Source organism: Gobio gobio (genome assembly GCF_949357685.1).
Source record: "Gobio gobio genome assembly, chromosome: 11".
Lineage (NCBI taxonomy): Eukaryota > Metazoa > Chordata > Actinopteri > Cypriniformes > Gobionidae > Gobio > Gobio gobio.
In genome coordinates this window covers 24,928,099-25,216,456 of record NC_137104.1, presented here as the reverse complement: position 1 = coordinate 25,216,456, position 288,358 = coordinate 24,928,099, and the positions used below count along the sequence as shown (strand labels likewise).

General features: G+C 38.8%; 3 protein-coding genes across 3 annotated transcripts in view; 1 reads left to right on the top strand and 2 right to left on the bottom strand.

Moving 5' to 3' along the window:
• The window catches only part of zfpm2b (zinc finger protein, FOG family member 2b), a 58,769-nt gene extending 43,091 nt beyond the window's left edge, over positions 1–15,678 (bottom strand). Inside the window, exons 1-2 of the mRNA XM_079829521.1 lie at positions 15,458–15,678; positions 503–658 (exon numbers count right to left, since the gene is read on the bottom strand). Coding sequence (XP_079685647.1) covers positions 503–658; positions 15,458–15,497 — 196 coding nt within the window. The 5' untranslated portion in view covers positions 15,498–15,678. The remainder of the gene's footprint in view (positions 1–502; positions 659–15,457) is intronic.
• A 39,418-nt stretch (positions 15,679–55,096) lies between these two features.
• lrp12 (low density lipoprotein receptor-related protein 12) lies at positions 55,097–71,523 on the top strand. Its single transcript, XM_079829522.1, has 7 exons — positions 55,097–56,074; positions 59,264–59,320; positions 60,071–60,206; positions 64,145–64,347; positions 65,611–66,712; positions 66,842–66,974; positions 69,688–71,523. Exons 1-7 carry the CDS (start codon positions 56,008–56,010, stop codon positions 70,609–70,611), a joined length of 2,622 nt encoding a protein of 873 aa, XP_079685648.1. The 5' UTR covers positions 55,097–56,007; the 3' UTR covers positions 70,612–71,523.
• Positions 71,524–120,792: 49,269 nt separating this feature from the next.
• rims2b (regulating synaptic membrane exocytosis 2b) lies at positions 120,793–228,227 on the bottom strand. Its single transcript, XM_079829520.1, has 29 exons — positions 228,055–228,227; positions 223,685–224,562; positions 204,186–204,250; positions 200,651–200,770; positions 197,490–197,589; positions 195,079–195,202; positions 193,747–193,793; positions 193,535–193,644; positions 190,888–190,935; positions 185,307–185,437; positions 183,985–184,156; positions 183,538–183,691; positions 182,305–182,331; positions 180,677–180,745; positions 179,643–179,778; positions 178,384–178,470; positions 177,907–177,978; positions 173,031–173,090; positions 172,780–172,854; positions 170,904–171,089; positions 168,638–168,747; positions 158,036–158,058; positions 155,650–155,789; positions 147,722–147,936; positions 129,245–129,386; positions 128,945–129,057; positions 124,033–124,134; positions 123,796–123,935; positions 120,793–122,785 (listed from the first exon to the last, which is right to left on the bottom strand). Exons 1-29 carry the CDS (start codon positions 228,114–228,116, stop codon positions 122,579–122,581), a joined length of 3,915 nt encoding a protein of 1,304 aa, XP_079685646.1. The 5' UTR covers positions 228,117–228,227; the 3' UTR covers positions 120,793–122,578.
• Between the last annotated feature and the right edge of the window lie 60,131 nt (positions 228,228–288,358).

Below are 288,358 nucleotides of genomic sequence, written 5' to 3'. Positions count from 1 at the left end.
ATTTACTATGACCAATAACCCTGTTAGTAACATATACAGTAGGTCTTCCCTCAAAATGCCATATTTCTTCAATCTTCTCTTTCATATTCAAATTCAATTTCAGCACAAAACCAAACATTGCTTTGAGCTAAAGGGGCCGCAGTGGGAAGGTGCGAAAAGATTGTGTGTTCTAGAAAAGGTCTGATACTTCTAACATTTACAGAGGATTGTGGAATTCAATATATAATACATATCCCTCTATTGGATTACAGTAGAGATGTTTTTGTTTACGTATAAAAACAAGCCCATATATATGATTTAAAATTATGCACAGAATTTCACAGAACTGTATGTGTATTGTGGCAGACTTCCAATCAGATACTACTACCTATCACCACAAAACATAAACATGCTAATGTGTATTTGTATTTTTTTATTTCAAAGGTCTCCTGAACTATAAAAAGCAAGCTCTGAGCAATAACAGTTTGTATCTTTGTATCTTTGTAATGGGAAATGAGCTCACCATTCTTCAAGTGATCTCCGTCTTTAGAGATGATGTTCTCTGGGTCAGAGAAGTAAAGTGGGTCGTCCTCCACAGACCGGTCTTCTTCTTTCAATATCTCCTTCTTCCCACACACTGTCTCCTCAGACTCTGTCTCAAGCCCATTTTCAAACATTCCTGTCAAATAATGGACAAACAACTTTAACACTTCAGAAGATGCTATGTTCATTGCATTGAATGAAAATGTATTGTAGTTTAAATTTATATTAAATGAAATTAGCTGAACTTTAGAGTGCTTTTTGACCCACTTAAGTAGAACTTAAGTACATCTTTCATAATTACTTCTGTTGTCATTGAAATATGGCTGTACTCCTGAATGTACTGACAAGCATTTATGGTAAGCTAAAATATACTTCTAGAGTCATTTCTATTGAAATATATATGTTGTGTATTTAAATATAATTACACATTTGTAATCATGATGTTGCAATTTAGTTTATTTTAATTTCTTGAAAATATAATAACTATTATTTGTAATATCAAATAACACGCTACATTTAAAATTATAATCATGTTAGAAAACACATCAAAATAAGACTATTTCTTTAAAGCATCATGACAAAATATTATTAAAACAATGATTTCAAATGTACTTTATTTCATTTTATTACACTTTTTATTAAATTTTTCTATTACACTTTTTAAAAGTGTACTTAAGTGTATTAAGAGAAACAGGCTGCATCCGAAAAGGCATATTTCACTAGTATACAGGAGGCAAAAAAAAAAACAGTATGTGACAAAAGCAGTATGTCCGAATACACATCACTCATTAAAAAGTAGACAAAAAGTACCTAGATGACCTACTACTTCCGGTGAGATTTTGAAGTGTGCACACGTTGGACACTTTACTATCCCATGAGGCCACAGGAGAGGATATGTGAATGGCTGTGACATGATGCAACTGACCCTGGTAGGTCACATGATAATGACAACATGGCCACACATATATACTATATGGAACATACTTTTTTAGCAGTCGTGTAAGTAATTACGTATTCAGAATTACCTACTCAAGAGATTATATGATTTCGGATGCAGCCATAGTCATGAAAGTGTACTTTCTTTAAGTACTCTTAAGTGTCCTTTTATTTAATTAATATTATATTATCTGCAAGTAAAAGCACACTTCTTTTTCACAAGATCACTCTTAAGGCATAATCGGGCAGCTTAAAGCTAAAGACAAAAACAAAAGCATTGTTGTTTATCTCTTCTGTATAAAATTGACAATATTTTTCAAAAGATTTGAGTTAAAAAAGCGACAGTACATCTCTCTTCAACAAGCAACATGACATCAAGTCCATCAAACACTGCAAGATGCAAACGCCACTAACAAGTCATAAACTACTACTGCAAAATATAACAGTATATCTGTTTTGTAATGTTTTTGTACCTTTCATTAGCATAAATGAAGGCAACTGCAAAGTGTTCAAGCAAAGCCAACACAGGAACAGATCCAAAGCCTAAGGTTACGTCTGCTCCGAGATAACTTGTTCACGCAAGCAGCAGCATTGAAGGTAGACATAGCACACTTTCTTATTAATTTGCCTTATCAGTGGGTACAATGTTGATTTTTCATTTGCTTGCCATGCCTTTGGGTGGTACACCCGTGCAATCACAAAGTTCATTTTTCTCTGTTTGATTAATTTCTTTCCTCTGTCAAAAAAAAGACATTGGCTACATTCTATCAAGAAAGTCCTTTTCCCTTCCAGCTGTACATGTACTTTGATATTTGCATATTAATTTTTTTTTCTTCAATCAGGGGGCATGAAGAGTAGAACCCACCTGAACGAAATTAAACTGACGCGTTTTTTCACCTTTGATATTAAAAATAATCTGGCTTTGACGTTTCCATGTTTACAGGGATGAGTATTATTATTTATGTTCATATATTCCTAGCTTTGGCAATAGTGTATTATTTACATCCATGCCAATAAAGCAATTTTGAATTTGAGAGAGAGAGAGAGAGAGAGAGAGAGAGAGAGAGAGAGAGAGAGAGAGAGAGAGAGAGAGAGAGAGAGAGAGAGAGAGAGAGAGAGAGAGAGAGAGAGAGAGAGAGAGAGAGACTGAAAGAGCTGTGATGTTGTGATCTGGGTGAGTAAACTCTTTCTTTTCATTAGCTTTATGAATAGCCCGTTTGTAGGAGGGCACCAGTGACCGTGTGCATGAAAGGAATCAAGACAGATGTAATGAGAGGAGATGTGTTGAACAAGGTCACAGTTTTATCATATTTGATCTTTGTAGCAAAAACAAAAATGCTCAGCCTCCCACAAAGGACAATGTTACTGCTCAGAGGTTACTCCTCCACATCTCAGGAGACTTAATAAAGATCTCACTTAGGCATAAATTTGATTATAAAAAGATTTCTTTGAAAATTCCTTTGAAGAATAAATAAATGTGCATAACAGATGATTTAATCTTGGAATAATTTATTGGCAAATCTTTAACGGAGCTCTAAGAGAAACTATATGCTAGATATTGAATACACTGTTATAACGTTATATAGTTAATAGGATTTTTAAGGTAAATAACTGCAAAATGAACAGATAAATTACTATAATATCATTCATTACTTAACTGATACATTGCATCATGGGTAGTTTGTCACGTCACAGTAACTTTTTTTTTAAAAAAGTTCATCCCATGACTGTGAATAACAGGAGTAAGTTACCGTAATTGTAATTGTAAATAAATCTGTGAAACTCATAACATCTATATATCTATAGATATTATTAGAAACTAAAGATATTTGATTTACCTACAAAATGTCAGATCTTCAGATATTTTGTTTTGTGTGTGTGTGTAGTTCACCAAAATGAAAATTAGCCCATGATTTACTCACCCTCAAGCCATCCTATGTATATGACTTTCTTCTTTCAGATGAATACAATCAGAGTTATATTAAAAAATGTCCTGGCTCTTCCAAGCATTATAATGGCAGTGAATGGCAGCCAAAAATGTGGGATAATTTTCATTTTTGGGTGAACTATCCCTTTAACTAACTAATTTTATATCTGCAATAATTCAAACAGAATATTCAACAAATAATCATGCAGAGCTTTTATGCAAGAATGCAAGAATTAATTGGATGTCAAATTTGGCTTGGAAAAAGAAGGCATTGGGACATCAGCCAAAAAGGAAGGACGATTCAGATGAAGAGTAAGTTCTAACATTTTGATTAAAGTTTAAATTGAGATTGTTTTTGGAATACATGCACTTGTGCAAAACAATAATACTACAAAAGAAATATGAAGTAAATAAGGTCCATTTTTATGTTGACGTGAAATTTGACAAAAAGAACACTAAGTGAGCGCCCATGCTGTTGGCAAAATCCTAACCTCTTTCCACCAGAACACACTTCAGTTAAAATCCCGCTAGCCACTGAAACATTTCCTCTTAAACACACACACACACACACAAAATCTGAAAACACACTAAGTGAAATATGCAAGTATGCGGGCATGATCTGAGTGACTGCTAATTTCATGCTTGGATTTGCTGCTAGCCTGCGATGTTGGAGGCGTGTGTTTGCATGGTGATAGCGGCCCAGCTCTGTATCAGCTGGCTTCAGTGTAGAGCCATGCTGCCCCGTCGCACACCGCAGCCAAAGCAGGACGCTCTCCAGCGCTCTAATTACACCTGAGCTAATTCAATCTGACAGCACCAAGCAGCATGGAAATCAGCCTTCTTTTCCTTGTCATTCCGGCCTGCTCCTTCTATTCTGGTATTTTACAGTTAGATTTTACATCTGACCAAAGATTGATGAGTTGAAATTGTGCACAAGATGCAAATGTTCCTACATTTGTCAAAATATGCAGCATACAACACAGAATACTGTTTCCCACAATGCAATCAACATGACCTTCCCTTTCCAATTTGATGAATTAATCAAATAATGAAAGTATCAACTTTTGTATATTTTCACATTTGTTTTTTTACTTTTATTTTATCGGACTGTCAAAAGTTAAGGCGCATTTACAAAAAAAAAAATGGACAAAAAAATGCTGTTGTTTGATGTATTAAATGCACACTGTTTCACAGATATTTTTTAAGTACTCAGTATACAGCATAGTAGTACGCCAGTTTTGCATTCCGAAAACATACTGTGCACATACTGTGTATGCACATTATCCAAAAACTGACCTGGCCCTAATATAATATCTGCAATTTTGAAAAAGCTTGCTTTACTATAAGGACAACATAACAGAAAAACTGAGATGCATCATATGCATGCTTGATTACATTTCCAAACAGAATCAAATTTTCCACGCGTTCCTCTGTGTGAATGTCAGATTTGGATTCCTCCTCTAAACATCGGCACAACATCAAACAAACAGCTGTGGCAGCCTGGCACTGTATTGCATGCCCGATCACCTCAGTGGCATAACATCTCAGTCATTCTGCTGGGTTCTTCCCAGGAGTAGCTGGGCCAGAGAGATGTAGATAATGGAAAGAAAAGGAGAAAGAGACAAAGAAAGAGAGGGTTCAGAAAGGTTGTCAGTCAATAATGTCCTTTAAAGTGCCTCTGGGCCTTGGGAGAACATCTACTTGAACCTCCAGGAGACCTTAGTCAGAGATGCCACATTTAATTTGTTGCAAATAATTAAAATCAGGCTGAGACAGATAGCAGTACATTACTTTCACTTTTGTGTACTGTTGCATATTTGGCCGAAGGAAGTGCGTTTGTGTTGTACTTTAAATCTTAAAAGTATATTTTTGTAAAAACTGAACTTGTAGATAATAAGATATTAATGAAATAAAAGACCACTTAAGTGTACTTAAAAAGAGTCCATATTCATGACTGTTTCTAAACACACTTAAGATCACTTTTAAAAATGCACTTTGTAATAATGTCAAATGTTTTACTTTAAAATACATTTTAAATATTATGTTTAATAAACGTTTGTCATGTTTTAAAGATGAACACTTATTTTGATGTGCTCACAAACATACTAAAGCGCATGTAAAACATGTAAATTATAATTGTAATGTAGTTTGTTATTCAATATTACATTTAAGTTAATATATTTTAAATGTAGTAAAGCAAATGTGTAATTAGTAATATATTTAAATACACACTACAAGTTTCAATAGAAATGACATTAAAATATATTTTAGTCTACCTTAAGTACTTAAAAGCTTTCAAAAGTTCAGCTAATTGCTTTTAATAAACACTATAATACATTTTCATTCAATTCTAAAAGAAAAACAACAACATGCAATTAAGTGTCCCTTCCATTGCATTACACTCAGTTCACACATAAGTATATTCTTTTAAAGTATATTATTTCCTGTGTTTTTCATTTTTAGTGCAGTTTACCTCTGAACCTAAAACTAAGAATATAATATTCAGTAACACTTTATTTTACAGTGTCATTAAAATATATTACATGTACTTACTGTAGTAAATCAGCCATAATTAATGACATGCAACTAACCCTAAACCAAACCCCACTCCTACCTCAACCCTATAGTATGTTGTTAATTAATATTAACAAGGACACCTCAAAATAAAGAGTAACCTAATATTCTCTATATACATAGCTCTTAAAGCATCTCAGTGATATATCTTTGCTTGCTCTGTGATGGTTGGGAAGAATGAAATATAAATCCATGACTAATCAGTGATACAATAAGACGTTTTTTTTTTCCTTTTTCTTTTAGCATACAGAAGCCCCATCAGCGATCACCATGTTCGCATAATCCCCCAACATACACATGCTCAGTCCTTCCCATGAACAGCCTTTGTGTTCCAGTATCTTTAAATGAGATTAGATGAACGATTAGTAAACAGCCTAGAAGCATGAATAAGGTTCAGATCCCATAATACACACTCTTATCCATGAGCTAGTATTTAAGGGAGAAGTGTGGGAACAATGGCTCGTATAAGAGCTGACATCTGGATGGAGAAACTGTGTTAACTGTGATTGGAGAGGAAACACAATGACCTACAGCACCCTTGACTGAAAAAAAAAAAACGATTTTCTGACTTCAAAGATCTGAATTATCTTCTCACAATCACTGAAACCCAACAAGATATCAATCCACCAAAAGTTAATCAATTATATTAATCAGAGCTAAAGTATCTATTATCCAGGCATTTACTCTACTGAATGGTATATTTACATTTAAGTATTTTATACAGAGATTGAGGATGTTATGTTTCATTTAAATATCAACTATGATACTTAGAAGACCAAAAAAAAAGATATTATTGTTGAAATATAAGAGTATGGAGCTATACAATGAATGAAGAAAATATCAGTTACTCTGCTCATTTTGTCTTGGAAAATTTTGATAAGTAAAAGATCATACTGAGATCTCTGGCTTTTAAATGGAGATTTCACAAATCTCTTCTGAAAGTCTGCTGGAGATCTATGTGAGAGTTTGGGTTGTTTTCCAAGGAGAAAAATCTAAGAAGCAGTACATAAATCTCAATTGTTGCTAATTGTTAATGTACTGTCTGGGAGAAACAACTGAGATATTAAAGAGATCTCTTTTGTAATTTATCCGTCATGATCCTCATTCTGTTAATTCTTCATGGCAAATAAACCACTCCAAACAACTGACATGTAATTTTCTGAAAAAGCCTTGATATAAACAGAAAGCACGACTAATAATTAAGCTTTAACAGAATTCCAGCATCCTGGAAGCGAGCTGTGTAATCACTAAGGTAATTAAAGAACTTAAAGGCTGTCATTTGATATCAACAGCTTTGCAGACTGAACCCCAAAAGCACTTTGAATTATGAACTTTTAAGCGCAGTTCGCAAAAGATGCTTGCACAAACTTCAGCTATCACCTATAAGTGCCCCGGATTTGTGCCATTAGCGATTTTCCACTCCGCATTTAAAAGCATGCCATCACATTTGCTGTGGAGGTGCTAAAGTTAAAATTAGACCGCAGAGCTCTCTAATCCCAACAAACACCATATATTGTGGCACCAGCAGCCACTGTACAAGCAAACATATTTGGCTTTTCAAATAACTCATTTTATAAGACTTGTTATGCGAAATACCAGATTATTTGACTGTTTCTCATGTTTAACATCTTTGTTTGGATAGACACTAATCATTCAAAAATGCCTCCAATACTTTAAACAAACAGCTCTTAGCTCTGCTGCACTTCTATTTACTGTTTATATTTCTCTCTCCCCATAACGTAAGTGATATTTAAAGGGGTGATGAATTGAGAAATCAACTTTCCTTTGAGCCTTTGGTATATAAAAGTTCATCATGATAAAAGAATATCCAGTAAGTTTCAGAGCTGAAAACGTCCTTGTTAGTCGTTTTCTTGTTAGTCGATTGTAAACAAAATAAGAGGTCGAGACAGGATTTGCAGACATATTGAGATTAAAACACAACCTGTGCCTTCTATATTGGATCCGACAGGAACGGTGCAACACACTTATGTGAGTAAAACATGTTTTTATATGTGCTAGTATTGCATTGTTACAGATCGTTTGATATCTATTGATTACATACCCTAGCACGCGGCCACAGGCTGGAGAAGGTATTATTGGTTAATTCGTGATCAGACTCGGACTTGTAACGCCAGTGCTCACAAAGCCCAAAGTCCCGGGGCTATGCGCTTTTCAGACGCGCGTGTGTGTGTACGGTTCGCGGTTATATTCACTGATGATCGAGCGAAATGATACAGATATAACATTCCAATCAATCGCGGGTGGATGAGAGATGAATCACTGTGTTTGTTTGATAAAGACATTTTGCGAGCCCTGGCTGTAGGCTGGGTGATTCATTCCGGTTGCCGTTTGCCACACACTGTCACTGACAGGGGAGCAGAAGCTCATTAAATATGCAAATCTTATCCAATCCTGGCCGTGGGCGTTTAGTTCCAAGTCTTCAGTGCGGCACGCCCATCAAAACCGAACGTTTTTCAGAGAGCCTCAAAACCAAGGCAGAAAGTAGCCTATTACTTATTCATTATGATTCGTTTTTGAATGTAAAAACCACGCAAACGTCATAAGTTGACCTCAGATAACAGTATAAAAATAATTAAAAAGGCAGTTCAGGACACCTTTAAACCACCTGACCCAGTCAAAATCTCAGCACTTTAAGTAACATATACTCTTAACATTCAGGTAGATACTTTATCTCCACAACTGGCAGGGAGAGAATTTCCAGGGTTGTTTGGCATTGAAACACTTATCAATCTATAGAAGAAAGTAAATTCCATGATTGCTCATTTGAGTACATTTATGATACATAGGGCCCTATTTTAGTGATCTAAGCGCATGGCCTGAAGCACATGGTGCAGGTGCACTTAGGGCATGTCTGAATCCATTTTTTCTAGTTTATCGACTGAAAAAAATTGTCGGCGTGCAAGGCGCATGGTCCAAAAGGGTTGTACCTAGTCTCTTAATGAGTCATGGGTGTGTTTTGGGCGTAATGTGCGATAAACCCATCAGTCTCATCTCCCATTCCCTTTAAAAGCCAGTTGCACTCGCACCATGGCGGATTCGCTATTAACATGGCGGAATATAGACACCCTCATCCTGATGAGTAAGTTTAAATACATGTGTGTATTGCCATGATTGGTTAATTAAGTAGCTAACTTCATTTGCCATTACTGCAAATAGGTAATTCTGATTCATGCAATGACTATCCATTACGATATTTGTATCTTTATGTACACAATTAGGGATGGGACGATTACCGATTTAACGATAAACCATGATCAAATGTACTGACAGTTAGTATTATCATTTAAAAATTAATTATCATTAAAACCGTGATTGATTATCAGGCGATCAGTCTAGCACAGGCGCAAAGAAATGGCGGAAGACAGTGACAACGCTTGGGAGATTTTCCAGCCTTCTAAAAGGACCAAATCTGAGGTGTGGTCATATTTTGGCTTTTACAAAAGTTCTGAGGGAAACTTAATTGAGGATGGTCACCTTGTCTGCAGAACATGCAAACAGAAAGTCGCTGCAATAGGGGGAAACACTTCAAATCTGCCGAGTCGTCTTCATAACCATCGCCCACTGACGTATATGCGAAAGCAAGGCAAGTTAACTTTGATCTCAATACCAAAACTACGTCTGGGATATCATTGGACACAAAATGTTGCTTTGAGTTGAAAAATTTTATCTCACTCACTTCTGCAGAGAAAATTTGGAAGCAAGTTCAGACAAGACTATTAAGGGTGACATTTAAGGGATAATAATATATATTCATTGTACACTTATTAAACAGATTTTTTTTACCACATAAATAATTACGGGGACATATTGAATTGAGAATAATGTTTTAAATCGTACCTGTTTATAAATCCATTTTGTACAACATCCAGACAAGATGATCACAACAATATTATAGTAGTATTAATAGTAAAGTCTTCTAATTTCATTTCAGTTCTTTCTTTCATTCAGTTCTTTTTTAACAAAACCGTGAATTTTGGTCACTATATGAAATTTTCATACTGTCCAATCCCTATACACAATATTAATCTTTTACATCGTAATCCTTTTATTTTTTAAATTTGACATGCTTGTGTGCTGCTGCGCGTCCCTGTGTGTGTAATAAGCAAAGTGTACGCCCGCCAATAGGCACATATTACTAACGCGTCCTTTAAATAACAAAAAAATACTGCTGCATTGACATTAGACCATGTTTTTGTTGGTCAGTGGCGCAGTCATTTTCAGTGGCCTCAGAATAGCAACGCGCCATAATGCACCGAACACACCTCGCTTTCATACCATGGGTGAACAGATGGGCACGAGTGCATTTGCTACAATCTGTCGAGTTGAAACTAGCAAAAACACTTGCGTCGCACAAAGTCAAATAAGCAAAAGAAGTGAAATTGTGTTTTTTTATTAAATTTTTTTTGCTGTATGACACCCTTGCTGTCTGATTGTATTGCTGATTTGACAAATATTGTTTAAATCTTGATACAGTTTTGGCTATTTCTGTCTTTTCCCATTTAAGTAGACAACTTGCCTACTGACGATATAAAAATAGTTACCAAGATGGCCGCCAAAAAAAATGACTTGAAGGGACAATGGTGTAACTCGAAGGACAAGCTCCTTTACAAATCTTCAGTACAAACAACCTAATTGAGCCGTCTTTTTGTTCCCATTGAAAACCAACCACAGTTTGTGCATCTGACAACAGTTATTGATTTAACATCATTGAACTCTAAAGGCTCAATGAAGGTGAGGTGAATAAAAATGTGGCTTGTTCCCTTAGAGCCGCTGGACCTCACTGATAGGACATCTAGCACAGCAGGGGCATCAATGATTAAGGCTCGTCAAATAAACATCTTGCTTATCTTGTTTTTGGCATTGATTCTGTCGGCCTCTTTTAGAGCTACTGTCCCAGAGGCTGCCTACAGATGCCGTTTAAGGGCAGTCTTTTGTATATTTGTATTTTTTGTGTTTTTGTCAGTTTTTGTTTTTGTTTGGTTGTATTTTGTATTGGTTGACTGATACAGATGTTTCAATGACTGAAGCCAATATCTACTGAACGATTAAATAAATACATTTATAATGTTACAAAATATAATATATATATATATTATATATATTGTTATATATATATTCAAATAATAACTTTCTATTTATCAAAGAATCCTGAAAAAAGTGTCACAATTTCCACAAAAATATTAAGCATCCCAACTGTTTTCAATAATAAGAAATGTTTCTTGAGCAGCAAATCAGCATATTAGAATTATTTCTGAAGGATCATGTGACACTGAAGACTTTAGAGTTTAATGACTTGCTATCACAGGACTAAATTACATTTGAAAGTATATCCAAACAGAAAATTACAAGTTATTTTAAATTGTAATAATTTTCCACAATATTAAAGTTTTTTTAACTGAATCAAATAAATGCAGCTTTTGTGAGCATAAAAGAGACTTTTGAAACATTTTACGAATTAAAAAGAAGTCTCTTATGCTTATCAAGCCTGCAATTATTTTGTCAAAAATACATAATTTTTTTTAATATTTTGAAATATTATTACAATTTAAAATAATGGTTTTCTATTTAAATATACTTTTAAAAATAATTTATGTCTGTGATGCAAAGCTGAATTTTTTATCAGCCATTACTCCATTACTCCTTCAGTGTCACATGATCCTTCAGAAATCTTTATAATATGCTGATTTATTATCAATGTTGTGCTGCTTAATTTGTTTTTTATAACCTGTGATACTTTTTTTAGGATTCTTTGATGAATAAAACGTTTAAAAAGAACAGTATTTATTTGAAATACAAATCTTTTGTAACAATATACACTACTGTTCAAAAGTTTGGGGTCAGTAATATTTATTTTCCTTTTATTCAGCAAGGATGTTTTCAATTGATAAAAAAGTGACAGTAAAGATTTATATTGTTAGAAAAGATTTCTATTTTGAATAAATCATGTTCGTTTTAACTTTTTATTCATCAATGAATCCTAAAAAAAAAGTATCACAGGCTCCAAAAAAATATTAAGCAGCAGAACTGTTTCCAACATTGATAATAACTGACTATTAAATTAGCATATTAGAATGATTTCTGAAGGGTCATGTGATACTGAAGACTGGAGTAATGATGCTGATGAAAATCACAGAAACAAATTATCATGCGCCATGTTTCTATATACTTTTTGATTATTATTTTGGTAATAAACGGTTGGTAAAAAACTAATTTATTGCATTTGCACCATTAAAAAGTCACTCAAGGCTGTGCATTACAGTGATTTTACCCCTTACCTTTACTGTAATGCACAGCCTCTTGTTGCTTTAGACTAGAATCCAGGTACTACTAATCACTGAGTTGTGTAATTGTTCTGTGCAACTAACAAAGACAAACAGTGGCTACATTCCTAAACTGCTCAGATGTCTCCAAGCGTTCCTAAAGAAGGGTGAGCCAGGCGCGTGGCGTTCCTGTCCTGTCCTCTCCATCTCCCCTCCTCTTTTTGCAGCCTAGTGAGCCACAGCACTTCATAGCTCATTAGTGCTGAACAGATGCTGGGGAGAAAGTTGGCACGCAATAAGCCCTCTCTTCATATTGCACTGATCTGTGAGAGATAGCTCACGAATGAGGGATGCCTCACGCTGACAGTTGGCAGATGAAGTTAATCAAAACGGATTAAAAAAAGAATAAAGGAGAGGCAACAAATCTGACATCCTTGATAGGGAATAATAATGAAATAAATTATCATATTCTGACAGCACAAAGTTAGCGCCGACAACTACGAATGACAGCCACCAAATAAATAATTGAAGTATTATGAACAATGAGAGCAAGAGAAATACTTTGACAGTTCACTGATGCAAGAGCTGAAACTAGCTTAGTTATGTGACAAAACTTCATTAGCAGTTACACCATATTGAAATAGTTATCACATTCAATAGTTAGAAGCCTATATGTGGACGCTTGAGTTACACTTGTGGTGCTTTCCATTTGTCCTAGTCCCCACTAGGAACCTTTAACTGGAACGTCCCCTCAAGTCAGAGTTGCGACTGGGAGACTTGAGGGAAACGCAAACACCCCGACTTTAGAATCCAATATGGCTGCTCAGTGCATCAACCGTAGACGTTCTTTTTGTAGACATGATACTTGGCATTATCTGTGCAAAATCTATGCTTTTTTTATGTGTTTGTATTCCGAAAGAGCAATCTCAACAACGGTTCCATCTTAGTTTTCTGACCTGTTTACTGGAACGCGGTCAACTCGGGTGTGACGTCATTTCCAGATACGACGAGGTAAATGGAGCGCAGCATCTCAATATAATTGAATTAAATATAAAAAATATCAATATCTTCACACAAATGCTAATTGACTCATTTCTGCAATGACTTTTTTACTGTCAAGGTTACTTTAGTAGATGTATGAAATCAGTTCACCTCATGTTCAAACAGGTATCCTATGCAACCAGGTATGTCACATTAACTATGACCAAGAACATTTAGCATTTTCTGAAGGGGTTTATTTTGCATCAATGATGGCCTGACTGTACATTATATGGATTTCAGTTCAAATTATTTTAATGTGGGAGACGGAAGAGACGAAGAGTGCATTTTTTTTCTCTTGCATTAGAGACAAGGCATTTTGTCAAAAATCTACAGTTAAGCAGTCAAAATACAAAGACGTTCAAGGATAAAATGCAGAATCAGTCATTTACTGTAATAAGTAGGCTATATTATTCATAGACAATAAGAATGTCCTCAACATAATGAAAATGAAGTTTGAGTTTTAAAGAAAAATAGATGTTAGTATGGAAACCAGACCTAGACTCGTTGCATTTAATCCACTGTCATTTATTTGGCGAACCCGCCTCGCGCTGACCAACAATTTGGACAAATTTACACTGCGTTTGGCCATGGAGGTGATAAGAGGTTGAGATGAACAGCTGGTACCAGCCTTTGCTGGAGATGCTGATCTGATAGCACTGACGGCTACTCTCCCACCAAGACACCTTGGCCGTCCAATCTCACTTTACCATCAAACACTTATTACAATAAAACCCTAAACACCGGCAGAGGGGGAGGGCTGCATGGGAAAAGAGAAAAAAAAGATGACCCAAAATGCCCTTTTTATCTCTCCATAAGGAGAAAGACAGATCCTTCAATAGGACTAAAATAGTGGGAGAAAAGAAAATACATAATTTATCACCATATTATCGGAATATCCAGGCGGGCTAATAAAGAGAGTGCGGACTGACTATTCCTTGTCTTATCATGCGAAGTGGAGGATGGGGGAGGGATTATCAGGCTGGAACAGACTGCTGGCCTGGAATTCTAATGGTAATAATGGGGTCTCTGATGGTATATCTTCCCCAGCTTATCTAGCCCATTATCTGCCCTTATCGCCTCAGTCATCGGGGCAAATTAATGGAGCTCTTTCAGTGCTCTCGCGTTATCTGCCTCACAGAGGGCACACCAGAGAATGGAATAGGCAAAATATGAAAATCCAGGGTGAATCGCCAGGGTTCAGATAACAGGGCAAAGTGTGTTCAATTGGGAACAAAATGTAAGAAAAAAAGAGAGGAGCGTCTCTACCATAACAACCTCTTTGTCCTTTGCTATGAGCAGGTGGCTGGTAAAGCTGTGCTCCTTACAGGTGCTGCTGCGCTCTCTAGTCTACAGTCATTTCAAGAACTCTCTGCTGTGTGCTAGTGTTTCAAATCACTCCAGAAATATGTGGGACACGTCTGCAGATTGAGATATCACAACAACTGCCTTCTGTATAATGCAGACCTTGAAAAGCAGAAAACAGACATGATGAGAGCTGATATGCCTGGACTGCTAAGCAAACAGTTTCAGCACTATAAAAACTCCAGTGCCGTAAGCCAAGACTGAAAATAAATAACGTAGTTTGGAGAGCTGTCTTTGTGTTATTTCAAGTCTGCTTCAATAAGAATTGAATTTCCACCCAGCTTCAACCAAAGCACTTCTCTGTAGTTCCAAGATGCATAAACAGATATTTGATATTTTTCAATGTTATAGTAATAGGCCTATACAATATTTTCATTCATTATATTAATTTCTCAAACAATAGAAAAATGTAGGAAGTTCTGATTTAAACTTTTTTTTTTTTTCTTAAAAAGTGTATATTTCTCGTTGTATTAAAAGTAATAATAATACACATGGCTTATACTTCACGCACATTGCATGCAGCCATTCAGTAAATCAAGAGTTGTACATGTCTAACTTTCCAAAGATCTCAAAAATGCAATTTTGTCATTTCTATTAACGATATAATATAAAAGAAGAATAACAGTTAAAACAAAACAAGCCATTGATTTTCTGATCCACATCTAACTGCTCCAAACACTAATGCATATAAAATGTGTTTAAAAGAAACGTTTGTTTAACTTCAGCTGAACTAAAACTACTATAAAAACTCAACTGTCATCTGTTTTGGGAAGAAGAAAAAAAAGCATGAGTAAAATCCGCGTTGCAAACTCACGTTTGAATTGCTTTGGGTTGCTCTGTTTCCTCCGGGACATTCCTGCTCCGCGCGCTGGACTCGAGATTAAAAAATGATACCGCGATTCATCCAAACACAGATAAACGCGCTGTCTATAAGACTCTGGTGTGTTTCAGTGTCTGTCTGATTCCAGTCAGGGTTAGTTGGTGTCGTCGTGTAGAGGGTTAAGTTCTGTTGTGATCCGAGCGCACACTGACAGCGCAGATGAGCGCGTGTTGTGCTTTTGTTGCAGGAGGTTTGAGCACAGCGGTGCGCCGTAGAGCTGCAGCAGCAGCAGAACTCACACACTCCACACACTACAGCCAAGTCACATCCACTGCACTGTAGTATTGTAATAGCTTTTTGTTTTTCTCTTTTCTTTCCTCTCGGGATGTTTTGGTATCAAGTCTAATTAAATACAGTGAAAATAAAACTTTTCTGGATTAATGTGAGTTTTGTTTTTGTTTGATTGTGAGAAGTGTTATAGGCTTTGGGTTTGTTTATCATATTAGCTGGAAATCTTCAGAACAACACAATGTAAAAGGTTAGATTAAACATTTAAACTATGTCTCAAAACCGTGGCTGTTGTCAGAATAGCGTAGGCTACTACCATACTATGCATACTAATTCTGCAGTAGTCTATATACGCATGTCTGCAATTTTTGTTAATTTATGGGATGTTATGACTGGATAGCTATATTTGCTAAAATGTGCTGTATGCAACAGAGCCCATGTCCCAAATGGCACTGTTTGAAGTCCTCCTCTGAGTCCACACCTGATGTAATGCCATATAGACCGTTGATCCTACAAGACCGTAAATACACATCAAGTGCACCATTTGAGACAGAGCCAGAACTTACTTTGTGCAACACTATATCTCACAATACAATGCGCTCAATTTTACATTCCCAGTGTGAGAAAGAACTGGAAATAATAACAACCACGATTTTTAGCATGTCTAACTGACTGATTGATCAGAAGAGATAAGACTATTTTGCATAAAATTTGAAGCAACCATTTTTATTTCCGAGATGATGGCAGGATGCCATTTGCTGAATTCAACACCAATGCATACTACTATTTGAAATGTTTCGCTATGCATTCTCTTCCACAAGAAAATGGAAGGCCGTTTATAGTGTTTACTGCATGCGGTATACTGCAAGTATTCCATTCTGAATGTATGCCTAGTGAGCTGCCTACCTAGACAGCATTTATGAACTTAGATGCTCCTGATTTTGGTTTTGAGCTGACTCAAAATGGGCTTATTTTTTTAAATGTCAGTGAATATCACTTATAATATATATAAACCTACACATAAACATATTCTGTTTTGTTCATATTCTAAGTTCCTTGCTCACCCTTGTTAAAAATATGTGCACTTATTAAGTGTAATCAATGTGCACATGCTGTGTACTTCAAAATATATATTATTTCATGACTGTCCACTTTCATAACACACTTTAATACATTTTCATTCAATTACATGTAATTAAGTGTCCAAAAAATGACATTCAGTTGTGTCAAGTGTAGGCTACTATATACATAAACAGACTGAAATTCCTCCAAGTGTGTCGCTAACAGTCAGTTTTGTTTGTAATTTGATGTATTTTCAGGTTATAGATGCTGAGATTTAGCGCAATGGGAATCATGTCTTCAATCTAAGGCTCAACTAAAGGATTTGCAACTCTCTTTTTATGGGAGATATCAATGGAGAATTCCAGTTCCATTGAGACGCGGGAACGAGCGTGATAAGGGCGGGGGCGCGCCAGAGATGGATTAATTATGAGGGAGCATAGAAAGCAGGCTTATCATCACTTAGCACAGGAGACAGGCTCACACGATCACAGAGCACGGATAAGACGGGAACAATGTGATGCTACCTTGCAACCCATCGCCTTACTTTTTTATAATTAAAAACTAACATACAATTATGCCCGTATCTTGCTCAACCGAGAGGGCGATGTAAATAACTGTGCTGTAAGATGATGGCAGGGGGAAAACAGTCTATAAAACACAGAGGACAGAATGACCTCTGTGAAAAAGAAGATACAGAATGGGTGAAAGTGCATGCTGCACTCTTACAGTAAATCACACCCACTTAACCTTTAATTCTTAAAAAACAAAACTTCTTCAGTGGTTCTTCGAATAGGTTCCCGTCAAAAAGCGTTATTCACTCTGTGGGATGTTTTTGAGTTGGTATAGGTTTCTTTGGAAGTTATAAGTTCTTGGTGTTGTATTCTTCAGAAAAGGCTATTTCTGGGTTCTTTAAAGCATAAGGGCTTGGTTTCACAGAAAGGGCTTAGATTCAGGATTAATTAGTTCAATTAGGACATTTCAGTATAGCTTTCATAAACATGCCTTAGAAAAAAAAAACCTTACTGGTGTGCATCTTGAGACAAAACAATGGCACTGACATATTTTAAGGTATGTCAGTGAAAGTTGCTTTCAGTTAAAACAGCTCAAACATGCATTTTCGTCTGGGACTGAAGCCTTGTCTGTGGGAAGATTTTTTAACATGTTCTTTGTGAAACTTAAAACAGTTCTCTTATGGCATCCGGCTATAAACCCCTAATTGGGCTTATTTATTTTTACTGGAACCTTTTATTTTGAAGAGTGTTGGGCGCAATTAGAGGCCACAATGAGTATATCCCATTTTGGTTAGTTCAGAAAAGTTACCACTTGTGAAAAAGAAGTGTGCTTAATTGCACTGAATGTGCACTTGTAGTGTACTTAAAATATTAAAAGTATGTTTAAAAAAATTACTTTTAGATAATAATAATGAAATAAAAGGCCACTTAAGTGTACATGAGTACACTTATATGGTTACGTCCGAAATTGCATACTCTCTTGAGTAGGTACTTATTTTGAATAAGTAATTACTTCATGACTGAAAAAGTACATTCTATAATAGTATGAGTCTGTGTAGTATTAATGTAATCTGGACGTACCACTATGCTTCACTGCCATTTCACAAATCCTCTCCCGTGGCCTCATGGGACAGTAAAGTGTACATTGTATGCACACTTCAGAATCTCGCCGGAAGTAGTAGGTCATACTTTTTGCCTACTCTTTCATGAGTACTGTGAAATCAGAAATACTTATTTAAAGTAGGAAGGTTTGCGATTTCAGATGCAGCCTAAGTTTCTTTACACTCTTAAAGGCCCACTGAAGTGCCATGAAACGCGCATTATTCAATGTGTTGACGTAATTTCCACTGAAACAGGAAGACAGGAAGACATATCCAACAACTCCTCCAATTTGTTTTAGTTTATATAACAGCTCGGCCGGAGCCGTTGAGCTCGGTAAAGCCGCACTTTCCTCCTAATCGTTTCTCCTCCTAATGTCCTCCATATTGCTGTAAAATATAGAATTCTGTGTAGAATTCAAATGGTTCCGATACGTTATGGTCTGCCGCTCTGTGCCATCGTGTCTCTGGACCAGAGAAGACTGTGTGCGCAGCGTGACACTAACGTGAAACCAGACTTCATTCGCCCCAATGGAAAGCACTGTGTGAATCGTTCGCTATCCCCTATGTAGTGCACTATGTGCCATTCACCATGTAGAAAATAGTAAATGTGTGAACAAGTCAACGATTATAGCCGCAGCTGAAATGAACATGTGATTGGACTGAAAATCTAATGAGAAGCGGGAGTGATGTCCTCAAAATCATTTATCCCTAATAGCAGAAATGAGAGATGGTACGTTTTGAATACTTGTGTCATCGTTTTGGAGCACAGTAGCTTATAGATAACAGAGGCTAACATATTATATACTAAAAGCCAAAAAAACTTTGTACTTTAAAAGTACATTATAAATCATTTTATTATGCTTCAAAGAAGTACACTTATTTTGATGTGTTGATTAACACAATGCACATGTAATGTACTTTATTATTGACATTACTATCATTATTGTAATTACAAATGTATTCAAATATATAACATGCACGTTTCAATGTAAATTATATTAAAATATGTTGCAGTTTACCATAAATCCTTGTCATTCAGCAGTACACTTTAATTATATTTCAAAGACAATATAAGTAATTATGAAATTGCATATATATGTCCTAATTGGCTCATAAAAAAGACTCTAAAGTTCTGCTAATTACATTTAATATAAATTATTAAATTTAAGCTATAATATATTTTCATTTGGTAGCAATTAACATTCAAGTGTCCAAAAACATTATATTTCACAATTAATTATTCTTTTAAAGTATATTATTTTCATAATAAGTACTTTTTTTAAAATATGCTAAAGTACTTATTTTTTTCATAAAGGACAACATTCCTGAAATGTCTTGTTCTCAATAAACTACACTAAAACAATACCGTTTTGCTTTATGTTCTAAATTAAGGTTCTAGATGAGGAAATTCATCTAATCTTGACATATATAATGCAAGAGCTGCATATTTCAGTACCATGAAGTACCAGTTCTTCCAGCTCAACTTTTATTTTTTATAAATTTTATAACAAACTTCAAAGCTGAGTCTCAAGTTCAAGCCCCCTATTTTGAACAGCAAGCCAAATTTGTTTATATTCATTATATTCAAGGGCTACATAAGCATATATTAACTTGTGAAACAATAAATGTATACCTCCCAAAAGTGGAAGAGCTTAAACTTAGTTGATCCCTTTAATGCATTAATTAAGAGAACAGTCATAAGGGACAAAGTTAATCACCCAATGGTTTGGTTTTAACATCACATTCTGAATGATTAAAGTGCTCTTAAAGATCTATCTAACAAACAATACTGAGATCTTTCTCAAGAAACTTTACAGGTAGGCCAGGTTCTGGACTTTTGTGGCATGCATCTCCATACATTTTTCCCCATCTCTCTGAGAAGATTGACTTGAGCGCCAACAATTAAGGCATAATTCATCCTGTTACTTTATCTGGCTTGTCTGAAGCCCTCAACTCCTTGCACCTACCTTCCATCACCTTCACATTTCTGAAGACCATTAAAAGGATATCTGATAGAATTATAGTGTGAAATGGGGTAGGGTGAAGCCTGTGTAATGGGTTTTGCATATGTTTTCGCCTCTGGCTTGAGATATATTTGAAGTTCATTTTTAGTTCATTTGATAAAATAAATTGGCAAAACATCATCCCCGCCAACCTTTTACCCACCTGTGTGCTATCCATAAAGAGAGAGAAAAAAATCTAGAAAGGCCAAATCTTGCTAAAATAACTCAACCCCTACAAGAGTGCTTTAACTCCCCCCTAAAAAAACAAAGCAGAAGATTATATTTACAGTAAGGCAAACAAATTTAGTTTGATGTATTAGTCTCTCAACATTGTCTGTGAGGGATATTTTGTAGACAATGTTATCCCTTCCTTCAAATTGGAGGCATATTATGTGAACATATGGGTCTTTGGTGATAAGCTGTGAATGGCAAAAGCTGCTTCCTACTACCTCTGATGTTTACTTCTGTGGTCTTACCACATTTACTCAGTGCAGGGGGTGTATGGAAACTCGAAAGGCTTGATTCAATTAAACAGGAAACAGATGCACCGTCAGAACATGGAGGTTGGGAAACCAACGCGGTGGAAACATGGAGGACGCGACAGAAGACGAGAGGAAGTGGAAGTGCGACCGGGCCTGACGGGTTACATCCACTGAGGTGACGTCAAAGTTATCTTAAAAAACAAATGAAATTGTCATTACACGGTTCGTAGCGACATGGATGTCGACAGGGGCAGTGAATTTTGCTCCTCCCCACAGGACCGACCGGTCCGCTTGTGTTTGCTGGATTAATAACTTAATTTAAAGGCTCCAGGCGAGAGGAAAGTTAACGGTGACAGTGGCCCAGGTTTTGCACACCCTCAACGAGCCATGAAATTACTGCATGCCACCTGAAAACGGCTGCTGATGGAAAGGGAACGAACAAGTCCTTAGGGCCAGAAATTGGGGGCTGTCACACATGTACGTGGACACACACACTCACTCTGTGGTGCTATCGCACATCACTGATGCAAAAGGAATAAAAGGGTTGGTTGTTGCAATCTTGTTTCTGTGTGGCTACTAAAAGCGCAGCATGCTCCAAATCATTTTTAAAGTTAATTATTGGTAAAGAACAATCACAAATGACATGTCTTTAAGTTTTCAGTTGTTTCTCCTACACAACAATGAAATTCAAAGACGATTAAATGAAGATGTTGGTTTCTCAGATTTTTCACCTGACGTAAAGGGCCCTATTTTAACGTTCTGAGCACATGGTCTGAAGAGCATGGCGCAGGTGCACTTTGGGAGTGTCCTAAGTTGCTAGTTTAACAACGTAAAAAAAAAACGGTCAGTGTGCCAGGCACATGGTCAAAAAGGGTTGTCTCTTAATAAGTCATGGGTGTGTTTTGGGCGTAACATGCAATAAACCAATCAGATTCTTCTCCTCCATTCCCTTTAAAAGCCAGTTGTGCTTGCGCCATGGCGGATTGCTATTTACATGGCGGAATTTGCAAGCAGAAAGACTGAATGCTTCTCCAGAGAGGAATCCTTTTGTTTTATATACATAGGGGCTCTTCCCTGTGTGTGAAATAAGCAGAGTGTACGCGCGTTATGCACCCACCTATAGCCACATATGACTAACGTGTCCTAACGCAATAACATAACACAAAAAATACTGCACTTTTGACTTTAGATCAGGTTTTTGTTGGTCAATGGTTCAGTCGTTTTCAGTTACCTCAAAATAGCAATGCACCAACAATGCGCCTGAACACACCTTGTTTTCAGACCAGCACGCCCATGAGTGAACAGATGTGCGCGAGTGCATTTGCTACGTAAAGAACGTGGCACTGGACGTGAAAATGATAACTGCGTCGGGCTGAAACTAGCAATAAACACACGTCACTGCCGTTGCATTGTGCCAGGTGGATGATAGTCCTGAAAGTCTCCAAAACTGTCTCCTCAAAAGGTCCTCAATTATCCACTTCCCTGTCGAGTTTAGCTCCAACCCTAATCAAACACACCAAACAAGCTAATCAAGGTGTTCAGGATTACTAGAAAGTAATAGGCAGGTGAGCTAGATCAAAGTTGCTCTGCAGGACCTTGTGGAACATAATTGAGAACCCCTGTTTTATAGCATATACACTATTGTTCAAAAGTTTGGTTGAAAGTTTTTAAAATAAGTCTCTTATGCTGACAGAGGCTGCATTTATTTGATACAAACTCATTAAAACAGCAGTAAGATATTATTATAATTAAACATAATTGCTTTTCATTTGAGTATGTAATTTATTCCTGTGTTGATTGTCACACGTTCCTTCAGAAATCATTCTAATATGCTGATTTGTTGCTCAAGAAACATTTCGTATTATTATCATCAATGTTGAGTTGTGCAGCTTAATATTTTTGTGGAAACCGTGATACTTTTTTTTTCAGGAGGTATAAAAGTTACCGTTATAAGTATAAAAGTGCATCCATCCATTATAAAAGTAATCCACAAGGCTCTGGGGGGTTAATAAAGGCCTTATGAAGTGAATTGATGGGTTTGTGTAAGGAAAATATCTATATTTAAAACTTTATAAAGTTAAATATCTACGTAACACATGCAGTAACGTATGTAAGCAAGTGTAACGCAGTTCAAAACGTTTACGCTACGTCCAATGTCATTGTTGCGCCAGTTATGCTTTTTTCATAAGTTGAATATGGAAGACGGTCCGCCGGAAGCTAGATATTTTATTTTATAGCATGTTAAATATGAATATTTTTCTTACATAAACCCATTGATTCGCTTCAGAAGTTCTTTATTAACCCCCCATCTCATCTCACATGTCTCCTCTAAAATCTCAGAGGAGAACTCAATCATTTTTCATCAAATTCTCCGATTTATATGAGGCATTGTAGAACATTATATACAGCTATAGTCTATCTTAGACAAAGGTGATATATAGATGATGAGCATAATATCTCTAATAAGTCACATCTGAGCAATATCATTTTCCTTTGTGTTATCCAAATGTTGCATACATATCTATGCATTTCAAATATTCACATTTTAAAAGCAAGCTGTAATTTTAGTAAGACACAATGTACTGTCATAATTTGACTAAAATGCTCAGACTAAATGAGATTTTACTGACTGACCACAGAGGGAGTGAAGCATCAAGCTCATCATTATTGAGACATCACCTAACTATGCGTGAGAAATTAACACCTTCACTAGCTGTTAATGAGAAATAATTAATTGTGTAAATGCTACTCCAAAAAAAGCATTATTAACACTCTCTCTTCGGGTCAAATCCAGAGGGGTTTCTGTGTGCCTGTAAATGAGAGCTTAATTAATTTAGGCCCTGCCTTAAGAATTGATATGAATTGTTAACACTGTATGTGGCCTCATTAATATGTGTCCCTATGGGCTTGGACTGCTAATCATCACACATACTAACAACCTGACGGCGTCTCTGTGTGTGGCTGCCCCTCGCACAGGCACGCTGACATTAGGTAATTAATCATTAAGAGAACAACACCTCTACTTATAACACTCACACAGAGCAAATTCAACCCCTGTCACTCCGACTCTGGTTATGAGATCACTGAAATATATTTTTTACAAGTCATTAAGTAAGGAGTCTAATTAATTATCAATTTTTAACAGTGTTTTTCAGTATTGCATTATTAGTATAATAATCTTTACAATACAAAAATACCTAACAAATCAATTAAGCAAAATGTATATAACAGTATGTAAGAAAAAAGAAATAAAGGCATATTATATTGTGAATACTGTTATTAAACTACATAAATCAACACAATATTAATGCATAATACAAATATTAAGGACATACTTTTTTTTTTTTTATTAAGAAAATGTATGAACAGGTAAACATAGATTGTTCGTCTCTATGGAAGGTGTGCAGTTATAACTGTATTGACCAATCAGCATTCAGGACGGGAACTTTCTGTTTTATAATTAAAGGGGTGGTAAACCACGATTTCACTATTCTAAATTTAGCTAGCGTGTAATGTTGCTGCTTGAGCATAAACAACATCTGCAAAGTTACAACGTTCAAAGTTTAAAGCAAAGGGAGATATTTGCTTTTAAAGAAATCAGTTTCTAAGGACTACAGCAAACGGCCAGTAGGCGACTACACACATTCCTCCAGGGTTGGTGACATCACCAGGCTCAATATTTACATAAACCCCTCCTCCGAGAATATTAAATAGGGGGGGGGGGGGCATTTTGTATTGCTGTTGTTGTGGTATAGTAGGCTGGAGTGGTGTTGCTGCAATGCTGATGAAACGCTGTTATTTTCATCCGGATTGCAGGTCTGGGGTACTTGCTTTGTTCAGCCTTCCTAGGGACGGGGGTGCGTTGCAGTGCATTTAACATACAGCATGTTATATGCACGTGTGTATGAGACAGAGGGGCCCATCATAAATCAAAGCACGAGACAGACAGGGTTGGAGGAGAAGACTGGAAAATGTGACATAATGGACAATATTCGTCCATTGCAATTCATGAGCAGCGGTTCAGCGAGACAAACACTGCCAGTGTGAATCATGCACGACGGGCACGCCTCCCGCTGCACATTTCACAGAGGAAAACATCCACAATCTTCGCGAGTTCAATGCAGGATTTTCACAACGTCAGCTGCGCGAGACAAACACTGCCAGTGTATGGATGCACAATGCGCGCGGGGTTCCCGCTGCACATTTCACGGAGGAAAACTTCCACAATCTTCACGAGTTCAATACAGGATTCGCACAACGGCTTGTCCTGAAAGCTGGATTTACAAACAGAAGCTGTTTACGGGCCACAACCTGTAAGTCTGATTTATTTTTCATCGATGTGTTTTCCTGTAATAGGTTGTACATTGTAGCAAGGAAGTAAACAGATGACAACGCTGTTCTGCAGACCAGTCTGTTAAATGCTCATTCATACTTAACGTTATCCGATGAACACCTAACGTTACAAACACCTAACGTTAAAATCTCAACAGCGAACTTGGCATTAGTGTAAATGATTCTTTGATTAGAGCTTTTATGTATTATTTATCTACAGGCATGCTAAACATGGTTCTGTGTGTGATTTGGCTAACTTACTAGTAAAGCCAGTGCTTAGTGTTCGTTTTGGGTTAATAGTTCTTGCGACAGATATTTGGCTATAATCATTCTAAAAATACAAAAGTGCCATTCAGTAGCGATCACTATAGATCTGCAGTCTTTACTCTTGAAGACTGAACAGGTTCTGCTCGATCATCTTCACTAAAATGTTCTGGGTCTGATTCGGGCTCATATGGTTTTATTGACGCCATTGTTTCTAATACTGACCAAAGCACAGCCTCCAGGTAAGGGGCGTGGCGTTTCCGACAAAAGTGTATTAGGCGGTTAGCGAATCACAACACACTGGGCCAGTTGACCAATCTGAGCCCATTGTGTATTTTTGAGGGACTGGCTTCATACAACCCGGAAACCATCAGACCGTTTTACAAGGAGGGACAGAGCAGTGTAGAATAAAGGTCAAATATATGAAAAATAATGATTTTTTTTAAAAAACGAAGCATGAACACATGTTACAGTGCACCCCACAAACACAATCAAGCCTTCAAAAGAATGTGTTTTACCACCCCTTTAAAATTGAATGTAAAAATGTAACTAAAAATGTCTTGTCTTAAGTGATTCAAAGTTGGATCTGTATTCCATCCACAATATCATCAGTGCTGTCCCTTACCAATACAGTTCTATGTTTTTAGTTGAAGAGATAGCATATAGCAATAGATTATGAAAATAAGATTGAAGAATTGAAGTTGACCTGTAGTAGGTTATGATGAATATTGAAGATGTTGGAAATGCATATCTGATTCATAACAGCTACATTATTTATAATAATTAATACATTAAATAATAGAATTAAATATGTGTCAAACTTAAGAAAGTAAAGTCCATTTTAATTTGATGTTATATTTAGGTAGGGAAAAAAACTGATCAATGTTCAGCAGAGGACACCTTAAAATTTTAAATCTAAAACACTTACACATTTCAATAAAACTGGCTTCCCAGCAGGCTTAGACTATAAAGACTACCTGATCTCACTCCATTGGCTCCCAGTTGGTCCAGAATCAATTTGAAGGTTTTGATACTGGTTGACACAATGCCTTGTATTTTCTTCACAATGAGACAAAAAGTTACTCTCCAAAAGCTCCACCTTGTATGATCCTCTCCAGTGGAATGAGCTTCCAACCTCCACGCGAACTGCTGAGAACATCACATCTTTCAAGAAGCAGCTCAGGACACCTCTTTCACAAGCACTTAACCACCATACACCCTTAAACCAACACTTTTTTTTTTTTTCAAATGGTTATATATTTTTTTTTATTTTAATAATTTGTTACTCATTGTAATGGATAACAATATGTTACAGGCCATAACAATATAATATTTTCTGTAAAAAGTGTCTTATATATCGGAAAATCATGATTTCTTGTTGTCCGAATTAGTCAGTGTATTTTGCCATCATGTATCTGTCGCCGATGTAGGTTGCAGCAGGGATGAGGCAGAATCGGAACTTCCGCAAAAGACGGGTTTATTAGACACAGGAACAAAACAGCAACCAAACACCATAAGCAATATAACAACGGACCAGGAGTGCAGGGAAGTGAGTCCAAGATAAAGGGAGTGCAAACGACGAAGACCAGGTGCAGGGAATCCAGGGAGAGCAGGAGAGATAATGACGGAGTGAGTTCAGGTGTGGGACCATAGACCGTGAAAAATATGGACGACGCGACTTCATTGACTTCCGCTGACCAGAGTTGAAGCTTTCGTAGGGCCGCACACGGGGCTGACATCTTGGGACCGAGTCTGCGCAGTAGCGATCTCGGGACTGGAGTTGCGCAGTAGAGAGCAGGAAGTAGAGGCGCGATTATCAAAAGCCCGCCCACACTCTCACAGATGCAGAAAAATTCATTATGTTGGTGTGAACTAAACAGTTATAGAAATGTAGAAATTAAACCCAAAAATCCAGAAAAAGTCTGTTAGTGCCTTAGTGATAACTTCACTCAGAGAAGCCGTCAATCTCAGCTGGCAATCATGACGTCACACCCCCCCGTTTTTACAGTATCAACTAAAACTAAATGTATTTAAAAACGAACACTTGAAATGAAATCATCGTCAAGTCAAGTCAACTTTATTTATATAGCGCTTTTAACAATGTAGATTGTTTCAAAGCAGCTTTACAGAGTTAAACAGGAAAATAATTCAGCACAATTTTATTCAGCTGTATAGCCATTCATCAGTTCATTTCAATTATCATACAGTGACAATGTGGGCTTTAGATCAATAATTAGATCAGTAATTTAGTTTATATGGTTAATTTAGTTTATTAATTATAGATTTATTTCAATGTTTAGTTGAAAAATTTAGTGTCCCCAACTATTTTTTATCGTGATAAAAACTACCTAAAATGACAGAAACCATCTTTAGGAAACAATTATTTGAAGTGTAATTTAATTGTTTAGTGTGTCTCACGTCCATTCTAATACATGGAGAGGTGGGGTTTAGGAGCTATACTGGGACCAATCACCGGGGGCGATCGAGGCGTGGAGGATTCAGTTTCTGAGAGGAGGGCTGCAGGCTTGTGTGGGACAGGGAGGATCATGGATCAAATTGAGTCCAAGACAGGCGTGGATTGTAACATTACCTCCCGGTAGGTGCGTCCTCGCGCCTTAGATATAAATAACAGGGGAGGGGGGGTGGGCGCCCTGGAGACAGGTTCACGCCAAAAATCAATGAGCCAGTGGTCCATGTCGTTCAGTGGCTCAGATGCAGTGGTGGCCATCTTCTTTGGCGGTTTGGGCTTTGGGATAGACAGGACAACTTGGGAAGACCCATTGGAGGGATATGTGGAGGAAACTGACTGTGGATGAACTGACCAGGCCGCGTGCTTTTCTGAGGGGACTGGACGAGGAAGACACATTTTCTTTTGAACCTCTTCAATTTCGAAATCAGAACCATTTAAAGAATCAGATTAATAGACTAGACTAGGGAAAAGAAACAGGCAGGTTCACTATAACGAATTGTGTCCTCATCCAGACCCATCAGAAAACACGCGTTAAGTGGAGCATCTGGCCAGTTCACCAAACAAGACAGCTCAGAAAATTCCTCCACGTACCTCTCCAGTGGGCAACCGTCCTGTCAAAGCCCCCACAGACGATCCACCGCTGACACATCTCCCTTTGGGAGCACGGGAGAGATTGGGACCAGGAAAATTCCCATCCTTGTAGAAGTCCGATGTAGGTTGCAGCAGGGATGAGGCAGAATCGGAGCTTCCACAAGAGACAGGTTTATTAGACACAGGAACAAAACAGCAACCAAACACCATAAGCAATATAACAAACATATAACAACGGACCAGGAGTGCAGGGAAGTGACTCCAATATAAAGGGAGTGCAAACGACGAAGACCAGGTGCAGGGAATCCGGGGAGAGCGGGAGAGATAATAACGGAGTGAGTTCAGGTGTGAGACAGGGAGGATCATGGGAAATTGAGTCCAAGACAGGCGTGGATTGTAACTGTATCATTGTGTAATCAATATTCATATTTTACTTTTCTTTTAGTAATATTTCATTTATTTTATTTATAAAAGCACTAAATAGTAATTTTCATAATTCTACAACATTAAATTGTTTACAAATAAGATTTATCTTATAAAAATGTGTTTCCATAAGTCTTTTGTCAATTCTGTTACCTTTCCATACTTTGTCTTTGAATTGTTGGAACTGTGTAAGATACAGGAAATAATGTCACTTTCCCTCACTGTTAAGATCTGAAGCACTGAAATGTATGTGTGCTCTCTCTTACACCAATAATTATTTTGTAAAACGTCAAAATTGTTATGAAACGCACAATGATGCTTCAAGTCATTCATGACAATAGGTCTTCAGGACTTCATTCTGTCACTGACATTTTCAGCTTAGATTCAATAATTCTGCTCACTGAAGATGTAGGAAATGCACAACTAATTAATGAATTAATAAATAACAGCGCCATTATTTAGGTCAGGGGTGTAAAACTCACGGTATGTTTACACAGCAATGTTTTCAACTGAAAACTTTCCATGCGTTTTTTACTCAAAAACAGGTAACAGGGCCTGAAAAAGTGCAAGGTTTTGAAAACTATGCCTTTACCGTCTCCATGTAAACAACAAAAACGTGAATTTGAGAAAACGTTGCATATGTAACCTGTTCACGCATGCGTATATTGGGCCCTATTTTAACGATCTGAAACGCAAGTGTCAAAGCACGAAGCGCAAGTAACTTTGTGGGCGGGTCTCGGCGCTGTTGCTATTTTCCCGGCGGGATAAATGGCTCTTGCGCCCGGCGCAAATCTAAAATGGGTTGGTCTGAAGTAGCTTCATTATTCATAGGTGTGGTTTGGGCGTAACGTGAATAAACCAATCAGAGCGTCATCCAACATTCCCTGTAAAAGCAGGTGCGCAAGTTCCATTATGGATTGCTATTATTATGGCGTATTTACCAGGCGCACGCCAGGAGCGGTTCACAGCCGAGGAGACTGATGTTCTTGTAAGAGCAGTGAAAGACAGAGAAGTTGTGTTGTATGGGGATGGGAGAAACCCACCCAAAATAGCGTCGGTTAAACAGGCGTGGGAGGAAATAGCCACAATTGTTTCATCAGCTGGCATCCCCAGGACGTCGCACCAGTGCCGCAAGCGCTACAATGACATCAGAAGACGGGGAAAGTCCAAGCTTGCCAGCATCAATCGGGCACGCCGTGTAACGGGAGGTGGATCTGCCTCTACTCAGGACCTGACGCCAGCAGAGGACATCGCTGCGTCCACCCTCACCGATTTTTTTTCCTGGTTCTTGACGGACAAACCAATTTGTTAGATGTCCTTATATACATATATGTCTTGCCAGAAGTTGCCACTATTGGGCAAACAGGTCTCCTTAATTATTAGACTACAATTAGCCTGAATAATTTGTAAGCTAGCTTTATGCCTATTTTTTTCACATCTTCGTGGCACACCACAATGATTTCCGTCATCTCATGTGTTAATATTTTTTAGTGTAACAATTTATGATTTGCAAAAATAACTGTTGCATCTGTGTAGATTACATGAGCAAAGTGCACGCTATACATTATGGTCAAGCATGCGCCCTTAAAATAGCATAATGAACAACGCGCAACGCGCCACTGACTTTAGACTAGGTTTTTTCTGGTCAGTGGCGCAATTGTTTAATGGAACAGCAAAATAGCACCAGGGATTGTTTGCGCCGGAACACGCCTCCTTTTTTGCGCTGAACCGCCCAGGTAGCGCAAGTTCATTCACTAGTTTAGCGACGTGCTTCTGTGGAGGGAAAAGCGCGCTTTGCGCGGGTGCAAAATAGGAATGACACATGCGTCGGTGTACAAAGTCAATTGCGCTGGGTGCAAGATAGGGCCCAAAATGTGTTCATGGGATGTTTCTTGACAAAGTGACATTGCCAACTGGCCAGGGTTGGAACTAAACTCTGTAGGGCGTTGGCCCTGATTTAGATGAATTAATTAATCAAATTAAATTAAATATGTGTACAACATGAGGAAAGGAATTAAGAAAATAAATAGAGTCCATTTTAATTTCATGTTGTTTTTAAGAAGGACATTTTTTTTTAGCAGAGGACACCTTAAAAAATCAAGCACTAACCCATTTAAATAAAACAGTTTCCCCAGTGGGCTTAGATTATAAAGTCGTTCAACAAAAATAAAGTACATTGATGCTTTCAGTCTCTCAAGACAACAGCTCTTACATTGTTTCTTGACTTCCTCTATTCCATCATTGACATTTTCAGCTTAGATGAACTTTGGCCCATTATCATTTGCAGTGAGACAGGTGCAGGCTTAATGAATGCTCCCGGTGTTTAATTAGCTCCCTGTGGGACAGAAGACAGGATTATCAAATGAACAACTCCATAATTACTATCCATCACATGCTCACTTCCTCTCTCGGAGAACATCCTCTCCTAGCACTGTCACGGCTGTAGCATCTCGTGCATCAGAGCGGCGATGGGGGCAAAGAGAGTCATCACATGGGGTGAGGGGAGTTCAGAGGCCTGGACAGAAATGCCCTGCTTCCTCATATAATGCCCAGCACCTGATCATTAGAGGTTTAATAATGGCATGCCACCATTATGGTTCAAATATGCAGAAGCCGACGTGTCAATTAGCTGCTGAGAGCTTTGAACTGAAGGCAGAGCATCAGTGTAGTGCTGGTAATTAACTTAAACAGTAATTAGGCTTCTGTCAGAGATTGTCGTGTCAAAACAAAAGATAAAGACAGCTGTTAGTGTGCAAGGAGACAATAGCTCTCAGAGTGTCATCTCTATATACGAGGATCTCTTATAGAGTTATGAAACATCCATCATTGTGCTGCTTCATGGTCTGTAACGTACAATGAATGTCTTTATTTCCCATTTGTTTTTACTAAAGTTTTAACTCTGACCATCATTCTTATTCAATTGGCCTCAAAGAGTAGCCTTTTAGACACCAATTGTTCAATGGACATTGCATTAAACAACACAAACTTAACTCAAGAGCCATTTATTTTAAAGAAAGAAAGATTGCACAAAATAGATAATCTGTTAAAGGTGCAGTGTGTGAATTTTAGCGGCATCTAGCTTCAGTTTCAGAGCACATAGAGAAGCTAAGGGGGGCGACACAGGACAAAAATGTCGTCGTCGGAGACAGCAGAGAGTGACTAGCGCTCTGTAGAGTAGAGGAGTTTGTCCGTTTAGGGCTAATGTAGAAATATAACGCAGCAAAATAACCATTTCACTCTGGGATTTCAAGGGGACTCTTGAAATATGTAGATAGAAATGGCTCATTCTAAGGTACATAACTAATAAAAAGTAAAAACATAACGGTACATTATGTAAGGTCTTTATACGCCACTGAAAACATAGTTATGTGTATTATACTGCATTTCTTTCAGTGGATCCTCATAAATACTACACACTGAACCTTTAAAAAAATGAAAACATAAACTATGGTGGCATATTGTGGTTGTCAGATGTTAGTGGAAGACGTTAATGTGATGAACTACGCCTGTGGTTGTGAAAAAAGAGTACAGTTTATCAAAAAAGAGCACAAATGATACAAATAATATATAGCCTACTTTAAAAGAATATACTTTAAAGTGTGATATGAATGTAATGTTTTCAGACACTTAAATGCATGTTATTTACAATTAAATGAAAACATATAATAATTTTGTCTTGAGGTGTACTGTTGAATGTACTGACAAGAATCTATGGTACACTTTAATGTAATTTCTATTGAAACTTGTATGTCATTCATTTAAATATATTTAAGTATGCATTTGTATTTATTAAGCTACAATTTTGTACATGTAAAATATATTAACTTGATAGTATATTAATAAAATGTAATATCAAATAACACACTACAGTTACATAAGCTTTAGTAGTAAACACATTTAAAATAAGTGTGCTTTATTAAAACATAATTTAAAATGCACTTTAAAGTAAAACTTTTGATTTGACATTGTTAAAAAGTGCACTTTTTAAAAGTCGTAAGAAGCTAAGAAACATAGTCATGAAAGTGTAGTGTATCTATGCGTTAAGAATTATTCATATTTAATATCTCTTTTTAATATAGGTTACTTTTAAGATCTGTACGCTACAAGTGCATATTCTAAGTGCACTTCTATTTTACAAGGGTCTGCTAAGACCCCTCTCTGAAGTGGAGGAGAAATTACTTCACATTGACTAAAACTCATTGCAATAAATGCTGAGAAAAGTGATAAAGTTGGTTCAGAGAAAAGCTTTAGCAGAATTTGTCCCAGTGCCACCCACTTTAGTATTTTGTGTCTAATGCAATAAAATTAATGCAATTTTAAGTCTGGCTCTACTATAGTCATTCATCATTTAAAACAAACTTATTTTCCTGAGATGTGCTTGAAAAGTATGCTTGTATCTTTCTTAAGTATAAATATGAATTCCACTTGATATTTTGCTATACATTATATCCAATGCAATTCAGTTCATTAATCAAAATGGTAACACAAAAATTGTATTTGTTCACAATAGATAACTACATTATGTAACATGAACTAACAATGATCCAATATAGCATTTTATTAGTAAATGTTAATTTCAACATTCTCAAATACATTTTTAAAATCAAAAGATGTATTTAATAACATAAATTAATGCACTGTGAACTAACATGCACAATTATATTTTACTAATTAACATTAACATGAATTATTGTTCATTGTTACACTCTAAAAAATGCTGAGTTAAAAAAGAATTTATAGGAAAGGCATACGTAACTGAAACATTTTGATGGTAACACTTTACCATAAGTTCTCATTTGTTAACATTATTAGATGCATTAGCTAACACAAACTACACTGTAAAAAATGCCGGGTTAAAAACTACCCAAGTTGGGTTGAAAATGGACAAACCCAGCAATTGGGTTGTTTTAACCCAGTGAATGGGTTGTTTTAACCCAGCGATTAGGTTAAATGTTTGCTTTAACAACCCAATCGCTGGCTTAAAACAACCCAATCGCTGGGTCAAAACAAGCCAGTTGCTGGGTTTGTCCATTTTCAACCCATGTTGAAACCCGGTAGTTTTTAACCCTGCATTTTTTACAGTGTAGTTTGTGTTAGCTAATGCATCTAATAATGTATTTATTGTGCAAAAATGTTTAATGTGATTACCTAGATAAAGTGAGTATCAGATTGTTCATGTGATTGCAACATTGCCACACATGAGAAAACTTGCTCCATTTAAAATAAATCAGCTAATATGACTGGTGTCTGAATCATATGTGGGTTGTGGGTGATTTTAAACTTATTTTTTTACAGTATAGGGTAAGATGGAATATGCAAACCCTTGGTACATCAATTCATCCATCCAATAGTCAACCCTATGTACAATTGCTGGCATATTGGAGACTATTTTGGATGGAACACACTGGATGGAATTTTCAGTCAGAGGGTTTCAGAACAGTGTACAATTAACGCTAAACTGTAACATATTTAAAGCTGAATTGAACATGCATCATCCAATAGAAATAATTGGAAACATTTGATAATTTACAATAGTGCAAGACTGAAAATCATGAAAGGGGCATACAAATGATAGCAATTATAAGTACTACACTCAAAAAAATTATTTATTATTATTTATTATTAATTATTTTTTATTTAAGCAATTCATCTTGATTTAACACCATTATATTAGGTTTCTGTTTAAAATGTAATTGATTAATGTTAAACTGACTTAAAACCGTTACTCTTTGACATAACTTGATGTTTTAATTTTGAAATAACATGTTTCAATCAAGTAACCAAAAGAATTAAGACTTTCACTTCCCATCATGCTTTGCAAAGGGGCTGAATGTGGAGAGTAAATGTTTAAATAAAGTGCAATTTGATGCATTTTTTACAAGATGAGAAAATTGAGACTTTTTAATGCTTAATGTTTTGTTATGTTGGTATTTAAAAGTATGTGTTATGTTAGTGTTTTTGGAGGTTACCATTGTGGTGAAGTGTAGAGCATGTGCTTGGGGTGAGGACCTACACCATCAAAAATATTCAGGTCTCCAAATAAAAATTTTCTAGTGAGCGATCACATCTCAATTTTTCAGTTGGTCAAATTTAATTTCTGTGAATTGATGCAATTTAATTCAATTAAAATTCAAGAAAATCAATTTGGCCAACTGAAAATGTTAAATGTGATTGCTCACTAGAAAATTTTCAATCGGAGACCTGATTTTTTTTACAGTGTACTAATAACTATTAAAGTTGTTTTAATAATACAAAGCTACTCTGGGCATGCCATGGATGTAACAAAACCATCTTCAGGCTAGTCAATAAAATTTTGTAAAAGGTTTTGTAAATGCACTCAAAAGCTGTTCTTTGAATTAATGTAATTAAATCATGGAAAGGATTTCCATGTGATTAAATGGCTTTCTTTCAGCAGTAATTACTTTTCTTAGGCTAACTTAAATATATGAGTTGGTCCAAAACATTGCAAATTAGTTGGGTTGACACTATTAAATTAAGCTGTGCCTAACCATAGTAAATAAGTTGTATCAACCTTAATACATTAAGTTGACCCAACGTAAATACATCAAATAGGAATAACAGAATTGCATAATGCTGAAATAAAGCAAGTTAATCATGTGGAAATACTTTCCATGATTTTTTTATGTTCATTCAAAGAGTTATTTTTTTGAGTGTACATCTAAAATAAAAAATAAAAAAATGCAATGACAGCAATGCAATGAGAAAATGCATTTTTAAGAAGGCACAAGCAACATTGAATTGAACATTAAATGTGTCCCCTTAATTTTAACATACACAGCTCCTCATCTTAGTTTATTCATTGGTTTTGTAATTAAAAGGCCTCAAGGCATTAGAAACCGCGTGGCTCGATGTGATTTTGCCTTTTTTCAGTACGGCTGTGTCTTGTAGGAGATAAACGCTGAAAGGGAAAATATGGGAGTAGCTAATCTTCAAATCCGTGGCATGCGGCGAGGTGACTGTGATAGAGGGAAGGGTTGCCGTCGATCGGTGCGCTGATGAAATAGAGGGGAAGCAGATGGGGGAATCTCACAGTGTGAGGTGAAGAGAGGCCGTTCTTTCAAATCAGCAGCAAAGAGAAAGATGAGGAGACATAGAAAAAAAAATTCAAACACTTCATCAGCAGCAGCCCACAACCCAACCCAATCTCTCTGCAGCTCATGGACAGCATCTGTGACATGATGTTTTACAAAACAAAACAATTTACAGTAGTGCACTTACTATGGAAGTCTGATGGCACAGGATCGGAATAAATGTTAAAATACAAACTCCTTTTTAAAGGCTGATCTGTAAGGCTTGAATATTACACGTGTTAACATGAAAGCAGAACAGTAATAAAACAGAGCATATATGAACAGTATTCCCACCTCAAAAGGACAATTGAACTTTACAACTTAAACGACACATATGGAAGACACAAATATTCCACTTTGCTACTTTGCAATCTTCAGGAATGTCTTCTCTCATAGATGTCTATTACAGTAAGTGCATTAATAAGTGCATTTTTTTTTTCAAACAGACGGTCAAGTTTAAAATAATTTTCTTAGGTATCAACAGCATAATAGAGATGCTGTCTATATACACTTTATTGGCAAAAGTTTTGGGACGCCTGCCTTTACATGCACCTGCACTTTAATGACATCCCATTCTTAATCTGTAGTGTTTAATATGGAGTTGGCCCACCCTTTGCAGCTATAACAGCTTCAACTCTTCTGGGAAGGCTTTCCACAAGGTTTAGGAGTGTGTTTATGGGAATTTTTGACCATTCTTCTAGAAGCGCATTTGTGAGGTCAGGCACTGATGTTGGACGAGAAGGCCTGGCTCGCAGTCTCCGCTCTAATTCATCCCGAAGGTGTTCTATCAGGTTGAGGTCAGGACTGTGCAGGCCGGTCAAGTTCCTCCACACCAAACTTGCTCATCCTTGTCTTTATGGACCTTGCTTTGTGCACTGGTGCGCAGTCATGTTGGAACAGGAAGGGGCCATCCCCAAACTATTCCCACAAAGTTGGGAGCAAGAAATTGTCCAAAATGTCTTGGTATGCTGAAGCATTAAGAGTTCCTTTCACTGGAACAAATACCGCTTTTCCACCAAGGCAGTGCTGGTACTGGTTCGGAGCCAGAGCCTAGTTTCAAATCGGTTCTTTGTCTTGCCACACCCAAAGCACCAGCTCCGAACCAGGAGAAGTGGTTCTTAAGTAGCACCAAAACATTGCTGGTCTAGAAGTAAGAACTGCTTGCGTCAGGGGCTGGGGGCGGGGTTACCGTGACCAACAAGACGAACACAAATCGGTGCTGTGCAGACCGATCGCCGTATGACATCAAAGTACAGCGAGAGCATACGACTCCTTATGCTTTTGAATCACTCGTGCTATATTTTGATATCATACGCTGATCGGTCTGCACAGCGCCGATGCATCTCGAACAAGACTGGTGTGTTTGTGTTTCCCGCTGCCTCGCTAGCGTTTCTGAGAAAGATGAGATGTATACAGTGACGCAAGATCTGGCTCTGTGCTGGCTCTCTAGCATGTGGAAAGGGAAACCGGTTCTTAGAAGGCTTGTCAGTCGAACCAACTCTGAACTGGCACTAGCACTGGCTCTGAACTAGCACCCGGTTCATTCTGGTGGAAAAGGGGTATAAGGGGCCAAGCCCAACCCCTGAAAAATTACCCCACACCATAATTCCCCCTCCACCAAACTTTACACAATGCAGTCAGGCAAGTAGGCTACTGTTCTCCAGGCAACTGCCAAACCCAGACTCATCTATCGGATTGCCAGACAGAGAAACGTGATGTCACTCTAGTGTCCAGTGCGTGCTTTACACCACTGCATCCGACGCTTTGCATTGCACTTGGGGATGTAAGGCTTGGATGCAGCTGCTTGTCCATGGAAACCCATTCCATGAAGCTCTCTGCACACTGTTCTTGAAGGCCACATGAAGATTGGAGTTCTGTAACTATTTGTAATGTCACAGTCACGTTCAGTTTGTTTTCATTCATCACATGTGTTTCTTTGTTTTACTTTCCCGCCACTCATCAATTACCATGGACACTACCCCTTATCATCACAGTTGTCGGTTTTTTGTGTAATCATCAATGTGAATTTAAGTTCCTGCCTGTGTTCTGTTTAGTTGTCCGGTATTGTTCGTATCTTGTGTTTTTTAACATCAACAATAGCAGCATAACGGAATGTTTTTGTACAGCTAAAATAACTGGAAGCGGATGACACCGGATGCCTCACACATGACCACGCCTGCTTTTATATTAAAAATAAGGTGTAAAAAGCACAGCTTACAAAGAAGTACCTTTCAAACCAATGAGTTTTCTGTTGGTCAATGCAGCAAACCCACATGATCAAATTGAACCAGTTGCAAAATTGTCCTCTTGCAAAATTCCCAATCGTGTCGATTTCTATTAAAATGCCTAGATTTTGCCCGTGAAGATTCTATTAATGTGTCCGCACCTTAGGTCTAAATTACTAACACACTTCAACGAGCCTCGCAATTTAAGGGATCATTCATGTACGTAACACAAACATTGAGAACAGGTTATACACCAAAGTTTAATACTTTCAACATAAGCGTTGGGGCTTTGTTCATAAAGTATGTGACCAATACTAATGGTGATGCTTGGGGGGAACTCTTTAACATGCAAACTCCTTGATGCTGATGAAGTCTTGGCTAAAGAATGACATCAGACTAAGCAAAGGTTCATTAATATCAGGCGTGCGATGCGTTTCCTCCTTATCAAGTTAAGCCCGGCAAGAGGACTGATAAGAGACTAATGCAAATTCACTGATAAGAACTGAGTGCAAATATTTATGATGTACCTTCAGAATGACGCATACGTGAGCCAAAAACAAGAGCTTCCTTTGTGTGGTCTTGAGAGGTGAGCAGAAAAGAAGTTTAGTGGACGCTCTATTCCTGCAACCACTTTTTGTTGTGTGTGCGTGCTTTCTGTGTGCTAAGCTGTTCATTTAGAGAGGGTAATTAGTTACTGTAATTACAGTGATGTCATTGGCTTAATTGTTTTTGAAAGTGACTGTATGCCTGTAAGAAAAGATTGCTGGGCCCTTTACAGGATTTGAGTCAGAAAATGTTCACTTCAACACCAAAGTCGTGTTTTTGTAGGATCGACTAAACAACCTTTCTCAGAGGAAAGATGTGTCTGAGAGAATCAGCTAATTTAGACTAATTAGCAAGCGTAATGTGTGCTCTTGGATTAAAAACATGAAATAAACTAAGGTTTGAATGAATTACTGGTGGGTTGAATGTAAATGCAATGAGTTGAAAGTGTTTTGCGCATTAAAAGTCTGGTAAGGTAAGAGCGAGTCAGTGGCTCACTGCTCTAGCACACAGCGGCGTTACAACAGACAACATAACATCATTTAACCTTTACAACGCTAGTATTGATTTGTTTTGTGTTTATCAAGACTGCGATCAGAGCTCGCAGCTGGCTCTGATGGTGGGTGATTGGGTTAATTGAACGGTTGTGAGAAGACAAAGAGATCCACCGTGTTAGCCTAGCCTCTGGAAGTATACGAAAAAGTTAGCAGTAGCAGTTAACCATTGTAGTGAAGCACGATTGTTTGCAGGCTTATCGCACCTTGTTTCCGTACAATTTAACTAAAGAAGGGACTCTTATTTACAATATGCACAATAAAGCAAAGGGGGTTTAAACAAAACTCTGCGGCTGTTTTTCCCTTAGGGAACTTCCCCCAGGAGATCTCAGGACAAAATTGGGAAGGAACGTTTTAATTAAATCCCTTTTGCAAATAACTACTGACCATTATAAATCATTTGGTATCACATAAAACTATTTTACTCTTCTCTCTGTGGTGAGCAGAGTGAAAGGCCTTTTCAGGTCTAGATAAGTGTTAATAAATTACCCATGTTTCCCCGTTAATGGCTGTCAGCCTGCCTTGGAGAGATATCATTGTGTGTCATGAATATTTTGATGTTGTGATTAGATCAAAAACGCAGTGAATTCCTAAACAGCTCGACGCAGCACCGCTGATCAGAAATGGCTATTTCACCCAAACAGATTATAGTGCTTGCATATCTGCAGATAGGGAATAATTAGAATGACACCGGACCTGAATTCCGCTGTAATAGCCGTGCTACTTTAGCCTATCCCTGTGATCTGGAGACTGCAGGAAAACGCACGTGTTTCTGAGATTCAATGTACCTTGGCAGCTGAGATAATGATTATTCTGATGCATAAGCAATTTGTATTTACTGGAGGAGGGGGGAAAAAATAAAATAGGGAGAGAATAAGAAAAAAAACCCAATTCTCATCCCTGTGAGAAATTGATTAGATACTTGCAGCCATTTGTGTATGGTAGTTTCATTGCCTGTCCTCATTATTCGTGGAAGATTATCATTGCGCAGCATGCGCTCACGCTACTTGATGTTTTAATTGACAGGCACGACAAAGGAAGAAGTGAGCTGGATCTCTGAACTGCACTGCGAGACTATTTTTGTGCTGAAAATCACATTTGCACCACACTATGCTTGCTATTTCAGGTTTACAAATGGAGAAAAATAACATAAGATCTTTTCTGAATCTCACTGGTTTCCTATACCATTGAGATAAAATGGTGATCAAACTAAAACTTTTGACTAAGTGTCACAGGCTTTTTCTCCAGAGAAAATTTTTTTCCGTAGAGTAAAATTTTTCCTCTAAAGTTTTGAAAGAGATTTCAAAAGTGTCTCATACTGTGCTCAAATTTGTCAAGATGCTAAAGTCTGCAATTAAAAGTTTAAATGCCATCAACATTTCAATATGAACTTCTCAGTTTTTTCCAAGAGCGAATCATCTGAGCTCTGCTAAACCACTACTTTTAGTCTTATGTCAACGATTGGGTAATTTGGGGCTATTTTTATTTGTACAAAATAATTTTAACCATGTAAAACTTGACATGAAATAATAGTTGAAAAAACTGTTTATTTAACCTTTAGATGCAATAAAAAAAATTAAAATTTTGCATATGTGTTTTGAGCATCATATTTGATACATCAGGAATTTATGGCTCAGTATAACATAGGAGAATGAGGAGCTCACACTCTAGGTGGAAAAAAAACATATTTAGAGACCCAAACTGATGAAAAATTTGCATTTTGCTGCAGTTACTGATAGTTATATGGCCACAAAGCAAGATGAAATCAGAACTTACAATGAAATAATGATGATTTGAGATGTACAGTTCCTCAAAAGCCTGATGTGTCATACTTGATACTCACATTTAAAAAATAAATAAATAAACCAATAAATTACTAACCACAACATTATTGTGTGTCTGAGATCATCTCTCTTTTTTTTTACTATAGAATATATTCATGAAATGCATCACTAATTAAAAAGTGTAAACTGAGTCACTTTGCAGGAACTAGTTACTTTTTAAGTTAAAAAAAATTTCACTTTAAAATAATGGTTCAAATCACTTTTAGTTCTTGAAAAGTGACCACATTGAGAGTAAATTGCTCACATCTCAGACATGTTAATGTTGTGATTTGTAATTAATTAGTAATTATTTATCGTTTGTCATTGTTATTTAATAGTTATTAATGAGGCCAATCTCATTCAGTAATTATTGATTAATTAATAAGGAACTATCTTGGTCCTAAATTTGATATTACTTACTGATAAGTAATCTTGTTTCCATATTAGTTAACAGTATGTATAGCTAAAGTGTTATAGTTCTACTCATTTGCCCTGCATTACTTCATGCATAGTTACCTGTTAATGACAGACCATTATTAAGTGTTACCATCTAATTTGCTTCAGTTCAGTTAGTGTTCTTGAAATATTACTAACAATATAAAAGCTATTCTTACATCAAAAATCAGTAAAGATTTCACAGCAAGAAACGTGCATCTCTCCTCAATTATCCACACTGCCATCATTCACCTTCATTGTTCGTTAGTCGCCCCCCGACTGAGCCTGTTTTCTCCCAAGGTTTTTTTTCTCCATCCTGATACCTGGAATTTTGGTTCCTTGCCACTGTTGCCTTTTGGCTTTTGGCTTGCTTAGTTGGGGACACTAAATATTTAACAATATTAGTTATCTGCCTACATCTCTGAACTTACTTATAGCTTATTGCATTATTTTCCTGTTATCACTGTAAAGCTGCTTTGAAACAATCTGTATTGTAAAAAGTGCTATATAAATAAAGGTGACTTGACTCTTTATGACGCTTTGGATGTTATTCTTACCTGAGATACCACTGTGTTGTTCTCTTCGTTTCCTTCTCCATATCACCAGTTCTCTGTGTTCTCCCAGTCCCTGTAAGAAGATACAGTACATATTTTGAATTCAGTTATTCAGCGACCCATTGGTGTGAAAGTGTGTGTGATGCACCGTACCTCAGTCGGACTGCTTAAGCTTCATCCTCATCTTCATGCTTGTTGTCTACCTGCAATATAACCTTGCCATTTACCTGAATTATTAAAGGTTTATTATTGTTTCTTACTTCTGCAAGTCTGTTTCCTGCCTTATAGGCTACTTGCTTATAAAGTATAAACTATCAATCAGACAACAGGGTTTTTTTTCCAAATTTCCTCTGGATATCCCAGTTGTAAAATGTAAAAAGTAAAATGAAGAGCTAACTGATACTTTGATCTCTTGCTTCTCAGAGTCTCCTCATGTCTATTTTTCTCTCCAAAGGAATAGGAGAAACATCTGAGACAAAGTTAATGCTTAAAAATGTAATTAAATTAAAATTTCCTCTGGGTAATGCAAACACCAACTTTAATAGATTAAGAGATGTATTTTAAATGATTCAACTTTCAAAAGTAACTTATTTTTATTCGTTAATTAGTTTGTCCATATGCCACACATTCACTTTAATCCATATGGCACTTCCTTTATAAACAAATCTGGGAGTTATCCTGCACGATCTATGATGGGTTGATCCAGTCTAAGCAACAGAAGACAACAACAGCAAACTTCTAATTGTGCATGTGTGGAAAGAAACCAGTAATCTGTGCAGATGGTTGTCAAAATTGATGAATACTTCAAAAGAGACGCGTCGGTCGAGATTGGCACTACAGTACGAGAACACAATGCGGTGCCCCGCTCAGTTTGTACGCTATTTGCCCGCAATCCCGCTGAAAATGAGAAATGAGAAGTTGGGAAACATCTGGAAAAGCAAATCCCAAATGGCATCCTACGAGATTCTGCACTTGTCAGTCATCAGCCGTAATGGCGCTCTCTGGGTTGACAAGCTTTCATCAGAGAGGACGATGTTTATCGCTTCAGCAAACCGACGCGTGGCAGCTGTGTACTTTGAGCTATAGTGACACTGCAGGTATTACCTTGCACAAGTTAATTTAAGGATATAGAGGAATATATTTAATTAGTGGTGTTTGCTCAGGCAAACGTAACTCTTCGGTTTGGTTTGTAACATTTCTTGCAATTGTTTGTGCTAGGAACATTAGCCTACCTCAAATTATGCAGCTTGAAGTGTGCTATTGCTAAGAGATCAAACATACTGTTTGTCTGCACTTTTAAATATAAAGGTTCCAAAATATGTTTTTTGCAGCAATGCTAGAAGACCCATTTTGGGCTTTGCAAAGAACCTTTCAGAACCGTTTTTTCTTCTTCTGAACATAGCATTGTGGAAGTTATATTTTCTACGGAAAATGTAAAAAATTAAGAGTTATTACAAGTGTCATGTGCATGTGAGAAACAATGTATTTCTCTGTCAAATAGACTGTAATACATGATACTGATAATTCTATCTTGAGTAGGCCTAGTAGATTCAGACAGAAGGTTCACATGGAGTTCAGGGTCACTTCCTGATGTTTAATGTATCTTTCTATTCTTCTAAGTCATTCATTCCCTTCCTCCCTCTCTATTTCTGCTTACCTTCTTATTGTATGGCAGGGTTACTATTTTTAACCTTCCTCTAAAGACCCTTCATCTGAGCACTGAGATATGACTGGGGTGACATTTAATGGAGTCAACAGTCTCTTATCGAGGGCTGTGTCTTAAGCTTTTCTCTCCAGGGTTTACTAGCACTGAGAGTGCGCTGAACTGCTCTGATAGCACTACTGATCTTAACAGAGGAAGACACTGATATGCAGAGTTTTGAGTCCCTTACTGTCATCCAACTTCAGTTTACATATGCTCATTTTGTAAAAAGAAAGGTTCAAAATTGATATATTCAATCGTTGTTGAAGGATTATGATGATTGCAACTGTACGGGAACCTTAATTGTTACTTTAAAAAAAATTTTTTTTTTTTAAAATTCAATAGGAGCCCTCTCCTAAAAGTAAATAAAAACACCATAAGAATTTTTTTATGTAAATTAATAATAATACATTAGCTATTATCTAAAGATTAGGTATATATTAAATATCTAAATATTAAATGTTACAATATTATTATAATCTAAATATTGTAATTATTATTTAGAACTTTTTGATGTTTGAACTCAAAATATTTTATCTCTTCTAAATTGGCTTCTTAATTGGGGCATTTTACATTGTTTATTCAAAGATATACTAAAACTTTCATGCACCAATAATGAGAGGAACATGTTCTTCCTCTTGTGTGGATGGTCCAGCTCGCCATGGATGATTAGATCAAGTCCAATTCTGATTCTTGTCAGATTTAGTGATATGTAAAATGTCTTTTAAAAAAGAGCTTGGTGGCATTTTGGAACAAACCAGCTTCAACGGTCTGGACATGTTTGAAAAGCATTTTTAACATTATCAAGTGATACTGAAAAGGTCCTTGTTGATTTGAAAGTGATAGGTGCAAATATCATGTCTCCTTTGTAAAGCTGTCAGGGTTGTCTCTAAGATTGTCTTTATCAGAAATATCTTTGCTTTAAGTATAGCAGCTGGTTGGAAATTGGTATAACATTTTAGACAATAATGAAGAGATGTCAACAAATAGTCAAGGTATTCCCTTCACTAGTACAGCATTAAGGAACTGACAGCACAACGATGCTACCATCTAGTGAGCAGATGGGGTAGGACCCTAAATGTTAAAGGGAGGTCTGAGGCTTTAAATAATTCCTTTTGCTGCCTTGTCTGGCTAATAAAAATGTTGACATACTGAATGGGATAAACTTGATATACCCTCAATGTTTCTATGAATTTATTGAAGAATAAAATGTTCAGGATGTAACGGAAACATTTTATTTTACATCTGCAAGATGTTTTTTTTATCAAAAGCGATAGAAAGAGTGTAATTAAATAATTGCTGCTTATCCAACATTTAAATAAATTGTCCAAATATTGTAATATTTGCGGAGCCCCTAAAGGGACATGGCAATGGGGATAAAATGAGATGGGAGAAACAATTATTTGTTGACCTCTAAAACTTTTGCATTCTGCCAAGAAACTCTCCATTCTCTCGCAAACAAAAATGTGATAGAAATTATATGAGGTAGGAGCTAAAACTATATTTCAAAGTTTTTTGTAGGAAAGCAAAACTTTTGTTATACAAAAGCATTGAAATATAGTTTTACCTCTCATCTTTTTTTCTCGCATCATCACTATTTGCAAAGATACATATTGCACTTACATGTAAAATATGTTTTACAGAATGCTGTTTTTAACTTTACACCAAAAGGATTTTTATTAAATGTAAAAAATATACCTGCAGGTAATTACAAAGTCAAAAATCAAACCATTAGATGCTTCAAACCTCCATTATTCCAGTGTAAGAGGAGAAGAAACAAAGAAATTCAGTGAATAAACTTTGACAGAAGAAACTAGAACAATCAAGGCCGTAACCATGCCTTAAACATTAGGGGGAACCAAAGTTTTTTTTTGTTGTTGTTTTTTTTGCGTGGGTGGGTATTGATCTTATTGATTTATTTAAAGGAATTAAATTATTAAGGTTTAAAAGGGATGTAAGGAAATAAAGAAACAAAATAAGAACGGTAAAAGTTCCAGTTCTATTGTAGTTATGAAGTAGACTAACCCCAACCCGATCTGCCGGCGATTTGATTTCGCCCTGCAGCTCAGGCTGGAAACCTGTACATTTTTCTAACCTGCTTCCATTACAAATCTGCCTCAGAAGTCTGTCCGAAAACAGTTTTGCGGGGTACCTTCGTGCACTTACGCTGCCTTACAAGTCATTGCCTGATAAGGCAGTGAGGCAACAAAACCTAGGCAGTGACTTCAGATGCAGCCCATGACATCACTAGAAGATTTTTTTTTATTTGTATTATTTGTCGTTTTCGCACCTTTACCCAACATGTCAGTAATTAGTTCAGTTCAGTCTGCTTATAATTGTTCTCAGGTCCGTAACCACCATAGACATTGAGAATGTCTATATATGAAATGAGAAGCACCCTCTTTGTCCGGTTTTCATCAGTTTCTACACTAGAGTGAACCTACCCAACTACTCACCTTGATATACCTACCTTCTTTTTGTTTTAAACTGTGATAACTAATGTGCTCACCAGTGTTGGGCAAGCTACTTGGAAAATGTAGTGAGCTAAGCTAGCAGTTACTCTACATTAAATTAAGCTTCACTACACTGAAGCTACCCCCCCCCTGGGAAATGTAGCAAGCTAAGCTACAGCAACATGGCAAAAGTAGTTTACTACATCTAAACTCCAAACATTCCAATCAATGCTATCTCAGTGATCAATAAAAGTCAACATATAGGCAGGCATACTTTTTCAGTTCAATTATTTGACCAACAACTGTCCCAAACCAATAAAAAAAAAAAAACATGTGATCCACATAATAACAAATCCAGGTGTCGAGAGTGTGTACATGTTCATATGTATGTGTATGTATGCGTATGCACATGTGTTTGCATGTTTATGCTCAATTTAGACTTGGGCACATTGGCAGGATAAACTGTAAGCTCAAAGTACAGTAGCAAAAGAATTAAGACCTGCCCCAAACAGCACGAACATGTCACAAAAAAGTAAAATGTACTTGTATGTATTTATATGTAATTGCATTGTGAATGAGTGAGTTAGTGTGTTCTTTCTTTCTTTCTTTCTTTCTGGAAACAAGTTTCTGCCACCACATATCAAGAGGTAGCCAGGCTGGACCCCGATCATTTTAACAAGAGTTGTTTATTCACGTGACACAATAGAGGCTTTTCAAAATTTGCATCGGGATCACTGTTTCTCTTTTGTGACTACGCGGACGATGCGCGTACAACAGCGCATGCCATGCGCGAATGAATTGAGCGCTTGAAAACAAAAGTCCACTGGATAGTGCGCACGCGTCTTTCCGTGCTCACGGCCAAAGGAATACTTTCAAAGGCTCACGCGTATCTGTGTGCGAGACAGAGCAGAACGTATAAAGTGAAGTACCTGCCACTTTAGCAGTTGTATTTCCAATTTGAGCTTGATCTTAATCAGAAATGCTTGGGAATATGTAGCTTGTGTGGACGCTACCGCACTACTTGATCAACAAAAAAGCTTTGCTACTGAAAAGCTATTTGATTCAGAAAACATGTAAAAAAAAACTTGTAGCGACACTACTGCCAACACTGGTGATCACCCACAGAATCAGACACTATTGCAATTTATATAGCACATTTCCCATTATGAATTATAATACCATTTGGTTCGTTGGTCCGTTTGGTCAGATTGCTTTCACACCTCAAGCGAACCACCCTAGAGTTCGTTTGCAATCGGGCCCTCGTTCAGGCTGTCTCGGAGCGATTGTTTTGGTACCTTAACCTCCGTCAAGGTACAATTCTGCACACCCTAGCGGCTGCTAGTGGGGGGAACGAGGCAGCTTTAATAACTTCTTTTCCCAGATTTGAGACTTTAAATGGCGATCTATATAGGACTAGAAAATCTGATTCAATGATCCATTTGTGTTGCTCAATGCATTTCAGCATGTACACAAGAATCATCACCGCTGCAATCCTCCGCTCCAGCAGCACCACCTAGCGAGCCTATGTAGGTTGACTAATTCCACCTCACCCAAACTGAGCGACAACGCGTCCAGATGTGTAGTCCACCGTGAATGTGCCAGAAGAATACAGGGCGTTTCAGGATATATTCAGTAAGCAGCTGGCTACAAACCTTCCCTTCCCTGACACTTCAAGCTTTTTTTATGTCAAAAAAAAGGACGGAGACATGAGGCTGTGCATTGACTGCAGAGCTTTAAATGACCAGACTGCTAAGTACCGTTATCCTCTTTCACCTGGTTCCAACCGCCCTAGAACAACTGAGAGGCACTTGCATCTTCTCTAAGCTGGACCTATGCAGCGTCTACAACTTGATCCGTATACGGAAGGGCGATGAATGGAAAACAGCCTTTATCACACCCTCTAGACACTATAAATACCGGGTTATGCCATATGGGCTAGCTAACTCACCTTCAGTCTTCCAAGGCTTCATGAACAAGGTATTCCAAGACATGATCCAGAGATTTGTCATTATTTACATCGATGATCCTGTCCCATCATTCGTGTTGCTCAACGCATTTCATCATCCCAACAAGAATCATCACCGCTACAATCCTCTGCTCCAGCAGCACCACCTAGCGAACCTATGCAGGTTGACTCATTCCACCTCACCCAAACTGAGCGACAATGACAAATCCACAACAATCTGTGCTTGTACTGCGGATCTAAAGGTAATCTCATCCCAGACTGTCCTGTTCTTCCTCCTCAACCAGTGGTGAGTGCAGTGACTACTCCTCAATGTTTCCTTACAGTTCAGGCACTCATCGACTCATCTCAAAAGAACTTCTCGATCATCTCCGGATCTAAGCTGGACCTGCGCAGGACCTTCAACTTGATCCGTATTCCGAAGGGCGATGAATGGAAATGGCCTTCATCACACCCTCTAGACACTATGAATACCGGGTTATGCCATATGTGCTAGCTAACTCACCTTCAGTCTTCCAAGGCTTCATGAACGAGGTATTCCGAGACATGGTCCAGAGATTTGTCATTATTTACATTGATGATCCCATAATCTCACTGCTCTGTAATCGGAGTCCTGCTGTCATTGAAGCTTTCAATCAGCTTAAAGAAGCCTTTTGCACTGCTCCCATCCTCAAACGGGTGTGTCCCGACCTACCCTTTATGCAATTCTCCTACAGTGTCAATAATGATAAACTCAGTCATTAATAAATGTAATTGACATATCAAACCGTGAAGGTCATGAATAGTTGTGGGAGGTCTTCAGTGGACCCTTTTCTTGTGCTCTCGCATGTCAAATAACTGGACTACTAACTTAGTTTAGCTTGTTTTTCTGTGTGTGTTAATGCACACACATTTTGATTTTAAAGTTAGCATGAAATGGAATTTGCCATTTGTATGTTCATGAACGAATCATTTGTGTTTTCAAATAAACAAATTAACTTTTTGCTGAACGAGATACAAGAACGAGAGAGTAAAAATTATATGATTTTTCCATAAGTGAAACAGCCTTTCGAACAAGAAAAAAAATGTAGGCTGGGTCTCGATTTTGACAATTGTGATTTGATTGAATTGTTGTTTGCTGATTGCTGCAATCGTTTAATGTCAGGCTGCTGGAGGGGAGGGATTGAATCTCTTCTGTACGGTGGCGAAAGAGCTCAACATGCAGCAACTGAAGAAAAGCTCTCTCGCAGCACATTGAACAACCCTACTGGCCAACCCCCGCGGCAGTGCACACATCATGTACCCCTTTTCCACCAAGGCAGTGCTAGAGCTAATTCAGAGCCAGAGCTAGTCCCAGTTCATAGTTGGTTCGACTGAGGAGCCTTCTAAGAACCGGTTTGCTTTTCCACGGGCTGAGAGCCACAACAGAGCCATGTCTTACGTCACTGTATACGTCTCATCTCTCTCAGCAACGCTAGCGAGGCAGCGGCAATGTTGCCAAGTATGTAGTTTTGCCGCGGGCTGTTTTTTCATGTCCGCAGGATGAAGCGACCCCAATTATGTGATATTTAGCCCCGGGAATGCGAATTTTAGTGCCAAAATACACATGTTTTACCACCAAATGTGATTTTTACTGGGGAATCCCCCCTGGAACACGATTGGGCTTGTTTTGAGTAGCATTTGGGCAGGTTTGTTGTGAAAACCTGGCAACCCTGGGCAGCGGGAAACACAAACACACCAGGCTTGTTCGAGATGCATCGTCACTGCGCAGACCGATCCACGTATGATATAAAAAAAAACGCATGAGTGAATCAAAAGCATAAGGAGTCATATGCTCTCGCTGGACTCGTTATCATACGGTGATCGGTCTCTGCACAGCACCGCTGCGAACAAGCCATCCATCAACAATGCAAACGTTGCGTCTATTCATTCACATGGCTTTACGATCCTACATCGGCATCAAAACACAATGCAAACACAGCGAATCCAACGCATTCATGTAGTTTGCCGTAATTTGTATAGACGGAGATTACAAACGAACAGCAGCTGTTAGCTCCATTAGCTGATATTTCAAAAATGGTGGATCTAAAGTTTGTGTTCATCTTGTTGACCCCGCCCCCAGCGCCTGACGGAATCGGTTCTTACTTCTAGCCCTGTTCTAGCCCAGCAATGTTTTGGTGCTACTTAAGAACCACTTTTCCTGGCTCGGAGCTGGGGCTTTGTGTGTGGAAACACAAAGAACCGATTTGAAACTAGGGTCTGGCTCCGATCTAGCTCATGCTCTGCTTTGGTGGAAAAGGGATAATAGAAGAGATGTTGTTGCAAAAAGGAGGGGCCCAGAGCCAATGCAGCTCTGAAGAAGGGGCATCTGAAGTAACGAAAGAGGGTGAGGACGTAACACAAAGTAAAAGCTAAATGTGAAGTGGCCCTTTCAATGTGTTTGTCATGCATAAACATATATGTCATTACCTTGAGGAACGCCCTGGCTCCATCCTGGCTAAAAGCGCATCCATCCATTTAAAAGTACTCCTCACGGCTCCGGGGGGTTAATAAAGGCTGTCTGAAATGAAGGAATGTGTTTTTGTAAGAAAAATATCCATATTTATAGCCTAAAATAACTAACTTTCGGCAGATGACCGTACGCAAGTTGTATGATGGATTATTTCTGTGCCAAATACACTCCTTCGGTAGCCTGACAAGCCAGACCCACATCAAGATGAGCGCACAACCAACCAGAGCAAAGAAGAAGGTGAAGCCGAGCTAACATTAGTTGATAGACTTTCGCCGTATACGGTCGGCAAAACTTCGAACATATCTTATTTTCTTAAGAATGACTTCAGTGCTGTTCTTTGTTCTTTTCTCAAAGAAAAGCTTAACTCCAAGTCTTCCAGAGTCGCGGCCAAAGCCGATTCAAAAGACCGCTGTTTGTCAGCTTCTTTGTTTACGAGTAGCATGCAGAACCTCCACAACTCTGCCGTGACGTGCCGTCATTATGTTAAGCCTGCCCACCGACTCTACACGCGCTGTGATTGGCCTGACCAGAGTTTGGTTTTTCCAGCTCTCAGGTCTACCGAGAGTTGCTAGACTACACTCGCGGCAAGCAAAAAAAAATTCTGCCGCTAGGGTGCGTCTAGATTTCTAGGCTACTACTTAGGGATTCTAACAAATACGTTTCAGAAAGTTTTTTTCGAGTATGGCCCTGTATTACATCATAAAGGGCGGAATTCCGTGTATGGGCACTTCTCCTGGATGAATGTGCGCGCACATCAATCAGAGTGAGAGCAAGAGCACGGCCATCATTGAGCGTCGTTCGGGTTTCGGAAGAAGTCGGCAGCGCTGGCATTTTGTTTTTAGACCACGAAATCAACAATGTCACTAAAGAAGTGTGTTTTTGGTATCAAGGGAAAGATAACCTTGTTCAGTTGCCAAATAACCCAGCATTAAAGAAACAGTGGATGCAGTTTGTTTTTAAGGAGCAGCAACGGAGTTCTGCAAGTGTGTTTGCCGGTCATGAGTCGAAACCACAGGTGGTGAGTGAAACTGCATCAAATGTCTGTGTTTTGTTGGCAATCGGCGCGCAAGTGCATATAATGTAAACACGAATGTATTGTGAATCAAAAGTTATCCAGGGATAATGCGATGATGTATTGTGTGTGTGTGTGTGCTATGCTCTTAACTCTTTAGCTCCGCCCACTGCACGACACGAGTTCGGCTGTTTCGGAAAGAATCGGTACAGCTTATCTGTCTTTTATAAATTTGATAAAACTAAAGACTCTTCGGAGATATGAAGGAAACAATACTACTCTATAGGTACTCAAGATTAACATGAGATTGGCAGAAACAGTGTGTATTATGTACCCTTTCAATTTAAAGGGATTTGTTATCAGAGGAGACTGTCCAAGTTATGTATTTAAGAAATGTATAGCCTATACAAAGAAAGCACACAGTTAGCTAACAATGTATTATTAATCAATGTAAAAAATAAATTAACAGACAAATGGGCACAAAAAGAATACATGTTGTTAACAATGATTAGGGCATATAGAAAATTGAGCATGGGTGCGTGTTGATGCAGAACGGCGTCATCTGAAGTCCTCGCAGGAGTTGGATTCGTCTCTTCACAAGTGATGGTCATCTGAAGTCTTCATAAGAGGCTGGATCCAGACTGGAGCTGAGTTACCTCGGGATGGGCATATAGAGATAAAACAGAACAGGAAAATATTTAGCATAGCTGCTGTTCAAAGTATTAAGCAAAGACAATCATGTGCACTGATATAACTGGAGTACAAGGTTATGAGATGCATTATGTGAATGCTTGGCTAAAGAAATGCATCTTTTAAACTGGGAGAGTGAGTCTGACCCCCGAACATTATCAGGAAGGCTGTTCCAGAGTTTAGGTGCCAAATATTAAAACTTTCTTCCTCCTTTAGTGGACTTATATAGGTACTACCAGAAGCCCAGAGTCTTGTGATCTCAAAGAGCGTGATGGATTGTAAGGCGACAGAAGATCAGTTAAATACACGGGTGCTAAACCGTTTAGGGCCTTAATAGGTAACTTAATAGGTAAGCAGTGTAGAGATGATAAAATTGGTGTTATGTGATCATATTTTCTTGACCTAGTAAGAACTCTTAACAGCTGAATTTTGGACTAATTTGTTTATTGAGGATGCAGGACAGCCAGCTAGTAATGCATTACAGTAATCTAATCTAGAGGTCATGAATGCATGTTCCGTAGTTTAGCGATGTTTCTGAGGTGGAAGAAGGCTGATTTTGCAACATTTTAAATATGAATTTCAAAAGACAAGTTTCTGTCTAATATAACATCAAGATAGTGAATCAGACGTGTGTGTGTGAGAGAGAGAGAGAGAGAGTTTAGCGATGTTTCTGAGGTGGAAGAAGGCTGATTTTGCAACATTTGAAATAGGAATTTCGAAAGACAAGTTTCTGTCTAATATAACATCAAGTATTTAACTGTAGCGGTAACAGTACATCCTTCTAAGTGCAAATTGTATTCTAAGAGATTCTGTGTACAGGTTTTTGGTCCAATAAGTAATACCTCAGTCTTATCTGAATTTAATAGGAGAAAACTACAGGTCATCCAATATTTTATATCTTTAACACACTCTGTTAGCTTGGATAATTTAGAGATTTCATCTGTTCGTGCTAAAATATATAACTAAGTATCATCGGCATTACAGTGGAAACTAATTTCATGTTTTCTTATAATATTACCAAGTGGCAGCATATATATTGAAAATAACAGAGGGCCTAACACAGATCCTTGCGGCACTCCATAATTTACCGACGTTATCTTAGATTTGTCCCTGTTTAAATAGACAAATTGGTAACGTTTTGATAGATAAACCACTTTAATGCTTGTCCAATACCAGTGTAATTTTGTAGACGATCTAAGGGTATTTTATGATCTATGGTGTCGAATGCGGCACTAAGATCAAGTAAAACTGAGATACAGCCTTGGTCAGCAGAAATGTTTTCTATATTTTAGACAGAAATGGAACATTTTGAAATTAAATATAATAAATTGTACTAGAAAGCACATAAGCCAAAACACTGAGACTCAGTATGAACATTACACGGTGTACTTTGAGAACAACTCATTTGGGCGGCTCAAGAATTACATAAAATTCTAACAGCTTTTGGACACTGAGAACAAAAAATCCTGAACCATCTGTTTACTTCCTAACGGATTTAATCCTCAGTGGGCATGCGTGGATGATACGACATCTGTCACTCACTGCAAGGTTCAGTAAGGGGCACGTGGCCCATTTGAATAGAGACAGATGTTAGTTTTTCAACCCATGATGTCTGAGCTCAACAATAAAGGGGAGCTTGAATGCAGTGACCTCTCTGACTATGAGAGGGAGACCTTGCGGTCAAAGCCTTTGTTAAACCGAACGGCTATATATCTCTCTGTTATAATACATTAGTTGCTGTATTATCCCTAAGGTCCTTCCACATTAGCCCATCTGAACTTTGGAAAATAGTTAAAGACATTAATTGAAAACATATTTTATGAAAAGTATTTCTTTTGAAAAGATGTGAAAATCACAGAAATACACAACATATAAAGTGCAAAAGACAAATATGATTAATTTGTAAATTACAATTATTAATTCAAAAATGCTTTGATGAATGAATAGGAGTGTGCCATTAATTCAGTGTGTGCCACACTGACTCCATTACATATGGTATATTAAATGCAGTATTTGTAATCATTCTCTCCTAAAAGTTTCCATACGATATTGGCACAACTGTTTCAGTTTCAACATTGATCATAAATTTTGAGCAGCAAATCAGCATATTGTAAGGACTTCTGAAGGATCACGTGACACTGAAGACTAGAGTAGTGACTGCTGAAAGTTCAGCTTTGCCATCACAGGAATAAAGTACATTTAAAATATCAGTAGTACATTCAAAACAATATGTGATCACCATGTATTATGGTATTTACCTGGTAAATTCAAATTCTGAAAATACTCTTTCTAGCAACTCTTGTAGTTATTGTGTAGATGAACATGCACGAATAAAAGATAAATTAATAGTCTTTTAATAAGAAATGAGAACATGCAAGAGTATCAGAATCACAACTAGGCCTACTACACATTAAAACATAAACATTACCATACAAAATTTGTTGTATTGTTCATGTTATCCTTGTGGGGATTTCAACCTGAATGCAGGACTCATGCAGACTCCACCACGGGGAAACAAGGTATAAATCACACAGAATGAGTGTGTTGAGAGAGAGAGAGAGAGAGAGAGAGAGAGAGAGAGAGAGATGGTCAGAGGGGGAAGGGCTGGTTTGTGGTGGTAAATACCCGGCTGTAACAACACACAAGCGATCGGAAAGGCCAAAATTCCGCATGTGGATTTCAGTCAGAGGAGCAGACGATCATGCTATTGATTAAGCCTGATGTGTAGTTTTATTTTCACCATTTTATTTGGTCAGGTTTCAGTTAGCGGCATCATGTTGTAGATCAGTGTGTGGCTATATTTGTCTGGATCAGGACTATTTAACACCTTTAAACTCTTGGAATTAGCGCTTTCACGTCGGATATTCGATAGATTAGTGTTGATCTCGCCTCAGGATTTTAAGGACACTGTTTGTGTATGTTTTAAAGGAGCTTGTGAGCTAAACAAAAGCGCTAGCACAACCGGCTAGTGAACACTGGTGCATTTAACGTTATCGTTAGTCTTTTTATTTTAAAATCTATCAATGATGGACATCGGAAATGATTTAGCTGCTTTACTAATTAGATAAATGTGCATTTGGCCTTAGAGGTTCATTAAATGAGTCCATGGGTTTGATATTAGTAGGTTAGATTAGATGTGTAGGTTGACATTAGCATTAGCCCGTTAGCATTGGCGACTCCTTTGTTGGGAAGACTGATTGTGATTTCACTCACTTTGCTTTTTGTTGAGGGAAATTATCATGTTTATTCAGTCTTATTAATGATTTTATTGTTTATACATTATTAAATTTTATCTAAGACGTTCGTTTGGCTTCACCGTCAGTGTTATATCAAGAAAGAAGTAACGTAACGTTAGAAATCCAAAAGAAATGTTGAACAGCTAACGTAGTGTATCTGGTAATACTCCTCTACAGAACATATATTGTGTATAAATACCGATAATAAAACCACAGAGTAGCACATTTTATCATTTAAAGCTATTATGGCCTTCATTTTGAACTTAAACAAGATCTGTTTGCTATGGACACATCTACTCTTCATTTGTATGGGTAAGACACTACTCTACAGTTTATTTATATAAGACATATTTCTTCTATTTCTCTTCTCATACATCTCCCTGTATGAGTTCTTATCCAATTATTATTGGTTATGTTAAAATAGCATTAATGTACTAGTATAATGCAGTATTTCTTGCTTGCTCCGTTATAGACCAGTGGTGTGATATTTCCGTGGTGCTGCTATTCATTCACATACATTGAGGTTTCTCTAATAGTTAAATGAGGTTTGATTTAATTACTGCCATTAAACTCTGGCACTCTTTAAACACGTAGAGTGAATGTGATGACACGGCTTGTGTGTTTGAGATCAGATCCGGGTGAATGAAGGGAACAAAGACCTCTATTGTTTACAGCATGTCTGTCCATCTCTGTGATTGAATCCCATCATCTTAACTGAAAACAAAACAAATTAATCCTTTGCCCTTCATTCTCTCGTTTTATTTCCCCTCCACCTCTCTTTCTTTGCCCTGATCAGGGATTTTCTATCATTCTCATGTTTTGGGGAATTCTGTTTCTTTCCCTTTCCTTTTTTTTCCTCTTTCACTTTTGATTGTTTGAAGGATTCATGCTTTCTAACTTTCCATATAAAACATATCAAGGGTGTCTTAATGTGCAACATTATCTGGAACTGATACAGCTAGTAGAATGTACAATAACTGAATGGCAGCTATAAATTCATAATTGCACATTTCCTGGAAAACATAACATACTGTGATTTGCATGTACTCCTCAACTTATCTTAACTATTTTTTTAAATTGACAACTGACCCCTGGCCTTCCTTATTCTTGCAGTAATACTTGGTCTAACGCATTAACTAACATTAACAGTGAACAATATATTTATAAAACATTTATTAACCATTGTTAATGTTAGTTAATAAGTGTGCTTATTCGTTAGTTCTCAGTGCATTAATTAATTTTAACAGATGCAATTTTTGATTGTAAAAAAATTATTAGTAAATTTTGAGATTAGCTAAGAATAATAAATGCTAGAAGTATTGTTCATTGTTAGTTCATGTTAACTACTGTTAAAAATGAAACCTTATTGGAAAGTGTTACACTTACGGTTGGTGTTGCACTATTTGATTATTTAATAGACAAATCATTGCAACGCTTGATTGTAAACCACATTCTGGTTATTCAAAATCGCTTAAAGGGATAGTTCACCCAAAAATGAAATTATGTTTATCTGCTTACCCCCAGGGCATCCAAGATGTAGGTGTCTTTGTTTCTTCAGTAGAACACAAATTAAGATTTTTAACTCCAACCGTTGCAGTGTGATAGTCGTATAATGCATGTCAATGGGGATATTTTAGAGTATGAGGGCAATGGGAGTAAAAACACATAGACATACGAATCCTTATTAAACCATGCGGCTCGTGGCAACACATTGATGTCTTAAGACACTAAATAATTCTTCTTTGAGAAACCGAACAGTATTTGTTATTTTTTTTTACCTCTTATCAGACGAATGTCATCTAGTTTTCCCAGCACCATAACTTCCGGCAAATAAGGTCAAAATACTTGCGCAATCAAAGATATATATACGTAGATGCCTCATTCGACCAATTTGCGCAGGCACTAATGAGGAATCTATGTATATATCTATGATCGCGCCAGTATTTTGCATGTATTTTGATCTTATTCGCCGGAAGCCATAGAAAAACATGAAATAAATTTTTAAAGATGGATTTTTTTCTTACACAAATGCATCGATTCGCTTCAGAAGGCCTTTATTAACACCCCGGAGCCGCGAGAAGCACGTTATTTGACGGACAGATAATGTGTTTTATGGACTTCAAAAACAGAGCAACTATTACTGCTATTATAATGCTTGGATTAGCCAGAACATTTTTAATATAACTCCGATTTTATTCGTCTGAAAGAAGAATCTCATATACACCTCGGATGACTTGAGGGTGAGTAAATCATGGGCTAATTTTCATTTTTGGGTGAACTATCCCTTTAAGTATCGTAAAGACTGATCCATCTGTTCCAGTTGTCAGATTGGTTGCTGGGAGTCTTACAACTGCCCTATTGATATAGGCAAGCTAAAATATCCATCAGTTGTTGTACATTTGTTCTATAGCAGCGGCCAGGATTACATGCTTGTTTTTGAATGTGGACTGTTTCTCCTTTGCTGAGCATTGCAGTCAGCTGCTGTAAGCAAACAGACACAAGTGAGGGAAACCCCAACACATGATCAGCAAGCTCAAACAACTAGGACTCTTCAGGGCTTACCTTGGGGTTTTTTTTGTGTTCATGCATGCATAAAGAAATGTATTATATTGTAACAGTATGCCTCCAGTATGCTGCAGAAATAGAAGAGAATGCTTTTGGACATGGCCAGCAGAGATTTCATTGCAAAACCCCTCAGTTATTTAAGCCATCTTGTGTAGCTCTTAAATTGCACTGATCAGTTTGTATCAATGTTGGAGTTTGGCACTACAAAGTACCAAAATGCTCAGTAATAATCACTAATTCATATAAAAGATTGCAATGTGTTGTGAAATCAAGACATGAACATTAGGCCTGCATAACCCTTCTTGGCTAATATTTTGACTTGTTCTAACTGATCAAAGCCATGTTTCAACTGCATTGAAGGAAATACCTGTTTAACCACTAAACTTGAAAGCTAATGCTAAAAATGTTACAACCAAATGATTCACTCTGGGATGAAAAACCTGGCTTAGTTTTGATAAGCATGTGGCCACTGGCCAACAAAATAGATTTTATTTTCATCCACTTATAAAAATGAAGAATGGACGGAGTTTCCCTAAAATATGTCACTATAATGAATTAATGATATTGTGAGATGTACATACTGACTGGAAATTTCTTAATTGTGATTAATTTTCCTCTGCTTCCTTTGCGTTTTAAAGTAAAGCATTTTCTTGTCTTCAGAACTACTGTGGGTGTTTGAACCAAATTTAATTTTGTCGCTTGAAATGTGGGAAGCATTCTGGGTCAGTCTGTTGCACACCAATGTGATATTTTAAAATTGGTTTGATTCCACATTGTTCCTAGTGGATACAATTGAAACCCTTGGTTTTCAAAGCTCTGCTGCACACCAGATTAGGTTTGAAGGATCATGTCTTTGCACCCTTTAGGTTTTCATCTTCTGCAGCATATGCATCTTATTCAGTGGAAAATATATTTTTTTTTCTTCTGTTTTTACAGGAAATGCAGTTTCTTCAGAGCACAGCGAGAATGTATACGTATCAGGGATGTCGAACGGTAAAGTCTTGAGTTCTGTTTTGGATCACACACCCAGGTTATAGATTTGATTAATCTTCAGAGCAAAATAGACACTTAATCAGATTAAACACTGTGTGGGTGACTGATATCCAAAGCATTGTTTCAGAGTCCTCAAACAAGGGGCTGTATGTGTTTTAGCAGATCACTATAATTTTTTTTAAAGGAATGTAAGGTATATAAAGGCTCCTGATATTTAGCCCAGATAAGTCTGCAACCCACATGTTCCCACTTGCCCGGCTATTTTTTAACTGAAAGGTTACTTGTTGCTACTCTTTCATCCACCCCTTTTCATTAGCAGGCAAGCTGTATTTTTAGCGTTGTTTTGATGGTGAATTCTGGAACCCAAATTATTAGGTTACATTGAAAATGTGTTTAACAGTTCACTGTTTTGGTGTTGAAGAAATCATATACACATTTCATTCACCACTAAAAAATGACTAAAATGGTTTAAGATAACTAAAAAAGAACTTTTATCCTTTTCTTTTTAATCTTTAAAACCAATTATGAAATGTTCTGTCTGCTTTACATGAGAGCTTTTTGTGTAGAGCATATGCAATGTAGCATGTCCAAATAAGTAATTTACAAGGTTGCATTTTGGTTAAGATGCAGTGAAGTAAGAAGGACAGCTCACTGGGTTTTGGACAGTGCTATTTTGTATTAATCACTCATTATGTGTTGAAATGTGTGTGTGCATGGTCCTAATATTTTCGTTTGTCTGGTCTTCTCCAGCCTGTGGAGATGTAGCAGAGCAGATAAGGGCATCCAGTGGAGTGATAACCAGCCCTGGCTGGCCCTTTGAATATCCTTCTCGCATCAACTGCAGCTGGAACATCAGGGCCAACCCTGGAGAGATCATCACCATCAGGTAACACCTCACCACAATACTGCAATATTCGCCATTCCATGATCAAGAGCAGATCAAGAATAAAGATGGTGCTCACAGTTTGCCTAAATTACAGGCTACAGGACATAGTCTCTGTAAATTCCTGCAGTGGTGGTGAAGTCTGGTCCTCTGCACCAATTCAAGCTATTTTCAGGATTGCTGGAGCAATCTGCCTCTTTAGATACAGATGAAATGTAGTGGTTGACTGATATATCGGCTGATATTTGGCTTTTTATATATATATATATATATATATATATATATATATATATATATATATATATATATATATATATATATATATATATATATATATATATATATATATATATATATATATATATATATATATATATATATATATATATATAAAATATTAGGGATGCAACAATACAGTTAGTCCACGGTTCAATACATACCTCGGTTTTTAGCCACGGTTTTCGGTTCGGTTCGGTTCTGATGGCTTGTCACATACATTTTTTGTTATTCTATTCTAAGGCGACAGGAACCGCAAGAGGTTAAAGAGAAAAAATACTATTTTTTTTATTGCAATACTCTTTCTTTATTTTACTTAAAAGAATTGAAAAACCTTACTTAAACTTAAAACTTTACTTAAAAAAAACCCTTGTACACATTCCTAGTGTATTGGATAATATAAAATAAATATATATAAAGATTTACACTGGCAGCTCAGATCAGTACAGCAGCATTTAAGTAGGAAATTGAATGAATGAATGTAAAATTAAAACACTACATAGACTTCACTATAAAATATACATTGATTCTTAGCTATAGTTTTTCAGTCAAGAGCAGTGAGTAATTTTCTCTTTGTCTTTTGTTGTTGTATTAACATTAAAGGGATATTTCACTCAAAACTGAAAATTCTGTCATTGAGAAATGAATACAGGTTTGAAACAATATTAGAGTGAGTAAATAATGACATCATTTTATAGGTGAACTGTCCCTTTAAGGACCGCGTGTTCACTGGCTGCGCTGCTGTCAGTTTAACCTCTTAACCTGCGCCCCATTTTTGAGAATTCTTTGAAAACGATATACCCAAATAAAAATGTCTGCAGCTCTTAAACCCTATGGTCTATATTCATAAACCTGGTCTTATTTTAAACTAGACACTTGCACAATCGAGGCAGTGTCGCATCGTCACTAAAGTTTATCATTTGCATTTATTTTTGAGTCTTTCCAGTGTTCAAACCGCTCAGCACTCGCGCGCACAGTCTGGAGAGACGAGTGAACGTTTGTGCAACTGCATGTATCCGTGTTCGCTCTTAAAGTGACAGCTGTCGAATAAACTGCTGCTTGATGAACCTTTATGACACTCGCTGCTCTTGAATGACACATTTTTGCAACCTTAATTGTAAGGATTAATCTAATTTAATTTATTCAGGGAAGACCAATATTAATTTACATTTGATTTCTTATTAAATGTCTTTAGTATTTCTTACCTCAATACTAATGTTAGACCTACCTGAAAATTTGTTTTTAAAAACAAAAATGCACTGCATGATCAAATATTTAGGTGAGATAACTATATACATTTATTATATACATGTATTTGGGTAAGATGGCCTACAGTAGCCTTAAGTTATCTCATTTTCTAAAATTAACACTTTGTGGTTCTTCAAGATCTTGACTCAGTTAATTTAGAGTTAGTTTCATTTCTACAAATGGTGCAAACTCTGCAAGATTATAGATAAAAGATTGCCATTCCCCTGCCATTCTGTGATCGGCAGTGATCGGCAATCGGCAGATCATGATCTTGGTGATCGGTGATCGGCCCCAAAAATGCTGATCGGAGCATCTCTAGAAACCGGGGACATTTCCTATTTGAGTGGTCATAAAATATTATCTTTCAATTAAAAACTGGGACAATAAATGTGTTGTTGTTGTTTTTGTTGTTGTGGGCTCCCTATATTATTATTAACATGAATAATTATTATGATTTAGTTTTTATTATTAGGATTTTTGGTTTGGATTTAATACAATTTAACGCACTCGCAAAACAAACAAACAATGGAGACAGTTAATAATAGCTATTGTAAATAACAAGCTGTTCAAAACAATTATAACATGACTTAACAAAAACGCATTACAAAAATAAAACAACATAAATATGATAAATAAAACTATTTAACAAATATTTTATAATTGTATTTAATATTACAATTTTCACAAGTTTATACTATATAAATTACTTTTTTTTTTTACTTCAAATATTTTGTTATTTGTGCTTGAAAATAACTTACTATCCTTAATTGGTCTTGTTATTTTGTATTTTAGGCTTATTTTAAGCAGAAAGTATGTGTATTCTGCACATGTATTTGTTGCAAGTGTAATTGTTTAGTTTTTTTTTATAGTTAAGATGGTAATCACTGCTTTGTGACTGCGGAACTTCTGGGGACAACAATTCCGCACACTGTTGAGCCTCTGTTATAAAGCACATATAAACAGTATTACTTTAATTTAACATGAATAGTTAGTATGTTACTACCTTGAAAGCGATAACGAGGTTTCTTTTGATATTTGATAATGGCGCTCTGCTCTCAGTTATGTTCTTCATGCAGAAGTAGTGGCCCACAGCGCCATCTGCTGGTGAAAATAATCACTACACGATTGCTCCTATAACCAGCAGGCTGCTGTATGTTGGTTGGGTGCTTTTTTGTTGCAATATATCTGCATTTCTGGGGACAGCTCCAGTCGGGGACAGAACACCAAAAACCGTGACTGTCCTCGGAAAACGGGGACGTCTGGTCACCCTACATTACAAATATAGGTAAAAGTTATTCTGTCTAGAACAGCTCATCTTTTGTTGTTTGATTAACGTTATCATCAAGACGGCATCAAGGAAATCTGCCGTCAACGACATTACCGACTCTGTTTACGAGAGTAATATCACATTGTGTGAATAGCCGCTTGACGTGATGTGTTCCACTTTCACTGAGCGTGTCACACGAGAGGGGTTCATCAGGCGCGCCATCATGTGGTTGGATCATTTTCTTTTGCTAACATTTTTATACAAAACCGTGTTTTATCGATTTAAGAATAATAAAATTGTGCTAAAACATTACATTCGAATTAATCGGAAAAATCGCCCAGTGTTTACTTCCTTTTTATTAATATTTTTTTAATACGATTTCTTTATTTGTGAAAAATTCTGTAATAGGGTTACAGAATCAAGACATTATATATCGGCTATAAAAAAAAAACAATATTGGTCAGCCACTAATGAAAAACATTGGACGTCTGTTAGTTTTTATCCTTGTCATAATTTTTTTACATTTTTTTTACAACAGAGATCTTTAAAGCAATGCAGTGTCTCTTTGAATCCGCATTAAAAATACAGTCTTATCACCATAATTCAAAGGAATGACTTTTAATATACATTATTTATTTTTTCAGTTACTGCCACCTCAAACAAACTCCCTTTGAAATGGTTCTTTATTTCTATATTTATATTCTGCACTTGCTCTATTCTTGTACAGCCTGTTTGCCTCAACTAGAGCATTTGTTTGCGTCTTTATCCGAGAATGGTGTCCATGGTTACTGGCACAGAAATAGACCCATTTGGTATTTTTTTCCACAGGATGTGATTTTTGTGGTAAACACAGCAACTCACTAATTCTGCCAATGGGGGCTGTCTTCTAACGTTGATTGGACCAGTTTTCAGCGAGACGTGTCCCACATATACCACCTCCTTTTTTTTTATATGCCTTTAGTTTGCTTTTCCCAGCATCATGGTTCTTAATTGGTACTATTACTTTACCAAGACGTAATCCTGTGTCTTATGTCAGTTAACTCATTACATTATTAATGAGCGGTTTGTCTTCTTGAGTACAGGGATGCTGTTTGTTGTATACTATTGTGCACATTTAAGTTCCTGTACTTAAAATTGGCTGTACTTTTAGTTTTCAGGACTTTGAAATTCAGAGCTCGCACCGATGTGGTTTAGACTGGATCTCCATTGGCACCTACAAGAACCTGGATGGGTACCGGGCCTGCGGCTCGTCTATTCCGGCCCCATACATCTCCTCTCAGGATCACGTGTGGATCAAGTTCCATTCTGATGACAGCATGACTGGAAAGGGCTTCAGGCTCTCTTACATAACAGGTAGACTTGCTATTTATATCCCTTTAGATACGGCTGCATCATAGAGGATGCAATTACTTAGATGTCTTAAACAATGTGTGGCACTGCCATGCAACACTCGTAAATGTACTCTCTGCGCATTTACAATGCAGGTTTTGATGTCCAATTTCGATTTTGTTGACTATATCATATCTTTTTTGATGACCTGCTTACATCTTTTTAAAGGGTTAGTTCACCCGAAAATTTAAATTAGCCCATGATTTACTCACCCTCAAGTCATCCTAGGTGTAAATTACATTCTTCTTTCAGATGAACACAATCAGAGTTCTATTAAAAAATGTCCTGGCTCTTCCGGACAGAAACGACAATTCACTGCCATTATAAAGCTTGGAAGAGCCAGGACATTTTTTATATAATGCTGATTGTGTTCGTCTGAAAGAAGAATGTCATAAATACCTAGGATGACTTGAGGGTGAGTAAATCATGGAGTAATTAATTTTTTTGGGTGAACTATCCCTTTAAAAGTGACCCATATCCAATATATGCATTTACACTATACACTTGGTGAAACAACTTCCAGGTAGACCTACTGACCTGGAAAAGCATTTTCTTTTGGCACCAACTTTAAAGCTCAGCAAAACATGGGTCTCTTAAGGCGGAAAAAAAAAGAGAGGGAGGGAGCCCTTGTTGCAACCTGGCCGAATATAGCCACTCTCGCTTTTTCAATGACGTGCGACTCGCATTAACGGGGGAATATCCAATCTATCCATTTACATGGCAGACACAAATGCATGTATCCGATTCATATCAGATTAATTTCCACATATGAATGAGGCCTCAAACCACATTTGTGGGTTATATACGATCTATGCCACATGAGAGGAAAAAAAATCTGAATTGGGTCAGTTCAGCCATGTAATGTAAATGCAGCCAAATTGTATTTGGTTACTGAAAAATGGCCTGCTATTCAAGAACCCATTAACATGGCTTCGTTCTTGAATCAGTTTTTTTTTTTGCTAAGGCAAGCACCACTATTGTCCTTTGCTCTGGGGTTTTGAAAAACTCCTAACCTATCATTTTCTCTCGGCCAATGATGAAATGGGATTAGAGCTCACAGACTTGCATTGAATAAGGGAAATGAGTCTAGAGACCAGAATATAACATATTCATACTTCATGCTGACTATAGCTATAGCTGAAACAAATCTACCAAAATGCATAAATCAAACATTACTGCTAATGCTTATGTCTATCCAAAAGGCTAATATCTGTTTGTAATTAATAGGGAAATCGGAAGAAGCCAGTTGCAAGCCTGACCAATTCCACTGTGCTAATGGGAAGTGTATCCCGGAGTCATGGAAGTGTAACACCATGGATGAATGTGGCGATAACTCAGACGAGGAGCTGTGTGTACAGCCAAACCCCTCCGCATTCTTCTCCTTCCAGCCCTGCGCCTTTAATCAGTTCCCTTGTCTCTCGCGCTACACCCGTGTTTACACCTGTCTGCCAGAGTCTCTCAAATGCGACGGTAGCATTGACTGTCAAGACCTGGGTGATGAGATCGACTGTGACGTGCCCACCTGTGGCGAATGGTTGCGCAATTTCTACGGTACTTTCAGCTCACCCAACTATCCTGACTTCTATCCGCCGGGTAGCAACTGCACCTGGCTGATCGACACTGGTGACCACCGCAAGGTTATCTTGCGCTTTATGGACTTCAAGCTGGATGGCACCGGTTACGGCGATTATGTTAAAGTCTACGATGGATTAGAGGAGAACCCCAGGCGTCTGTTGCGTGTGTTGACGGCATTTGACTCTCGAGCCCCTGTAGCGGTGGTGTCATCTTCAGGGCAGCTTCGGATACACTTTTATGCTGACAAAATCAATGCGGCTCGAGGCTTTAATGTTACGTATCAAGTAGATGGCTTCTGCTTGCCATGGGAAATCCCATGTGGAGGGAACTGGGGTTGCTACACTGAACAACAGCGTTGTGACGGCTACTGGCATTGTCCCAATGGCAGGGATGAGCTCAACTGTAGCAACTGCCAGGAAGATGAGTTCCCATGCTCACGAAACGGTGCCTGCTACCCACGTTCTGACCGCTGCAACTACCAGAACCGTTGCCCAAACGGCTCCGATGAGAAGAACTGCTTTTTCTGCCAACCTGGAAACTTCCACTGCAAGAACAACCGCTGTGTTTTTGAAAGCTGGGTGTGTGATGCACAAGATGACTGTGGGGATGGGAGTGATGAAGAGAGCTGCCCGGTAATTGTACCCACACGGGTAATTACCGCCGCTGTAATCGGGAGTCTGATCTGCGGCCTGCTGCTGGTCATTGCTCTGGGCTGCACCTGCAAACTGTACTCACTCAGGATGTTTGAGCGCAGGTAAATGAAGCATTTTGTTGGGTATATGGCCAGACTAAAACGGGGGAAATTATGTGGCAGCTTATCAGTGTATGCTTCTGTGACTGTTCTTTTGTCAACTACCAATTAATGGGTTGGTTGTTCATCCAGGTCATTTGAGACTCAGCTGTCTAGAGTGGAAGCTGAGTTACTGAGAAGAGAAGCTCCTCCCTCATATGGGCAGCTGATTGCTCAAGGACTGATCCCCCCAGTGGAAGATTTTCCTGTCTGCTCTGGAAATCAGGTAAGAAGACCACATAATGATGTACTTAAAGGGTTAGTTCACCCAAAAATGAAAATTCTGTCATTAATTACTTACCATCATGTCGTTCGACACCCGTAAGACCTCCGTTCATCTTCAGAACACAAATGAAGACCCTTAAAAAAGGTACCAAAGACGTCGTTACAAAGTCCATCTCACTACAGTGGTTCTACAATAACTTTATGGAGTGACGAGAATAGTTTTTGTGCGCAAAAAAACCCTAAATAACGACTTGTATAGTGATGACGATTTCAAAACACGGCATCATGAAGCTTCGAAGCGTTATGAATCAGTGAGTCGAATCATGATTTGGATCGCGTGTCAAACCGTCAAACTGCTGAAATTTGGCGATCCAAACTGCTGAATCGACTCACTGATCCATCATAAAAGTGCTCCACACGGCGCTGGGAGGTTATGCTGCCTTTACGTGCTATCGGAAATGTCTCACTTCAGAAGTCATGATTACGAAGTGCTTTGTGGTCGGAATGAACCGGAATCATTGAGGACACCAGTTTTATTATTGCCTATTTTTGTGAAATCTTATTAAAACCAACATTTATATGTAGTGTCACATGCACTGACAACCATATAAACATCCACAATGCTATCCTGATAGTCTGCTTTCTGCCGATTCTGTAATTTCGGTCAAATGCAGCCTATTTTTACTGTGTATAAAACATACAATACACTTCAAATGATTACTCGTATAAGTAAATAGGCACTACATGAATGACAAGACATGACGATCTAGCTGTTTTGGGGGAAAAACTAATAAATCATACCCGTCACATCAGTAGTTCTCCCCGCCACCATGTTTAAAGTTTATGGCAGTGTTAATTTTGACAGCAAATTTTGATTTAGTTTTAGTCATATTTTAGTCACCTGAATTGTTTTAAGTTTTAGTCGACTAAATCTACAGTAGAATTAGTCTCCTAAAATCTAATGAGTTTTGTTAAATTGTGATACATTAAGCATTTAAGCATTAAATAACCGACTGTCACTTGAACTGACATTTTGACATTAAAAATACACAAAAGAGAGCTCAATTCACTTTTTTGTTAGTTTTTTAAAAAAACATCTATATAGTTTTTATAACTTTGTATTTCTGTTTTAGTTAGTAGGCCATGTCAGGTTAAGCTAAAGCTTCAAATAAGTTTTAAAAATGTTTATTTCTTTTTTTTAAATTTCAGTTAACATTTATTTTCAAGTAATTAAGTTTTTTTATGGTTTTGGTTAACTATTATAACCCTTTATTGAATATGTGTCAAATACTGGTCTTTCCTCCTGACTATGAAATAAATGGGAAAGAAATGAAATAGTTTATTGTGTAAGCAAAAACGAATATATGATGCGTGACTTTTAATTATAAACAAGCTCGAAATACACATTAACTCTTATTTTGAAATGTCTGTGCCTTACTATTGCAGTTGCAGGAGCTCATTCAAGTTCAGGAGATAAAATATGCATTGTTAGAACCGTCTAAAACATATTGCTATATAAACATTGTAAAGTAAACATTGTCTTTATTCATCAGCATTAGTTCATAAACAATTGCCTGGCATAAATGTGTGCTATTCATTGAGTGTGAGCCGCTTTGGAGCACTATTGGGGATGCGTGAGCCTGTAGAGCGTGCAACAGCGCCGTGTTCACCAGCAGTTAGATCAGCACGTTCAAATCAAATGTGCGCATCTGTTACACAGGACATCAGTTCTGACTGGATCTCGTTCCTTCCTAACATTTTCGTCTCGTTTTTATTTGTTGACAGTAAGTTTTGTCATCCAACACTAGTTTTTTATTTGGTTATCGTCTCGATTTCGTCAGTGAAAAAAGGTTGTTGACGAAAATTTTAAAAATTAACACTGGTTTATAGCATGCCCGTCTGGGGAATTTGGGTATCAACATTATTTCCGAACTTCCCAGTGGTAAACATGACATTAGAGGGCGTTCATGTGCAATTTTTACCTAGGAAACTCGTATTTACGATAATTCCTAAAGCATGTGAAAGCATCGTTAATAAAGGCCTTCCAAAGCGATGCACTTTGTAAAAGAAAAATATCCATATTTAAAACTTTACAAACTAATCCCCTAACTGTCGAACACATGTTCACAAGAGACTGGCATTCCAGCGTATGACGTAGGCGATCGTGGAAGCGATGGAGCAAAACAAAACTTGGTTATAGCATATTCTCACTGGAGTGTCCTACGTCATACACTGGAACGCCAGTCTCTTGTGAACGCATGTACGACAGTTAGCACACACTGCAGTTCTGTCGTCTGTCGCTTTAATGCTCTAGCTCGGCGGATTCTGAATTTTTTTTTTTTTTTCATCAACTGGAAAGAAACATTCTGAAAGTGATTCCAAATAATATGGTTGGACTTATGGTTGTTCCCCCTCCATGTTTTGGCAGAAACTACAATGTCAAGTCCAAAATTTTAGGAGATTTGTTTTACATCATGAGGACATCTTTTCTTTGATGTCACTAACCCACTCAGCAATGTCTCCATTTTATTTGATGTACTGGGTAAATCTTACCAAACAAAATAAATTTTTATGAGCCAAGCCTACTCTATAATTTCATAAATTGGCACAAGGGTGCTATTTGACTGATCTCAAGACGTTCCCAGACAATGGAATGCTTGACTTACATGTTATGGATGACATTAAGTAACACAAACTGTTGTTCTTACTTTCAGGCATCTGTTTTAGAAAACCTAAGACTGGCAGTTCGTTCTCAGCTGGGATTCACCTCAATTCGACTCCCCACCACAGGGCGCCATGGCAACATCTGGAGGCGTCTGTTCAATTTCACACGTTCACGGCGGTCTGGTTCGCTTGCACTGGTGTCTGCGGACACTGAAGACGGTTCTGCTGGCAATGCCTCCGCACGTGAGCCGGAGAGGCTTGGCTCTCACCGTGGACTCTTGCCCTTGGACTCCGATGACACAGACACTGAAAGTGACCACCATCCCCGCAGGGATGTCCCTGGAGCTGTTGGTGGCCTGATGGCTCCATTACCACAGAAAACTCCCCCTACAACAGCCGTGGAAGCCATCGTCTCGGTCTCTGCCAGCTCCGCTCCACTGGTCAGCCGAGAGAGCAGCATCTCTGAGAGTATCTCAGAAAGTTCTGGAGTATCTGGACCTCCGTGTGCTACTACTACCACTTCTGCAAGGAGCCCCTTCAGCAGTGCTTTAAGCCGGGTCACCCGCAGCCTGCGCTGGATTCGTTTCTCTCTAGGCCGCTCTGGGGATGGCGGGTCAAGTGGCATTGGGCAAAATCACAGCCCTCTGCGGCAACTGGAGCAAGGGAGTGCGGGCTGTACTGGTGTTGGCATTAGGGGCGAGGATGAGGATGATGTAGAGCTCCTCATTCCTGTATCAGACGCCGGCTCCATGGACGGTGATGAGAGCTCCAGGCCCCTTCTGGAACAAGGCCTGGAGCAGGCTTTTGTGCCCCACCTAGCCCCCGCTGCCGTCTCTCTCAGAGGTCGGCTGGTGGGTAGGGACGGCCCCTGTGAACACTGTGGAATTGTCCACACGGCGCAGATCCCAGACGCTTGTCTGGAGGCGACAGCGAAAACAGAAACTAGTGATGATGAGTCACTGCTGCTTTGTTAAGACTCAAAAGAACTGCCCATATGACTCTAAAATGCCCCTGCTCACAGCTTGCTATTTCTGTTTTCGCCCCCTAGTGGAGCGGAGGTTGAATGAAACGACGAGCTTCAGAAATCAGGTACTTTTAAAGACCAGTCTGTAAAAATCATACAGAGTACGAGAACTCCCCAATCCCACTGTCCCTTCCACTGTGCAATATTAGCATTCGTTGAGATGTTTACCAGGTCAAAGTCTATTTTTCTGAAGAGTCGAATTAAGCTCACGTTGAATAGAAAGTGAGCCACTCTGCAGTTCTCAGTATGAGAGAGCAGCATAAACAAATGCATCTATCCTGGACAGTGCGGAACAACGAAAGACTGAACACATCCAAGCGCTCTGAGAGATTTGTTACCTAACCTTTAATTTATTTGTACATTTGATGTCAGACATTTGTTTTATTAAAAGAATGGTTGACCCCAAAATGAAATGTCTACTCACTCACCCTCATGTTGTTACATACATACTATTTGTGGAGTTATTTTGAATAATGTCCTCAAAGCTTTTTCCTATACAGTGAATAGGGATGGGATGTCAAGCATCTAAAATGACGATAAAACCGCACCTGCACATATGGCGCATCAAGGTACACGGTGTTAGATTTGGCATCAAATGTCATTGGTTCTGGTGTATTGGGTGAGGGCGATTTTTCAGTGATTAACGCTAAAGACATATGGACTTATTTCAGGGTTCTTATTGTATGGAAAAAGAGCGGCTCGGACATTCTGCAAAGTAAGGTTTTTGTGTGTTTTTTTTGAGGGGTAAAAAAATACTCCAATCAAAGTGGTTTTGTATTTCATAGGAGAAAGTCAGATGGGTGTGGAACAGACGAGCAAATAACAATTTTCATAAATTAAACATTTTCTTTTAATTGCTTGCAAAAAATTGGGATATCAACCAAAATTTGGTACATTTGTTCTTTTCAGTGCGAGTTTTGGTCCCTGCTGCAGTGGTACTACTAAGTGCGTTTCATGCGAATATGAGCGAGGGACATTTATTTATAACGGAGTATAATCTGCGAGGGAGCTACTATTTTTAAAGGATGTTGCATTGTATAACAGCCACTTTTGTTTGTTGTATTTATTTTTTTGTTTGTTCTGGTTAACCTTTTGGTAACATTACTGTTTTGGTACTGAGAATTGTGTGAGTGTGTATATTTATTATTGGTTTTCATTTCAATAGTGTTTACTTGAAAAGCATGTCCAGCTGTCTTGAGCTTATTTTTTTCCATTTCATAATGCGGTGTCAATATATCTATATAATTATATACACACACACACACACATACATGAACATGCAAAAAATCTATATATATAAATATATATATATATATATATATATAAAAAGAAAAATGTTTACTGCACCAAGAGAATAAAAGTGTTCATCCCACTTGTTTGACGACTACTACTTCTTTTTTTTTTGTTTCCTGAAGCGAGCAATAATGGTCATTGGATTTTGTTTTGTATTGGATTTGATTTTTGTTTTGTACAAAGAGGAAGCATTCTAAAAGTCATCTGTGGACTGCAGAAAAGGAACTAAATCAGTGTGTACTGATGCCTGGCCTAGACACTGAAACAAGTACAGGGAAGAAAATGTTGAGCCGACCAAAGATAGAGAGAGACATGATTAAATACATTTTTGATGCCGTTTCCACTTAGTGGAGCCAAAAGACAGTTACATTTTCTCTTGTATAGTCAAGGATTTATTCTGATTAAAAAGCTAAACACCGCTGTAGATCTATATGACCCCACGCCAACCAGTATCTACAGTACATCCGGAAAGTGCACAAGTGGCAACCTAACGTGTTACCACGCTTGAATTCACTGAGCTCCCGAGAGCGACCCATTCTTTCACAAATGTTTGTAGAATTGTAGAAGCAGTCGGCATGCCTAGGTGCTATTTTTTTTGTACACCTGTGGCTATGAAAGTGATTGGAACACCTGAATTCAATGATTTGGAGGGGTGTACCAATACTTTTGGCAATATAGTGTGTGTATGTATGTATATATTATATATTTATTTATATATATATATATATACACACACAAACAATGCTGGAAATTGCTGAAATTCATTAGGCGGACTCTAGTTTTTGAGTTGCACAGTTTAAGAGGTCACAAAAACTTAAATAAGTTGTCCTCAGGTTAAAGAAAACTAGAATGTTTTGGATGGTTACTGTAGGCCTACATCTCAGTTTAGTGCTTTGCAAATGAAGGCATATAAGGCAGTATATATATTTAAGTAGCTAAACATTTAATATTTGACAACTGTTTATGATAGATGTATTCAAAGACCCACAGTAATAATACAGTGATGTAAACTGTTCATATTTTTTATAGAATTGTGCCATATTTTATTAAAATATGTAATAAGACACGTTTTGCACTTTTGACATATTAGTATATATATATATATATATATATATATATATATATATATATATATATATATATATATATATTGTGAAGAAGTGATCTTCACCGCTGCAAGCGGCAGTACTGACACACACACACACACACACACACCCTCAACCACCACACGCTCTCCCTTACCTGTTGATGTCGCTATTGGTATAGCGGGTGCACACGCGATCCCGATAGCACTTAGACATTTTTCCACATTCTATACTTCCCTTCTGTTATTCCCTCCAGACATATCACACACACTCACTATTTGTTTGTTGCATGTTTTATTGTTAAATTGCGTGTTATATGTGGGTGTAACCGGGGGCCCGTTTCAGAAAGGAGGTTAAGTGAAAACTCTGAGTAGGTTAACCCTGAAATAAGGGAAACTCTGGGTTTTCTGTTTCAGAATGGGAGGTATGTCAAACCCGAGAAAGCAGGGTAAGCCAAGCCCGTTTCTGAAAGAGAGGTAACTTATACTCAGAGTCAGTTACCAGGGTAACTTACTCTGTGAACCTAACCTGGTCAGGAGCAGGTTTTCTTTGGTAAACCCAGAGTTTATTTCGTTCTCCTCCCCCTTTTTAAAGCACCAGCAGTGTTTAAATACTTTATTCATTATTTCAAACGCCACAAATGCTTTTCTTACTGAGTATTTTGGTTGTATTTCAAGTATAAATATAAAAAAATTATACATTTAATCTAAATCTAAAGTAAGCAAAGTTTACTTAAAACAAATTAAATTATCTGCCACTTGACAAAAATACAAAGTAAGAAAAGCATTCTTTGTGGGAATATTCATTGCTCATATTTTCATCATGAGGACACTGTCAAAGTGACAAAAATGGCATGTCCTACAGGATCCTGACGTTCACTTGATAAACCTCTAGAAGTAACCTAATAATTAGAATTTCCTTTAGGATTTCCAGTGGTTGGGCGCATTTATGACACTCATATACCCATCATCACACTTTCTGAAAACGGATTACTGTATGGGATGGAAGGATGCTGCCAGATGGTAGTACAAGATATATGGCATAACCACCACCACAGCTGTTAAATACATTTATTTACATTTTTTATAGTCATCTTTATTTCCTACAAATACTTTATTCTTTTTCCTCTTGGATGTTAATATTCTTCCTCCATCTCCTCTTCATCTGTCAGTGGTGCTGGTGTTTGGCTGGCCTGAGTAGAAGTCAAATGTTTAATGTCATTACCCTGATTAATAAATGTAACAGGTGGGATCAGAGAACATTTCATTATGAGAAAAGAGCATAGACCCTTTTCACATTTCTGGGTTTCTGAAGCTGAAGTCGTCATAGTTGAGTTAACTCTTATAACGGTGAATGAGAGAATACATCAAATATATATTTTTGTGTCTCCATTTGCTCAAATAGCAAAATAAAAACTCCACAATAGTGATTTCACAACTTTCAAAAAGGGAAAAATTAAAGTTAGATTGATAACTGCAGTGAAAAGAGAGAAAGATGTTAATTTTAACTATCACTCCCATAGACGCTGTATTAGAAACACTCTCACAGCAGCGGTAACTTGATTTTTGTAATTTGATGCAAAAGTAATATAATACAAAGTATTAGTGTTATAAATGTACATACATAAAAAAAATACAAAAAACGTTGCAGGATTTACGATATTAATGACCATTAAAACGTCATCACAGTCTGTGAAAAAGGGTCTATGTGGGAAAAGCTGCTGCACATTGGACACTGAATGATATTTATTTAATGTGTCAAATGTTTGTAAAGTCATTAAACCTACACCCATGAACATTTTATGCTTAAAGCTTTTCCTGATTGAATTATGTTTTTTGTTTTTTGTTTTTTTTTAGCAGCTGCTGCCACATTCTTTGTTTGCCTTTTGGATACCATGAAAATTAAACTTCATTAAAATAATTAAGAATTAAACTTGTGTATTGACCTGGAAGTATGCAAACGTCTTTTTGTTGGGTGCTGTTGCCATGGTGAATCGTAATTTCGGAGCTCCATTGATCGTGGCTTTTCATAGTTGGAGTGCATGAGCTTAACTCAGAGTCAGTCTACTCAGAGTTGATTGAACTACCTCAATTCAGCTGTTCTGAAACCCAAAACTCAGAGTTTCCCATCTCAGAGTAAGTCAACTCAGAGTTCAGGTTTAAACTCAGAGTTGGTTGAACCTCCTTTCTGAAACAGGCCCCGGGTTGCTGGGAGCTGGGCCGGCAAACTCGAACTACTGTAGGGCGAGCGGTTATGACGTCATCATACTGCGCCGCACCGACAGTGGACCGGAACCCGGCGAAACCATGTCTTGTCTTTATGTGGGGGGATACTAAAGTTTTAACCTGGCAACGAAATGGAATTGTGAGTTAGTGTTGTCAGGTTTATTATGTTATTAGGTTTATTGGACAACATTGGGTTTTGTTTCATTTGGTTTTTGGAGGAAAATTAAGGTATTTAAAAGTAGAAGATATTACCTCCTGACACTTACCTGTGGATGGTAGTGCCCCAAAAGGGGCGGAGTTTGGCCTTTAAAAGCAGTGGCCAGACTCCAGTATGGGGCTTGTTTTCCAAGTCGAGCAAACGTGCTACTGCGGTGCCGTGAGCTAAAGAAACTCTCCGTATATAGTGGATACTTGTGAGTTTTTGTGTACATAAATGTATAGTTATCTATCTTTCATTTATTTTGTTGTTTTATTTTTGTTGATTTGGTACTTTGTTCTTGGGACTGTACACTTGTAAATATATTCACTGCTGGACTATTGGATTTTTGGTGCACTTGTTAATAAATACCACCATACTCTGAAGAGTACTTGCGGGTTGAGCCATCATCTTTTATTTTATTTTATATTATTTTTTCCCATTTTGAACCGTAATACGTCCACAGTAGTCTGGAGGAGACCCAGTTTGGGCCTGCCAACGCTCTACTGTTTCACATTTGGTGGCAGCGGTGGGATGGCTACCCGTAAGAAAGCACCGAAAGGGAAGAGGCCTGGTCTGCGCTCACAAGCAAAGCTGGAGGATGACATGGACGAGACATGGGACAGCATGACATCGGAGGGAGAGGAGGCAGCATCAGTAGAGCTTCCAGGAGTGTCGAGCAAACCCAGTGTTTCGCAGACCAGTAGGCCTTCCACATTGTCCAGCGGAGGCATGGCAAGCCTGATGAGGGACTTCCTCGATGCGCAGCAAGCGAGGGAGGAGAGATATCTGCAGGAGCTACGAGGGCTTCGGGAATCTATACAGCACTCTGGCAGATCGACTATAGCTACCCCGAGTGACCTCGGAAGCCTGCGGATGGAACTTCCGACTCCGGGCCCTTCTAGAGTATCCACAGCAGCAACCAGGTCACCGACACAGCCAAGGCCGCCGATACATCGAGCAGAGACACCGGTGCCGGTCCTACAGCCGGGGGACGACATCGAGAGCTATCTGCGACGATTCGAGCGACTGGCCCGAACATGGCAATGGCCAAGAGGGGAGTGGAGCTGTCGGTTGGTGCCATTACTAACAGGACAAGCGTTGGAGGCATATCTTGCCATGGATGAGGACCTTGCAGATGATTACGACCACCTGAAGGATGCCTTGCTGCAAAAATTCAATATCTCTGCTGAGACCTACCGCCAGCGGTTCCGGGCAGCAACAGTACCAGAAGGTGAATCACCCACAGAGACATACCACCGTCTGCGGAATCTCTACCAGCGATGGGTACGTCCTGATCTACATTCCAAGGAGGAGATCGGAGAGCTAGTCATCTTGGAGCAGCTGCTTCGAGTACTGCCTTACGACAGCCGTACCTGGGTGAAGGAGCATGAACCAGACTCAGGACTGGCAGCTGCAAAGTTAGCCCAGCAGTACACGAATGCTCATCGCTCCGGCCCGCGCACGCAACCGTTTAAAGGTAAAATACGCCATGCACATACTGATAAACTGCAAGAGGCTCCACATGAATTTAAGACTGTAACACCACAGAAACTGATTTGCTTCTCATGTCAGCAACCGGGGCATAAAGCTGCTGTGTGCCCGGCGCGTAAGGCAAAGCTGACAGGGTTTTGCTATGCTCCTAGGGAAGAGGACAATGAGATGGACTCTGTAGGGGTGGGACAATGCAACAATATGCTTTTGGACATTACAGTGAATGGACGTTTGATAAAAGCAATGCTGGACACTGGTAGCTCACTTTCACTAATTAAGTCATGTCTTGTTTCTAATGTTGACTATGCTAATACCACTGACATACAATGTGTGCATGGGGATGTAAAACGATATCCCAAAGCAGAAGTGTTAGTGGGGGTGCAAGAGCAAATGTATCTCTTGAATGTAGCGGTAGTCACTTCGTTACCGGCAGACATGATTTTGGGGAGAGATCTCCCAATTTTGAGTGAACTGGTCAATGAGAAGGGAAACCAGGGCATCAATGTTGTGAATGACAGGTCACCAGTTTGTTCATTTCCAGTAATGACAAGAGCCCAAGCCAAGGTTGGTCTGCAGCCTCTGCCAGACTTGGACAGTAGTCTGTTGCAGGGCGGGACCAAAGGCCCAAAAAAAACACGTCGACAGCGACGATTAATGAAATACCTGGGTACTCCAGTCCCAAAGCTCTCCACGGAGGGTCTTGAGGTTCATGGCTGGCAAGTCCCAGAAAACATTGCTGTGTTACAAAGGGAAGATGAAACATTAAAACCTTTGTTTGCCAAAGCTGAAGGTCAAGAAAATTCTAAAATGTCTGATGAACAATATGTTATTCATGATGGCGTATTGTATGTGCAATCTGCTGATGTTTTACGTGTGATAGTGCCCCTGTCTTGTCGACCTCTTGTTTTACATTTGGCACACACAATTCCATGGGCAGGACATCTAGCACAACAAAAGACATATACACGCATTAGTTCACGGTTTTACTGGCCTACCATGTACACTGACGTTCACACATACTGCACTACATGTTCCACATGTCAAAAGACCAGTGCTGTGCGTCAGCGGGGTAAGGCCCCATTACAACCCTTACCCATCATATCCACCCCTTTCCGTCGCATCGCCATGGATATTGTGGGACCACTAGAAAAAAGCAGTGCAGGACACAGATACATTTTAGTCATCTGCGACTATGCCACCCGCTACCCTGAAGCCTTCCCACTTCGCACCATCACAGCACCAAAGGTTGTTCATGCTCTCATCCAGCTGTTTTCCAGGGTAGGTATCCCAGACGAGATCCTCACAGACCAGGGAACGAACTTCACTTCCCACCTGATGAGACGATTACAACAGCAACTGGGCATCACAGCACTGAGGACCAGTCCATATCACCCGCAGACAGACGGACTTGTGGAGAGGTTCAATCAGACACTAAAGGGCATGCTGCGGAAGTTTGTCGCAGACACTGGCCGTGACTGGGACAAATGGCTCCCCTTCGTTCTCTTTGCATACAGGGAGGTACCGCAGGCTTCAACTGGGTTCTCACCCTTTGAACTCCTGTATGGCTGGCAAGTCCAAGGACCACTGGACATCTTAAAAAAAACCTGGACGAAGACAGCAGACACAGCGGAGAGAAGCATTGTGAGGTTCATCCTGGAGATGAGAGACCGGCTAGAGAGGTACAGAGAACAAGCAAGGGAGAATCTTCAAGAAGCACAAGTGGGGCAGAAACAACGGTACGACCAACATGCCAGACTGCGTCAGTTCCAACCGGGACAGAAAGTGCTGCTTTTGTTACCCACTTCAACGAACAAGTTACTCGCCAAGTGGCAAGGCCCATATACAATCGTGAGGAAAATGGGACCTGTAACTTATGAGATTCATCACCCTGACAAAAGAAGAGCTCACCAGACCTACCACGTGAACCTGTTAAAGGAGTGGAAGGAGGTCCAGGTTAACCCTACAGAGACAGAGACATCGCTGATGGTGAGAAATGTAGCAGAGGAGGAAGATGAGCCTGTGCCTGACATGAGACCCCAGAGAGACCTGGGAGCTGTTACTCTAGGCCATCTAGATGGGCCGAAGCAGACGGAATTACGAGATCTACTCGACAAGTTCCCATCACTGTTTCAGCCAAGGCCTGGGCGAACAGAGCTCGTGCAACATACCATCCATCTCACTGACTCTACACCGTCAAGACAGCGACCTTACAGAATCCCAGAAAGACTGTTGAACCCTTTGAAGGCAGAGATTGAAATGATGAAGGAGTTGGGCGTCATCGAGGCCTCCACAAGTGAATGGAGTAGCCCACTTGTCATCGTGCCAAAGAAGGATGGATCACTGCGTGTCTGTGTTGACTTCCGTAAGCTAAATGCCCAGTCAAAGTTCGATGCCTACCCTATGCCGAGGATCGATGACCTATTGGAGCGGATTGGACAGGCACACTACATCACGACATTGGACCTGTGTAAGGGGTACTGGCAGGTGCCACTTGACCCAAACTCCAAACCGCTCACTGCCTTCAGGACCCCCGTTGGACTATACCAATTTACTGTCCTACCCTTTGGTCCGCACGGGGCGCCTGCTACCTTCCAGCGGTTAATGGACCACATTCTCCAGGGCTGTGAAGGGTGGGCAGCTGCCTACTTGGATGACGTGGTCATCTACAGCCACAACTGGACAGATCACCTGGACCATCTGAGACAGACACTGGAGAAAATCCAAGCAGCCGGCCTGTCATTAAATGTTGCTAAATGCGAGTGGGCGAGGCAGGAGACCAACTACCTGGGGTACCAACTGGGCAATGGCGAACTGCGACCACAGGTTGGCAAGGTGGAAGCAATACGGCATAGTCCTAGGCCTAGGACGAAGAAGGAGGTGCGATCCTTCCTGGGTCTTGTGGGCTGGTACCGCCGATTCATACCCGACTTTGCTACTCTGGCAGTGCCACTGACAGACTTGCTGACAAAAGCAGGGAAGAACCCGGTGGAGTGGACCGAGGCCTGCGAAGGGGCGTTCAGCGCCTTGAAGGACAAAGTGTGCTCTGAACCAGTTTTACAAAGCCCCGACTTCAACCAGCGATTCCTGGTACAGGTGGATGCTTCTGACAAGGGGATCGGAGCAGTACTGGCGCAGGGGACTACCGGAGCTGAGAAACCTGTGGTGTTCTTGAGCAGGAAGCTGTTGCCCAGGGAGACCCGGTATTCAACTATCGAAAAGGAGTGTCTCGCAATAAAGTGGGCCCTGGAAGCACTACGGTACTACCTCCTGGGGCGGGAGTTTGATCTGGAGACCGACCATCGGGCACTTACCTGGATTCACACGATGAAAGACCACAATGCTCGTGTTACTCGATGGTACTTGGCTCTCCAGCCCTACACCTTCCAGATCCGGCATTGCCCCGGGAGGAAGAATCTTGTGGCCGACTACCTGTCCAGGTTCCCGGACAGTGCGCGGCTTGGAGAGGGGGGAGGTGATGTGAAGAAGTGATCTTCACCGCTGCAAGCGGCAGTACTGACACACACACACACACACACACACACACACACACACACACACACACACACACACACACACACACACACACACACACACCCTCAACCACCACACGCTCTCCCTTACCTGTTGATGTCGCTATTGGTATAGCGGGTGCACACGCGATCCCGATAGCACTTAGACATTTTTCCACATTCTATACTTCCCTTCTGTTATTCCCTCCAGACATATCACACACACTCACTATTTGTTTGTTGCATGTTTTATTGTTAAATTGCGTGTTATATGTGGGTGTAACCGGGTTGCTGGGAGCTGGGCCGGCAAACTCGAACTACTGTAGGGCGAGCGGTTATGACGTCATCATACTGCGCCGCACCGACAGTGGACCGGAACCCGGCGAAACCATGTCTTGTCTTTATGTGGGGGGATACTAAAGTTTTAACCTGGCAACGAAATGGAATTGTGAGTTAGTGTTGTCAGGTTTATTATGTTATTAGGTTTATTGGACAACATTGGGTTTTGTTTCATTTGGTTTTTGGAGGAAAATTAAGGTATTTAAAAGTAGAAGATATTACCTCCTGACACTTACCTGTGGATGGTAGTGCCCCAAAAGGGGCGGAGTTTGGCCTTTAAAAGCAGTGGCCAGACTCCAGTATGGGGCTTGTTTTCCAAGTCGAGCAAACGTGCTACTGCGGTGCCGTGAGCTAAAGAAACCCTCCGTATATAGTGGATACTTGTGAGTTTTTGTGTACATAAATGTATAGTTATCTATCTTTCATTTATTTTGTTGTTTTATTTTTGTTGATTTGGTACTTTGTTCTTGGGACTGTACACTTGTAAATATATTCACTGCTGGACTATTGGATTTTTGGTGCACTTGTTAATAAATACCACCATACTCTGAAGAGTACTTGCGGGTTGAGCCATCATCTTTTATTTTATTTTATATTATTTTTTCCCATTTTGAACCGTAATACGTCCACAGTAGTCTGGAGGAGACCCAGTTTGGGCCTGCCAACGCTCTACTGTTTCACATATATATATATATATATATATATATATATATATATATATATATATATATATATATATATATATATATATATATATATATATATACAGAGAGAGAGAGAGAGAGAGAGAGAGATTTTAATAAGTAACTAATTAATCGCACATTCAACATCTGCGTTTTTAATATTTTTATATTGTAATAATTTCACAGTTACTCTCCAAATTAATGTAGAAACAACTTAAAGACAGTATATCTTAAATATTTGTTGTACTGGCATATTTTTATGAAGGCTAGTATCACTGATTCTAAAAATGCTACTGTTTTTTTTGTTTTTTTTAACATTAATGATAGACATTCAACATTAGAGTATAAATAAAAGCTATATCAATTCCAAGTGAACTTAAAACAAACTCACACAAACTCATTATAATAATGGGGGTCATTTGGAAGTTCCCCTTCGAGGGAACCCGCACTGCGTCGTTGAGTGACAACACTCTGGGAACGCATCTGAAGTATGAATGAAATCAAGCCAATCTGATTGGTGGTGCGTCGTGACGTAGTAGATGACGGCATACCCGGAAGATACAAAAGGAAGCTGATGCAAACACACACTAGCTTTTTTGCTCTTCAGCGAAGCGCTCTATGTTGAATTGTCTGTCTATTTGGTGTTGTTTTGTCATATATATCAAAAGAAAAAGATGGCTAGTGGGCAACAGTTTAAGAGGTGTGTGCACCCGTGTCCGCGATTTCTTTCGGGCTCGGACACACACCTCTTGTGTGTGCAATATCTGGGCTTGCAGCACGCTAGGGCGGCTCTCGAGGGAGCCGCCTGTAGCGAATGTGATAAGCTGCCGCTCAGGGTATTGCGCTCATGGCTGGCTGTGTTCGATGAGACCGGCCAAGCCCGTGAGCCCCAGGGATCTGGGCGGCGCCGTAGATCATGGGGCTCGCAGCGGGACCTCGCGACAGGATATGGGACTGCTGAGGCACTTTCCCTATCCTCGTCCGAGGATTCCAATGTTCTCCACAATGAGTTGTGTAGGTCCTGGGATAAACCCTGTTCGGCCAGACTCTCCAGCCCTCCGGTACTTGACTTCGGTAATGTACTAGGGGCGGCCGAACAGGGTTATGGGACACTGCCAAGGGTGGAGGAAGCTCTCGCGAGCTACCTCTCTCCCGAGGCCGCTTCGTCCCTTAAGGCCCCGGTATTGCCCACCAAACCAGCGCGCGATACATCAGCGCTGGTGGGTAGGGCTTATATGGCGGCTGGGCGGGCTGGTAGCTGTCTGCACACCATGGCGGTGTTGCAGGCCTACCAGGCAAACCTCCTCAAGGAGCTCGACGAGGGCGAGGGCCCGTCTCCGGACGATGTCCTCGAGCTAAGGAAAGCCACCGATTTGTCTCTCCGCATCGCCAAGGAGACGGCCTGTTCCGTTGGCCGCTCCATGGCTGGTATGGTGTGTGTGGAGAGACATTTATGGTTGAATCTGTCGGGGATGAAGGAGAGAGAAAAACATTTTCTCCTAGATTCCCCGGTCTCGCCTTCTGGGCTTTTTGGCGGCGCGGTTAACACCGTCGTCGAGAGGTTCCAGGAGGTGAGAAAGCAGTCGGTGGCTTTCCAGCAATATCTCCCTCGTCGGTCCAGCTCCTCGGGGAAGGCTGTCTCAAAGGGACAGCCTCGGCCGTCTACTAGCTCCTCGCACCAGCAGGTGCAGAAAGAGAGCGTTGCTTCTCGCGCCCCTCCTGAGGGAGCCTGGCAAAAGAGGCGGCGCTCTCGTGGCAAGCCTTCCGAGCCTAAGGCCGTTCTGAGGACCGTCCTTCAGGCGAAGAAGGCTGCCACCAAGCGGTCCTAGCTGCGGCTGGACCGCTGAGAGCTGTCCCCCCCGGGGCGGAGCGACCGAGGTCGTTTTCCCCCGGAGCTCTCGGGAGATCAGTGCTGTGTTCCCGCCATCACAGACGCTTCGGGCCTCACTGATTTCCCGCACACGCGTGCTGTCTTCGTCGCCTCCGGCAGGACTTGCAACTGGACAGCAAACGTGTGCACCCACCGAAAATCGTTCTCGACTACTCCCTGCCGGTCAGCCGCTTCAGGGGGTCAGGAACGAGTCTCGGTTGACACCTGAGGCCAGCCTCGAGAGGCTGGTTCCCTTAGTAGATTATCTTGGTGCATGGACATGCCTTCCGAGTGTATCCGAGTGTATGGGTCCTGCAGTCTGTCGAGCTGGGTTACAGACTGCAGGTCGGTTCTCCTCCCCCGAAGTTCAACGGGGTGGTCCGGACTGTGGTCGGCCCAGAGCAGGTTCGGGTTATGGAACAAGAAGTACAAGCCCTGTTAGCCAAGGAAGCCATAAAACGGGTTCCTTTGGCGGACAGGGACTCCGGGTTCTACAGCCGGAACTTCATAGTTCCCAAGAAGGATGGTGGGTTGCGTCCGATAATAGATCTCAGGCTCCTGAATCGGTCTCTGAGGAGATTCAGGTTCAGGATGCTCACAATTCCAGCCATCGGGAGTCAGATCCAGTCCGAGGACTGGTTCGTCACAATAGATCTAAAGGAGGCATACTTCCATATTTCCATCCTTCCAACCCACAGGAAGTTCCTGAGGTTCGCTTTCGGGGGTGAAGCGTACCAATATCGGGTTCTTCCCTTCGGCCTGGCTCTCTCCCCTCGCACCTTCACCAAGTGTATGGATGCAGCACTGGCTCCGCTGAGACTCCAGGGCATCCGTATACTAAATTACATCGACGACTGGCTCATTCTGGCCAGGTCGCGTGAGGTGACGGTTCGGCATCGAGATGTCGTTCTGGCCCACATAAGGTGCTTGGGGCTGAGACTCAACACGAAGAAGAGCGTGTTGACGCCCTCCCAGCGGACTACGTTCCTGGGAGTCGTATGGGATTCCACGTTGATGCGGGCACGAATGTCTCCCGCGCGTGTGGAATCCATACTGGCGACGGTGTCCAGAGTGAAGCCAGGCCGCAGCCTCACTGTGAAGCAGTTTCAGAGACTGCTGGGGCTCATGGCAGCAGCGTCCAACGTGATACCTTTTGGCCTGCTGCACATGAGACCCCTACAGTGGTGGCTGAGGGCCAAGGGGTTTTCCCCGCGGGGAAATCCGTTTCGTATGATCAGGGTAACGCGCAAATGCCTTCGTTCCCTCGTCATATGGCGGAAACCTTGGTTCCTGTCCCAAGGACCAGTGCTGGGAGCATCATGTTGCCGGAGAGCCGTTTCAACAGATGCTTCCCTCACTGGCTGGGGCGCGGTCATGGAAGGCCGCTTTGCGAGAGGTCTGTGGGAGACCCGGCATTCTTCATGGCACATCAACTGCCTGGAGATGCTGGCGGTCTACAAAGCTCTGAGGAGCTTTTACCCGGACCTCCACGGCCACCATGTCCTGATACGCTCAGACAACACCTCGGTTGTCGCGTATTTCAATCACCAGGGGGGTTTGAGGTTGCGCCCTCTGTGCAGACTGGCGCATCAAATCCTCCTGTGGTCCCAGGGGAAGTTATCGTCTCTCAGGGCGATGTACATTCCCGGGGACCAAAATCAGGGAGCAGACATCCTGTCGAGGCAGGGGCTGAGGCCCGGGGAGTGGCGACTCCACCCAGAGGTGGTGGAGGCCATGTGCGAGAGATTCGGCCCAGTGGAAGTGGACCTGTTCGCGTCTCGAGAGATGTCCCACTGTCCACTGTGGTTCTCTCTCAGGCATCCAGCTCCGTTAGGGCTGGACGCCATGATGCAGACGTGGCCGAGTCTGTACGCATTTCCCCCGATCGCTCTGCTCCCGGGAGTTCTGGAGCGGGTCCGCTGGGAGGGCATCAGCCTGCTCTTAGTAGCACCCCGGTGGCCCACTCGAGTATGGTTCTCGGACATCATAGCTCTGCTAGACGGCTCTCCGTGGCAGGTCCCTCTGAAGAGGGATCTGCTCTCTCAGGCAGGGGGCACAATATTTCACCCCCGGCCAGAGTTATGGAGCCTCTGGGTCTGGCCCCTGAGGCGGGCCTGTCAGCAGAGGTGGTCGAGACCTTACTCAGCTCTAGGGCTCCTTCTACCAGGAGACTGTACAGCCTCAAGTGGAACGTAGAGAGGTGTAGAGAGCGTGGTGTAGAGAGCGTGAGGTGGATCCAGTTAACTGCCCAGTGGCTTCAGTGCTGGAGTTCCTCCAAGATCGCTTCTCCTCTGGTCTTACCCCGTCCACCCTGAAGGTGTACGTGGCTGTCCTTGGGGCTTTCCACGCACCTCTAGGTGATGGACCCTTGGGGAAGCACCACCTGGTTGTACAGTTCCTCCGTGGGGCTCGGAGGATGAGGCCGGTAGCTCGCTCCAGAGTCCCAACCTGGGACCTGGCGGTGGTTCTGGAAGGGCTGGCTGAGGCCCCCTTCGAGCCACTGGAGCTGGCTGAGCCTAAGAACCTGACCCTGAAGGTGGCCTTTCTCCTCGCCATTACCTCTCTGAGGAGAGTGGGATATCTCCAGGCCTTGGCGGTCATGCCAACCTGCCTGGAGTTTGCCCCCGGCAGAGTGAGGGCCATCCTTCACCCTAGACCAGGTTACATTCCCAAGGTTCCATCTCAGGGAGCCCGGTCTCTGGTTCTTCAGGCTATTCATCCCCCTCCCCACCTGACGGCGGAAGAGGGGAGACTTCATCTGCTCTGCCCGGTCAGAGCTCTGAGTATTTATTTAGAGAAGTCTTCCCATTGGAGAAGGTCAGACCAATTGTTGGTGTGCTTTGGCTCACCCAAGAAGGGGCTGCCTGCGTCAACGCAGACGATCAGTAATTGGATTGTTCAGGCTATAGCCACGGCTCATAGGGTGCGCAATTTGCCTTCACCCATGGCCGTGAGGGCCCATTCCACTAGGAGCATGGCTTCCTCAGTGGCCCTCCTTTCTGGCGTCTCGCTTCAAGAGGTATGCGAGGCGGCCGGGTGGGCCACCCCGCACACCTTCATAAGCTTTTACAGTCTGCACCTTCCGGTGACGCCTGGTGCTCGAGTTCTTGCGTATTAAGTGTGCCTGGGTCTCCAGCTTCACACTGGGACGTGGGGTGATTTCGGTGTGGCCTAGTGGGTATTAACGTTCCCTGAGTGTTGTCACTCGACGACGCAGTGCGAGTTCCCTCGAAGGGGAACGTCTTGGGTTATGACTATAACCCTTGTTCCCCGAGAAGGGAACGAGACACTGCGTCTCGTCGCCACACCTATCACGGCTAGAGCGCTTGCTTCATCGTAAAAGAGCTAGTGTGTGTTTGCATCAGCTTCCTTTTGTATCTTCCGGGTATGCCGTCATCTACTACGTCACGACGCACCACCAATCAGATTGGCTTGATTTCATTCATACTTCAGATGCGTAACGCTGTGGGCGTTCCCAGAGTGTTGTCACTCGACGACGCAGTGTCTCGTTCCCTTCTCGGGGAACAAGGGTTATAGTCATAACCCGAGACGATTTCAAACTTGTGTGGAAAAAGGTTACACAAACGAGGCTTTGAGGGTTGGTTTAATAATATAGCCTACACATCATTGATAACCCCTTGTTATAAATAAAAAAGGGGAAATTATTAGTAATTCTCTCTAATTGGTCTGATTAGCTAAGCCCGCTAAAAACACAAAACAAGCAGGGCCGTAACCACCACACACATTGAGGGGGACAAGTACCGCCCCAACATGTAATGTAACTTTTTTTAAACAAATGTAATATCACAAGCTTTATTAATGTTTTTACTGTAAAGTTGTGCAGTTTAAGGGGGATTTATGGTATTTTTGTATTATTTATTTACCTCAATTTGTAATGATTTAAATAAATACATTTATATAAAATGGCAACATTTGATGTAAAATCCACTTTAAATAGATAAATCCCAAAAATATCTACATTTCTCATTTTCATGCATGATGATAACGTGAACATGTGCTTAAGTTTAGTGGAGAATTGCTGCCATCTATAGGAAAACACTTTTAAAACGAAAATAATACAATTTTTTTTTTCCTACAGTCACTATATGACTTTTTTCTATTTATGTTTAGACATTTCTAAAATCATTATTATAACTATAAAAACGACTCTTATCATTTGTGGGGTGCGTGGTGAGATATAAGTAGCTAAACATTTAATATTTGACAACTTTTTCATCGACCCACAGTAATAATACAGTGATGTAGGCTAAACTGTTAAGATTTTTTATCATGAAGCTTCGAAGCGTTATGAATCAGCGAGTCGAATCATGATTCGAATCGCGTGTCAAACCATCAAACTGCTGAAATCACGTGACTTTGGCGATCCAAACTGCTGAATCGACTCACTGATTCATAACGCTTCGAAGCTTCGTGATGCATTGTTTTGAAATCGGTCATCACTATTTTAGTCGTTATTTAGGGTTTTTTTCGCACAAAAACTATTCTCGTCGCTTCATAAAGTTATTGTAGAACCACTAAGTGAGATGGACTTAATGATGTAACAACGTCTTTAGTACCTTTTATGGGTCTTGAGAGTGTAAAGTGCATTGTGTCAATGGAGGCCTTTCTGAGCCATTGGATTTCAACTAAAATATCTTCATTTGTGTTCCGAAGATGAACGGAGGTCTTGCGGGTGTCGAACGACATGAGGGTAAGTAATTAATGACTGAATTTTCATTTTTGAGTGAACTAACCCTTTAACTTAATGTGAACGTTCTCAATAAGCCATGAACTCAATGGTTCTTGCACTGTCTTGTCAAAGGCAGATAGCTTGGAAATATTTCCATTACTTTGGATTTGTAACATTACAGATAAGAATTTAACAGTAAAATGTAAGTTATGTCATTATATCATTCCTCAATTTGACATCAGAGATGTTTCTAATAGTGTTTTCAATTGTTTTTCTTAATTTCAGAAAAACCTACAGAATGTAGGAAGAGGAAAGGGATTCGTCCTTTCCTCATGAGGCTCTGGAAGGCTATGAAGAGTCCTTTCCGCTGCTGTTGCCTCAGTGCTGTGGATGTTGTGGAGCCTTTTGTCCCTCCACCAGATCTGGAGCCAGAACCTGCGCCAGATGACTCCGGCGTCGAGCCAAATAATGGTAAATTGCCAGTCATTATTTCTCCAACATTATTCTAAACAGTATTGTCGTCTTGTTTTCCTTTACAATATCTTAAGGCTTGTTTTCAGAGAATATTAAGCACTGATATTTTTTTTAAAATAAAAAAGTGATCTAGCATGCTCATATTTGTCTGTTTGTTTTTCAGAGTCCTTTGAGTCTTTCTATAATGTGGGAGAGATGATTGGATCCGGAACGTTTGGCAGTGTGTACGAGGGAACACGCAAATTTGATGGCAAAAAACATTTTGCTTATGCATAAAAACATATGTAAAACAATTCACAGATGGTTTAATACTTTGTTAAAGGTCAGGTGCTTGAATACTGTTACTGTTATTGAAACCGTTTTTTTTTTTTAATAGGACATAACACGCGCTGTCCTTGGTGGAGGGCTTGAGCTCGAGACTTGACTCGAAGCCTGAAGTCCAACCCCATCCTGACAGGGAACTCAAGAAGCCACACCAGAGATCTCAGAGCCGGTCCACGTCAGAGAGAGGATAGAGGGCACAAACCATCAAACTGACAGGTTTATTGCCCTTTAAGCCACGCCCCTTTTGACCGTGGGAATTTTCCCACGTTAGCTCCTCCCCTTATGGGTGGTGTATGTACACCATGGGAAAATTGGACATGTGTAACGCCCCTTATGTTTTGAACATCTGAAGCGTGGGAATTTTCCCACGTTAGCTCCTCCCCCTTATGGATGATGTATGTACACCATGGGAAAATTGGACATGTGTAACGCCCCTTATGGTTTGAACATCTGAAGCGTGGGAAAATTTCCCCAACGCACAGAAGTTCTAAGTGATGTTAACTTTTTTAAAGAAATGTATAATAAAGACAGAGTCAGAGATGATATCAGTGTTTTTTATTTTATTAAAGAAGACGTAATTTTATTACATATGAAATCTTTTATCACTTTTAAAACGTTAAAGCATGTTTAAATTGCATTTTTTCTCTAAAAGTTGTCCAAAAAAAGAGCTAGTGTTATTTTAAGATGTCAAGACATTTTAAAGATGTAAAGAAATCAATAATTTACACAAAACCAAATGTGTGCATTCAGATTTGGAAAAAAAACTATTGCATTTACATAAAACACAAAATAAGTTTCAAACTGTTACATCAAACAACAAACTACAAACAACTTGTTAAAAAGACTAAGGTTTTTTTACATACCGTTTGTTTTAAATATACACAAAAGTGTGTCCTTCACCTCTCATGGACCAAAGTAAAAACCTGCGTCCAGTCCTGCCGGAGTTGTGAATCGAATGACGTTGTGGGAAGCCTGCAGAGAGACAGAGGCAGACTCCTCCCCTACCCCGCCCACACCACGTGACCACCGTGGGAAAAACTAAATTACCTTTGGTTCTCCGTGGACAAAAACGCGTCCACTCACTTCAAAGTTTAACTGAGAAATGATCTGTCAAACAGGATACAGCGGCTCAAACAGACCACACCCACTAACACTCCCCTCTCAAACCTGAGAGGTTAATTCAAATTTTAGGGGATGCGTAAAAATGACGGTGATGATGACATCACTCAGGGGAATTCCCCCTCCCTGAAGCAGGTGTACATAAAATAAAAAAAAGCAGGTGATCAAATAGTAGTTGTGGTTATTGGAAACCAGATAATCTACAATGGCTATGGCATCACCCTTAAAAACTCCCGAAAGAGGGATTACAGAGGCTATGAAGGATTTGACTTTAGCTCCACGAAAAAAGGGAGGATCATCACGCGGACCGTGTTTAACACGATTTCTTCACGAGGTGAAGGATCGCGTGGAATATACCTTTCACTTATCTGGAGGACGCGCGTGTACGTATGCTTATGAGAAACACCACAGAGATATCAGACTGGCTAACGTGGATGATGATGAGAGATTCACTACAAATTCAAAATCGGATCCTGATCTGATATTTGGCGAAACGGATTGGATTTTATTTTACTCGAAGGTCTGGCCAGACTTGAAGGACGGAGGGGACGTCCCACTGTTCATCGCGGAGTGGGCTGGAACTGAAACATGTACCGGGACTAGATACCGAATTCTGGCGGACCAGATTAATAAATATCCCGAGGATTACATTTATATTCTTTCCAGTGATTTTGGAAAACACGCACCTGAAGCCCGCTGGCCAATTTCGGAGGATGAACACCTGAAATTTTATGATTTAAAATTTATGTTTCAGTGGAAAGATTTATCTGTGATGGAGGAAATTTTTTCAAAAATCAATCAACTCTTCAAATGGACCGATGCGTACGACCGCTATAACAGCATAAAAACAAAATTGTTCCACCCTGAGTGGGCCACACCTAGTAGGAGGGGTGTCTACTTAACTCCACCTACTCAATACAAGCATTCAAAAGGCCTCTCCCCAAAGACTCTCCCTCATTCAAACCCCAGCGATGTCTCAACAAAGTGATGCCGCCTCCTCTTCTTCATCTCAACTGTTTGGGAAAATTCTGGTGGATTTACAAAAAAATGGATTATTGCCTGGAGTAAATGGATTACCGGAGAAAACCATTGAATGGATAAATAAATTCTGCACTGAACTTGGATATCATAATTTGACTTTCCTTACAAAACATGGATTTGTAACACCTGTGGTGGATTACGACGCACCAGACACAACCTGCGACGTTATGGACGGCTGTCTCGGGGAGACAGGTCACCGGATTATCAAGGCTATTTTGGCTGTCATTCTGGAAAATTTGATCGACAAACGGATGAAGAAAGACTGTGACGGATGCACTGTGGACCACCCTTCACAAACGAGACATAGTTGCTTGTTTGAACCCTCTGCTTATTATTTCTTCGGATGTTTTGAAGAAATAAGACTGAAAATCCTCACGCCTGACCTGAAAAACATTTTGGCTGGAGCTTTACGTAATTATGGAGCCAGGCCCGATCTACAAAGGATCCTAGGTGCTGTTGAGGTAATTTTATTCGACCTAAGAGATGAGATGTACATCGTGGAGCAATTATCTTCCATCCGTGAGAAATTGATTGATGAATCATGCGAGGAGATCATTTACACAGCTGTGGATAACTGGAAACGTGCCGTTGCGGAAAACCCTGAAAAAGCCTGAATCAGCTGAACACCACTGAAGACCACTAAAATCTACTAAAAACCTGAATCCACTGAAAACAACTGAAAATGGGGAACTTGTGTTGTACCGCTCGGATTACAAAATATTTCTTTAAATCACGTGTTAAATATGGAATATCTAACCTACTCCATAGGATTATCCGGAATAATTGGATTACAAATACCAACACAAGCCCTGATGAAAAACGACTAATGGAATTAATGGACGACGTGCGGGGATTATCGAATGGCTGGAATGACATGGTAAACATCTCTGTAAACTGTGACAACACAACCTATGCCATTATCAAAAACGTTCTCAATCAAATGTCTGAAAACCAGAACACTCTTAGAATAGGAGATATACTTTGTATTTGTACTAGGGGTGTAACGATTCATCTACTACATCGATGTATCGATTTATTTTCTTATGATCTAACTACATCGATCTGTGCTCGGCAAGTTGGCCTTCCGGACGACATATATCGATCTAACATCGTTTTAAAAGGTAATCAATCGATTGTATCGATCATGGGAAATAACACATTGGATTTAAGCACGTCAGACTTTATATGGATATTTTTTCTTAGCACTTTTAATGATAAAGCCGTTAAACGTTACTCGATTAAGTCTGCCTATCTGTGACATCATCGCAACGCACGCACCAGCAGCAGCGCTAAGAAAACAAAACATAGCATGGCGGATGACAGAGAAGCCAACGTGTGAGAAATTATCAAGCCACCAGGAGAAAGAGCTAAGTTAGTAACGTGTTACCTGTACTTTCAACCCTTGCTAATGTTACCTGTGCATTCCTGACACCAGTGTGCCAGCAGAGCGAGTTTTTAGTACTGCTGGCGACATAGTGAACGCACAGAGAAGTGTTCTGCGGTCAGATCATGTTGATATTTTTGAAAAAGAAATCTGTAGAGTCATTGAAGAGTAGTTGGTTACATTTTATCTTTGTTAAATATTGTTTGTTTATTAAACTGAGAGTAGTAGCAGGTTCAGCCAGTTTATTCAACCGGAAGAAATGTTGGTTGCACTTTATTTTTGATATTAATATTGTATTTGTATTATTTTAATGTTGTAAAACAACAGCAAAAGTAGCAGGTAAACCTACTATTAATTAAACCTGAAGAGTAGTTAGTTGCACTTTATTTTTTATATTAATATTGTAATATTTTTATGTTGGAAAACAAAAGCAGAAGTAGCAGGTTAACCTACTGTTGAAATGTTGGTTGCACTTACTGTGCTTTTATTGAAAATGTATTGAATATTGAAAATGAGAGCAGAAAAGGTTATCTTCCTGTTAATTCATCCTAAACTGTTGGTTGCACTTTATTCAAATAAAATTTGAATGCATTTGCCATTAATTGTTGTTTACTTGTTTGTTTATATCCATAATTAATTGATACCTGATTCCCTTACAAGAAACAACAGGAATCTAGGAAACTTCACCTGCATTGAGCAGTATCCAGATATTTATTTCAGTCACACAATTTTTGGCTAAAAAGTTACTGAATCGATTTCAAGTCACTGAATCGTTTCGGATCGTATCGTTCTAAATTAACCAATATCGTCCTTGAATCGTATCGACAACCTCAAATCGTGATACGAATCGAATCGTTGTTAAAACGAATCGTTACACCCCTAATTTGTACGTATGTAACTGATGTTTGTAGTTTTTTAACTAATGAAGATCCGGATGTATGTAATATTATTGATTTTTTAGTCGAATACATTCTGGAGAAGAATTTTGAAATGTCTGTGAAATTTTATTTTTTGTTTTACGGGATATAATTAATATTACACATGTTTGTGAAAATAAAAATCTTTGTTGTTTGGAAAATTAAAAAAAAAATTTGTGACTTTATATTGTGAAAATTAAAAAAATGTTGTGACTTTATTCTGTGAAAATTAAAAAAATGTTGTGACTTTATTCTGTGAAAATTAAAAAATGTTGTGACTTTATTCTGTGAAAATTAAAAAAAAATGTTGTGACTTTATTCTGTGAAAATTAAAAAATGTTGTGACTTTATTCTGTGAAAATTAAAAAAAAATGTTGTGACTTTATATTGTGAAAATAAAAAAATCTTTTAATACTGAACAAATTTGTAACTTGACTCATTATTGACTGAGACTCGCACCGTTAACATGGCAGAACTAATGAAGAAAATATACTACGATCCTGCCAATTCTGGAGCTTTGGGAGGTAAAAACAGATTAAAACAAGCTGTATTAGAACAACACGGTGTAAGGTTATCTGATAATGAAGTGTCCAGGTGGCTTTGTAGTCAAGATACATACACTCTCCATCGAACTGCACCAATAAAATATAAGCGCAACCGTGTGATGGTTTATGGGAAAGACCAACAATTTCAGGCCGATCTAGTCGATATGTCTGCGTACGCTAAAGAGAATGATAATATTAAATATATTTTAACTATCATTGATATTTTCTCAAAATATGCCTGGACAAGGCTGTTACGAAATAAATCTGCTTCTGAAGTGACAAAAGCATTTTTGTCTGTTTTGAAAGAGGGACGGATACCTATCAAGCTACAGACCGATAAGGGGACAGAGTTTTTCAATAAACCTTTTCAACAGATGATGAAAAAATATAATATAACACATTTTGCAACCGCTTCTGAATTAAAAGCGAGTGTGGTCGAAAGGTTTAATAGAACTTTAAAGGGACGAATGTGGAGATATCTTACATCGATAAATTCCAAACGTTACTGTGATATTTTGCAAGATTTGACAGAGGGGTATAATTCCAGTTATCACAAGTCCATAAAAATGCGACCCTTGGACGTGAATAAAGAAAACGAACCCGTTGTGTTCAACAATTTATACGGGAAAATACGTAAAGAGACGCCGGCCTTTAAATTCTCAGTCGGTGACGTGGTGAGAATATCTAAAGTGCGGAATATATTTACCAAAGGATATGAGCAGAACTATACCGAGGAATACTTTACTATAGCTTCTTGTATACCCAGGGAAGTAGCAATGTATAAATTACAGGACTATGATGGGGAGATAATACAGGGGTTTTTTTACGAAAAAGAACTCCAAAAAATTATTGTGAGTGATGATAAATCGTTTAAGGTCGAGAAAATTCTCGATAAAAAACGCCGTGGAAAAGTCTCATACGTTTTGGTGAAATGGTTTGGGTGGCCGTCAAAATTCAACAGTTGGATTCGTGAAAAACACGTGATTGATCTACAAGCTCCCTTAAAGGGGTAGCGTGAGAGACAGACGCTGTCATTTATGCAAAGTATCCATGATGTCAGAGGAGGGGTTCTACGTCACGCTCCCCTGCAATGCATCCGGGGATGTTTACCCCGAGAACACCATATCTAATTACAGAACTAGACTGGCAAAAGCCATACATTTAAAAGGATTATGGGAAGTGGCCCTGGTTGAGTTTCACTACCCTAAATCCTGGTACACTTTCAACGAGGAAGACGCTGGTTTTACTTTTGAATGCGAGGAATGTTTGAAAGAGGATGAGCGTAAACCGCGGGGTGATGTTAATATCCAAACTTTCCGGAAAGCCCTAAAAATATCTACGGACCATAATAATATAAAATACGGTTATTTTGAGGATATTTCAGCATTACTTAAGGAAATAAACGCAACTCTTCCATCACGGGTACATCTAGGCTACGATCATATAAAAAATAAGGTGTTTCTGAAAACATCTCAGAAAGCATCTCTAACATTTCACGGAAAGCTAGCCGTCATTCTAGGATTAAAACCCGGTGTTTCTATAGAAAATACAAACACTTCGGATGAACACCAGGGTGTGAGGAGCATCATATACGCACCATTCCAAACAGATATAACTGGAGGGTTTTATACATTATTTTTATATATAGATATTATAGAATATCAGTCGGTGGGGGACGCATATGTTCCCTTATTAGAGGCGGTACATATTGAACCTAGCACTAGCAAATCAGTCAGCGTCAGATACGACAAATCTCATTACGTGCGTCTTAATAAAAACTATATATCAGATATTGAAATTGAGATTAAAGACGATCAAAATAAAGACGTCCGATTCACCTACGGAAAAGTTGTGACGAAACTACACTTTAGACCGGTGAGAAAACATTTGTTTTAAAAAATGGCTTATCTCACACCGTACCAAGAAGACCCTCACCGCTACATATCATATTACCAAGCACAAAGTGGTGGGTCCATCCAAGGTTTTAGCGGAACGGGGGTCATGTATGGTTCTGGTTTCGGATCAGGAATCGGCGGTTTGTTCCGTGGATTATACCGTATGGCAGTTCCATTTCTAAGGAGGGGTTTTAGTATAGCAAAACCCCACATAAAAGCTGCAGCAAAAAACATAGTAAGCGATGTGGTTACGAGCGCGCTATCAAGGTCATATAATAATAAAGATAACACCGAAGGACAGAGCGGTCACGGGTTCATGGTCATGCAGCGAAAAGGCTTGAAACCACCAGGGACCCGTATGAGGAGAGGGCGTGGTCACGCCATAAAGAAGACTAGACGCAACGCCAAGAAATCCTCAGTTGCAAAATTCAGACGAAGTCGCAAGAAGACTGTGAAAAGATCTACAAGTTTGAAAAGACGAGCCAATACTATTTTCTAAATCATGTCGCTGATTCATAGTATGTCGGACGAGTGCATCAAATCAGAATTGGACATTTTTACCCTTCCTTTAACGCAGACATCTATTGAAAAATACACTTATGTGGAAATCCCGCCTGTGGCAGCTATTAATGATTCTTCGCCGATTGAATTTTTCATCGCGGGGACTGGCGAAGATTACACAGATTTGAATAACACATTGTTATATACACGTGTCAAAATAACTCTACCGGATGGAACTGACATACCCCAAGGAGCCCCGGTGGGTTTGATCAACTACCCGTCTGCGACGATATTCTCACAGGTCGATGTCTCCCTCGGAGATCGACTAGTGTCACAATCGTCCAATACGTATCCGTACAGATGTATTCTTGAGATGCTCACTAATTATGGAAAAGAGACCCTGGAGAATAACTTTTCAGGCGGATTGTTTTACAAAGATACAGCCGGTCATATGGATGAGACAAATCCAGCTGGTAGTAATGCAGGTTTAACGAAAAGAGCTGCTTTCACAGAGGGGAGCAATGACGTGGAATTGCTCGGTCCAATACACAGCGATATATTTTTTCAGCCGAAATTACTATTGAACGCTGTCGATATTCGTATTCGTTTAACTAGAGCGAAAGACGCGTTCTGTCTTATGCGGGGGGACGCGATCGATTATAAACTAAAAATAATCTCAGCTTCTCTTTTTATCAAGAGAGTGTCAGTTTCCCCCTCCCTCCGCTTGGGGCACGCTCAAGCCTTACTGTCAGCCACGGCTAAATATCCTATTGACAGAGTTTGCGTGAAGAACTTCTCCATACCGACAGGGGCGCGCGTCTCAAACCATGAAAATATCTTCCTCGGCACATTACCGAAATCCATCATTATAGCGATGACGGATAATTCTGCTTTCACAGGTGCATACGATAAAAACCCTTTCGCGTTTAAACACTTTAATTTAGAATATCTTTCCTTGAGCTCAGACGGGGTTAACGTCCCGAATCGTCCCTTTCAGCCGGAATTTAATTTAGCAAATGCCGTTAGAGAATTTTATCAATTGATTTCCGCAACCGGAAGACATCTGAAAAATATCCCTTTGAGTATAAACAGAGAGGATTTTCTGAACGGTTATACGTTTTTTGCCTTTAACCTCAGCCCGGATGATGAGTGTGGGAGTCATGTGTCATTGATTAAATCAGGAAATATTAGATTAGAAGCACGGTTTAGAGAACCTCTAGAACACACCGTAAATATTCTGATTTATGCAACGTACGATTCTCTCCTGGAAATATCTCATCGGAGACAGGTGCTTGCAGAGCACTATTAAAGGGCTTGAAATGAATACGATCGAGCTGACGGAAATTATGGATGCCATAGCGTGTAATGTAAATTTTTTAGGAGTGCTCCCCTCCGACCATCTCCCCAAAGAAACTTTGAAAAATGTACCTGCTCTACTAATTTGTAATACTGATCCATCGGATGAACCGGGACACCACTGGTTAGCTATGTACATAGATTGAAACGGACTCGCTTGTTTTTTTGACAGCTTCGGGAATCCTCCGGATTCAGATTTTTTTCCTTCATCCATTAGCGACTTTCTAAGAAACAATTCTACACAAGTTCATCATTCTATCAGACAAGTCCAAGATTTTACGTCAGTCACCTGTGGGGAGCATTGTTTATTTTTTCTATATCATATTTCACGAGGTGTTGAGTATGAAAATATAATGGAATTTTACCATAACGATAATCTGTTAAGAAATGATGCTATGGTCTCTCTTTTTGTGAAAACATTGAAACCCAGTGTCTGCAATAATAAAAGATTTAAATGTATCCAATGTGTACAGTCTGGTAAAATGTTCCAGTCTTATTAATTCCTGTGTAATGAATAAATAAAGAATATGTATATGAAATGAAATGAATAAACCAGTCATAAACAACTGAATAATTTCGTTTTTCCTTCTTTATTTAACATCAAAAACAATAAAACCAATACATCAGATACAGGTTGCATACAATATGTTGTACAATAACATACACGACAATATTTTGTAAAAAAAAACAATCTCATTACACATCATTGTTAAAAATCCAACCATTGTTTTACATCTAGCCTGGGTGAATTAAATACATCTTCATCGGGGACGTGTGGGTATCTCTGCCTGTGTTGTTTTTTCAAAGACTTAGGTGCAGCACCAGAGTCATCCGCCTGGGTTTTTCTTTTAACCGATTCAATCATTCGCCTTAGATTGTGATTGGTTATAGTCGAATAAGGAATCTTTAATGTCCCGAATGCATCCAGAAACTCATGCCAGCCTACAGGCCGTCGGTTCTCATGCATCATCTGTGGTGATGTTATGCTCTTTATCAGATCAAATATATGGGACCCGGGAATGATTTTGCCTTTGTGAACAAATTCCCCGTCAACTGTCCATGAAGACAAGTGTTTGGCTTTGGACATTTTATCCATAATATATTTCACATTTTTTAAGCTTCTCTGAGGAATATTGGCTAAAACTTCTGACACGATTGCGTCATCACTGACGTCATCATTCTTAAGTTCAGGGATGTGGGAGGTGGCAGGTGCCTCATGTTCCGGTAGTCTAAGAGTTAGAGAGTTACTTTCTATATCCCCGTGTTTTACCACGCTCAAGAATCGTTGTAGAACATTAGTGTAGAGTTTGGTTTTTTCGTAAGTGTTCAAATCATGTCTCTGTAATATTTGTCTAATTGATGAATCGAGATCATTCTCCACAGTCGATTGGATATTCTCATGAGACGGTGTGGTTCTTAGTTTATCCAGCTGATGTTTTGGCACAAGATATAATTTCTCGGTATGTTGCATTTTTTTCCTCTTCAGTTTCTTGTTATTAGACTAGTTATGAATGGGAGAGCCACACTGAGGAGGGGAAGCAAAAAACCCCCTTTTTGATTAATCATATGTCTCTTCCTGCTAATATTGATCTTTTTATTCGCTACATACTTGATTTTGTTTCTTCTTCTTTTTAAAACCCTGTGCTGTTTCACAGTTAGAGGGATCTTTCCATGAAGAATATTGAGAGCTACTTCACATAGAGCTAATATCAGCTCATCCGGGGAAGACTGAAGAATAACACGTCGCTGCTTGGGTGAGCTCTTGTATAATAACTTTAAGAGATAGAGGTTTCTGGAAAGCCTTCCGCTCATTGTTACTTTTGAACGTACACCACCGGGTAGTCTGACAGCAAATCCGTTCTGAGGCGAAATTTTTCAGGCGTCTGTGGTTTATAATCTATTAATAAGTAGCCGTAAGGACGCTCGGTCGAATCCTGATAGGCTTCGATAAAAAACTTTGTATTCCCAGGATACATCTGCCTCCCTAAAACACCAATCTGTTGTTTATCACGCGGGTTTTTAAATATTATTAAATAATTTGTATTGAGACCTATCGTTCTGGTAGATTTACCCTGGAAAAACAGATTCTGTATTAACAAAAGACAGCTAATCTTATTATGATGTATATATTGTGTAAAAATCTTTTCCACCTCAGCGTTAGAAGCGGCTAAAGTCATAACGTCGTCCAACACGAGAAGCAAAGTTTTACCAGAAGGAAATAAGGATCCATCGACCAATGTCTTTGGTATGCCTTCAATGAATTTAATATCAAAACTATGTAACATTTCATCATACATCGGCTGCCAGGATGTATACACGTACACAAAATTATCAAACTTGACAGAACACATTTTTTCTGAATTATACATCAGAGTCTTCACAAAAAAAGTCTTTCCGCTGTTGGACGGGCCGGCGACAATTGCTGAATATGGGTGTTTTAACCTCGAGTCGAACACATCTGTTTCACACATATTTTCAAAAATATGACTAGAACCCGTAAGGCAGCGTTGTAAAGTCTGGTTGAAGCACACGCTTGTCATACACCACTGAGATTTTTTTCAGATGTGATCTGTTAGATAAGGTGAGGTGACGTTTGTTGCGAATAATACTGTGTGTGTGTGCTGACAGGTGCAACTTGTCACCTGTCTCAACATAACCACGCACAAGGGCAGTGAGACTGTCTAACGTCACTATTTCAGCGTTCTCTGGTGTTAACGTAATCCCTTTAGCTTTGAGACATGAACGGCCCTTGTTTGTTTTAAAAGCATAAGATTTCGGACCGGACGAAACGAATTGAATAATATGTTCGGCAGAATCTAACTCGCTCGTTAGCTGTCCTAAATACGGACCCGTCTCAGGGACCCAATCCTCGGGTTTTGAAACAAAAACAACGGAATCTGTATCGACATACAGAACACGTCGCCCTAATTTATCCAAAAGATTGTAGAGGGCTAAACGAGCATACGCAGTGGTAAAAGCCCCGATGAAAATGTTAACATCGCGTGTGGGGCAGGGGTCTTGAGTAGGAGAACTCCATTGAATTAATCCCACCGTTTCAGATACGAAGGAGAAGTGACGTAATACGTGTGCGCGACTGAATAAAAGCTTGGTGAACTCTTGTGAGTCTGTCAGAAGCTCAGTGTGTGGTAGGTGAGATCTGAGACAAAACCTACCCCAGAGCGTATTTAAAATTAGTTTCGCTATGGATCTTTTTGCAGAATTATGATTTATTTTAGAAGGATCCAACTGAATCCCCTCCTTATCGAGATAATCTGATACGTAAGATTGTTTTTCGCTCTCCGTCACTACATTGACAGGGTAGCCAGAGGCTTCCTGTTTTAGTTTGAGGAACGTTTTGACATAGTCTCTGAACAATGTGTCAGATGTCTCTGGAAAATGCCAGATCTCGTGTATTTTCACCACGCGATAACCGTGTTCAATAGCTTTCTCGAGCTCGACACTCACCCATGTCCCCGTAATAGCACGAAGATCATCGCCGTGAGTGCATTGTGTGTCGTGGATCTGCTGCTCGGCACATGATCTGCAAAGAGGAAACATCAACTTTCCTCCGCACCTGTAAGGTAAAACTGGATGGTACAGTCCACGCGGGGGGAGAACTATCGCTTTTATGAGACCAAAATAATTCTCTATCGGCTCAAAATCCTTGAAAAGAATTTTGGGGTGGCCTACAGGATAGGTTTTAGTAGACTGAACGTACGGATAGAGAGAAGTGAAATCAAAATAATCGATTCTCTCATCTTCAGCTACTCTGTGATAGAGTTTGAACGCATTCGTTCTACCCCCATAAAGCGCGTCACGTGGGTAGAGCCGGGTGGGGGGCTGGTAGGTACGTGTGAACTGTATGACGTCAGGGTCTCTTTGTTTCAGCTCATCCCATTCACACTCCCACATAGTGATGACGCGCATGCCATACACTCTCCGGAGACTCTCCAGTTTGCTCTCACACTGTCTCCTTAGATCACCAAAAGAGACTTTTGATAACGGATTTATTTCGTATGATTTAAAGCGACAATAGTGCCCGTGAAAAAAGCAGCCCATAAACTCCAGAGCTATTTTAATACCGTCAGAAGTTTCATAATATCCGTCGATATGATATGGCCCAACCTGCCGCTCGCCATAATTTAATGCGTGTTGCACCTCCACGTTTTGACTCGTCCTGACATACTCAAGCCATTGGATGGATGCGTTTGAAAATGTCTTAAACTGATTAATATAGGCGTGACTATGTGTAAGCGCTAACGTGTCACGCGAAAGGAAATTTGTTTTGAAAGTTTTCATACACACGCCGGGTAATGTAATTGATCTAAACGGATCAATGTTTGTGAAATTGATAAATTCAGCTCTGTATCTCACACATGCGTCACGTAGTATAACAACATCATTTTTACAGTAGAAGGCCAGCTCTTTTTTAAAATCAAAGATCTCACGGGATACATCTTCGTACCAGGTGTCAAAAGTGACACGTTCGCTCTGGCTCATGGTCTCGTAGCCGTAAAACTCCTTTGGAGGATAGGGGCCGATATAGGCTGCATTTTCCGGTTTATTAAAGAGGTGAGGAAAGTGACCCTTGCTTCGTTCCTCCAAGTTAAGGGCTGCTGGTATTTTTGCTAGTTTAAAGGGGATAAATTGCCACGAATCGATGAAACGTAGTTTAAACGTACTATCATACATGTATAGAATTCTACAGCCCTGGAGAATGAGTTTTGGAGTTAACCCCTCTCCAACAAGATAATTGACAATTAAATAGTTATCAAACCCTGATGAATTGTGAGCTATAAATGTATATCCTTCATATTTCGGGCGTCTATAATGCTTAATTAGAGCAGCGACGCAGTCTTGCCCTCCGGCTTCAAACGTCTCTCCCCCCTGACTGATGGCACAAACATAATTTGCTATATGTTTTCCATCTTGAACGAATGTTTCAAAATCATAATAAATGTATTTTTCATCGTACTGTTCAGGTTTTAGAGGTTGAATGTAACACTCGTGAGTCCCTTCACTCGCCAAAATTTCACAACAATGTATGCAATACTCTGGAGAGCATTTATGAGGTTTTTTATTTTTCTCATCATTTTGCGAAGGTCTATACACGACGTGGCATTTTGAACAAAATTTCACAGATTTACACTGAGATCTTTCATCGCGGGCCTGTGGTTTTTTATGTGATTCGTAACAAAAACTGTTTCTACAGAATCTCAGGCATTCTGCACATTGTCTTGTTCTGGTCGTATACGAACGACATTCGGAAGTCATACATATTTTACAAACGAACTGACACTCGTGTGTTTTTCTATCTTTATGCCCTCTAAAACAGTACTCACAGACGTACGACGCTCCTATAAACCCGGTTAAATTTTTTATGAGATGAAAATGTCCCTCGTGCAGAAATAGATGTGCTGTTTTTGCGTGTAATTCGTCTGTGTTTTTGTGTACCACCACCGCCCCAGAAGAATCCCTGTAAAAAACTACAATTTTTATGTCTAATTTATCTTCAAAAACAGATAAATTGTGAAGACCTATCTGCTCGTGTGTCTTAAACCCACATCCTGTGTGAATGTCCATCGCAGGTGCGTGCAATTCTTGATCTGTGAATTTGGGATTGAGGAAATATGCTAGACAGTAACTCAAACACATTTCGTTATCGATATTAAACGGACTAAATAAATGCATTTTATTCCTAGTAATACTCTCGCTGATAGCTATATCAGTAAGCTTCCTCCGTCCGCCCCCTGTTTTATCTCGCACGATAGATATCTGTAATGTTAAAGTTGCATCACCGGCCACATCATTATTACTCTGGGTAGCTTGTTCAATCTGATTTATGAATATTGAAGGGTCATGGTTATTATCGGGAGTTAATACTGCATTTACAGACCCCGGTAAACTCTCCCCAGCAAGCGCTATGTTTATGAAACCTCTTTCACCAGCCAGCTGTTGTGAAAAGACAATCGTATCGTTAAGAATGGTATGAAGATGTGAATTATATTCTATAAAGTCAGTGGTCTGTATTTGACTGAGATCTAACGGTCTCTGTAACTCTACACCATTAAAACGCGGGCGTGGTGTTATTGTGAAGTCACCTATAACACCCCCGTCAGTCATTAACGCATCTATCTCCGTACGACTTAACTCCGCGGGTTGCCTTTCACCTCCCTCCATCCCACCTGTTTGTACACTCTCATCTGCATCATTCAGTGCTATCCAATCTTGTTGTTCGGATATAATATTATCCAATCTTTCCGTATTAGACAAATCATCAGTATCTAAAGCTCTCAATTGTTGATGTATCAGGAGCTGCAACCTCTCGTTATTCTCATCAGCAGGTCTTAATCTCGACCGAATTATTTGATCAGACTCTGACTCCACTCTTACTCTTTTAGAAGACATTTTAATTGTATGAAACAGAACAGTAAATATAAAACACAATGTTACTAACGTGTATAACAAAATTACATAAAATTAGATAAAACAATAATAGAGAAAATAATAGAGAAAATAACACTCAAACGAATTAAAAAACAAATAATAGAGAAAATGAAATAAAAACAATAATATCCAAAACACTTATGAAGGTCTACCCGCCGACTGTCTCTGGATAATATTTAATCTTTCAGAGACTAGTGCCAGCGCTGTGATCAGCATCGATTGATCGTTTCTCACCTCTGATAACTCTCGTTGAGCTGATGACAGATCATTTCGTAATTGTCTATTTTCTTCGAGCAGACGGGCTTGACCGTTGGATAAGTGTTCAACCGCACTTCTTAAGTCGGTGCTGTGCTGAGTCTGTGTGTCAATTACTCTGTGTAGAAGTTCCACAGTACCCCTCTGGCCTTCTTCAACAATATCCGCAGTTTGGTGAAAGGTGAGCGGTAGTGTTGCGATTTCCAAAACACGTTGAAAGTTTCTGTTTGCTGCGCGCAAAGTGGCGTAACTCAAACCTTGTAGTTCTCCAACGTTAAACAGAGGTCTGAAGGGATGGTCATTTCGTTCATCTACCTCGCTGCTATCTGACGAATCCCGTTCAGAATTTACAGTATTTAGAACCGAAGCTTGAGATTCTAAAAAATCCTGTAAACCATTTTCGTTTTCGTCTTGGTTGTCTTCTAGAGTAAAAAAAAACAAAAAAAACACAAAAACATAATTAACTTATTTAATTATTAGATTTTATTTAATATAGATGACATATAATGAAACAAGAAATATATCTTACCGTCTTCCGAAGAAATTGGACTCTCATGAGAATATTTCTCGAATCGTTTCTTACAAGAAGATGTGGAGGTAACAAATGGACTCTCAGGAGTTTCTTCTAAAAACAATATTATATTATTTTAAAATTCACTGAATAAAAATATTATGATTAGACAAAAATAGTTTTTTTACTTACTATCATCCGGATAGTTTAATTCTTCTCCATAAATTTCCCTCAACCGTTTAACTCCTCGATGTGACCCGTTGTCTGTGGAAGCAGTATCTGTCTGTTGTACCTGTTGATCGCACGGGGTGGGACATGGTGTTACATCTTCGTAGGCTGGAGTTTGAGCAGTAGCCAATGGGGACACTGCTTGGTCCGGCGGGTGTATGATGGCTTGGGGTAGTATATCACCTGTGAATTCTGTTGAAATATATACATAAGAGTTGAGTTTTCTTCAGAAAAAAGAAAAAAGATAATTAGAAGCCATTGTAAAATATATTCCATACCCTCTAAAAAATCATCGAGGGATATACCATCGGGAAATGATGCATCATCTACGAATTAAAAAAAAAAACATTTATTAAGATATCTTTTCAATTTGTATCATTTATAATTTATGTTGAAAAATACTTACATAGATCATTCAGAACTTTCGCTAGATCGGCATCAAAATATTCCTCCGGTGAAGTCTCTTCTCCTTCATGATGATTTGAAGACATGATAGATTAAGAGTAGCCTAAGTTAGCGTATTCTCTCCTCACTCCTTCGGTGTTAAAGGTATGAATGAATTCTCCTTCTTTTAAACCTTTGTACGAAGTGTTTAAAAAACACATTTTTCCCGCTTCATTTTCAAAAGGAACCACCTTTAACACAGCGTGAATTCAACATCGTGAGGGGACGAGTAGTAAAAACATGTGTTTGTTGAGATACCAGCTTAATAAAAAACTAATTATCGTAATAAAAACATAAAACCCAACGCTATCGGGGGGCTAGGCTTACTCAGTCACGACAAAGGCCTGTGTGTGTGTGTGTGTGTGTGTGTGTGTGTGTGTGTGTGTGTGTACGTGTGTAGGGATTTCGTGTTATAGTTGAGATGAGATTAAAACTATATGGTCTAAAGTTTTAAATATAGATCAACTTTATCTCCGATCTTTAGACAATAATCAGGAGTAGGCTACTATTTCAACGCGTCCTTTTTATCCAGCCCTGCTGGAGAGAGATGGGGGAGATCGCACGGAGGGAGGGAGGGAGGGAGGGGGAATTCCCCTGAGTGATGTCATCATCACCGTCATTTTTCCCCACCCCTTTAATTTGAATTAACCTCTCAGGTTTGAGAGGGGAGTGTTAGTGGGTGTGGTCTGTTTGAGCCGCTGTATCCTGTTTGACAGATCATTTCTCAGTTAAACTTTGAAGTGAGTGGACTCGTTTTTGTCCACGGAGAACCAAAGGTAATTTAGTTTTTCCCACGGTGGTCACGTGGTGTGGGCGGGGTAGGGGAGGAGTCTGCCTCTGTCTCTCTGCAGGCTTCCCACAACGTCATTCGATTCACAACTCCGGCAGGACTGGACGCAGGTTTTTACTTTCGTCCATGAGAGGTGAAGGAGTACACTTTTGTGTATATTTAAAACAAACGGTATGTAAAAAAAAACCTTAGTCTTTTAACAAGTTGTTTGTAGTTTGTTGTTTGATGTAACAGTTTGAAACTTATTTTGTGTTTTATGTAAATGCAATAGTTTTTTTTTTTCCAAATCTGAATGCACACATTTGGTTTTGTGTAAATTATTGATTTCTTTACATCTTTAAAATGTCTTGACATCTTAAAATAACACTAGCTCTTTTTTGGACAACTTTTAGAGAAAAAATGCAATTTAAACATGCTTTAACGTTTTAAAAGTGATAAAAGATTTCATATGTAATAAAATTACGTCTTCTTTAATAAAATAAAAAAACACTGATATCATCTCTGACTCTGTCTTTATTATACATTTCTTTAAAAAAGTTAACACCACTTAGAACTTCTGTGCGTTGGGGAAATTTTCCCACGCTTCAGATGTTCAAACCATAAGGGGGGTTACACATGTCCAATTTCCCATGGTGTACATACATCATCCATAAGGGGAGGAGCTAGCGTGGGAAAATTCCCACGCTTCAGATGTTCAAAACATAAGGGGCGTTACACATGTCCAATTTTCCCATGCTGTACATACACCACCCATAAGGGGGAGGAGCTAACGTGGGAAAATTCCCACGGTCAAAAGGGGCGTGGCTTAAAGGGCAATAAACCTGTCAGTTTGATGGTTTGTGCCCTCTATCCTCTCTCACGTCTGAGCAAGAACATGACTGAAGACTGGAAAGAAGTCATCAAGTCATCACAGACACAACATATTTACTCTGTATGACCCCTGTAAATAAATGCCTCCAATGAATACAAAAGAAATGCTTTTGAACAGTCTTTGCCAATGAGAAACAATGTTAGTCACCCTCCCATAAATATTAGATAATTTGACATTTTTGAGTAGGCTAATGATGAGGTTGATTCAACTTATGTCAGGTGGTATGCCAGGAAAACTTGTTATTATAAAAATGTGTATTTGATTTAAAAAATGTATGTATAACCCTTGAGCATATGGTCAAACATTTGTATAGGTGTCCAAGTTAATGCCTGTTAGATTTTAATCGAGTTTGAAATGTCAGGTGGTGCGACAAGGGATCTTCAGGGGTCTAGGGGAGTCCAAGACTCGATGGGTCAGGGCTGTTTTGGCAGCAAAGGGGGGACCAACACATTATTAGGAAGTTATAATGTTATGTCTGATCTGTGTATATACATGTAATTTATATATACAGTAAAATGTTACCTCAGAGGAGACCACAGCGATATCTGATGCCTTTTTTTATACTTTTACAAACACATTTTGCACTTTGATGAAAAATGGTAAACATTAGCAAAAAAAGTTAAACACAACATAGTTTACACACAATGACTCGAAATCTTTCACACTTGTTTCTAATGATGTGATCAAACCAACTGTCCAAATAAGCCACTTCAGGGAGCACAGGTGCACTGAAAATTGATACTAACAATGGATGCTGAAAATTTAAGGCAAAGGAGGAAGAGTGTGTGTAAAAGATTGTAGACGATGATGAAGACGAGAGAGCAATGTGTGGAGTGTTGCCAGGGCTTTTTTTTTAGGTGTACTGTAACATGCTTTTCATTTAGAGTTTTATTTGACATTTTGGGGTTTTGCAGTTGGAAAATTTGTCAAAGTAATTGTGTAAAAATGAGTAAAGACTATCATACAACAAACACACACCTAACAATGACCTAAAAACACTTACAACATATAGCATTGCACAATGTTTTCCTTTGTACAAATTTATTTGCAAAACAATGACTCTACTGTTTATAATTCACTGCAGTTTATGGTCCATGTTTACATTACACCACAAAATTATTTTTAAGCTTCCCCTTTTGTCTAGAAATATAATTAAATCAAACTACATCTAATTGTTTGATAGTGTTTCATTTTTTAGATTCAATAGTATTACTGTAGAAGCAACAAATTGCTGTCTGATTTGTTTTTGTATTATGTTAGGTTTTGAACTTAAGTTTAACATTTTTGAAAATAGTATGTAAACGTGCAAATAGGCCTGTAGATTCATAGTTTTGATGGTGTTTGTGTCTATGAGAGAAAATAATTCATGTAATTTGAAAGTAGTCATTGCATGCATTTTGTGCCAAAGTAATGATAAATGATCCGCAGTTTAGCCCACAAAGACTGCTTGTGATCACATTCTGAAGAGTGACCTACATATTGAGAAAATGGTCTATTGTAAAAAAAGTTTTTAGTGCCACACAGTGGGCATTTCTCTTGGAAACTGCAGTGATTTGTATCATAAAGCATTTCACATTTTAACCAGACACTTTGTTCCAATGAGACCAGAGATATAGTACATATTATAATAGTTTTCAAAGCCTTCAGATTGCTGTTTGTTTGGAGGACAACATTGGATTTGGAATTTTAAAAAAAATTCAATTAAAAAACAATTAAAATATTAGCCCTTTTTATTCAAATAATCAAAGAAAGTATTGATAGATTAATCAATTACATCATCAAAGTTCATTAGTTGCAGCACTACAGGCATTTTTATAAATTATTCATCAATAATCTTGTGGTCTCAGCCAACCCAACACTTCATCACAACTTCTTCATTCAGCTAGGTTTGTTAACCATAACTCCATCCAGGACAGCAACGAACCTTGGAGTTGTGATTGATGATCAGTTGAACTCCACAGACCACATTGCTAGAATGCCCCGGTCCTGCAGATTTATACAACATTAGGAGGATTAGGAGGATTCTCCAAGCTCTTGTTCTATCCAAGTCAAGTCACTTTTATTTATATAGCACTTTTTACAATGCAGATTGTTTCAAAGCAGCTTCACAATGTTAAACAGGAAAATAATGCAACAGAATTTGACTCGGCTGTACAGCCGCTCTGGAGAAAACGGTGAAGTCATCCAGTTCATTTCAATTATCCTATAGAGACAATGCGGGCAGATCAGTAATATAGTTGAAAATTTAGTTGAATATTTAGTTGAAAATGTAGTGTCCCCAACTGAGCAAGCCAAGCCAAAGGCAACAGTGGCAAGGAACCAAGACTCCATCAGGGGCATAATGGCATAATGGAGAAAAATAAACCTTGGGAGAAAACAGGCTCAGTCAGGGTGCCAGTTCTCCTCTGGCCATCATGCCGTGTCGGTGAGGCAATTATTAGATAGGAATATTTGAAAAGATCGGAGTCATCACGCCGGGTACGGGTTTACTGAGGATGCCGTGTCGATGAGGCAATTTCAGGGGGAGTCTAATCTAATCCAGACTGAACTATTGTAATGCTCTCCAGTCAGGCCTTGTGGTGCCATCCCAGAGAGGCTCAAAATCACTTTCACTACCTTTACTTTGACTTTTCATAACCTTTACTTCGACTGTTCCTGCTGGTGGAATGACCTGCCTAAGTCTAATTTTCAAGAAACTAAGCACATCTTTTTTTGTCAACACTAGACGTATTAATAACACTCACTATGCTACTAATACTAACACTTTTATGGGGGGTCTTTTTATTTAAAGGAATTAAATAATTAAAGGATTAAAATGGATTTAAGGGAAAGGAAGGAAAGGAAAGCAAATTAAATAAGAATATAAGAATATAATTATATTTTCAGAATGACATAATTTTTTTCCCAAACCTAGTCTGTGCGGTAAAACGCCCCCAGCCACTTGGGGTAAAATGCACCCAGATGGCATTGCTTCCTACTATCATAATTACTGTAGTTACCATGTTCTGAACATCACATTCTTTGTTTTTCCAATCTAACTAGGTGGTTGAATAAAAATATTTATAAAACTTTATTGTTGTGTTCTACCACTAGGTTTTCGGGGTTTCAAGGGGGCTACGTTTTTGTCTGCATGGTGCACATGCATTGTAGAATGAGTGACACAGAACTAGTAAAGTGGTTATCCGTTCAGCCGCGTGTGCTTCATGTTAAATAACTGAACTACTCCAACATAACATTTATATTTAAAAATGACCTCACATTAGCATTAACTAGCTAGTTAGCCAGCCAGTTAGCATCACCTAACAATATTTTTCAGAACGGTTGATTTTCAATATGATTCATTAATAAATAATCATATTTATCTACTGTTATTTTGACTTGTCTTTTTAATTTTAAGCTAAAACATGCTTGTACTCTGATTTTGCTGTAAACGTATAAAGCAAATTGCTTTAAGAGTGGGGGCATTTTACCCCACCCTGTACTCCACCTATTTTATGTTAAAAATCGAATAACATGAAAACTCTGGACATTTTTCATATTTTGTTTATAATTTATGTCATTGTCATTGAAAACTATTCTAGACACATTTAACTTTTGTTTCACAGTCTTTAGTTTTCCCCCACTCTACCCTACTTGAAAGTATAATTAGATATTAGTGTACTTGACTTGTAGTTGTATTTAATCTTTTGATTGAGTAGCCTATTAAATACTTTTTTTCACATAGTTTTACATAAAGCCCAATAAACACTGTTAGAAAATACTGATTTATAAGGAAATCAGATATGTTCCTAATTCTGAATATCTGAATTTTTGTGTTGGCTAGTCCACTGGTAGTGTAGGCCTACATTAGCCTAGAAATCTAGACGCACCCTAGCAGCAGCAAATCTAATCTGCCGCGAGTGTAGTCTAGCAACTCTCGGTATAGACCTGAGAGCTGGAAACACCAAACTCTGGTCAGGCCAATCACATCGTGTATAGAGTTGGTGGGCGGGCTTAACATAATGACGGCACGTCACGGCAGAGTTGCGGCGGTTCCGCCTGCTACTCATAAACAAAGAAACTGGCGAACGGCGGCCTTTCGAATCGGCTTTGGCCGCGACTCTGGAAGACTTTGAGTTAAGCTTTTCTTTGAGAAAAGAACAAAGAACGACACTGAAGTAATTCTTAAGAAAGGAAGATGTGTTCGGAGTTCCCTTTCAGGCGGTCACGTTCGACGTACGTCGTAACTGACCGACGAATTGGGATCTGTTTTCAGAGACCAATCTACTTCGAGTGATTAAAAACAAGCCAATGGACATTGGAATGCGGTTCACGCATTCCACACACCGCCCCGCTGCGCGGGTATAAATAAGTGGAATACCGCATCATTGCCTTTTAACTTCGGAGCCGAACGGTTTGCTGTATCAAGCTGTTTCTACGAAGAGTGTTTAGACGAGTCTTGAGGAGGATCGCTCTCTTACCTGGGTGCTGGTGTGACAGCGCGAGTCAGCGAGTGGCTGCTGCAACATACACTTGTTCCTGTGTTGGTTGGCCGGGCGTTTCCGTTCTTGAGTGCTCACATGCAGGCTTGCCATTGGACTGCTGTGAGCCGCGGTCATCTCCCTGAGTGCTTCAGCACTTCTAAAAGAGCATTTCCTTCTAAAAGAACAACATGGTTTGACCTTGCGTCTTTTTCAAGATGCCATTCAAACCGTATGTTTCTGGATGCGGTTGTTTCCTGTCCTCATTTGACGGCCACGATCTCTCTCACATATAAACATGTGAGATTGCTTTCGTGGGTGATCCATGCTCTCTCAGGAGAGCATGGTCATGTCGGTGCGTTGTTCGTCCCACCTTTCTCGTAAGGGCTTGACCGTTCAGCGCGACGTGTGCCGTTGAGCGCCGGCTGACAGCGGGGGTTGTCACGGCAACCCAGCGCGTCAGTCGGTGCTCTAGATGCGTGGCCCAGACTATGAAACCTCAAACGGGGTTGAGTCCCTTTGCTTATTCCCAGATCTAGTTTATTTTCTGGTGCACTTTATCTTTGGCTAATAAGCCTTGGTGACCTGAGGATTACAGTGGGGCATCCCCGCCGGGTACATCTCTTCGGGACCCCACTCCTCTATCGCATCATGAGTATGCTGAGACTTTGTTCGTGGGTGGTTCATGTTCTCTCATGAGAACATGGCCACGTCGGCGCGTTGTTCGTCCTGCCCCTTTCATAGGGGCTTGAGCGTTCAGCGCTCCATGTGCCGTCGAGTCTGGCGGCCACGCCCACTGTCTCTTATGCCTGCTAGTAGCTCAGATGGGATTGCTGGTCCTTTTTGGAAAAAAGGGTGGACCTAGCGTTTCATTTTTGGCTCTGGCAGAGGACAAATGTCAATTGCTGCATCGGAGAGAGGACTGTTATGCCGTAGAGATGATGCTGAGTTTCCCACTATAATAGTGTGTGCTCATGCTGAATCAGATTCAGAGTTGACAGCCATGCTTTCCTGGGTGGCTGCCTGGATGTTGCAGTGTGGAATTATTTGGTGTCAAAATATGGAACACCAAAAGGGCCATAATCTGTATAAGTTTTTTCCCTCTCTCCCTACCCTCTGTCCTGCATGCACGAGGGTAGTCCCGACTCAGGGGTTATGCAGGAACTGCATGCGGTGATGGACCTCGCTCTCCGGGTGACGGAAGTCACTGCACGCTCCCTGGGACAGGTTATGTCCACATTAGTGGTCCAGGAACCTGGGGCTAACTTGGCAGATATGCGTGAGCCCGACAAAGTTCGGTTCCTCAACGCGCCTGTCTGTCAGGCTGGCCTCTTCAGTGACGCCGTCGAGAACTCGCCCAGCAGGTCTCGGTGGCCCAGAAGCAGATGGAGGTGGTTTAAAAAAACAAACAAACAAAAAACAAACAAACAAAAAACAAAACATACTGCCCCGACAACCAGCTGCTGCCTCCACCCAGTCGTCGGCCGCAGAGTCTCCGTCTGCTTGTCGCCGAGGGTGCCCCCCCGCCTCCACCCCTGCTAAGCAAAGCAGCAGCCTCCACCCAGGCAGCAGGTGGCTGAGCGCAGGGAACGCACCCAACCCGTCCAGGGTCCTGCGAGTCCGCTAGCAAGCACAAGGGCAAGCGGCCCTGGAACGGGCAGCCCAGCGAGATGGGGAACTGCTCGGGGAGACGGTGTCTGCACCCCTCCCTCCCCCAGAGGAGGACCTGGGGGAGAATATTTTTCAGTTTCGGTCCTGCCGCTGGCTCTCCGGAGTCCTGCACAAGCTCCCGTTCAGAATGTTAACGCAGAAACGCATTCTCAAATGCATCCGTCCCCGAGATTGGTTGCAGCGATCGACCTGAAGCCCTTCAGGCTGTCCCTGTCACCTCACGGCTTCACGAAGTTGTGTGAACACAGGGACATGGTGCTCTGTCACCTCAGCCGGTTGGGCCTTCGGGTCAACCGAGAGAAGAACAAACTCTTCCCCGCGTAGAGGATCTCTTATCTCGGTATGGAGCTGGATTCGGTCAACCGGACGCCGTGCCTCACACCAGAGCGAGTCCGGTCAGTGTTGAACTGCTTGAATACGTTCAAGGGCAGGACAGTGGTACTGAAATTCTTTCAGAGGCTCCTGGGGCGTATGGCATCTGCAGCCGCGGTAATGCCGCTCAGATTGCTTCATATGAGACCGCTTCAACACTGGTTACACGACCGAGTCCCGAGATGGGCATGGCAGAGTGGCAAGTACCGGGTCTCAGTTACTCCTTCAACCCGTGGGCGGACCCCTCGTTTCTCCGGGCCAGAGTGTCCTTAGAACAGGTGTCCAGGCATGCTGTGGTCTTCACGGATACCTCATCCACGGGCTAGGGGGGCCACGTACTATGGGCATACAGTTTCGGGTCTGTGGACGGGGCCCCAACTGCGTTTGCATATCAATTGCCTAGAGTTACTGGCGGTACGTCTTGCCCTGGCCCGGTTCATGAAGCCGCTTCGGGGCAAACATGTACTGGTCCATTCGGACAGCACTGCGGCCGTTGCGTACACCAACGAACAGGCTGGTCTACGCTTCTGTTGAATGCTCCGGCTCGCCCGTCATCTCCTCCTGTGGAGTCAGAAGTTTGTGAGGACACTTCGTGCCATTCACATCCCAGGTGCGCTGAACCAGACAGCCAACGAGCTCTCTCGTCAGCCGACACCTCCGGGCGAATGGCGACTCCACCCGCGGAGCGTCCAGCTGATATGGGACCACTTCGGAGCCGCACATGTAGACCTGTTCGCCTCTCCGGAGTCGACCCATTGCCAGTGGTACCATTCCCTGACCGGGGGTACCTTAGGCACAGATGCACTGGCGCACAGCTGGCCCCGGGACATACGCAAGTATGCGTTTTCCCCAGTGAGCCTTCTCAGGGAGGACGAGGAGCAGGTCTTGTTAGTTGGATAGTCGATGGGAATTAACCTGTTAAACTGCAACCCCACTTTGGGGCTCACAGCTGAAAACGACCTACCTGAATTAAAACAATTATAGCTCCTGAGAACAGTGTGCTACAGGCACAATTAAGGTATCTTTGGAAAGAAGACACTTGGGACTCTACTAAAAAGCAATCAGAGTTGATAATTCTCAAACAGATAAAAAATTATAATAGTTGAAATGCCTCAAAAATTATTTGCACTACACAGAATGTTGTATTATTTCATGTAAAAATATATGAAAATAGACCTGGAGGAATCCAGTTCAGTTATGGATTGAAAGCCACACGACTTATCAGTTTATATTTCAAGTTTGAGGAAGATATAATGAAAAATGTGGTTCCTGCAAGCTTTTTTCCAAGACTATGTCTGTTCCATTTCTCCCTCCGCCTGCTTGAGGCACATCCCCAGAAATGACATCTCCCAACTAAAACAATTGCAGTTGCTAAACAATTTGCACTACATGCACAATTTAGACATCTTTAAAAAGAAGACACTTTACAGTTTATTACCCAAACATTAAAGTAGAAAAAAACTTAGAAAGACAAACAGTTATAGAAGTTGAAGTGTCTTGAAGATGATTTGTGCTACAATGAACACTTTATTATTTGATGTAAAAATATATGAAAATAAGCCTGGATGAATCCAGTTAGTTAATGAATTGAAAGGCAAAAGTCTCATCAGTTTATATTTAAAATTTGACGAAGATATCATGAAAAATGGGGTTCCTGCATGCTTTTTTCTAAGAATATGTCCAGGTGCCAAGAAACCTACAGGAGACTTGATAACCTAATGTTATGAAGTGTACTGCAAGCTGTTTTAGCCATCATATATGATGCTTGAATGCTTTTTCAACTATAAAATAATAGGCAGAACCATAAGACTTTGTATTAGTGATTTATTTGTACAACAGAACTTATAAAAATATAATAAAAATGAAATATTAATAAAAAAGAGTTAAACTTCTTTGCAACTGAAAATACAACAAGTAATATAAGTATAATAACTATAAATATAACTAGTAATATAAATAACAATATAATATAAATATATAGCTATAAAAACACACACAATTTGTAAATGTAAAAAAAAAAAAAACATTTACTGGCCTTTTACTGGCCGATTCAGGTCTACAACAGCAAGTGCAGATCTTGAAGAATCTGAAAGCTTTCTTCTCTTTTCTGCTGGTTGGCTGGTGCTCGGATGCCATAGCTCATCTGAAGACTCAACCTGATGCCTGTAGAATGGCAAGGAAAGGAAAGAGAATTAGCACTGCATGTATTATTTCTGTATAGTTTGCCCATTCAATCAACAATCACACTGTCATCATTCACTCTAATTACAGGCCATCCCATGAACAATGAAACTGATGGGCAGTCGGTTAGACAGCATTCATATTGATGGACACCTATACATTCTCACACAGCCCAAGCATCAATCTAACGACCGGCTATACAGTGAGCATTCATATTGACGGCGGCCCATACATTCGCACACAGTCCTACAATCAATCTAATGGCCGGTGATACAGTGAGCATTCAACAATCACACAGATGGTCGGCCGTCCAGAACTTTTCTTTTTTCGTCAATTCGTTTTTTGTAGCATAGGGGAAAAAATGCATTTTATATATTATATATATATATATTTTTTTTTTTCTGTGTGTGCTAGAAAAAATGCTAAATATCAGTATATATATAATCTATACTGGTATATTGTAATTTTTCTAGCACACAGGAAAAACATAAAATAAATACAGTCTCAATATATATATATATATATATATATATATATATATATATATATATATATATATATATATATATATATATATATATATAAACAATTACATGTGTTATATATATATATATGTTTTATTTACACACACATGGGGAAAAATTATTTATACTTTTTCCCCATGTGTGCTAGGAAAAATGCAAAATATCAGCATATGTATAATGCATACTGGTATATTGCATTTTTTCTAGCACACAGAAACAATAAAATAAATACATTCTCACACACATTCTCAATATACATAAACAACTACACATCAACTCACCGGTGTGTTATTGGATCAACTTCTCTGTCAACAAGCACCGTCATCGCTGTCTTGACTCTCCTCAATGTTTCCCACACCGCTGCTTCGAGTGAGCTCAAATAAAGCATCTTCAGCACAATACAAACTTCTTTTGACGATCCATTGGATAATAAATTCCGTCCAGTTAGTAAGATTAGCAAACAGTTACTACAAAGAGACCGTCTGTACTAGCCCGTTAGCTTTAGCTGTCAGATGACGGGGAGGGGTGTGTGTGTGTGTGTGTCACAGTCACACAGACTTGTCTCAGCCTCTCGTGGGAGAGCGCGCCACATTCAAATGAATAAATATTCACGCCCATGTGACAAATACACACATGAGAGGTCTCGTTGGAATCGTGTGTTCATTGGCTACATTTTCTGTCAGTCATGACGATTCAATGCTTTTATTGGCTCCAGATAAACAGACAATATCATTGGATGAGCACATCATGACATCACCTAAAACGAGTGCAATGGTTGGATATTTTTGACTATATCGCGGCTATCTTTGCATGTTTTTGAGTGGGGTTAGTTGTAATATGTTCGTAACATTCTAAGCTTTAAACCCATGCCACTTTATGCTACCGGGAGACTGTTTTTGGTGCATTATTTTATTGCATAACAGTCTAGTATGATACTCCGCTCCGCGGAAATGCGATGTAAACAAAGGATTAACCATCAATATTACACCATTATCGTTTCGTTGGATTAAAAATGCTCTATGGGATGTTATTCAGTGGACCCTCACCTTTCCATTCATTCTGGAATTGTTTGCAGTGGATGCGTGTGTGGCTCGTAATTAGGACACAAAAGGTATGTGCTCTGTTTTTATTTATAAAATCGTTGATGTGTATTGCTTACATTGATGCAAAAATACAGCCGTTATAAGCTTTTCACTGAAAAACAGTGGTCTGTCCTCAATGCTTGAGGTTTAGACCTTTAGAATGATATATAGTTTGTCAAGATTAATGATGTTTTTTTACGTTAAATCTATTAACAAACATTACACTCGTGCTAAAAATAGCGCTTCAACCCGTGCACGCGCTCATGAACTTTAAGGACAACTCCGGTGAAAATTAACCTAGGGGTAATTAACAATTCATGCATTTCCATGTAATTAGATTTCACAAACTTAATTCCTATCAACCAGGGGCCTGTTTCAGAAAGGAGGTTCAACCAACTCTGAGTTTAAACCTGAACTCTGAGTTGACTTACTCTGAGATGGGAAACTCTGAGTTTTGGGTTTCTGAACAGCTGAATTGAGGTAGTTCAATCAACTCTGAGTAGACTGACTCTGAGTTAAGCTCATGCACTCCAACTATGAAAAGCCACGATCAATGGAGCTCGGAAATTACGATTCACCATGGCAACAGCACCCAACAAAAAGACGTTTGCATACTTCTGGGTCAATACACAAGTTTAATTCTTAATTATTTTAATTAAGTTTAATTTTCATGGTATCCAAAAGGCAAACAAAGAATGTGACAGCAGCTAAAAAAAAAAAAAAAAAAAAAACATAATTCAATCAGGAAAAGCTTTAAGCATAAAATGTTCATGGGTGTAGGTTTAATGACTTTACAAACATTTGACATATTAAATAAATATCATTCAGTGTCCAATGTGCAGCAGCTCTTCCCACATAGACCCTTTTCACAGACTGTGATGACGTGTTTTAATGGTCATCAATATCGTACATCCTGCAACGTTTTTTGTATTTTTTTTTTATGTATGTACATTTATAACACTAATACTTTGTATTATATTACTTTTGCATCAAATTACAAAAATCAAGTTACCGCTGCTGTGAGAGTGTTTCTAATACAGTGTCTATGGGAGTGATGGTTAAAATTAACAACTTTCTCTCTTTTCACTGCAGTTATCAATCTTACTTTAATTTTTCCATCTTTTTGAAAGTTGTGAAATCACTATTGTGGAGTTTTTCTTTTGCTATTTGAGCAAATGGAGACACAAAAATATATATATTTAATGTATTCTCTCATTCACCGCTATAAGAGTTAACCCTATGACGACTTCAGCTTCGGAAACCCAGAAATGTGTAAAGGGTCTATGCTCTTTTCACATAATGAAATGTTCTCTGATCCCACCTGTTACATTTATTAATCAGGGTAATGACATTAACATTTGACTTCTACTCAGGCCAGAGTAAATCCAGCCTCAATCCAGCCAAACACCAGCACCACTGACAGATGAAGAGGAGATGGAGGAAGAATATTAACACCCAACAGGAAAAAAGAATAAAGTATTTGTAGGAAATAAAGATGACTATAAAAATGTAAATAAATGCTGTGGTGGTAGTTATGGCATATATCTTGTACTACCATCTGGCAGCATCCTTCCATTCCATACAATAATCCGTTTTCAGAAAGTGTGATGATGGGAATATATGAGTGTCATAAATGCGTCCAACCACTGGAAATCCTAAAGGAAATTCTAATTATCAGGGTTACTTCTAGAGGATTATCAAGTGAACGTCAGGATCCTGTAGAAAAGGACATGCCATTTTTGTCACTTTGACAGTGTCCTCATGATGAAAATATGAGCAATGAATGTTCCTGCAAAGAATTCTTTTCTTACTTTGTATTTTTGTCAAGTGGCAGATAATTTAATTTGTTTTAAGTAAACTTTGCTTACTTTAGATTTAGATTAAATTTATAATTTTTTTTATATTTATACTTGAAATACGACCAAAATACTCAGTAAGAAAAGCATTTGTGGCGTTTGAATGAATGAATAAAGTATTTAAACACTGCTGGTGCTTTAAAAAGGGGGAGGAGAAAAAAAGAAACTCTGGGTTTACCAAAGAAAACCTGCTTCTGACCAGGTTAGGTTCACAGAGTAAGTTACCCTGGTAACTGACTCTGAGTATAAGTTACCTCTCTTTCAGAAACGGGCTTGGCTTACCCTGCTTTCTCGGGTTTGACATACCTCCCATTCTGAAACAGAAAACCCAGAGTTTCCCTTATTTCAGGGTTAACCTACTCAGAGTTTTCACTTAACCTCCTTTCTGAAACAGGCCCCAGCTCACTTAGCACATCGTTCGTGGCTCGACTCGTCGAGACTGATTTCCAAGATGGCTCCTGTCTGTATACGTGTAATGTACTGTCTTTATAAAGTATCTTCTTATTAAACTGTTTGTACACTTACAACGTTCTCAATGCTTCGGTTTGCATGTAGGGACCCTCATTATGCTACCGTGTTAGTGTGAGGCTATTTTGAGCCTTGTTAGTGGTATTAACTAGCGATTTAATTTGACTTATTCTATGCCCCATAGACTAGCGTTATAAGCTAATCTGTTTTTAGAGATAAAACTCTTTACATTCGATTTTCATGAAAACGCATCCCAGAGAACGATCTACTCGGTAACCATGTGTTAATTAGGTTCATTTTTCACCGGAGTTGTCCTTTAAGGGTAAGTCTCAGGTGTAAGGGAAGGGTCAACAGTATAATTATAAATGTAACTACAGAAATTAATTACAGATGTAATTACATATAGGTCATCTTTTAAATGTATGTACACAATAAGTGCATTGTATCAAATTATTTATTTAAATGTTAGTACATAGTAGTTAAGGCCACCTAAAATAAAGTGGGTCCATAAATAGTAAACTATAAGTATGATGTTATGTTCACTTAAAGTATAGCCTAATCGCAGCATATAACTACTAGTTTACTGAGAGTACACTTCAAAGTTTACTTTCATAAACTAAAAATGTATTAAAATAGTAAACTACTAGTATACTTACAAGTTCACTTGTACAGATGCAGTACAACTGAGAAACGTAGCTTACACTTATAGTACCCTTAAACGTATACTTTTATATATTAAAAAGTGGGCCAATTTAGTTCCAAGCAGTATTGAAATAGTACATTTACAACTTAAAATATACTTAATGCTACTTTTTTCGTAAGGGAAAACACACTGTAATAAATTTGAACCCTTTAGAATTATCTATGCACCTCATCTTCAGTGTAATGTTCAACTTTTAAATTGGTAGTTTGACCTAAACGAGAATCCTGCAATCCATGTTTTGGTATTTTAAGCTGCAGCAGGTCATGTTGCAATGTCTGTGGCCTGAGTGAGCAGGTTTGGTGAACAATAGTAGACAAAACCAGGATTTAGTAAATGAATTTTATTCTCTCAAAACAAGAAACAATTAAAAATTCATATTGTGTGGCAATTTTCCCATCTCCACGAACTGTGACTCGCTCCTCATTCGACAACCAGTGTCTGTTGCGTTGAATAACACAACGTGTATAAACATTGTCCAGTCCACTCTGAGTTCAGAGACTTGTACAGCACCATCCAATGGGATCCATTTTTATAACATTTTCTTTATAACAATAATAAAATAAAATATACTTGCAACCATTTCAAGTCAACCTTGAATAAATATAAATTTTCTTCTTAACTCTTTTAGTTTTCTTTTGTCTGTTTGATTCTCTTTTCCTTTTTTTTCTTTTCAAAACTTCAAGATAAGATGAGTGCAAAGAGGTGGAATGTTGCGTTGAATGTCTGAACCGTCGGCCACAAAACCTCGACCCGACCTGAATCCATGGACGCCACTGGATCGGGGGGATGACAGAGCCTCCGGTCCACATGCACTGTACATAAAACTGCGAAAAATTCCCAGATGTCTCTATCAAAACATGCTGTATTACTCAGACGGTGTGCTCAATCCATGTTGCAGACCCTTTTCAACATGCTTGCTTTGAATGAATGAGCCATTCTAGCCATTCACAGTGGAATCATGACAGACCCATTCGATAATCTACAGCTCTGTCTCCACATGAACACAATTATGGCTGCATTTGAAGGGAGAAATGTACAATTTTCATGTTACGCTTTTATATCGAAATAAATATTGTACATGTATTGTTTTCCTCGACCATCTCTTGCTTTTTTTCCATTTATGATATGAGATACAAAGTCTCACCAGGCCACACCTGTAACCGAGATCTGTAAAAATACAGAAGAATATTCTAAAGGATGACAATCACATTGTTATCGTTTTGCATTCAGTCCCTTTGAAAATCATGCACTAGAGAATTTCATATTAAAAATAATACAAACTGTTGAAAATGGCTGATCTGGTCATCCTTAAATAAGTTTCTTGCTCTCTTTCTTTTTTTTTTTCTTTTTTTGCAAGTCTCGAGGAAAATAACCATAGAATTTTTTTTTTTAAAAACAACTTTGCATCCATGCAAAAAAGAAAAGAAAAAAAAAGAAAAAGAAAAATCATAAATTTCATACAGTACATCAACAAAGAGAACATCATACCGGAGCACAAAAAGGTCCATTATTGATTTATTTATTTGTATTTTTTCAGAATTGTGTTGTTTCCTGAATCAAACAGGATCTCTGGCCACATCCATTTCCTCGTCAGATCCAGTGGAGATCGGGCTTGATTTAGGGTCATTCCCATGAGGACGTCATCTCTCCTAGGTTACCCTTTCCTTTTCCATCTTAGCCAAGTGCTTCTCTCTTTTTAGATCTCTTTTGACAGCTTGGTCTACGGTAATGGCTACAACGCATCAAGTTCTAGGTAAGAAACACTGACATCTCTTTGAATACAACAGAGAGTAAACAGCCAGAGTAAAACAGCATCTTCCTTTTCCTACGGTTAAGAGTCAGACTCTGCCGAATCCCTGGCTGCATCTCTTCAGCTGAACGGAGAGACTTCCCGTGGCGTTCTTTCCCTGCGTGTGACAGCAGCATACAATTTCTTTTCGTATATTTTTTTGGCAGAAGGACGCAGGCCTTGTCTTTGCCTCTTTTCGCACTGGCTCAGAGGACACAACATCAAGCATGCAGTGTAACCAGGGCGTGACCCGTCGAGACCCTCTCCTCTCTGTCAGTAGCTGGAGCTACTCACGACGCTCTCTACCGCTCACCTCCTCGTGCCGCTACGACCGAACGTTGGAACTGTCCAGGCCTGAATCTGGAGGTTTACTACTTAAAGGTGCCAAGGTTGGGTCCACCAATGAGGTGGGAGGGAAGAGCTTGTACCAGCCAATCACCATGTTGGTCAGCTCTAAATCGTCTAACAGGATCTGGGCGGCTCCCATGAAGGACTTGTGGTCCATGCGTCCATAGTCCCCCCAAACAATAATCTGTAAAGAAAGACATGATTAGTCAAAGATTTTCAGGAGATGTGATGCATTATCATGAACTAAAACTAAAAAAAAATTTTTTTTGTATGATTTGAATTGAAGCTGAAATAAAATAAAATATAAATATTAGATGAAAAAGTTAAATTAAAATAACTAAAATAAAATAATTTGAAGTACTAAAAAAACATAATGTAAAAATAACTTAAAATTAATTAAAAATATTCATGAATACTATAATAATAATACATATATGTGGTGAAAACATGTCTAGATCAAATTTCATTCCCAAATCAAAAGACAAAACTAAGAAAGAAATTATATTTGGCATAAAGAAAATGATGCCTATTTTTGGGACGATTATGATTTTTGTGACATCATTTTCATGACAATTATGCCTTTCATATGGAAGCTTGTTTCCGCCACAGAATAAAAAAATTAAAAAGGTAATTGAGACTTTTTATCTTACAATTACTTTTTTCAGAATTGCGTGATATAAAGTCGCAATTGCGAGTTTATATCTCGCAATTCAGACTTTATAACACACAATAGCTAAATATAAAGTCAGAAATTTGAGATATAAACTCAGAATTCCAAGAAATTTTCCCCCCTCAGAATTGGACTTTATAACTCGCAATTGCGAGTTCATATCTTACAATTCTGAGAAAAGAAGTCAGAATTGCGTGATATAAAGTAAGAAATGTGAGATATAAACTCACAATTGCAAGAAAAAAAGTCAGAATTGTGTGTTATAAAGCAATTCTGACTTTTTTTCTTGCAATTGTGAGTTTATATCTCGCAATTATGAGAAAAAAAGTCCGAATTGCGAGACGTAAACACATTTGTGAGATAAAAAGTCACAATTATCTTTTAAAATGTTTTATTCTGAGGCGGAAACAAGCTTCCATACTTTTATGACTTTCAAGTACACACTCTCTACCATACTTTTTTGCCTTACATAATGTTCATACTTAGTAAAGTGAGAAAATAAGATGCGTCTCTGATGGTGTTACCTGTAAAACTTTCCCCTCAGGGTTCTCCTCAAACTGAAGCTGCTGTTGATAAAGAGGATCCAGCGTTTTTCTTGCTGTCCGTGTTTTCTTTTTGTTGACGCATTTCCCATTATCCAGCAGATATACTTTTACATAAGGTGCTGCAAATGAAAGATGGCAGGGATTTACATATAAACCAGGAACAGGACTATTAAAAAGCTGTATGGTGTCACGATCAGATTGAGTAATGAGGTGTACCTGGGGTCTGTTTGTTCCCTGGTTTGCCCACCAGGCCTCGAGCTCGAATTACTTCGACATCCAGCCTTTCTTTCCTGTGTACCATACCAATCTGGATGTCACCTGTGGAAAACCACATCCATACTCTTAGAGCAAACAAAGGGTCTCTTTATAGAAAGGTAATGCAGTGCTATGGACAAATCATTTTTGGTACAGATTTATGTGTTAAAGGAATAATTCACTCAAAAATTCTGTCATTATTCAGGTTTTGTTTGATTTTTAATGAAACATGAGAGGTTTCTGTCCATCTATTGAAAGTCTAGGTTTTATTTACATCTATACAATGATCGACGCACATACATAGAGCACATCACATTTGGTAAAGATGAAAGCTCAAATGATTGAGATCACGTTCCGGGTGTGGGTGGGAATTGGGGTGTTAGATCATCACAGGGGAGGCTTGAGATCATCATAGAATGAACGTGATTTCGACCGAAGGATATCCCCGGAACAAGCCCCCGCTTGATGCCTGGCCTGAGGAGATACTGGCGAGCTTTTATTGTAAAGTGAACTCAACAAGGCATTCATTACTTTTAAAGAACAAAAGCTAAACCCTTTGTTACAGTTGTTTTTTGCAATTGACCGTTCGCGAAGACCCGCCCCCTTTAGTTACTGTTGCTATGTCCGACAAGCCGCGCTCTCACACCACACACACACACGTTCTCACGCAGTGAAAAACACATCGCAGAGCAAAGAGGATACTGCCAACGCACTGACAGACAGGACAGAGCAGGTTACTTTTAATATGAAACAAATTTTGTCATTTTTAAATAAATGTAAACAATAAATACTGTTTAGTGGCTCTTTAATGTGTGGTGACAGGTTGCCGTGAACCGATCATCTCGTCCTTCTAGTTCATTTATAGCATTAAATAAACATGAACTTCAGAAGGAATGTTGTTTCAATTGCGGAAAGACATCAGTACACATTGTTTTTTTAAGTTCAAGTCCGTCAACGTTAATCTACAAACTCTCTTGACTGCTTTGTCGGACAAAAATGGCGGATTCGGCGAATGGTGGATTATGATTGGTCAGATCACCTGTCAATCAAACTTGCGGCGAAGGGTGAATTGGTGTGAGAGAGACCCGACAAGTCAGCGAGGGAGACAAAAAAAAAAACCCTGTTATGTTGCTTTGTATTGTTTTCATTGTGCACTGTTTTAACTGTAAGGAGTTACTGCAATTTCTTTGGCAATCCAAATGTAAAAATATTGCAAGCATAAGAATACGATTATGTATTCCTAATTTTACATTAAATCATACAGGGAATACAAACACTAAACTCTATATGAAAACCTGTAATAAATAAGTAGCCTAATACTATTCTGAGACGTCATGTTAACCTTGAAAGCCTGACAAAAAACTGCTTGTAAAAGATACATTGAGCACTTTCAGAAGGTTTTTGTCAGCTGTGGTACAGCGCAAGTGAGGCTCTACTGGAATTTACAAATTTATTGTAATGTTGCAAATTGCCATGATTTACTAAACCAAACGCTTAGTCAAAATAAATCTACTGTCTCTTATTTTTAAGCATCACTAAGAATGGTAAAACATAAATGCTGTCGGCCAACATCAGTTAAGAGGAAATATTCACAAAATTGTCATTCAGTATCAATTAAAAATAAACATACTACTAACAAAAGTAACAAAGCACCAAAAAGTGTTTCTAATGAATAAATGTACATTTCCTATGTTTTTTATTTGCGACAAATATTAAATAATGTAGTCACAAAATTGACAAAGGCTACTAATGTGTATCCTATATAATTCACATTTTTTGCTGTTTTTTATTACATTGCAAGGAGAAATACAGGTTACAATTACATTTGATGAAATACAGGTATTAATTAGTAGCCTACCACATTATAAAGCACATGCAATCTATGAATAAGTAAGCACAGATCGAACACAAATTTGACATTTAATATTCTGTTTGAACCAGCGTTTCTAGTATGGAAGGTCTGGTACGTAAGTCGCTAGTGTGCCTGCTGAAGCCAGGCGAGCGAGGTTTTACTCGCACAACTCTTACTAGGTGGCCTTCGTTACATAAACAACAAATGCTTACATAGGCTATTGATTACTAAATTTGGTTATGTGAATGTGATTTTAAAGAATCATTAAAGCCGCGTTTCCACCGCAGGAACTTTCCCCAGGAACTAGGAACTTTGGGGTGGTACTCTGTGTGTTTCGACCGCAGGAACCGGGGTCTAAATGAAGTACCGGGTAAATATTTCCCCCTCCGAAAGTCCCTGCTAGCGAGGTAGTACTTTTTCAAAGTTCAGGAACTTTCGGGGGTAGGACTGGGCGCTGAACATGCTGATCGGTTGAGCTCACGCAGCATTGTATTTCAACCAACATTTTTAAAAGTCTTTTGCGAGGTTCGTTCTGCGTTCAGTAAATATCAGTCTTGCTCTTTCTGTCTGATGGCGCGCGTTCATCTGAGCCATCTCACGGTCAATGTCCGTAATGGCTGATAACATACGCTGTCATTTTAAATCTAGCTTTACGAGCTTTCAGAATACGCTTTAGTATCAGTACTCGTCTCTTTTCCGCTGTTTTGTTAATTACCTCCTTAGTAAACCAATACATATATAACCAGCAAAACGAGCACAGCTTGAATCTCCTCCATACTTGTTATTGTTGCAGACAGTGTCGCACAAAAATGATTACTGTCCGTCGCTGACAGGGAGGAGCAGTCAGACTAATTTGCCTAATCTTCACGGTACTTTAGACCGCATTGGAAACGCAGACAGTAGCAGGTCTGGGGGAAAAAAGTTCCTGGTACAAATTGTTCCGGGTTATTTTTGGTGGAAACGGGGCTTTTGATAGTACTTCATCTTAAATTAAATATGTTCTGAATATAAAGCGACCATGCCGCTTCACAAGACTTGAATTAAGCTGCTCGCCATTTTATGACGACTTTATGACTTTTTGGATCATCTAAGTTTTGGTAACCGTAAATTTCAATGGAGGGAGGGACAGAAACCTCTCATGTTTCATTAAAAATCTCTTAAAGATTTAATTTCGAAGATTAACCAAAGTATGACATGAGATAGAGTAAATGTTGCCCATATGAATCCAGTGGGTTAATAAATGTGATGGGCTTTTTCCAAGAAAAGTACCTATATTTAAAACTTTATAAACTATAATCACTGGCTTCCGGCAATGACTGTATGCACGATCACGAGAGTCACGATGTTACAAGAGTTACAAGATTCAGGATATTATTAATATATCTCTGATTGTGTTCGGGTGAATTAAGAAAGTTATGTACACCAAGGGTGAGTAAATTATGGGATAATTTTAATTTTTGGGTGAACTATTCCTTTAAGTCCAACACATACATGTTTTTTTGCCACATGCGTTACATGTACAGTGCATAATGTAAATTTCATCATCATAGTACGAATAATGTATGTGCATAGCCCAATTGTTCTAGTATACTTTGTATATTATAAATACTACCCAGCAAGCAATTTTGCATTTAAAAGACGTCTAATAGCCGTCCAAATACTGTCCTGACGTCTATGCTAAAAAAAGGCAAAATTTGGGCTGTCAGTGAAAATGTAATAGACGGCTAACCATAGCCCAAGATTAGACTAGTCATCTAGAACATGACCATGTCAAAGAAATGAAACCAAACACCTTGTAATCACCGTTGACTTTGCTTACATGATGGAATATCATACATCTCTCAAGTTATTTTGGCAAATTCAAGATTATTTTAGCTAGAAGTGGGTTACTCGTAGCCGGACTATATCGGGTCTATAGTTAAAGGGTTAGTTCACCCAAAAATGAAAATTCTGTCATTAATTACTCACCCTCATGTCGTTGGACACCCGTAAGTGCTCCGTTCATATTCGGAACACAAATGGAGATATTTTAGTTGAAAGCTGATGGCTGAGAAAGGCTTCAGATAGGCCTCCATTGGCATTCAGTACATTCACACTTCCAAGATCCATGAAAGGCACTTAAAACGTTGTTACAAAGTCTATCTCACCACAGTGGCTCTACAATAATCTTACGATGCGACGACAATAGTTTTTGTGCGCAAAAAAAAAATCAAAATAACACCTTTATCCAACTTGTTCTCGACTTCCGTGTGTGCCTCCACGACGCATGCGTGAGAATATGACGCAGATCCGGCGCTCGGACACATGACCCAGAAGCGATTTGTTTACAATCAGAGGAAGACGCGCGTGTCTAAGCTGTTGGATTCTACATTGATCGTGCTTTAGGTCTCGGCGTAGTGCTCAAAATGGGGCTTAAGTGTGTATTTCATGGATTCCCGAACACCGGCGCTACGTCATATTCTCGCGCATGCGTCGTGGAGGCACACACGGAAGACAAGAACAAGTTGGATAAAGGTGTTATTTTGATTTTTTTTTTGCGCACAAAAACTTGTCGTCGTATCGTAAAATTATTGTAGAGCCACTGTGGTGAGATAGACTTTGTAACAACGTTTTAAGTGCCTTTCATGGATCTTGGAAGTGTCAATGTACTGAATGCCAATGGAGGCCTGTCTGAAGCCTTTCTCAGCCATCAGCTTTCAACTAAAATATCTTCATTTGTGTTCCGAATATGAACGGAGGTCTTACGGGTGTCCAACGACATGAGGGTGAGTAATTAATGACAGAATTTTCATTTTTGGGTGAACTAACCCTTTAAACAAAACCATGAAATGACGGCTATTGCTTGCTTGGTACGTTTATATAGTATACCATCCATGAAGGATATGCGTTCGGCTTTATGCATACGCTAAATGTTTGTCAAAACTAAAGTTTACTTTGAGCGGTACTTTGACAGTGTTTTATATAACTCCAAAGAGAGTTGATCATATATATATATAAAAAATAGAGACTCATGATACTAACCCATTGGAGGTGTGGCCAATGTCTGTCTCCCTGCCAGCTGTGCTGGGCCAAGACCATCCAAAAACTCCGTGAACTGGCTGTCTGATGAGATCTTCACTCCAGGGAAGATTAGACTATTAATAGATAATGGACAGAAAATCAGTAAACTTGGTGCTAATGTCTTCTTGCAAGACATTAGCACATTTCTTTAAAGATATCATCACTAATGCACACCCGGCCGACCAGCAATGGTGGTGATGACATAATGTGATTTATGGAGAGGTGGACCATCGTATTCAAATAGATTTTTACAGTACTTACTTTCCAGGTTTTGCCTTTTCACCATCATCTGTGGTCTCTCGGCTGGGCTGTCGTGTCATCCTGCTCTTCATCTCAACGGCTAAACCCGTCTCCACACTCCGCTGGATTGCCAACCGCACCGGCTTCTTCTTCTTACCCTCCTCTGAAAATTACAACAAGGGGAAGGGAAGATGAGAAAATAAGACAAATGCGTGACACTCCCACCCCACAGAGTTTTGAGTCCATCTAGAGTAGTTTCATGGTCTTGGTCTTGTCATGAACTTGGGAGCACTGGACTGGACTTCAACTCATGCATATGATCTGCTCTGAGCTATTGTGTATCTCTGGACTTCATTCCCCTCAAAGAATATTTACATTGTCTGAATTGTTTAGAGCCTCTTCAGGTCTCTGTGTTGACTCAGACTCAACTTACTCAGGTTTTGGCCTGGACTCAGACATGAATGAGCAGGTCTGGACTAGAACACTGCCACCCCACATGCATCTGCCATTAGTTGGGAAAACTCATAGTCCCATCACAAACGTATGCCAGAAGAGTTGAGCCAGAAGTCAACGTGTCGGACCATTCCTTATAGTTTACTTATAGTTGTCTGCTCATCAGACTGGGTTGGAGAAAGTGTTTTAACACTGGAACACATTTCACCCATTAAGAAAAAAAAAAAAAAACATCGTTGACAACTACTGAATGAAATACTTAAAAAAAAGACATGTTTTGACCAGCAGGGGGCATCAGCCCGTCACTCTGAGCAGCAGGACGTCCTGAGTGGCCCCCAGTCAGCTTTTACACATCCATCCATCCATCCATCCATCGACACAAACGTACATCACTCATATACGGCTCTCTGGCTTTCCAATGGTTACAAACACTTCACAGCCAAATTTTGCACTGACAAACTAAGCTTTCAAAAACACAGGACATTGAAGAATTTGTCACACCTGGTATGTAACTTCATTCTTACCTCCGTCTGCCTCGTCAAAGGAGTTCATGCAGGGGAAATAGAAAGCCAGTGCCTCGAATGAGGCAGAAAGGCTAAGCCGGCTCTGCGAGCGCTGCATTCGCATGCCGGGGAGAACGGCGCTGCCATCCTGCCCTTGTCTGCCCATTTTACCCCCGCGGCACCCTCAAACACCTCTAAGGACACTGAAGAAGGGTAGCAGATGTCTATAGCTGATGCTGTGAGACGGTTTCGGAGAAGCAAGTTTGGTAGGATTGTGTTCGGTAGAAGCTGCGAGTCTTATTAGTTCTCAGGTTGATATGCGGTGAAGATGACTGTCTCCTCTGCAGCGCACTACTTCTCATCTAAAGGGGTGGGAGGGGGAGACGGTAGCATGTGCACGTGGCTCACAGAGGATGTGGCCAATCAGAGGCACAGAAACTAAGAGACCCCTAAAACGCTTCTCCAGGAGACAGAGCTCTGCCTAGAGATATGGCTGCACACAAACACATGCACATGACTTGCCTTCTGACTGCAGCTTCATCAGTCACTAAACACACACACGCACACACAATTATATGTGCACAACAGTGTTGAGGAGTTACTAACTTGATTGCATTTTTTTAGTATCTTGACAATAATTCAGCTATTCTCATGCAGCTTTTACAGTAACAAGCTACATTTCCAATTAAATGCTCCATCACTGCTTTTTATGTCACTTTGTTTTTTGTCGCAGCTGTACAGCAGAATGAACAGAAACAACAGATGGATGCAGACATGAAGTCAATCTACCTTAAACTGTACTTGCAGCTGAACAAGATGATGGAAAACACTTTCTCAAACTAATAAGATCTAATCTGATTGCCTTATTTAACATCACTTCTGAGACTAAGGACATACTTTTATTTTATTAGTCTACTGTATTATATCCTGCTTATACCCAAGTGTGCCACACGAGTACTGAAAAGTGAAGCCAATGCGTCTCGATCGCCCCCAGGAGACTGGAAGCAGTATAGGTCATAAACCCTGCCCTCTCCATGAAATGTAATGGGACATAGACAAACTAAACAATCCATTTGCACTTCAAAGATTTCCAAAGAAGGTTTCTGTCATTTTAGGCAGTTTTTATCATGCTGATGTAAGTTCAAGTGTTCGTTCTTTAAATAAGTTTGGTTTTAGTTAGTTATTTGATGCTATATAAATGTGTGTGTGTGTGTGTGTGGGGCGGGGGTTAATTTCTACATTTCCATAATATTTCACAAAAAGTTGTTAATTAGGCGGGAGTGTAGGCGAGACTTTGGTATCGCAGCTCAATGTCGCGCTCACTACAGCGCAGACTCGGGCTCCAAGATGTCAGCACCACTGGCGGCTTCACTTACGTCAACGGAAGAGAGTGTAGGCACGTCGTCCAATTTCTTTTACAGTCTATGCCTATACCATGGTCATTTTCCAGCATGGGCAAATTGAAGCTGTTATTGATGTTTGCATCGCAATAATTGCCTGGTAAAATTGACGGTTATTTACGGCGCGTTAGATCTAGCATCCTGCCAGCTTTGAATCAGACACAGTTCACAATCTAATATTGTTATATCACACACCCATATTTCCAAGTCTTCTGTTATAAGTATTGCAAACATTGCAATGTTCTGCTCAGTAAGCCTTATCATTAATAAAAAGGAACACTAGAGCTTAGTTTTGTTACTGAACAGGCATGAGACAACCATTTAAAACCTGACAATTCCATTTTTTATGGATTTTTAGGCAAATAGACACTGCATGCACCTTAATGAAGACAAGACATTCAGCTTAAATGCGAGATCAAATCTACACTACTATATATATATATATATCTGTATATATATATATATATATATATATATATATATATATATATATATATATATATATATATTATTATTTTATTTTTTTTAAAGTGGGTATGTTGAAATCATCAACCCTACTGCATACCTGCTTAAAATAGTAACGTTTCAAACCTTCCTATTTAAGTCTGAAGAATACAATTGTGACTCATATCCCCGCTCAAACCTCAACATGTCTGACAGTAACACAAATAGTGCAGTGCACATAAAGTCTAACAGAGCACAGGGAATAACTTCCCAGCACGTTTCTCGTGTCATTTCTTATTAAGTACACAATCCAACAAACCTAAAATACCAGCAAAGTGCTAAAAATAACTGGGTGGTTGAGATCTGTAATGCAAACCACTGCCTAATAAATGTGCAGTTTATATTAAACACTAATATTGCAACAGTGCAGACAGAAGACTCTGATCTGATATTAGACTCACTGTGTGGTCTCAGTGAGTCGTAACAAACAAAAATTATGCTGGTTTAACTCATTGTTTCAGACAATCTGTATGCATTGACGTAGCACACCTGTAGGGCCTTATGTCTTTAGATGTAATATGTTCAAAAGTTTGGGGCCAGTATGATTTTTTTTATTGTTGTTTTAATGCTGAAGCTGATTTTTCAGCAGCCATTTCTTCATTGCCAAATGATCCTTCAAAAATCATTCTAATATGCTGATTTGCTGCTCAAGAAATGTTATTTAAAGGGTTAGTTCACCCAAAAATTCTGTCATTAATTACTCACCCTCATGTTGTCCCCAAACTGTAAGACATTCGTTTATCTTCTGAACACAAATTAAGATATTTTTGATATGTAATCAAGCAATGTAATTAACACTTTCAAAGATCCAGAAAGGTAGTTGTGCACAAAATACAAACATAAATAACGACTTTATTCAACGATTAAGTTAGTTTCCTACGCAGTTTACGTTGCTCAGCTCTTGTGTCATCATCACATGCATGCATCGTGGTGCTCACGTAAACAGCTTCGGCCAATGGTAAGCCGGCGTTCTGGCATTGCTCTGACGTAACTCGTAAGGGCTGTACTGTATTTACTACATCAACAGCGTATGAGACTGACACAGACGTGAAGAAATTGTTGAATGAAGTCGTTATTTTTGTTCGTTTTTTGCGCACAAAATGTATTCTCGACGCTCCATAAAATTAAGGTTGAACCACTGGAGCCGCATGGACTATTTTAACGATATCTTTACTACCTTTCTGGACCTTGAAAGTGTTAAGTTAAGTTTAAAAAGACATTGCTGTCTATGGAGGGTTCCGAGAGCTCTCAGATTTCATCAAAAATATCTTCATTTGTCTTCCAAAGATGAACGAAGATCTTACGGATTGGGAACAACATGAGGGTGAGTATTTAATGACATCATTTTCATTTGAACCCTTTAAAGGGGTCATCAATTGAGAAATCAACTTTCCCTTGAGCTTTTGATATATAAAAGGTCATGGTAATAAGAATATCCTGTAAGTTTCAGAGCTGAAAACTTCCTTGTTAGTCAAAGAAAAGCTTTTATAGACACCAGGCCCAGCAAACGATCGATTTCAGGATATGCCACACCTTGACGTCATCGTGTGGTGAAACACTGCCTCTGCAGAAGAAGATCAACGCCTACCTCATTATTGCCTGTTTAGCCCCGCCCACCGATTCGCACATGTAACATAGGCCTAGTATTAAACCATCGAGCTACAAAGCAATAAAATAAATGCCGTTGAGGATTACAAAATATTGTGCAGGGATTGGGTTCAACAGTAAAGCAACATGTAAGTAACTGTGTTCATTCTAATGCCTGATCTGAAATGTGATGATTCACGTAGTCAGATGTTCTTTGTCTGTGTGTCAGTAAATCAGACCAGTGACTAAACATCAACTTGTGTTGTTTCTCTTAAATAATCTGTTATTTAACAGTGATTAAATTCTATAAAGAAAGCGATCAAAGAAAGCTCCCTTTGCAATGGTTTGAGCAGTGCACGCTGGAGCTGTCAATCAAACAGGAGAGTTTAACAGTGACTCCTGTTTTATTCAGCGAATCTCTTAACTATATCACGTTTGCACTGTTAGTGAAGATGAAAGCATTCGTTAGTGTACATAAACTGGGTTGCAATGACGAGATCACTGCTTTCATGCTGTGTGATCGGCTACAATGATCATCACTGCAACCTTTCATGCCACAATCTTAATATAATGCCATAGATCTAAATATAATGCCATAGGTCTAAACGTAAAACACTTTTCACGATTAGTTAACCATGAGAGCTGTAATAGTAAAAACGCGCTAAAAGAGAGAGTAATACTATTTCAAATGGAAAGATGTTAGCCAATCACAGCAGTGGGTGTTTACACTGAAGTATCACAGCGGACACACCCCTTAAATCAGAGCGTTCAGAGCAGAAGGCTAAAATCAGGGTAGGAAAAATGCCTTTTATTTATAAATGATGACATTTTTTGATGTAAAAAGCATTCTAACATTATAAGTGCACCCCAGGAAACATCATAAAACAATAAAAAAACACAGTTCATGACCCCTTTAATACATCATTGCTAGATAATAGTATATATATATATATATATATATATATTTAGAATAAAACCTAACAGGGATATTCAAAACACTCAGGAGAGCTTTAATGGTCCATTAAGTACAGTCTCTTGAATAACAACCAGGTGTTAAAATGGCTCTTTACCATCATATCATTTGCTGAGATATTGACTTGACTCTATGACCCTTAACCTCTTCTCCACAGAAACAGATGGACGTAGTGAGCGGTCAGCATGTTATTAACACCTGGACCACACGGACCGTAAATGTAAGTCCATTACTCCACAAAAAGTGGTTTACACAATCCTGTAAAACAGCCTTTGACAGGGTGTTTAGAAAGGCTCTGGTACTGAGCAAAGAGCTTTGGGAAAGTTTTCATGGTCCTGCTTTTCATTTATCGGCTCCAAACCCTAGTGAGCTGCTTACCTAGAGAACATTTTAAGGCTATTTTAGGTTAAAGGTTCTATTATAACCTATTATATATCGTATGCACGCCCAGCTCTACAGGCTTTTTAAATGTAGGTAGACAAAATCATGCTGCCTAAAATGGTAAAGGCAAACTCAGCTGATAAACCCCTATTTTTGTGGTGTATAGCGGTGAAGATGTACAGTTTCTAGTTTTTCCTTTCAAAGCCATTTTTGCGCTACAAGATTTTATTTATTTATTTTTGCAATATGTATAGTTACCAGAACCATCTGAATGAACTGATTTTCCAAAAATTACATATGAGAGAGGACTGTTTAGGACAAACCGAATCACTAGAATGAATAAGACTTAGAAGACTCATAAGCTCAGGTCACAAGACTGTGCTATCACCATCGTGGAAGAAATAATCACTCTTAATAGTTAGACAAAGCTGCACAATGTGGGCAAATAATCTGTGCAAATCATCGAATGCTGTCACACACAACATTCATAGAAACAGCGATCACAACTCTGGAAAACTATGAGTCATTACAGGTAAAAACACACTTTACAAACTTATATGCACACCAGATATGACTATTGTGCAGTTGTGTTTTATTTCCCGACTATTAGTATATTCTGGTAGCTTTAATGTAATGTAGCTATAACTGTAAATAGCTCCTAGGAACAGCATGTTATCTTTCTGAGGAAAAACAGCATGACCCATTAACAACATGTCCTCACTACCTGACTGAACTAATGACCTTGAAACCCCTGAAACAAACACACTGTAATATCACAAGCAATGATAAACTGGACAGGATGACAAAAGCCAATGGCCTGGTCAGAAAAATATTATTAATGCTGTTTGCTAAAACGGGTATCTCGTCCCACAGCGTTTGTCCATGAATGTTGCTTCAAATCATTCAGCGTATATTAAGTACTTTAAATGATCTTTGTGGTTTGGTGTTATTTTTATGGTTAATATACATGCATCATTAGGTGTCACTCAAGAGATATATGCTCGAGAACAGCAGGATTTTACATCATGCCATACTGACGTACACAGCCAGTGTATCCTCCTCCAGACTGTGTGTGTCTGTGTGTGAAAAATCAGAGGAATGAGGAGGTTTATTTTTAGCTGTATATGACTGATCTGGCAGGAAATAGAAAGGAGATGATCTTTAAATACGTGAGGAACAAGCATTGGGTGTGAGAATGAGCCTGTTAAGTATGGAAACATGTCGATCTGTACAGCGGGAGAATGAATCATTACTGCATCTACTGCAGCACAAAAATATCCTGAACCTTGTGGAAGTACAACATTCATATAGTAGACCATGTTTAGCTGCCCTAAACACTATACTTTTAGAGCTGGATTTATGTTTTCCTAAACACAAAAGAAGATATTTTAAAGAATGTTGGTAACCAAACAGCTGACTTTGGTAATTATTAAGGGCTTTCGCACCAGGTAATCCTAGGAACTTAGTTATAGGAACTAGCCACCAGGGTGGTTCCCCGAGAACTAAATGTTCCCCTAGGGCCATTTTCCTGGCTGCATTCGCACCACCAGTAGGAGCTCTGAAGTGACATATGCTGCGCTTGTTGTTGTGACTTTTATTTTGATGGTGCGGCGAATTGACGGGTCTGAGAATGCCAGAACCTGAGCACACAGCTCTCACATTCTCAGTCTTCATTAGTTTACAATATGTTTAACAGTCTTGTCTAATACGTTATTAGATAGAACTGTTATAGAAAGACAGTATATGAAAATGTATTAGCATTTGCCGTGTGGTTGATGTCCAATGTCGCTAGCTGAGCAGAAATACATTATCATGTTTCGCTTGGACCCCTCAAAGTTGCGTTGGATTTTCTCTTTAGCGTAAAGGTTGAGAGGTCCATCTATCACTGTTTTCCATATTCGTAGAGTTCGTTTCTGGAATAAATATATAGGCTATAATCTGTGAGTGTAGACGGCTTTTTTTAAATGGTGGATGCTTGTGTTTCGCGTACGTTCGGCCAATCAGCGTACATTTACGTCAATTGTAGTTCCTATTGTGCTGAGTTAGATCCTACTCTGAAGTAGGAGCTAAATTAATTCCCCCAAAAGGACTTCCTAGTACTAAAATCATTCCTAGTTCCTGCGGTGCAAACACACCAAAATCCGGGCACTTCCACCAATAGTTCTAGGAACTATGAAAAGGTTCCTCCAGTCAAAATTTCTCAATGTCTTCTTTTATGTTCCACAGAAGAAAAAGAAAGAATGAAAGAATGGTTGGAATGGAGCATGAAGAATCATTTTCACACATTGGCACCTCTGTGTCCAGACCTTAAATTCAAGTAAAGTTTTTGGGATGGAGTAGACTTGACTCTTGCATTGTCAATACAAGATCTTGACCAAAAATGGATGCACCTCTTGATGGAAATAAATGTTTTAATGTTATTTCCACCTACTAGGGGTTGCACAGACTAGTCGACTTTAATGCTCTGCCATGACGCTTTAAGCTTGATGTCGACTAGTCGCTGGCCTATAGAGGGCGCAACAGGATAAGCCATTTCCTGACACTAAAGGCTGATTTATACTTCTGCGTCGGACCTACGCCGCAAGTTATGCATTGGTTTTCATTTATACTTCTGGGTTGTTGTCCGCGTCAATGTGCAAATACACATGCAGACCGCTCGTAGGCAGTGTCCACGGGCATGTTGATGGTGTAACCCACAGTATCAAGAAAAGCCGAAGAAGAAGCAGCTTGTTGTGTACATTGCTGGAGTAGAAGCAGCATCGACCATTCTTGCAGCTTGAGTTGTTGTATCTAATACAAATTAAGCATCTCTAGTTGATTAGTAGAGTTAAATAAGAGGCAATCTGGTGCTAAAATGCGTTTTTGAAATCATGCAGAGTGCTCGTGGCCGCTATTTTCAGTATCGGTGGCTCGTGCACAGACAAGCACTTCAATCGATTGCTGTTGTGGAGACTTTATTCACGAAATGCACCCTAACGTGTCCCTGTTCTTGATATACAATCACTGATTAACATCTTTGGTTTTAATGAGAAAATAAATAAAATATGCAATGGCGGATTAGAACCCAGAACCACTGGCACGCTTAACAAAAATTCTTCCACTAGACCATCAAGAGCTCACACACACTCACAGCGGATCTATGTATTTATTCACTAACATAAGCCGCGATTCCACCGCAGGAACTTTACCCCGGAACCAGGAACTTTGGGGAGGAACTCGATGTGTTTCGACCGCAGGAACCAGGGTCTAAATGAAGTTCCGGGTAAATATTTCCCCCTCAAAACGGCCCTGCTTGCGAGGTGGTACTTTTGAAAAATTCGCGAACTTTCGGGGGTGGGACTTGGGCGCTGAACATGCTGATTGGTTGAGCTCTCGCAGCATTTTTTTTTCCACCGCCATATTTACAAGTCTTTTGCGAGGTGGGTTTCGTGGGTTCTGCGTTCAGAAAATATTTTCTTTGCAACAATGGAGTTCAACAAAAAATTCGACCGATGGACCGACGACGAGGCTCAGGCTTTATTGAGCATATAAGCGGAGGAGGACATCCAGCGGGAACTGGAAACGGCGACCCGCAATGGAAAGGTATAACGTTACCTGAAGATATCGACTCGGTTCCAGTCACACTGGAAAACAGTGCAGAGAGAAGTTGAAGAAATTAAGACAAGATTACAAGAAATTAAAGGATAACAACCGGAGCGGTTCCGACCGGCGTATTGTTGGGACAGACCGTCCTTTTCTGGTACAGCGGTAACGAAAGACTCGGCTAGTGCGTTGTTGGAAACCATCCAGGAATCCGAGTGGGTTGAAGGTAAATATCTCATCTTGGTATCATCTATTAAACTCGTTGCAGTGTTTAAACACGTTGCAGTAACTTTTTTCAACGTGCTTTTCCAGGTGTAACGGGTGGCCCTGATGAATTGCAGGCAACGGAGACCAGCGTGTTTTCCCCCGCGGTCACCAGTACGTTAACCCCGTGTCTCCTGCCGAAACACACACACGCAGAGGTATAAAGCTGACAAAAATGTGTATATATTTAAAAACTGATGTGTAATCCTTAATGGTTTTGAGTAGTTTTGTTGTTTTTAATTGTAAACTTAAATTGCCCATGATAAAAATGGCACACTGGGCATTGTTCAAGCTGGGCAAACAATTGTTCATTATTTGTAGTGAAAACACTTTAAATAATTAATTGATGGTTTCTATTGTTTTATGGTTGCCTTGTGTATTAATTTCCATGTGTTTCAGTGCAATTTTTCTACTTAGAGAAAAGGAAAAGGGACTGTGACTTTCTTGATGCACTGAGGGACATGGAGGATGCTAACCGGGCCGTCCTGCAGCATGGACAAGAACAGCAAGACCAATATATTCAGCTGTTACTGGAGAGCCAGGCCGAGGATAGATGAGGAGGCAAGAGTTGGCATTCCACCAGTCAGAAGCGGAAGAAAGCAGAGGGACTTTCAGACCGGGTTTCTGTCTGTTCTTGGACAGTTTGTCCAGTCGTTCAAGAAGTAGCCACAATGACCAGCCGCTTGAATGAAGCTTTTGCACTACCACATTTGTACTTTATATATTGTACGTGTTGGCACAGCTCTTGGACAGGTTACTGAAAAATACACTTTTTTTTATATTGTTGTTTTCACATTTTATATTTTCATTTTATTGTTCTAGTAATTTATTTGTCTTTGTACACTTATTTTAATTTTGTAAGAACTAATCTGTCTAAAATAAAGTCAAATGTGTAAAATGTCACTGTGTCTTTAATTTCCACATTCTAACTATATAACCACATTCTAATTGTATTCATATAGTGTAGGAAGCAAATAAAAGGGCTGCTGCTCGCAAGTCTTTCTGAATGTGCACATAAACATATCTAGAAAACCCAAATATTATATTTTTAAATGTATAACTATGTGAATGTAGTATAATAACTTATAACCACAACTTAAGTGAAGCCATAAGTGTGGTCCTGCTTCATTTCAAATTTGAGGAAGAAGTCTCTAAAATTATGCATTTAATGAAGCATATTGTAATACTAGTCATGTGACTTTTTTTTTTTTGTGAATGTTAAGAGATGTTATTGTGATAAAAAATAAAATACTTGCAGTCTAGTACCTAATCTTTCAACCGCTTAATTCAGTCTATTGTTTTCATTCAATTAACTTTTCACACATCTGTCATGACTGAAACCTCATTATCCTTTTATAGAAAATGTTTTGTTTTGGAATTGAGCTATTACAACACATTCAGATTTTGGATTGCCCATCATCCCATTTTGCATTAAAATGGTCAAAGCAGGTTAAAGTGCACGTTTAAATAAGCAGTGTTGGTAATGTGTATGCAAAAGCAGCGCTGCTTGGATCTCCTCCACTTGTTATTGTTGCAGACAGTATCGCGCAAAAGTGATTCATGTCCGTCGGTGACTGGGAGAAGCAGTCGCGCGCATTGCCACGTCACCGGACTAATTTGCCTAATCTCCCCGGTACTTTAGACTGCGGTGGAAACGCAGATTGTAGCAGGTCTGGGGGAGAAAAAGTTCCTGGGAAAAAAGTTCCTGGTACAAATAGTTCCGGGTAATTTCGGTGGAAACGCGGCTATAAAGAATCTCTGGACTACAAAATATTGTGTTATATAGCAGATGTATGGATGAAACCATCATCCCATTTCCGGACACACACACACACACACACACACACACAACACACAACACACAACACACAACACACAACACACAACACACAACACACAACACACACACACACACACACACACACACACACACACACACACACACACACACACACACACACACACACACACACTATTTTACACACACAAATTACAAAAAAAAAAAAAAAATGTTTATTTACATGAGGGAGGGGTTCTGGCAGACCAATCATAGTGTTTTGGTCCGCGTTGTTACATTTTTGGAGAGGTGCGCGTCAGGGTATGTGGTAGGCTACGCGTGCAACACACATCCTACGGCATACACTCGATGCAGAAGTATAAATTGGGCTTTACGCTTTGTTTCCAACATTTAAAATGACAAATAGATTCATACTCAGAGCTCTCCACAAGACATGTTTGATTATGCCATCTGGATGCTTAAAATATATTGGGAAAATGCACGTTTTAAAAAGCTTATTGTGCAGGTAAGTCAATCACCATTCTAAACTAATGCGCTGCTGCATTGTAACACACACACATAGCTCGCACATCACATGGAGATCACGCGCTCCGTACACAGAAACATTCAGTAGCGCGGAAATGTATTGTCAACATGGTTTTTTAAGAAATGGAAAGCTACACACTCCAGAAGGACTGTTGCCAAACATATAACATGCTAGAAACATAATAATTACTGCAATAATGATCCAACCATAGACTCTTAAGTACTTGCCTGTATTTAAATACAAACAGCGACGTTAAACATTTGAAATGAAGTTGCAATTTAGTACATTTAAAATATATTAACTTTAAATGTAATATTGAATAACACACTACGATTAAAATTACAATCTAGTACTTAACATGTGCTTTAGTATGTTAGTCAACACATCAAAATAAGTGTACTTTAATGCATGACAAAAGATAATTGAAACTTTAAGGTTTAAAATTGTATTTTAAAGTAAAACTTAATTTGACAATTTCAAAGTGCACTTTTTTAATCATGAACGTGTACTCTCTTTAAGTGCACTTAAGTGACCTTTAATATTTTTAATATAATATTAATAATTTTTCTTTTTTGCAAGCCTGTGATCTCACTGTACATATTTTACACAAAGCAAGATAAATGTTTGTGTTCTTGCCAACACAGATGAGATTACTCAAGTGATGGGCTTCCAGCACCAAATATCTTTTAAACCCAGCAGTCTTTCCTCAACAGACAGCAACAGGGCATCTCTGAGGGCAATTTACACACTTGCATGACGCAAATGCTGTAAAACTGCTTTATCTAAAGAGAAGCTTTGACCAGTGTGTCTGATCACAGATTAATGATTTCACAGTATAACCACGTGGAACATCCGATTCAATCCATCCCATCCCAGCAGGCCTTTATGAGGCAGAGCGGGGTGTGAGGCACGATTAAACCAGTAGGACCTCTGAATCCTACCTGTGAGCTGTAGAGAGGGACATGCACTTCCTCAAAGCTAGCTCAATCACTCGTATACGCATGTGTGTGTTCGGATGGGCCACTCATTAGGCAATGACTTCCACCATGGAAAAAGTGAGAGAAGAGAGAGAGAGAGAGAGAGAGAGAGAGAGAGAGAGAGAGGAGGAGGTCATTGTAGGATATTAAAGGAATATAAAAAAATTAAGGTAAAGTATTTCAGATAAAATTACCTAGTTCTGGCATGAAACTCTAGATGGCGCAGGCTGATAGGTCTTTAACTCATTTGGTAGTGATCGCATCATTATCTACATAGCACAGCTGATTGATTGTTGTTGCATCAACGGCCAATGAGCTGCGGCTCATTCAAACAAATACCGGTAGTGTTGCTGTTATCAGTCTTTCAGAAACCCTCCAGCTTCCCCAGCTCCACATGTATAGATCTGCTACAGGGTTAATTCATGTATGTTACATGTGCAGCAGCAGCAGCAATGTCTGTGAATGTATTGGCAATACCAAGTCTCAGTACTTGCTCTGCAGCAGCAGTATCATCATACATTAACATTGCCATATCCATTATCATACCAATCTCTATTATCATACCAATCTCTCTAAGAGCTGTCATGACAGAACTTTAGTAGTGTTTAGTAGTATTTGCAGGTTACTAACATTCTTCAAAATATCTCCTGAAAGCCATACAGGTTTGGATCGACATGAGAGTAAGTAAATGATCACATCTTAATCATTATTATTATTTTCTTTTCAAATAGATAGCTTTTTTTTTGTTGCTTGCTTTGTCATAAAAAGATCAAATTATCTGATATTTAAGGAAACTTAAGGAAACTGCTTTCTCTATTAATTCACTTCATGTTTTATATATTTTTTCCTCCATGGTAGTTGCACCACATGATTTCTGCATGAATTTCCACTGGCACTGATTAAGCCTGTATAACACAGGCCTGTATAATGAATGAACACGGACCTATTCAGACTCAGTTTCATTAATAATTTGTGCTAGTAGCACTGCATGGTCCAAATGGATCTCCATCCATTGAGATGATCAGGAATAATGATCCTGATTGATTTGGATGGCTGAGCTCAAAGGGACCTCTTGCATAACAGTGTGGAACAATATTAAAATATCACGTCTTGTGGTTCCAAAAGCAAAATGGAAAGTCTGATGGATCTACATGGATGGATTCAGGAAGATCAAAGTTAGACTTTTACAAATCAAGGTTCCAAAAGGTTTTTTTGCAGTGATGCCATAGACAAACCATTTTTGGTTCTCCAAAGAACCTTTCAGTGAACAGTTCTTTAAAGAACCATTTTATTTTTATGAAGATTTTAAAAAATCTAGAGAAGCAGTTTCAACTATAAGGAATCTTTTGTGCAAAGATGTCAAAATTGCGCGAAATCAAACAATAATAACGACTTCAATGATTTAATTCTAGTCTGTGTCAGTCTCCTACGCAGTTTACGCAACAGTGCAGCGCTTTTGAGTTCTACGGCAGTTGATGCTGTTCACGTGAACACCACAACGTATGTGTGTGATGATGATGCAGGAGCGGCACTGTATTTACAGCGTAAACTGCATAGCAGACTGGTACAAGCTAGAACAAAATTGTTGAATAAAGTCATTATTTTTGTATGTTTTTTGCTCACAAAAAGTATTCTCGTCGCATCATAATATTAAGGTTGAACCACTGGAACCGCATGGACTATTTTAACGATGTCTTTAGTACCTTTCTGGACCTTTGAGTGCTTTCCTGTAGCTCAAATAATAGAACGTGGCGCTAGTAACGCCATGGTCATGGGTTCCCAGGGAAACCAAGAACTGACAAAATGTAAATGTGTACCTTGAATGCAATGTAAGTTGCTTTGGATAAAAGCGTCTGCCAAATGTATAAATGTAAATGTAATTAAATAGCTGTCTATGGAGACATCAAAAATATCTTCATCAAAAATATCTTCATTTGTGTTACGAAGATGAACGAAGGTCTTACATTTTGTCATGAAAATGTCACATGATTTTACTGATTTTGACACTAGGTTTGGGCTTTTGATGGAGGAGCACCACTGTAATGGGATCTGGCACAATAATAATTTTATCTTGATTATTGTGTTTTCATAATCGTTGGAAGCCAAAATCTAAATTTAAAATAACATTTTATTAATCGCATAGCATCAATCGCATTAATGGGATAGTTCAGCTAACAATGGAAATTTTGTAATCACTTACTCAACCCTCATGTTGTCCCAAACCTGTATGAGTTTCTTTCGTAGGTTAACACACAAGAAGATATTTAAAAGAATGTTGGTAACCAGACAGTTGACTTCCATAGTATTTTTTTTCGTAATCATAGGGGAACCACTTTAAGTGCTGCATAGCACCAAATCTTGGTGCTTCAGTGGTTCTTTTGGATGGCTGGGGGTGCTATATATCACCGCTACCATATAGCAGCGCTACCATATACAGAACCTGCTAAGATGTGGTGCTATATAGCACCAAAAGTGGTTCCCCTATGATTATGAGCCAAGAACCACTTTTGGTGCCATATAGCACCATTTTTTTTAGAGTGTGGCTACCTTCAACTGTCTGGCTACCAACGTTCTTTAAAATATCTTCTTTTGTGCTCAATAGAAGAAAGAACTCATAAAAAATACAGGTTTGCGGGTGAGTAAGTGATTACAATATTAAAAATGTTTGTGTGAACTATCCCTTTTAGCACAGATTTACTGTAAGGTTGAATGTCACTAAAAGTTTGAATCAACCAGTCTCAATGTGTATCCTTATATCACATAGGACATGGGTGTGGACGATCCAATGTATTGTTCCATAAAGACAGCTCTTGATGGAGTTCAGCACGGTTTTTCCCCTAGACCTGTCTGTTGTGGTCATCACTCACAAAATACTTAGCAAAATATTGACGTGCACTCCATGATAATGTAGCCACTAGTGCAGCTGCCACATTGTGGTCTGTGTGACAGTCCTTGAATCGGCCAGACCAAGTTCATCTCCACAATAACAAACACAGTGGCCTAGAAAAACACATTCACAGTTCCTCCACATCTATCTGAAGAGCAGAATGTGAGAGGTTCTGCTCGAAGCCATTGTGCTGATAAATGTCGCATTAAACACAACACCCAGCTTTGGGGTTTGGGCTTTTGATGGACTAACTCACACTGACAGAAATAGACGAATCACATTTTAGAAGATTGGGCTGTTTTAACAGGTTGAATATGTGCATATTGATTTCATGACCTGCATTTACAATGGAACCGACTGCTCTCCAAAATACCTCATTCAAACAAGGTATTTTCCTTATAGCAGCAAAACATATGCACAATGCATCCTTAATCATTGTAAAATTAATGGAGGACAAAATTGTAAAGTTTCATGTCGATGAGAACTACATTACAAAAAGAAAGCAATAAAAATCCCCCAAAAAACTACCAGGAAGTGCAAAGGAGTATATACACTAAAGTTTAAGGTCAGTAAGATTTAAAAAAAAACATTTTTTTAAATTAATTATCTTATTTAGCAAGGACACATTTAACTAATTAAAAAGACACATATAATGTTACAAAATATTTATTTAAAATAAATGCTTACTATATATCAAAGAATCATTAAAAAACATGTCACAGTTTCCTCAAAAATATTAAGCAGTATAACTTTTAACATTGATAATAATATTAAATGTTTTTTGAGCACTGACACTGAAGACTGGAGTAATGACTGCTGTAAAAAATGCAGCTTTTCCGTCACAGGAATAAATTACATTTAAATGATTAAAACAGAAAACAGTATTTAAAGGTCCCATGGCATGAAATTGTCATTTTATGAGGTTTTTCAACATTAATATGAGTTCCCCTAGCCTGAATATTGTCCCCAAGTGGCTAGAAATTTTGATCGTTGTAAACCGAGATCTGGCTGTCTTTCTCTGCCTTTGAGAAAATGACAGGCCAGACTAGCAAATCTTGAAGTCTCCTGTTATGAAGTCAAAACAGGAACGGTTACCTCCCTTTCCTCCGCCCAGAGATTTTGGTACGGCCATGCAAGCGCCATATTTGTCCTCGAGAGATCATGGCTTGTGAACGAGTGAATGCTGGCAGTTTCTCAGTGTTTGGGTGTACAAATGAAAACAGAAGTCTTTTTTTCTGATGTGTAGCTAATTATTCAAGTTCACACAGAACTTTATTATTCGTGCACACGCTGCGGCTTCTCTCTCTCCCGACAGAACGGTGTTTTCTATCTTGTGAGTCAGTGTTTTTGTACGTCCTCATCGCGTCTCTGTTCTACAATGTGCATACAGTCATGAGTTTCTGCTCAACATCGGCAGACTCACATCTCTTTAGAGATAAACCTCACACATGCCGAAGCTCGGGCTGCACTGGCCGGTCGGCCTTCATCATCCCCGACCCCCAGTACTGCATACGCGGCACGAGATTAAGCAGAAGGGGGGTAAGCATGAGGGTAACCAGGCTAGCCAGCCTAGCCCACAATAAACTGGATTACATTCGATTACTGCTGTTGTGTCTTTGTTTGCGCTGTGTACTCAATGCGCGTCACTGACACTTTTCATATGATAGGAAAATATCTAAAAATAATGCTATAATCAACACTTACTCGTAACTCGTTCATCTTGACAGCTGTAATGGTGCTTTGCATGTGTTACAAAGTTGGTAGAATAAGGAGGAAGACGGACTCGGCGTGACTGGGACTCGTGTTTATTCAGAACTCTCAGATACAGACAAAATAAACTCGCGCTAACAGCGCTCTCACATACCAGTAGTTACTATAAATAACTTTGTTAGCAATCGCTCTGTCTCTGGTCCGTGATGTCCGGTTCGCGAACGAATCATTCTTTTGAACCGGTTCTTTTTAGTGAACCGAACCAGTTCACCAAATCGGACTGAATCGTTCTAAACGGTTCACGTCTCCAGTCAGCGCTGATCCATAATTTACTAGAGTTACTAACTTTCTGACATGAGTGACAGCCCCTCCGACTAGAAATAAACTAATAACCTGTAGTATATGCTAGTAACTAAAACAGTTCACTGAACTGAGACGTACTGACAGAACTGATGTGAAGTGAACTCAGGTCCATCCGTCTCTCTAGCAGCAGGCTCTGCTCGTGCCTCGTAGACCTCGTTAAACCACGCCCCCTCCGCTACAAGATCTGATACTCATTCAAATTCAAAGATGTCAGCCAATCACAACAGTGGGCGTTTTTACTGAAGTCTCACAGCACACATGCCCCTTGAAACAGGGCATTCAGCCAGAGGGCAAACATCAGTATAGAAAAAATGCCTTTTATTTCTAAATTATGACATTTTATGATGTAAAAATCATACTAACAATATAAGTACACCTCAGGAAACATTATAAAATAATAGAAAAATGCCATGCCATGGGACCTTTAAAATTGTATTCATATTTCACAATATTAGTGTTTTGCTGTATTTTTGATCACATAAATGCAGCCCTGGTGAGCATAAGAGAGAAAAATCGTACTGACCCCAATCTTTTGAATGGTATTGTAAAGTGTTTGAAAGTTGGTTAATGTACCAGCACAGCTCACTCACCCTCAGGGTCCAGCTGGGAGGTACTTTGACTCTTTTTTCCCAATCCCACCATGGCGGCCATCTTCGCCCCAAAGCTGGAGCGCCTCTTCTTGTCATCGTCCTCATCGTCGTTCCTGCCCAGGGAGCACATGTCTCCACCCACACTGGAACTCTTGGTGATGTTGGAGCCAGGGGTGGCCGTCTGAGCCCTGTGTTTCATTTTAGATGTAAACTCACTGTCAGTGATGATAGGTGATACAGGAAGAGGGAAGGAGAGGAGGACAGGGACAGGAAGAGAGAGGAAGGGACAGGCTTCAGCTAAAGGTTTTAGAAGCAGGGACCAAAGGTGAAGGACAGTCACACTGGTATAACACAAAGTTATGACATCTACTGGGGAGCAACAACATGACCAGCAGCTATACAGTGCTGCAGTGATGATGCATTTTTTGTAGATCAAAAGCCAGAAACGTGTTTTAGCACTTCCGATTCATTGAACTGAAGTCAATGGGTTTTTTGAATGGGTTTTTGGTTAAATGCCTGAAATAAGTTCTGTGGTTATTTTCACATTTTATTCAACAACATAAATTGCATCAGTAATACCCCCTTGTGATTTAAAAAATACTTGTCTTAAAAAAGGTAGTTGATAACAAGTCTCTAAATGGATCTACAGGGGTTTTCTGGGTCATTAAACGTCATCAGGTAAACACTTACTAGTCTGCTTTCACAGCCTCATTGTGTTTATAATTGTGCTCTTGCAAACTATTCTAACTCAAACTTTCGGGGGAAATGTTTTTTAAATAAAGACTGAAATAGTTTTCGGATGCTTAATGGTGGATACACTGAAATAAATTAATTCAGTGTATCCACCATTAAGCTTTCAGGGAATAAAAAAAAAAAAAAAAAGACTGAAAGAGTTTTCGGGAGCTTAATGGTGGAGACTCCACCAATCATTTGACCATGGTGTAGTTTGTTTATAGCATATGTTTAGCTTTTTACTTTTGCCGATTGTATTTATTCATTAAAGTTGTTAATTTGTGAAGATTATCATTACGCACATAAGCTTATTTTCTGCAATAATCCAAAAACCAATGAAAGACTCATAGGGAACCAGGGTTAATATTGAAATCTCTGTAAGACTGTTTCCATTTGTTAACATTGACTAACAAAAAAACATTAACGATGTTAACAAAAAATCTTCTAAAGCATTTATTAATCTAAGTTAATGTTATTTTCAACTTTTACTAATACACTGTTACAATCAAAAGTTATATCTGTTAATATTTTTTAATGGACCTGAGCTAACATGAACTAACAATGAACGGCTGTATTTTTACTAACCGACGTTAACAAATATGAATAAATACTGTAACAAATGTATTTCTAATTGTTAGTTAAAGTTAGCAATGGATTAACTGATGGGACCTTATTGTAAAGTGTGACCAAAATCTCTAATTCTGTCAGGACCACTATCGTCAAAGATGATTGTCAATTAGCATAGAGTTTGGATTGCCGGTATGGTTCTGTTCTGGTCAAGAACTCCCTGCGCATCCATGCAGCCAAGCATGGAAAAGAGCAGGGAGAGCAGCAATAACCCCCCATAGGGTTAACAGAACAGAACCAACATAATGTATTGCAGATATCATTAATGTCAATATTTAGTCTACAAAATAATTCAGAATTTAATCTGATTCAAACGAAATCAGAATACCAGATCCTGATGGGACGAGAGGAGGAGCTGGAGGAGGGTAAATGAGCTCTGGAGAAACGCGATAGCTGCTGATAGTACTGAAGGAGCTTATATATGTATGCTGTGATAGACGTCCTATAGGTAGATGTGATCAGCTGACAGTCAGCTAATGCGAGCTTGACTAACGTGACCTGCCAGAACTGACGATACGCTTGATTTTTGATCGTAAACATTGTTCTTTTCTAAGAAGTCTTAATGGTGTCATGAGATGTAAAAATGGTGCGCAGCTGTGTCTATTTTGAGTTCACCTGTCATGAGAGATTGCTGTAAAGAATAAAAATGTCTCTAGTGTAAATTCAATCTCTACACAATTAATTCAGTTATTCAGCATTAGGATTAGCATTATTTAATTTAATTGAAAAGGTCTACTCCAGCATATCTTGTAGAAAGGTCAGGTATGGACAGAGACTGTAATATGAAGTATTTATCCACAGAGAGACAGTTTGCGGAAAGCTTATATAATGACCTATTTAGATGACGCGAGAAAAGCTCTTGAGTCAAACAAGGAGGAAATAATGAGACGGTGACTCATCAAACTCAAGCTCACTCTGCTGAAAAGATAGGAGAAGATGGCTTTAGGCTACTAATATGAGATTGAATCCTGTGCCAGTGACCTGTCTTACTAATAAAAAAACGAGAGATTACTATCTGTTTGTTTTTCTGTGAATGGCAAGTTTTTGAGTGAACTTTCTTTCTGGGTTTGTATATACTATATGAAAACACTATCAGGAGACTTGTATGGGGACAGTTCCATTGACACCGAGTTAAAATATTTCTACAGCTGTGAAGAAGAGGATGAAGCTGTTTCTATGGCAACTATTTTCAACCATGGTCTTTGCTCTGAATGTTAAAATCTTTATCAGGCAGTATCATCTGGCATTAAAAACTGTAACATTATACACACTGATTTAAATCTATGCGTTACATGCTTTGGCCTGATGGACTTGCAGGAGGGCCATAGTATGTGTATTTTTAGTGCTGGGCAAACGATTAATCGCGATCAAAAACGATTAAAATAAAAGTAGAATATATGTGTGTGTGTGCTGTGTATAATTATTATGTATATATCAATAGACACACACATGCATGTATATAAGAAAATATGTTATATTTATATATAAAATATTTATATTTAAGATAAATTATATAAATATATACATGCAAATATACATGTATGTGTGTGTATTTATATATACATAATATATGATGTGTGTACTGTATATAATTATTATGTAAACACAGATTTTTATTTTGGATGCGATTAATCATGATTAATCGTTTGCCCAGCACTAGTATTTTTTAAATATGCCTTTAGAATTTGATATTACTTTGTAAATTGATATCAACAGGTTTCAGCAGGTCCTTGTATCTGTCCACAACTCTAACCTAAAATATCTCTTAAACTGTATTCTATTCTTGAAATACTGTACTTAAGATTTTAGACAACTTTTTGTCATTTTAAGACCTTTTTTTACCCCCCCCCCCTCTCTGAGCTCTTTAGTGTACCTTTAACACTTCTATCAAAACTTTACCTAATTTTATGAAAAATATTAAAACATGCAAACGGTTAAGAGCACAATATGTAATTTTCGCCGCTAGAGGTCTTATGGATGAGTGAATATATTTAAGTTTTATTAACATTACTGTGGTATGAAGCAGGGCAGGCAGAGAGTCGTGGAAGCGGGACATTGTTCCAGTGTTTTTTGTATATTTTAATCATACATATTGTGCCATTACTGTAAGATCAAACTGAAAAACTCCTTTTGACAGCAATTTTCCTTTAATCATTAGTTCTTCTGCTGTTTAGGAATGTGACAATCAAAATTGTATTTTTGCAGCATTTGGGACCAAAATTACATTATAAATATCATAGTGCATCAAACCCTTGTATGTTATACAAATCCAATTTTGATGTCTAAAGATTTTTTAATACATATTGAGAATATTTTATGTTTATATTTACATAGTCTCTACATTATCATTCAAAAGTTTGGGGTCAGTAAGAGTTTTTTGTTATTATTCAGTAAAGATGCACTAAATTGATCAAAGTGACAGAAAATACATTTATAATTAAAGACATTTCAAATAAATGCTGTTCTTTGGACTTTCCATTCATCAATATAAAAATAGCACAACAGTTTTCAATATTGATAATAAGAAGACATTTTTCCAAATCAGCATATTAGAATGATTTCTAAAGTATGATGTGACTGAAGACTGAAATAATAAGCATAATAGACTTTTTTCAAAAACATAAAAAAGACGTTACTAACCCCAAACCTTTGAACAATATAGTATCTTTAAAGTACTACAGAACTAACTTAGAGTCAAATGCTGTTGTCATAGCCAGACAAGGTCATTTCCTGTCTATGAATGAGACTCCCCCCTCATTAAAGCAACATGAATGACCGTTATACAGTACCGTCATAAAACATTTTGAAGAGTGCTGGTGCTGCTTTGAAACGACTGTAACCTAATAAAAATGCAGTTTATGGTACTCAACCTTTGTATGAGAGAACAGACTGCTGGTTATGTAAGAATTCATGCTACTGCAGTTGCTAATTGGTGAAAAATTCAGTTAACAACATTAAAATTCTATTTTATCTGCTGTAGCGTTTTAATGATCACAAACACTTCATTTATATTCAGTTAGTGACCCACAAATGGTACTGAAAACTTATTGAAGTGTAAATTGCTGGAAATGCTTGAGAACTCAAGCTTTTTTTTCGTCTTGTTTTGGCTCTAATTGGAATGGAGATGGCAGCTGTTCATGCAGCACTCCCCAGAGTTACTAAGATGACAGTGATATTATGTAAGACTCAAACTCTTTTGGGACAATATGACAAATTACAGAGCAGTGGAGATAGGTGTCATCCAGAACTACCAAACACAGGATTGGATAACAAGACACACGCACTGAAAAAGGTGAGACGACTGTGTCATTTTTATGTTGGTCCAATTAAAAAAACTGTTCCCTTTCAGTCAGTCATGTCTGACGTTACGTCAATACTGACGTATGGGGTCTCACTTGGAAGCCCAATCACCTTCAGGCATTTGCATGCCAAGCCACTCCCCCAGACATTCGGGCATATTCGCTGGCTGGCAACTCAATTCAGTTTTTTGCTTCGGAGCAGAAACGGTTGTTTCTTACACATCATGAGCTGTTGAGCTTCCCGATGAGTCCGCAGGTCCTTCTCATGGAGGACCCAGGGTCTCATTCGGAGCTCCTGCCGAGGATCAGGCATTGATCGTTGCATCGGAGGGTGGGCTTGAGTCCTCTGGGGATGAAAACTCAGGAGCGCTGCCCCTTTCTGGGAGAATGGTGCAGGTCGAGTCGGACCCAGAGTTGATAGCCATGCTTTCCCGGGCAGCTGCGACCGTCAAGCTTGAGTGGAGCCCTCCTCCCTGCCCTAAACACTCGCAGATGGACGATCGGTTTCTCAGCATGGGCGTGCTTCTCAGCATCGTCCTGCCCCGGTTCCTTTTTTCCTGGAGGTCTCGATGTCATGGAAGGCACCTTTTACTACTCAAAGCCGCATTGCTGCTTCTTCCGCTCTCACTACCCTTGATAGTGGGGCAGCCAAGGAGTACTCAGAGATTCCTCAGGTGGAGCATGCAATTGCGGAGCATTTATGCCGGCAGAGTGCCCCCACCTGCTGGAATTGCCTGTGTCTCCCCTCCAAGGCCTGTAAGTTCAGGGCGTCGAAAGTCACGGCAAGGGCCCTTGGACAGACAATGTCCACCTTGGTGGTCCAGGAACGTCATCTCTGGCTGAACCTGGCTGAGATGAAGGATGCTGACAAAGTGAGCTTTCTAGATGCCCCCATGATACTTCTTCGGTGATACTGTCAAGGACTTTGCCCAGCAGTTCTCGGCAGTACAGATGCACACATCTTAAACACATCTTGCCCCGGAAGGATGCTGCTGCCGCCAGACCACTGACGGCTGTCCCTCCGCCTGCCCGTCTACATCTGCTCCGATTCGGCACAAGCAGCAGACAACATCTAGGCCGCAACGTCAAGCCCGCGCGGGAAGGTGACAGCCCTCTTGACCGCACTTACGTCCATCAAGAGGGTGGGGGACCTGCAGGCATTTTCAGTCAGCAAAATGTGCCGACTGACTCTAACATAAGAGAGAACCTGGCCTGTATACAGTATGTGCCCAAAGTTCCCACCACTCCTTTTTGGGACCAGGTGGTGAACTTGCAAGCGCTGCCTCTGGAGGAGGCAGACACAGCCCTCGCGGTGCGGTGTCCCTTTCGTGCCCTAGGGATTTATGTGGACCACATACATAGCTTTAGGAGCTCTGAACAACTCTTCGTCTGCTTTGGAGGTCAGCAGAAGGAAAAGGCTGTCTCCAAGTGGAGCCCGTTTTTATTCCTGTGTGTTATCATAGGTGACCGCGGGACAAAACAACGGATCCTATAATATTTATAGATTACAATAGATACTTTTGCTAAATATGCTGCAGAAACGAGAATGCAGCAAAATTATTCAACTAAATCAGGTTTATGACAAGTTAATGTGTGGTGCCTTTAAACATTTACTTCACCCCCCCCCCCCCCCCCCCAATACATTTAGCATTATTAATTAGCATATTAACTGATACTGATAAAACATCTGATCTTACCTTCTTATATTCATATCCAGTTGGGAGAAATGTTTACTTTTTTTAAAAAATATTGGTAAAAAATTCTTAGGCATCACTGCTTTGTCTCTCAGGGTCCAGGATTCTCATCTTTGATGACTATTTTGAGTGTTTAGGATTTTTTCTTTTACAAAGTACTACGGCTGCACCGATAGAAATGTATAACTGTTCCAAGAAAGTATTGCCAGGACCTCCACTGGGAAGGAAATATAGAGACCTCTTGGAACTTTGTTTTAATACCCCTGATTTAGAGGCATGATCAGACTGGGGAGAACATTAGCTGAGGACACTAGCTGGAGAACACTAAGTTGGAGGACATTATCTAAAGGACACTAGTTGGAGGACATTAGCTAGGTTTATGAGACACTCTGCTTCTAACCTTGGAGGTTGCTCCTCTTCTTCCTCCTCCTCTGGGTTCTCAGTAGACCCACCCACCCCCCCTTCATGTCCCGCCCCTTGTGCCGTTGCTGTAGTTGCTTCCACCTGCTCTTCCACAACAACAGCGCCCTCCTCTCCCTGACTCTGAAGGGCCTCCGCACGGCTGACACACACACACACACACACACACACACACACACACACACACACACACACACACACACACACACACACACACACGCGCACATGGACAGACACACAAACACATAAACCAAGCCATGACACCATGAAAGGAAGCATGCAGGACAAAAAGACACAGAAAAGACAGCCATGAGCTTGGCAGACATGCAGACGATGAAAATAATAGAAACCTTTAACAAAATAACAGAATGAAAGTGTGAAAATAAATTAACTCATCTAATTCTGTGATAATAAAGGCCACAGAATGATGCTGTAATATACATTGAGTCCCAATCCGTCTGTTAATGGGTTAATCTTATCAAATTGTGTCCAATTGCAAAACATGTCCAAATCATATTTCAACAATACACTTATTTATATACTTTTATAAAAAAAGTATCACGATTTTCCATTGATAATAATAAGAAATGGTTTTTTTAGTATAACATCATCATATTAGAATGATTCTGAAGGATCATGTGACACTGAAGACTGGAGTAATGGCTGCTGAAAATTCTGCTTTAGTATAAATTGCATTTATTTCAAATATATTTATTGCAAATATATTAAAATAGAAAACAGTTATTTTAAATTGTAATAATATTTCACAGTATTACTGTTTTTACTGTGTTTTTGATCAAATAAATGCAGCCTTGCTGTATATATAAGTATATATATATATGTACTGCATTACAGTAATGAGAATTGATATGTTTAAAAACATTATGCAAAATATTTGTTTCCCTTTTGATATTGAGGTGAAATATGAGCTGGACATTTCTTCATTAGAGTCACCTATACACGTCAAAAACATGTGATGTCATCTCAGTCATTGGTAAACACACTCTAGGAAAGTTCAGAGGTTTGGTTCACTTCGCAAGCAGGCAGAGCCACACCTGAACTAATCAGAACCACAGTATGTGTGACCAGAGGGTTTGTCAATGGCTGAAGATACATCCACAGGTATCACAGATCAGTGGGTTTATTGTGTGCCTACCTGATCTTGCGGCTCGCTCGCACCCTTTCTGATTGGACAGACATGTAGCTCGTGCTGCTAAGCCGAGATGCACTCGACATAGCGGACACGTCGCTTACATCACTGTCTGATGACCTCATGGAGAGACTGTCCATCCCATGCTGTGAGGGAAAAAAAACAATGCTGATTAATAATACATTAAAATAATGTTACACATTATGTTGCACATAATGTTGCTTTTTAAATAAATACTAAATAAACCTCATACACTCACAATGGATCCCAATAGAGTGCAACAGTCCCCCTTTTTCAGCTGCATTGGTTCCGGAAGTATTTTTCTATTAATTTTCCCATAGGATTTTTTTTTTAAAGTCTTGCGTCTCCATAAAGCATTGCGAATGATAATCGAATAAAAAACAATGACGAAATATAAAAGTTGTTCATTATATCTATAGAAACAATATATTTTTGCACATACACACAAATATTTCAGTATTTTGAGAGTGTAGCTCTGTTGGTGCGATTTGCTCACTCTGCCTCTCTGGTGGAATTTTCTGGACAGCATGCAAGTAATGTTTTCTGTTAAACGTGATTATTTTAAAAATACGTTGAAATAATGCGAACCGATGGATTCAACAAAACCATATGTCATCGATTAAAAACCTCAGAGCTCACAAAAGGTCTGTCTTTAAAGGTTTAGAAGAATTGTTATAAATCAGTTTTCCCACAGAGAAAATGAATGTTACCAAATAGTGACTGTTGCACCCTAGAGTTTGATGTTAGCATGTTGCTAAGCTAACATTAATACCCTAATAACTATACAAATACATAGATCACACAAATAATTATTATTACTATTCAGTACTAAGTAAAATAACAGTATATTTCTGGTCAGAAGTTTTTGACACTGTCGACCATCTTCGATATATATATATAATATATATAATATATATAATATATATATATATATATATATATATATATATATATATATATATATATATATATATATATATATATATATATATATATTATATATATATATATATATATATATATATATATTTATATTTATATTTATATATATATATATATATATATATATATATATATATTTATATTTATATTTATATATATATATATATATATATATATAAATATAAATATAAATATATATATATATATATATATATATATATATATATATTTATATTTATATTTATATATATATATATATATATATATATATATATATATATATATATATATATATATATATATATATATATATATATATATATATATATATATATATATATTTATATATATATAAATATATATATATATAGTTTACAGTGCATTCTGGAATTGAATTGCATTATCCTGGGTTAGATTTTGGTCGAAGTGTACTGTCTGTCGATATTTTGAAAGTGCATTGAATGCTGTCTAGGTAGGCAGCTCACTAGGTTTTAAAAAAACCAATTTATTTGTTTATTTAAGTTATAACTAAAATGATTTAAAAGTCACAAAGGATGTCATATTCTAGAACACACACAGATCTCACCTGACAAAAAAAAAGTTAAAAAACAAAAACTGATAATAAAACTTTTGCCCCCATCATTTTATATAACTTCTATAATTAATCAAAACAGAACAGAGGACCAAGTAAAGCATTAGTTACATGCAAGAATTATAGAAAATAAAAAAGACGTGTTATATAACTACAGCATCCTGATGGTATATCAGCAATGTATCAGGAACATGCTTTTGACAGATACTTTACACTTTGGGCCCTATTTTAACGATCTAAGCACATGGTCTAAAGCGCACGGCGCAAGTGCATTTAGGGCGTGTCCGAATCCACTTTTGCTAGTTTAAATGACAGGAAAAATGGTCGGTGCCCGGCGCATAGTCTAAAAGGGTTGTACCTAGTCTCTTAATGAGTCATGGGTGTGTTTTGGCGTAATGTGCAATAAACCAAACAGAGTCCAATTCCCTTCAAAAGACAGTTATACTTTCACCATGGCGGATTCGCTATTTACATGGCGGAATTTGCGAGTGAAAAGACTGAACGCTTCTCCAGAGAGGAATCCTTTTATTTTTCATATTTAAAAATGTTTGTGTGTTGCTGCGCGTCCCTGTGTGTGTAATAAGCAGAGTGTACACGTGTTGTGCACCCGCCTATAGGCACATATTACTAACGTGCCCTTTAAATAAAACAAAAATACTGCGCTACTGACTTTAGACCAGGTTTTTGTTGGTCAATGGCGCAGTTGTTTTCAGTTGCCTCAAAATACCAATGCGCCTGAACACACCTCATTTTCAGACCAGCACGGGACCCATGGGCACAAAACTGGGCGTAAATGCATTTGCTATTTAAACAATGTGGTGCAGGATGTGAACATACCTTTGATGGATCCTTCAAAGTGCCTGTGTGAGAAACAAAGACAAACAAAGTTAGATGTATTGAAACCCACCACACAGAAGCACAGTACTGTATGTAAATAAGTAAATGTTGCTTGTTGATACAAATGCACATCCAACAAACTCCAAAGCGACACACATCAGACAACAGAAGTAATATGGACAACATTTTTAAATAGTAGGATCTCGTAGCCAATCCAGTCCAACCCAAATAAACAAGAATGTGAAAAAGAACACAATGCCATTAAGCAATTGAATGAAATTTTATTTGACCGGTCCTTTAAAAAACCCATGAAATGGTTTTATGAACGCAAGTCACACACACTTGAGCAGGAAAGGATGTCATCAATAATTCTGGCAGTAAAAAGGAAGATACTAGACATGTGCCGGTATACGGTAATATTATATACCGCAATAATGAACATACACAATATTGTTATCGTGGGCACTTCAAAATACTGTGAAAAATTATTTATTACGAATTATTCCGATTTTTAGAATGCATATTAAGAATACTTTACCCATCAACCGTTTTAAATGAACAACACGTCAAAGAGGAACGCACACTGATGTAAACAAACCCGTGCATGAGCCGAGCACATGGCGGAACGAGTGAAGGAGACGGGCTGAATGAAAATATATTCACTCTCTGACAGTAGAGGGACACCAGAAATGCAGCCGTTTCCCCGGTAACCCTTGTAAACAAAAGATATGTGCTCATCACATAACCAAATAGGCTACTTAATACTTAAAGACTTAAGGCTATTCATTTTCAAACTTAAACATTTTATATTTTAATCTGGACTAAATTACATGCCCTAAATATTGTTTGAATATGTTCTGATTGTTGTTCAGTCACACACTTTACAATAAGGCTCTATTATTTAACATTAGTTCATTCATTAACAAACTGACAATGAACAATACTGCTAAAGCATTTATTAATCTTAGTTAAATGTAAATTTCAGCAAAAATAATAACACATTAAAATCAAAAGTTGTAACTGTATTATTTAATGGACCTGAGCTAACACTAACAGTTGCTTTTTTTTAACTAACATTGTCAAAGAATAATAACTGTAAAAATTTAGCTATTCGCTTTTTGTTAATGTTAATGCATTAACTAGTGAGACCTTATTGTAAAGTGTCACCTATTGTTCTTTATAATTCTTTAGCACTTTAATCTGTTTTAAATATTTGTTTACTTTTATACATTTTTGTGTATTGCTTTATTGTATTTAAATGTTTGGTTCTTTTTGTTATAAGAAAGTTATTAAACCTGTTATAGTATGACAACACTTTTTTTGCAACGAATTTCAATCTCATGATAATACCGTATACCGCGATAAAAGCTTCAGCAATTAACTGCAACATGAAAATTTGATACCGGCACATGCCTAGAAGATACTGTACTTTTTACCTCGTACTGTATATCTGCTAAACATTTACTTTGTCGACTTTTAGGAGTACACTTGCATATGATAAGATCACAAGATAACACACATGAGCTCGTAAAAGAGTAAAGGACTAAAAGAAAATGCCACAAACCGTTGATTGAAAAAATATTGATTTAAAGCAACAAAGTATTTGAAAACATTTTCGAAAACACACAAAAGGTACAAGACTGTACTTGCTCATTTAAACATGTGATTATACATAACAGTATGTTTTAAGTGTATTGCATTAAGTATTTCGAGAGCATAAATTGGCTCGATTACTTACTCTCGAGTCTTGACTCGATTATGCAGTGCTTCAAGGGAGTGGGCGGAGCTTAAGATTTTTTTAGTGTGTTTTGTTTGTTTCTACTCTCTGATTGGTGGAATTTTCTGTACAGCATCATGGGGAATGTAGTTTTTTTCAACACAAATTTAGCTGTTAAATTTTAACAGCTAAAGATTAACAAGTTTATTTTAAAACTAAGAATGGAGTTTTTACTTTGAGAACCTGACTATTGCACTCTATTGTACAAGCAAATTCAATGACATTCAGCAACCAACAAGGGAAAAACCCATATTTCAACATTCATTATCTGGTCTCATATAGAGATAACTTACTGAGTTCCACATATTTTGCCATATAAACATTTATGCAGTAAAGTACAACGAATCTGTCTGAAAGATAAGACATCATATCCTAATTCTGTGAACCACTGAAAAGACTGGAATCATTTTGGATGCTGGTCTTTAACATGTGACGATGGTGTCTCCACTAGATTGCTTAACTAACTTAACCAGCATGACTTCCTTTGTCTGGTAAAGTTAATTAAGCAGTCTAGCGTGTCTAGATTTCATCAGAATGACAATCCTCGCTGATTCTCACAAGCTCCATAAATTCATAGCAGAAACTTGCACACTTTTAACTCTTTAATATTCAAAAGTTTGGAGTTGGCAAGAATTTTCAATGTTTTTAAAGAAGTCTTATGCTCACCAAGGCTGTATTTTAATCAAAAATACAGTAAAATACAGTAAAATAAATATTTAAAGTAGAAATCTTTTGAAACATTATACATGTATTTTCTGTCACTTTTGATCAATTTTAGTCCTTGATAAATAAAAGTATACATTTTCAGACCCCAAACTTATGAATAGTAGTATAATTGCAATATTTTAAACTCTTTTAACAACACCCAACCAGTAACCATAAGATGTTTTGAAGGGGTTTAGTCTGTATACAATACCTGCATCTCCATTCTCTGACACTGTTGTCTCTGACACTACTGCTGATGTGAGGATGAAACACAAAATGAGATGAAAACAATACAGTTTAAACAGACTCATGACACACAATGATATGATGGAAACACACCCACACACACCCACACACACACACAAAAGGATTTTAGATGAATTTCAGATTCAGAAACTCATCAATCATGCCGAAACAAACATAAAAAAGATCTGAGAAATCCAACACCGCAGAAAAACCTTAACCTTAAAGCATCAAAAGTATGTACTGATGTGTACTAAGCAAAGGTTAATGTGGAACATACATCTCAAATACACACTACACACCACCATCTATGCCCTATTTTTCCCACTACATACTACATGCAACACTACAATAATGTCTAACGCAGCTCAATGGCATTATTGATTCACATTTTATTGTCTTAATCCTTTTATTTCCAATAAAAGGAGCTCTTAATTCATATTTTGAACTCATATTAGCTTTCCAAAAATCCACAAGTCTCCATTTTCTTTCATTTTCCCAAATTAATGATACATGTGCTATACAATTACTGTTAAATGCAGTTTATTCGGTTCTGTTTAGTATTCAGATTATTCAGATTTGTTTATCAAAATTACAGACATATTCTAAATATATCAGTGAGAACTGTTAGTCTCAGCATCAATAAAAGTGTGTTAATTACTTAATCATGTAAATGACTGAATGTGACCTTCCTTCTACCTCAAGTTGCCATAGTGACGACAAAGAACAATTAGCAATCTCTACTTGAACCTTCGTTAAGATGAAACACTGTGCTATAAATATTAATAATAATCACTCTTTCCACATTTAAATCCTTAGGATTTTCACTATGAGACGCTGCCTACTTTATAGTAAACCCTGTAAAATAAGTTATAATGCTAATATAGTGTACTATTTATCATAATATCATGAACTGGGTGCTGTTGGAAACAATGGTTTCAACACAGAAAACTGCAGTGTTTCTGTTTATGACTACTGAGGCCTATAAACACAATTCTATAATTACTTCTATAGTCTTTGGAATATGGTTCTGACCATATTGACCAACTGACAAGCATTTATGCTAAACTAAAATATACATTAATGTCATTTTGATACTTGTATGTCATGTACTTAAATATATTTGTATTCACACATTTGTAATGAAAAAATGTAAATATAGTACATTTAAAATATATTACCTTTAAATACAATATTGGATTAAACACTACAATTAAAATTATAAAAAAGTACATGCTTTAGTATTTATTATAAACACATCAAAATAAGTATGCTTTTAAGATTTGAAGTACACTACAAGTGCACATGCAATACAATTAAGTGCACTTCTTTTTCACAAGGGAAATCGATTCGCAAATCATTTTATTGTAAGTTAGTTGACTTCATGAACTTTGTTTAGGAGACTGACACTATTGGATGAGAACTGAACTGAGCTGGGCAATTAATTCATTATTTCCTACAGAGCTGCTTTATAGCTGAAAATTACTCATTTCATATGAATGATCTTTACACAGTTCTTGTACCTCAGCTAAAAAATGACAGTATTGTCTTTTTAGAGCTGTTTTACAGCAGAATTAAACACTGTTTAGAGCTATATAAATAAAGGTGTCTTGACTTGACTTGAGTAAAACTGAAGTGGATGACGTGAACTCTAATCAACGCAACAGGGACATGCACAGACGTTTTTAGGGGCAGTGGTCCAAACGCTAATGTGGTCCACCTATAGGTGCATATAACACGTCCTTTAAATAACACAAAAAACACTGCGGCATTGACTTTAGACCAGGTTTTTGTTGGTCAGTGATGCAGTCGTTTTCAGTTGCCTCAAAATAGCAACGGGTCAACAATGTGCCTGAACACACCTCGTTTTCAGACCAGCACGCCCATGGGCGAACAGATTGGCGCGAGTGCATTTGCTATTTAAACAATGTGGTGCAGGATGTGAAAATTCTAACTGCGTTATAATTGGCGCCGCATTAAGGCCGGGTGTATGATAGGGCCCATTATGTCTAAACCTAAAAAATAACTGAACTGTATTATACTATGTTTGTTCTGTTTATTCTATACCAACCCAATACTTTTTCAAGCACTGTGTGATTAGTTCACTGCTTCATTAATGTATTGCAAAAGATCATGTTAATCTCTAGGTTTGTAGTGCATTTTCGTGTCGCAACGTGTTGTCTGCTCAGTTCAGTGTGAGCTGTGAGGCAAAAATCACCCTCGCCAGAGTGAGGGCATGTCAAGTATTAACAAGGTTTAAAAAGCTTGTGTCAATCTTTCAATCAAGACACTTATTTAACCGTGAAAGGCAGAAATCATATATGATTAATTATGAAGCGTGGGTCTCCTCAAGTCCGCTACTTCTCTAGGGAACTCGGAGCACGGCTGTGGTGCGAGCGAGAAATGGAAACTCCGGAGAGGATCTGGAGAAGCAGTCATTACAGAATGCATTTATCGCGGATTGAAATCCACTCCGCTTGTATACAATACTCTGCCTGCTAGACTGGCACCTCAGCCCGTGAGGGCCCGGGCCCCGAAGCCACCCCCCTGTGCACGTCCCTGCAACACACACCAGTTTATTACCTGTTTGATGTTCAAATACACCAAAAAAGCAATACTACATTTTTGTGTATTTTAGTAAACATGCCGTATAGAGCTGTAACTGCAGAAGGTTCAGTCTTAACAAATAACTCGGCAGCAACAAGAGCAGCAAAAGCAGAGAGCTACACAGCAGAAGAAGGGCTGCAATCTAGTTCCCTTGGAAGCGCACTAGGGTTGATCTATTCTACTAAAGGCAGATGAAGACCACAGGTTGTGGCATACCAGGGGTTTTCTTCTGCTGGTCCTCCCATGTCACCTCTAAAGTTGCAAGACAAGGAGAAATAGTCATTGGTCCTAGTTAACAAAATAGCCAATTAGATGTGCATACTTCAGGCCAGTAGAGTGCAGATACAAGACACATTTAGCATGTTTAAATTACAATTATATGCAGTTTATATAGTTTTAAAAAATCCAGTGATTTCCAGTGAAAAATCTACTTTTTTCTTTTTCAGTTTTCCCTTTCAAGCATATTATCATTTGTAATTATAAAAAAATGCAAAAAATTTAAATCAAATATTTCATATTATTTAGTTTATTTTATAATTTTTGAACAAATTTTAAATTTAAAAACTTAAAAAACTTGTATTCTTTAAAAAAAAAAGGAGTGTCATTGAGCCATCTACAGGTGAATGGAGGTACTTGGTTTACAGGAGTGTACAGTGGCTTCAAAAACATAACCAATTATTCTTAAAATAATAATGAATACCTCAAAACTAGAAAAACAGCTCAGCGCAAAACCAGAATTTCTAAAAATGTTCAATAACAGTTTCTTAATGACATCACCAATACAATCATAGCATAAATAGGCCTACACAATATATCTGATGACAGTGTAGCCGTACAAACGTCAAGTACTGCAAACATATCCACTGAAACATCTACTTTTTCTAAGTCTCCGCAACACAAACACACTGTAAAACATCACTGAGAGATTCACACGCTCACACACACTTGCCTTTCCTCCCATTGACAGGTGGGGGAGCTACAGGCTTTTCCTGGGATTCTTGTGTCGGAAACGGCACACACATAAACAGAAGGTGAGTTTAATGATCAGTATTTTCCACAACCACACAGGTACAGTCTAACCACGCTAAAACACACATGTGCACACTCAAGCACTACTTAAAAAAAGGAAAGAGAGAAAAAAAAAAGATTAAATAAATAATAAAAAGGAAACAGGCACTGAAGTCTATGTTCAGAACAGCACACTACTCTTACTATTTGTGCAGAATGCAGTATCTAGTAATGTTTATGATTGCATACTGCATACTGCTTGACATACTATTTTATTTTTCTTACAGTGTATACCAGGGGTGCAAAACTACTTAGATCCAACCCTGCTCCAACAAACATACATGCTATCAGGATCATGTGCATTTGGTTGAGCATTATTGAATTACGGTTGAAGCTAAACTCTGCTGGGCTGTGGCCCTCCAGGAACTAAGGGTGCGTCTCAATCAGCTTCCTAGGTTGTGAATCCGTATATTGTGTACATGAATTCGGGCACTGGTAGGACAGTTAGGACCCTACACATTGGAATACTGATGACTCAGGCAACATGACAACGTCCTTATTGTACAACATCACTACTGGTATTTATAAACAACAGCAGATCTGATATCTTTCTGACATCATTTTTTAACTGCACGAGTTTGGCTGTTTTCGGAAAGAATCAGTACAGCATATCGGCCTTTTATAAATATGATAAAACTAAAGACTCTTCGGAGATATGAAGGATGCAATACTACTCTATAGGTACTCAAGATTAACATGAGATTGGTAGAAACAGTGTGTGTTATGTACCCTTTAATTAAAAACATCTATTACGTGTCATCATGGCTCACATGATTTTTCCTGCTTCAGAACTTCCATTCAAGGAACATAGTAAGCATCGATGCTCTCTGATTTTCATGGTGAATTGTATGACTTTTTAGGAAGCAAACGTTTCAGTGTACTGGTAGGATTTCGCTTTTAAGACAGCCCTTAAAATGTCCGACTCCCTGATCAGTGCCCTGACTACTGAACTAGGGAGCTGATTGAGACGCACCCACAAGTTTTGCATCCCTGGTGTATACTGTGTAGTATGTAGAAAGAAGTACTCTTTTGCATTGACACACCTGGCACAGAAGCCTGTTGGACAAGAGGTGAGGCTGATGATGAGGCAGTGGCTGGAGGGGGAGGAGCATGTGATGCAGGAGGAGGGGCACTGGCTGGAGGGGGAGGGGCATGTGTTGGAGGAGAAGGGGCATGTGCAGGTGGGGGAGTGGCAACTGAAGTAGGTGGATGGGCATGTGCTGGAGGGGGAGGAGCTTGGACATGAGGAGGTACGGTGACATGTGCGGTGGTAGGGCCCAGGACAGGAGGCTCCATCCCCACATGAGCTTTGTTGATGATGACAATGAAGACAACATGATTGGCACAGACAGGGTTGTGGAAAAAACAAAACAAAAACAAAAAACAGGAAAATTAACAAAAGGATTGCTTGGGCGAACATGAAATGATGCACTGAAATTTAAAAAAGACATGTACATATTTACAGGTAACTCGCTACTTTAACAAATATCATGAATGAAAACTTTGACATGAGGAAAAGCAGTGTGCATATGAAATAATCCAGTTTAACTGATCATATTTTATTGTTATATAATCATTTATAATAATCATAATTTATAATAATTTTTTTCCAGAATAAACTTCATTATTTTTATTTTAAATACTTATTTTATTGAATAACTAATTTATTATTTAGGAAATATTTAAAAAACAATTGTTTTAGCTGTTCAAACCCGTTCAAAAGTTGGGGTCATTATGATTTTTTTCATGTTTTTGTATAATAGTCTATTATGCTCAGCAAGGCTGCATTCATTTTTTATCAAAAATTCAAATTCATCACAATTTCATCTACAGCTACAAATGACTATGGGATCAAATGTCTATGTTTGCTATGCAATAACAGCATTACCAGCCATTGCTTGTGTGACTTGTGGAGGTGGAGGAGGAGGGGGCGGGGCTGAAGGTTGTGAAGCCCCTCCCACCCCTTCAACATTCAGACAGAAATGAGTGTAAAAAAGAAAGACAGAAGTATGCCATCAGACAAGAAGGTGAGAAATATAAAAATAGAAGCAAAAAGCTAAAATAATCTTCTACAATTTACTGAGTTTCTTTGCTAAGTCCACCTGGTGACTAAACTACTAACTAGTGTGCAGTGCAAATGCAAATACAGTTTTGAAAATTCAGTTTTTGAACATTGAATAATTTAATAACATAAAAAGTTATAAAGATCCATTAAAGTGTCATTTATGTAGTCTATTAACAAACTTATTGAAACAACTCTAATGTAAATGCAATTCCTATATGAAAAAAAAAAATATTTGCATTTGACTGATATGAAGTGTCCTATGTGTCCTAAACATAATTTACCAGCCACAGTCTGTGAAAGCTGGGAAAGAATAGGGGGAGGAGCAGGAGGCTGAGGTACCGCCCCTGTTCCTGCTTCAGTGGTTGATGAATTGTGCCAATCGAAAGAGAAAGCAAAAAATGTCAAGAAATCAACCACTAGTGACTAATAAACCATGATTATGTGTGTGACTGAGAGGATTACTGCTAGGTGTAGACTACCATGCAGCTGCACCTGACTTACATTTCTAAAACGAAATATACAACATAAATATATATTCATCTCTGAATATTGCTCACATGCCAATGATTACCCCTTCAAAGATCGCTGACCCTCTGCTATAAACATACGAGAATTTACCCTGCCTTTTCAACAATTCAGCAAAGACTTTTGTATGGATGCCTGTTTACGCCACAGAATAACAATAACAAAATGGGAATTGCAGCTTTTTATCTCACAATTCAGACTTTTTTTCTCAGTATCTCGCAATTTGGACTTTCTCTTTTAAGAATTGCAAGTTTATAAAATAATTCTGACTTCATTTCTTGCATTTCTTAGTTTGTATCGTGACATCGTCATCAACATTGTATCGTCACATCCTGATAGCAATCACTCAGTTAAGTGGTCTAAATGTATTTATATCGTCTGTGGAAGGTGTAGGGCTATGATAAGGTGTCAACGTATGTTTTTACATACCCTCACGTAGAGATCACACATCATCAGCGCATTTCATGCTATGGGCACCGTGATTTGTTGATTCTTCACCGTGGTAAGAAAAAATCCCATACCGTCACAGCACTAGCTGTACGCGTTCATGTTTTTTGAAGGAGGCGTGGCTTTGGAGACACTCTGAAGGAATCGTATGCTTTCAAAGCTAACTCGCTATTGCTAGCCTCTATGCCAAAATCACCTACCCTACCTTTAACCTCGCAATTCACTTTTGCAAGTTGATACCTCACAATTTGGAATTTCTCACAATTGCTAGTTTATAATACCATTATGACCTAATTTCTCACAATTTCAAGTTTTATCTCACATTTTGGAGTAAAAATTCAGATAGCGAGTTTATATCTCACAATTCAGATTTGATTTTCTCAGTTGACATCTTTCATTTTCATAGAGAAAAAGTACTAAACCCAAGATATAAACTCATAATAGCAAGAAAATAACGTCAGAATTGCGAAATAAAGTCACATTTACCCTTTTTACTTTTTTACTCTGTGATGGAAACAAGCTTCCATACTTTTGATATCCACTGTGGCAGATTTGGACATGAATCCAGACATGGACGAAGTACATAGACTACACAGAGCATACATCTATAATGATACACGTACAGCACTATTAATTGCGCTATGGCTGAAGCATCTGTTCACTCTACTCAATGAACGGCAGAAGCTAGACCAATGACAGGTAACGCTCACAGACCAGAGCTAACAGGCTGAGTCAAACAGAGTAAATGATAAAGCTGTAATAAAGAAGACTGAGACGTAGCTAAACACACAGAAGCTAGTGCTTACAGACCTTCATAAGGCTCAGTAATGCCCTCGCCATCTTCTGGGAAAAAGGGTGGGGAAAAAAGCAATCCATTTTGTGTTATGTAAAGGACAATAATGTTAATTTATCCAAATTGTAGTCACACAATATTCTTTATCTGACGTGTTCAAGATGTTTATGCATAAGCCATTTTTTGTGATAACTCTGCTTACTTGTTGAATTTCTGTCAGTTAACCAATGGAAAGGTTATTCTTATCATCAACATATCGCTAATAAATGCATCTGGGTGGCATCTGGTGATCCTAACCTGACTAATTATTCAGGCTTTCTACCCACGTGCCACAAATCTTGCAATTTGGAAGAAGCCTGATTTATTACTCACTTCTGTCCATAGACCCCTTTGGTGGGACTTGCGGTAGCTGCCGACCTCTTCGACTCGATACTGGCGTGCTGGTGGGACTTGTTTGGACCGATCCGGTGCGGGGATTTGCCCTGTGGGACAGATGGTGTGTCAGTAATGAACATAAAGCATTACATCTAAAGAAGAGTTTGTCGTCGAGTCATAAACCTGCCCAAGACAGGGCAGACTGTTAGACTACAGCAGAACACGCTGGTGAGAGAATACTAATAAAAACAAACCTACTAACTATGGTTATACTGGCAGTAGCATCACTTACTAATAATACAATAGTGTCAGAAAACACACTCCACTTGATTGCTATAAAAAGGGACACATACTATGTACTATTAAACAAAATAAGTCAATATTTGGCACGGTTTTCTCAAGGGTTAGTAAAAAACGAAAAGGAAGTAAAAACATTTGGTGAAAAATACGTCCTGTAGATAAGGTACATCAAAATGAGCTGGTACAGCAACCCACATAAGATTGTAGGTGAATCTCATGAAACCTATCAAGTCATATTTCACCCCAATATCAAAAGAAATACATGATAAATAATATTTTCATTTTAATCAAAAAAGGCCTATTTTTAGTATCAAGGATTTCTTGCATTTAACATAATTTCATCAGAAATAAGCACATTCTCCTCTCCCCAACTTCTTACTATAAAAAATATTATTTACATTACTGCAATGGAAACAAATTATATAAAATGTAAATGGTCAAGTTTTACTAGTGTTTGCTGCATTGCTTTTCATTTATGATGATTTGCTGGAAACAATTTTTTTTTGTACAGTTTTTACTGTATATAGTAAAATAATTACTGTTACAAATTCATTTTTTCATTTGTGGGAAAGTTCTTTGTACAAGCCACCATTTAAACTGTTCCAGAACCTCTGTTCTGGAATTTTTTTCTCAATTTTATGATTACATATTATGTGCAAAAGACTTCTTCTTGAACGAAATATAAAAATTATGGAAGCTTGTTTCAGCCACGGAATAAAACAATTAAAAAGCAACTTTGTATCTAACAATTCAGACTTTTTTTTTCACAACTGCGAGCTTATATCTCACAATTCTGTGAAAAGAATTACAAGTTATTTTTCTCAGAATTGCGAGTTTATATCTCAGAATTCTGACTTCATAACTCAAAAAAGCCGAAATGTGAGAGAAATTACGTTTTTTTTTTTTTATTCAGTGGTGGAAACAAGCTTCCATAATAAATATAAATGAGAAATTATATAGAAATAGAATTGAAGCAGAAATGAAAATTAACATTTAAAATACTTAGAATTACAAAAATAAACCATCTGGACAAATACTGTGAAAAACAGGCTTAATTTTCTTTTTATAAAATAATTTCTTATATTATCTTCCAATTTTGGGGCAAAATATGACCCAAAAAAGTTCTTCACACATGTTCTTTTGTGTAAAACTACAGAAAAAGAATAACCATTAAACTAATTTCACATATTTGACCATACAAGAGCATGCATTTAGTAAATATGTCACAGTCATGTGCATTTTAGCCACGTAAACAAATATATACGTTTAAAATGCACATCAACTCCACAGTAAACACAATGATATTTAAAGCACCTTTTGAGCTCAATGTCACATCTGCTTTCCAATGATCGTACATGTGCTTCACATCTCAAAGTAAATTGTGGCACATTCAAGAGCTACTGCGTCTCTTGCATCAGTGAAAATTCATGCGTAAATCTGAACATTTATGAAATTTCCTTGTGACTTATGATGTGCCGGGCAAATCGTAAGTCAAAAGGTTTTATGGTGTCTCAAAAGGTGTGATGGAATCAGCATCAGGAGAGGTGCTTGTGGCTGCTAAAGCTGCAAGGAAAGTGAGAAGGCCTAAATGCATGAGCACACGGCACTCGTAACAGCCCATAACTCAAAGCATAAACTGTTAAACCACAAATAAATAATGTTAGTAAACACAAAAAAAAATAAAAAATAATTCAAACGAATAAGAAAGTAAACCATACGATGCCAGGTACACACCATTATATCTCAAGAGGATATAACAGGTGTGTCTATAATTCAAATGAAAAGAAGTTAGTAGCAACCATCATCACTACTCACTACTCTATAAATGAAGACAAATCAAAAACAGCATCGTTACAACAGGGTTAAAATAAGAGGAAGTGGAGAGAGGCATTCCAGGTGACAGGAAGCAGAAGGCATGGTTTCGTTTAGGGCTTTAGTGCTTGTTGTGATGGGTCTGGGTCACCTCGTTAAGGCAGGAGAGGGAGGAGCGGATCTCCCTGACGGTAAGGACGGCATGGATCTCATGTAGCCGGAGTCGGGCCGCTCGGACGAGCGGGAGCGGGTGTAGACCGGTCGATCCATCATGGGCCGCTGGTCAGCTGACCTGGACCTGTAATGGTCATGTCTGTCCACCATGCTGCGGCTATACCTGCAGAATGTTAGTCACAAAGCCACGCTCAGCAGAGCCCCACTGCATCATGGGATCACAGGGCATCAAATGCTCTATGATCGCAGCTCATTAGGTTCCTGTGAAAGGATGTCGGTTGGCTAACATTTGGCAAAAAACAAACCAAACAAAAGTGGCTTCGAGTTTCAATATGGGCTGCTCAGGGTCATCAGCATAAACAGAAACTCATATAGAAATACTGAACTGAAACAACCAAAAATAAGAGTTAACCAAGGTAGGCAAGGTGGTTAAAAGTTAAAGAAACAAACAAATAAAAGCTTCTGGAATCTGCTGCAAAGAAAACAAGTGAACACATTTCACACTGACATAACAATAAGCCCCATGACTACAGTCTACTCTACTCCTCTGTACTCTACCTACATGAATACTTCTACAAATTCTACTGTATTACCTAAGATCTTCCTCAAAGTGCTCATTGTTAGCTGAGAACTCTGGAATATGGTCATCTCTATGAAGGTGCATAAGAGAAGAACATGAAATGGCAATTTAGCATCTCTCATAGCTGTCAGGAGTTGCTAAATAGCCTCATTACACAATATACCCTTGTGAAAAAGAAGTGCGCTTACTTGTATTGAATGAGCACTTGAAGTGTACTTCAAATCTTAAAAGTATTTCCATTTCAATCGGTCACGTTCGACGTTCGCCCTTCAGGGAACGAGGGTAACATATGTAACCAAGATGATTTCTTGATAAACTGTACTTGCGGATAATAGAATATTAATGAAAGTACATTAAAGTGTACTTAAAGAGAGTACACTTTCATGACTGATTCTAAACAGACTTAAGTAGGCTTAAAAGTTTTATTTGAAATCATTATGTTTTAATAATCTTTTGTTGTGCTTTAAAAAACAACACTTATACAGAACTTAATTGTTTCAGCCAATTGCATTCAATATAAATCTAAACTAAAATACATTTTAATTTAATTGCAATTAACATGAAATTAAGTGTCGGAAAACATTACATTCAGTTCACACTTAATATGTTCCTTTTAAAGTATATTATTTCCATAGTAAGTACTCTTTTTAAAAGTATGCTATGAAGTGCACTTTCTTTTTCATAAGGGTTTATAGATAATAAAACTTCAAAATAAACAATTAACTAAATTTAAAAGCTACTAATGCTGCTAATGGTCAAATCAAGGATGTGACAGTGAAGATTCTGACATCTTCTATTCATATAAGCAACATGTGATTTGTTTTTCACTGTGCTAAAGCTGCCATTTACCAGAATATCAGAGAACATTAAATAATGCTGTAAAAATGTAAAGGTCACAGGATAACTAAAACATCTAAATTGAACTAGGGTCTGCACTGAAAGGGTCTACTGAAACTATTTCACTCTATGTAATAATACCTTTCTGTATCTGTGGAAGGCTCAATTTCTATCCTGGGGCACGTCCTACCGAAAAAACCAACCTCAGTGTGTTAGTGCCACACTTAGTACATGATATTCAGTATTTATTTTCTTGAAAAGATATAACAGGTCAGTGTTTGAGAAGATAAAGTCTCAAATCCAAAACAGGGATCTAGACACAAGGTCTCAGTGGGAACATAAATTGGGTATCTGTTCCTGACAGTTAATAACTGATGAGTAAAAAGAAAGAGAGTTTGTGATGTGTTGTGGGTGTTTATCTCTACAGAAGTCTTACCTGTAGTCCCCACCGGTTCCATTCATGACATGATTGGGCCATGGAGTAGATACATGATTGGGCCCATTGTAATATCTTTAAATGGAGGATGAAGATCGAAAGATTGAAATGAAGAAAGGAAAGTATGATTAGAATGAGCAACAGCTGAATTAGAGCAAGGGGTGAGAGAGTTATGTCTGTAACTAGTAAAATAGTCCACTTGGATACTATTACGGATGCATAAACAGAATGCATGTCTCAACTTATTTTACCTCTCAGGTGATTCAAAAGAGTCACTGTAGGTAGACATTTGTCTATCTCTCCTCATCCTCCTGAACACAAAATAACACATAATCAGATCTATGTGTCAACATAATTCTACTTGCCAAAAAGAACTCCAATGCAGCCGCAAGGTGCTATAGATTCACATTTGCTCACGATAACAGCTTTTTTGTTGTTGTTGTTGTTCTCAAGATCTCGAGTTAGTTATGTCATTATATGGCATGACACATCACTCACAATTGTTCCAAGATAATGGAATAATTATTCAAATTCATAATTAAAAAAACAAAACTGTTTGCTCAAGATCTCATTTACTTTTATGCATTTGGTAGACACATTTACCCAAAATGACTTGCATTGTATTCAAGGTATACATTTTATCAGTCCATGCACTCCCTTGTGTTTCGAATCCATGACCTTGGTGTTTTGCTAGTGCCAACGATGTGAGCTACACCAATTATCTCAGGAAATCAAAGATTTCAAAGAAATAAAAGATTGAAACATTTTTTCTTCAAAGAATACAAAATTTCGACACCACAACGCTAGGTTGTTGTGGGTGGTTCCCAGGGAGTTGCTAAGGGGTTCATATTGCTATATATTGCTATAGGTCAAAGTCAAACAAGCTTTTTATAGATTATAGATGATTTTTATAGCAATTTATAGCAATTTGTCTCATGTCCCAGGCAGTGCTGGGTAGATTACTTACAAATTGTTATCCGTTATAGATTACAAATTATATAATGAAAATCAAAGTTAGTAACATTACATATTTTAGTTAATGTATTCTTTCTGACTACTTTTTTGATTACTTTTATATTACTTTTGACCTAACTCATTTAGTTTGGGAATACCTGCATTACATGTAAATATGAATTACATTTTAAAGTGTGTGTTTTTTTTAAAAGCCTTCCAAAGACAGTAATAAATGGTAAAAATGACTAATGAATATTAATTAAAGTGTGTTCATCAAAAGTTGATTAGATATGCAAACACTCCTTACAAGTGAAATGATTTCTGTAAATTCAGTGGTCAAGTGCCTCTCAATTTTCCATGTTATTATAGCCACTTGACTAGTGACTGATTTGCGACCATCCACAAATCGAGAAGACTTTACAAACATTTATACATGATAGGCTTAAGAAAGGAAAATGGAAAAATCTTGTCAACAAGCAACATGGTTTGAGGAAATTGCATTTCAAAATGTCATACTTATTATTACTAAATCTTAAGTCTTAATTGAATATTTTGATTCCCAGGGAATGCCTGAAATGATAACATACATACCTCGATTGAAATGTAAGATGCTTTAGATAAAAGAATCTGCCATGTTTATGGTTACATCATGGAATACTCTAAAAAATAAAAGTTCCAATCTAAAAAACCTTTTTCCACTATAAATAACTTTTTTGTGGAGTGGAAAGATTCTGGATGTTTAAGGTTCTTCATGGAACCCTAGATGACAATAAAGAACCTTTATTTATAAGAGTGAAGAGATATGGAAGTATATTAAAGTGTGGTCACATTTTCACATGCAAAATCAAGTCATTTCAATAGGAATCCACACGACTGGGAATTTCACGTGAGGGTAAATTCCCACACAGATTGGGCAATGGTGTCAAGTTGGTTATGAGAACTCTCTCCATTAAACAACAGAAAGCTGCTTGGTTTGAAAGTGACTTTTGTGTGAGCTGTTTCACATACGCACCTTTTTTGCCCTCAGATTTTGCCAATGTGAATGGCGCAAAAATTACATGTGAATCTAACACACCTTAGGGCTTCCGAACACCAAAGCTGGCAAGGTCTACTCCATAACATCTGAATCTCCACTGAGCCTACAAACACATCCTGAATAGATTCAATTCCATATTTCTGAGGGGTAAATAATATATTTATATATAAGCATGGTGAACATCCACTGCAGTTTTTTGACTGACAGTTATGTCATAGAGTGACGCTAGTTGGCTTGGGATCGAAAGGGCTAGTGCTCAGTCATCAAAACAACACAAGCCATCCAGCGAGCAGCTCTGAAGATACAATTCATTACACCACAGCGGGAATGGTGGAGTGGGAGCTGCTAAGGACACATGCATATACATTTCACAAATTTCCTTTGGGAAATATTGCTCTAAGATTACTGGCGTACTTAGCAGCATAGTCGGCAAAGTCACAATCTGAACGCTATCATCTATGTTTACCATAATGACTCCATATCATTATGATGATGGCACAAATCTTTCTCAACGGGCAGAGTACTGACGCTACAGTGACACTTTAATTTTGCCACTGTTCAAACATTTACCACATTTCTGTAAAAAAAATTGCCCATTTGACTGTTACTGTTATTGTCTCCTTTTCCGCTGGAAAAGTAAAACTGGAGACATAAACGTAAAACCTTTTGAGAGGTGCCACTAGCTAACCCAAACTACTATCCGTGTCACTAATATGGAGCATTATGAGAGCAAAAGTGAACCGCTGTGGTTTACTACCTGTCCACGCTATTGTACCCTTCTGAGTATGCACGGGCCATCCTAGTGGAGCGCAGTAACCTGACCGCATCTTCCCGATAGAGGGGGCACATACTATGAGTCAGAACAGAAAGTGAGAGTGCAGTAGTTAGAGACGGGTGGGACAATTGGGCGTTATCTGGGTGGTAAGAGGGTGGGACACCTTTTTTTGGCACCTCCTCTCTGAAAGAAGGAACAGGTGAAGATCACCCAAAGCACAAAAGCAGAAATCAAGTAACCTCAAGTCAAGAGAACTATCTAAGCTATCAAAACAATAATTTGTGCAAACACCAGCAGCAACAAAGATTTGTAAAACCCACAGAAGTGCAAATGTAGTGCTTTTCCAGTGGTGCGAAATCAAAAATTTGAAAGCACAACTACTTGCGTGTATTACTATCCCACACTAGCAAATACTAGCAAATGCACAACACTACACTGTGCTTTTTGAAGGAATTCTGGGGTGAATTCACTAAACAGTTTGTGCCTTTTTGTACGTGTCAAAAATACCAAAAGACACAAGCCTTTCAATGTGCATTATAGATTGCACTATTTGCAAAACTGTTAGCTTGGTGCAAGTTAAAGGCTTAAGCATAATTTGGGGTTTACATGTAAGATAGGGTATGTTTACAGTGCGCATTGTGTAAATATCGTCATCTGTATATTACGCGTGTACTGTACGTTATACTCTGTAGAGAAACAATGCAGATTTGTCAAAATTGAAACTTTATAGTGCACATGGGTCAATCGCCTGTGTTTGTGCATGCTATCAAATGGAGTATACTTTGAAAGACGTTCGGCAGGCGATAAACTGAATCATTTAATAGAGATTTTTGTTTACATTTTTTACTATTCATGGGAGTAGTAATGATGACCAAATGATGGAAATGAGCGATTATTGGAATTTGATTACCAGGCAAATTTCAAGAGATCATTGGGTGTCTGGATCTCTGTGGCTCAGCGATGCTGTACAATTCTAGTAAAAAATTGCCTAATGAAAATTAACCTTGTTTGTTTGCTGCATCCTCCACAATATAGCACTCAGAACTGACCCGAAAGAACAGAACTACAGTGTGCAAATCGCTTTCAGCACAGATTTTTGTGTTGCCTGATCTGCATGATTTGTGAAAAATGAGTCAGGCGCAATTCATTCATAGTGAATCCCCAAAGGTTTTAATACAAGATTTGACCACAGAATATCACACCATTGTTCAACAGTTTAGGGTCAAGAAAGTACATGCAGCAAGAATGCATTAAATTGATTTTTTTTTAAAGTGACAGTAGTGATTTATATTTCAAATAAATGATGTTATGACGTTTCTAGTCATCAAAGAATTCTGAAAAAAATATGAATCCCAACTGTTTGCAACATTGATAATAATAAGACATATTTCTTTAGAATGATCTCTGAAGGATCATGTGACACTGAAGACTGGAGTAACGGCTGCTGAAAATTCAGCTTTGCCATCACAGGAATAAATTACATTTTAAAATATATTCAAATAGAAAAAGAGTTCTTTTAAACGGTAATAGTATTTCACAATATTACTGCTTTTTAATATATTTTAAATCAAATAAATGCAGCCTTGGGGAGCATTAGAGACTTTCAAAAACATAAAAAAAAATCTTACCGATCCCAAACTGTTGAACAGTAGTGTATTTTGTCCCTCAGTTTGTACACAAAACAAACAAAAATCACATTTACAGAAATAAATTTACAATGGTATATAAACAGACATAACATGTATGTTATAATACTCTTTTAAAAACAAAGTATTTCATTAAGTATAATATTACAATATGCGTGTTAAAATGAGATCATGTGAAGCCAGTAACCTGTTAACTTTTCTGAAATTAACAAGTTCTTTAACAAAATTAAAAGCATTTCTTCTAAGGGTGCGTTACGACTTAAAGTTCATTACTGTAAAAGCAATTTTTGTTTGTTTTTACAAAACAAGGGTTTTGCTAAATCATTTCAATGGTAATGGACAGTTCTTCACATATTATGTTGATCTACGTAGGTCTTTCCTTGTATTGAAACCTGAACATTCTTTTAAGGTGGTAAGAATGTGACCGTATCAGTAACAGAGTAGTGCTGAACATTTTCTCATGTAAAAACATGACTCTATCATCCTAAGATGAGATCTATAATGTATGAGTGGATTAATTACATACTTATTATGACTTAATAAAGCGATAGAACAACCTCGTTTCTTATACAGTGCTATGTGTGGGCAAGCTGTCACCTGTCAATCAGCAAGCAGCAGAGGGTAAGTGGGTGGGTGAAAGTGAGATGAGTGCTGTGATTGGACAGAAGGGGGAGGTGAGCAGGGGCGCGTAAGGCTGCTCTGGGGTAACAGAATACCTGGGGTCCTGGATAGCGGGGTCGATGGTTGGCTGTCTGTGTCTGGTTCGAGGAGGGAGGGTAAGATACTGGCTGCAACCACAGGGAGCAAAGAACAGAAATATGGCTGAATGGAGCTATTGAATATGGAGCGATGGAAAGATAACAAAAGCGAGAGAGGCAGAGATTGACGGATAAGAAAAAAGTGTGATGTCAAAGAGAAAGGAGGAGGAACAGATTTTTTTCCTGTTTTCTCAAAATTCTTCCTACGGTTCTCTCTGTGCTGCTGGCACATCATATTTGTCACACTGAATTTCCGTAATCACGTTAACTGAAATGATGAAGGTATTTGGCAACATTCCCATTTATGTTCCCTGTATCAGAAAAAAGGCAATCTAAGACACAACGAACTTCTAAGGGCACAATAAACACAAGCGCTGGTATATAAACCGTCACTATAAGATCGGCGGTATCTCTAGCGCGTTACATGACACATACCTGTCTGGTGAGTATCTGTCTTCAGACAGGCGTTGTCGGGGGCCATAAAGCGAGGGTGCTCCTCTCACACCGTGGTCTAAACTTCGACTGAAGGAGGGGAGAGAAAAGGAGAGCCCTGCTATGACAAGGAGCGCCAGCAACAGAAGTACCATATTTAATTTTGAACAGCGTTATTTTAGTATTTTGTAGATTAAATTATATTTTATATTGTTGTTCTATATTTTTTTCCTCTTTATTTCAATTAGAGAAGACTTTCTTTTTTTTTAAGTTTTAAATGGAACAATTTATTGGACCTTTAGACAAAATATTGTCTTTTAAAATAAATACATGTTTTACTGTAGGTTTTGTCTCATATTTGTAATACATTTATTCAGATGAATAAAAATATGTAATTTGGTGCAGTTTCTAATATTTATATGGCCAAAATGTAAGATGAAATTATTATATATCTTGTAATGTAAATTAATAGGATCTTTACAACAGCATGGCAGACTACGTATATAAATTGCATATGAATATTAGTTGTTACTCTATATCTCCTAATAATGTCTTAGTAAGATGATATTTAAATGCTTATTTTTATGATCAAAGCTCTGTAGTTTTTAATGAGGGGGGAAAAACATATAACGCTATGAAATACAATGATGATTGAGAGATGAACAAATAAACATTCCTCAAAAGCCTGATGTATCATATTTGATACTCATATAGGTATGGATAATCAAGTGAACCTAAGTTGCTTCAGTCCAGTAAGTGTTCATCTTGAAATATTATTAACAACATAAAATTATTTTTTACGTTTACTTTGTAAAAATCATTAAACATTTCACAGCAAAAAGACCAGGATCTGAAGGGGGCTGTTCGTACAATAATACTAAAAGGCCTTTTACTTGTTAAAAAAGTATAAACTATCTATCAGACTAAAGAAGGAATATAGATTGTGTACAACAGGTTTGTTGGCAGGTTTTGGTCATGTTGATAATTTAGAGGCCTCAGATTTGTGCCTATCAAATATTTTACTGTAGGCTTTATATATTTAGGGTTAATAATCTTATTATTTCAAAGATGTAAAAATCATTCAAAATAATCAAAAATATTGAAAACTTGAAGTGCCTTTTTTGGACTGGGGAGGAAGGTTTGAGTTCTGAAAGTTACCGTACGTTTTTCATAGCACATTGAACCCTCATTTCAAAAGATTCCTCATGATATGACCCCTTTATACATAAATCGCTCATATGTGTATTTCGGTTGCTGATTACCTTTGTGGGGGAGGAACGCTGGGTGAGCGTGAACGTGTGCGGCTCATGTCTGATCGTGAACAGTGATTGGATGACATCACCTGCTCAGGTACAGACAGAGTGGAGCTCTGGAAATCCCTGCCATTGTGCCGGTAATCTGAGGCAAACACAACGCAACACACATTACATCAGTAATGCCATTTAACAACTGGTACAAAATAATAACTCAAACATTCAGTGAAATAAAGGAGCACTATAATTATTATTATCTAATACAATGACATTCTGACATTTTTGGAAGTCCAAATATTTTTTTGGGGGGAACTGTATGTCTAATACACAATGAAATCAACACTTTAAGAAAATGAAAATGCAACGCCTTGAAAAGTGAACACAACCGTTAAGAGTCCTGTCACAATGTCGGTGTGAGGATTTTCCTTATGCTAAGTCAGGGTAGACTAAAGTTCACAGTAATCGTCTCACTGACAATATCCTTTAATTTGATTTGTTGATCAGCATGTGTGAAGGCACACAAAGGCCGGGGTAGCGCGTGTGCAATCAGACACAAAAAAAATGTATTCCAAAGACAACATACATCCCTCTGGAGTTTAATTTATTTAGATTAGATCAGGTTGTGTGTTCAAATGTTTGAGGTCAGTGTGATTTAAAAAAAAAAGAAAAATAAATTAATACTTTTATTCAGCAAGAACGCTTTAAATTGATCAAAAGTGACAGTAAAGTCATATATAATGTTACAAAAAATGTCTTTCAAATAAATGCTGCTCTTTTGAACTTCCTATTTATCAAAGAATCCTGGGGAAAAAAATGTATCACGGTTTCCACAAAAAAGATTGAGCAGCATAATTGTTTTCAACATTGATAATAATAATAATACAAATTTCTTGAGCAGCAAATCATCATATTAGAGTGATTTCTGAAGGATCATGCAACATGCACTGAATTTAATTGAATAGTACTGAATAAAATGCTTTCAAAGTCTTCAGTCCTCTAAGTACAGTGTGGCACTAAATCAGAGAAAGGTGACTTCGCTGTACCTGAGATAACACCAATCCCATCTTCACAGTCGTAATCAGAGAACTCGCTGTCACTGATTCTCTGTGACCCTGAGAGAGAAAGAGAGAGAGAGAGAGAGAGAGAGAGAGAGAGAGAGAGAGAGAGAGAGAGAGAGAGAGAGAGAGAGAGAGAGAGAGAGAGAGAGAGAGAGAGAGAGAGAGAGAGGAAGGGTGGAGGAACAGATCACGAGGGTCATAATAAAGAAAAGACCCTGTTAACGTGACCGTCTGTTGTAATCCACAGGACGGTTCATGTGAGGTTAAGTAATCTAGCTAGGGTCATAGCACAGCAAACACACATACTAAACTAGCATCATGTTATCATAATTTATTATGATTTATTTATTATAAGGGATGCACCAATATTGAGATTATGACATTAATATATTGTTTTAATTAAAATTAATAATTTCTATAATTTGTTCATATATTTTATAATAATTTTTATTATAAAAGTATTAATGATTTTTTATGTGGCTGATATGATGTCTGATATTATAAATATATGCAGTTTTGCCTAACATTTTTCTTTTCTTTTTTTATACAAAAGTAGCTTTCACTTAAGCAAATCTTTCCCTTTTACATTTTAATTTAATTGTTAGGCATTAAAAATGCTTTTTACTTTTGAAAGCTTTTTTAGAATGTATACTTTGAACTATAAAAAAACCCCCAATATTCTGATATTAAATATTATCAACCTAAACAGACTGATAATTTAGAAATGCTTAATTGGTCAATTTGTAGTGACGTATTACAGTATTTAGTAATACTTGTTAACATTATATAAAAATAAAATAAAATAAAAAACTCTTCACTATAAGTTACTTTTAGCTCAAGTCCATTAAATAATATTAACAGATGCAAACTATTGATTTTAATAATGTATTAGTAAATGTTGTAATTAATAGACCTGAGAATATTTGACATGAAAACCTGGACTAGTTTGGGAAAGTGAGACACTATTGATGATGCATAATTTGCAGGTATCACAAAGTGCATTTGTTTCTAATGATATAACTTTAGGCACGAAGCTCCTTGTATTTCTTACAATATATCCATGGCAGTCTATTTTAATTTTAAAGTTTAAGCTGACACTTTCTCATTTGTTTCATTTCTACAGTGGAAAAACAGCTGCAGCTCATGATAAAACTTGCACTGATAACAGAAGCATACTATGGTTCAGACCCAAACAATACAAGTCAGCGTAAGTAGAACCAAATGTGAAGCAGCGTGAGGTTCGCTATCGTTTAGTTTGAAATCAAAATAGTGAAACACAGCAAACATCAACCACAGAAAGGTTTGTGAGAGGCTGGGAAAAGCGTTAGCAGTCCATACATAGATCTGCTCAGGAACGGCTTTTTACTGGGCTGATTTGATATTTTTTAATGGTGAAGATAAAGCCTAAAAAGGCAGATAAGCTTTAAAATGAGGATTGGTGGCATGTAGCAGCAGCGATGGGCATTAACTCCATGCAAGCTGTGTGGAGTAGTGGGGGTTTCTGAAGAGTATGAGGCGGAAGTGAGGGGAGATCACACTTTGGACAGTGTAGAGGATAGTAATCACATTGCTGGCCAATCACATGCTAACTGGAGCAAGAAGGTCAAAGTTACCTGAGTTGTACAAATACGGGCTCTTGACTGGAAATGTGTCAGTGGTGGATAGATAGTAATATTTTTTGAAGGAAACAAAACATGAAAACAGGAAACACATCAACAAAAACAAACATGAATAAAATGTAATGTCCAAATTTATACAAATTGATCCTTTGAGAATTCCCAGGTTTTGATTATATAAAAACAATACAGAATATAAAGGACATTCATACCACAGCAGACCTTTGAATTTGCTACATTCAAATTGGTAAAGTACTGTATTCTGATTTTCTTAAACTCATTTATGTTACAACAGATTTCGTTTCCAAATAAATGCTGTTCTTTAGAATTTTCGATGCATCAAAGAATCCAGAAAAATGCATTACAGTTTGACTGTTTTCAACATTGATAATAATAAGACATATTTCTTGAGTGTATTAGCATATTAGAATGATTTCTGAAGGATCATGTGACACTGAAGACTGGAGTAATGGCTGTTGAAAATTCAGCTTTGCCATCACAGGAATAAATTACATTTTCAAATATATTAACCAGTTCAGCCATATCAATTAATCACAATAATCACATTCGAAAGAAGTTTGTGTTTACATAATATATGTGTGTGTACTGTGTATAATTATGATGTATATAAATACATACACATGCATGTATATATTTAAGAAAAAAAAAACATGTATATATGAGTGTGTGTTTATATATACATCATAATTATACACAGACTTTTATTTTGGATGCGATTAATCGATTTGACAGCACTAAAATGAACATAGAAAACAGTTATTATAAATTGTAATAATATTTCACAATATTATTGTTTTTACTGTATTTTAGATCAAATAAAGGCAGCCTTGTTGAGCATAAGAGATTTCTTTCAAAAACATCTTACTGATTTGCAGACTTTTGAACGGTGGTGTGCATTTTTGCACATTTCTATGGAATACAGTGCAAATTTTATTTTTATTTTTTACTGGTAAATGAAACAAAATTATATGATGAATGATTGACATAAAATTAATTCTGACAGGACTGTTCACACAGAAGACAATTTACATATTTAAAAGTGGCCCTGACTGGATTTAAAAATGTGATTCAAAATTGCTGTTCACACTGTGAGGGCAAAATCAGATTGAGACCACGTTCAATTGTAGGGTGAACATTTTAATTTACTATTGTTAAGCAGTTTAAAAGAGTATGTTTGTGATTATTGTAACAGTAGATGTGTGTACATACTCTGTAACCTGCGCGTTGGGCTCTCTCCAGGTAGGAGACGTCTCTGCATGTAGGGTGAGGGGTTAGGCAGCGGCATAGAGGACACGTCATGTGTTTGGAGCTTATACCAATGAGGCTGGTCATCCAACAGCGCCGTCTCCAGCTCTATCAGGATCTACACACACAAACACACAGGTATGAAATACACAGCCATTTATGATGACGTATGATGTTTTGAGCTTAAGATGCAGCTGTTGCTGCACATTTGTGCAATATTTAAAGTCTAAACTTTGCCAAGAATGTCACAAAATACTTTTTTTTAAATTGATTTTAAACTTAAACTTCTATTTAGCCGATATTGCTTCCAGAACAGTTATCTTGCATCATACCGAGTTAACATTGTGAGATATTTTATTACTATGAACGTGACATTATTAGAGACAGAGTAGGAAGGTGTTCCTCTCTCACCTCTCCCAGGAACTCGCTTTCTTCCTCTCGGACTCTGGCCTGGTCCCATAGCGTGATCTCCAGCATACGTTCCCTGAACTCTCGCCTGTGCACTGGCGAGTACATGAACGTCTGGTTCCACTTGGGCTCCAGAGATTTCTTCACTGTTTTTGTTCTCCTCTTGCTTTTATCGCTGTGAAGAGCAGGGGAGTTCATATTTTACAGCAGCTGATATGACTTGATTTTAACATTTACAGTCTTACAGATCCTCACAGAGACACTAAGCCAATCCAATGAATATGGATTAATTGAAAAAAATATAAAAAATGTATAGCACACATTTTTAGATATTACACATTTTGCTAATTGTATTTATTATTATTATTATTAAACATAATATTATTGATTTATTCGTCAATTTATATTCAGATATGCATTTTCATTTCAAATGAAACTTATAGTTTTTTGTAAGTAGTTGCCAGTCTGTGTTTATGGAATATTTCTCATTAATTTTCCCCAAGTTTAAATCCCTTTTAAAGGGAGGATTTTAGTGCATTTTCACTAGGTTTTAAAGTCTTGGTAATAAAAATTTCATGTCTTTTGAAAAACACTTTTTGTCCTGAAAATACTCAATGGGTTTACTATAAAACATGGATGTAATTGTGTCAGTATATCAGTGATTTTGAAGGCTTCACTGTGAATAGACACAGACATTTGACATACTGTACATCTGTACTTCAACTTTGGGAATTATCCAACCTCTGTTTATTTTTCTCCTTTACCACACACACAAAATTATACACTGAATTTATACATTGATTGTTTTTATATTTTAGAAAAGAATATATATTTTTTTCATTTAGGCAATTATATAAAAAAATAATTAAATATATGTTTTGTTCACTTTGAACATTCATTAAAGAATCCTAAAAAATTGTTTTCAAAATCGATGATAATAATACAATGCTTCTTGAGCAGATTTCTGAAGGACCATGTGACACTAAAGACTTAAGTCATGACTGCTGAAAATTCACCTTATTTTTTTATGACAAAGAAAACTGTTTTAATAGAAAACAGTTCTTTAAAATTGTAATAATATTTCACAGTATTACTGTTTTTACTGTATTTTTTATCAAATGAGTGCGCTTTGGTGAGCATTACAGAATTCTTCCAACAACAAAAAAGAAAAGAAAACGCACAACCTGACCACAAACTTTTGAATGGTAGTTTAAGTATTGTTTACAAAGGTTATCATTAGCGATTCTAATTCTAATTCTAATTCAAAGTTCTTTTAAAGGACAAAAAAATGAATCAATCTGAATTCTGACGTGCCGGTACAGTACCTTCTGTCGGGGAGGAAGTAAATTTTGACATAGGGATTCCTAGGCCGCCCGTCTTCTCGTGAAGGCAGGTCTTTGGCACCCAGGATAGTGACGATGAGTTGATGTCCTACTTTATCGTACCACAGCTTGACCTGCAGGAACAGACAGACTCTCTTAGGTGGTCTGTTAGGAAAGCTCACCTCAGAGGATCCAGGGCAGCCCTGCAAAAGCGTCACATGCTTGGCAGAACTTTCCCAGAGCAGGGACAGCACCAGCACACACCAACTAAATCAAGCTGACTACCTCTCAAGATCAACTTTGATGAACTAAATTCACCACAAAAAAACTAAACAAAAAACAAATACGAAATTTAAACTATTTCTAAGCACTGAATCACATAGACTTTTTGATGCACTCAATATTCCAGGTTGAATACAGCTTCATTATCATAGAAAATAATTTTGACTTGCATCTCAGTTTGTAAAAACTTGTTTACAGTAAATACAGTATTGCACTTACTATGGGGCAAGACACTGTACTTAAATAGAAATTAAAAACGATTAAAAACTGTTCCCTTTCGAGGGAACTCACACTGCGTCAAATGATGACACTTTGGGGAACACCTCCAGCGTGACAGCATCTGAAGCACATGTGAACATCCAGGTTGTATGTCCTATTTGGTGTTGTTTGTTCTGACAAAAGAAAGAAATGATGGCGAGTGAGAAAGAGTGTGTGCCTTCCTGCCCCAGATACATCACAGGAGGACACACACACAAGTTTTGTGTTCTCTGCCAGGGAGCGGAGCATGCACGGGCAGCTCTCGAGGGGGCTGCCTATAGTCACTGTGAGCAGTTGCCGCTCAGTACGCTCTGCTCCTGCCTTGCTTCGTTTGGGATACGGAAGCCCACTCTGCGGCTTCTTTCGAAGCCCGATGCTTGAGTTCTCCAGTGCTGAGGAATTGGTAGCTCGCAGCATTGAGGCGGGGGAGATTGAGGATTCCCCCACTTATGAGGAGCTGGTTGAGGTTGTGACTTGTGCGGTGGCCAAACTTAACATCGAAACCCAGCTAAATGAACACCTTCTGTTAAGCCGAGCACAAACTTATTGTCAGGGCTGATCATACTTTCACGACCTCCATGTTGTTCTCTTCCCACTTAGAGCCCATCAGCATTCCAACATTTGTATTCCAACATAATGGGCTCAAAAGAGAACAGCTATGGGATGATGCCTGAGACTTTGGCATCTTATCTCTCCACCGACGCAGCGTCATCCCTGAAAGCCCCGACACTGCCCACTAAACCTTACAGAACAACTTCCGGTTTAGTGGGCAAGACATATATGGCGGCAGGTTGTGCTGGTGCATCCTTGCATACTATGGCCAAAATGCAGGCACACCAGGCAGACTTACTAAGGGACCTTGATGAGGGCGATGGGGTCGGGTCGATGACATTATAGAGCTGCGTCGGCACTGACCTGTCTCTCCGTGCCATAAGGAGGCAGACAGAGCCATTGGCCACTCCATGGCAGCATCAGTGGCAATGGAGAGGCATTTGTGGTTGAACCTCTCCGGCATCAAGGAAAGGGATAGAACTTTCCTCCTTGATGCCCCGCTGTTGCCTTCTGGCCTCTTCGGTGATGCTGTTAGTTCAGTCGTCAATAGGTTTCATGAGGCGAAACGTCAATCTGTAGCATTTAAGACGTTCATCTTTCGCCACTCTCAGTACCAGCCGCCAACAATCTGGATGCTAATTGTCAATCATCTTTGACCATAGTGTTCCTGACAGAAAGGAAAGATGTTTCCCTCGAAAGGGAGCGTGGTTTGCTGTCACACGCTACGTCACGACGCAAGACCAGTCAGGATTGGATTAGTTTCACATGAGCTGCAGACGCTGTCACGTTGGAGGCGTTCCCCAAAGTGTCATCATTTGAAGCAGAGTCTCGTTCCCCTTCTCAGGGAACAATGGTTACATTCGTAACCTAAGACATATTTGTTCATTGAAATATAAATATTAGATGAAAACCTTACATTTATTTCAAGGTAGTTGCCAAGGCAACCTTTCTCATTTTTAATTTTCTTAAGTTTAAGGTGAAGTACTAAAATTACTAAAATTTAAATAAAAATAATATAAAGCTAAATGGAAATATTTAAAGAAGAAGAAAACTAATAATAATGACAAAAACAAATAACAAAATGGGTAAAACAAACTAAAATCAAAACATCAATAGATCTTAAACTGCATTTAACCCAAAATATTAAGAGGGGAACTACTTGTCTATGATTTCTGAAATCTGGCATGTTAGGCTACAGGTGAGAGGATTTGAACAGTTGTTTGTGTGCTGCGAGTCTGGGTTGTGGTCATTGGGGTGGAATATCTGAGGGCGTGTCTGCCACAAGTCTCGTCCAATCAGATGACTCAAATGTAGTCACAGTTTGTCACATTTATTCTAAAACTGACAGACACTTTCAAAGCCCAGCAATCCAAATCAAATCAAATACCACACAACAGACTAAGCAAAGGAAATGTAACACAAAACGAAAAATGTTTAAACTCTGAATTATCTAATTCTAACCCAAACCAGAATTTAAATGAAGCTTTGAAAGTCTAAGTTGCAGCTAGCTGGGAATGAAATAAACTAAATATCCATTCTCATACATGCATATTACATAGTAAATTATCCTTAAAAAACAATAAAAGCAGGAAGGGCAAAAACGGGAAGGTTATGAAACATGGAGGACAAAAATATGAATCAATAAATCCTTAAATAATCAAATTCACCGCCTGGTCTTTGAATATTTGTGTAATTTATATAATATTTAAATATTATATATATATAAATGAAAAAATTCTTAAATATATACACGCATGTGTGTGTATTTATATATACATAATAATTTTACACAGTACACACACATATATTATGTAAACACAAACATTTATTTTGGATGCGATTAATCTATTTGACTGCACTAAATATTTAATATATCCAATTGTAAAATGTATTCTGTAATTTTAGTTGTATTTTTATTTAAAAAAATTCACATAGAAAAATATTATTTCTGTCATGTTAAATAACACTAGGTTTAATTTTCGAATGACAAAGTACACATTTAATTGTATAATTTTGAGTACTTTGGTCCTCTATGAACACTTCTCAAGCATTCATTGATAATAGCCTAAGTCTCTGACTTCCAAGTATTTGCCCTTCCAGATCACTAGAGCTAAACGAAAAACTACAATGCATCTTTAGAGATAACTGCATATTCTAAAAAATACTCCATTACTAATGCATGCAGCAAAGCAACAGAAAGTGCTCAATACAGACTAGAGCAATCCAGGTAGCTTCCATTGCAAAAACAGCAGGGGGAAGGCTTCAGTCCAAACAAATTGTACCATTTGACTCTTACACAGATATACCGAGGTCTATTTTTATTAGTTGATTGCCTCAAGAATAGGGTTGTGTATCGTTAAAATTTTAGCGATACAGATTCCAATTCTTATAGATTCCCAGTTTCAAATTGATATCTAAAAGTCAAACATTTAGATATCAAAACATATTTATTCTCTTTTTGCAAAACATTCACATGTCACTTTAACCCTCTGGTGCTCTTCGTTTAGGGGTTGCATTGGTTGTCTTACCGGTCATAAGTGACCGGACACCTAAAAATTAAACTTCCTCCACCCCAGTAAAACCAATGCAATTTATTTTTCTTCAATAATATATTTTTTCTTTTTAATTTTGTATTTTGAGATGATTTGATGGTATTTTTTTATATTTATGCAATTATTATGGTCTATTTTTGCCATTGAAAATTATACAAAAAATGTTTTTTTGTAATTTTTTTTATTGCAGTATTTCAGGTTAAAAAAGAGACTAGGCCTTCAAAATATTTTTTTAAAGACAGATTAGCGCCCCCTTTTTTATGGATTTGAATATATATTTAAAAAATATATTATACTATTTATTATAAAGTTTTAGATATTTTTTTTTGTTAGAAATATAGATTTGTGTTTTTGCAGATTTTCCATTCATTTCCTATGGTGGTCATTTTTGACCGAAGAGCACAAGTGGGAGTATTTTTTTTTACGACCACTTAGCATGCTCGAATCATGCCCTCAATTTGTGTGTGTGTTTACATACCTAATGCTAGAAAAGTCACTAAGTTTCATATCATTCCGATGAAGCAGTGATTTTTAAAATTTCAAAACAGAAAATTTTCCGGTCAGAAATGACCAAAGAGCACCAGAGGGTTAAGACCTAATGCACAGATCCAACAAAAGCATTTTCTTTGTCAACTTTATCTAAGTTCACTTAAGACATAACCGACTGTGTTTACGAGGATATTTTGACATCATTTTGTGTGTATTTGTCCATTCCAAGCGCAAGAAGACGTGAAAGAGAACTCAATTCAGTATTCGTTCACCATACTGCACAGAAAACGGTGTGTGAGTGCCGAATTGAGTTCTCTTTCGTATCTTCTTGCACTTGAGTGGATTAAAACCACATTAAAATGTGCACACAGGAATCGATAAGTGGAATCGAAATTTTGACTTTATAACAAGTATCCTTGACCAACCCTAATCACAATAACATTTTTGAAAACCAACAACTAGTGGAGTTTATTATTACAGTTAAATGAGAAATCATTAGCTAGTGCTATTGAAGTATTATTTCACTTATAAATGAATATTCATCATTTACCCTCGCTCGTATTGTTTCAAAACAATTGTGAAACACAAATCAAGTTTTTTTTTATTTTAAATACTTAAATACACATTAAGATGCAGGTTTTGTGTCAATGATATCTTGTGTCCACAACAAGCCAAGTTTAAACTACTTCTTTTGTGTTCCACAGTCATATGGGTTTGCCTAAACAGCAATTAGATCATTTGGTACAATTTGTTTATTTATCTATGAAGTTTAGAGAAATGTTCTACATTGGAAAATGCAATATTATCTTGAAAGTGTGCCAATTCACATACGGTATCTCTTCATTGTAACACAGAACATAATATTTGATAGTACTGATGCAAACCGGGCCTCTACTGCATTGATTTTTAATTCTTCAGCAAAACATGCATTTCATACTAAATCATTTATTTAAAATATAATACAAATATAAAGTTCCATGTTACATGATAAAGAATGAAAAATGTCTGTCTAAAAAAATCTGTTTGACATTTAAAGAGACTTAATTTAGTAAGCTATGCTAATTACAAAATCGTGCCGCATTTAAAAGAGGGTAAAACAAACGTCTCTTTAAACTATTAAAACAGGTATGTAATTCATGCAGAGTATTTCAAGCCTCAGCAAGATGGCCTTTCAATTAATTAAGCAAAAATCAGACTGTAAAAATGAAACGGCTCTTATGAATTGTGGTTATAAATTGCAAGGGCAATGACGTATAACTGTAGGGGAAAAAATAAAAACTGAACAAAAGAGCAAGGGGGAGAAACTTGGAATGCTGCCGTTTTCCTGCAGTGCATTTTCCAAATAACGCACAGAGAGAGAGTAATGAAGGATTGAGAAAGACTGCCAGAAATGAAAGAAAAGATTAAAAAAAGACTGAGCAGAGAAAGAGAGAGAAGTCTGACGATGTTACCTGGACCCTAGGGACAAAAGGCGTGGTTCTTCTACTAAGGCATGGACTCTGGATAAGCAAAATTAACAAAGAAAACAAAAGCAATACAACTAAACCAAAACTGCACAGACGCACACAAATTAAAACAACCCATCTGAAAAGAGATTTAGCCTAACTGAATGACGTAAGACAGCTTTTATTCATTTGTCAAACTGCTTCATACTCAAACTTTATGATAATCTTATAGCTGAATAAACCTTAGGCCTATATGTGAGTCCTGAATAGTCAAGTCAAGTCAAGTCACCTTCATTTATATAGCGCGTTTTACAACACAGATTGCTTCAAAACAGCTTTACAGAGACAATAGGAAATTCATTTTGATTTAGAGTAGAGTGTCAAACAATGATTCATATAACACAATGTAAGTATGGTTATATAACCATGAGCGCATGTTGGCATGTGCAGCTTGTGTAGAATACCTTTCAACTTTTAATGCATTATAATGTTTCTCAATAATGTATATAGTAAACAACAACATGCAGCAAATTCAGCAATGATCAGTATTTGTGTGTTTTCAGGTTTTAGGATAAATCTCCCTCATTCCAAACAAAAAGAAAACAAATTTACAACAGCGCAACCCATAGCGAGACACTAAAGTATCGCACATGACAGAAGAACAAATACACTTCAGCGCAAAAACTTATTTTACTGTTATTATCAATCAGCGTCGCCTTTTTAAACACAATCTCTCCACATTTAATATATTCACAGTTGTTGCTACAGCTCACTTCCCTTTTAAACAATTAAAAGGAACAATAATTTCTAATTGTTTTCCATGTCTGAAGCAATTTATTGTACTGTATGAAAGCACTAACACCTAGATGACACTTACCTCGCAGATGTCTCGGGCGTACAGTTAGGACCACTGATAATGCACACTGTGTCAATTATTTATACACTTTCAAACCGCCGTTAAGATCGAGGTTGATCTTTAAAGTAGACAACTTCAGAGAACTGTACAATAGCTACCCCTTCAAGGAATTGACTTTACCTAACATCCTGATCCACCAGTCCTGTGTAGGAGCTGACCTGCAGAGTCTACGTCAATCGAGTAACAAGCTTGAAAACTAATTATACGTTTTCCGCTTCGGGATTCCTTCCAGAATCCAGGCTGGCCTGTGACGGACACTGTCTAGGACTGACACAACTGTCTAGAATCACACAATACACCTGCCCCAAACAAATAAATCTAAAACGTCATGAGATTTATGGGAAGCTAACGCGACATGTCATCATAAGGTTGTTCATATATATATCAGATTTAACATAAACTTATATTTAAATTTAGCATTTGTAGCATTTTGGTAGCATTTCATTCCACAAACCTGAAATACAAGTGTCAAAATGAACTGTGTGAACAGAAGTACAATTATAATACACCGTCAAAACCTAATTAGGGTCTATTTAAAATAAAATAAAAAGTCATTAAGTTATATATTGTGCTCAAAATGTTATAAAATTAAAATAGTGTCACTACTTACTAAGTCCTGATTGTGGAGAGACTCATAAATTCTATTTCTAAATGTGCAATCTCTTTTTTAACATTAACAGGTAGTATAACACATTTTATGCTTTTAAAATAGAAAATAGAAGGAGGGAGTGTTTTGACTCCTATTGTTAATAAAATGTGTAATATTTATGTGGAACATTATATTCAATGTTAATGTATTTTGTTCTGCAGTTTTACACTGTATTAAATTGTATTATAATTATTGGCCATGCAGTTTTTTTTGCATGACCTCATATCAAAAGAGATCATATGAAATATCTGTATTTTTAAAAAAGAATTTGACACACTGCAGGACCATTACAATTAAACAGTGAAATAAAAAAAAAACTATTTGTAAATATAATATGATATATTTCCCTTATGCTTATAATACACTACAGTTCAAAAGTTTGAGGTCAGTAAGGTTTTCAGTAAGTCTGTAATGTACACCAAGACTGCAATTATTTGAAAAACAGTAACATTGTGAAATATAAGTGAATATATTTGAAAATGTAATCTATTCCTTTGATAGAAAAGCTGAATTTGTTAACAGCCATTACTCCAGTCTTCAGGGTCACATGACCCTTCAGAAATCAATGTAATATGCGGATTTGCTGCTCAAAAGATATTTATTATTATTATAAATGTTAAAACACTGATATTACAATTTTTTTCAGGATTCTTTGATGAATAGAAATGTTCAAAAGTACAGTATTTATTTGAAGTAGAAATATTTACATTATAAATGCCTATATTTGATCAATGTAATGCATCCTTGCTAAATAAATGGATAACAAAAAAACTTTTGACCCCAGACTTTTAAACGGTAGTATAAATGAAAAATAGTCCATGTCCATTTGTCAACTTCGCACATACTCTTTTAAGGCATTATGGCATCGTATCTACTATAACTCCTTGGCCTTTTGATCTGAGCCAATATCTGTGTGAATGAATAGTGTGTGCCGACAAACTCCCTGAAGATGTAGTGAAATAATCGCTAAACATCAAAGCTAGCACCATTTCATCAGCGAAACCCTGAGTTGAGCAGTCAAAGACAAGCAAAAGAAGTCTAGAGATCAGTCAGATGTGCAGAGCATCTGAACAGATGCTGGTACTCACTGAGAGTTGTCCAGACAGATACTGAGGGGTGTCCCGGTGCATGCCAGGACTCATGGGGGATGTGACAGAGATGGAGGGACCCATTTTTTGGGATTCAAAGGAACTCGAACCTGGAAAATAAGTAATGAAGGCTTAGATCATTGATATAAGTATCTAAAGCAATGCTAAAGTATTGAAGTTTCATACAGTATATCAAAACCAACTAAACTTACTTGATTCAAGTTGTCCGTGTGTGCTCTCTGGTATTCTAGGGACATCTCTACAAGGAAAGAGTGAAGAGCATTTTAATGGAGAGACTATATGTCAGATGGTAATCGGGCTGGGTGATATAGCTAAAATATCAAGCTCTGACCATTTTAAATATACATTTTGATATTTTCTCTGAAATGGTTTTAAACAATCAGATTCTAAATAGTTATAAACAGCAACCTTTACCTACATATAATGCATATTTTTACGAAAACATTTTAAAACATGGGAAATGGCATTTTTGAGTGATAACGCAAATGAGTCCTTTTCACTCAAAAATGAATCAAACTTCCAATGCCTGTCTGGACTTTTGCTACATGTTAAAAGGATGACCATCTCAAAGCACAGAACTGGATGGCACGTGTTTTAGGGTATTGGTTTTCAAACTGGGGTCCGGGGACCCCCAGGGGTCCTCCAGAAGGTTCTAAGGGGTCCCCAGAAAATTTCAGAGATGAAAAAGACAAAGCAAAAATGGATAACGTCTACCAAACATTCAAACTGTTTAATTTCTAAATGTTTCTCTTCTTTCTTGCCAAATACATACTTTCCAGAATTATATATGTTTGCTTTGTATCTTTCTAGTGAGTTTCTCTCACTGTTAGTTACCTTTATCTCACTCACTGGGGTTGTAAGGCAGTATTCTTAATGCAGTACGTGAGCTGATTACATACATTTATTGTGAAAGTTGCTCATACAAATAATTTTTAATCAAAAATGTTCTTCAGGTTTATACATCCAACATTTAAGTATAGCCAAATTAAGTTTGGAAACAATATGTTGTATTTATAATGTCACACTTACTATTTATCTAACAGTTTAAATGTTTCCATAAAAATAATTAGATGGATTTTAGGAAGGGGGTCCCTCATAAAAGGTTAATCATATCTGGGGGTCCTTGGCATCATAAAATTTGAAAAACCCTGTTTTAGGGAATATAATTACCAAATAAAAAGATCATTAAAATATCAAATATTTACAATGGTAGGTCATTGTACTGCATATTACCACCAAAATAACATGAAATGCATCAATGATATATTGCCCAGCTCTTCTAGGAAAAATGCCTACAATTTTGAAAGACACAAACAATAATTTCAAAGCTGCCCTGAAGCAGGACTTTGATTTCAAAACATGAACGTTTCTGCATGCGCGTGTGTGTATATGTGAATATAAGCATTCATATGTTGAGCTACCACAGGCTATCCTTCTTCATAAACTTCCAATGTCAAAAAAAATGTGCTCTGTGTCCCTGAACTGACATATTGAGTAATAATCCATCACCCGCTTTAACTCACCCAATGGGCCGTGAGACCACCAGCTCCACCTGGGGCTCTGGCTTGGATTCTAGAATTATATTGTAAACTTCCTTGAATGTGGCTCCCTGCAAGACCCTCCCGTTCCACTCTAGAACCTGATCACCTGAGGACGGATATAAAACAGGATGTCTATAAAATAGAATATTATATCCATTTAAAACAACATATTTTTGGACGAATTATAAAGATAAAAGGATTCAGCCAAGTTCACCCAAAAATGAAAATTCGGTCATCATTACTCACTCGTATATCATTCTAAAACCATGAGACCTCCATTGGAAGACCATGTAACAAAACGTTGATGCTTCAAAACATTTATAAAGACATTGGAAAAGTAATCCATATGAACCGAGCGGTTTAATCGAAACGCAAATGAAGATATTTTTTAGTTAATTAAAGGGATAGTTCACTCAAAAAATTCTGTCATCATTTACTCATCCTCAAGTTGTTCCCCACCTGTATGAATTTCTTTCATCTGATGGGGCTCATCAACTGTTTGGTTACCCATATTCTTCAAAATATCTTCTTTTGTGTTCAGCAGAAGAAAGAAATTCATACAGGTTTGGAACAACTTGTGGGTGAGTAAATGATGACAGAATTTTCATTTTTGGGTAAACTATCCCTTTAACTTTCTTAAAAAATATCTTCATGGTTACATGGTCTTCCAATGGAGGTCTCATGGTTTTAGAATGATATACACTCACCTAAAGGATTATTAGGAACACCTGTTCAATTTCTCATTAATGCAATGATCTAATCAACCAATCACATGGCAGTTGCTTCACTGCATTTAGGGGTGTGGTCCTGGTCAAAACAATCTCCTGAACTCCAAACTGAATGTCAGAATGGGAAAGAATTTAAGCAATTTTGAGCGTTTCACGCACAACCATTTCTAGTGTTTACAAAGAATGGTGTGAAAAGGGAAAAACATCCAGTATGCGGCAGTCCTGTGGGAGAAAAATGCCTTGTTGATGCTAGAGGTCAGAGGAGAATGGGCCGACTGATTCAAGCTGATAGAAGAGCAACTTTGACTGAAATAACCACTCGTTACAACCGAGGTATGCAGCAAAGCATTTGTGAAGCCACAACACGCACAACCTTGAGGCGGATGGGCTACAACAGCAGAAGACCCCACCGGGTACCACTCATCTCCACTACAAATAAGAAAAAGAGGCTACAATTTGCACAAGCTCGCCAAAATTGGACAATTGAAGCCTGGAAAAATGTTGCCTGGTCTGATGAGTCTCGATTTCTGTTGAGACATTCAGATGGTAGAGTCAGAATTTGGCGTAAACAGAATGAGAACATGGATCCATCATGCTTTGTTACCACTGTGCAGGCTGGTGGTGGTGGTGTAATGGTGTGGGGGATGTTTTCTTGGCACACTTTAGGCCCCTTAGTGCCAATTGGGCATTGTTTAAATGCCACGGCCTACCTGAGCATTGTTTCTGACCATGTCCATCCCTTTATGACCACCATGTACCCATCCTCTGATGGCTACTTCCAGCAGGATAATGCACCATGTCACAAAGCTCGAATCATTTCAAATTGGTCAATGAGTTCACTGTAATAAAATGGCCCCCACAGTCACCAGATCTCAACCCAATAGAGCATCTTTGGGATGTGGTGGAACGGGAGCTTCGTGCCCTGGATGTGCATCCCACAAATCTCCATCAACTGCAAGATGCTATCCTATCAATATGGGCCAGCATTTCTAAATAATGCTTTCAGCACCTTGTTGAATCAATGCCACGTAGAATTAAGGCAGTTCTGAAGGCGAAAGGGGGTCAAACACAGTATTAGTGTGGTGTTCCTAATAATCCTTTAGGTGAGTGTACGAGTGAGTTTTTGAGTGAACTATAGCTTTAAGAGATTTCTGTCCCACTGAAAGCCCATTCCACCTAAATTTAAATATTCAAAAAAATTCATATAGACATTGTATAAGTAATCCTTATGAATCTAGCAGTTTAGTCAAAGCTCAAATTAAGAACATTTTCATGAAACCAAAGAGATTTCTGTCCCTCCATTGAAAGTCTATTCCAACAAGACTTTCCATCTCATAAATTTCATAAAGACATTGTAAGTAATTCATATGAGGATGACAGCGTTTTCTTTTCATTTTTTTTCCTTTGGTGAACTAACCAAAAGTTAAGTGAAAGCTCTTTTGTCATATATATTTTGTGAAAGCTCTTTTGTCATATACATATATATATAGTGGAACCACACAAATCAGCAGGATTGTAGAAGCAGCAGCTCTGAATTAGCTGAGAAACATGGTTTCAGAGCAAATGTATGCTTTTACACCTTGCACTCTACAGCATGATAATAGCCAAAGATGCTAAAGTATTGAAAGAAATGTGTTTAATTGTGGTCTGAACAGAAGTGTTCACCTGGTCGGAGATGGCCGACAGTGTCTGCTAGACTTCCTCTCTTCACCTTCGTGATGAAAGCACAAAGTCTGCCAGACTCTGTCATCTTCCCTCCCACGACCTGCAACACAGACAAAAGGGAATGCAATTTATTTAAAATATGTTTTACATGCAATCACCATTTTTTCAGTTCAAAGGGTCTGAAAGGTACGGTGACCGGGAGGTGACATGTTCGGTTCACTTGGTTTTGTCATGGCCACGACATATAAAATGTGGGAACGTGATAATATGTCATGGCCACAAGATATTAATTTGTGCTATTATCAATAAATGCTAAAAGAATATATAAGAACATAAAATAATATGCCTACAAGAAAACATTTTTATCCATCCCATCTCACAGCCTTTTAAATCTATTCACTGATCTTGTCCTGTCTTTATTTAATAGTATTAGCCTATTATATATATATATATATATATATATATATATATATATATATATATATATATATATATATATATATATATATATATATATATATATATATATATATATATATATATATATATATATATATATATATATATATATATATATATATATATAATACATATATACACACGATTAAAATAGCCTACATATCAATTAATTGATTTAAAAGACTCTGAGATGAGAAGAATACATATTGTAGCTAAAATTTTATTTTAACTTATTATTTGAACTGCATTCGAATGCTGTCACAGGCTGCAAATGAAAACTGACACTAATTTATTGTCACTATAGTGGTGTAGTCAACAGAAATACAGTCATAAAGTCAAAACTTTATTGCCATTTACAGTAAACTTTAACACACATAACAATAATAATAAACATTTAACCAATAATAATAAGCATAGCCTAATAATAATAATAATAATAATTATAATCGAAAAATATTAATAAAATAAACCTTCAGTGAATGGATTTAAAACACTGTTGGATGTGATATAGATAAAAATGTTTTATAAGGCATATTCTTTTAACATTTATTGATAAACTTAATTTGAATGCTTGCTGTCTATAGGCACCATCACGTGCAGTATAATATAATATGTATATGTTAATATAATAATTTCTTAATTAAAAATAAATATTATTATAGGCCTATTCATTTCGGATAATTCCAGGTTGCTATGGTCACGCAGGTTGTTTACGCATTTAACTCCTGGCCATGAGAATGTTGTTCCCTTAAAATATGAAGTTGTGGCCACAAGACAAATATACATATGATCTCGAGGCGACGACTATAGCACGTGGCCACAACATAATGATGTTGCTACCTCGATAAAATGATCTCAAGGTCACAACTTTGTATCAATTTCCCATGAGTTAATATCTCGTGGCCACGACAAAACCAGTGTTAATTTTGTTGACGAATAATTTTCGTCATAATTTTCATCAACAACCTTTTTTCACTGACGAAAACGAGATGATAACTAAATAAAAACTAGTGTTGGATGACAAAAACTATGACGAAAATCAACTGTCATTTTCGTCAACAAATAAAAACGAGACGAAAATGTTAGGGAGGGACGATTAGGGAATAGATCCAGTCAGAACTGATGCCCTGTGTAACAGATGCGCACATTTGATTTGAACGTGCTGATCTAACTGCTGGTGAACACGACGCTGTTGCACGCTCTACAGGCTCACGCATCCCTAATACAGTGCTCCAAAGCGGTTCACACTCAATGAATAGCGCACATTTATGCCAGGCAATTGTTTATGAACTAATGCTGATGAATAATGACAATGTTTACTTTACGATGTTTATATAGAAATATGTTTTAGACGGTTGTAACAACTAATATTTTATCTCCTGAACTTGAATGAGCTCCTGCAACTGCAATAGTAAGGCACTGACATTTCAAAATAAGAGTCCATATGTATTTCGAGCTTGTTTGTAATTAAAAGTCACGCATTATATATTCGTTTTTGGTTACACAATAAACTGTATTTAATTGAATTCCCATGTAATTCATAGTCAGGAGGAAAGACCAGTATTTGACACATATTCAGTAAAGTATCAGGGTTATAATAGTTAACTAAAACCATAAAAAAAATCTTCATTACTTTAAATTAAATAAATGTTAACTGAAATTAAAAAAATAAATAAACTTATTTGAAGCTTTAGCTTAACCTGATATGGCCTACTAACTAAAACAGAAATACAAAGTTATTAAAAAACTATATAGAGGTTTTTAAAAAACAAACAAAAAAGTGAATTGAGCTCTCTTTTGTGTATTTTTAATGTCAAAAAGAAATGATGTCAAAATGTCAGTTCAAGTGACAGTCGGTTATGTAATGCTTAATGTATTACAATTTAACTAAACTCATTCGATTTTAGTCGACTAAAATCTTATGATATTTAGTCGACTAAAACTAGACTAAAACTAAAAACAACTCAGGTGACTAAAATATGACTAAAACTAAATGGCATTTTAGTCAAAAGACTATGACTCAAATTAAATCAAAATTTGCTGTCAAAATTAACACTGGACAAAACTAACTGAACCAAACATGTCCCCTCCCGGTCACCGTAGAAAGGTGATTATTTAGGTGGATTTAGGTTTTAATTACTGAAAGTTTGACCTCTACCATATAGAAATTATGATGATTCACAGGCATCAAAACATTACAATACCACGTGTGCTAATATTGTGGTGTGTGTGGGTTCACTATGAATAAACTGATAGCGTTGCTTATTTACATGTATTTTCTGTATTGTTTTAACACCAGAGCGAACACACACACAAAATTAATTCTAAACAGTTTATCTGAGAAAAATTGCTCCCTATTCACAGAAATGTACCCAGATAATGGCTGAAAGACAGTGAGTGGGCAAACTTTCATTAACTCGAGCATATATATCAGCATAAATAGTGCCCTTTGTGGGAATGGGTACTCTTTTAAGAGTAATGGACCATCAGTAACCAATTTATAATACAAGAACTCAAGCCAAATTCAGTCCACAATATTGTGACAAAGGTCAAAGTCCAAATCATTAAGAGAAAGTAAAACCTGCAGTATCGTGTATGAAGCTGTTCAGGTATTTGCTGAAGTTCTCTCATGATCTAGGGTTATTAGCACGAGTTTTAACTCGTAAACTAGTAAACTCTGATGGTGTTTAGACATCTCTTACCTTGAGGCCCAGCAGTGCCCCCGTGTCTCTGGGCACCGTGCCATCTTTCATCCGCTTGTTTAGCACTATCCGCCCTATTAGGCGCTCTCCATCTTTGGATGGTTGCCATGTCACCGGGTGCTATGGGGTCAAAGTGACAATACACATTTGGTTTTTATACAAGCATCCACACTGCGCACACACACACACACACACACACACACACACACACACACACACACACACACACGTACACACACGTACAGGCTCAGGGAAATTAGAGGATGAGGTTGAACTCTTATTTGCTGTGAAGACACAAACCGTCCCAAGGTGTTACTTAGAAATAAGGTATTGTTTTAAAGTCAAAATGAAATAAATTCACAGCCTATTTTACTTTTATAATCATATATTCGAGTAAAGCAAGATGTAGAAAAAAATGTAGGATGTAATTTAATTTTATCTATTGAGAATTGATCGAGTCGTGCCAAAAGTGGGCGTTATAGACCAGAATGGAGTTATACATCTATTTTTTTTTTTTGGAATAACATGCAAAGATGATAAGACCAGGACTACACATTTCATGTTGACTTTAAAAGGACATTTTTTTAATCTTGTCATGAGGAATTTATTAAAGCAATAAATACAAATCCTGAAAATCCTGTCATCATGTTCTTACTCTCATGTCGTAAACCAATATGATAAAGAAAAGCCTGAAAAGGTTCCCATCCTCTGTAGTTTTCAAATCTAATGTACACTTAGGTTCAATCCATATGGTGCATCAAGACATGCAGTGCCAAATTTGATGTAAATTATGTATAATATCATAGTTTTTTTTTGTATCTTGGTGTTAAACTTTGCACCATATTTGAATTGAATGAGACTTAAGAGCTGCTAGGAGATGATCAGCGATTAACAACATTTACATTACGTCATATTTTTACAGACTTTGTAAAAGCTATGTAAAAGCTATTGTATGGCTTCAGAAAACTTGGGAAATATAACATGATTTGTATAGACCATTTTTTGGTCCAGTACATGTTTTTGTCATTGTTTGAGCCTGACAGCCTCAGTCCCCATTATGAATACGAGCACTCTAAACATCCTGCAGTATATCTTCTATTGTGTTCCACAGAGGAAAAAAGTCATACAGGTCTGGAACGACATGAGGGAGAGTAAATGATGACAGAATCTTGGCATGTGCTAACAGCATGAAAGTAATTGTCTTCAAAATAATTGTACACCCTGTAGGGGTCGGTTTGTGCGTTCATCAAGTACAGACACAACAGACAGGGCAGGGTGAGAGGTATCAAGCACACAATGCTGTGGACAGCAACTCACAGTAGTGAACTAAATCAGCAGTTCTCAACTGGTGGATCACAACGCTGTTCTGATAGGGCAGATATTAATAGATTATAGCAATAAGCTGTGGTTTACAGTGATTTTCAGAACAGCTATAGGCACAACGCGAAGCAGAGTTGTGCAGAAATATTGATGTAAAGTTTATACATCATTTTACATCTTACAATGTGACTCAGCCAATCATAATATGGGCACAGAATTATCCATTTTCTTAAAAACAATATTAAATGGAAATAACGTGTATTGGGCATTGTTTGTAGTATGGGACGTAGACAGCCCCTTTTCAATGCAAATAATAAAACGTTTTAAAAGAGGGAAGAAATCCACATATTTACATTTAATCAAACTTCATAGTTTATGCACAAATGTGTCATTTTTAGCGTAAATTCTTCACTCACTTGGTAAAGGTCAAATCTAGAAAGATTCAAACATGGATAGGTTGTTTTTAGAGTGTGTTACAAAAGTGTCCAGTAGGGCTGTACGATTATGACAAAAATCATAATTGTCGATTATTCCCTTTTTTGTAATTTTTGAAATTGTAATTGTGATTATTTTTTACAATTATCACAATTTACATCGAATTATGTTTTGAATAGCTTAATGCCATTGTTTGAAGCAACTGCATGTCATATTGTTATATCAAAACAAACAAGCTGAAAACACTCTTGTTGCTTTTCTATAGCATTAAGCGGCAAAAGTCAAATATACATTGGTTTGGTTTCTTTAAATAAAAAAAGTTTAAATATGCATGGTATTATAATTTTATACTAAAAATAAAAATAAAACAATGAGGGGAAAAACTTAAGATAACCCGTAGAAAAAAAAAAAAAAAAACTTTTTAAGCACACAGAATAATATAAGTGGACTTTTTTTGTTGTAATTGCGCCTTTGAACGATTACATAATTGTGGCATCCGTAATTGTAATCACGATTACAAATTCGAGTAATTGTGCAGCCCTAGTGTCCAAGCATTGTCTGTCCAACCTGAGTGTGAAACAGTCAGAAGATTTTTAATGTTTAATATATGTAGTTTTCAAATCTAAATCTAATCTTTCAAAAGGGGGATTTTGGACAAATAAGTCTTTACTGTGTTTTACTATAAAGTGCAATGCACCAGAAACAAAAACCAAACCATTAACAAAATGTCTCATTACTTGTTGTGGTTAGAATTTGAGACTAAAACACAAATGTGCATGCTTGTCGCTTCATCACATCGCATATGGGTTAGACATAGTGTTAAAAAAAGACATTTGAAGCAAAACCAGTTGAGAAGCACTGATCTAGATCAACCCATTAATCAAAGACATAAGCAAAATAAACTGCTCTCACACCCTCAAGCAGTATGGATGTAGCAAGCTACTTCTATTCACTTCTGTGAAAGACGTGGGGAACGAACAAAAACAAAAGACAGGACAGGAAAGGGCAGCATGAAGAATGAGACAGTGAAAAGGGGAAAAGAAAAACAACTGCTTAGTGCAAGATTGATTCCCACACTAGTCTATCCCTGTGTTTAAGCTGAGACTGAAGGATTGTGTGGAAAAAATCATGTCAGGAAATCCCAAAGGAGGAAACAGTGTGAGAAGGTAACGTGACCAAGTGAGGAAAACAGGTTTGCAATCAGAATGGAGCGTCTGTCCGCATCGAGAAGCATGCAGCATATGGAGCAAACAGTGCCAGGAAGTTTGTCATTCATCTTTCTGTGTGTTAGGATGCGCTACGACTTTGCAGCCAGAAGACAGTGGAGCCAAGCAAACAAGAGGGTTCTCCTCTCTTCTGAGAGGCACGATTAGAGTAGAAAACCCTCTAGGGGCAGAAACAGACAGTGAGCGTGTCGAGCAGGTCAGTCACAGAAGGCGAGAGAGGCAGGCGGCAGGAAGTCATCTAAGTACCTTGTCGCTATGGCTATGCTCCTCGTTTAGCGTGGTGCTACTGCACGTGTCAACCCCTGAATCTTTGACCTGCGGCTCGCACCACTCCACGTCTTCGTCGTGGGAGCGCTCCCAAAATTGCACCACTGTCTTTTGCTTCTCAGACAGGGCATAACTGGCGTCCAAAAAATATGCTTGCTCATTTGTTTTTCTTTTCCCCCTTTGAATGTTGCCTAAAAGTTATGGATGATATAAAAAAGGAGGAGAAACAAAACATGCAGAGGTGAATTAAACGAGGGGAAATGGGGTGAGAGGGTCAGAAGCCTCACCATAGACATTGAGGAGGCCTCGCTATGCCAAGACGCATGGTCCCACCAGTGACCATCCATATCTCCTGAGGACAGCACAGTGAGAGGACACACACACACTTGTGTAAACAAGAATGAACTTATATAGTCAAATATACAACATTCATTTACTCGCACACTTTCACACTCTTACAGCTCTCTTAAAGGAATAGTTCAATAAAAATGATCGTTCTGCCATCATTCTCTCACCCTCATGTTAATCCACACCTGTATAACCTTCTTTCTTTTGTGAAACACAAAAAGAGAAGAATGTACAAGCCATTTTTTGTTTCATTCAATTGCAATGAATGGGGACTGAAATTTTATGTTTCAAAAAGGACATTCGTGATTAAAATCGCAATGCCTGAATTATGAACGGATCGTTCTTTTGAATAGGATTTTTTCAATGTATACGTTTATCTGGTTCACGATAGGGATGGGCGATACAAAACCTTTTAAATTTGATACAATACCTACATTTTGATACAATTTTAACAATACAGATACAAATACCAATACTGATACTGATTAATTTTTAAATTGATATGTGATTTTTCAAAATAATGTTCATTTTAAAAAGACAAATCACATCTACACAAAAGCAAATATGAGCACCAATAGGTGTAAAAAATAATCTTGTATTTTAGAGAAATACGATAATAATAATATAATAATTTATTATAACATAAATATGAATAAAATAAAATATATAACCATGACATATTGCTGTATTTTTTATCTATGTGTGAAAAGTACCACACCATGCTATGTTTCTTTTCTAACATTCTCACCATCTCTCCCTCAATGTGGCAGTGAGTGTGTGTGTGCGACTGTAAGTGGGTGTATGCTCACTTCTCACAGTCATGTGACAGCTAAATAGCTAAATATGTTAGGGGTGTTTTGGCACAAACATTAAAAAAGTATTGAAAACATCTAAAAGTGACGTTGAAACCCACGTTTTGTAATTTTAATACCAATATTTTTTGTAGGGAATTCCTACCAAATAAATAGCCTGATATATATCAATACTGCAGTATCGATGTGCCCATCCCTAGTTCACAAAAATACATCACAATTAATTTCTTAATGAATTGGACTGATGAATTCAAGAGTTAAACTCACTGACTCAATGGGCTCTATCATGCACCCGGCGCAATGTGTTTTTTGCTAGTTTTTAGCCCATTTGTGCGCCCATGGGTGTGCTGGTCTGAAAACAAGGTGTGTTTAGTTGCATTGTTGGCGCGTTGCTATTTTTAGGCAACTGAAATAGACCTAGCCATTGCCCAACTAAAACCAGTCAATGACGCAATATATATATTTTTGTTATTTAAAAAGCGCATTAGTAATATGTGCCTATGGTGGGTCCACAATGCGCGTTCACTCTGCTTATTACAACACAGGGCCGCAGCAGCATACAAACATTTTTAAATATGAAAAATTAAAGGATTCAAATTTTAAATATTATTATTGTGTACATAAATATAAAAATGCCAACATGCCATAATGGATAGTCATTGCATGTATCAGAATTACCTATTTGCAGTAATGACGTGCAAGCAGGCATCATTGGACAAGCAGATCGGTTTCCTCGCTAGAGAAGCGTTCAGTTTTTCCGCAACTGGCTTTTAAAGGGAATGGGAGATGAGACTCTGATTGGTTTATTGCACATTACGCCCAAACACACCCATGACTCATTAAGAGAATAAGGATAACCCTTTTAGACCATGCACCGGGCACGCCGACCATTTTTCCTGTCATTAAACTAGCAAAAGTGGATTCGGACACGCCCTTAGTGCACTTGCGCCATGCGCTTTAGACCATGCGCTTAGATTGTTAAAATAGGGCCCATTGATTTGGTTTCAGTGGTAAAGAACTCAATGGATTTGAAGATTATCAATGAAAACTTGGGTCTGTTGGTAATACAAAGTAATACCAAGTTATCTTATGACTTGGAATATAATGTACAAGTCATAAGAACTACTAAATTGACTTTTATGGTCCCCTTTCATTGTAATCACAATGGAAAAATTACCAGTGCATTCTTTAAAAAATCTCTTTTACATTCCACTGAAGACTGAAATTCACACACACAGGACTATAACTACATGAGGGTGGCTAAATGATGACAGAATTTTCATTTTTGGGTCAGTTATCCCTTTAAATTAACATATTAGTAATTCATATTATTTTCACATTTACTTATTCAAAAAGGGAAATGGAAAGAAACAAACAATACAGATATTTTAAAGCTGTATAGTGTTACATAACAACCAGCATGGTTTATAGAATAACATAAAATCCATCACCACCAAAACTACAAAATACCAAAACAATAATTTGACAAAAAGAAGTAAGCAAAAAAGAACAAAAATACAGCTTGTATCAGCTTCTTAGCTTAACATCTGACAGTTAGTTTTCAAAGTAAATGACCTGACTGCCATATAATATCTAGAAAGCAGCATTTCAGATTTTAGTTAAGAAATCTATATCTGGTTGGTTACACACAAACTTTAAAATCTAGTGCTTAAATAACATTTAAAAGACAAGAAGTTTGATATTGCTCTTTGCTGTTGCAAAATGTAAATACTACCATAAAATTCATACTATTTTGTTGTGACGTTTAATTTTGATTATGGTATGATATTCCTCCTTGCATTCCCATTGTAACATAAGTAGTTGTAATATATAGTTAATATAGTTAATATATAGTAGTTTTAATATAGTAAATCTTTAGATTTAAAAGTAAAGTTTTCCAAATCATTTCAAGTGTCAGTATGCCTAGTAGACTAATTATCTGACAATACTTCTCTTGACTTGCAATTGGTTACATGGGTTAGCAAGTAGATGGGATTGGGATGCAGTAATATTGTACTGATACCTACTTATCAGTACAAAACAAAATTGGACTGAATTCATTTATGTAAACCATCACCATAGGATTCAGTTGAAATGTGCAAAATAGTTATTTACCTGTGACTGTACCGTCAGTACAGATGAAACAGTATCTTTGATTAAGAAACCAAGCTGTAGTTTAAAGATGAAAAATATGGCCATTATGCATCCATAACTTTAACAGCCAAATTCGGCGCAATATTACAACAGCACTATAATAAATGAAAAAAAAAAAAAAAAACTATCCTACCAAACAGCATAGAAACTTTAATATTGCAGAAGTCTGATTACTGTCACCAACATTGCATCATCCTGCTCCCAATTTCCCTGCCAACAAGCAGTGGTACTGTATTCTACCATGAAAAGAATGAGCATTGTAAAAGCTTACTTCAGTAGACATTACTTCTGCTTTAACATAGACCATGCCTCACAAAACAGAAGCATTCGCCATTTTTCGCATCTGTAGACCGTCCCCAGTGTCTTCAGGAAAAAAAGAATCTGTTCTGTGTAGTCACAATATATTGTTGATAATCCGTCTTTGCTTCACCACCTCTTCCAAACCGTGGCAAGTTAAAGTTCCGCAAAGCTGATTTACTCGACCACATCCACCGGCACAATGACCAGAACTCAACAGCAGCTCTTCAAGTCACACTTGGGTCAGTGCTTAAAGATCTGGCACATCCCCTCTTCAAGGAAGATGTCACACCCCAACGTTTGCCATTTTTTATTGCCTCTCACTGTGTAGTTCTTTCCCCCTCTCTCTCTCTCTCTCCTTGCACTGAAATGGCGTTCATGCCTTAGAATAATGAGCTTACTGTTATTCTTGTAAGCCAGCTCAAACACCCTGCCCTACATAGTCCCCGCATCACTACAGACTGTTTCCCTGAGTTTGCCGGGCTGATCTCTGACTCTGAGAACCCCTACAGCTCGTTCTTGAGTCCTTGGTAGCAAGCATGGGTTTCAATCACCTGCACCCAACCAACAGTCCTATTCCATTCCTTTCGATTTTCCGACCTTCAAGTTGTTGGTTTTACGCGAAAGTTAGTTACAGAGAGAACAAATAAGTTAGTAAAAAGTCCCCACTCATACTCCAAAGCACACAGCAGCAGAGTCGTCACCATTCTAAGTGTTGACGGTTCGGTGAAATATCAACTTACCACCATTTTCCCTGGCTTCACACAGCGTAGCGTCTCGGTGTGCGTCTCCACCCGTTTGCTACTTTGACCAAATCCTTTTCTCTTTTCGCAGGAGGGGAGGGAATTGAATACTTTGAACCAATCAGGTTGACTGATTGACGTATGTCCAATGGCACCCAATGGAAGGATAATCTTGTCAGAGATCAAGCTCCTACATATCTACAGTCAAGAGGTGTGCCACACTTATGAGGTCAGAAGGAGTTATTGGATGTCTGCTAGATTTGAGGTAACTCTAGAGTTTAAAGTTGGCTCTTGGATTGAGAATTTTGGGAAAAAGTCACCACCTCAAGAAACACCAATGTGGTTATCACATTAATCCAATCAAACCAATCAATTGTTGGAATTTGGAGTTTGTTGGTGTTTGTTGGGGTGGAGTGAACTAGCCATTAGATAGACTGAAACAGAGAGACAAAGAATGAGCATGGTTGAAAGTAGAAGCAAGTGTCTCTTAGGGTCACCATGTGTCCTATATTCTTTAAAACTCTGCTCCACTGTAGTCTCTTGAGTGCATTAAGTTGATGTGGTGGAGATGTGGCCATGACATATGCACTGGTGCAAATTAACTTTCTGACTTTGACATGGAAGTGACCCCCTGCAAGCGTCTTCCACAGCAAAGCGGCAGGGACTCCCTCTCCCTACCTCTACAGATGGAGGAAAGGCTCTGGGGAGCTCTCTTGAGACTGCTCCTGTGCAAAGAGGCTTATCCAATTGTGCTAATTGTGACCCTGACAACATCAGAGCTTTTATGGGAGGGGTCAGAAACACAGGGCATATCTTGCATGGTAGAAGAAAAAGCAAGAAGAGGAAGGACAGGTACTTCACGGAGAGTTAAGAAAGTAGTAATTCCATATCCCTTCCTGGTATCCTAACATGCATAATAAGCACCTAGAGAAAATTGCATCAATGAGAATTGCAAAGAGTAAAGTTGTGTTTTCAGACATTCAATCTACTGTATTCTCGCTCATTTCAAATTGACCCGGCTCTTAATGTATTTCAAGCTGTTGTTTCTCTTAAAGGTACAATATTTGCAAATTTTTTGAGGGCGTAGGACAATGCACAGAGAACGCACACCAGATGCATAGTTCTGTAATGCATTCTGAATGCTTAATTTGCAGTCCAAAACAGTGAATCTAAACACTCGACAGTCAAAATTTCACTTCAAGAATGAACAATGGCAATGATGAGCTTTATGAAAAAAAAACGATACAACAGCACAAACTGAAATAATGAAATATGAATATTATGATTAGGGCTGCAACAACTAATCGAAAATCAGCGACAACAATTCTCATTCCACTAGTCACACCAAATTATAGCACTGAAAAATGCATTTATATGAACAAAATGCATCTAAAAATAGTGGAGTGAACAGAGTGAGCTGCTGCAGGAAAGGTACATGATCCAAGCTGCCCAAAACATGAGAATTCTTTATTTTAAGCTTCAAGCTAATGCATTAGCGTTTAACATACCCTGTCATGCACTTTGACAGATGCGTGTGCGTCCTCAGCGCAAATCGTTAATTTTATAGGTTATATCCTTATCTGTGAATGTTAATAATTCACACGAGTATTTCCATTTTGCATGAAAGCGAGTTCAATCTTCACTGAACGAGTGCAAGCATCAAACAGACAGAAAAGAACGCAGTAGAGGGAGACAATTAATATTCAGTGCAAAAACATTTAGCTGAAATATCTGCTGAAATATCTGCTGTTGAACGCTAAATTTAGGTTTAAAAGTCAACATGTAACTCAAGTTACTATGACAAGTTAGTATTTTATGATAGTAGTAACTATAAAGGGATAACAGCGCGTAATTTAATATAAATATAAGAGGTTTCTTATAGCCTATTAGTAGGATAAAGAAATAACAGTAACAGGTTACTTTGTCCATAGCGAATGTGTGTGTTCCTGCAGAACATTCCTCTTATCTGGTAACAATGAGTTTGTGTTTTTGTTTTTCTTTAATTTCATTTTAATGTAGGGATTTAAACTGTCCTTTTGCTTGTTTTTTGCACATAATGTATAGCACAGATATACCCTTAGGGTATTCCCTTAATTAACCATGGTTTTATTATAGTAAAACTATGTTTTTTGGTTTATTGATCACAATTTATATATCCACACAAATACCACAGAAAATTATGGATTTGAAGCAAAACCACGGTTAATTTGCGTTTACCATGGAATAACATCTCGGTTACGTATTTAACCCTTGTTCTATGAAGGAGGGAACAGAGACGTTCCGACGTAACGTCAAACGTGACCGACTTAAAGGAAACTACAATAACCCTATTTATTTATTATTGTTGGTTTTATCTGTTGTAAATCCATGGTTCATTTTTAATATATTCACTATGTATTTTTTCATAGCACTCAGCTGACATGTTTGTTTGAAGGACAGCATTGGGCTGGATGTGAAATAGTGTTTTGTCAATAAAATAAAATTCTAATTAAAAGAATTATATTATTATATCCGATTAAACTGAGAAAAAATTATCGGCCAACGAATTGATTATCAAAATAATCGCTGGTTGCCGCTTTAATTATGATATATTATGATATTTCCCTATATGTAGCATTGACATGTTTCAAGCTGGCAGACCACAAGAAAGATTAATTGTGTGTCCCAGCCTAAGGTGAAGTAGGTGCGTATGTACATTCACAACAATTTGTAGCAAATATAATGCATACATTTCAATAGAATTTTAATTTGAAAGCTATGTGATGCAGCAGGTTTCTGGAGTCACTGCTGTTGTGTATATTCAAATGAAGTGCACATAAATGTATAGAAAAATAATGGTTTCGAATTTTAGAAAGCACTGTTCCATTCGCCAGACGTGTCTGATGAGCAACCCCCTTAACGCATCTCTATCTGTTAAACGCTCCATCAGAGCCTTCCCATGCGTAAGGGTTCTTCTTCCAAAGGCATTTTATACATGCTGGGACACTAATTGCAATTATTTCATGTTGTAAACATCATCATTATCATGCCATAGTTTTCCTTTGTGCTACAGGTTTTTAAACAATTCCTGAAGCCATCCCAGTTTTTTTTTTTTTTTTGACAGATCCAGTTCAGGCCATGGCTGAGTTAATTCAGGTGTGTTAAATAAAGAAGATGTCCATGCAGTGCTGGGGAGACTCTGGGGAGACAGGGAGCTTTGAAATCCTGTCTGTATGACTATTGAAGAAACGTGATGGGCATGGCAGAAACAAGCAATTTGATGATACATTTGAATTATCTAACATTTTGAAGATTCTAAGATTCATATTAGCTCATATACTTGTCAGGATGTACATGTACCAGTAAATAACACTGCACTGCTGGTCACCAGTATAACATGTTTTATATATCATATATGAGACATGGAATGCTGATTGCTGCCCAGGATGTAAAGTAGGTGTGCTGGTCGACCGACTTCACCAGCTCTAACCAGCATTAACCAGCCTGGATGTTTTCAGCAGAGACAGCTTTTTCAACCAATGGATTCATCCAATGATCTAGACCAAATATATGTCTGTTTGTTTTGATAGTTACACTTATATCAAACCTGTGGTGGTGACATAGATGAAGAAACATAAAGGTTTGCTCTTCATTTTTGTTCATCAGTTCATTTGAGGTCATAGTAAAAAAAAAATAGTCCATTGCAAACAGTATAAAATCATATTGTAAGAGGAATTAACTTAATGAATAGCAATGTATGTCCACTGAAGCTCTACACATCATCCCCATTCACACTCTAGCATCTTCAGCCCGGCTTACATTACATAATTAAACCTGCCTGAATAATGAAACAGCCTCCATGGTTTAAAACCCTGGTCATGTGACTCACCTCATGTAATTGCCAGTATCAGTGGATTCTCCTTTATCTAAAGTGCAGTTTTATACTGAATTTAAAGGTGAGAGATCACAGAATAAATTGCATGTTACTGATCTCAACAACTCTATAGCACAGAAATTAAAACTAAAAGAGATTTACCAAGAGAACTGACAATTGTACTGCATCTCAGGTCAATGTCAGAACCTAGCTAGTCTTTTCATTCTTCTCATTTTTCAACTTCCCATGTGATTGTGCTAAGAATGTTACTCAGGGATTACAGTTACTAGGGATGCTCTGGTTAACTGTTAACCGACAGTAAGAATTTTGACTGATTAATGTTATCGGTTAAACGGTTTAAAAAGTAATTTTTCAAGGTGTTTTGAAAATGTTTGCGGCATGGTTAAAATTACGCTAATACACATATAAAATTTTCTTTTTGAGAGAAAAAAATTTTTTGCTTATAAGTCACATTTTTTATTACATTAATGTAAAAATACTGGTAAATAAAGTGAAATGTTTACAAACATTATAAACACTACTATACATGTGGCTATAGCTATTTTAGTTCCTCCCACTCCACAACAAATCCTTTCAATTTAACCGTATTCAAAACAGAACAAGAATGAAAAGTAGCTTTATAAACGTCAAGCCAAAATAATGCATTTAAAGTGAAACTTAAACAGAAAGGTGTTGGGCTCACGTAGACAACCTTGCTCACTCTGCACCAGGGTTGCGGATAGGGCTGCCACTAACGACTATTTTTATATTGATTAATCTATCGACTAAATTTTCGCTTAATCGATTAAGCGATCGACTAATTTATCACAATAATTTTCAACAATTTTACTTAAAAACATTTAATTTAACTTGCAACGTTGGCCTTCAGTAGTGTACTATAAAAAGTATAAATGTAAACAAGCCCTTGACAAAATGTAAAACTAAAAGAGTAAAAATGTAAAAAGGTACAAATTTGTAAACCAACATAACAAAAAAAAAAGAGAATATCAGCAAATACGTTTTATATAGAATAGTGTTGTCACGATAACAAATTTTTGACTTCGGTATGATACCAGACTAAAATACCTCAATACCGATACTGAATCGATACCATGGCAAAAAAACTGTAAAAGTAATTGAATAATATGACAGAACTTACTATTCAAAAGTTAAAAAAACACTAAAAACTCACTTGGCCGGCATGTTCCTGCCCTGCCCTGCTTCACACGGAATATTAGGTCCTGCACTTTAAGGGCAGCACGGACCAAATTCATTGTAACACCCGATTTCTCATTCAACTCTGTATACGTTCACAAAAGACATATTCGACTGTGTTTACCTGAATACTCGCCAGGACGTGCATTTAAAAAAAAAATTTACCATTCAAACCCAATAATCCGCAAAACGTCTCAGGTTACTTGCGTAACCTATGTTCTCTGAGTAGGGAACGAGACGCTGCGTCACTTTAATGACGTAATGGGACGCCCTCTGGGTGTGCCGATTGTCTGAAGCCCTTATAGAATCACGCCAATTGATTGGCTGATGGCGCGCACGTCGCCCCACCTGACGTAGTCACCTATATTAGCGCTCGCGCGCGCCATCTGCTCCTCAGATTTCTCTGCCGAAAAGGAAAGCCTGTCGGCAGCGCGAAGAGCTTGGCAGCGTACGCAGCGTCTCGTTCCCTACTCAGAGAACATAGGTTACGCAAGTAACCTGAGACGTTCTCTTTCATAGGTTCACTCGACGCTGCGTCACTTTAATGACGTAATGGGAACGATATACCAAACACGCCAAGCTAAAGCGCTGCCGTATCTGGCTCAAAGAACACCAGATAACCTACATGACTAGGTTAAGCAGACAGGACATGCGAACCCGGAGCCATGTCGAGATCCAAACTATAGAATCTCACAAAAGTGTGCGGAAAGGACCAACCTGCCGCCACACAAATATCTTCCAAAAGAGCCCCTCTAAAAAGTGCTTGAGAGGAAGCCACACCTCTGGTAGAATGCGCTCTAATATCAAGAGGTGAAGGTAAACCACGCACCTCATAAGCTAAGGAAATAGCTTCTGTCACCCAATGGGAAACCCTTTGCTTCGAAGCGGCAAGCCCGCGGCGGCCAGCACCGAAGCACACCAACAGCTGGTTAGATTTCCTCCAACTGTCTGAACGGTCAACATAACACTTCAACGCTCGAACTGGGCAGAGCAAATGAAGTTTCTCGTCTTCCTCCGAGTCAAACGGAGGGGGGTGAAAGGAGTGAAGAGTAATAACCTGAGAGCGAAATGACGTGGACAAAACTTTGGGCACATAACCTGGCCTAGGTCTTAAGGTAACCTTGACTAAGCCAGGGGCAAAATCCATACAGGTCCCACTAACAGAGAGAGCCTGTAGATCGCCCACTCGTTTCAAAGAAGATAGAGCTAACAAAAGAGCAACTTTGAGAGTCAGAATTCGCTCAGGAGCTGACTCCAAAGGCTCAAATGGAGCCAAAGTTAGCCCTTCAAGGACCACGGAGAGGTCCCAAGAGGGAATACCAGGGGAGCGTGCCGGTCTCAGGCGCCTAACCCCTCGCATGAAAGATGAAACCAGTCTATGCTTGCCTAGCGGGATTTCGTCCGACTCCCTACCGGCAGCTATAGCTGCGACATAGACCCGAAGGGTGGTGGCCGCTGCTCCAGCAGCAAATTTCTCCTGCAGGAACTCCAGAACTGAACCAACCGGGCAGTTAACCGGATCCGCTGCATGAGTCGAGCACCACGACTCAAAGACCCTCCACTTGGAGGAATAGAGCTTCCTTGTGGAGGGGGCTCTCGCATTAGCAATGATCTCCTGAACGTCTGCAGAAAGACCAGCGTTTAGTATCGTTGGCCCTTGATGGGCCATACCCACAACTTCCAAATCTCCGGGTGAGGGTGCCAAATCCTGCCCTGAAGTTGTGTCAAAAGGTCCTTCCTGACCGGTATCTCCCATGGGGAGGAGTCCAGGAGGAGAACCATCTCCGAGAACCAAGTCTGGGATGGCCAGTGTGGAGCCACCAGCAGGAGGCTGGCCCCACTCTCCCTTACTCTGTACAGAACCGCCGGAATCAGCTTGATGGGCGGGAACGCATAGAGTTTCAGATTGGGCCATGGATGCGCGAACGCATCTATCCCCAACGGGGCCGGAGAGCTCAGAGAAAACCAGAGCCGACACTGGGACGACTCCTTCGAGGCAAAGAGGTCCACTTCCGCTTTCCCGAACATCTCCCAAATCTGTGACACAGTTTGAGGGTTCAGCATCCATTCCCCCGACCGGAGCTTCTGTCTCGACAGATAATCTGCAGCGAGGTTCAAGACTCCGGGTACATGGACTGCTCTCAGGGACAAAAACTTGTCCTGAGACCACAGGAGGAGTCGGCGCGCATGCCTGTCCAGGGTGCGCGACCGTGATCCTCCCTGGCGATTTACGTGAGACACCACTGCCATATTGTCGGTCCTGACAATGACATGATGCCCCCTGAGTGAGGGGAGAAAATGCTGAAGGGCCAGGGATACCGCTCTCAACTCCAGGCAATTTATGTGCCAGGAGAGAACTTCCCCCTCCCAGATCCCCATAGCTGGTCTGCCCTCGAATACCGCACCCCAGCCGGTAAGAGAGGCGTCCGTCGTAACCATTTGGCGACGGAAAACAGCCCCCATCTTGACCCCTTTCTGAAGAAAAAGAGGGTCCCGCCACATTGATAGGGCACGAAAGCAGCCGCGTGACACCTTCAATAGGCGAAGGGCCGATCCTGTTGACCGAGCCCCTGAGCGTTTCATCCACCAGAGGAAGGGCCTCATATGGAGCAGTCCCAGGGGAAGCACCGGGGAAGCTGCGGCCATGAGACCCAGGAGCCTGCGACACGTACCCACAGAAACATGATGGCCTAGCCTGAAGCGGACCAAGCATGTTGTGATACTGGAAATCCGAGCAGGGGCCAAACGGGCCTGCATCGGAACGGAGTCCAGACGAACACCTAAGAAGGTGGTCTGCTGAGCCGGAGTAAGAACGCTCTTGTCTGTGTTCACTCTCAAACCAAGAGATTGAACGTGTCGAAGAACGACATCTCTGTGATGACAGGCTAACTCCCTGGAGTGGGCCAAAATGAGCCAGTCGTCCAGGTAATTGAGAATACGGATGCCCTGGAGCCTCAGCGGGGCCAGAGCAGCATCCATACACTTCGTGAACGTCCTTGGTGCCAGGGCAAGGCCGAAGGGAAGGACTTTGTATTGATAAGCCTTCCCTTTGAAGGCGAACCTGAGAAACTTCCTGTGTCGTCTGACAACCTGAATATGGAAGTAAGCATCTCTCAGGTCTATAGTGACAAACCAGTCCTCCGCACGTATCTGAGACAAGATAGTCTTTAGCGTTAGCATCTTGAACTTCCCTTTGTAGAGGGCGAAGTTCAGGCGGCGGAGGTCCAGGATGGGACGCAGACCGCCGTCTTTCATCGGAACAAGGAAATAACGGCTGAAGAAGCCATATTTCTCCTCTGTTGCCGGAACTTCCTCTATTGCCCCCTTTAGGAGGAGAGAAGAGAGCTCTTGTTGTAGCACAGAAGCCTGAGAGGCGCTGTTTACTACCGTCTGAGCGACCCCGTCGAAGCGAGGAGGGTTGCGACAGAACTGAAGCGTGTAGCCTGACTGAATCGTGCGGAGGACCCAGGATGATATCCCTGGCAAAAGTTTCCACTCGAGGAGGAAATTTGACAAAGTGGGAGGTATGATGAGGTGCGGTGGACATACCTGAGTTGGGGTGTCGAGCTGGACCTCTGAGGGGGGTGTGGCCATCCGCAGAGGAGAGCACGTGGCGTCCTGGCGCGGAGTAGGCAGTGGAAGGCTGGGCCGCTCTGGTTCCCGGAGAAGACCGGATGTGTCTCCGTCTGGACGAGCGGCGGATGGTGAGCCAATCAGACGTGAGGGGAGAAAGCAGAGAGCGTCTCCTTCCTCCAGCGCCGGTATTCTGTATTCAGAAGCGCGCTGGGCGGCGGAAATGACAGAGCTGGATAGGGAGAGCTGGTGGGGGGCGGGCAGAAACGCTTGCGCGGTCTGACCCAGCCCCGGTCGTGAACTGCAGCTCCCCTTTTTCTGACCGGAGGGTCAGGAGCGATTCGAAGTGGCCGAAGCAGAAGGTTTGCTGGGCCGCTTTGGGTCGATGCGTTTGTGAGGACGTTGACGGGGAAATGGACGACCGCGAGCTCCCCAGACCGTGGTGGGTGGAGGATAACTCTGGTCGCTCCTCCGGGCGGTAAACTCTCTTTTGAAAGAGGGGCGATCTCTGGACTGAGAGGGGGAGGGGGAAGGAGCGTCCCTCGCTCTCCTCGGCATGAACTGCTTAAGAGCGGCAGACTGGGATTTTGCAGATCTAAACTTCTCAACCACAGTGTTAACCGCCTCCCCAAACAATCCGGACTGGGAAATCGGAGCGTCCATAAGGAAAACTTTCTCCTTATCGCGAATCTCAGTGAGATTAAGCCATAAGTGGCGCTCCGCCGCCACCGCGCCCGCCATAGAGCGCCCTACAGCGCGAGCTGTGTGTTTAGTTGCTCGTAACGCCAAATCCGTGGCTTTACGAAGCTCCTTTACAGCTTCCGGCGTCAAACCGGTGCCCTCGTCCATTTCCTTCAGTACATCCGCCTGATATGCCTGGAGAATGGCCATAGTATGAAGGGCCATGCCAGCCTGACCAGCCGCCATGTAGGATTTTCCAATCAGGGCAGAAGTGGTCCTGCACGGCTTAGTGGGAAGAAGGGGGCGGGACTTCCATGAGGGAGCTGAAGATGGCGCGAGGTGAGTGGCCAGCGTGTCCTCAACCGCGGGAATAGCGGAATAGCCCTGTTCCTCAAAACCCACGAGGTTAGTGAAATCAGCGGCTGCCGCGTTAGTTAGGCGGGCTGAGAACGGCTGCTTCCAGGATCTAGAAATCTCACTGTGTAGATCACTGAAAAATGGTAGCTTCCTCCGCGGAGGCCTAGAATTAGGGCCGCTGAGGAATCTCTCATCCAACCGAGAAGATTGAGCTTCGCGGGGTTCATCCGGCCACTCGATCGCGAGCTTCTGTGTAGCGCGCGCGAGTACATCCACGAGCTCGTCATACGCCGCTGATGGCCGCGCTTCCTGGCCGCTTGGCGGGAGAGCGTCGTCAGTATTTGCAGCACCGAAATCCTCGGAGTCGGATGCTGCAGTGAAAATGACATCCTCCAGTCCGAAGGAAACCGCATCGCGTGCCTCCGGGCTGGGACAGAGATAATCGTGCGAGTATTCCACAGGCGGAGTCCCGCGCACATGCTCGGGGGAGAGAGGGAGAGAAAGGGCGAGGCCCGTCTGCTCGCACTCCACATCCTCGAGCTCTACATCCGAACCCCAGGTCGCGGATCCAAGAGAGGCCTGCGCGGCCTCGGGAGCGCGACGGGGAAAAACGGATGACTCCCTCTCAAAAACCGCGAGCCTCGAGCGGAGGGTTTTGAGAAGGAGGTTATCGCAGTATTTACAGTTAGAGAACCCCTGAACCGCGTCGCGTGCGTGTGGAAATCCCAGACATTTAACACACTTACTGTGGGGATCGTCGATCGCGATGAAGCGAGTGCACGGCGGTGGGCAACGTCGGAATTCCATAGCACTTCACCACAAGGAGAACAAAGTTCCACAATCCGCGGTCGCTGAAGTGCTGAGGTAAATATCGACTGTTTTTGGGCCAGAAAAATCGATAACCGAAGGGCATGAAATGGCCGCTTCGTGAAGGCAGAGAAATCTGAGGAGCAGATGGCGCGCGCGAGCGCTAATATAGGTGACTACGTCAGGTGGGGCGACGTGCGCGCCATCAGCCAATCAATTGGCGTGATTCTATAAGGGCTTCAGACAATCGGCACACCCAGAGGGCGTCCCATTACGTCATTAAAGTGACGCAGCGTCGAGTGAACCTATGAAAGAGAACTGGAGTCGCGATCTGTCTAAGTGAAAGGCGTGTGCGCGCCTACGCGTGCTTCAGGTCAGAGTCCGGTAGCACGCGCGAGCACGTCCGCCGCGCAGCACTTTTCTTTTGCTTTCTTTTTCATTAGATGCGCATATGTATTTGACTGTTCTTCTGCTTCTATTGTTTAGTGAACGGTGGAAACAGAGCTCATACACACGTCCTCACTCCTGCTGTCACACATGGACGCAAATTAAGAAATACTGCTCTTATTAGAGTGCTGTCATTTTTAAAGAACCGGTACGAATACAATTTCATATCGTACCCAACTTACCCAGTCGACTAAAAATATTGACGTCGACTAATTAGAAGCGTCGACGCAGTAGATTGTATCGACCAATTGCGACAGGCCTAGTTGCGGAGTAACAGCATTACGTAATCAGATTACGTTGCATCAAAAAACAAAGTAATCAGATTACAGTTACAATTTGTAAAAAAATCTAAATACTATCAGATTACAATGGTTTAATTTAAAACTAAATAAATTAGTATTTTGACATAATAATACTATATTGACAAATGCTTGATTATAGTTTTGGTTCTGTTGCCAGTCATGACTCACGTGAGCCACCGGTTGGTGTATGCACAAATAACACTTGTCTCAAATCATTCTCCTTAGACGCAGGTTAAGACGCAGCTAAGTTGTTGATTACGATGCTGCCCGCGGGGAAAAATGCTTTCATGTCATGGAAACAACATGTACAGTGTAAACTATGCCTTTCAGCTACGAAGATGCTTTCTTTATCAAAGGACTCAATATCCACCTTCACATTCAATCACATCTGCATTTGAGTTCACATGGCTTCACTTATCAGCTTCCATTTGCGATCTTAGTTGAAAAGTATGCACATTTGGAGAAACATTGATTTATTCTCAAGTTTACTTTATATTTCTTCACTGAATTGTGCGATCTGATGAGCTTGAAGCGTGCAGGATCCGCGCGTGTTATGAGACAGAGAGCTCTCATCTCATCATGCAGCAGGCGCAATGATATTACGCAGCGCCTGAAAATAGGCTATTGGAAATAACCTGCTTGCACGGAGAGCGTGCTGGGGACTATTTACAGGCACTGCGTAATATCATTGCGCCTGCTGCATCCATGGTACAGCTCAAAGTTCCATGATTATTACACAGGAATGAGAGTATAGTTCCAAGCCATATCGGTCTAGAAAATCGCAACTTTTCATTTTCCATCGGTCTTAGTACACAATGTAACTATACACATCACAACATGTAAATAGGAAAATGTTGCCGTTATTTTGTCACTTATACCCCTTTTCCACCAGAATGAACCGGGTGCTAGTTCAGAGCCAGTGCTAGTCCCAGTTCATAGTTGGTTCGACTGAGGAGCCTTCTAAGAACCGTTTGCTTTTCCACTGCAGAGAGCCACAACAGAGCCAGCTCTTACGTCACTGTATACGTCTCATCTTTCTCAGCAACGCTAGCGAGGCAGCGGGAAACACAAACACACCAGGCTTGTTCGAGATGCATCGGCGCTGCGCAGACTGATCCACGTATGATATAATAAAAAAAAACGCATGAGTGAATCAAAAGCATAAGAAGTCGTATGCTCTCGCTGGACTCGTTGTCATACGGTGATCGGTCTGCAAAGCGCCGCTGCGAACAAGTCTTCCATCTACAATGCAAACGTTGCGTTACTATTGATTCACATGGCTTTACGATCCCACATCGGCATCAAAACACAACAGAAACACAGCGAATCCAACGCATTCATGCAGTTTGCCGTAATTTGTATAGACGGAGATTACAAACGAGCAGCAGCTGTTAGCTCCATTAGCTGCTATTTCAAAAATGGCGGATCTCAAGTTTGTGTTCGTCTTGTTGACCCCGCCCCCAGCGCCTGACGTAATCAGTTCTTACTTCTAGCAATGTTTTGGTGCTACTTAAGAAACACAAAGAACCGATTTGAAACTAGGCTCTGGCTCCGAACTAGCACCAGCACTGCCTTGGTGGAAAAGGGGTATTACTGAGCAGTAGGCTAGCTGGAGCCGTTTACCTGCAGTCTTTGTGCTAAGCTAGGCTAGCGGTGGGTGCGTCAGACAGAGTTATGGCACGCACGGAGATCAGAATGGTATGTATGGACTTATCTAACTCTGGGGGATATGGTGAATAAGCTAAAGTCCCAAAAAGTTGACGTGTTCCTTTAAGGTATGGCCATACAATATTAACAATCTAGTTAATGAACAACACTGCCTTTTAATTCTATAATTGCAATTGCATCCAGCACAACAACAACAAAAAACATGCAACAATTTATCAACCAACATGCAACAATTCATCATGTAAAACTGACTTTCAATGAAGAGGGAGAAACGAGAAGAACCACTAAAGAGTAACCAAAATAATTTAAGATCTAGGATGTCAAACCACAACTTTCATCTGACTGCTGATTATTCCTTTAAGGTGCACTAAGTAATTGCATGTTTATGGCTGCGTCCGAAAGCTTAGGCAGCTGACTTGTTGCCTTAGGCAATGACTTCACAGCAGAGTTTGTACACAAAGGTACCTCACAAAACTGATATCAGACAGGCTTCTGAGGAAGCATAACAGTCTAACCATCAACAACAAAACAGCACGCTTTGGTGATAATAACAAAACAAATATTTCTTTACAACAATTAGTGCAGGGCGGTATGACCAAACATTGATATCATGGTATTTTTCAAAATTATACCGGTTTCGTGGTATATGATGGTATTTTTTTCCCCATGCATGAATGAGATTGCAATCTACTGATTGAGAGAGGAAATACTGCAGTAGATTGACTTAGAATGCCCTATTTTACTGTCAAGATGAGTGAATATTGTAGAAAAATTACACACTAGAGTTAATACAGGTTTGTAAAGTCCCACTAAATGATGCTGTGTGGAGACAACAACCAATAAAACACAAGACCTGCAACACGCTCACGCTCATTCATATAGACACATGAATATGACCACGGAGAGAAAAAAACTGAGTTGAGGGCACTTTAAGCATAAAAATCTAACCCTATATAACAACAAACTGCCAAAATGAGGAAGAAACGAGGCAGAACATTTAAAAGGTCTAAGGATATGTTCAGTACATTTAAGAGCACTAGTCTCTGAACAAACAAAACACATCAGTTTAACACAGAAAGAATAAAGGCATAGTTGTTGTTTTTTGCCCAATCTTCTTTGAATTGCCAGTCTACATCATTGTCTACTGTGTATCATAATAATCCATCGTGTCATCGCATTCATGATCAGACGTACGGCTGTATCAGTGCTGGTTCATGTTTAGAGCACTAGAGTATATGAAATATGTCCATAAAAAACTTAAACGCGCTCACTCTGGTCTGTATCTGATCTATATTATCCATGTGGTGAGCATTGTTAAACTCATCGCAGTGCTCCGCGTAGAAACCACTCTCATGCGAGTGCCGCATGTTGTTTGAATTCTCCGCGTTAATGCGATCTCAGCTGTGCCCTCACTACAGTGCAACAGTGAAAAGGGACCCCTCTCAAACAGTGTCGCACTGCGCCGCCTTCCGAACGTTGTTTAAGAGACATACAGCAGTATTGTGGTCTATAAAAATTGTATATCATAACAAAAGTAAATACCAGTATTCGGTATGAACCGGTATACCGCTCAGCACTAACTATAACTCATTAAAAAACATACTTTTACAAACAAACTGACCACCAACCGCAACCTTCAGCACAGGATAGTGAGATATGGGCAGCAAAGGATTCATCTATGCTGCTTTCAAAAACCAATAGGATGAAGGTATGTCAGCATACAGACTGTGACAGAATCATTGGATTCGGGTGTGCATCGTTGCCTTCCTTCACCTGCAGAGGCAGCATTTTTCAGCTTTTGAATGCAGCCAGTTGCTGTGTTCGAAATCACCCCCTATACCCTCATTCCTACTTTACCCCACTAATATAGTTCACTTGAAGGAGTGAATGAAAATGAGTGTGTAAATTCGACCACCGAGTGCAGTGCTTTTTGCTTAGTTTGTGCTTGTGTTTAATAATCATTTGAAACTTAATTTATTTATCTTGAACTGTGTCATAGAAACTATATTATGCTGTAACCACATTGGACCAGCAGTTTGGAAAATGGAAGGATGGATGGTTCAGCTGCGGTTGCCATCTGGTCAGACGCAGGAATTCATTCGGCAGGCGACTCTCATAGTGCATTATGGGTATTGTCTAGTAGTTGAGCGTACATCCGTTGTACACTTGTTATTGTGGTGCATTGTGGGATTGAATGAGTGCACTCGATAAAATCCACTATGGTTTCCGACACCACTACAAATGGCTGTCCCCTCAAATAGTGCCCTATTTAAGGGTATAGGGGGTGATTTCGGACTCAGCACATGTTTCATTGGCTTTTATTTGTCTCTCCAAACAATCTATACAACAGCATTAAACTCTCTGCTGCCACCGTCAACTCTGGAGCAACATGGTGGTTACCATGAAGGTACAGCTTTTTCTAGGCAACTGATATGACCATCTCATCTAAAATTACTTTTCTCACTGAAACACTGCAAATGTTCTCAATCAACAATAAAAAATATTTCATTTTCAGTCAGCAGCGTTTACCTTTTTCACTGATGGACTCACTCTCCAGTTCCACATCCTCACAGCTGGTATACTCTGGTGTAGTGGCCAACTCCTCCTCTGAGCTGCTGAAGCTGCCCATGGTTCTGAGCTGGCCAAGGCGTTTGCTGCGATTGGGTCGAGGTGGAGGAGGCCGAACCGATTCAGATTGGTCTGAGCTTAGAGAGTCATTTCGCAGCATGCTATCCATATTGTCCCGTTTGTTCCTGCGCATAGCTGAGCTAGGGTCCAAGTGGTGCTGTTGGGGTATGGGTTTCCTTGTTGGCTCCGCTAATCCTCGCCGGCTTTCACCTAGCACAGGGCTGCGGTGGGGTGTTGGTGGGCTATGATTCGACATCCGATGTCCCGGTGAGCTCCTGTCCAAAGAGTATGAGAGTTGACTTGGGCCTCCCAATAGAGGGAGGCGCGACTTCCGCACGCCGGGGCCATGCAGAGGCTCGTCAAGTTCTGTATAAGCAAGTGAGACGTCGCTATGGCGCCGCTCATGCCGAGCCCGTGAAACCTGGGCGTGGATGCGCATCTGCTCCTCGTAGGGCTGGGGTTTAACCGGGTAGCGTGCCAGGTTGGGGTCACTGCGGTATCTGGCCTGGTATTCCTCCTCACGCCGCCTCTGGATTTCATAGTCGTCTAACTGGCCATCCAAACGCTGGCCTTGTGAGTGCCAACGTCCTCGACTGTCTCGATAATCGCCCACCTCGTTGTACATTCTTGAACTCCTTGGCGAACGGCCAGGGTCACGTCCGTAGTCGGACGGAGAGCGGGGCATGCCACCTTCAGCCGGGGCATACTGCAATCCTCCTTCCCCCTCCCTTTGGTTATATGCCGCGTTTGGGTCCCTGGATGCTGATGGGCTTCTGTTTCTAAGAATGGAAAACGAAAATAAGGTCAGTGTGACTGGTCAATACAGTGAGGCAAGGCTAAAGCAAATAGACAAATGTGGTCAATCACAAATGAGTTTCGGGCACCTACATTTCTCTTCAAGAAATTCAGACAAGGTATGTGTAAAACTACATTTTCAAAATTAACTAGAGGTTAAGTTGTCTGAACAACTAATCTGCCTCAAGGAAGCCCTGTATACTCTGATTTAGGGTAATGCCCAAGACACAGTTCAGATGCAATGCATACAAAGACTGGAACAGAATGCATGGTCTCAGGATGTTCATGGTGCAGGATGCTAAAGACTTTCTGGTCAGAAATTAGGGCTGAACGATACATCGAATTTTCATCGTCATCGCGATATGAACTCGCGCGATGAACACATCGCAACAGAGAGCCTGACACGATGAATAAGGGAAAACAGTTTATTACATGCGCCAATCTGAGTTACATATTCTGAATACTTGGATTACTTCCACATTGAATTGCATTTTATAAGTGCAGGAATGCGGCCATCAAATCCTGCTTACTAAACATATATTATAAAATATTTAGCTAACGTCAAACGGGGCCAACGGCTCTTGGGCTAGTAAATCAGCGCATAGGAGAACATTATGCGCTGATTTACTAGCCCAAGAGCCGTTGCACGTCAACTAAGCAGGAGCACCGGCGGTGGTCGGCCAAAATACTTTTTTTTTTTTGTATGTGAAGCTATTTTACGTGAATATTATGACACGAGTGAAGCACAAAGTTTTATTTACAAAATAAATCATAGGTTCGCAGTTAAATGTTACATCACAGCCATGGAAACATATGGATTCATGCCGATCGAGGCTTTGTGGTGAGCCAAATTTAAGTTTGCTTGCGTTTTGCTATCTGGTCACACGATTTTCCACGAATTTAACAATAGGCTTACTCCATTTTATTCGACTGGACATGGAATCTCTTATCTATTTTCCCAAATCCTCATTTATGTCTCTGACAGGGGATTAAACATTTCTTCCCTGTTTGATTTATTTAGGAGTAGGCTATATTCGCATCATTTAGGCTACTGTGGTAAAGTAGAAAAGGTAGGACAGATACATTTTACTTCAAACTTTACTTTATTTAACACAGTTTGTGCTGCTATTAGACTTGGTTTTGTGAGATTTTGTGTAGCTAAAGCGCATTTCATACACGCCGGAGATTTTTAGTTTCGCTTTCTCTCACAGCGCATAATCAAACAAAGCCTCAGTTCTTGACCCTGTGGAAGATAATTTCGTTCTTCACATTTTACTACAAGTAGCCGATCAGTTTTGGAACATCAGAAGAAAACATGAAGATATTAGAAAACGATGCTTCTTTCCTGCTCGTGTCTTCCCTTTCAGCGCAATATGACGCACGTCTGTGGGGAAATATAAACGATTTTTTTCTTTAACTAATATTTAACTTATATTATTTATATTTCGATTTTATTACAGATATTTATTTAAATGTTTTACAGGCTGTAGTAGGCTATGTTGTTTCACTGACTGAAGTAGGCCTACTAAAATAAACACGCATGTTTGAGCCTTATATTTTTTATTTTCAAAATGTAGGCTATTTAATTGAGATACATATATATATATATATATATATATATATATATATACACCTCAATCTCAATTAAATAGCCTACATTTTGAAAATAAAAAATATAAACGAATAATAGCCTATATTTAACGAATATATAACGAATTTATATATATAATATAGGCTAAAAATATATATTGGCCTAGGCGTGCGTGTGTATCCGCCACCGCGCCACTGCACAGTTGCACTGCCGTGTTATATTTCGTTCTCCATTCTCTTTTTTTCTTTAATATGAAATGCTGTTTGAATACATGTATTCCGTTACTGCCAACACTGAACACGACCTATTAAAGCACTAAGACATGGGAACAGTATAGCTATATTCACATTTGAACATTTATCGCAAGTCATATCGTCATCGCAATATTAAACAATGTTATCGCACATCGCAGCTTTTCCTCATATCGTGCAGCCCTATCAGAAATCATGAGAATATTCATGATTATTTTATTATATGGGCAGTTTTGTGTGTGGGGGGATCTTACCAGTCTTACCAGACCCTCAGGCTGGCACAGACTAAATTGTTTGGCGCTAACAGTCACCTCAAGTTCACTGCCCATGAGTCTATACCCATTTGGCTTCAGAACTCACTTGTTTAAGCAGGCGTACATCAACAAGCATCACTGTTGTTCCTGCCCTGGAGCTCATTGTGAGGAGCCCACAGGGACTGTGAGAGTGGGCAGTTGGATCGGGTTCGGTGGTCTGGGACCTGTCTGCCATAACAGACCTTTGAGCCATGACTTTCATAGTGGTTAACCTTTAAGGGCAGAGAGTTCGGCTCTGGCCACAATCATGAGGGGAAGTATGTCACACCGAGTTGGAGAAAAACTGCAGTGCCAAGAGAGAGAGCCAGATGCATTTAGTTACAGTACCATCCTTTCTTTCTTTCTTTCTCTCTCATTACCTATGTCATGTCATGCCAGCCAGTGTCACTTACAGCAGATGACTCTCCAGCACGTTTCAAAAAGGAGACAATGGGATGGGTGGGATTGTTAAAGTAAACATCACTTTTACTATAGCTCATACTTACGGTTAGTGATTTGAACAAACCCATAACCCTACATATTAAACTTCAGATTGTAACTCATATCTCATTGTTTGTGTTTTAGGCACGATTAATACTTCAAATCACGTGACTTTTTGAGAAGAATGCACAGAGCATCATTGAACCACTGAGAACAATTTGGCAACCGCCCACAATACCTTACCATTATAGTGGTTAGTTTTGCATGGGCAAACATTTTACTTTTATTGACATGGGCGATACATCATTAAATGATTGTGCAGAGTCAGCAGCAGTACCATATTGAGCTGTACCATATTCCAGCACTAAATGATTGCTAAATAGATGATTGCGAATAGAAAGTAAAAAAAAAAAAAAAAAAAGCATTTATTTGAAATAGAAATCTTCTAAAACATTATAAATGTCTTTACTGTCACTTTTGATCAAAGTAATGCATTGTTTTTGAATAAAAGTATTAATTTCTTTCAAAAAACCTCAAATGACCTTTGAATAATAATGTATATCAAAGTAATATGTTCACATTCAGGGCATTAATACTGCATAGAAAGGGCCCCAAACATCCCCCAAGCATCTTAATGAGACAAAAATAGGAAGACAAATAGAATAAGTGTAAATTCTGTATCTATGCAAACCTGCAAGCGTGATAAGCTTTCCTAACTGTACAGCTAGCTCAGTGCGGGCATTACTCAGGCGTTATAATTACTCGTCTCGGGAACATCTGTACGCCTGTCACAAAACCGTCAACTAAGCAGCATTCGGTGAGAGGCACTCAACTGTCACACAAATGCTGCACAGGCAAAAAACAATCTTCCACAGCCGAGCGCGTCACGCATGCACGCACCTGTCAATCAAGAGCTGCACATCTGGCCTGCGGACGCGAGCATGTTGAGTGTGCGGCTGCATCAACCACAAATCCCTGTTTGAGTACTCTGCACCACACCACTCCGCTGAAAGGGCTGAAGAGGTCTAGCTGGGGGGAAACGAGGTCACCGCTACAGAAAACAGAAGCACTACTCCCGTAGTACAGCAGCTGCTAGCTTAGCACATCATCCAGCCCTCCCAGCACGCTCTCACACACGGAGGCGTTACGGTCTGCGAAAGACCGCCCGCTGGCAGGCCACACCGGAGCAAAGAGTCAATTCTAGAAAGCCGAAGTGGGCCGAGAGGTGCCGAGGGGTGCCGAGAGGCCGAATGCACAAGGAGCAAAGGCTTCTGGGAGTGGAGAGCAGTGTTACCATTTAATGCTGTTATCACAGGCTGTATTTAGCTGGAGGTCAAGCACGACTTTACCCTGCAAGGAGGATTATGGTACTTAGCTGATTACTGGCTGCCTGACGGTTATTGCCTACCAATTGTATGGCCTGGGAACTCCTTCTCCGACTGCAAGACTGGATTTCAGCATAATCATCTTCCTCTTTGCCCCGGCAAACTCCAGGAACAAAGCAACACAATATCCCAGTGAAATAAACCTCTCTCGATATGATGTATCAGCATATATAACTTGGCTGTCTCAGCATGTATGCAGCAATTGCATGCATGTGTGTGTGTGTGGGCGCGTTTCCCTGAGCTCTGAGTGTGGGCATGTTCACAAATATTCATAGATCCGGTGTGTGTTGAGGAAGACACAACAGTCCAGTCTCTTTTTCAAGCAGACAGATTAACTCTGGGCCTTGTGAGCATGTGTGCATAAATGCATCTGTGTGACAGTGAGAACATAGCGCCACCTACAGTCAATGAAATATAATACACTAGCTGATTGGTGTTAATTAAGTGTTAATCACGATTATATGAAATGTTTATTTTTTATGTTAAAATTACATTTATGAGGGTTTTTAATAGCCCATGCAAATACAAAAAAGTATAGTACATCAGTACACAAACATGCTGGGATTTAGGGGTGCATGTTAGGAGGGAATTTGCTGTGCATGTTTTTAGGGCTACACAATTTGGCCAAAATGCGATTATATGTCACTATGGCTATAAAATATTAATAATAATAAATAAAATGTATTAAAATTACTATAAAAACAAAACAAGAATATAAATATTGTAATATTTCATTGTACATGAAAAAACTTTTAAGAATAATCATTATTTTATTTTACATTACAACTGTAAAATTATTTCTCAATTTCGTAATTTCTAAATGTCAGACCGTCAAAATTTTATTTAAATTTAAATCTTCTCTTTTGTTGATAAGCACTTCTCATTACAAGGATGGGAAAATGGTTGGTTTATGTTGTGTTCCCAAGAGATTCAAACTCTAAGAGCAGACACAATTTTTTAGAGGTTGCCACCTTTTTATACATTTAATATCAACATTAATGATATCTGCAATACATTATGTTGGTTCTGTTCTGTTTACCCTTAGGGGGGCTATTGCTGCTCTCATGCTCTTATCCATGCTAGGCTGCTTGGATGGACAGGGAGATCTTGCCCAGAAGAGAACCATACCGCCAATCCAAACTATATCCTAATAGTCAATCAATCATCTTTGACGATAGTGGTCCTGACAGAAACACACTTCTTTAGACACATTGTTGATTTTGTGGTCTAAAAACAAAATGAGAGCGCTGCCGACGGCTTCCGTAACCCGAACGAAGCTCGTTGATGGGCGTGCTCTTGCTCTCGCTCTGGTTGATGTGCGCATGCGCTCATCCGGGAGAAGTGATTTAACATAACTTGAGGTTGTGTGAACTGTTCTTGAACACCTGCATTTATCTGCCAATGTGGATGGAACACTGAATCTACAGTGCCACTGCAGAATAAATTATATTTTAGCTTGCAGTTTGAATTGAATGTGAAAATATTAATATTGCATTGCAGGCAGCAAAAGTGAGTGAGAATGACTCTTATGACCCAGTATTTTTTCCAATACATCAAAAACACGAGCCAGTGGGAGTGATTACTGAATTAATTACTTTCTCACTGAATCACAAGTCAGATCATTTTCAATCATGTCTGACTGCAGCTTATGTGTTATTTTGTATTTAAGGTTTCTGAGGCTTTTAAACAGTGTATCTTTGAAAATGCTATATATTTTTAGGGTTTTTATTTAATATGTAGCTTAGGACATAATATTATAAAGTTAAGACAGCCTTTATGCCAAACACTGTGCTATTAAAATCTGTTTAAAATCCATTAAAGTCTGAGTAAAAATGCCAGCAACCACCTAGAATATCTTAAGCAACTGCAGAGCAATAAACTGGAAACCACCTACATTCTGCCTTCAGTCTTCAGTGTCACATGATCCTTCAAAAATCATTTTGATATGCTGATTTGGTGCTCAAGAAATAATTCTCAATATTATCCATGTTGAAAAGAGCTGTTTCATTTTTTGTAATTACCATTTAAAAAAAGATTAAAAATAAAAAAAGTACACTTGTATGTGGTAAAGACAAAATATTTATATTTTGAAACATTTGCTCTTCTTTTGAACCCACTATTTATCAAAGAATCCAGAAAAAATTATCACTGTTTTCACAAAAAATAAAGCACCACTGCCACAACTGTTTGTTTTCAACATTGATAATACTTTTTTGTTTGTTTGTTTGGAGCAATAGGCTGGAGCAATAGGCTGTTTTGACATCACAGGAATAAATTAAATTTTAAAATATATATTAACATAGAAAACATTTTAAACTGTAATAATCTTTCAAAACATATTTTTAGGCATGTGACGAGACACTTAGCTCACAAGACGAGACACGAGATTGGGTTCACAAGAACGAGACGAGACAAGATTTTTGCACAGTATTTTTAAGATATTCATGACTGGAAAAATAGTCTGCAGCTGCATTTTGAAATGTTTTAACTAATCATCTTGTTATGAATGTAATTTCAGTTCCCTTTCAGTCAGTGACTGACAGAATGGGGGTTTCGCTTAGAAGCCTTACACCTTTGAGTTCTACGAAACGAGCCAATGGCAGATTCCTTCTGCTGATGGGCACGAGCTCTCGTGGATGAGTCATGTTCCCACTGCAGGAACATGACCATCGCAATGCTGCGGTCTAGACTCAATGACCTTCGTAAAGGTAGAGTCCCCTCCGCCACACCCCAATCTATTTCCTCCACGAGAGGGAATACTTTGGCTGGTGGCCAGGGTGATTTGAGGGTGACGGTATGGAACAACTCGACAAATTTTCCTCGGGCCACACCCCCTTCTAGTACATTGCAACCCGTGGTGTTGCAACCCGTGGATGAGGTCGCTGGCCAGTCTCATGGCAGGCCCAGCGTTTCATTCGGTGACCCAGCGGATGACGTCATGTCTATCGCCACATCACAAGGTGGGCTTGAGTCATCTGGAGAGGAAGATTCGGCTGTGCTGCCTCCTTCGGGGGTGCCAGCATTGCCTTAGTCCGATCCGGAATTGACTGCCATGCTTTCCCGGGCAGTGGCAAGCATCAGGCTTGAGTGGAACCCTCCACCTTGTCACGAACGCTCAAGGCTCAATGATTGGTTTTTGGGGGCGGCGCGTGCGGATGTCCATCAGAACCTGGCCCCAACTACTTTCTCCCTGGAGGTGGATGAAGAGGTTATGAAATCGTGGAAGTCTCCACAGAGACTTCTTCCGCCTTTTCTGCCCTCGATGGGGTGGCGGCCAACGGGTACACTGGGGTCCGCCGGATGGAACGTTCTGTGGCGATGCAACTGTGTCCCCAGAGCACCTCCACCTAGCACAGCGACCCAAAGCTCCCCTCCAAGGCCTGTAGGTTTTCCTCTTCACTGGTGGCCAAAGCCTATAGAGCTGCGGGGCAGGCCACTTCCTCTCTGCATGCTATGGCCATCCTGCAAGTTCATCAGGCACGGGTTCTCAGAGACATGCACGAGGGCAGGGCTGATCTGGGGCTCATGCAAGAGCTGCATACCACCACCGACCTCGCCCTACGGGCGACAAAGGTGATGGCGCGCTCCCTGGGTCAGGTGATGTCCACTTGTGTGGTCCAGGAAAGGCACCTTTGGCTAAACTGACGGATATGCGGGAGGCTGAGCGAACACGTTTCCTCAAGTCCTCTATCTCCCAGGCTGGGCTCTTTGGCGGCACAGTCGATGACTTCGCCCAACAGTTCTTGGCCACCCAGAAGCAGACTGAGGTGATTAAACTTGCCTAGGAAAGTATGCGTTTCCCCCAGTGAGCCTTCTTGCACAAGTTCTGTTTAAGATCAGGGAGGACGAGGAGCAGGTCCTTTTGGTTGCGCCACACTGGCCCAGCCAGACTTGGTTCTCCGAACTTGTGCTCCTTGCGACAGCCCCTCCCTGGCAAATTCCTCTAAGGAAAGACCTGCTTTCTCAGAGACGGGGCACCCTCTGGCACCCGCCTCCCGACCTGTGGAACCTACACGTGTGGGTTCTGGATGGGACACGGAATGGTTTGAGTACCCTACCACCTCAGGTGGTGGTTACCATCACTTTAGCTAGAGCCTTGTCTACGAGACACACCTACGCTCTGAAGTGGATCCTCTCATCACCTGGTGTTCTTCTCGCCGAGAAGATCCCAGAAAATACCCATCGGGTCTGTGCTCTTCTTCCTCCAAGACGGGTTGGAACGAAGGCTGTCTCCTTCCACCCTGAAGGTTTATGTGGCTGCGATCTCTGCGCACAACACGACCTTGAGGATTCAAAAACGGTAGGACAGCATGACCTGGTCTTCAGGTTCCTTAGAGGACATCTGAAGAGGGCGAGGTGGATTTAACCTCCTCGCCCTCTTCAGATGCCCTCTTGGGACCTCGCAGTGGTTCTATTTGAGTGGGAACTCTTGAGTGGCTCAAGAGTTCCCTTTGAGCCACTGCAGTCAGTTGAGCATAAATACCTCTCTATGAAGGTGATGCTCCTGATTGCTTTGGCCTCTATCAAGAGGGTAGGGGACCTGCAGGCATTTTCGGCTGACGAAGCGTGCCTGGAATTCGGGGCAGCTAACTCTCACGTGATCGTGAGACCCTGGCCTGAATGTGTGTCCAAGTGGCGATTACCCGAGCGGTCAATAAAAACAGGGCATCCAAACAAGCTCGGAAAGCAAAATGGATGAAAACTCTGCTTACTTTGCTCTGGCCAGCGTAGCGCAAATCGCTTTGTATCTGAAAGGTTATGCTGAACCCAGCGGCCAGCGCAGCACATTCCACATCCTGTCTGAAAGGCCCTTCACGCTCCGTCATGGCGATATCGCAAGACAGCCTTTCATTTTAATAATGCAAGATCTCATGGCACAAGATCTAGTCATACCCCTACCGTTTTACTACATTTTGATCAAATAAATGCAGCCTTGGTAAGCATAAGAGACTTTGTTCAAAAACATAAAAAAAAACTTTTATTATTCCAAACTGTTGACCAGTAGTCTAAAAGATGAAATTTCCGGAAATAAGAAATAAAACCATAAATATCCAGACTTTTAAATCATTTTACTCCCCTTGAGGCCCTCTAGTGGGGTTGAGAATCACTGCACAAGTGGGATTGACACACTGCACCTTCTCAACTGATGTTGCTAACCTAGTAGCAAGGTTCATCATCCAGTCCCACTTTAGGAAAGATGGTATAAATCAAATCTGCCCAGTACATTGATTTCAGCAGAGCATACGTGTTGTGATCGGCCTGTTGGACCCTCCACACAGTGATCAGACAGCAGTAGAGATCACAGCCTCTCACCAAGGGGGATCCGTCTGACCTGCTTCCATGAAAAAGCTCTAAGACTGCCTTATTAGCTTCTCAAAACACACACGCTGTAAGTAGGGCATACCCCAGTAGAGCGGGACACGGATGAGGTGCAGAAAATTCAGGGAAGAGAATCAACAACTGTGAGGTAAATAGACCTTACAATAAGAAATCAGAGTGCAAGTATGAAAAATATATATTCGATACATAAACCATAAGAGGTACACGAATGATCCATTAAAAAAAACATGTTATCACCATAGATCATTTTTAGACATGGTACCATGGCCATACCATGTCTTTTAGACATGTACTGTAGCATGGCAATACAATATTACATAAATAAATATTACATAAAATGTATCAAGGTACATGGTATTGCCATTCTTTACCACAATACCATCACAGTGATGATTAAAGTGTGCATGAAATGAAAGTTGCAATGGTATTGTCTTCTCTATTGTGACATATATCCAAGTGAAACAGCTTCTCAAACAAGAAAAAATTAAGGGCAGAACTTGATCTTTCCTATCGGGAATCGATTTGATCATTGGTTCATTGTGGTTTGCTATTGCTGTGATCTCATGTGAACACGTCATCAGAGAAGAGATGTCATCGCAAGAGGGAGTGAAAGCTATTTTTGATTAAAGTCTACAAGGAACATGAATTCAAAAGCAATAATGATGTGCGTAGATAATTAATTTTCAACAAATACTGCAATATTCTATTAAAAAGAATTGTCGATTTTGATTTTATGGTAACTTCAAAGGAAAAGCAGGGCCATCACATTCTATTAAAACTTATATTAAAATCAGATAGCCAGTCTTAAAAAAAATTATATTATATATATATATATATATATATATAGGGCATTGCTAGGTGGTTACTAGTGTGTTCTGTGCATTTTAACATGTTGATATGTGAATACTAAGGTGTCAGGGTGGTTCCTAGGGGTTTGCTACGTTTGGTTTAAGTTACTGGGCATCTCTACATAGGCTAATGGGTTAGTTTAAACGATTAACCCTAAGTATGAGCAATAGTGATGCTTGCCTTAGCAAACACTACTATAATATTTCTCTCTTAAATCACAGCTGACTGCACTGAACTGTTTTAATAAGCTTCACCATTAGTTAGATTACAGAATGCTATAGACCTGTCAATTAATCCCCCCAACCCAAGCAACACCAATATCCAGAGACAATACCACTCAAAAACGCAACTCTGCGCTAAGTACAGCGTGCCAGACATGAGTCATACTTCAGAAGGCAGTAGCGGAATGCTCCAGAACGTTGGTGCAGTACTCTGAATCTATTAGTATGCTCGTTGTGTTCCAAATATGCACTGATTTTAATTACCTACTCTTCCGATTCGGGATACATCACTCAAGCACTGCACTTCTGAAGGAGTAATGCTGTTTACTGGAGTACAAAACCCTAGTCAACTTCCTCTCTTTCCAATGGAAAGGCTTAACACACACACACACACACACACACACACACACACACACACAAAATATTCTGTCTTTTTTATTTTATACACTAAAATGTTGTTCTAAACCTTTATGAATTTTATTTCATCTGTCAAGTACAAAATTATTTTTTTCTCTTTCTCTTGGAATTACTAGGGGTGTAACAATATAACTATGCCACGGTTCGGTTTATGTCACGGTTTTGGAGCCACGGTTCATTTCGGTTCGGTTCTGTTTGCTGTGGAGGCAGGGTTCATGGCAGGGCACCAGCAAAAATAACACTAGATTCACTTTAAACTTAATAATAACAACAGCAATAATTTAACTTATTAACTTTATCTTTATTAACTTTATACATTGGCTTCACGTTTCCTTTAGAGCAGTTAGCATAGCTGAGTTAACTAAAATGAAATAAAAGCCTCCACTGTAGACTAGACAGAAATAATATACTCATTTTACCATTTACCATAATGTTTAAAGGGTTACTTCAGTGATTTAGCATTCAGCTTTGTATTTAAACTGGGTAATTTGTGTAGTAGAAATGTGAAATTATTTTTGAATTTGGTGCCTTCTAGACTGAGAAAAGACAGAAAATGTATTTTTGTCTCATGCGGATGAAAGACAACAACTCCCAGAATGCACTTGCTTCGCTGCCCTACGAGGCCACTCCGTACACCGTCGTTTTGATCTTCTTAGTAATACAATCATTTCGTTCAGTTAGAGAATAAACACTACAATTAAAAACTGAACGTGTCTTTTCAACAAAGTGTGAGTGAGCCGAACGAAAGTCACGGCACAGACGCAGCAGTGTCAGATTTCATTTATCACGAAGAGCTGAGCAGAGGTAACGTTAAGCGCCAGTCTGGCACGTTTTCAGATCGCATATGGAAGCTAAACTATACCAGGAATTCATTGAAAAGCTGAAACACTCACTTTACTCTGCACCGCGCTCCGTTATTATGATTGTCCGTGCGGCCGTCTGTGTCTTACATTCTGTGCGTGAGATCTCTCCCCTATGGGTGGGTTGATAACATGCGGAACAGCTCCATCTAGTGGCTGTAGTCTTTAGCCTCACTAGCCTCAAAATGACGATATTTGCGTCATCTGAGGATTTTTTTCCAGAAATAAAATGCATAATTCTCTCGTCTCAGGGGGATATGAGGGTGGAAAGTCCCATAATTTGAATATATTACCGGGTTTCTACTGATACAAAAACTAAATCACTGAAATTACCCTTTAAAAACAAGTCATAAAAATTGACGACACACACAAGTAAATGTCCCACTTTAGCCAATTTAACAAACATAAATTGTATGAATATGACTAATACTGATGAATAAATAGGCTATTAAAGCTATTAAATAGCAGTTTTTGTTAATACTATAAAGTAGCCACCACACTAATATAAAAATAAATAACATAAAGTGAAAATAAAGGGTATTTTGTGGTTATGGAAACAACAGTTACCATGGTGAGTACACGCGCCGCATGCACACATGTATCTAAAGAGTGTGCGCTACGAGTACAGTATAACGGCTGACAAGACAGGGAAGCGGTTTTCTGAGGGGAGAGAGATTTTTTATTTCGTAACAAGCTATGAAAGTGACGATGTTGCTGGGACTCCAAGGTAGCATTTTGCCTACCTGGCTAAATGGGGAAACTTGTTTTTCTTTGTTCTTCCACCATGCAACTTGAGCGAACACCCAAGTCACGTGACATGCACTTGGAAGACAAAAGTTAGTGCATATTTAGTAAATAACATTATTATAATAATATTTAGTAAAAATACAGCTCAGTGTAGTAATTACTATTTAATCAAATGTCAAGGAAGACATTTTTTTTTTGTGGCATAAGGTGAAGTGAAAGCTGGGCTGGGGCAGCAGGGGGCCGGGTGGGGCACGTTCGGTTCGACATGAGAGTATCGCGGTTTGAACCATGGGTGGTGTATCACGTTTTTTCGGTTCGGTTTGAATATCGTTACAACCCTAGGAATTACCCAAGCTTTTCAAAAGTTTAGGATTATATAAAAATGGCTGCTGAAAATTCAGCTTTGCCAACACAGGAATAAATAAAATTTTACAATATATTGGAATAGAAATCATATCTTTTAAATCGTAATAATTGTTCTCAATATTTACTGTATTTTTTTTTTTTTCATTAATTTAATTCAGCCTTGGTAAGAGACTAAAAGAGGTTTAAAAAAAATCGTACTAAACCCAAATGATTTGAACAGTAGTGTACAATGAACAAGAAATGAAGCTTTCAAACTTCAAGAACAAGTATCATAAAAGTAATACATACGACTTGGGCACTATATTCCAAGTCTTCTCAAGTCATGCAATACCTCTTTGTGAGGAACAGAGCTAAATTTAAATTTTAACAATTATTATTTTAACAATAAATCATTTGAACCAGTTCATAAAACCGTCTGAATGATTCATTTGTGAATCAAATTTAACGATTTTCACTTCAATTTCAGCCTCTTCCTCACACAAAGCTTGTATAAATTCAGAAGACTTGGAAAACGAGTCATACTTATATGACGTTGAACGCTTAACTGCATGGAAAAGAGTCAAAATTTCTCTTTCGGTGTGAAGAAAAAGAAAGTCATATGTGTGGACTGACATAAGGGTGAGTAAACTTTTGCTTTAAATGCACTTCCTTTCTTGTAAGGATCACTCTATAACTAATGGGCACTCCAGTGTGGTGGGATTTGAAACACTTAGTCCAGCACTGCACACAGACCGTCTCTATTTTGGGCCTGGACAGGCAGGTCATAGGGCCGTAGAGTGCCTTGCAGGCTGCTGAATAAATTATTTGTTTCTTTATATAGTGGGTGAAGCGGATGCCGGTTAAGACGGCAGCCTTAAAAGAGGATGCGAGCGAAAGAGTATAAATGAACACACATTGGTTCCTCTGACGCATGCCATGCAGCACAGCGCAACGAGAGACGTGGGTGAGCGGCGCAGTCAGATGGGAGACTTTCTCATCTCATTTTAAATTAAAACAGATTTTCTCTCTCTTCTCTCTTAGATAAACACTGCCCTATTCATCCACTCCAGTTGAGCCCTTTCTAGCACTTTCAATCAGATTTCACACAAAAGAAAAATGCGGTGCGGTGCACAACGGCTGAAGTGCAGAAAATTGCAGTGGCTCCGAGCGCAGAGAGCTAAAAATGCGTTGGCGACCAGCTCGGAGCTAAGTATCACTGTTATTTCTATAGGAAAGTTTGTTTCTCAAGGGCAGAAGTGATGAATATTTCTCAGCGTATTATCAAAGGCATAGAGATGTCATGTTGCTGTCAGTGACAGAAAGGATGGGAGCTCTGAGGGGGATGAAACGGCTGTGGGTTTGGGAAATGACACTCTACAGTCTAGCAAGAAGTGTTGTGTGCATCCTTTTCATGTGAAGTCAAGGCAGTCCTCAAAAATGCCAGGGATATAGGGACGCACTGATACTGTGTTCATGTTCTCCTACTCTGTAAAATGCTCCAGCATGCAGAATACATGCAACAGTCATTGCCAAAACACTGACGCAAAGCTAAATGTCAGTAGATTGGAGATATTTTCAAATTCATTTGATATATTTTGAAAGAAATTAATACTTTTATTTAGCTATAGGATGCATTCAATTGCAACCAAAAATGTCTATTTTAAATCAATGCTGTTCTTTCGAACTTTCTATTCATCAACAAATCATGAAAAAATGGACCAGTTTCCACAAATATATAAAGCAACTGTTTTCAACATTGATAATATTAAGAAATGTGACACTAAAGACCGGAGAAATTATGCTGAAAATTCAGCTTTACCAGGAATAAATTACATTTGAAAATATACTCAGCCTCCCCGGGAAAGTCTATGCCAGGGTACTGGAGAGGAGAATTCGGCCGATAGTGGAACCTCGGATTCAGGAGGAACAGTGTGGTTTTCGTCCCGGTCGTGGAACACTGGCCCAGCTCTATACCCTTTCCAGGGTGCTGGAGGGTTCATGGGAGTTTGCCCAACCAGTCCATATGTGTTTTGTGGATTTGGAGAAGGCATTCGACTGTGTTCCTCGTGGCATCCTGTGGAGGGTGCTCTGGGAGTATGGGGTCAGCGGCCCCCTGCTTAGGGCTGTTCGGTCCCTGTACGACCGGAGCAAGAGCTTGGTTCGCATTGCCGGCAGTAAGTCAGACCTGTTCCCGGTGCATGTTGGACTCCGGCAGGGCTGCCCTTTGTCACCGGTTCTGTTCATAATTTTTATGGACAGAATTTCTAGGCGCAGCCAAGGGCCGGAGAGTGTCCGGTTTGGGGACCATACGATTTTGTCGCTGCTTTTTGCGGATGATGTTGTTGTGTTGGCCTCCTCAGACCAGGACCTTCAGCGTGCACTGGGACGGTTTGCAGCTGAGTGTGAAGCAGCTGGGATGAGAATCAGCACCTCCAAGTCCAAGGCCATGGTTCTCAGTCGGAAAAGGGTGGATTGCCCGCTTCAGGTTGGTGGAGAGTTCCTGCCTCAGGTGGAGGAGTTCAGGTATCTTGGGTTCTTGATCACGAGTGAGGGGAGGATGGAACGGGAGATTGACAGACGGATCGGTGCAGCTTCTGCAGTAATGCGGTCGCTGTACCAGTCTATCGTGGTAAAGAAGGAGCTGAGCTGTAAGGCAAAGCTCTCGATTTACCGGTCGATCTATGTTCCTACTCTCACCTATGGTCATGAGCTGTGGGTCATGACCGAAAGGACAAGATCCCAGATACAGGCGGCCGAAATGAGCTTTCTCCGTAGGGTGGCTGGGCTCTCCCTTAGAGATAGGGTGAGGAGCTCGGTCACTCGGGAGGAGCTCAGAGTAGAGCCGCTGCTCCTCCACATCGAGAGGAGCCAGCTGAGGTGGCTCGGGCATCTTTTTCGGATGCCTCCTGGACGCCTTCCCAGGGAGGTGTTCCAGGCACATCCCACCGGGAGGAGGCCCCGGGGAAGACCTAGAACACGCTGGAGGGATTATGTCTCCCGGCTGGCCTGGGAGCTGGAGGAAGTGGCTAGAGAGAGGGAAGTCTGGGCGTCTCTGCTTAGACTGTTGCCCCCGCGACCCGGCCCCGGATAAGCGGAAGATGATGGATGGATGAAGGATGGATGAAAATATATTCAAATAGAATTTTTTTTTTTATTGTAATAATATTTAAATAGTTTTTAGTTTATTTACTTTTTTGAAGTTTTATTCCATAAAATTGGTGAGCATAAGGCCACATCCACACGAAGCCAGAGCATTCCCTATCCAATATTTTTTCCCCTCATCTCGAAGAAATATCTGCGTACATACGAAACCACTGAAAATGACCCAAAATTACTCAAAACGATGTAGTATACCTGCCAGACCAGTATGTGGCGCTGTAATTTTGCCACAGAAATACACTCAGAAATGACAATAAATAAATTAGCTACTTACCAGATTGTGTTTTATTAACGCCTACACCTACCCTAACCCTACCCTTACAATAATGCAAATGTGTGACATATTTAATTACTTTTAGGACATATTTCTGAATTTGACTTTTTAACCCTAATACCTAATACATTTTCAAATATGTAACGTGCATTAATTTATTGTATTACCTGATGAATAAACTGAAAACCCCTACCTTCCTCATAAAAAATATGGAAATGAATGTGACATTTTCGGCCCTATTTTAACGATCTGAGCACATGGTCTGAAGCGCATGGCGCAGGTGCACTTAGGGCGTGTCCAAATCAACTTTTGCTAGTATAACGCAAAGTTATACTAAAAATAATTTTTTTTGCTGATTCACTATTTACAAGGCGGAATTTGCGAGCGGAAAGACAACGCTTCTCCAAAGAGGAATGCTTTTATTTTTAATATTTAAAAATGTTTGTGTGCTGCTGCGAGTCCCTGTGTGTAAGCAGAGTGTACACGCGTTGTGCACATGCCTATAGGCACATATTACTAATGCGCTCTTTAAAAACACAAAAAATACTGCGCTATTGACTTTAGACCAAGTTTTTGTTGGTCAATGCCACTTTTCAGTAGCCTCAAAATAGCAACACGCCAACATTGCGCCTGAACACACCTTGACACACCGACGTGAAAATGATAACTGTCGGGCTGAAACTAGCAAAAAAACAAACACTTGCACCGTGCCTGGCATCGCATTGCGCAGGCGGTATGATAGGGCCCCTTGTCTCCACTTCAAATGAGCCACACATTTAGATTTAGATTCAGCTGTCTATGCTGTAAGCGACACAATGTCTTTCACAAGGTTCTTAGAACCACTGAGCTACTTTCACAAGGTTCTTAGAACCACTGAGCCACTGGGCGGCAGTGGCTCAGTGGTTCATGTAGGTTGTCTACAAACCGGAGGGTTGGTGGTTCTATCCCCGGTTCCACCTGACCAAGTGTCGAGGTGTCCATGAGCAAGACACCTAACCCCAGCTGCTTCCGACGAGCTGGATGGCGCCTTGCATGGCTGACACCGACGTCAGTGTGTGAGAGGGTGAATGTGAGGCAATGTGTAAAGCGCTTTGGATGGCCATGGGTCTGTTGAAAGCGCTATATAAATGCAGTCCATTTACCATTTACTGCATACAAACTGAAAAAATATCACTGAATATTAGGGATGGGCGATATGGCCTAAAATCCGATATACATTGCAGCCTCTTGCGATAACGATATATATATTGCGATATAAAAATCATAATAGAACCATTTCAGAATGGGTTAGACCCTAAGGAAAGCCAAACTGCTAAATTTATTTATTTTTTAAAGAAAGAAAAGTTGTATGTAGTTTTGAAAACATTTATTGTGCAAAACTGTAATTATAACATATTGTTGCAGATACATAAAAGTACACTAGCTGCAGAGACTTTAACAAAAAAAAGGCAGAAAGTTTTAAAAACGTCCTGCTTATCCATATAATGGCAGTGAATAGCGACCAGGCTAAAACTTTACAAAAATAATACAAAAGTATCACGCAATGATACAGGGAGATGCGTGCCAGATCTGTACCAATTTCGGTACCACAATTTTTATTTATTTAAGTATTTAAAAAAATTAAATGCAATTCAATAAGTTTATTATTTATGATGATAATCATTATAAGTAAATAATACATAAACATTTAAAGGTTGTATGCTGTTTAAAAATAAACATTGTTTATAAAAAAGATCAAGTGAAAAATAAGCAACCATCTAGGCATAATTTTTATTATTATTGGTTGAGACGAATTGTTATTACATAGAGACAAAGTTAAATCTACTGTAGACTACAACAGTAGCCTAATATATTCTGAAAAATGTCTCACGTTAAACCAAACTTTTATTTTGACGGGTTGCCGTGAACAACTTTGAGTGTCTGTTCATTTTATATGACAGTTTTCTCAAATGAAATGGTAAGTTCTCATGAAGTGATGTTTTATGCGTTTGTGTCCTCTATAGTAGTGTTTCCCAACCTTTTTTCAGTCATGGCACCCTTTGAAAATGTTCTCCATTTTGTGGCACCCCCTCGCATACGTTACGTTAGGGGTGTAACGGTACAGATTGCTCACGGGTCGGTTTGTCTCCCGGTTTTAGGTTCACGGTTTCGGTACGGTTCAGTATTTGCTATGTTCAGGGAAAAAAAGGACTTCTGTCAAATAAAAATAAAGAAAATAATAAGAACAAATAATTTAAATACAAGCAGCAGCACAAATAAATACTTTTGATCAAAGATACTAATAAAATAAACTACCGGTATGTTTTTCAGGTTTTTCAGGTAAGCCTACGTCTAACATTAGTTTTCAGGTACAGAAAATGATAAAATGTAAAATAACATTGCATATTTGACTGTATGAATTAAAGATTAATCCTATTAAACTTACAAAAGCATTTCAATCAAGAGCAGTGAGTGATGTCCTTGTCTTTTGGTGTTTGACATTAAACAGACAGCAGTAAAGGCTACTGCCCCTTTAAGACCTAATGCATGGATATGCGTCGTCTTTCTCGACTGTATAAAGTTTACTTAAAGGTCCCATGGCATGAAATTTTCATTTTATGAGGTATTTCAACATTAATATGAGTTCCCCTAGCCTGAATATTGTCCCCAAGTGGATAGAAATGTTGATCGGTGTAAACCCGACTTCTGGCTGTCTTTCTCTGCCTTTGAGAAAATGACAGGCCAGACTAGCCAATCCTGAAGTCTCCTGGTTTGACGTCCAAGCAGGAACGGTTACCTCCCTTTCCTCCACCCAGAGAATCTGGCACGCCCATGCAAACGCTCGAGAGATCATTAACGTTACCTGTGAACGAGTGAAAGCTGGCAGTTTCTCAGTGTTTGGATGTACAAATGAAAACAGAAGTCTTTCTTCAGTTCCTTCTGATCTGTGATCATTGATTTCTTATGTGAAGCTAATTATTTATTATTCGTGCACACACTGCGGCTTCTCTCTCTCCCGACAGAACGGTGTTTTCGTGTTTTCTATCTTGTGAGTCAGTGTTTTTGCACGTCCTCGTCGCGTCTATCTGTTCTTAAATGTGCATACAGTCGTTTCTGCTCAACATCAGCAGAGTAGTCTGTACTAGACTGTACAGCAGCATCTTTAGAGATAAACCTCACACACGCCGAAGCTCGGCCTTCAACATCCCCGACCCCCAGTACTGCATCTGGCCCACAGCGGAGGCACCATACGCGGCGTGAGATTAAGCAGACAGGGGGTAAGCGTGAGGGTATCCGGCTAAGCTAGCCAGCTTTCCCCACAATAAACTGGATTACATTCGATTACTGCTGTTGTGTCTTTGTTTGCGCTGTGTAAGTTACTCAATGCGCATCACTGACGCTTTTCATATAATTGGAACATATCTAGAAATAATGCTTTAATCAAACTTACTAACTCGTTCATCTCGACAGCTGTAATGGTACATTGCATGTGTTACAAAGTTGGTAGAATAATGATGAAGACGGACTCGGCGTCACTGGGACTCGTGTTTATTCAGAACTCTCAGATACAAACACAATAAACTCGCGCTGACAGACAGCGCTCTCACAACTCAGTAGTTACTATAAATAACTTTGTTAGCAATCGCTCCGTCTCCGTGATGTCCGGTTCGCGAACGAATCATTCTTTTGAATCGGTTCTTTTTAGTGAACCGAACCAGTTCACCAAATCGGACTGAATCGTTCTAAACGGTTCGCGTCTCGAGTCAGTGCTGATCCATAATTTACTAAAGTTACTAACTTTCTGACATGAGTGACAGCCCCTCCGACTAGAAATAAACTAATAACCTGAAGTATATGCTGTAACTATAACAGTTCACTGAACTGAGACTGACAGAACTGATGTGAAGTGAACTCAGGTCCATCCGTCTCTCTGGCAGCAGCTTGTGCGTTGTAGACCTAATTAAACCACGCCCCCTCCGCTCATTTAAAATGCAAAGATGTCAGCCAATCACACAGTGGGCGTTTTTACTGAAGTCTCACAGCAGACACGCCTCTTGAAGCAGGGCATTCAGCCACAGGGCAAACAGCAGTATAGAAAAAATGCCTTTTATTTCTAAATTATGACATTTTATGATGTAAAAATCATACTAACAATATAAGTACACCTCAGGAAACACTATAAAATAATAGAAAAATGCCATGCCATGGGACCTTTAAGGCATATACAGACTATGTCTGCTAGAATACTCATCAAGATGGACATGTTGACATACTTTTTGTGTGAGTTTCCGTTCAAGAGCAAGACTTGAAAGAGAACTCAATATTTGCGCGCTGTGAGACGTGTGCGCACTTTCGGATGAGTGCACAGAGACAAATTTTCTCACAGCGCACGTGACTTCTCATTCGCGTCTTCTGGCACTACACCCGGATGATGACGGCGAAAATGACTGGTCATGTTCGAACATACGGCAACACTCGCATGCATTGAACAAAGAGAGAATTATTTGAAAAATTTGAAAGAAAAAAAAAATTGGTTCCGGTTGGGAAACACTGCAGAGACAACAAAGACAGTGAGCGAGTGTGTGTGTGTGTGTGTGTGTGTGTGTGCGCACGCACCCGCTCATCTGTGCGTCGGACGGCTTAAATCCGAACCAAGTTCAAACAATGGATGTTGCACCAGTCTTTTTTACCAGCTCCTCCGTTTCGCTTTCAGCTATGTTTACTCAAGATGACCAATACGATGATGCACTGCTGCCAGTTGCAGCTCGTGGCTCTAAATTTCGCGGGTAGATTCTGTCATCAATGTGCATTATCGCGATCGATTAAAATCGCTATCGTAGGCCAATTTTGTATCGTTTTTATCGCATATCTTTCATATCGCCAATTACTACTGAATATAAACAATTATTGCAAGCCAAACATAAAGCTACCTTTTCAAAGAAGAGAAGAGACTTAAAGCAATGCCAAAGTTGTTAAAATGTTACTTTCCATTAGACGTAATAGTTTGTTGTTACATTATTTCATTAGTCCAAAAAGAACTTATTTTAAAAGTAAAATTCCCCTACACTGGTCCTGCACAAAGCATTCATGCATTTCATCACTTACTTTTGTCCCCTATTCTTGAAATACAAGAACATCCCCCCAAATATATATATTTTTTCATTTAAGCCTGAAAAACACAAATAAAAGGGTATTCGGCTAACTATTGTGACAAATTAATATTGCAAGATACTCCTATATAAATAGCTCCAAATGTGATCTGAGAACCTTGACCTGATATGCAAAGGTCAAGCAGCCACCCATAACATACATTAATGCTCAAACACAATATTGTACTAGAAACAGGTTACAAACAGTGTCGTCACATATTTCTGTTCTTTAAGGGCTACTTATTGCTACAATGACTGTGATAGAGGCTCAAAAATGATCTCTTATTGATGGAATTCACTCAATAGATGCACAATGCTGTTAATCACCCAATCAATGATCTTATTAGGACAAATTTCCTGCCAGCTAAATGGCATCATTTAAATTTAACCTCAGTTTAAGGATCAATAAACCATCACCAAACACCAACCCTTGATTTATCTTCACCTTGTCTATTACATCTGCCCTGACCTTATTAGTGCTGCTTGATAAGGCAATGCTCACTATTGTTATTGCAATAACTCACCCCACACTATTTAGAAATGAATGATGCCTCAAATCATGTGGCTTGTTGAGGAAAGGTGTGCTATTATTTTTCTAAGTGATCAGACTTCTTTCCTGGTAGGCAGCAAATTAAAATGGTGGGGAAAAAATCCCATAAATTTAGCTAATCACGCATTTTTATGTGAATTTTGAGATATTGCATTAAAAACCTTGGATGGAAATGCTAAGATGTGCATCAAATCTTAAAATACGCATTAAAAAAATGTATGCTTTCAATTGAGGCGGATAATTGTTTTCATTATTCGACAAGAAAACAGGCTCATTGCACACTATCTACAATTTGTATATTAATGTTAATTTAAAATGTCTTGAGTCAAAATCTGTGTATCTGTCATCAAAACATTTAGGTATAATTACCTTCCGGAATTGTATCACACAGTTGAGTTTCCAAACATCAGGTATCTGCCTCTGAATGCAAGATAACATGACAGCGTTTTTATTAGGGGCTTTCGCACTGGAGGAAGCTTTTCATAGTTTCTAGAACTATTGGTGGAAGAATTTGGATTTTGGTGTGTTCACGCTGCGTTTCCACCATCTGGCCAGAAGCTCCGCAGCGCTTCACTAAAACCTGCCCATAACGCGATTCTCTGGAACAATGTCACACAAACCCATCATTTCACCAACGAATGGAAGTTTTATCAAAAAACTAATCAGAAAGAAATCCCTGGAAACTAGTGAGATCGCGTTTGTTGCCATTTTTGCCGTGTACTTAAAGATTTATAACCCAAGCATTGATGTTTTACCAGTTTTAAAATAATAAGTGATACATTGATCATAACGACTTAATTTGTGTCAAGATTGCACATCCCACAAAAATAAAGTGGTTTTCACCGTTATTTCACAAAAGAAAGAGGACACGTACTTATTCAGTCGTGTCTGTTTATTTGTAGTCACAAGACAGTATGTTTACATCACATATAGAATGATCATTTCTACACATCTTCCACCAAAAATACGACCTGAGGAGCTTTAGCATTCTCTCCAGTGACAGTCCCAATACAGTTATCAGTTCAGAATTGCTTTATTTTATGACATAGGCTATGCAGAGCTAAATATGGATATCAGACAGCCCGGTATAAAGAGACTGGGATGTACTGAAAGATAAAATAAATACACGATTGTGATAGCCCAAAAAAAACATTATGGGCTGTGGCATTTTAACCAAGTTAGTTTTGGGTTAATGTAATTGTGCTTACAATCTGTGGCCCAGTTTACATTCTGACTTACAATTCTGGTTATCGGGTGATCTGCAGAGTTAAATATCATTATTCTGAAGCAATATTCTCACTATAGTGTTCAGTGAACAGCTTTGACGTATTTAAATCTGCATATTTATGATATTTTTAACTTTTGTAAAGAGCATTTTCCCCCTAATCTTATTGAATATAGGATATGCTTCAGCTTTCCTTTTATATTCTTAAATTTTATCAATACATTCAATTAGAATAAGACACTATAGGGCTGTTACCAATCAAATTAAATAATTTACACTGAAAAATTACAACTTAATTAAATAATGTTATGAGATTGTTTTAAATATTTTTTTGAATACGAATAAGAAATGTTGGAAAGAATGTTTTAACATGAAACTAAACAGCCACTAGGTAGCGGCAGGTATTAATGAGTGAATCATTGAGTCGATTCGTTCAAACGGCTGATTTGTTCAAAAATGAGGCAGTCGTTTATGAACAGGTCAATGAACCTTTGACTCAACCGATTCATTCAAAACACTGAATCATTCAGTAACGCTCTGTTGCTGCTTTGTTTGGAACTATTTTCGCTGCTGAAATAGAACAAAAACAGTCAATATATTGCATCTAAAATGTAAGTTACTTTTTGTTAATTAATTGTTTATGGAACTGTCAGTGTCATATGAAATCAGTGACACATTTTCAGTGGTGATGGCATTCAGGAAAACAGCACTCCTGGTCATTTGATGTTTTTAACTGTATTATACGTTTTAAATATAAAAACTCCACATTTTGAATCATTACTGCAGTATGTGACTGAGTTTCTCTGTGTGAGCGGCGCTGATTTTTTTCCATTTCTCCTCATGAGGCTGCGCGAGCCTCAACAGCGCAACTTACCATCAGGACAAGCGTTAATGTCGAGCCCTGAAACTGATCAGAAAATGTAACGAAACGTTGTTGAAATGTAGTAGAGTAGAAAGTATAATAATTGCTGCAAAATGTAACGAAGTAAAAGTAAAAAGTATGCACTATTGATTCTACTTATGTAAAGTACAGATATGTGAAAAATGTACTTAAGTAAAGTAACGAAGTATTTGTACTTCGTTACATTCCACCACTGGTGTGCATATAAATATTTCTGCCTTTACGGTGATCAGAATCCATCGGAGTACAAACAGAAGTTATTTCAAACACTCGCTACTGTCTGAAAGTTGATTTTGAGCTCAAATTATTTTAAAAGTCTTTAATGCTGATTGTTAGCTGGTATATGAAATCATCCGGAAGCTGCCATCTCAAGACTCAGATAAACTTTGCCTTTGTTCGTAACCACTCCTCAAGCCTAAGCTGGCCTGCTTTGGACCAAGGGAAACCCGAGCCAAAAAACCCTGGCTGTTGGCCCCGAGGAAGCCCCGATGAACAATTGGCTGCTCACGAACACCATCTACAGTCAAACACTGTAGTTGTAGCTGCGGCCTAGAAAAGTTTGGTTCGTGTTGTCAACTTGTCTAGAAGAAGCTGTTTTCTGGCTTAGGAAAGCTATGCACTTTGCTTTTCCAAAGTATGAGGACTCGGACTCGGGCTCGAATTGATATGATAACACCGACGCCATCGTTACTGTTTGAATCACTGTGTATAAAGTTGCTGAGGAAGCCTCCGGAGGTGAAATTTGGATATGGTGGATGTTTCATTTTCGACACGCACTGCAAGCGGTAGACCAATCACAACAGACTGGGCCATCTGACCAATCAGAGCATAGTAAGCTCTCGGAAAGAAGAGAGACGGAACTGTTTTCGAACCTTTACCGAACTGTTTCAGACTATGCGAGAAAAGAGGTGAAGCTGCAATGTGTATTATAAGAAAATTAAAGTGCTTTTAATCTATAGTAGCAGGAGACCTCCAAAACAAAATTAGGAACCTTTAAAAATGCATAAACGGGCACTTTAAAGCATCACTGCTAAAAATATCAAAACTAAAAAAGAATGAGAAAACATTGGATAAACCAGTCAACCTCCCTAATACACTACTCAACAATTGTAACCTAAATAACCACAAAATAAGGGTAACATTGATTGATTTCTTGAATTAAAGGGTTGTTGCAACTAACTGCAGACATATAGACTTGCGGTTTTTATTTTATTTGATGGGCCAGTAAGCAACCACATAGCAATGTACCCAGAACACCATGGCAACTGCATAGTAATAATATTCTATAAACCATTCAGAACAACTTCCAAACCACATACAACAGCCTATTTTAGCAACACCTCTGCAAACACCCACAGCACCCTAGCATTGTGCCAGTAAGTTTTGCACAGGTACTCGCACACTTTTTCAGAAAATATAAAAATCCGGTTTAATTTGCACTTTGTTTGCAGAACTTACAAGATAAACCATTTAAAGGAATGATTAAACATTTCACTATAATAATTTAAAATAATTTATTAGCCAGGGTTTTAAAGCAGGGGTCTGTATATATATAATATATATAATTAACAATATAAGCATTATATTATGTAATAAAAAATAGTTAGTGTTACAATAGAGGCTACTAAAATGTAACTAAAAAACACCTTTTTCTTTTGGGTTGTAAATATATACTAGTACTACTAATACCATTTAAATGTATTAAAAGGTATAGTTTGGGGACAGTATGCTGTTTTTTTTAAGAAATTAATATTTGTATTCATCAAGGCCACATTAAACTGGTCAAATGTGACAGTAAGGAGTTTTGCATTGTTAAAAAAAATATTTATATTTCAAATAAATGCTGTTCTTTTGAACCTTTGATTTATCAAAAATCCTTACAAAAATGTATCACGGTTTTAACAAAAATATTAAGCATTAGCATAAACGTTTTCAACATGATAATAATCAGAACTGTTTCTTGAGCAGCAAATCAACATATCAGAATGAATTCTGAAGGATGGTGTGGCATGGAAGATTGGAGTAATTGTTGCGGGGAAAAATGACATTTTAAAAGATATATTCAAATAGAAGACATTTAAAATGTTAATAATATTTCAAAACATTACTGTTTTTGCTATATATTTTTAATAAAAATAAATGCCTTGGTGAGCAAGAGATTTATTTTCAAATAACAAGCCCAAACTTTTGAAAGGTACTAGTGTATATATAAAATAAATAAGCCAAAACGTACCTCTCTCGACATACAGCATGAAACAAAATATTTACTTGCATCAGTGGATCTGCACCTCATTTGACTTTCCATCACTTGAAAAGAGAGAAACATCTCGTCTAACATTATAACAGCTCCAGCCCGCAACGGGATGGGCTGCTCTGACTGTCCATCGATCGGTTTGGATTTCCATTAAAAGGAGCTGGCGCGAAAGGACTGACTGATTCAGAGCGAGTGCTTTTGGGAAGAGAGTACACTAGAGAAAATACAGCTCCTAAATAATCAATGATTGAGGGAGTAAATCAGCCAGAGTGAAAGAGGCCGAAATGTGGCTGGCAATTAATTAGGACATCTGAGGGAGTCAGATTCCATTTCTGTAGCCCACCACTCACATGCAATATCAACAGCATTAGTGCAGAGACCGGGGGTACAAGAAAATGATTTGGTCCATTGAGATATGGGTTACTACTAAGTGGGTATAAGGCTTTTGCAAATAAAAGCCTGAATTGTAAGAAGGGCTGGGCGGGGTGAGGGGATATACAGCACAGTGCGACCATAGAAATATGTTGAGATTCTGCTATACAGTTATACCACAGTACTGTACTTTACTTTACATTATTTACACGACTGTTGAACTTCTTGTAAAAAAAACCCCACATAACTAACCTATATGTGCCAAATATATAATGTAACATTATTAAACTTCATGTTTACAAACTAAGCATATATGGATTGTAGCAATTATGGCCGCAGACATATAGATGAATTAATCTTCCAAATGATTCGATCAAATAAACATCCTTTTCACAAAAGCCCAATTCAGCTGCTCTAGACCTCAGGAAATCGACCATCGATCACGAGAGAGATGGAGGCTCGATTCTGCCCGGAGCTACTAGTTTAGTTAATAATTACTCGATTTCCTATGGACTTGTGACCAAAGCCTAGACAAAAGAGGACAGAGGACGCTTGTGGTCACAAGACAAAGAAACAAACCAGATCTCTGTCTTTTCAATGAGCGGTAAAAGAACTCCACGTGACAGCTAAAACTCCAAGCAAGCTCACAGAAACTGTTACATATGAGTGCACCAAATCGCTGATTATTGGACTTTCATTCAAATAGCCTTCGACATAACTTGTTAGTGTGTTTACAACTGATACACGTGACTATTATGCATGTACATTACTCCCAATTCATGCAATTATGTAACTATTGAATGAGTGGATGAAAATGTATCATGTTTGATACCGGTGTGTTCGTATGGGTATAATCCAACAGATGAGCTGAATGAAATCTTTATAGAATTGATCATGTCCTTATAGTAAGAAATTAGGTCTAAATTTACTCTCTGCTTAAGAGCAGGAAACTAAATTCTATAGATAACTCAATTTTGTGGGAGGGGTGGAGACACAGTCACCCCTGAAGCCTAATTGGCCAGAACCCATCCAGGGGATGGGCAAATGTTTGAGTTTAATCTCAGAACACGAACGAAAAGTTCAGTTCTGTTCAGTTCAGACCAGTTCAGTGCAGAGTTCAGTTTTCAGTTTGGTTCGGTTCCAGTTCGGTTCGAGCTGGTTCGCGGCCTGTTCACAGTTCAGAGATGAGCTAAGTCCTAGCAGTTTGACCAGAGTGAGTTCTGAACGGAGAGCTCCCAGGAGACGATCTGACGATCGTGACAGACCAACATCAGAGAAAATGGGTTAACAACGATTTCATTCAGGCCATCTGCTTTTCTCTCACTTTCCTTTCTTTTATTTAAAGTTTATTTTATTTCCATTAAGTCTCGGGTTCTGTTAAGTTTTGCCGCAAAAGTCTCTCAACAACGAGTTTCTAACAGCGCGCTCCAACTTCAAACAACGCCCACAAGACTTCCATCCAGCCGCCAACACGCCACGTGATTGGCTTCCCCAGACGTCGACCAGACCTTCAGCGAATCAAAGATCCGGGAAAACCCCTGTCCAGCCAGGAGAAGGGAACCCCCTTGTCAGAAGACACGCAAAACACAAACGTAAGTAACGCCTCTTGATTTCGAGCTGAACTGGTGCATTAGATCAAATGTAATAACCCTGCCTAAGAAACGATAGGAGGTTAAATTACTGATCAATGGTTTCTTCAGGTCATGTTTCATAAATGCATAGATTGCTTAGGATTTCATAATTTCTCTCTCTTAGAACTTATTCTTTCCTCACCTTCTTCCTTTCTGCAACATGTGAATGTGCGAGTGCGTGTGTTTATGTTAGATATTAGTTTGATGTGTTAGAGTAATCAATAAAGTTCCGTTTGTATTCAAAGATAACTGTTCTTGTGTTATGTGCTTATCAATTTAATGTCTTGAACTGCCGATCTAAGTTACCTGGCTGTTAAATAGTGTTTCACTATTGTTCGGATATTAATATCCGCTGCAGAGTTGATATTTACGGCCCTTTCAAATGAACGCTGGACGAGTCATTTGCTCGGCTGTAAAATAGACTCTCAAAATTCCCTATGAATTCATTAATTCATTCATTTGAGCTAAATATACATGTTTCCCTTTAACAGAGCCCCCTTTAAGTTCTTACATATCGGCGGACGAATAAGTTAAGGTGTAAACATTAATTCTGAATTATTTATAAATTATTGTGTCATTTGAGTCTCTTTCATTTTAATTCAGTTCCCCGTTGAGTTATTATTTTATCTGACTCATAGTCGCTACAGGATGATGATAATAATTACACAAATGTCAGATAATAGGATTCAGTATCTTTGTTTTTCGTTTTTCATTTTTAAAAATAAGATACAAATGCTCATTTTGAAAGAAATTATTAAACTTACAGTGACAATCTCATTATCATCATCACGCACACACAAACTCATAAAACACACTCATTCACTGACTCTGGGAGTCACATTGTCACTAGATAGCATGTAGCAGCTGACTGAATTAAAGTCTGTAATGTAGACAATTCATGTATCAGAAAACAGTATGTGCCATAAGTGAAATGATTTTTGGGTGACAAATCAAATCTCTTAAAGGTGAACTATGTAAACATAAAATAACCTCTGAATTCACCAGCACAAAAATAGCTAAAAATCATGTGATTCTGACTTTTTTACATGCTCATAATTACAGCAAAATTAATTAATAGAAATTTAAACATTTACATGCATCCTCAAGCCTTCCCCATCTAAACCCATGATCTAAAAAAAAGTTAATAGTAAAGTCAACATTAAATCAACACTGATTTACGTTCCTAAAGCATATTCAGTCTTATTATGATTTTTTTTTCTCCGTCAAAATGTAATAACATTTTACTCTATGGCTGAAATCACTAATGTGTCTTATTTTTTAACCCCTCCCCTCCAACTATCTGTCATAGAGACCACTTTGCACAATCCAGTCAGTTCCAGGTGAAAAATCAAATCCCTCCCTAAAAATGTTTCTCATTTAAAGGGTTAGTTCACCCAAAAATGAATGATTTACTCACCCTCAAGCCATCCTAGGTGTATATGACATTCTTCTTTCTTCTTTCAGACGAATAAAATCAGAGTTATATTAAAAATATCCTGGCTCTTCTGAGTTTTATAATGGCAGTGAATTGTTGCTTAGTTTTTGAAGTCCATAAAAGTGCATCCATCTATCATAACTGCGCCACATGGCTCTGGGGGGTTAATAAAGGCCTTCTGAAGTGAAGCGATGCGTTTGTGTAAGAAAAATATCCAAATTAAAAACTGTAAATTATCTAGCTTCAACCAGATCGCCTTCCGTATTCAACTTACGGAAAAAGTGTAGTGCCTCTTGCAGTTCAAAATGGTTATGCTACGTCTGACTACATTACACACCGTTTTTTTCAGATCTGGTGGAAGCTAGATATTTTACTTTATAAAGTTGTAAATATGGATATTTTTCTTACACAAACGTGTCACTTTGCTTCACTTAGATGCACCTTTATGGACTTCAAAAACAAAGCAACAATTCACTGCCATTATAAAGCTTGGAAGAGCCAGGACTTTTATATTATAAAGAAAGAAGAATGTAATATACACCTGATGGCTTGAGGGTGAGTAAATCATGGGCTAATTTTCATTTTTGGGTGAACTAGCCCTTTAATATCCTGTTTTACTCCGAAATATGTCACTTTACTTAAAGGATTAGTTAACTTTCAAATAAACTTTTGCTTATAATTTACTCACCCCCTTGTCATCCAAGATATCCATGTCTTTCTGTCTTCAGTCGAAAAGAAATGAAGATTTTTGATGAAAACATTTCAGGATATTCCTCCATATAATGGAAGTCAATAGCCTCCAAACGGTTCAAGGTCCAAATGAGAGGTTCAGTACAGCTTCAAAAGGGCTTTAAACCACATCAAACGGTACCAGACGATCAATAAGGGTCTTATCTAGCGAAACGATCTGTCATTTTTTTTTTAAATAAATAAAGTTTAAGTTTTTTAAGCACAAATGCTCGCCTTGCTCTGTTCAGTGATAGCCGCTCGTGACGTCACGTAAAACGAAATTACGTTGAAAAGGTCACGCTAGACACAGGCGGAAGTACAGAGTCAGTGTCTACAAATGAGCGGAAGGAGGACCGTATCCACATATTCAAACGTCTTTGCGCCTGCGTCTAGCGAGACCTTTTCAACGTAATTGCGTGTTACGTGAAGTCACGAGCGCGCAACACTGAACAGAGCAAGGCGAGCATTTGTGCTTATAAAACTTAAACTTTATTTATTTTTTTTAAAAAAGACAGATCGTTTCGCTAGATAAGACCCTTATTGATCGTCTGGTACCGTTTGATGTGGTTTAAAGCCCTTTTGAAGCTACTGAACCTCTCATTTGGACCTTGAACCGTTTGGAGGCTATTGACTTCCATTATATGGAGGAATATCCTGAAATGATATCCATTTCTTTTCGACTGAAGACAGAAAGACATGGATATCTTGGATGACAAGGGGGTGAGTAAATTATACGCAAAAGTTTATTTGAAAGTGAACTAATCCTTTAAAAAAAAGACTGAAGTGCCTTGAAATGCACAGCATTATTCAATGTATTAACGTAATTTCCACTGAAACAGGAAGAGAGGGCGGGACATATCCAACAGCCCCACCCCCTTTTTAAAATAGCTAATAGAATTTGGTTTGTCACAGCTCAAGCAGAGCCGTTGAGCTTGGTAAAGCCGCAGTTTCTTCCTAATCTCTAACCGTTTCCCCTCCTAATCTCCTCCATATCGCTTTAAAATATAGCATTCTGTGCATAATTCAAATGGATCCGATACATTTTCTGGTATCGCGCATAAGATCAGCTCTGTGCTATCGTGTCTCTGGACCCGGAGCAGACTGTGTATGTTGCGCCAGTTCGCGTGACATTGACACACACAACACACAGAGATATTTTTTGTTCAAAATTGTACCTTTAGGTTTACAAGAGCTTGTCGCTGGTGCAGTACCCTTAAAAGGACATATTTGTACCTGTATTACCACAAAAAGGTTCATAGTAGAACCTTAAGGAACATATTTGTACTCTAAGGTACTAATATGCACATTTTAGGAATAAAAAAGGTACAAAGGTGCCGTTTTAAGGGTAACAAGCTGTTGTACCCCTAAAGGTACAAATTACACCTTTTTTTCAGTGTAACCAGACTTCAATCGCGCCACTGGAAAGCATATTTACACTGTCTGAATCATTCCCTATCCCCTATATGTGCCATTCGCCATGTAGAAAATAGTAAATGTGTGAACAAGTCACCAATTTTAGCCACAGCTTCAGCGTCTATTTATAATATAGAGGGCGGGATGCTTCCGATTCCAGAGAGCATTTCATTGGACAGAAACTCTAATGAGAAGTTGAAGTGCAGAGTGATGTCATCAAAATCATTGATCCATTTTGGCAGAATGGGAATTTTGTCATTGTTTTGGAGTACACTAGCTTATAGATAACAGTAAGGCTAACATAACACTCAAAGCTAAAATAATTCCAAACTCAAACCCAAATCATTTTTGATTGAGACTTTAAATGAAATGAGAATGTCATGTCATTGAAATGCAGCATTGTATGATGCCTTCAACACATGCAAACTGTGCATTGCCATACAATTTTAAGCACTAGGGCAAATACGCAAGACTAGCCTAAATAATCTTGACTTTTTTATTTGTGTTTTTGGAGTTACTAGTTATTGCATTTTGCTGCTATGTAATTCTCTCTCATTTTCTTCAGAATTTATAAGCAGATGACACATGCACATGACAAAGTGTTACTTTAACAAGATGGTCCTGTGAACACAAGACTCTTGTGAAAGGCGCCCATGGTTACACCCGTCTAAGAAACCATGACTCCGTATTGTAGTCTGTATGTTGTGAATGAGAATGTATATACGCTGTTGTTCGTATTATGATATAATCCATATGCACTATTTCAGGCATGCCATAACATTGCTTAATAAATCAGGACTTTACTGAATGACTCACTAGGACATTTTTCCTGAAGCAAGTTATTGTGCTTGAGTTATAAATAGCTCAAGGCTCCTCATAGTCTAAATTAGCGTCATAAAGAAAGTCTCAAATCTGCTCCAGCAAGGAATCAGCAAAAAAGCATTAGTGAGAGCAATATATGCGGAAATAAACTTCTAGATCGGAAAAAAAACTTCTGGATATATCTATAGAAATGTACACAAGGAGGCATTTAGATGCCATTTGTCCCTATAACCATCTGACCAATTTATAACAATGCACTATAAAAGGGGGCAAAAGAAAAACTTGACAATGTCCCATTGCCCTAAATCCAAGAAACGACGATCCCAGCTGGGATTTGCATGTGAAAGTGGTCAAATAAAGAGAACGGTTTAATAAATGCGCATATAAGTGCACTGGCAAAAACATTCAGTCACTCTTTACCATATATTACAGTGTTCATGTTACATATACAAATGCATACTTTAAATGCTTTGTCAACGTAAAATGTACTCTCTAAATTAAGTGATTATTTAACCTAGAATATTATGACTGAATAAAATTGACTACACTAAGCTACATTAAGTATTTTTTAAAAGTCAGGTAGAAACAGCTAGTTAAGGTAATAACTGCATGTTTTTACTTTTTCACAGTGCATTGAGTAGTCTAATAGTAGCTACTAAATAAATTGTAATTATTTCCTGGCACAACTTGTAAATATATAGTTAGTAGGTGTCATTATTACTATTAATAATTTAATAAACTGCATTTACATGCAGTAATTGATGGACACTGTAATAAAGAGTGTTCCCACCTTCTCTCATGCAAAAAGCATCAAATGAAGCTGTTGGCACGGAGGCGCAGTCACCATCATAAAACACCCATGCCAATCTTAAACGATAAACAAGTTCAAAACCCACGGGATTCTTCAGCATTTTCGGGACTCGAATGCCAATCTATAGCACTGGATGTCCCTGTATTGTATTTCTGTATTTGTTTAGCTCTTGTGTGATGATCGGTGAGCGGGTATCGATCGCCTCACCTGCCGTTCCGCGCCTGTCCCAACAGCTCTGGCTTCGAGGTGTTCTGGGGTGGCTTAAAATGCGATAGAAAAGAGCTACAGAACTGTCGCAATGTCCCAAATTGCATTTTCACCTGCCCCCTCCTCCCTATCCGATCCCAGTAGTCTTTCACTTGAGGGAACAACAACAGCACACCCACAGCCCCGCGACCGCTACATCCGACGCGCTGCCGTGTCGATCAAGTCCCATATTTTCCCGGAGATCTGATGGATGTGCGCCTCATGCTCCAGCCCTGAGGTGCCTCTGCTGCTGCGGCTGCTGGGAGCGGGGGATGGATTCTGTCTGACGGCGTGCCAGAGAGAGAGAAAAACAGCGCTGCATTTTTACCGGCTGGAATATCTGGAGCTGCGTCCATGCGCCACCGTCTCGCCTCGGAGAATCAGACAAACTGGAGCAGCACAGACTCTCTCTCACACATCATTCCTGACGCGCACGCACTGGCTGCTTTATTACACGGGTCTCTGCGAGAGATGCGCAAACGGGAGCGTGAACACGGCGTTCTGTTCCAGTGAGCTCTTACAGGAGAAGTACAGAGAGGCAAACCCCAGAGAGCATTTTTAGGCTAGTGCATATGATAGCCAACCCTAACATGCTGCTGCCTAAGCAGCCAGTTTACTAGGTTTTCAGACACAGCCAGGGCGCTGGGGTCTATTTCAGCAGACGCTCAACAAACACACTGGAGCAGCGCACTCTACAGTGCACGAGTGATATATGCAACAACTTTACGAACAAACCGTATTTCATCTTTTACCTCGTCGACGCGGGTTAGAATTTGTCACTTTAGGAAGCGATTGACTATTTGAAGAGGACCTGGCAACACGAGGGCGTTTCTGTACTTGGCGAATCGAATCTCCTTGAGCGTTCTGAGACGTGAGTATATTTAATTTCGTTTCTAATGTCTTTGGGAGCTGCTAAAATCTATAACCACATTTTACAGGACGATTTTTCATTCATTTCTCTCTTTCTCCCTGTCATCGTCACCATGAGAGCTGATCATTATCATTAAAAGTCACCATAAAATCAAAATGGGCAATTCTTGGTTTATTTAAAGGGTACATAACACACACACAGTTTCTGCCAGTCTCGTTTTAATCTTGAGTACCTATAGAGTAGTATTGCATTCTTTATATCTCCGAAGAGTCTTTTAGTTTTATCATATTTATAAAAGACCTATACACTGTACCGATTCTTTCCGAAAACAGCCGAACTCGTGTAGGCGTGGAGTGGGAGGGGCTAAAGAGACACGAGCCCGCGCTCACACACCAACTACATCATAGTATTATCCTTGGATAACTTTTGATTCGCTATATGTTCGTGTTGTTTACATGATATGCACTTATGCTCAGATTGCCAACAAAACACAGACATTTGATGCAGTTTCACTCACCGCTGCGGTTTCGACTTCAGAACAAACAAACACACTTGCAGAACTGTTGCTGCTCCGGAACTGCATCCACTGTTTCCTTAACGCTGAGTTATTTGGGAAGCTGAACAAGTTTATCTTTCCCTCACAACCAAAAACACACTTCTTTGGTGACATTGTTAATTTTGTGGTCTAAAATCAAAATGACAGCACTGCCAACGGCTTCCATAACCCGAACAAAGCTCGTTGATGGGAGTGCTCTTGCGCTGGTTGATGTGCATGTGCTCATCTGGGAGAAGTGCCCATACAAGGAATTACGCCCTTTATTATTCAGGGCCATACTCGAAAAAAACTTTCAGAAACTTGTTCGAATCCTGAAGTGGTGTATTTGGCACAGTTATACGTCCAATTACGCATTTATGCATTTTGCAGACACTTTTATCAAAAGCGACTTACAGTGCACTTATTACAGGGACAATCCCTCTGGACCAACTTGGAGTAAAATGCCTTGCTCAAAACCTTCTGTGTATCAGTTCAGTGGTTTAACCTACAACACCACCATCTCCATCATGTTTAGCAGTGTAAATAAGTCAGAATGCATGAAATAGCATTAACCCCCAGGCAGTTTTATTATAAATGATTTGTCCATAGTACTTCTTTTTCCATGTGCTTTCGTAATCTTTAAAGGTCACATGGCTTGGATTTGTTTCCTGAGGTGTACTTATATTGTTATGATATTATGATAATGATGGTATTGATTTTTACACCACAAAATGTCTTAATTTAGAAATAAAAGGCATTTTTCTATCCTGATATTAGCCCTCTGGCTTGAATGCTCTGTTTCAAGGGGCGTGTCTGATGTGGGACTTCAGTGAAAACGCCCACTGTTGTGATTGGCTGACATCTTTGCATTTGAAATGAGCATTAGATTATGTGGCCGAGGGGGCGTGGTTTTGCGAGTTCTGCAAGCGCTGCCAGAGAGAGACGGTCCGTGGACCAGAGAAACGGAGAGCTGGAGAAAGATTGCTGAGAAAGTTATATTGTATCTGTATGATATATTGAGTTATTGAGAGTGCTGTGAGCGTGAGTTTATTTTTGTTTGTATCCGAGAGTTCTGAATAAACACGAGTCCCAGCCACGCCGACCCTGTCTTATTCCACCTTATTCTATGAACTTTTTAACATGTGGAACCCCTTTTGAATACTTTTACTAAGTTTTTTTTTTTTTACCATTACAGCTGTCGAGATGAACGAATCGTGAAAGTGTTGATTATAGCATTATTTTTAGATCTTTTAAGCAGCGCATATTTTTTTCGGCGCCCATGTTAACAGATTAGAGCATTCACACCGCACGCAGAGGCGGCACGGCAGCGTGTAGCAGGAGCAGAAGCAGCAGTGCCGCGATCATTTCGGCGCGGAGTCTATTTTTGCCGCGCTGCTCACTCTGAATTAAAGCCACAGTGGATTGTTCTCGATCAAAACTGACCTGATTAACATGGAAAATAAAAAATTTCACCATGAAATCATGTAGTGAAGTGTCCCCTGTGTTTCAAGATTACCATATGACATCCAGCGCTGTGAAAAAATAAAATAAAATACACGAAAATACAACACTGCCAGAAGTTTTTGCCCAAACTTCAAAGGCCTGTTTAAATGATTAAAACTAGAAGCATATCTTAACTTTAATGTTACATTTATCATGTGAACTACTTATATACAACATGTTATATGCATTTGTGTATGAGAAAGAGGGGAACACTGTCGCATTTGCAGCAGATATATGCTGCCCATCATAAATCAAAGCACGAGACAGGCATGGGTCGGAGGAGAACATCGGAAAATGTGACATAATGGACAATATTCGTCTGTATTTGCAATGCACGAGCCGCGGTTCAGCTGCGCGAGACAAACGCTGCCAGTGTGAATGCACAACGGGCGTGCGCGGCTCCTGCTCTCCATACGCACTGCTCCTGCCCTGCCAACGCACTGCTTGCACATGCTGTGTGAAGCTGGCGTAAGAGCTTCGTTGTGCAGCATAACAGCATCATTCATTATAACGGCAGTTTGGACAAGTGTGCAGATACACTCGCGATGTGTGATTGACAGCTCCGAACATTATAAAGAGAGTGTTCTTTGATCGCTCTCTGTAGTCTAATCATTTAGATAACAGATTTGTTTCATGCTACTAACAGAAACGATGTGAAGTTGATCGTTTAGTCACTGGCTTGATTCACTGATGCATAAACAATATTAAATGATTTAGAAAGAAAGTCTGTGTGAACTTGAATGATTAGCTACACATCAGAAATCACTGATCACAGATTAGGCATTAATTAACACTGTTACTCACTGTTTGTGGCGGTACTGTCGAATCCATATCGTAAAAGTCTGTTTGTAAAGCCTGTGCTGACATTGCGACTAAAATAAACGGAATCCATTTTCTCCAAATTCTCTGGGCGGGCAAAGCAGAGGAAGGGGAGGTAACCGTTCCCCGTATGACGACATAACAGGGAAGATTCCAGGGCCGGGTTTCCCAATAACGATGTATCTTAGCTCTAAAGAGCGCGTTCTACGAGCGAAGTTACGATCACTCGCAGCAATTCCACGTGCGTTTCCCAAAAATGTACTTAACATGAACGCGCGAGAACGCGCTCTAAGTGCTACTTAAGAGTCGCTGTCCATTTGCGAAGTGCTGAAATATAACCTTATATGGAATCGTTTCCTCTGAACGTTTCACCTAATAATTGTCATCTGATGTGGATTAGCAATCAAAACACATCTATATAAAGCAACTACCGGGCTGAGGCACTGACAAAATGGCTGAACAAAAAAAACCAAGAAAAGATACCTTTCAAAAAGATTAAATAAATATCCTCATTTAATTCAGATGTGTATTTATAATTTTTTTTGTTTGTTACCTGCCCTCATAAATTTAAAAAAAATCCAGTGATCATAAAGTCAGTTTCCACAAAAATATTAAGCAGCAGAACTGTTATTTTTTTTAATCAACATTGATAATAATGAGAATATTAAAATAAAAAATAAAAATAAAAAAAAAGTGTACAATAAAGTACAATCAAAACCTTATAGTATTATCACAATGCACTTGAATAAAGTTAAAGGTGTAATCTGCCGGTTGTCCTGTAGGTGACCTCATAACTCCGTCTTCTTACGATACACTTAGAGCTTTACGATTACTCCAGAGCACTCGTAGATCTACGATCCTTTTCAAGTGCTACTTAAGTTACGATGCTTTTGGGAAACAGACCTTAATATTAAAGGGTTAGTTCACCCAAAAATGAAAATTCTGTCAGTAATTACTCACCCTCATGTTGTTCCAACCATGTAAGACCTTCGTTCATCTTCGGAACATAATTTAGTATATTTTTGATGAAATCTGAGAGCTGTCTCACTCCTCCATAGGCTTTCAGAGGGACTGAAACTTGATGGCCCAGAATAGTAAGTAAAAATGTAATTTAAGGAGTCCAAATGACTACAGTGGCTCTGTATTAAGTCTATCATGCGACGAAAATACTTTTTGAGCGGAAAAACAACAAAAATAACGACTTTATCACACTATTATTGTTGTTCAATTTGAGCCTCTGACGAGAGTTTGCGGCAGTGCCACGACGCATGCGCGAGAACTGAGATTACGGCGTTCTTCTTCTACTACTACTTGACTGGCTGCTCACTCTTTCGGAGTAGGGTTAATCTCAGTTCTCGCGCATGCGTCGTGACACTCCCGCGAACTCTCGTCAGAGGCTCAAATTGAACAACAATAATAGTGTGATAAAGTCGTTATTTTTGTTGTTTTTCCGCTCAAAAAGTATTTTCGTCGCATGATAGACTTAATACAGAGCCACTGTAGTCATTTGGACTCCTTAAATGACGTTTTTACTTACTATTCTGGGCCATCAAGTTTCAGTTCCTCTGAAAGCCTATGGAGGAGTGAGACAGCTCTCAGATTTCATCAAAAATATACTAAATTATGTTCCGAAGATGAACGAATGTCTTACATGGTTGGAACAACATGAGGGTGAGTAATTAATGACAGAATTTTCCTTTTTGGGTGAACTAACCCTTTAAGATCACTCGTACGATCGTTTTTACAATCAACTTAGGCTTACAATGCTTTTGGGAAACGCAGCCCAGATCAGCTCGTCTGAGCTTTCATTTTCTCAAAGGCAGAGCAGGAGACCCATAACTCGGTTTACGCCTATCAAAATTTCTAGCCACTTGGGGACAATATACAGGCAAGGGGAACTCATATTAATGTTAAAAAACCTTATAAAATTAAAATGTCATGCCATGGGACCTTTAATCAAAATATTTTCCCCTCACTTTTGTGGTTTGAAATAAAGATCACAATTAGATCATTATTCTAAATAGCAACTAAACAAAATAACATGTAATTTACATTTTCGATAAAATGTTAAATGGTGCAGTCTATTTAAAAAAAAAGTTCAGTTCAAAATCGGTTTGAAAGAATGATTCAACTTCACTTGTTTCATTACTGAATGAATCAGCGTTTTGAACAAATCTCTTAAATGTTTATGTCCGAACTATAAACTTTTATCCCAGTACTTCTGTGATAAATTGAATTATTGTAACACAAATGATACTGTGTGGTTGGAAAGATTGTTTGTGAAGCTGTTTCATACCTATAGCTACATGACAAAAGCTCTCTCTGGGTCAGTGATAGCAACGCAGATTGGAATGTTCGCTGTGATCGTACTTGCCAAATTTGTAATAGGCATAGCCGAATCATTGTATAAAAATAGTAGTTTAGTACTCTGAAAAGTGACAAAAATTATGAATAAACAATCATTGGCATGATTTGGCAAACATTTCCTTTTAAAGGCCTGTTCATGCCAAGAAAGATAATTATTAAGTGTCCAAATGAATGCAAAATAAGTCTCTGATTGTGTATGTGAAGTTTTAGCTCAAAATACCCCACAGATCATGTTTTATAGCCTGTTAAAATTGCCACTTTTTGGGGTGAGCAAAAACACACCGTTTTGTTTACGTCCCTTTAAATGCAATCGAGCTGGTGCTCCCAGTGTTTCCCACACATAGACTAATTCGTGGCGGTGCGCCACAGAATCAACAACGGCCGCCACATATTGCATGTTGTTATTCATTTTTTTTAACGCTATTTAAAACACGCAGCGTATTCGTTCAGCTGCATTTCCTTTCCCTGCTCTCCCTCGGTCTCTCTGTCACTCACGCGCGTCTCTTGCTCTCAAATTGCCAAACCTGCTTTTGATATGAAACAAAGTCTAAGCTTTTTAAATTTTTAAAGCTTTAATCCGAAATTCAAACAATAAATAGTGTTTTGGCGCTAATGTGGCATAACAGTTAAAGCCAGAGCCGCTGAAAAACAGAGTTGCGACCTGCTCTCATCTCCCAGCGGCGCGCGGTCACGTGGTTCACGTGCTCTCAATAGTTCTAAACAAACCAGCGCTGTTTCAATGCATTTGAATGGCTTAAGCAGATAGAAGACAGCTTCACTATACAGGTATTTGCAGCAATTTTTGGTGAACAGTACAGCATAGTGTGCATTGATTATTACGTCAACCATATTTACAGTATAATTTTATTATGGAGAGTGATGGAGATGCAACATTGTTAACATTAATGTTAATGTTTTTCCTGTATTTAGCCCTCGGGTATTCCTTACTAATTGGTCACAGTCATACTCACTGGTGGTCAAATGTGACCATACACCTTATAACTATTTTTCAATTAAATAAATGTTATATATTTTAGTTTAATAATATTTATTGAATATTTTGAGGAGATTTTGGTACTAAATAAGCCTACTATTTGTGCAATAATTATGGTCCATTAATGACTGTAAGGCACATGTGAATGTCTTTTAGTTATTCCACAAGTTTTGATGCGTATTTTCTTGTCTTGTATTCACAACTCGAAGTCCATAGTTCCTTTAACACTCTTTATTCCTCCAAGTAGATAAAGAGTCACATTTCTTACATACAGCATGTAATCCTTGTGCAACGCTGTCTTCTCAACAACTTATTTGCAGAGATACTTGGCTTGTGAGCCAATTTATGCTGTATTATAATAAACGGTCAAAAGCTTTGTGTTCTCCCACTATGCGTCAGCACTTACTGCATGTGCGTCCAACTCTTTACATGTGCTACCAAAAGACGTCGCTGAGCATGCGTGGAAAGAACAAATACAAACCAAAGAACTATATTCAACAGTAAATGACTAATTAACACAAATAATTATTATATCAAATTTGCATAGTAAAAATATGAAAATATAAATTTAAATATGAAATATGGCTCTTACAATGACCATTTAATGAATTAAATTATTTTGTTTATTTATATTACAATTAGAGTAGTAATTAAGGTTAAAATAGAGAATCCAATGCAAAGAGGCAAATTAGAGTCATTTTGTGGCTGGAAAAATAATACACTTAATTTGTAATGCCATTACCCACTAGGTGCTTGTGTGGCTCTTTAATAAATACATGTACAGTATCTAGTTGCTTAAAAAAGTATTGCAGATTATAACTGCTTACTTATTTTTAGGTTTTGCATTTGAATACATATTTGGACATGACATCAAACACTAAATGAAATTTTAAAACGTTAAATTACATCCTTATATTTTTAATGATACTTATACAAGCACACACAAGTGAATATTAATGAATGCAAGCAAGTATAATTTAAATAATTGAAAAAATTTACTTTAAAATAGTGCTAAAGAGGCAAACTTATTTTTCCTTATATGTACAGTAGACTATATATACATATGAATTGATACTGAATCAAGATCGATATTTGTGCCAATCACCAACCCCAAATAACAACTAAAAACAACTGGACTATACTTTAATCTTTTGTTCTACAACATTGCACACACTCGAACTGTATTATCTAGTTACTTATTAAAAACGTGTTTGTGTTTTCGCCAAGGGTGTGTAACTTAATTTACGTTGTGGAACAAAATGACAAAAGTTTTTTGAGGCTTTATTTTACACATAAATCGATAAACCCTAAGAATCCATAGGACAATCTCGCAGGAACCTTGTCTGGCTATCACCAGACCAAGCTCAATTTAAGATTGAACATTGGTCTGGGGAGTCTGCTCTGTATTTTCTACAGTACGCGCATAAATTAAATGACTCTGTACGCAATTGGATAGTCCTTCAACCAATCAGACCACAAGAGGCGTGATCAACGGGCAACGACGCATCGCTTCTCTATCCGTCATCGTGATAATCCCTCCAATAGCGGGCCAGGTGGATAAGCCAGTCTGTGATTGGTTCCCGCAGAAGTGTAACAGAAGCAGCAGAAGTGAATGTACGGGTTTCCAGACTGAGTTGCCGGGCGAAATCAAATCACCGGCAGATCAGGCTGGGCTTACCCAGTCTAGCAGGAACCAGCAGCGAATTAGACTTCCGGGTTCTGACGTCATCCCTGAACCACTCTATGGGAGGGATGTTGTGGGGCGTCGCGTGTTTGCATTGAAAAACAGCTGAGCACAACTGAAAAGAACAGAACCTTGAGACATGTCGACAGACATAATGTTTCTGACACTGAACAAACAGCAAGATGCAATAAAACAGCTGAAGAAATCTATCTGACATACCAACAATTAGGCTATAAAATAGTTAATTCGGAACTTGCTCCATCTCCGCCCTGCATCTCACTCCAACTACTCAAGTAGGCTGAATAATTTGTTGAAAATTTTGAGCAGTCAAAATGATTGCCATCATTACCATTATCTATCTGAGCTCAATGTGTGTAAGTCCATCTGACACTGATGTGGCCTGTGTAGTCGGTGCACTTTCCTCATTAGTTCCTGGACCACTTACAGACCCTTAATGATCTGCTGGAAAGAGTCTGACGGGATCGCTAGTCCACTTTACGAGTCAAACCAGAGCTAATGGGTGTTGCTGCTTGTAGCTTAGTAGTGAAATATTACTATGTAAGCAACCCCCTATTAACGCCAAGTATTGTCCAGAAATCATACCCTTTTAGTGTACTTCAAATCTTAAAAGTATATTTTTGAAAAACTGTACTTGCCGATAATAGCATTAATTAAATAAAAGGCTACTTAATAGTGGTGCTCCGATCGATCGGTTAACGCATGCTATTGGCCAATAATCGCTTCTAATGATTGGCTCTAATGATCTCATAAACCGATCTCATGCTGATGGCCGCATAAAGACGCACACCTGCCGTGAGAGCTATGGCATTACATGCAGCGGCGCCGTCTCAATCTCTGTCTGGCACGGGTAAAATAATTATAATACTGAAAGGTGAGGTACAATTCATATTTCTTTATTAAATAACTTACAAAGTAAATGTACAAAGACATAATTTGTCTGCCAGAAGCCAGTTATTTTAGTGTAAAAAGTTTTAAATATGGATATTTTTCTTACAAAAACCCATTGCTTTGCATCAGAAGGCCTTTATTAACACCCTGGAGTCGTATGGATTACTTTTATGATGGATGATGCACTTTTTTGGACTTCAAAATCAGGTCTGCCATTCACTACCATTATAAAGCTTGGAAGAACCTGGATATTTTTTAATATAACTCTGATTGTGTTCGTCTGAAAGAAGATAGTCATATACACATGGCTTGAGGGCTATCCCTTTAAGGAGCTAAATTGATGTGTTTGAATTTTACAGATGCTCCTAAAGATCTCAAACATTTGCAGTTTCCTGTTTATTAATGCTTCTGTAAGTGATATTCTTAATTTATCATCTTCCTAGCATTATTCCCGCTCATTTGCAGGGTCTGCTTCACACACACCTTTGATTTGGCACAGGTTTTATGCCGGATGCCCTTCCTGACACAACCCAGCACTGAGGCACATTCACACTCACACACAATCCTATAATTTGGCATATCCAATCCACCTAACCTGCATGTCTTTGGACCGTCGGGGAAACCGGAGCACCCGGAGGAGAACATGCAAACTCAGCCGGGGCGTGAACTGGAGACCTTCTTGCTGTGAGGCAACAGTGCTACCCACTGAGCCACCATGCCGCCCAAGTGATATTCTTAATAACCAAACGTAAAATGTCCATACCACATTAGCTATCAAATACATGTCCTGAGAAAATAGCTAATAATTCCTGAAACTGGAAAACAAATCATATTATGGTTTGCTAATTTATCAATACGACAATAACAAAAACGTTTTTCTGTTCTATGAATTATCAATAATAAAAACACTATGTAATTTCCACTCAAAAAATCCTTTAACAAAGCATCCTCATTGAGACAAAACCTTCTGACATCAGTCCCACACATTTTACATTGTCTGAGGCCAAGCAATGAGCAGAAATCTAAATTTCTTACCTGTCTGAGAGGACCCCTGAACCGTTTCTGAGAGGGTCCTGGTTTGCTCCGGCTGGGCCTCCCCTTACTTTGGCTTGGGGCCCTGATCTGGACCCCTCAGGACCACTGTAGAACCACGCTCCCGACTTGGTGAGGATTTCTTGTTGTTTTCGGCACAGGTTGCATACCCACATTACCTACATGGAAGATGACAAATTAAGATTAAGGAAAAAACAGTCAGTAAAAACATAAACACACCAAGATGTCCAGCTTTTATGGAGGTATGGTGCTTTAACTATTCCTTTTTATCACGGCTCTGGACCGTAAATTTAGCTAGGACAGATTCTGGGTCTTATCGCTAGTTTATGATAAAAATTTTGTAAGCTTTATCAGGGCTCCAGACTAACTTTTTTCACTAGGAGCACAGTGGCCCCCAACTGAAAATTTTAGGGGCACAACCAGAAATTTTAGGGGCGCACACCGTAAATCAACATGCAAACCAAATCTACTAATTTCCACTGTATTACTAATAGGGATCGGTATCGTTAAGGTTTTAATAGTATTACTACTCTTACCGATACTGCTTATCGATCTGGTACTTTAACAGTATTCTTACCGGTTCTTTTTATTATACTTTATATATTTTTTTTATATATATAAAAAAAAAAACATAATTAAGAACATAATTAACATGGCTTTATAATCTGAAGAGTAAAATATCTATAGCAAAAGTAACCGCAAAGTTTGAACAAAAATATAAAACATCTATTTGTAAATGGACCAGTGTGCAGGCATTCAGAAGGTCTGCTAACATTAATATTACAGTAAAGAACAAACCTACAAAGAAATCTAATAAAGTAATGGAATGTAAAATAACACTGCATAGTTTTCACTGTATAAATTGATAGATTAATGCTTATAAAAGCTAAAGTTATTAATTCAAGAGATGTGAATATTTTCTATTTGCCTTTTGTTCGATTCGAATGAATGGCTCAATCGTCTGCAGGTTTATTAGACACTGCCCCTTTAAGACCGATCGAAAGTAGAACTAATAATATCATATTCTCCTATTTCTCCAAACTATTTACGCCCATTTAAGATATAAACTGTTAAAATAACTACTCTCCAATCCGGTCATTTTGACACAGGCTATTTGTTGTTTATTTGATGGTTTAGACGCGCACACAAAGCCTAAAATATTAAGTGCAAGTCGGTCCATTTCACACACACATAAGCCGCCTTGAAGTTGGAAACGGCATCTCTTGCGCGGATTATTGTGCATTTAATAGCTCTTTATTATCAAACACATCCCGCAGTTTAGCAACAGTAGAGACTGCAGTTTACAACAATCACTGAATCTGACGTTTAGTTTAGGTTTAGGGAGAAATGACAGCGCAGCTGTGAAGGGAAGGATCGCGCTCGACTGAACACGGCTATCGGAATAGTTTTACCTCATACCATCTTTTTATAATTCTTGGAAGCCAAAATCGAAAATAAAATTAGATTAATATCACAGCACATCCCTAAAGTTTAAGCAGACTAAACTTTTGTTTAGTTCTTGGCCATCGTCCCTCATTAAGCTGACTGTGGTGTTGTGTTTGCTGTAGCTCGCTCGCTTTCTCTCTCTTCTGGATTGCAAATGGCAAAAATGCCACGGACAAATGGTTTAATATTCTCTCATATAGAAACGGCTGGCAAAGATAGAATTTGCCAGACATAACGTCTATCAATTATAAATAGTAAGTGTATTTTCTGAATTTCTCCAGTACCGACAGTATGCAAATGTACTGGTCGCACATGTGCGACTGGATGTAAAATTCAGTCGCACACTCTCAAATTTTAGTCGCAAAATGCGACCATTTAGTCGCACTCTGGAGCCCTGCTTATATTCTAATCTCAGAACACTTTTGGCAGAGTTTACGTTACTCAGCCTGAGGGTGGTGCTCTAATGTTCAATGACACACAAATGCATCTTAGAAATGGCTTAAATGGTTAGTTCACCCAAAAATGAAAATTAGCCCATGTTTTACTCACCCTCAAGCCATCCTAGGTGTTATGACATTCTTCTGTCAGACGAACACAATCAGAGTTATATTAAAAATGTCCTGGCTCTTCTGAGCTTTATAATGGCAGTGAATTGTTGCTCCGTTTTTTAAGTCCATAAAAGTGCATCCATCCATCATAACTGCTCCATGCGGCTCCGGGGGGTTAATAAAGGCCTTCTAAAGTGAAGCGATGCCCTACGTGAAAATAACGTATTTTCTTGGCGATAGATGATATTTACACTAAACAAATAGCTGTAGATGCTATTTAGTGAAAATAACATATTTCCTTAAAGATAATTGCTATTTACACTAAGCACAAAATAGCGATAGATGCTATTTACTAAGTGAAAATAGTGATATATTCTATTTACACCATAGTATTGTTGTACTCAGTATTGTTGTACATTAACAGGATGCAATAATAATATAGAGTGTAAATGATTATATTTATTTAAATTATTAAATGGAATGCCGCCTTAAAGGGACAATAAAAGCCCTCCCTACACCTACCCCTAACCCTACCCAATAAATGCTTTTATTATTATTAAACATTTCGTTAGGCACTTTCTTTCTACATTTAGAACATTTTCTTATTTTTTATTGAAAGTAAATGCCTTTCCGATGTGATTTGTGATGAGAAAAGAGAGAATAGCAAGCTCTGCAAAAGGTGGATTCGAACCCGTGTTGATCGCGTCAAAACAATGATTCATTAGCCATACGCTTTCCTGATTGCGCCACTTACAATGTCTTTTTAAATGTTGTTTGGCAAAGCCAGGCATTGTTGGGTGGAGCTAGTGCGAATAGCACTTGCCGACAAGGCACGCTGAATAGACACTCCGATTAAAAAATGTCCTGGCTCTTCCCAGTTTTATAATGGCAGTGAATGTTGCTCTGTTTTTGAAGTCCATAAAAGTGCATATCCATCAGAACTGCTCCACACGGTTCCGGGGGTTAATAAAGGCCTTCTGAAGCAAAGCGATGCATTTGTGTAAGGAGAATATATTTAAAACTTTATAAAGTAACATTTCTAAATTCTGGCGGACCGTCTTCTGTATTCAATTTACGGAAAAAGTGTAACGCCTCTCGCAGTTCAAAATGCTTACGCTACATCTGACGCACATAACTGGTGTGCAATGTTGTCAGACGTAGCGTAAGCATTTTGAACTGCGAGAGGCGTTACACTTTTTCCGTAAATTGAATACAGAAGACGGTCCACCAGAAGTTAGAAATTTTACTTTATACAGTTTAAAATATGGATATTTTCCTTCGCTTCAGAAGGCCTTTATTAACCCCCCAGAGCCGTGTGGAGCAGTTATATGATGGATAGATTTCAAAATATAGATAGACTTCAAAAACAAAGCAACATTCACTGCCATTATAAAGCTTGCAAGAGACAGGACATTTTTTAATATAACTGATTGTGTTCGTCTGGAAGAAGAATGTCATATACATCTAGGATGGCTTGAGGGTGAGCAAATCATGGGCTAATTTTCATTTTTGGGTGAAATAACCCTTTAATGTAGTATTTATTGCTTCAGTCTGTTGTTTTAGAATATTGGAAGTTGCAGATTAATTCCGGCGAGGAAAAGAATGTCATCTCAGAACAAACATTAAACAAACACAACAGAACTATATAAAGACTATTCACATGAGCATGTTTATACTAAAGGATTTATACTTTCATTCATTTGATACGCTTCTCCACATAGGAAGAACAGACATGCCAACTAGTTACTGACCTGATGCAGAGGTGAGGTTAATTGTATAGAATGTTCACTTTAAATGTACGTAAAATCTTAAAAGCATATTTTTTCAAACTACTTGCATATAATAAAATAATAATGAAATAAAAGGCCATTAAATGTACTTACAGAGAGTACACTTTCATGACTATGATTCTTAATGACTATGATTCTTTGTAATAATGTCAAATTAGGTTTACTTTAAAATACATTTTAAATCATTGTTTTTTTATAATATTTTGATTTTAATATTTTTAAGAATAGTCCTATTTACCGTAAGTGGGTCAAACAAGTTGCAAGTGTTCTTAATATGAATTTATAGTACAATACATTTTAATTTAATTCCAATTAGCTTGAAATTGAGGGCCCTATCATACACCCGGCATAATGCGATGCCAGGAACAACGCAAGTGATTTTTGCTACTTTCAGCCTGCATGATGCAGTTCTCATTTTAATGTCCAGCGCCACGTTGTTTAAAAAGAAAATGCACTCACGCCCATCGCATGTACACATTGCTTATTACACACACAGGGACGCGCAGCAGCACACAAACAAAATCCGTCATGTAGTGAATCCACCATGTAAATAGCGAATGTAATGTAAATGGCTTTTAAAGAGAACGGGAGATAAGACTCTGATTTTATTGCATGTTACCCCCAAAACACACCCATGACTCATTAAGAGACTAGGTATAACCCTTTTCCGTCATTAAACTAGCAAAAGTGGATCCAGACACGCCTTAAGTACACCTGCGTCATGCGCTTCAGACCATGAGCTTAGATCGTCAAAATAGGGCCCTAAATGTCTGAAAACATAAAACTACCGTTACAATTCAGCCTCTTATAAATGTACCATGGTAATCATAGTTTCCATAAAATACCAGGTCTCGTTCATTTCCATAACGCAAATGGTGTGTGTGATGGGTTACATGCTTGTTTAGTAGTAAGGGTTATGGCTTTGTTAAAATCAGTTAGTATCAATAACTTTGGTAACAATTATTTAGAAATTATTTGAAAGAAAATATGGCTACTACACTCTTTGTTCCATAAGGCAGTTTCACAGCAATGCCATAGAAGAACCATTTTTGGTTCCCCAAAGAACCTTTCAGTGAACAGATTTTAAATTTCTTACTGTAAAGAACATTTTAAAAGAAACTAAAGAACCCTTTTCCAATATAAAGAACCTAAAGGTTCTATCGATGTTATAGGTTCTTCATGGAACCATTATTGATGCCAATAAAGAACCTTTATTTTTAAGAGTTTGTTTGCAAGATTGTGATTGTAAGATTGCCAGACTCGCACACAACTGCACACTCATACACGCTGAAGTCAGACACACACATTTAAACCGTGCAGGAGACAGTGAGAGCGAGTAAATCAATGACTACCATTAGAGCTGCTGCTAGAGGAGAGTGGTCACCTGTCTTTGCTGAGTCACCAGTGAGAGAGACAGTCAAAGAAAGAGAGAGAGCGTAAGAGAGACAGTCCAAAAGGGAGAAAATTAGTTTGTGTGTGAATGGAATGGGCCCAGAAAATAGAACAAGAGGGCCATTAGTGACAGCCTAGTAATAAGGAAATATTGCCTGAACTGCGTTCAAATGGACTGTGGACATTAAAGTGCTCAATGCAAATGTCGCTACATGAGATATGCATTACCGCAGAGGTTACACAAATGTCTTAATTTAGAGAAACAAAGAAACCAGTGACTGACACAACTCACAAGACTTGCAGTATAAAGCACTGCCAACAACATAATAAAAAAACTATTGATTTAAAGTTGATTATAAAAATAGAAAAAATTTACATTAAGTTTATTATAACCAGATGTATACAAATTAGTAGTTTACAAAGTGCTTGGTCAACGATCATGCTATAGTTCTTCACCAGGAATTGCACTGTTTTTCCACACAATTTTATGTTATTATTTTTCTCAAAAATGAAGATTAAATAATGCAGACTGATCATTGATAAAAACAAGCTTGCAAGTTGCGTGCGTGATAAGAATGTGATTTTACTTGTGAATCCTGTTGCACTCTATTGCAGTTCATTCACTTTTTTTGACCAATAGAGAAGCAATGTTGTTACAGTAAATGGGGCAAGTTGTCACATAGGGAACCTGCTATAAAAAACAGGCTGTTATGAATTTAAACAGTAAAACAGCATATAGAAAAGAGGTAGCCTATAAAAATATTAAATTATTGTATTGCCTAACATATTAAATTGCAAAGATCACAGTTCAGGCTTTAAATCTACATTAATTAGGCCTAAATAGTTGACTCAAGTCTGAATGTATGTTAGCGTGTTTACTGTGTTCACTTGTTTACTCAACAGGGCTAGCATAACCTGGATTTTGACATTGAATGGAATTCATGTAGCTACGATCTGAAAAAAAAAGTAATTTGAGACCGTTTTGAACTGCTAAGGAAACACGTTTATCTAACTGGACTTTCGATTTAAAAAAACAAAGTTACTGAGCCCTTGTGACAACTAGCCCCGGTCTCGCTTCTGGTAGAATGAGTCGAAAGCATTTAACATCATTTTTAAGGCATAAATGAAATGTCCTAACGTTACCTATTTCCTCGTTGCGAGTCATTTTGTGTCCGTCGAGACACGATGGACGGCGATAGAGAAGGTCGTTATAGCGTGTAATGAACTCTTGAGAGCATCTGCTGCCTCCGTCAGAACGAGAAATGATCTGCTCGGTTCAACTGGATTCTGAGAACGCTTGAGAAACCGCTATTGAGCTGCTGTCAGTTCTGCGCATGTCTGACAGCGGAACCGATCGGCGTTTAAGAGGCTGAATGCGCGATGAAGCTATGGAACTCACTGCTCTTCGCTTTAGTCTACATTATTTACGGATCCTACCGCTATCAAGCCACTAAGCCGGAATTCAGTTCATTACAAATGCATGCCGTCTCAAACCGCCCGAAAAAACACAGGTAGCCTAGGCTATAACAGATACGAAGCTGTAGCCAAACACTAAAAAGCAGAAACAATGTGAGTGAATGAGCGTCCTCGGGGTAGCCTAATTCATCTCTCTCAAAAGCTAATGAAGTTCACCTGACATGACCTAACAATGTGTGAATGAGAGCTAAGGGACCGAGCTCCAATTTGCAATAAAATATTATTATTTTCCCGGAATAATTTTAGTTGAACGTACTAAAAACAATGAACGCAAATGAATACATTGTAGCATGAGGTAGAGACTAGAAGTCAGAAGCCTTTAAACTTGCTTCATTCTCTCCCATCACTTCACAATGCAACAGAAGCAGCTCTTATCATGTGTTTGTAGAGTGAGAGAGAGAAATGGCTTCAATTGAGCAAGATAAAAGTTTACAAAAAGGAAGGCTAATCAACAAAATGTTGACTACAAACAAAACAACTAATTTAAACAAAACCGTATCAACAAGAGTAGCCTACAGACCAAAGCTATATTAATTCTAAATATACATTCATCTGTCACATCACACATTTTAGAATAATGAGAAACAGCTATTTCAAAACACTTTCTTAACACCTTTCTTAATTTGCAAATCTAAAACCATGTATCTAAAATATGTGTAAACAACTAATGTAAAACTAAGTTAGGGATACTGCTGGGAAAACACATCTGTAAAGAATTTAGTTTACACTTTATAGTTTTTTTAAGCACATTTCTGTTTAATTGCGACTTAAAGCCTGAATATACTGTATAATTTTGTCTTAATGTATCATAAAGCGATTTATCATAATAATGCATTATAATACACATTTTAATGCATTAGATCTTTTCATGAATATGTCTAGCCAAAGTCATGTTTGCTATTCGTAGTTACACCTTTAGAGTTCAATGCATCACAACACATGACAGCATTGGATGTTAATCTTTAAATGCAGAATTAAATATGTATTTCTATTATATGATATATTATAATACAATTATTCAGAATTATTAGTTGCAATTATTATTGTAATCAAAATAATGAATTGGTTTGAGTAAGGTAAACTTAAACAAATTATAGTTATGTTATTAATTAGTTCAATTCAAACTTTTATGAGCATTTAGAACTTTATTTTTATTTTGAGTTCACAAAACTGACACATTTTAAGTAATCTGAATTTTTTCATTGTTTTGTACTCTGAACTCTAACTGAAACTGGACTGGGACTTCTATTTCTGCATGATTTGCCATGACACTCGAAAGTGAGAGTAAATGCTAAAATAAAGTGTTATATAATGTTTTTTGTGCAAGATTAATGCTAAGTGGGATATATTTGATGTTTTGCTATACTAATTTAGAAGAGTTTCTGCTAAGTTGTGTTTTTTTTTCTTTCGGGGGGGGACCATCATGGTGACGAGTGGAGCATGAGCATGGTTTGAAAACAGATATGTTAAATGTTCTATATTGTTGTACTTATTCAGCAATTGTTATGCTATGCTAATGCAAGCTAATAGCAAGTTGGCATTTACTGAAATAGCTAGTTAAAGCTAGTCCCTCCATTGTGAAAATCAAGTTTTTATTGTTGTTTATATTTCAATGTGGTGTTTTTAACCCTTTCACATGTAAGTTAAAAAATTCTGGCTGACCCCACGTGAGTTTTTTAAGGCGACCGTTATTTAGAACGTATCATTTTATTGTTTGCATGTTGACGGGTCATTGCTTGTCACGAGGCACGCCACAGTCACAATACTGCTGTATGACTGATGATCTGCTTTTATTAAATTTTTCCTTTTTTATTAAACATATTCACAAATTTGTTAACTATAGCATAACATATCTGATATTCCGATTGTCAAATATGGGCAAGTGGATGTGTTTTGTTGTTTAAACACCTTTATAACGATCACGTTATTTGAGCTATATGCGTGATGGGCGCCGCCATTTTAGTTTGTGCCGCAGTAAAGTGAATCGGATCTATTGGATTTACATCACGTGAATTCATCCACTTCTCCCAAAATACATGAAACTTAGTGGCTGGAAGAAGAGTAGAGTAAACTTTAAAATGAATTACACAACGTGTATCTGATATGAATAAAACGTGTTGTCTAATTATAATGAAAAAGTTTTAGTATTGCCACATTCATATCAGTGTTTATTTTACAAACTCTAAATGCTTTTGCTGGTACTTATGTGTATTTAAATGTATGAAACCTAAAATAAATATTATGCGGTTGAAAACACTGAATAGTTGTTGTATATGACAAGTTGCGATCGTATGCTCCAGGGACCAGCCAAGACTGATCACACCGGTGTGATCGTATTTGAAAGATGGTAAATGGACTGCATTCATATAGCGCTTTCAACAGACCCATGGCCATCCAAAGCGCTTCACATATTGCCTCACATTCACCCATTCATACACTGACAGCGGTGTCAGCCATGCAAGGTGCCATCCAGCTTGTCGGGAGCAGCTGAGGTTAGGTGTCTTGCTCATAGACACCTCGACACTTGGTCAGGTGGAACCGTGGATTGAACCACCAACCTTCCGATTTGTAGACAACCTACATGAACCACTGAGCCACTGCCGCCCGACAAACCATGTGAAAATTCATGACAACCCCAGAGCATTTTCTCCTTAAAATTGCAGTGAGCAAAAAACGCGGTTTGAAATCGCTGGTGTTTCTGACGTCACAAACTACCTTGTAACCAATCATGTCAATGTGTGATCGTCAACGAACGGTTCTCTGAGCTGGTGCGAGCGAGTGGTGGTGGGGATAATTTGCTTACTCATAGAACCGCGTATACTAAATGAGGCAAGGGTGTAGAGTTACATTCAAGCTATTTTAAGGCATGGAGTAATTTTGTCAATATGTCATTTTGGTGATCAAAGATGAGTTTTAAGGGATAAAAGGATTGACAGGGGGACTTTAAATGTATGAATTAGCTTACTCAAATATTTCAAGTTAAGAGTAATTCAAATGTATGAGTACAAAATAAAAATCTGACAGTTCAGCTTACTTAGTTAAAACTTTGAATTTCTTAACTTAAATTTTGATGTAACCGATTACCTCAAATATTTAGTATAATAGTTTTGCCAACTTATTCAGGTTTACAGTGTACAAATTCAGTTGTATTATATGTTATTATGATATAATTTTTTCATCAATCATGTGTTTTTTTTTTCTTTCTTGTCCTTCCATGTAAAATGTTGTGGGTGTGAATGTTTACGGGCATGGAGCAAGAGCTCCATGACATCACTGTCCCAGCGCTGAAAAAGAATCTGGTCATCTAGCACTGCGGGGGCAACTCAATCCATGGCCTCACTAACATGTGGAGCTATTGACACTGACATCAGACACAGCAGCACCGGTGTCCATGACACCCCAACACCAGCTGCCTTCACACAGCTCCACACTCAGCTGTCTAACAGGAAGCGCATAGCACCATGGGAATAAAACTACTTGATGATCTAGAATTAACTTTTAAAGTTCATCACAGTTCATCAAATGTATCACACTTACATTGTAATCATCAATATTGATCCAAAGTCACTGAAATGAAAATTAAACTGAAACAAAGCAGATAAAAAAAGTTTAAATATATAACTATCATCTGGATTAATATATAGTTGGTTTGCTGTGCATATACTACTGATTTAAGAAGCTAACGCTGAGATCTCAACAAAACCCACAATATGTTTTGTTGGGACACCTGAATTAGACCTACAAAGTCTTTTGCCTCTATACCGACAAGAACGCAATCAGAGTAAGCAGTTTTAAGTATATACAAGTGCTGTTTATCGCAGTGTTATCTCATCAGAAGCATGTACAGATCTTCCTACAGCTGCACCCTCACTAAACACTATGCATTATGCACATCATTCATCATTCATGAGCTGTGAATAGTGAATTAGTCGCTGATTAACAATTGACCATCAGTAAAGTTAATTTCCACATTCTTCAACTCCTAAAAGGGCAAAGAGCACAGGCAGCCGACAAATTAGGATGTAAATAATCTCTATACACAGAAAGCAACTGTCTGAGGTTCTACAGAACAAAGCTCACTATCTGTTTTCACTGATAAAATTGTTTAAATAAATCACTTGAAATGATGTCAGCGTCTCAGTGAATAGCTTTCCTCTTTGATATTCAGTCAGTTACTTTAGGGCATGTGTTAAATCAGTGTCTACTTGGACACTTGTTGAATCTTCTTGGGCGGGTCACATTTCGACCCAAAATTCAAGAGAAAATATTGCATAGTGCTGTGAATTAAAGGGATAGTTTACCCAAAAAGGAAAATTCTGTCATCATTTCCTCACCCTCAAGTTGTTCCAAACCTGTATGAGTTTCTTTGTTCTGCTGAACACAAAAGAAGATATTTTGAATAATGTTTGTAACAAAGCAGAGAGAGCAACCATTGACTACCATAGTATTTTTTTCCCTACTATGGTAGTCAATGGATGCTCTATCTACTTGGTTACAAACATTCTTCAAGATATCTTCTTTTGTGTTCAGCAGAACAAAGAAACTCATACAGGTTTGGAACAACTTGAGGGTGAGGAAATGATGACAGAATTTTCATTTTTGGGTGAACTATCCCTTTAAGACTTCATTTTTTTCATAAATAAATAAATACAAAAAGATACTGTCGTTTTAAAATAAAAAATCTGCATAAAAGTCAGTATATGGTGTTTCGCACAATAAGATTTTTTTTACACATTCCAATGTTTCGCGGGTAAAATGTGCATACATATGAAAATAACGTCAAAATGCAAATATATACACACTACCGTTCAAAGTTTTGGGGTCAGTAAATGATTACTTTTATATGCAATGATGCATTAAATTAATTAAAAGTATCAACAAAAAAGTCATTTATAATGTCACAACATATTTCTATTTCAAATAAATTCCTGAAAAAAGGTCTCATAGTTTCTCCAAAAACATCATTGATAATAATGTTTCATATTCATGTTTCATCATGTGACACTAAAGACCTGAGTAATGATACTGAAAATTCAGCTTTTCCATCACAGGAATAAATAATTACATTTGAAAAAATATTCAAATAGAAAACAGTCCTTTTAAATTGTAATAATATTTCACAATTTTGCTGTTTTTACTGTATTTTTGATCAAATTTACGGGATAATGGATGGATGCACTTTTATGGACTTAAACAGAAACAACCATTCCCTGCCATTATAAAGCTTAGAAGAGCCAGGACATTTTTTCAATATAACTCTTGATTGTATTCGTCTGACAGAAGAATGTCATATACACCTAGGATGACTTGAGGGTGTGTAAATCATGGGCTAATTTTCATTTTTGGGTGAACTAACCCTTTAATGCAGCTTTGGCGCATAAGACTTTATTCAAAAACATTCAGAAGTCTAACATTGCAAACTTTTGAATGTTAGTATAAATATATTAATGGAACTAAACATACAGTATGTTTTATTTCACTCTAATGGAACAATAATACGCCGGCGGCATGTGATAATTAAATTCATTATTTTTGGATACATCCAATTGTCGCTGTAATTCACTTTTTACAATGTTAATGGTCCATGATAAAGGGGCTTGTGAGAATTTGAACATAATGATAAAACCATGAAGAGAAAATAAATACTAAGAAAAAGAGGAGCTGCTGAACAATTTGTCCCCCTGCTGTAAATGTATGCAAGTAATTGACAGAGTGATGACATGGAACGAGTGCAAGAGATAAAAAAAGAAAAGGAGACAAACAGAGGGAAATGTACTGCACTGTCTAAACTCCAATGGTTCACTGACTGCTGTAAGACAAAAAAAAAATAATTATAATAGATATTTGAAATCACAAAAACACGAGGAACAGACTGAGGAAGGGCTGAATCACTGTCTATGGAATATAATGCCCACTAGTGGAAACAGTGTTGAACAGCCTGTGTTAGTTTCATAAAAAATAGATAAAGATTTATTTCTTTAAAAAAGAAAGAAAAAGAAAGCTATTTATCTGAAGCTATTTACTAATTTACAAATATATAATATATTAATTTTTAACGTATGTAATTAATATTTGTGTTTCTGTATGTACACTACTGGTAATTTTTTTAAATTTAAAAAAAAAAGAAGTCTCATGCTTAATAAGGCTATATTTACTTGTAAGAAATTCCTGTGATGACAAAGCTGAAGGTAACACTTTATAATAACGTTCATCAATAAATCATTAGCAAACATTATATAATGCTTAACAGATCATCAATTTATATAGGCCTATATAAGATAGAAATATGAGATAATGTCATTGCTAACATTTACTAACTTTTTAACCATTACATAATGATTAACAGATCATTATTTAATGTAAATTGAAATGCTTACAAATGTCATTAAACTTTTAAACAGATCATGCACTTTTTAAAAATCTAAAACTATATATTTTAAAAGAAATTATACAGTGATTAAAAGCTTATTATATGTGTTGTACATTTGAAGGCTAAATGTCTTTAAACTTCAAATCATATATTGCCTAATGCACTTTATACATTTACAAATTTTGTGAAAAAAATTGCTTAATTAGTCATTTTAAGCACTTCACACAATGTTAATATATTATTCATTAACTAATAACCAGGGTCTGTAAAGACTTGTACTACATCTTTACAGATAATTGTATATTTATTTGTTCATGTTTTTGCAGTACCCAAAGTTGAAACTATTCATCATTTGTAAATGTTTACAATTAATCATTTAATACCTTTATGGGCATTGGACTTTTAGATACTGTAACAACGCTTGTGTAAAGGTTAAGCCTTTAGCTAAACTTACCAACACATGATTGTAATTAGAGTGCAAAACATGTCTTTATTGCCTCAACACTTAGTATACTATATCCTTAAAGGGGATATTCCTTGAATCATACATCAAAAGGATAAAACAAATATATTTTCAAGAAAATACTTAATTTATCAAAACAATGTAATACAAACAGTTTGAATAGTGTTCCCTTATAGTAGTCAAACTGACCCTTGTACACTGTTGAACCCTTAACAAAAGCCTTAAACCTACCCATACCAGCAAACCTGTCCCAAACCTTACCCGTATTCCACCTCAATAGCAGCAAAAGTGTTTTACAATAGAGCCTGAACACAAGTACATACCTTCTTTTTGACGCAAGTACATTTAGACACCTACACACACACACATCCAGATCACTCATAGCTACCAAACACCTTTTTGCAAATGAAAAGCGTGCATTAGGTAATATATGAACTGAAGTTTAATGACATTATAGATTTTCAAGAAGTGCATGATCATATGAAAATGTAATGACATTTGAATTTACATTAAATAATGATCTGTTAATCATCATATTTAATAAGTTCATTAGTAAACATTAACAAGCACATTATCTTATATTTCTTATATCTTTATAGTTATTATAAAGTGTCACCTATTGGGGTAAAAAATGCTACATCTTAATGTTTTTGTGGAAACCGTCTTTTTTCCCCGGATATTTTGATTAATACAAAGTTCAAAAGAACAGTGTATACATTGCATATGCGTGTGAATATAGAAATATAGTCTGTCATAATCTGTTGATACATGTGAGCAGAGGAGGGCTATTAAGAAAACAAACACTACACACCAGAGGCTGTCACATGTTTTAGTTCCTACTCAGGGAAATCGGGGATTGAGCAAACTCTGGATTTTCGGGCTCAAGAAGGTGGATTGGTTTTTAACAGTGTTCATCGACTTAGTAACTTACACTACATGGCTAACCTACTCCAGAGCAGGTTTTATTCTGGGTTAGAGATCGCAGACCAAAACTGGATCAATCAACTGTGAGCAAAGTGACATATATCTGATGCAATAAAGCCACTCCCCCTATATCTCTCGCTTCAAATTAAAGCAGTTTATAGTGGGGGAAAAAATAGACAAAATCGCCTGTCTTTTGCTGCTAATTATTTATTATATTTATATTATATCAATAATAATTATGTATAATGTATATAATATATTCATATAATTATGATATTAATTGACAATTAAAATTAAACATTGTATTTCAATTAATATATAAATACAGCTTTAAAATATAAAACTTTTAAAGAGATTACGCTAATGTGTTTTCTTTGTTTACATATATAAATGATGTAAATTCAGTTGAATACATGCAAATTGTCAGATATTTTCATTCAGCAGACTTCTTAAACTCTCACTGCAGTAGTGTTTATTCCTGATTTGTTAATGCGTTTAAGTTCATGATGTTTTTTATATCTCCTCATCTTCACCAGAGAAGTGAACTGCACTGTCTCTCTTGGAGAAGTGAATGAAACTGACGCTCTCCATGTTCTGTGTGATTGGCTGTTTGCAGCACGTCACACTTTCAGGTGCACATGTTGCAAAGTTAATCACAAACCCTGGATCAAACCCTGAGTAGACAGAGAACGTTTATACTGTGTTGTGTGTGTGTTGTGAGCACGCTGAACCTGTGGCCTGTACCATGACGGTAGTTAAACAAACTCTGGGTTACAGGATTAGTTTCGAGTTGACAAAACCAAACCAATCCAATCAGGCTTTGTTGGTAGCATGACGCTGATCATCAACTTTCTCTGTCAACTCAGGCTTTGATCCTGAGTTTAGGATCACTGAGTGTGTAGTGAACAGCCAATTAAATGCTGTGTAACAGTGAAATTGATATTCACTTTTGGCCAGAGAAGTAGCGCCATTCACTTATCTCTTCTGCAGAATATTGTGTGTCACAATGTGTCACGGTTTGTTTAATGTTCATGTTTCATGTTCTTAGTTTGTCATGTTCACGGTCATGTTTCTTGATTGTCATGTGATTCCCATGCCCTCATGTGTTCTTGGCTGCGTCCAAAACCTGGAAAATGCTGCCTTCGGAGGACACATTTCAAGGCAGGAAGGCACCAAGGCACGTCCGAATCTAATGTTAGCTTCACTTTCTGTCTCCAGAGATACCTTCATCTGATCGATTTTTGAAGGCAGCATAAATGTATCCTTCGCTGTCTTTGATATCCCACAATCCTGTGCTTTCCATTCTGTGACAGTTGAGCAGGAAAAAGATGGCGTCCGAAAGTTGCATTTGCTGGTCAGTTTGTGTGTAAATGTAAGGTTTTTTTTACCAACATTTTCTACTTCTGATGTCATTTCTATCGAGAAATTAAATATTTGTTTAGTTCTCACCAAAGCTCTCTCTATTTTGCTGTAGATCAATAAACAGTTACACTGCCTAAGAAGTCTGTCCGAAATTAGTTTCGTGAGGTGCCTTCATGCACAAGTGCTGCCTTACAAGCCATTGTCTGATAAGGCAGTGAGGCAACGAGTCAGCTGCCTAGGTTTTCGGACACAGCCCATGTGTCATGTTGTCATTGGTTCATTGTTTAATCATTGGTCACAGGTGTGTCTTGTCTAGTCATTGGTCTCTGTGTATTTAAGCCCTCATATTTGCCACGTGTCCTTGTCTAGTATTGAATGTTTGATGTAACCCGCTGTTGGTGAGTGTTTGTCGAGTCGAGTCGAGTCGAGTCATGTGTTCACGCACCTTATGTAAATAAAATTGCACTTGGGTTCTGAAACCTTACCTCCAGTGGACTTTGTTACAGAAAACTAGACCTAAAAACTATGAACCCAGCAGTGGCCTTGCTTCGACTCCGCCAAGGTGATCGATCCGTAGAGGATTATGTGGTGGATATTTGCGAGCTTTGTTATGAGGTGGACTTTAATTATGTTGCCCTCAAAGGCATTTTTCGCAATGGCCTAAATTGTCATTGGAGTTATTTAATGCCTGATAGCAATGTCCCATGGACTCTGGTTGATTATATTGATTTTGCACTTCGGCTGAGTGGTTCCTCGTTTACTGTGGGAACTTTGGAGTAACCCCAAAATCCCACAGTACTCTCCACACCAGAGAGTCCAGCAACGCCACCTGTCCAGAGTCTAGCGACCACCTCCCCTGTCCACGTCCTGAGTCCTGTTCATGTCCTGAGTCCTGTCCACATCCTGACCAGCATCAAGAGAGGGCTCCAGCCCCTGACCAGTGTCCAGAGAGGGCTCCAGCCCCTGACCAGCATCCAGAGAGAGGTCCAGCCACTGACAGGCGTCCAGAGAGGGCTCCAGCCACTGATCAGAGTCCAGAGAGGGCTCCACCCTGTGACCAGCATCCAGAGACTGCTCCAGCCCCTGACCAGCGTCCAGAGATGGCTCCAGCCACTGACCAGCGTCCAGAGAGGGCTCCAGGCCAGGACCAGCATCCAGAGAGAGGTCCAGCCACTGACAGGCGTCCAGAGAGGGCTCCAGCCACTGATCAGAGTCCAGAGAGGGCTCCACCCTGTGACCAGCATCCAGAGACTGCTCCAGCCCCTGACCAGCATCCAGAGATGGCTCCAGCCACTGACCAGCGTCCAGAGAGGGCTCCAGCCACTGACCAGCGTCCAGAGAGGGCTCCAGGCCAGGACCCCATAGCTCCGCCCTAGAAAAATTTTGGGCGGAGGGGCAGTGGGTACCTTGAGGAGGCCACGAAGGCTGCACCTCTGTGGTCCCATGAACTGTCTCCACTGCCATGGTCCCATGAACTGTCTCCACTGCCATGGTCCCATGAACTGTCTCCACTGCCATGGTCCCATGAACTGTCTCCACTGCCATGGACCCATGAACTGCCCAAGCCGCCATGGCTCCCTGAGACGCTCCACGGCCCAGGTCCGCCAACGCTCCATGGCCCAGGTCCGCCAACGCTCCATGGCCCAGGTCCGCCCATTCTCCACAGTCCAGGTCCGCCCATGCTCCACGGCCCAGGTCCGCCCATTCTCCACGGTCCAGGTCCGCCCATTCTCCATGGCCCAGGTCCGCCCATTCTCCACGGCCCAGGTCCGCCCATGCTCCACGGCCCAGCTCTGCCCACTCTCCATGGCCCAGGTCCACCCATGCTCCCATCCCTCCCCCAAGACCGCCTGCCCGAGACTTTTGTTGGTGTTTTGGTTTTGTTTGGGCGTCTGGGGCCGCCCATAGAGGGGGGGATCTGTCACAATGTGTCACTGTTTGTTTCATGTTCATGTTCTTAGTTTGTCATGTTCACAGTCATGTTTCTTGGTTGTCATGTGATTTCCCATGCCCTCATGTGTTCTTGTGTCATGTTGTCATTGGTTCATTGTTTAATCATTGGTCACAGGTGTTTCTTGTCTAGTCATTGGTCTCTGTGTATTTAAGCCCTCATGTTTGCCACGTGTCCTTGTCTAGTATTGAATGTTTGATGAAACCCACTGTTGGTGAGTGTTTGTCAAGTCATTGTTTATGTTTGTTTAGGTGATGGTTCACGCACCTTATGTAAATAAAACTGCACTTGGGTTCTGAAACCTTGCCTCCAGTAGACTTTGTTACATTACGAGATTGAGAAACATAAATAATTTAAACAAATTTACACAGCAAGAAAAGAGCTGTCTATTGTCTATGAAAGAAGAAAACTAATATCAGTGTAATTAAAAGTTGTGAAGTTAAATAGTTGATATAGATATGGAGAGAATTTAACATTTAAGCTCACATGTAGTAATTTTTATAGCTTTATTTGTTGATTCTAAAGCTTATTTATAATACCTTTTATACACCGATCAGGCATAGCATTATGACCACCTTCCTAATATTGTGTTGGTCCCCATTTTGCTGCCAAAACAGCCCTGACCCATCGAGACATGGACTCCACTAGACCCTTGAAGGTGTACTGTGGTATCTGACACCAAGATGTTAGCAGAAGATCCTTTAAGTCCTGTGTGCTGCGAGGTTGGGCCTCCATGGATCAGACTTGTGCAGCACATCCCTGGGAATACTGTTTCCATGAAAGGGTTTACAAGAATGCTTGGGTAGGTGGTACATGTCAAAGTAACATCCACATGGATGGCAGGACCCAAGGTTTCCAAGCAGAACATTGCTCAAAGCATCACACTGCCTCCACCGGCTTGCCTTCATCCCATAGTGCATCCTGGTGCCATGTGTTCCTCATGTAAGCGACGCACACATATCCGTCCATCCACGTGATGTAAATACTCAGTTGGTTCAGTTCTGATGCTCACATGCCCACTGTTGCCGCTTTTGGCGGTGGACAAGGGTCAGCATGGGCACCCTGACTGGTCTGCGGCTATGCAGCCCCCTACGCAACAAACTGTGATGCACTGTGTATTCTGACACCTTTCTATCAGAACCAGCATTAACTTCTTGAGCAATTTGAGCTACAGTAGCTCGTCTGTTTGATCAGACCACACGGGCCAGCCTTCACTCCCCACGTGCATCGATGAGCCTTGGCCGCCCATGATCCTTATGCTTGCCCATTTTTCCTGCTTCTAACACATCAACTTTGAGGAAACTATTTTTTAATTGCTGCTTAATATATCCTACCCACTAACAGGTGCCGTGATGAAGAGATAATCAGTGTTATTCACTTCACCTATAGTAATATTTTCATAATGCATAATGTTATGCCTGATCAGTGTATATTTATATTCATTTAAACTAAGTGCTTAATAATAATTGATCAACTAAAATTGTACATGTGTAATGAATTAAGGGTATAATAATTACGTAAATAATATCTAAATCATACAAAATTATTATTATAATTAAGCATTGCATAGGCCAGGTAATTTTGTCTTTAAAATCCTTTACTATGAAGTGACCTTTAATTTGGAGTAGAAAC

Coding starts and splice junctions, on each gene's coding strand:
- lrp12 (XM_079829522.1), top strand. CDS start 56,008: ATGGCCTTCATTTTGAACTTAAACAAGATCTGTTTGCTATGGACACAT. Junction 56,075..59,263: donor TCTACTCTTCATTTGTATGG/GTAAGACACTAC, acceptor CTGTTTTTACAG/GAAATGCAGTTTCTTCAGAG. Junction 64,348..65,610: donor CAGGCTCTCTTACATAACAG/GTAGACTTGCTA, acceptor TGTAATTAATAG/GGAAATCGGAAGAAGCCAGT.
- rims2b (XM_079829520.1), bottom strand. CDS start 228,116: ATGCAGCCGCACACTCAACATGCTCGCGTCCGCAGGCCAGATGTGCAG. Junction 200,771..204,185: donor AGGCCTCCTCAATGTCTATG/GTGAGGCTTCTG, acceptor TTGACCCCATAG/CACCCGGTGACATGGCAACC. Junction 129,058..129,244: donor GAAAAGGCAAAACCTGGAAA/GTAAGTACTGTA, acceptor ATCTATTAATAG/TCTAATCTTCCCTGGAGTGA.